This window comes from Uranotaenia lowii, chromosome 2 (genome assembly GCF_029784155.1).
Source record: "Uranotaenia lowii strain MFRU-FL chromosome 2, ASM2978415v1, whole genome shotgun sequence".
In the NCBI taxonomy this organism is placed as follows: Eukaryota; Metazoa; Arthropoda; class Insecta; order Diptera; family Culicidae; genus Uranotaenia; species Uranotaenia lowii.
In genome coordinates, this window is record NC_073692.1 from 99,339,804 (window position 1) to 99,628,161 (window position 288,358).

The 288,358-nt window shown below is 35.6% G+C and overlaps 3 protein-coding genes and 1 long non-coding RNA gene across 5 annotated transcripts in view; 1 reads left to right on the forward strand and 3 right to left on the reverse strand.

The window, feature by feature from the left end:
- LOC129746106 (protein MON2 homolog) overlaps positions 1-44,440 on the reverse strand; it is an 83,355-nt gene extending 38,915 nt beyond the window's left edge. Inside the window, exon 1 of the mRNA XM_055739567.1 lies at positions 43,519-44,440. Within this exon, the coding sequence (XP_055595542.1) occupies positions 43,519-43,638 (120 nt within the window). The 5' untranslated portion in view covers positions 43,639-44,440. The remainder of the gene's footprint in view (positions 1-43,518) is intronic.
- An 8,872-nt stretch (positions 44,441-53,312) lies between these two features.
- On the reverse strand, positions 53,313-54,086 carry LOC129743663 (uncharacterized). Its single transcript, XR_008736645.1, has 3 exons — positions 53,959-54,086; positions 53,802-53,900; positions 53,313-53,744 (listed from the first exon to the last, which is right to left on the reverse strand). It is a non-coding gene; the product is annotated as an uncharacterized LOC129743663 (long non-coding RNA).
- A 4,215-nt stretch (positions 54,087-58,301) lies between these two features.
- LOC129746263 (DNA polymerase delta subunit 3-like) lies at positions 58,302-60,224 on the forward strand. The gene is made up of 4 exons (XM_055739844.1): positions 58,302-58,494; positions 58,546-58,844; positions 58,910-59,790; positions 59,863-60,224. Exons 1-4 carry the CDS (start codon positions 58,414-58,416, stop codon positions 60,078-60,080), a joined length of 1,479 nt encoding a protein of 492 aa, XP_055595819.1. The 5' UTR covers positions 58,302-58,413; the 3' UTR covers positions 60,081-60,224.
- A 5,808-nt stretch (positions 60,225-66,032) lies between these two features.
- Positions 66,033-226,915, reverse strand: LOC129746262 (uncharacterized). Of its 2 annotated transcripts, none has more exons than XM_055739842.1 (11): positions 226,796-226,915; positions 225,875-226,312; positions 93,210-93,475; positions 70,630-71,296; positions 70,179-70,565; positions 69,628-70,118; positions 69,431-69,566; positions 67,684-69,366; positions 67,475-67,621; positions 67,202-67,358; positions 66,033-67,128 (listed from the first exon to the last, which is right to left on the reverse strand). In XM_055739842.1, exons 2-11 carry the CDS (start codon positions 225,907-225,909, stop codon positions 66,859-66,861), a joined length of 4,239 nt encoding a protein of 1,412 aa, XP_055595817.1. In that variant the 5' UTR covers positions 225,910-226,312; positions 226,796-226,915; the 3' UTR covers positions 66,033-66,858. The 2 variants fall into 2 exon arrangements, with proteins under 2 accessions (XP_055595817.1, XP_055595818.1); XM_055739843.1 differs by lacking the exon at positions 226,796-226,915 and adding an exon at positions 226,580-226,764.
- Between the last annotated feature and the right edge of the window lie 61,443 nt (positions 226,916-288,358).

Consider the following 288,358-nt stretch of genomic DNA (forward strand, 5'->3'; position numbering starts at 1 on the left):
GGGTTCGAGAAATTTTATATTGTACTGTTCGGAGCAAGGATATTTTTTAAAATTTTATTTGGTCGGCCATTTACACAACATGAGGATATTTATTCCCGCATTTTTCCCGTCTTTTTCCCGCATGGTCTCACGAAATTCCCGATTTTGTAAAACAGAAACCAAAGCAAAATTCCAAATATTTTTTTTTTAATATTTATTTCTTTCAGTGGTAAATGATCTTTCAATGATTTTTTATTGGTTATTTTTATCAATTAAAATACAAATGATTAGATTGATACGCAGGGTATTTTTTTTATTTTTTAAACTACGTCACTCGAGTCGAAAATGTTGAACAAATATGATTGTTCATAAAAGAAAAAGGGTAAGGTACACCGGGGTAAGTGTGGATGTGGGTTAAGTGGGTACGATGGATGTTAAAAAATACTGTGCACTATTTTTTCAAACTTTGGATGCAGAATGTATTATTACTTGTAATCTATCCAAAAACTATGAAAGAAATACAAGTCCGAAAATAGAGAATGTTTAAAGCGACTTTTTGTTATTTTTTTATTTTTAACTACGATGTCGAGTTGATGTGCATCTTTTTCAGTTGCAAATTTCTCGTAAACTAGCTGGCTCTTGACGAAAAACTCTACATTGAAACAATCCTTACATTTGAAACAACCAATAAGGAGAAGAAACAGCGGTTTAAAATAAAGAAAAAAGAGTTTATTTACAAAATACTAAAATTCTGTCTCCAAAGACTCGGTAGGCTGTGGCCGTCGATGACGGACGTGTTTTACTTTTAAAGAAAATTTTCGAGACCGTTCAAATTCAAGTTCGAAGCTTATTAAATGTTTACTGAAGTTAATTTCAAGTCAATGCTGTCGACCACTCATACTAATCGGGGATGAAACCTTCGGAGTCATTCATTGACGTTAAAGCTAAGTATTCTAATTTTTTTTTTATAATAAGTTGATCAAAACTTGTAAATTTTACCTACATACTACAATGTTATCAATGTAAAAAATTATTCACAAATATTCGTGCCACATTAATAATATCGCAAAAAAACATTTCGTAATTTTTATAGAATAATTTTAAATGTTTTCAAACCAATCGTTGTTTCACAAATTCAAAATATAAATTTAATCAGTTCTATAACAAAATTGGTCCCTTTTTTTAGTTATTTATTCTTGTAGGGGAGATGAGGGCATAACAAGCACCCAGGGCATATTGAGCACTCCTTTTTTCTACATAAGTACGTATTTTCTTAAACAAATTTTCATAAGGACTTGTTTCGAACTACCTGAAGTATTAATTTTTCACCAAAAAAGAAATATCCTTTTCATCTTTACAGAAATATTGAATAATAACCAGCTAGGTTCTCAAGTGGCGAAAATATTATAATTTTTGAGCACCACCAAATAAGCTTTTATGACCTTTAAATCATCTTGATCTGAAACGTACGCACTGCAACATGATCTACACATTGTTTCTCAATTTTCAGCATCATAAAATTTTTGATTTTTCACTTTAATCAATTTTAGAACGCGTTTTTACTTTAATTTGTTCACTGGAGGCGAACAGAGCACTATCGATGAAGGCATAATGAGCATTTTCTGCTGTATAATCTAGCAGCGAATTCAACTCGATGAAGTCAACTGAATAATAGAGTTACAGCTTGACTTGTTTCGACTGTCGATTTAGCCTATTGGTAAGGTGTCGGAGAGGTAATCAGTAGACTCGAGTTCGATTCCTGTTCGAGGGGATTTTTTTTTGGCACATACCATTCATGATTGATTTTTTTTTGTCGTTACATTATACGGCTTATAGCATCAAAGCATCATCCGTCAAACAAAACACCAGAAACATAATGTATGAGCCTCGACACGAATGCCATAAGGATGGTAAAGTGTCGTTAATAAAACTTAAAAAAAAAAAAATGTATGAGCATGTGTTCATTCTTTGAATTCTACAAACAGACCTAGATTATTTTGTTATTGCTTTGTTTGATGAATCTACGCCTCACCGTTTAGTGCAATCATGATCATGAATGATAAATGAAAAAAAAAATCATCTCCACCAGGAATCGAACTCGAGCCAACTGATTACCTCTCAGGCATCTAACATATAGGCCAAATCGTCAGACGATGCAAATTAAGCTGTAGCTCTATTAGTCAGTTGACTTCATCGAGTCGAATTCGCTGCTAGATTCCCCGGCAGAAAACGCTCATTATGCCTTCATTAATGGTGCTCATACTGCCTCGGGGGGTTTCTCATTATGCCTCTACAGTGCCTGGTTTTCAGCTTTCGGCAAAAATTTTTAAAATGCATTTTTAAACGTTTTTATCTACTTTTTCAAGTTTCATCCAATTAGGCCATAGACTATTTGAGTGTCTGAACACGAAACAATGATATAATTCACATATTACAGCTGTTCTCTATGGTTAAATAAGCGTTTTGCTTAAGGTGGCCATTATGCCCCCATCTCCCCTATCAAACCTAAATTTGGATTAACTTATTCAATAGCTTGTTTAAAATTTCTTTTCCCATCAATTTTTCCTTATTCAAATGTCCAAAACTTTAAAGAAATTGTTATTCATGTATATCATGATTAAATCATAAACAAGACACAAGTTAATTATTAATGTTCTGATCATATGGGGGAAGTCGTTACATGAATATTTCAATCAAAATTGACTAAAAATTAACAGAATTTTCATAAGTTATACCATTCTCTCCATTTCTCTTTAAAAGTTCAATTCACTTCTTTTAATTTCAATCTATTTCTGAAATTTTTCTCCAAAATATTTGAACTTTTACACTTTTCATACGTTTTTAAATTGCTACATAAATATGATTTAGAACATCAAGTCGAATATCATTTCAAACTTTGAATTATGTGAGCAGCAACTATTATAGATACAGATAAAGATGGAAATTAAGTTTATACGATTGACTTCGAATGTGTTTTAGTCATAATTGTTGTTCAAAATTGTTGTTTCTTTTTTCGCTCAAATGTTTTAATAAATGAAAAATATATATTTTAGGAGAAAAAATTGCTGATAGCCACTGCTGAACACTAGTCAAATGTGTTTCCTAATTATTTCCTTTCCCCCACATTCCCAACCAATTTTTTGCAAGGAAGCAGAGATGACCTCGGTCCTTAAGCACAAAGATGTTCTTTCATCCCTTTCTTATTTTTTCTAACCCATCTATTGACTACTAGGACGTGGCCGGCGCCGTTATTGATGTTCCAAGAGAGAGCATCAGTTTTGTGCATTGTAAATGTGTAGTCAATCCCAGGTTCCGTTCATTTGACCTCTGAACAAAATTGATGGCCTCGGTCAATCACGGAGTAGTAACCATTGGCGATTTGGAATCCGAAATGTATTGACTTGTATTTAAACCAAATTTAGAAATCAATCACAGAGTATACTAAAATACTTTTAAATTCTTTATCAAGACATTTTAAGGTGCATTTCGGGTTCAATGATTCAAGGTGGATGTGAGTAGTCAATCAAGCTAAGCTAAGCTAAGCTAAAAAACTAAAATTCTATCTTCCAACCCTATCTGGGGTGTGGGTGGGGATGGCTTTGTATAGACTTGATGTTTACACATTTTTATCAATTTTCTCTCCTTCATCCAATACAATTTAGCTATATATAGCATTTGGATCATGAAAAAATCTGTAAAGTACTTGTTTGTTCTGGAATAAGTATGGGAGAGTGGGGAATCATGGGCCACTTTTTTTCGTTGTTCCATAACTTCTTTGTTATAAAAGATAAAATGAAAATAAAAAATGGTATGGTTTTCTACATTTTCAAGGTATCATAAGGTATTTTTTCATAATTTTTAAGAAATTTTTTTCCCCAAATTCTGACTGTTTGAAAAAAAGCAAAATTTTTTGGATTTTGAAAAATGGTGGGGAATCGCGGGCCACCTAATCCAAATTGACCAAATAACATGCAAAGTTTATGAGTTGACCCAAAACTGTGATTTCCTAATTCATTTCGTTATTTTAAAGCAATTTCAGATGATGAAATAAAAAAGAGAGCTGTGTATGATCGCATAGATTCGAAAACCTGGCTCACGAACGTTTTGACAAAATTTCTTATATAGGATGGACAAAATATTTTTCATAACTCTTCATTTGGAATAAGAAAATTTTACAGATAGGAAAAACGTATTTTAAGTTCTGAATGTGTATAAAAACATAAAAATATAGGTGGTTCAAGATGTGTGACCCACGATTCCCCACAAGCTATGATTTGCAAATTGGTTGCGTTTGAGTGACTTATTGATGTTTCATCAAAAATTCCTTTTTCACGTGAAAGATCATGACAAAACTAAGATCATAAGCGCATGAGCATATTTTTGTTATGCACTTTAGGTTCCCCATCGATGAAATTAGCGGGTGTTTTTTTAATTATGTAAGTAAATTTTTCTAACTTTTTTTAGCTTGTTAAATAAAAGAAGCATATGATGTGCATTTCAGTTAACAACATATAGAAATATATGCTCACGCAAAACAAAGACAATTGCAGTTGGTTTGAGATTTTTATCTCAACACACATCTGAGATATTAAAAGTGGCCCACGTTTCCCCATGGCCCACGATACCCCACTCTCCCCTACATATATATTTTCGATAAAATCGTGTGTTGCAACATAATAATCGTATCGATAGTACCATGAACTTTTTTTGAAATTTTTGACGGTTCAAGCAATAAAGTAACGTATTAAAACAAGAAAACAAAAAATTGTTGGACATTTTCTGAGAAATCTAAGGGAAAATCTACCGTCACCACTTACCCCATAATGCGGGATAAGTGAAGACACCAGCAACAATTTACGAGATAACTTTTCTTCCTTTGCGTCTATCAAGCTCATCTCTTCAGTGTTTGCAATCAACATGTTCTGCATCAAATTGAACTTAATTTTATCATAATTGAACCACTGCTGATTATCCACACTTACATCAATGGACCTTATAATTATTAAAATTTGGGTGATAATCGTTTTTTCGCTGTATTTGTTTCTCAGATATTTTTAAGTATTTTAATTTGTTTCGTCCATCAAGCTTGCCTCTCTCTGAGCGTCAGTTAACACATTTTTTTCGCCTCCAGTTCCGTTTTGCAATAGTTCTTTCAGATTCTTCTCTTTTTTTTTGCTTTTAAGGACTCGACATACCTCGAGTGAGAATTGCGAGCATACTGCATTGACAATTTCGTTACGATTATTCCCGTTCTTCAATGAAGCAACTTGAAACTAGTTGAAACCGATCCAACTAAGCAGGAAAATCCGTTTCGACCTGGTAGAATTCATGGAAGTCAATTGGAAAGAGACTGAAGATCAACTGTCCATCCATTTCTACTTGTTTCGACCTATTTCGACCAAACTTCATTGAACAGACTTTCACTAAGCCAAAAAATCCCGACTTTTCGAAAGAATTTCCGGCTTTTACCCGCTATTTCCCGTTGGAATTCAAATCCTGTCTTTTTCCCGCATTTCCCGCTTTTCCCGAATAGGTGGCTACCCTGCAATTCAAAAGTTGAGGAAAAAACATGCTTCGGAAAAATACGGTGGATCAGCTACGAAATGCTTTAAAAAATTTACTTATTGTCCAAGAAACCTGAAATTCGAAGCTATGTTGCAAAAAAGGATTTATTTTGAAATTTTTCAATATCATGACCACAAAAAATATTAAAAAGTGGTGTAAAATCGTGCTGTTCAATCAATGAAGAATTGTTTTAGTCACAGAAAAATAATTTTGAAAAGTGAATTGCAAAACTGACGTAATTGCGTTTCTGGTGAATATAAATTTATAGCGGAAATCTTGCGTTATTATACTCAAAATCCAGTGCAAAGTTAAATTTAAGTGTCAGAAAATCTCAGAGATTACATGTTGGCAAAAAGTTTGATTGACAGGTAGCTTTGAAAATTCGTCAAAAAATTTGTATTCCGTATTTTGAGAGTCTAAGGATGCCAAAATGTGTCAAATTACGATAACTTTCCAATCCACCAATCAAAATTTATCTTATGTGACTAAAACAGTTTTGACGGTTCATTAATTGAAAAGTACGGTTTTACACCACTTCATTACATATTAAACAATTAAAAATAAATCCTTGTGCGCTATAGTTTCTAACTTAACACATTGTGAAATGTTTTTTCAGAACATTTTTATCGGATTTTTTTCTTAGACTTTGAATAACGGTAAACTGAAGTGTTGTTGCTAAATATTGTCTGAGAAAAGTGATTTTAAGCGGGGAGTTTTAAAATGACCCTCATGGTTTGATTAGGAAGTTTTTTTTTGTTTTGGGTTTCAGGGTGCGTATTTCATGAATTCATTGAGGGTCCCAGAAAAAAAAAAATTATGCGCCTGAATTAAGATACAAGCCGCCAAACTTCCAATAGTGTCAAATTGACACTCAAGATCGGTTAAGGGTTAAGCAAATTTCAGTTAATTCATATTCAAATTAAAAACTAAATTTTATTCTTGATACATACATATGTTATCTCAAAATTATGATTACTTAAAATGATTTAAAACATATTTTAAAGATTCAGAGTTTCTACTTTTTTACCATAAAACTTTAGTTAAAAACGATTCAGCTTCGATGTGCTTAGTTTGGGTGAAAGAATCCAGATTCATAACATGAAGCGAATAAACGATTTAATTTTAAATTATAAATTATGTTTCTTTGGAATAATCCTGTGAATACCATTCTGTAAATTACCTTTTATGTTTCATTTGAAATGAATTTCAGTTTCCAGAATTCATGTTTAACACTAGCTGACCCGGTAAACTTCGTTTTATCTTTTAATAAATAAATCGTAATAAATGTTTTATTTCATCTACATGTCCTTTACTTCATCGTGCTCGCGAATCGCTTTTTATGAAAATTGTAGCAAAATTACATTGTACGACTTGTGTCCCATTTAAAGTTGATTTTATATGGGAATCTTCCTTCCATAAAAAGTGAGACTCTTGAAACTATTATACAAACCATCTCTGACCCCAAAAACCCTCGGATACCAAATTTTACTCCATTCCGACCGACCGTTTATACGTGATGGTGTTACAAAGAAAACGCCTAAATTTTTATATATAGATTACGATTTAAACTTTTCAGTAAAAACTCGTGCTTGTTAATGTTTTCAGGATTCATTCAGAACTTTGATTAATTTCTAACTGCAATTTTGAACTCAGATGAACTATTGAACAAAATTCAGAATCAGATTCAGAAAAGTGATCAAAGATTTTTGTTGTTGTATTACTCAGGATATCAAAATAAGAGTTCAAATTTATTTAAAATGGTTATTGGTTTTATTGCTTGAAATTAAAAAAAAATAGAGTGCTTGTCGACATAAAAGAAAAAGAAGAATTTTATATTTGTTCTGGCCTTATTTTAACTAATTAAAACCAATGCTTCGTTATTATAGAATACTGAATGACCATAAATTGATCAAATTTCCTATGTTTTCTGATAGATAAGTTTTTGAACACATAGGGGATACAAATATTTGGTTTTTTCCTCTCCAAATTTCATGGCGTTAACAAAACGGCGCGGGATCTTAGCACGGTATAAAAACGCAAAAAATAGTGATTTTCAAATAGTTATGTATTAAAATGTGCAAATACGTTCAGTGAGCTAACTTTTAGCTGCTTCGCAATACATACATTGGTCGAAATATTGCTTCTGTGGTAAGTGATCCAAAAGGCGAATAGTCATTCTGGATTTCTAAAGGGCGCTAACATTTTGGCGAATGAACAAAATAAGAAAACAAAAGGGCCAAAAAACCAATCTATTCATTTTTCACTTAACAATTTATATATAATATATATTTACCTATCGCGGAGTAAAATTATGCTTTTTTTAAAGGAGTTTCGGTACTTAGTTAGGAAAATGATAAGTTTAAATACAGTGAAATAGGCATTTGATCATATTTTCTGAAACTTCAAATGCGTTTTTCTCTCTACTTTTCCACCACTCACACACAGTAGTTCTTCGAATAATCAACGGTTTTGTCAGCTATCAATTTGATAATGATGGATTTTGAAGGAAACTGTGCAACATTATTTTTTTCGTTTTCTCTTGCATCGCCAATATCTAAAAAATGCGTTAATTTTAAAATTTGAAAAAAAAAATATGTCGAGTCGGTCCGATTACTAGTAAATGAGCTATCAGCAAAAGAACGTGTCCCATTTCTTAAAGAATTAAGCTTTAGCATTTGTTAGATGCTAACTTTATAGAAAATTGTCTCAATTCTCCGTCCGTCAGAGCTCGCTTTTAACATTTCCACGGGGGTACCCCAAGGAAGTAACATAGGTCCCCTGTTGTTTTTTATTTACATTAGCGATATAGAACACTTACGGTTGAAAGGAATAACAAGTTTTTTTTGCAGATAAAACTGTCTTTTTTTACCTGTCTGTTGATGTGAATGCAATTACAAACTTGATGGAAAACGACATAACATTATGTTGAATCTCAACAACACCATGATAATAATGGCGCCTTTATGTTGACAAGCATACTCAACAGATGAACAAGTGACAGATTTCATTCTTTTGATACTGTTTCAAAATTGACGCGCGAAAGATTGTAATTTGTTTAACTCTTCATCTCATCATAATCTTACCGTCGTTATTCCAAACCGTTTACATAATACTCGAAATCGAAATAACCTGCACTGCACTACAATCGAGCTTTAACAAGGCCAAACTATTTAGATTTTCCGTTCGCGGTCCTCTTTGTTTTAATAAAGTTTTAGAAGGTAAGGAAAAACACTTTTGAAATGTTCATAGTTTTACAGAAAATTTTCTTTTTGTAGAAATAGAATGCAGTTTTATTTATTTCTAATTCAAGTAATAAAAATCAGTTTCATTATCGTAAAGGTAACCGTATCTATTTCCACAAAATTGCATGGTAATTGCATTGTCCTCGCGGTTCAACTATCCCGATCTGCATCAAAACAAACGGGAAGAACCACAAATCTTGCAAACAACTGTGGTAAACTTAAGAGCAAATCATGCCATTAGTTGGCCGTGGCTGGCTGTACGATATTTAATTAGATCCTTCTGCGCAATTTGCGTGTGAATAGCTGATGCTGTTGATGGGAGCTTCGGTTATTTGCATGAATGCAGCTGAATTGTTGAGGGTATTGCGAGGTAAAATGTATAGAAATTCAATAACGTGAACTGTAAGATTCAGAATATTTTGGTTTTTTGTACCATTACCAGTTGAAATTTTAAAGTGTTCAATTTTCCAACGTTTTGCCTTACTTTTTAGGTATAAATGGATGCTACTTGTCAGGAACGTCTTGCCTCTAAAGTGCTTCCGAATAATTGCCCGGAATAAATTTGACTTTTCCGAGTGGGTTCTCGCAAACTGCAGCAATTTGTGCAAGCGGGTCCAATTTGTGTGATGATGATTGTAGTAACATTTGCTGCTCCCAGGGACCTACCGACGAGAGCGGAATTCCGGATTTTTTCCCGGAAATTGTCGCAACAACCATTTCTATTGCAAATGATTCAGATGTATGTTCACATATCTAATCCTTAGAATATTTTTCCTAATGTTGTTCCGGAAGTTTCCTGCCCAAATATTGCCACTACAAGATTCTACGGACCCCTAAATAGAATGCCGGCTACGTTGGCGTTTTCCATTCCGATTGATGCGGCACTCATCGATATTGAGCTGAATGCGACCATCAACGTGTATAGGTACAACCCACCATAACCACCAATTGGAACAGTTCAGGTGAATCAGAAGAAAAGACCGGAAGACCGGAACAGCTCCAATGGAATCCCCAATGGCCGCCACGCCATACTACATACATGTGCTCAACCATGTCACACGCATAAAGAATGCTCGTTCAACCCGCCATCCTTGTATGGACTTAATCCCTGCGGAACGCAACGAAACGGTAGCTTACAGTAAGAGTAGGTCCTTTATCATCTGATGGCTTTTTTCGTCGCTCCCTTCCTTCGTTTCCAATACATATATCTATGGATACGTGGCAACCTTAGATGGAGCACTTTTTCCGTTTCCGCTTTCTGTACCGGATACGGATGTAAGTTTGAAGAATGTGTGTGGCTTTGTCACACGCGTGTGTTGTGTAGTTTTTTTTTCTTGTGGTTTCCACAAACCTTAACTTAACCGAAGTGGCACTTAAAGTGGGTTTTCAAATTTTATACCGGAACCCTCATCACCGGCGATTGGGGTATTCCACGACTCACGGTTGGGAATTAAATTCCAAGAGAACATACTTTTAATTGTGTATCCTCCAAGCATATAGGCCTTTTTGAATCATTTTCCGATTCCGCATGGAATGACTACAGCAAAAGGATGCTACTTACAAAACCCCTCTGGCGGGAAAGACGCCACTAAAGGGCTTCGCCGTTGTTGATCGATTCGTCATGCATATTAAATGTGATAAGCCCAACTAGGGATTCGATGAGGTTATTTTGATGTTGAACTTGTCTGGTTTGGTTTGGTTAATATGTATGTAAATATACCAAACAACCTATTCAAGATAGGTTAATATTTAGAAGGTCTAAACGAACGACATAATTTTTGTAGATTTTTAAATGAGATTTAGCAATCCGGTTTAAGGTTTTGAATTGAAATTTTTTATGGAGAAACGCAAAAATTTGTTCAAAAAGCGTCACTGGGTTTTCTTGAAAATTTTGCTCTCACTCAATGCAAATTAAATTCCTATATATGCTGGTAGGAGTAACGGGGAAATAGTTATAGTACGTCCCCTTTCATGAAAAAAAAAAAACTAGAAACACTGACAGATTTTTCAAGTTTTAGAAATATAATGTTAACAAAAAAGTAATTTCTTTTAGAGCCTTAAAATGTTCCGATGAAATGATCTACATTAGATTGTTTGCAAAAAAAACGTCAGGGTTACCAGACCTCTAGAGCCACCAGATGCAATGGTTTTGCAAAAAAAATAACTAAAATTAGGTGGAGCTGTATTTTTCTTCACAGTTTGATTAAGAACAAATATTAACTTAAAATTGTTTATACAATAACATCTATATATATAAAAAGTATTTACCGTTTGTTTGTTTGTTCGTTTGTATGTTTCTCTTCAATAGGCTCAGCCGCCTTAAGAGCTAGAGAGCTGAAACTTGGCATGAGTGCTTATTAGGACCAGGAATGATGAAAAATGTGTTTAGATTTTCGGATGACCCCTGTTGAAGGGATTTAGATGAAAATTTGCACATGGGTGTTTTGAGGGACGACCAATCGATTCTAGGCATCAAAGTTAGGAACAGAGGTTGGCCGAAGGTGTTGTCCATATCAACTGTTTGATGTTTTTGCGATATTGACGTTATTATACATTGGATTGAGATGAAAATTTCCACATAAATAGAAGTTTTGAGTGTAGAAAACTCGATTCCAGGTTTCAAATTTGGGGTCAGGGTTCGGCCAAAGAGGTCGTCCATATCAACTGTTTAATGTTTTTGCGGTATTGGAGTTATGATACATCGGATTGTGAAAATTAGCACATGACTGTTATATAATGGTTTTAGACAGCCATTTTGTGAGTTTTTATTAGAGTTAACGAATATTTTTAAATATTTTTTTTAATTATTTCTTTTTTTTTTAAGATAAGTTAACCGCTGGTTATAAATTTTTTGTAAATTTATTTTTCGGCATATCGATGAAATGTATATTCTTGAAGAAAGAATATCAGAAATGAAAATTGATAAAGATGGATAGAGAAGTGAGAAGAAAATTTACAGATGTTTACAGCCCGTCCCGTCGTATACTCCGTGTTTACCACATATAGACTTCGGACCAAACAGATTTCATTGTATAGGTTAAGGTAGTGCCACCTCTATCCCGGTCCTACTTCTCCTAAATAATGAAATGTTGCGGGGCAAAGTATGGTGTACGTTAGTAAGTTTTCCTCGCAAAAAAAAATGCTCTTTCGCTCTTTTCAACATCTGTAAAATTTTCTCCTCACTTCTCTATCCATTTTTATCAATTTTCATTTCTGATATTTTTTCTTCAAGTATAATTATTTCTATATAAACTTTGACAGTCAAAGGTAAATTATTGCAGCTACCGAATGTTTTTAAAGACTTCTTTCTTTATAAAGGTTACTAGCTGATCCCGTACGAACTCCGTTTCGCTTTATCTTCTAATATGTAATGAGTAGTTTGTATTTGAATGAAATTGGGATGCATTTCACGATATTGCATTAAATACCTTTTTGCTTGTCTATCAAACTGAAATGCCAAATAAGAAATTGATTGACCATCAAAAAGAACACCCGTGTACGAATTTTTATTTTGTTCGCAATCCATAATCCGATGAATAATACCGGGTGGCCAGTGAGTTTCCATTTTCAAATTCTCGGGTCTCCCGATAGAGATTTTTTGGTTTTCCCTGTTTCAAAATGCGCAAATAAATATGTCCATCAGGTTTTTTGACCAAAAATTAAGATACGTTTATGCAGTTTGAACGTAAAAGTGTGAGAGGAAATATTTTTTTTAGTTTAATCTTGAAACTCAAAGGTTATTCAAATTACAGTTATGGAAACACGGTAAGAAAATAATTCTAGTCGTCCTAACCTCAAGGCCGGATTAAAGAGGGGGCAAAAGGGGCAATTGCCCCGGGCCCCCCGGTTCAGGGGGCCCCCCGAGGGAAAAAAAGTTTTAACATTACTTTAATCATACTACTACAAATCGATGAAAAGAAATCAAAACTAGAAAATCGTAATGAAAACCGTGAAATAATATCAAGATTAGTTTTTGTCTTAAAAAGTGAAGGGGGCCCCTTAGAGTAAGCAGTAAAGGAGCTCTCCCACATTTTGCGAGCTAACAATATCAAAATCTTCTAGACAAAACCAAATTCATAAAAAAATTAAGAAGAATAGGAGACAAAACACCTCAAATTTTCATTTTTTATCGAAACATATCAGTTACCATATTCTGTACAGAACAGGTAAAATAAAGAAAAAAACGTCTCCTCATTTTAATTACATTCAAACGTCTTGCACAACAATAATATTTGTTGTTAGGTTAAGTTTTCAAGTTATGGTTTACTGCACTAAAATGGCAGCTAATTTCGCTTTACGATAAACAATTCAGAATTTTACCCGGGCAGTACTTAAAATTTGTATTGGAACATTTTCAACTGATTTAACCAAAATTTTATCATCTACTGAAGTGAATATCCTGAATTTAGTTTATCATTTTCCAAATGATCATTCTCAAATTATCATAAAAACGATCTGATAGTTGACTTGCTACACACTACGAAAAAAATTTGTAAAATCACATCACATGTGATGTAAATAAAAAGAAGCATCAGACACGAACGCCACAAACGTGGTAAAGTGTCTATAATTAGAGAAAAAAAAATCATATATGACGGAATTTTCAGTGCAAGTTGGAAATTACACGCCAGCAAAATTTTGCAACGTGTAAAATAAAAATGATGTAAAACTTTGCAACGTGTAAAATAAAAATGATGTAAATTATAAAATCACTGAATATAGGAAGAAAAACTTACCAATTGGAATTTGTTTTGTTTTATTTATTGTTAATATGACTCAACAAGGGAATTTTCTCATATCTTAATAAAAATGAAATCTTTCTATATTTAATATAATTCTCGAAGATCTCCGGGATCGACAAAATCGATAAACTTATTCGCAAGGGATCTAACACTTTGTTTACATTTGTCTGTTCCTGTTTTTGACAGTCTTTAATTTTTCATGACATTATCACGTTCAGTGTATTGTAATATTGATTAAATTCAAATTCAATGTCCTTATCACATTCCATGTCGTGTAATTTCAAGAAAATTCTATTTCAGTGTTGTTTAAAGTTCTGTGTGACCGAAAATATTAGTGAAATTAGCATCACATATGATGGAATTTTCTGTGTTGAATATTCCACGTCTGTAAACTTCAAAAGACGTGTAAAATTTGAAGACATGTAAAATATTGAAGACGTGTAATATTTAATTCGCACTGAAAATTCCATCATATGTTATGCTTCTTTTTATTTACTTGATATGTGATGTAAATTTACATTAAATAATCGCGTTCCGTGTCAAGTAATATTTGTGTCATACGAATTCAGTGCTGTTAAGGATTCAACTTTTTTTTAATTCGTAAATTTACATTAATAAATCGCGTTCCACGTCATCTAATAATAAAGGTTTTCAATTTCAGTGTTGTTAAGGATTCAGATTTTGTTTCTGTGTAGTATAATTGAGTGATTTTATTAATATGAATATTTCTATGATCTTAATCTTATCTTTTTCCAGATTCAATGCTTTGGGTTTCTCAAATCTTGTGTTGTTTCTTCAGTTACTGGAGTTCAGTTTCATTATTTTTCTGTTGTTGTTGTTTTAGGTACCTACTAAACTCATTCGGATTCCTTATCTGATTATTTTGAATGATAAATGGTTCTTTAATCTTTATTTTTTCAACTGATCATTATTGCACTAATACCCCTTTAGGGAGCATCCATAAATTACGTAACGCTCCTAGGGGGGGGGAGGGAGTAAGCTCGATCGTTACGAATTGTGACATAGGGGAGGGGGGGAGGTATGCTCATCGTTACGTAACGATTTTTGTCTTAAAAATTTCAGTTTTATTGCAGCTATTTTGATGTCATGCAATTTTAGCAGAATGATATGCAAACCAAAATTAGCTTGAAATTTGTGAGCTTCAATATGATTAAACTGGATTGTAACCTTTCCTTTTTAAAGATTCTGGGATAAATTCCTTAAAATGTGTATTGAATATCCGTGAAATAACCGTTGGAAAACCGAATATAGGGGTCATTTATCCCCAAGAACTCAATTCAACCTTAAGACGGAAATTTTACTATTTTTTCTAAATTGATTTAAAAAATGCAAATTTGATTGCTCCGACGAGTATTACTAAGTGGAGTATATTTTGCGTAACAAGTTATGCTCTTTGAACTAAGTAAAGTGAACAAGGTACATCATCATAGATCAGCAGTTAACAAGCACAGAGCAACTCGTAATAAGACATTCAATTTATTTTATCAAAGAATTATCATCAATGAGTACTTAGAAGCGATTCTGATCGATATTAATTCCGTTTTAAAGAACGTTAAAACAAATTTAGGTTAAAACCTTTTTTTGACCTTCGAAAATCAGTATTTAAAAACATGAGAAAATCGGTGGAGGGGGGGGGAGGTAATTATCGGCGTTACGTAATTTTCATAGGGGGGTACGTCGAATCGTTACGATTTGTGACATACGGGGGGGAGGGGGTCAAAAAAGTGCAATTTTTGCGTTACGTAATTTATGGATGACGCCTTAGCTCTGAGAGGATCGAATGAAACTTTCGTCACATTTAGAATAACAATTTCTTGAAAACAATTTTTTTCTGATGAGAATCATATTCAAAAGCATCTCATGAAAATATTTTTGCAATTATTACTTAACAATGAATTCGGAGGTGCATCTGTAAAATGCTTGGCAATTGACTTTCATGCAAACTGTTCGTGACTTATTCCAAGTTGAAAGCGAAACGGAGTTCGTATGGGATCAGCTGGTGCTCAATAAAACTAAATAAGTACTTGCTTAGTGCTTTCAATATTGACATCAAAACTTAGAATTTATTATATTTGTTTTTATCAGTTGCGAACTTGATCATTCAAGAAATCACCCATTACTAAGCCTGTACTTTGTCAGTGATGATGAATTGGATGAAAGGGTTTAAGAAATCAAATTTCTCATTTATTGACCATTTTTGGTATTGTATCTCTATCGTAATTGGAATTTCGACGTGTCCTTCGCACGAGCCTGAAACCAACCATATAAATTTTGTAGATTGGCCCAACAAACTGACCTGTGCAAATTTTCAGCTTAATCTGACACCCCTAAGCGCTCAACGTTCCAGTTTTTTTACCCTCAAAAATCACCAAAGGGGGGAGCAAAGGAAATCGAAAAAAATCGAAATTTTAATTTTGATGCCAAATCTTAGAAATGCATGAAACATCGAAATCTGGTTATATCCCAGAAAGTCAATTTTTGGCTAAAAAATTTAGTTTTCGAGTTAACACCAGATCTCGACGTGTCATGCAGTTTCATTTGGCATCAATACTAAAATTTCGATTTTCAGAATTTCCTTGGGTCCTCCCTTTGAGTTTTTTTTAAATTTTGAAGTCGATTTTTGACAAAAAAAAAACTTTCCGAGTTAACACCAGATTTCGACGTGTCATGCATTTTTAAGTCATTTGGAATCAAAATTAAAATTTCAAATTTTCCGATTTCCTTTGGCCCCCCTTTCGGTGATTTTTGAGGGTCATAAGGACTGAAACTTTAAGCGTTTTGAGGAACCCCTAAATCAAGTCCGATTGAGCTAAAATTTTGCACGGGTCAGTTTTTTTGGACAAATCTACAAAATGTATATGATCAGTTTTCGAAATTCGCCACACCAACCAGCAGTGATGTCAATTGAATTGATTGTTTTTCAATGTTAAAAGACATATCCATATGAAACATCGAATAACTTTTTTTGCCTAATAAGTTACGGTCTTTTACAAAGATGTTCAGCAGAAAGTTTCCTTTAAGAATCTATTTTTTTAACAACTTTTTTTATTGGGAATGAGTCCGCCAAGAAAGGTTAGATTGACAGAGAAGTTAAAAACTGTTTATTTGGAAAATGTCCGTCAATCTTACCTTTTCTGATGGACACATTTTCAATATTAAATAATTTATAAATTGGTACAAAAACCATTGGCAGTGTCGTTTTCACGGAAGAAACAAAAATCATCTTGATCTTTCCGAACAAAATATTAAACTTTTCTATACAAGCCTATATTTAAGTTAAAATTTACTCATGCAAAGGTTACTTAAAAATTCTGCAAAAAATCATGGATGAGTTTTGAACCAAACGAAGATTTATAGACCCCAGGGTTTGAGAAATTCGAAAATGAACCCAAATCTACTCCGTCTCAGCCTTTACTGGACTTTTACAGTATATCTGAGGCCCTTATCGAACTTCCTAATGACTTATTAGACCTCTTGGGATTGTTGATGTACTTTATCTAAGCTCGTTTTTACGCACTTATTAATTTCTGGTAATCCTTTACGTGAAACTTAAGGGTAACTAAAATTTAGAACTCAGATTTAAACAGAAAAGAAATTAAAATTTAAAACTCGAATTAATAACCAGACGGGCACATAGAACCATTATTTGGAAATGAAAAGCCACTCCTTCAAAACCACCAATAGCAGCCAATGATGAAACGAAAGACAAATTAATGGATGGTTAAAATCAAGGATGGGAGAAAAAAGTATGAGCAGCCCGACGACAGTCCTAGACGTTTTGATGTTATGTGTTTCGCCACTAAGTTAGACCGGCGGCCATCAGGTGGTGGCAAAAAGCACCAAATGCTATGATTTATGAGGGCGAGACACGCTTGACGTTGCGATCCCAGCCGACAAGGACCTACATTGTTACCTACCCACGATTGTATAACTTTATTGGTCACAAATAGTAAAATGCTACAGGGAAAAAAGCGGTGGAAAGTGATTAGAATAATAACATGAGTTTCAGCATTTCCGTCAGTTTGTTTCTCAAAGTTGAAGCTGAAAGAAAAGTAAACATCTTTCTATCCTTTCTTTGCGTTGGTTGTAACGAATTGGCCTGTTAACACATTATTGGAAACAATCAGCCATGCTAATTTAATAGTAATATTTCCGAAACCCTGTTAAGCCAAGTCGAAAGTTATTTCTATATGCCTAAAGTTTTCCCCGGGAGTATAATTTTCTCAGAAATGACTTCCCCTAACAACACACAGGATGACGGCAGGATCCATTCGAGGCCATTCCGGGAGCACACTAAAAACAGGCCATTAAACTAAAAACACACAACAGCCCACTCAATAGAGATGAATGCTAGCAGTGATTTCTCTGCTGCCTCGGAAAGAATCCTTTCACTTCTCTGGCCTTGTCGGAGTAAAGTTTTTCCTCGTGTTTACCTTGTGCCTCCCACCATCCCGTATTTGGGTGGGCAGCTTCCGAACGAACCAGTTTTATTTTTTGGCTCATAGTTTTCCCTAAATTGAATGAGAATGCCAAGAAATTTCGGTTAATGGGTGGTTTCAGGAGATAGCCACCCCCCTTTGTATTTCCTGTCTTTGCTGCTACTACTTATTCGGATAGGGGAGGTGAGAGCTTAAGATTTTCTGGAAACAGTTGAAAATACACTATTTTCATCATTTTTCATCCTATTTTATGATTCTCTTTTATCCGTACTTCGAAAACTAAAATACTTTTGAGAAAAAATTAAATAAGCTCCTTTTCACGAGTGCTCTTTTTGTTCTTGTGTCCCCTAGTCAAAGCATAAACGAACAAATAAGGGAGCAAGATTTGTTTTTGGAAACCGCAAAAGGCTGTCCGTATGGAATTGGTATTAGTAAACAAATAAATTCCATAAAAAAAGCTGGACACGCAGATTTCAGCATTTGTTGTGGAATTTGAGGCATTGGCTGGATAGAAAGAAATTTTGTTATTTTTTTCATTTTTATCCTTTTTTCATTAATGTCATTTTTGTCATTCATTTGATTTGTCATTTTTGTCATTTGCGTTATTTCTGTCATTTTTGTAATTCTTGTCATTTTTGTCATTTTTGCCATTTTTGTCATTTTTTCATTTTTTCGTTTTTTTTTCCTTTTTTTGTATTTTTTGATATTTTTGTCATTTTTGTCATATTTGTCATTTTTGTAATTTTTGTCTTCATTGTCATTTTTTTTAAATTTTTGTCATTTTTGTAATTTTTTTCATTTTTGTCATTTTTGCCATTTATGTCATTTGTGTCATTTTTTGTCATTTTTGTTATTTTTGTCTTTTTTTGCATTTTCGACATTTGACATTCGACAAATTTGACACAAATAACAAAAATAACAAAAAAGACATAAGACAAAAACAAATCTAAAACGACAAAAATTACAAAAATGGCAAAAATGACAAAAATGACAAAAATTGCAAAAATGACAAAAATGACAAAAATGACAAAAATGACAAAAATGATAAAAATGGCAAAAATAACAAAAATGAGAGAAATGACAAAAATGGCAAAAATAACAAAAATGAGAGAAATGATAAAAATGAAAAAAATGGAAAAAAATGACAAAAATGAAAAAAATGACAAAATGACAAAAAATGACAAAAATTACAGAAATGACAAAAATGACAAAAATGACAAAAATGACATAAATGACAAAAATGACAAAAATGACAAATATGTCAAAAATGACGAAAATGACAAAAATGACGAAATTGACAAAAAAGACAAAAAAGACAAAAATGACAAAAAATGACAAAAATGAGAAAAATGAGAAGAATGAGAATAATGACAAAAATGACAAAAACGACAAAAATGACAAAAATGACAAAAATGACAAAACTGACAAAAATGACAAAAATAAGCGCTGATGTGGTTCGATTCCCGGTATCGGCAAGAAAACTTTTGGGTTAGAATCCCATAAGTTGCCGACAGGTAAGATGTGTTTCATTGTATGAATAATTATATATTTCAGAGGGAATGCATCTGGGGTTAATCTGAAGAGACTATTGCAAGCGGAGTGGATTGCCAACCATTGTAGGTCTCTGAAGATTGGATGCCTTCTCTCGACGAACCATCGGCCGTGGAAGCCTGAGAAGCAATACGAAGGCCAAGCCACACAGACATAGGCTGGACCTTGCTACCGATGGGGGAACCATACATACATACATACATACATACAAAAATGACAAAAATGACAAAAATGATAAATATGACAAAAATGAATAAAATGAAAAAATTACGAAAATGACAAATATGACTATTATGGTCAATTTTGTGATTTTGTAATTTTTGTATTTTTATCGTTTTTATGTCTTTTTTGTCATTTTTGTCGTTTATATCTTTTTGGTCATTTCTTTCATTTTTGTCTAATTTGTCATTTTTGCCATTTTCGTCATTTTTGTCATTTTTGTAATTTTTGTGATTTTTGTCATTTTTGTGATTTTTGTCATTTTTGTCATTTTTGTCACTTTTGTCACTTTTGTTATTTTTGTCATTTTTGTCATTTTTGTCATTTTTGTTATTTTTTGTCATTTTTGTCACCATTTCATCATTGTCATTTTTGTAATTTTTGTCATTTTTGTCACTTTTGTCATTTTTGTCATTTTTGTCATTTTTGCCATTTTTGTCATTTTTGTCATTTTTTTCATTTTTGTCATTTTTGTCATTTTTGTCATTTTTGTCATTTTTGTCATTTTTGTCATTTTTGTCATTTTTGTCATTTTTGTCATTTTTGTCATTTTTGTCATTTTTGTCATTTTTGTCATTTTTGTCATTTTTGTCATTTTTGTCATTTTTGTCTTTTATGTCATTTTTGTAATTTTTGTAATTTTTGTAATTTTTGTAATTTTTGTAATTTTTGTAATTTTTGTAATTTTTGTCTTTTTTGTCATTTTTGTCATTTTTGTCCTTTTTGTCATTTTTATAATTTTTGTAGTTTTGTAATTTTTGTCATTTTTGTGATTTTTGTGATTTTTGTCATTTTTGTCATTTTTATCATTTTTGTCATTTTTGTCATTTCTGTCATTTTTGTTATTTCTGGTATTTCTGTCATTTTTGTCATATCTTACATTTTTGTCTTTTTTGTCATTTTTGTGATTTTCTTCTCACTTTTGTCATTTTTGTTACTTTAGTCATTTTTTTCCTTTTTGTCATTATTGTCAATATTGTCATTATTGTCATTTTTGTCATTTTTGTCATTTTTGACATTTTTGTCTTTTTTGTCATTTTTGTCATTTTTGTCATTTTTGTCATTTTTGTCATTTTTGTCATTTTTGTCATTTTTGTCATTTTTGTCATTTTTGTCATTTTTGTCATTTTTGTCATTTTTGTCATTTTTGTCATTTTTGTCATTTTTGTCATTTTTGTCATTTTTGTCATTTTTGTCATTTTTGTCATTTTTGTCATTTTTGTCATTTTTGTCATTTTTGTCATTTTTGTCATTTTTGTCATTTTTGTCATTTTTTGTCACTTTTCACAAATTTTTGTCATTTTTGTCATTTTTGTCGTTTTTGTCATTTTTGTCATTTTTGTCATTTTTGTCATTTTTGTCATTTTTGTCATTTTTGTCATTTTTGTCATTTTGGTCATTTTGGTCATTTTGGTCATTTTGGTCATTTTGGTTATTTTGGCCATTTTTGTCATTTTTGTCATTTTCGTCATTTTCGTCATTTTCGTCATTTTTGTCTTTTTTGTCATTTTTGTCATTTTTGTCATTTTTGTCATTTTTGTCATTTTTGTCATTTTTGTCATTTTTGTCATTTTTGTCATTTTTGTCATTTTTGTCATTTTTGTCATTTTTGTCATTTTTGTCATTTTTGTCATTTTTGTCATTTTTGTCATTTTTGTCATTTTTGTCATTTTTGTCATTTTTGTCATTTTTGTCATTTTTGTCATTTTTGTCATTTTTGTCATTTTTGTCATTTTTGTCATTTTTGTCATTTTTGTCATTTTTGTCATTTTTGTCATTTTTGTCATTTTTGTCATTTTTGTCATTTTTGTCATTTTTGTCATTTTTGTCATTTTTGTCATTTTTGTCATATTTGCCATATTTGTCATTTTTGTCATTTTTGTCATTTTTGTCATTTTTGTAATTTTTGTAATTTTTGTAATTTTTGTAATTTTTGTAATTTTTGTAATTTTTGTAATTTTTGTAATTTTTGTAATTTTTGTAATTTTTGTCATTTTCGTCATTTTTGTCATTTTTGTCATTTTTGTCATTTTTGTGATTTTTGTGATTTTTGTGATTTTTGTCATTTTTGTCATTTTTGTCATTTTTGTCATTTTTGTCATTTTTGTCATTTTTGTCATTTTTGTCATTTTTGTCATTTTTGTCTTTTTTGTCATTTTTGTCATTTTTGTCATTTTTGTCATTTTTGTCATTTTTGTCATTTTTGTCATTTTTGCCATTTTTGTCATTTTTGTCATTTTTGTAATTTTTGTCTTTTTTTTCATTTTTGTCATTTTTGTCATTTTTATAATTTTTGTAGTTTTGTTATTTTTGTCATTTTTGTCCTTTTTGTCATTTTAGTCATTTTTGTCATTTTAGTCATTTTAGTCATTTTAGTCATTTTTGTCATTTTTGTCATTTTTGTCATTTTTGTCATTTTTGTCATTTTTGTCATTTTTGTCATTTTTGTCATTTTTGTCATTTTTGTCATTTTTGTCATTTTTGTCATTTTTGTCATTTTTGTCATTTTTGTCATTTTTGTCATTTTTGTCATTTTTGTCATTTTTGTCATTTTTGTCATTTTTGTCATTTTTGTCATTTTTGTCATTTTTGTCATTTTTGTCATTTTTGTAATTTTTGTCAATTTTGTCATTTTTGTCATTTTTGTCATTTTTGTCTTTTTTGTCATTTTTGTCATTTTTGTAATTTTTGTCTTTTTTTTCATTTTTGTCATTTTTGTCCTTTTTGTCATTTTTATAATTTTTGTAGTTTTGTTATTTTTGTCATTTTTGTCCTTTTTGTCATTTTAGCCATTTTTGTAATTTTTGTCATTTTTGTCATTTTTGTCATTTTTGTCATCTTTGTCATTTTTGTCATCTTTGTCATTTTTTCCATTTTTGTCATTTTTGTCATTTTTGTAATTTTTGTAATTTTTGTCATTTCTGTCATTTTTGTTATTTCTGTTATTTCTGTCATTTTTGTCATTTTTGTCATATTTTTCATTTTTGTCATTTTTGTCTTTTTTGTCATTTTTGTCTTGTATGTCATTTGATGTCATTTGTGTCATTCTTGTCATTTCTGTTCTTTTTGTCATTTTTGTCATTTTTGTCATTTTTTTCTCACTTTTGTCATTTTTGTTACTTTCGTCATTTTTGTCATTTTTGTCATTTGTGTCATGTTTGTAATTTTTGTTGTTTTTGGCATTTTTTCCTTTTTGAAATTTTTGTCATTTTTGTTATTCTTGTCATTGTTGCCATTTTTGTCATTTTTGTCATTTTTGTCATTTTTGCCATTTTTGTCATTTTTGTCACTTTTCACACTTTTGTTATTTTGTCATTTTTGTCTTTTTTTGTCATTTATGCCATTTTTGTCAATATTTTAATTTTATTCATTTTTGTAATTTTTGTCATTTTTGTCAGTTTGGTCATTTCTAATTTTTGTCATTCTTGCCATTTTTGTCTTTTTTCCATTTTCTTTTATTTTTGTCATTTTTTGTCTTTTTTGTCATTTATGTCTTTTTTGTCATTTTTGTCATTTATGTCATGTATGTCATTTATGTAATTTTTGTCATTTTTGCAATTTTTGCCTTTTTTTTTATTTTAAACATTTTTGTTATTTTTGGCAATTTTTCTTTCGTCATATCTGTCAATTTTGTATTTTTTTTCTTCTTTTTTTGTCATTTTTGCCATTAGTTGGCATTTTTGTCATTTTTGATATTTTGACGTTTTTTTTTCATTTCTGCCAATTTTGATATTTTCGTCATTTTGCCAATTTTTTAATGTTTATCATTTTTTTACATTTGTTTATATTTTTATTAATTTTTCATTTGTGTCGGTTTGGTAATATTTTCATTTTTGCTATTTTCCGTTATTTTTTGTCATTTTTTAATTTCTTTTGATTTTGTTATTTGTGCTTTTCTTATATTTTTGTCATTTTTGTAGTTTTTGTCTTATTTGTCATTTCTGTCAGTTTTGCTATTTTTTTAAAAATAATTATTAAAAATATTCTTTTTTATTTTGTCATTTATAAATTTCCTATGATTTTTCTTCATTTCAAGTTTTGTCGTTGATGTCATTCTTGAAACTTATGTATTATTTTTTTAATGATTTTGTCATTTTTTGTTCTGTTTGAAATATACATTAATTTTGCTATTTTTGAGTTATATGGCATATGATTTTTCAGAGTCATTGACAATTTTAGCGTTGAGTCGTACTTATATTATTCTCATTAGATTAAAGTTTACACAGGTAACTTTTAGAGGCTAATACAACAGATTTACAGATTTTTTTTAGAAATCTGTTTTTTTTAAAGGTCATGTCAAAAACTTAATCCGGCATTTGGTTACACAAGTTTTTTTTTGTGTGATTTTTAAGTAGGTAATAGAAAGTTTAAAGTTTTCGTTCTTACCACTTTGATATTTTATAACTCTTATAAATCCTTGACATTTTCATAATTCTTGAAAAAAAGTCTTATTTGAGAGCACCCAATTGAAAATATTTTTCACGGCGCCTCTGTTAATGGAAAATGCGGGTTTAAAAAAACAAATTTCAAGAACTAACAACATCCGAATGACTATTGCCATGGGGTTAGTCAATATCGTCCTTAAACCCTCCCCCTCAAACTGGACTGGACTTGAACTAATGCAAACAACTCCTCCTGGACCGGATCATCGGGGCCTCCCCTTGGTATGCCTGTCGAGACAAAGATAACGAAGCACAAGAAACAACAACGACAAAGCTAGTCATCGTCCTGGGGAAACACTCTCTGGAGCCACCACCATAAGAGGTCATCATTTGGGTTCTCCCTTTATTTCACTTTCCGACTGAAAAAGGGGCAGAAAAGAAACGAGAAAATGAGGTAGGCAGTCGGTAGGTACCTTAAAAATTGTAATCAAATTATTTTATGCTTCACCAGGGTGCTTTATTATCGTTTTTCGGCTCAATGGCAGCAGAACATAAGAGGTCTCGACACGAAAATGACCTCTTGAAAAAGCAAACGGGTGGTCCAGGTCATAGAGGCCAGTATCGTAGGCAACATGGCTCGTTTGCTTTCGTCAATTTGGGGGCTATTGATTATGCTTCCGATGTTTGTTGCAAAACAGATAATTGAGTTTCGGAAGATTGTATTTACAATTTTTTTTTCAAAGAATGCGAATAAATTAAGTGAATAAAAAATCGGATCGGTTAATACATGGTGTATGTTTGACGAACTTCCAAACCAAAAATATACTAGAAGGCAGGAAATTGTCCAAAATACACTCATATGTTTGCACAAGTGTCTGAAATCTAACAAAAAGCTCTGAAATGAAGCTTATCTATACGAAAATCGTTTGATGAAAAACAAAAAGCTGTATTCAATAAAAAAAACTCAAACTAGTTTGCAACTGTAAACGACAGTCAACTAAATAAAAACTAAGAAATTGAAACAAACTCTTTTTAACCTTTGCTGCAAACTTTTCTACATTTACCTTGTTGAAAAACTTCTGAAACTCCTAAGCCTCTTTCGTCTGCAATGGCACCGTTTACTTCCATCTGGCACGTGCAAATCAAAGGTCTCACGCGCAGAAGATGATACTTTTCCCATTTTCCGTCACAGCCAGACATAAAAAGGGAATAATTTCATTTGAAGAGTTTTCACCTGCTAGGCCGGCCTCCGAAGTAGCAGATTTCCACTGGAGAGAAATGGATGTTTGCTCACCGGCACAAATTCCTGAACCCCGAAAGGAAAAAAAAAACATTCTTCAACCAACCGAACGGAAACCGCCAGCATCATCCTTGCTTGCCACACCACAGCAGGAGAGCGATATTATTATCTATTGGTATTTGCTCTGTTTGCCCTCTTCCAGACACGGTGTGGCATGGCTGGCAGGAATCGAATCCACCCACCTTACTTTTACAAGGATCAGCGAGATGAGCATCTCGAAGATGCGAGCAACGCTTGACATTGATATATTTCCCTACGAATACGTTCTTCAGGTAAGTACGCGGAGCAGGGTGCAAAAAATTCATCATAAAACTTGATCCGGTATGCATCAACTTTGATTTTGCAAAAGGGAGAAAATGTAAGTCGTTTATAATTCCCAGCACATACTGCCATGTTGTGTAGCATTTCCAAAAAAAAAACGGTTCTAAAGCGAAGGAGTAGAAAATACATGAAGGAATTCTTGGGTAAGTATCTGAAAAGAGTAAAATTCCTAAAGGATGTTGTTTGATTACGATGACGGGGCGGTGGGATTCGGCAAACATTTCGGGAGCCGCCTCAACAAAAAGTTATCCTCCGGGGGTGCCAAAGGTCAATAGGTTTCGAAAAAATATGTTTTATTTGTTTGGGGCACTTTTGGGACACTTTTGGGAGAAAACAAGAACCAGACCCTGTGTCCTTGAGTGCGATGGATAGTTTCCGATATGGTTTAAAGATTTTGGAGTAACTTCTTCACGCAAATGTATCTCTACGCAAAATCTGTACACCAATCGATGCTATCTCTATGCTTAAAATGGTTATTATACCTGAATTACTTCAAAAATGTGCTTTTTGCAAACTTAAGATCAATCAAAAATTGAACCTTGCTGACCTACCTTACAGTGGAAATCTGGAAAACAGTTCACTGTCAATTATGACATGATCTTATGCAAAAACCTGATAAACTCCAAGATGTTATGTTAGCAGTGGAACCTGATCTGTGACGTGAAAAAGACTGTTTGAAATGCATTGCAATTATTTACTCATCGCTATTCATATTTTTAGAAACTGTCCTCCAACTACATCACAAAGTCGCGAATGCCATAAAGATGAAAAGCGATTAAAATCGCAGCAAAAAAAGAAAAAAAACTACAATCAATAACAAACGTTAGTAACCAAAAACAATTTTCACAAAAATTTTGCTGAGGTGTCTTATGGATGTTTCATGAAATAAACTTTTCTGACTGTGACTATAAGCCAAAATGAAAAATGTTTGTTTTTTAAATATCTTCATAAGTATCAGAGATATCGTTTTCAAATTCTTACACATGATAGCTGGCATATCATTTTATCTTTAGCTTTGAAAATTTTGTGTCAAAAACCTTCTGGTTTTAATTTTAAAAATCGCCTAAATTCAGTGTCACAATGACAAAAAAAACTACATTCCACTAATTTGTCATGTGTAAACTAACACCAGCAAATTCCATGGCTCGTTTTCTGATAATACGTTCATTAGGATCTGCTTAACCAGAATCAGTGCTTTTTCTGCAAATTGGTTGAATATTTTGAGAGTAATTCAATTTTTTGAAGCAGTGTTCAAAATGTACAAATGGAGCTGGAAATGGGCCAAGCTAAGATCGCGTATTCCACAGCCTTGAAGCTATTTTTTGAGCTCAAAAACACATAAATATTTAATTTATTGTTTGGCAGCAATCGGAGATAACGTTAATTCACACATCTTACGCAGCCTCTAGACGTTGCTTTTTACGCTCCACGAAGCGGATTTTTTTTTAAATTGGAGATAAGTGCTTCAGACTTATAAAGAAAAAAAAATGTCTTCGGGGATTTCCTCATAAAAAGGAAAATAAACAATTTCAAGTTTAAAAAATTCCTCGATCGAGATTTGAACTCCAGTCCTCCGAGTTTGCTGTTCGATATCTTACCACCATCACTTGATTTGATCCACGCTATAGCTCTTTAGGTGAGATTGCCTTTTTACGAACCAGTCAAAGGAAGAAAGGAAGAGACCGGATAGAGTCTCAATTGAAGGACAGCCCATTTATTGTGAACCAATTCACTTTTAGATAGGTCGTTAATGTCGAATTAGCAAATTCTCAATTTTTTGGAGACATATTTACGAATTGACTAAGCTGCTATCCAATTCAACTGTTTTTGGGCAACGCTTGTCGTGAATGAATGATAGAAAATCATTCAATATCAACGTGTTCATGATGGTTATTGAAAATGTCTTAATAGTCGATTAAGATTACCATTTCTATTACGATTTCATGTTAGCTAGGATCTTTCCAACAAGTGTGGAACTACTGATAAGATAAATTTCATATGCGCCGAATTGGACTGAAAAAAAAAATAAAGATGACTTCAAGGATTTTCTTAACACTAAACGAGCCATTGTTTATAGAAGGTGCTACGAAGCGAAGAAAGAAGTTCAATATCTCAGCCGGAACCAGCTGTTTGGAATTTTTATAGTCTGTCTCCGACAGAATTAATTCCGTTTATTGACAGGAAACTGTCCTCGACAGGACTCAACTGTAAAATGTTTATTTTAAATTTAGAATTTTGACAATACATATGGATATCGAGTTTTACTACTTACAAATAGTTCCCCATAGCTATTGCCTGTACCTAGCGAGTGCTACGTCGGATTACAGAGGCTAATACCTGAACAAATTTCCTTTAATTAGTTTGAGAGAACACTTTACTAGGAAATAAACTTACTTGCCCGGCTAGCTCAGTCGGTAGAGGATGAGACTCTTAATCTCAGGGTCGTGGGTTCGAGCCCCACGTTGGGCGCCAAATGTAACGGATTCACATTGCCCACAATGTCAGTAACTTGAATTATAAGTTTTACACAGGATTACCTAATTCTAACTGCCGTCATTCAGGAACAGAGGGATTATTCTTGTACATACCAGAGTCGCTCGGAGGTTGGCGATAACGACTGAGAGGGTTTCGGTACGCTATGTGGCTTAATTATAGGTGGGGACAAGACTACCCTTGCACGAGTGTGAGAATCAGTTTTTTCAATGTTTTGATTGCTACGTCACAAACGTTCATGAGCGTCTCGACGTTGACGACGCTGTTTACCTACAGCATACAATGTTCCATGTAATTTCAAAAAATAACAATCAAAGCACCCTTTTATCTACGGTATTTCTTCCTGACACGCAGCACGGTGACGCTGTTTGTTTCCAATAATAAACAACTTTATTTGCGTCCCAAACATTCCTTCTGATGAGTTTCCATGGTAAGATTTGGACGCTCAACAATCGACTCCGTGATGGCGTCGCGTTACGTCACAATCGTTCATAAACAACTGTATGGATACAACGAACTAATACTAAAGTTTTTGGTTGTCCCCACCTATAGATAAACCACATAGGTCGGTACGTACTGCGTTGGAGGCTTTACAACACCGGGGGCTCTCAAACCACAACCGTGTGTGTCGCTGCTGGAGGTTACCTTTCGTTGCAGCTCGATGGCGTAGGTGGGTAGTCGTTTTGGATGGTGACGTAAACGACCAACTGATGCAACCGACGAAAACAGCCTGTGCAGGAAGGATTCTCAAGACCCGGGGGTTTCTCAGACCACAACCGAGACCTTCACCGCGTTTGCTCTAGCACTGCAGATCGATGAGCTTTGGTATTGGCCGTGTCGGTAGCCCAGACTCGCACCCACGTTGACGCGGGATTCCTGTCAACGGTTTACGTGCACAATTTATATCAGAACTGTGAAACAATTTCGATGCTTCTCCTTTTTTTTACCTTTTTACCTCAACAACGCTCGCTATTCTCAAGCGTATTCTGATCCGATTGTATGACCGGCTATTTCACCTTTATCACAATTAGACATTACAATAGGTTACACGTGGTTCTCAAGTTAACTAACTTGTTTCACTACTTACTTCACGAATCTACCTGATTTTCACTAACTATTTATGTCTAAAACAGTGTCCGAAATACTCCAAACGGAATCAAACTTATAATTGTTCAAAAATCAAGAGTCTTTTTGCTCTTTAAATAACGTAACGATATCGCACTCCAAAATTGGTTACCATCCGGTTTGGCGCTTCGCAATCAAGTCCTCGAGACAAGTTTCCCTTAAGGCAGTCAGGGCATAGTCTTATTCAACAAAAGGTCTGTTCTTGATATGCTATCCTGCTCCCACTCATACCTACGGTGGTCAACCGGGTTAAGCGAACGTTTCCGTTGACTTATTCCAAGTCTATCGCGCGCCAAGCTATTTTCAAAGGACCGTTTTAAGCGTTTGCTAGAACAAGATTACAAGAACCCACCACGAGATGGCACTTTTATATTGCGCTACTTTTATTTAACCTATTTGAGACCGTTTGCACACCGTGTGTGCAATGGAAGTTTTGTGCTTTTGCTAGAACAATCTTTCATTGTGAGGTTACTATTGCTCGGAAAAATAATATTCTTATACCAGTGGAATCCGCAAACGTTAGGCAAAATATATTGGAAAATGGATTTGATGAAAATCAAACGACATAAAAGTTATCGAGGAGTAAAGTACAATGAGTTCGAATGTTGACAAAAGGCCTCCGTCTCGAATGGGTTAAGCGATCCGTTTGGATACTTCAAATAGTCCGTTACAATCGGATCGCCTAATTTATGTCCGGAAGCTCTAACGCTGATGACCCGGAAGCTTTTTTAAGCTGATGAATCGCAGATTCCTTAGGAAACCAACGCATGAATACAATGCAATTGAATGATTACAAGAGAAACTTACTCGTAGAGAAGAATATCCAGGCTAGTCTGGTGATTACGATTTAACTCAACTTAAATGCGATTCAATTTAAAAGATTGAAAAACGCTCCAACACTTTACCACGAGTTTCCGAAACACAATAAATTTCCGTTATTTTTCCACCTGACGTTTACCGCTTTTTATCCTACACGCTCAAACTGGAAACCCAATCTGTGGGCTATAATCCCACGCAACACCAGCATTACAGCCCATAGTACACGGAAAATAACAGGTAGGCCATTGCGCTTAACCTCACTTCGAAGCTCCGGGTAAATACACAGCATGCTTGCATACCAACAAAAATAGTTAAGAGAATTTGGCAATTTTATATAGAACGGCAATCAAAATTATAAATTTCTCCGTCGATAGTCATTCGATTCTTTTGAAAAGGGCTTCAGATTAAAGGTTGATTCTTCGGGGTCATTGGAAACTATTTTTTGCATTGGATTATTGGATCTGAACCATAATTAATGAGCATACAAAAGAAATTTTCAACGCCGTCCCTTTTTTTTTTTGAGAGCAAGCAATGTAATATTTGCTTCTGTCCATGTTAAAAATTTGATGAATGATCTAAAATACTTCATGTTTCTGTGATAAAAAGTCAATTTGTTAGAATTTATTCCAATCGCACAAGAAAAAGGCCACACAAGGCAAAAATATCATCAGATTTTAGTTTGAAATCGACAAAAAGCCCATTGTATATTACTTTTAGAGAGGTTGGAAAGCCAAATAATGTTGGTTGAATTAAAATGCATAAGTGCATATTTTCTCATTATTTTAATGCTTGTCAATTTAAAAAAAAGTGATTTTTTTTTATAAATTCCATACATTTGCCAGTTTTTTCCATAACTATTTTTCGGAGCCTTCTACCAATACGTTGACAGAGAGCGGAATAGCCTACCTTGTATATTTCAAAGCCTACTATGATTACAGCCGAGGAAATTGCAACTAGTGACAGAAGGAAAAATAAAACCGAAAAGAAAACGAACGACACAAATAACAAGCGTAAGAAAGGAAAACCCAAATGATGATAAACGTTTTTTTAACTGTCACCTTTTTTTATGAAATTAGTATAAGTTTCAATAAAATTTATGATTCGAAATAAAATTTTTTACACTAATTAATACCAGCGTAAGAAAATACTAAAAAAGGCCATCCACATACCACGTTAACAAATCATTACAGGAAGCACATGTTTACCAGTAATTCAAACAAAAATACAATGGATTAGAGATGAGAGAACGGAGAATGATTTTATCAGCTCCTGTTGAATGAATGAATAACCTCGGTTGAAGTAAAGGAACTGACTGATTAATATTTATTGATCATCACTTAATGAAAATGTAAGCCAAACTACATTACAGGTGAAAACTTTACATTCTACGTGATCATTCTTCACTTAAACATATGGATAACATTCTTTTTTTTTTTTTTTTAATTTTTGTACATATTTTTCAGTTCAGGCAACTATTACAACGGTAACCCATATACTAAAGCAAATTTTCTTTGTCTTGTAACTTAAAAAAATAACGCCTTCAAATAGAATTGTTCGATCTTGGATCGATCTTTTGACTCAAATTTCCGATTTTTTGTTCGATTCTTTAGCCTTGGATTATTTTCGATCCGATCTTTCGATCTTTTGAGGTCTTTTTAGCTATTTATTTTGAGATTCAGTTTTATGCAGAATTTTGATACCTGCAGCGACCTAAAGACTGCTTTTCATTTAATATGATTTCATTTCATATAATCGAGACCGACATGACTAAATCCTTTATGCATCGTGTTGTTTTAAAATAACACTACTTAAAATTCAAATATCTTGGATTTTGGGTTTTTCACCTCTATACTCTTGAGAAACGAGAACTTTTATTAAATGCTCAATTAATCGGAAGTTCCATAGAACGGTCACTTGAAGGCTGACTCAGCCTTAACTTCTTATCGAAACTTTCGAATCTCATAATCGACACTCGGTAGAAGGCTGTTCAGCATTTGAAAGTGACCATTATCAAGAGTATTTCTAGACTAATAAAGCGTCTATTTGTTATCTACATTTGAATAATTACATTCCTCAAATTAATATTTTAATATTGCCTCTATTTTAATGGAAATTATTCTTGAAAAATTTGGATGCATCAAGAATTGAACTTTAACCTTCCAAGGGATATCTTTGTGCCATTTGGCCATTGTGGCTGATATGCCATTATTTAAAACAGCTAAAATCCGTAGCCATTTTTCAAAATTAGCATTCCACAAAGTGAATCAACTTGAAATGGTTGGATTGTTTTTATTAGCCAAGTTACAATGTGTAGACTATAATTCGAAGCATATATTTATTATATTTTTGATATGTCGTATACACTAAACCAAAGTCATGAAAATACATTCTGATATTAAATTTGAAAATTATTTTTTTTTATTGCTCATGCATTTGATATACAAATGTATGAATTTTCCGACCGTTTGCCATTACGTACTTCAGCAGAAAGCAGCCCTCAGACAGCACTCCTTACAAAATTTAAAAGATCGATCTTGCAGAGATCGATTCTGGAACCATTCAGCTGAATCGATCTTGAGAATCGATCTTTTCTAGAAGATCTAACAATCCTATTTTCGACTAAATTTAGTACAGGTGTATATACCAGTGATGCGAATGTCATCCAAAAGACAGTCGGGATCATAACAGTCGCATAACATTTTCCAATGACATTTGAAGAGATCGCATTGTCATTGACGGTCATCAAAAAAAAAAAATGTGACACGACTGGAGAAAATGTTAATCAGTTTTGCAATGACAGTCGCTCAGAAAAATGTCATTGAATTATTTATCTCGATGACATTTTGGACTTGTAACATTCGAAGATTCTGTTGGTCCTCTGACTGTCGGAATGACATTTTTGAATTTTATATTGCGTGACTGTCATAGAAAAATTAAAAAATTGTCATGATTTTGACGGTTATGAAGTTTATTGGCCACGGTCAATCTGGCCGAATCCGGAATTCGAAAAATCAAATTGATCAGATTTCAAATCGCGACACATAAATACAAAGTTTATAGGTATTATATGTACAGATTATATATCTGATACTGATAACGCATCAGATTGCCATCACATTATAAATATCCCATTTAGGATTCTTGCTTATGTTAAAAGGTTCTCTTCACATATAGTATTGCCATTCTTTTGAAGCATGTTCATATTCGAATTAACTTTGATGTCTTGCGGCAGGTACATCTTCAAGCCGTTGTAGAATATAGATCGTTTTGTCATTTCTTTATTAGCAATCGGAAGTCTAAAATCACAAGCTTTTCTCGTATTGTAACTGTGAATGCCGTTTCCTAACTGAAGATCTCGAGCAAAATATGAAGGTAACAAACATTCCATTTTTCATTTTACTTATTTAATTTTTGGCATTTCGGCGAGTTGTGAAAATTCAAGATAGAATATTTACACCCATAGAAGAGGTTACAAAAATCCAATGCCTATTTAGCAAATCTCTGTGCCGATAATGCGCTGAAATGTGCACTGTGCCGAAGATGATATGTTTGAAAAACCGTAACTGGCATAAGGACTCGGCTTCCAACTAAAATGATGCATGACCACTACATTGAAGCGAAACAAGAAAAACATTTCATGGGATTTCTTTCCTATTGGATAATTCACCCCAGAAACAAGAAAAAAAAACTACAGCGCCCGTAGGGAGAGTCGAATTCAAATCACCAATTCTATCGTCTTGCCAGTCCGACATCTTAACCAGTGTACTATTTGAGCTTCATGCAGGATGAGGGATATTTGTCATAGGCTTTCTGCCACCGAACAATCACAAAAAATCACACAACGGTGGCTACCCGGCGTTTGGCCGCCTTTCAAGGAAGTCCTTTGTCTTGCGATGGAAACGGCAAAGGGAACGGGAGTGAAGGAAAGGGAAACCCATTGAATGAGAACTGTGCTTTGCTTACTGCCTGCTATTACATACACACGCTACATATACACAGCTGCTAAAGCCGGGCAGCTTGGCCGTTGGTTGTTTGCCGGTGAATTGAAGGAATGTTTTTGTTGTTGCTTTTGCTACATACACACGCACAGCTTAGCCGTGGTTGTTTGCCGGTAGATTGAATTGAAGCAATGTTTTTTTTGTTGCTTTTACTGCATACACACGCACAGCTTGGCCGTGGTAGTTTGCCGGTGGGTTGAAGGGATTGAATTAGAAGGATGTTTTTGTTGTTGCTTTTACTACATTCACACGCACAGTGCTCGGTTGGCTGGCTGCCTGGTGTTGGCCGGTATTTATTTCCATCCTTCTTCGTCTTGTGATGCGATAGGGAGGGACGTGAAAGCGTTTTTGTTTTGTTTCTTTCAGACATACGCAATTCGGTTAACTTGTGAGATTAATGCCGGTGGGAGCAAATCGAATCAGCACCGATAGCGTTATCTTCTTGTACCAATGATGCTATGTAATTGACTACACGCCATTGGCACAGAGGCTGAATTTTGGGTGTAGAAAGAACATGACAGTATTATAGGTGGAAAGATCAAAGCTAGAGCGCGTTGGGTAGAAGAAATTGAATAGTTGGTGAAAATGTGAGCAGGGCTTTTGTTTTGTGAACAGCTTTTGAACTACTTGCGTGATTCTTTGCCGTTCGCCGTTTCAATGTTGATAGGAGGGGATTTTTTTTTTATTATCTGACAATTTGCGCCGGGGGTCTTCAGATTTTCACCAAAATTGAAAATTTGGTTCATTTTTGCGACTTAAAAACACATGTATTTTTTCAGATTTCTAACATTTTTATTTTTTGAGTTAGCTTCGGTTAGATTTTTTTGTAAATAAAAAATAACAATTTTTCAAAGCGACATAACTCTGTTGTTTCCCAACGGAAATTATAAAATAGCACATCAAAATGCATTGAAATTTTATCAGCTTTCCAAATAGAATAGTTGAAAAAAATTAAATAATGACCTTCAACATGAAAAGTTGTAAATAAACTTTAAATGGCGTCTAAAAGTATCGTCTGCATCACCGAATATTTTGCAAAAAATACCATTGTGTAGCTCGATTCATGATGCAACTTTCATCTGAAGACACCAAAGTGGGCCATTAACACCTTGAAGAGTTATGAAAGAAATAATGACAATAAATCTCTTTTTTTGCATCGAAAACAAACAATGGTGGAACAACTGCACTCACATATGGAGATAGCAAGCACTTCTAACAACATGGAAACAAAAGAACTTACCAAAGCAGGTAAAAAACACTACTTTTTCGTGCTTTGTAGAGTGTTTGCAGCAAAACTGACTTTAAATTTTAACCAAAACTCTGAGTATCGTATTGTTCAAGTGATATAACTAATAATGTGAATGTTGCTTTTTCAACCTGGTCATATACTATGTAACTTATTAATTTTTCGATCAAAGATCATTGTGAAGCATGATCAATGCCAATAGTAGAAGGTTCAGTCCCTGTTTTTGGGATCACGAAAATGTAATTAAAAAAAAATGAAATATAGACTTGCTTTACATAGTTTTTATATCGGAAGCTAAGCACTGGACACCAAAATCCTTTCCCATTGATCAAAAAAGTTTGAGAAAGTGGCACAAATGTTGTAGAAATAATCAAAGAGCTCAGTATGGCCAGCCCTGACTGTAAAATGATGAAAATATGATACTTTTACCGTATTCGTTTTCTACATTCGCCCACACCCAAAATTCAGCCTCTGTGCCAATGGCGTGTAGTCAATTTCATAGCATCATTGGTACAAGAAGATAAGGCTGATGTCATGCTGAAGCAACTAGCAACGCGACCTACAACGCAACGTTCACACGACTAACCAGCTCTCATTTGATCTCCATGGAAATCGCGCAGACCTGTCATACTGGTCGCTTTGTGTAGCGCGACCAATCTGATGCCAATGTGTTTAGTAGCGCGACTAGTAGGAAATCCAATAGGAACATTGTTTTTTCTCGATTTGAAGCAGTGATTCCGGGTTTTAAGCACAATAGTACGAAGATCTGTCCGAACTTGTGATAATAAACTAAAAACTATTTTAATCGGCGAGAAAATTTTCGGCATTCTTGCAATCCGGGTCGTGATTTGATGAGTTTTTGATGGCTCCGGAAAGAAAGGAGACGATTCAAAGCATTATCAGATGTAGAGAAGTGATGATTTGTAGGGAATTTCAAAGTGACAGGTCGCGCCAGCATGACATACCAATGCAATGCAACGCAATCTTATTGGAACGTTGCGTTGCGTTGCGTTGCTAGTTGTTTCAGCATGACATCAGCCTAACGCGACCGGCACTGATTCGATTTGCGCCCACCGGCATTAACCTCCCAGCGCAACCGAATTGCGTATGTCTGAATGAAACAAAATAAAAACGTTTTCGCGTCCCTCCCCATCGCATCACAAGCCGAAGAAGGATGGAAATAAATACCGGCCAACACCAGGCAGCCAGCCAACCGAGCACTGTGCGTGTGAATGTAGCAAAAGCAACAACAAAAACATCCTTCTAATTCAATCAACCGGCAAACACGCACACAAAACTTTCGGGGCTCCACTTAGCAAAATTTCGCTGTTACTTTCCGTTAGCAAAAATATTTTTTTACTGTTGAGTTAGCAAAAAGCTAAATTTACTTGATTTTAGCAATTAGAAAGTTCATTTTGCTTGACTTTAGCAAAACAAAGGTTTTCTAGCCGCTTTGTGCACAGACAACAGCCGCCGCGGGTTTTAAGAAAAATAACAAACAGACATCATTGTGCGCGGTTCCGAAAGTTCGATGCTTGTGGTTCTAGTGGTGGCTAAGTCAACAACAAAATACTAACCAAATCGACATCGGATGCGTACAGGTAAGGGCGAATTATAAATTGTACAAATTTTCCGATTTTTAAATCCAAAATTGTTTGTTTTTCTTTCAGGTTACAACTGCAACACAAAACCCCCATCAGACCAGAAATAAAGGGGACCACAGCTGGAATTTCAACGAGCTGCATCCGGCACACACTCTGGTGCATTCGTCGATGAAGATGACGCCCGCTGGAACCGCTGGAACCGGAATTTCCGTTAATCGAACGTGAAATTAAATTTTAAAAAAAATTTAAAAATAAATTGAAAGTGAAGTAAATTTGTGAATTTTATTTCATAATCAAACGTTCTCCCTGATTCTCCAGAGAAAAAACAATAAATTTTGAAATTTCAGATCCAGGCGATCTTTTCTTCCGGTTTTTGCTAAAAATTGAGTAAAAATTGCGGCGGCTATCTTTTTTTCTTGTTTGCTAAAATTATAGTTAAAAAATATTGCTAATTTTTTTGCTAAGTTTCTAGCTGGTCAAATTTGAGCAAATTTTTGCTAAATTCTGGCCTCGAAAATTTTGTGTGCGGCTAAGCTGTGCGTGTGTATGTAGCAAAAGCAACAACAAAAACATTCCTTCAATTCGTCGGCAAACAACACCGGCCAAGCTGCCCGGCTTTAGTAGCGTGTGTATGTAATAGCAGGCAGTAAGCAAAGCACAGTTCTCATTCAATGGGTTTCCCGTTCCTTCACTCCCGTTCCCTTTCCCGTTTCCATCTTAAGACAAAGGAATGCATTGAAAGGAGGCCAAACGCCGGGAAGCCGCCGTTGTCTGTTTTTTGTGATTGATCGGTAACAGAAAGCCTATGACAAATATACCTCATCCTGCATGAAGCTTGAATAGTATACTGGTTAGAATGTCGGACTGGCAAGACGATACAATTGATGATGTGAGTTCGATTCTCACTACAGCGCTGAGGTTTTAATTTTTATTTTTTTGTTTCTGGGATGAATTATCCAATAGGAAGGAAATCCCATAAAATGTTTTTCTTGTTTCGCTTGAATGTAGTGGTCATCATTTTGGTTGGGAGCCGAGTCCTTATGCCAGTTACGGTTTTTCAAACATACCGTCTTCGGCACAGTGCACATTTCAGCGCATTATCGGCACAGAGATTTGCTAAATAGGCATTGAATTTTTGCAACCTCTTCTATGGGTGCAGTTTTGAGGTTTACCATACTAGAACGAACATAATTCGTCGTCAGTGTTTTGCTACCTCTACTCTATCGCTCACACACGAATCTTCAGTGTTCCACCGTCTATTTTAAATCGAATCTGGGGAATTACGGATGCAAAACTTAGCGCATAAACTTCTAAAAATGACAGTAAAATGTGCATAACTTGTTGTGACCTGGTGCAAAACTGGATATAAACGAATACGTTAATAGATTTTTGGATATAACATGAAGTCAGTTAAGCTTTAACAATCTACCGCCCCTTCTTTCATAACAGTCCCATTTTGAACTTCTAAATGCAATTGTCAAAAAAAGAAACATACTTTTGCAAAAAAATATCATGAATTCCACATTGTAAGTTGAATCGTTTTACGATTTTTGATTGCATCCGATAGTTTTTCGCTCAGGAAGTCATTCCTAAGAAAGTCAGACCATCATTCGACATCACCATGTGCATCATTCGACATCAAGTGAGTTAAAAAAATGTTTAAATGATTCAAAGCAATAAACCAAAGACTATTTCGCCGAAAGAAACATTGAAAAGTAACCAAATCCGTGGTATTTCACATATGGGACTGTTATTCAGGTATATTTCATATAGGACAGCCACGAATTAATTTTTTTTTTCGAAATTTTTAGAACAAAACCTCTTTTTTTAGTCTTTTATGTTGAAGCCTTATGTTGACCTAAAATGACGAAAATTCATATGGGACTGTTATGCGAGTAGGGGCAGTCTGAAAAGGACGAAAAAATAGTGTTTTTTACCAGCTTCGATAAGTTCTTTTGTTTCCATGTTGTTAGAAGTGCTTGCTATCTCCAAATGTGAGTGCAGTTGTTCCACCATTGTTTGTTTTCGTTGCAAAAAAAGAGATTTATTGTCATTATTTCTTTCATAACTCTTCAAGGTGTTAATGGCCCACTTTGGTGTCTTCAGATGAAAGTTGCATCATGAATCGAGCTACACAATGGTATTTTTTGCAAAATATTCGGTGGTGCAGACGGTACTTTTAGACGCCATTTAAAGTTTATTTACAACTTTTCATGTTGAAGGTCATTATTTAATTTTTTTCAACTATTCTATTTGGAAAGCTGATAAAATTTCAATGCATTTTGATGTGCTATTTTATAATTTCCGTTGAGAAACAACAGAGTTATGTAGCTTTGAAAAATGGTTATTTTGTATTTACAAAAAAATCTAATCGAAGCTAACTCAAAAAATAAAAATGTTAGAAATCTGAAAAAATACATGCGTTTTTAAGTCGCAAAAATGAACCAAATTTTCAATTTTGGGGAAAATCTGAAGACCCCCGGCGCAAACCCGTCAGATAATAAAAAAAAATCCCCAGGAAGCGATGAAGAAACCCATCGCATTCCTACCCACATTGAAACACGGACGGGTCGAACACATGAGATTGTGCATAAGAGTACAATCTCATTTGTGTATCTGAAGCATGAAGTACAATTGTAGAAAAGTAATCGAAATGTGACATAATAACCGACTTCACGTAAATGATTTTTGACCAGAAAGTCAAATATCTATTTATCCGGCAAAGTACACCATATTTTTTAGCAATTTTTTTGATTGTATAGTCCACATGCTCTATTAAGTTTAGCTTATCATCAACTTGCACTCCTAGATATCTCGCCAATAAGCAGATTTCGGCAATTCACAATTTTGCGGTTGCCTGTAATCATCCAGTTGGTTTTATCGAGATTCAAGCATAATTTTCGTTGTATCAGAAACTCAGTAATATTTTCCAAATCAGCATTTACTTCATGTATTATGAGTTCTAAGTTTTTACCTGTCCAATAAGACACTGAATCATCAGCAAACAGTTTTAGGTGTCCGTGCTGTAGGCACATTTTCGAGTCGTTGATGTATAAGATAAAATGAATTGGCCCTAGAACACTTCCTTGAGGGACATCCAACTTATTTTCGTTAAACTGAAAGTAAGCCGAGCTAAACTTTGTTCGTTGCATTCTATTTTCCAAGTAACTTTCAAACCAGTTCAAGACCATGCCACTTAATCCAATCCTTGCTAAAACATCCAACAGTTTCAGTCGGCGACTGTGTAATTCCCGTTTTCAACATTCTCTTTCCATTTTCGAAGTATCGAATTTACCGCTGTTTCCGTGGAATGTTGTTTCCTGAATCCAGATTGTTCCTCAATCCAAACATTTTCCGACTCAATGAACTGTAGCAACTGCCGTTTGACTGCTAATTCTAGCACTTTTTCTTGTGACTCTAACATGTTAATAGGTCTGAATAAGGTTGATTCACGTGCATTGGGCTGTTTTGGTACAGGAAACACTGTTGAAAATTCCCATTTATTTGGCATATTACCTAATTGCAGACTAGTGTTTATAATTTCCAATAGTATTGTTAAAGAGTCCTTGAAAACTCTTAGTGATACATTGTCAATGCCCGCTGTAAATTTCAAGTTTTTACTATTTCAAAAAATTCTTGAACAGTAACGCTTTCGAAGGAGCTCCAGTATCGATCATTGTAATCTTTTTGTCCCAAGCTGATATTTGAACATGAATTTGCATGACACTGTCTACGAAATAATTGTTGAATTTTTCCGCTATTTCCAATACGTTAGTAGTTTCAACACCATTAAAACGTACTGAAGCAAGTTTTACCCCACCTGGGTTGGCTAAACGTTTAATCGTTTTCAATACGAGTTTTCCGTCGTTTCTGTTCTTGTCTAGTCCTTCTTGAACTGATTGATTTTTGGCTTCTTTTATTTTCTGAGAGTATCCATTTCACACAATTTTGCACCCCTGCCAATTTCACTTACATTTCTGGCGAAGAAACTGGCTGTACAATTTATCTTTTCTTCTTTTCAGCAGGCGAAGGTTACTAGAGAACCAATGATTGGTGACTTTTCAATTTTCGCCTCGTTCGAAAATATCGGGCATAAGACCAGAAGCTGCTTATAATTAAACTAAACATTGTTGTGCATTTCTTACAGCTTTGTAATTGGACTGTGAGAACTACCGAGCGATCACTGTGCTAAATGCCGCCTACAAAGTGCTGTCCCGAATACTACTCCGCCGCCTAACGCCACAAGCAAACAGATTCGTGGAAAGTCACCAGGCCGGCTTCATGGAGGGACGGTCAAAGACAGACCAGATCTTCACATTACGGCAAATTCTCCAAAAATGCCGCGAACACCAAGTCCCTACGCACCATCTATTCATCGACTTCAAAGTCTTATACGACATGATCGACCGTGACGAGCTATGGAAAATCATGGACGAGAACGGCTTTCCCGGGAAGATGACCAGACTGATCAAGGCGACGATGGATGGAACGCAGTGCTGTGTGCGGATTTCGGGTGAATTGTCGAGTTCATTCGAATCGCGCAGGGGGTTTTGACAAGGTGATGGTCTATCCTGCATGATGTTCAACGTGGCGCTAGAAGGTGTTATTCGACGAGCGGTGGGCGAAATGCGGGGCACGATTTTCAACAGATCCAGTCAACTTATCTGCTTTGCCGATGACATTGATATAGTCGGCAGATCATCTGCGGCGGTGGAGGAGATCTACCACAAACTGAAACGCGAAGCAGGAAGGATTGGGTTGATGATTAATACGTCCAAGACGAAGTACATGCTGGCCTGCGGATCCGAGACCGACCGAACCCGCTTGTCCAGTAACAAGGTCACGATCGACGGCGACGAGCTGGAGATAGTAGAAGACTTTGTCTATCTCAGCTCACTGGTGACCGCAGACAATGACACCAGCCGTGAGATCCGGAGGCGAATTATCAGCGGAAGTCGTGCCTACTATGGACTTCACAAGCAACTGCGGTCGAGAAGACTTAGCCCTCGCACGAAGTGTAATCTGTACATGACGCTCATTAGACCGGTTGTTCTCTACGGGCACGAGACATGGATATTGCTCGAGGAGGACCTGCGTACACTCGGAGTATTCGAGCGACGAGTGTAAAGAACCATCTTTGGCGGCGTACAGGAGAACGGAGTGTGGAGGCGAAGGATGAACCACGAGCTCGCGCGAATCTACGGCGAACCCAGTATCCAGAAGGTGGTGAAAGCTGGCCGGATACGCTGGGCGAGACATGTTGCGAAAATGCCGGACGACTGTCCTGCAAAACAGGTGTTAACTACGAATCCGGTAGGAACGGGACGAGCAATTGCGCAACGAGCGAGGTGGTTAGACCAAGTGGAGCGTGAGCTGGCGAACGTGGGGTGCCCGAGAAATTGGAAGACGGTTGCCATGGACCGAGTGATTTTTAGGAATTATGTTCGTCAAGTTATGTCGTGAGACGAAAATAAATAAAATAATTCTGAATGTTGTTTGAAAATCAAATTTGAGTCACGTTACAAGCTTCCCCTTTTTAGAACCCTTGAAAAAAATCTGTGACATAGGTAAATGATTGGATAGGTAAAATACCCTAATAAAAATAAACAATTTAGGCTAGATTGTTAAAAACGGACTACATATAATACATTGCATAAATTGACCCAAACAACTAATCTGTGGAAAATTTCAACTCAAGCGGACTTGACTAGCGGTGCCTCAAAGAGATTTCAAATTCAGATTCATATTTGATATTCAGATTTACCAGTTTCAGATTTTAAATTCACTTTTCAAATCTTGGATAAATGAAAAATTTGATATCTTTTGTTAAGTTTCGTATTTTAGATTCTGATTCGATTAAACTACAAAAACATAAACAATTCGCCACACTGTAGAAAAGAAAAATGTCCCGATCGAACCCCCTCACTCGTATTAATCTCAACGCCCCCGATAAGATACCAATACGTGAGACGAGCTCGACAATGCTTATCAGCTGGATATCTGGTGGATGCCAGCAAGACAAATGCGCGACATCTATTTTTTCCCCTTTTTTGTTCTCATCGATTCGATTTAAGAGGATCAATTATTGAAGTTTCATCCCGTTGAAATTGAAATTCGTAGTCAATTTATTAGCTGGACTGACCTAATAAATTGATGTTGCAAGTTAACTATCTGGAAATGATGGCCCTACGGCTTACAGACAACAGCAAAAACGTATCAATAGATACGTACATATGCTAGTTTCCAGCATGATTTATCATCTTTTTTTATTAGGTATATCGTCAGAGGTTTATAATGGAACTTTTTATAATGCTGCTCCGTCTTGGCCCTACGGCTTACAGACAACAGCAAAAACGTATCAATAGATACGTACATATGCTAGTTTCCAGCATGATTTATCATCTTTTTTTATTAGGTATATCGTCAGAGGTTTATAATGGAACTTTTTATAATGCTGCTCCGTCTTACTTACCTCCTTGATCTGTGGATATTTTTTCTTCGTTTCGAGCGACAGATTGCGAAAGTCGTTCTGCAGCACCTCCAGAAATTTTTGCGCCGCCTCGTTGTCTGTCGTTCCGCTGACGAAGGCCATCCTGGAGCAGTGTAATCCGATTTGGGTCTGTAGTAAGTATACTTTTCACCGCTGTATCCCGAAACAAAATTTTGTATCACTTTGGGGGGTTTTTCTTGTTTTTTTTTCTACGCCTGTCTATGACCACAATCGCATTCCTCTTTTATGTAAGATCTGACCACAGCTCTCTCGAGAAGGGCAGGGATACGGACTCACGACGAGTTTCCGTGGTTTTGCACCGATTCGGTAAGCTTCTGGTTCCACTTTTTGCCGAACAAATCAACGAAGAAAAAACTTCTAAGATCTACATCATTCCACTGATATTTGCTTCAACCACAAACTTGACACGTAAGTGCAAAACAACATTGCAAACAACACTCATCCAGATAAAGCAAAAAAAAATGGATCTCCCTGTTTGATTTTCAGAATCCACTGGATAAATATTGCAGTTTGGTGCAACTGCAAGCTTCTGGTCACGGCAAAATTTCGGAACCTTCCCTTCCCGTTTCAAAACAGTAAACACTTTCCCCCCAGGGAAGATTTTCCGTATCGAAAAAAATCACTTCAAATTTTCACCTTTGCTTCCGTATCGCGGACGAGTAGAAAAACCATCAGCGAATTTACAAACCGGAACCGGATAACACGATGGACCCGGGTCCGAACAGTATCACCTACTGGAAACTGGAACCGAGCGGCTGGTAAAACAAATCCGAAATACCTACAGACTTTCCCGAAAAACTGTACGTGCTTTCCAATTTCTGGTCCCGATAGATCTGATGATGGTGTTGCGTTTTTGACAAAAACCTGACGGCTCATCGGATCAGATCAGAGGCGTCATCGCGCACGACATCATCATCATCGTCATTGCGTGTCAACACGGCGCAATGATGACAGGTTGAGGTGTCAATTTACTGTGGAACCTGTGGAACTTTTATGCACCGCGACAAATTTATCCGTATATTTTAATGAACGCTTTTGGTTACAGTTCGATACCTAGCCGATGTATTGTGTCATATGATGGGCCACACGGACAGATCGCATGGCTGGCTGTCATACACACTTAATCTTTTCTCCTGTGGCCGGGACGATTTTGTAATTTTGAAATTACAGGACGATCTCAGGACAGAAAAAGAGCTCAGGAAAACAACTGTCAAACTGTCCTGTAGGCTCGAAACGCTTTCCTCCGGCAATTTACAGGTAGTTTTAAAATTCTCCTGAACGTTCGAAACGGACTCATTCCGAGAATTATTGGAAATTCTGAAATCGTTTTGCATTCTCTTTTTTCGAATCAGAAGAAATAAAAAATACTGTTGAAACTTTAATTTATTATTTACAACTTTTATTTTGCACTTTCATTTCACACAGAACACATTAAAAATAACACTTTTAAATCACTTTATAATAGAGTAACCGGAAGGTTCTAACACACTTTTCTGGATCGGTGGTGGCATTCCTCATTGTGATTTATTCCACTTCCTGGCCGGTAGGATTTCTGCCTCATGCTCTGGGTGGAATTGTTTCCTGCATGCACTTTCACCCCTCTATTTGCATCTCACGGAAAAAGACTGGTTATTCTGCAACGCTATTCAGTTGAACCGTCTGCCGGAAGCCGTACGTTTAGCCTAAACCACAAAAAAAAACCTTAAAATATACCCCGCATACTAAAATACCATATCTAAAACAGTCCATACAATTCATCTACGGTTTCAGAAAAAGTGATTGTCTCTGTAAATGCAGATCCCGCATAAATGAGGATGGTAATTACAATGGCAATATTGCCACCTCGCCACATAAATACCGAGATAAAACGTGTATTAAATATAAACGATTAATCATGCTCCACACATTCGAATATTTTCTTACGTTTCTTACAGGCTTCAATTTTTCCTGATCGGCTTTCAGTCTATCGATGCTGCGATTATCCTCCGCTGGGTTTTTGTGCTAAGCTACCCGCTTAATAAATATTCTACTAGGGCTACTAGAATTCTAGTAGCAGTTCTAGTAGAATTCTAGTAGAATTTCTGCTGGCAGCCAAGTAGAATATGGCCCACCCGTTTCTACTTGGAATGAATTTCCCGATCCAGAATGACAGTTTGAATGAACGACGACCATGTGTGCATGTGTGAGTGAACGACTATCGCGTGTACATGTGTGAGTGAGAGCTAAACCTGTACTACTACCAATGGATTTAATGGATCCAACCAATTCAATGCTACTTAATTAAAAAAATATTTTTTGTCCAACATATTTATTTGTTCAACACTTTTTAAAATTCTACACAAAAAGCACAAATTTGAAAAAAAAAACAAACACATAACTTTCTTTTTTAATTTCATCTTGTATCGGGAGCTTCAGTTGGGATTTTCCACCGCCGGCGAGTTGTTGATCAGCAAATCGGATATTAGCCACTCGTTGGCTCCACACAGGGACAGTTCCCGGAACAACTTACTTCGAATTACTTCCATTTGCCACAGAATAGAAACCGACATGGTGTTGCAGCTGGAGTAGGAGTTATCGTACAACGTCCTTTGCATCCAGGGGCTCTTGCCCGTCGACATTTTTGAAAGTGTCGATTTCCGGGAAACCACTTGGAAAACCGAGCTTAGGCAAGTTGGACCTTTTTGGTCTTAGCCGTCTTAGGACAACCACAAATTAAAAAAAAAAAAAGAAAACCGAGCTTGAAATTTTTATACTCCGATGCTTAATTCGATGCAGTAGTGCACTATTCTGAAAAAGGTTATTTTCATAAATAACAGATGAAATTAAATAATCGAAAAATTTTCAGCTTACCTGGTTTGGTCGTCATTCCTTGAAATTTCGGCTTAGAAGCAGCTAGGCACATACAAGGCCTCAAAATAGATATTTAGGTGACCATCAAATCGAGTATCTGAAATATTTAATTTAAATTGATTCATCTTACATAAATCGTCATAAGGGCTGTCCCAACGGTAGATGTAAAACACGGTTTTCGACCACGCTAAAACATTTCGGCTGGCACCGGTGGCGTATATTGCTGTTTTAGCACAGTTATCGATTTCAAAATTCCCAACAGTTATACGCCTTTGTTCCAAATTCATGCAAATTTGGAACAGGATTTCAAAATATACGACAGAGCGATTTAGTTCACGGTGAGAAAATTTTAGCCAACATTGATTTCTTTCACACATGTTTGGGTAACATTGGGTGTGATAATAGTTTCTTTTTGAGATATTATTTGAATGTTTTTTTCGCTTCAACCACCCTATACGTAACATAAATTGAGAATAAATGTTAATAAAAATAAATGTTAATAATATCAAGTGTAAATAATAGATGTAACATTATTCTCGATTTAATATAATTAAATAAAAAGCTTTTCATTTGGGCTCGACGAATTAGTGAATTCAGTCAGCGTTCTAAAATTTGAAAAAAATAAACGAAAAGAAAATTTTAATACTTTTTCGATGAGGTAAATAAAATATTTAATTGTTTATGTTTATTGTTTGTTCTATAATTTTGGTTTTATTCGAGATATTGAGAGATTTTTAGTTTCGTATAGATTGCTCGGAGTTTTCGCCAATGGCAGCATATTTTTCTGTATCCATACATAAATTTACAAAGTGAAACAAGTTTTTGTCAAACAAAAATGTCGACAAATCAAACGAAAATTTCCTTTGACTTTGGGATAAACATTTCTCGTTTCTTTTATCAATGTCAGCAATAACTTGAAAAAAAATTGCTTTTTCATTTCATTTTAACAAAACCTTATTCCATTGATTCAAAGCAATTTGATTGAATTAATTGAAGAATTGTTTCAATTGACCTTTTTTTTCTCGTTGTGTAGTCATTTTTGCTTTTAAATTAATGAAATCCTGGTAGAACAGTTAAAATCATTGTTCTGTCAAAAAGAATATTCGTAGAATTAATTTTAAGACAATCAACCGTGAAACTCAAAACTTATGCAATTTTTCCAATAAAATGGGTTTTTTCTTCTCAATTATTCAGTGTCTGCAATGAAAGTGTTCCCGTTTTAAATTTGCTCCTACACCGGTGGGGAGTGGGTGTTTTAGCCGATTCTAAAATTTCAAATTTTGCTAAAACTGGTATACTTAAAACCAATATTTACGCCTGAACCGTTGCAGGTGCTCTAAATCATCACTTACCTAGAAAAGTTTGCTCCTTGAGCTGATGTATGACATGCTTCTTAGTCATTTTGTAAAGTTGATGATTCGTTTTTTCTCAGCTCCAGTGTTGCCAGTCTAAAATGTGTTTACAGAATCAAAGATTTTTTTTAAATAAAAGTTAAAAAAAAATTTTCCAAAAAAAATGGAGTAGAAAGAATTTTTGGAAATACATAATTTAAATTTTAAACTGAAAATTTCAATCAAAAATCAAAAATTTTATTTGAAAGCAAAGCGAAAATACCTCTATAGAGATATTTTCAGCCACAGTTATGCAAATAATATTAAAAATTGTGAAATTCACAAAAATATTAAAATTTTAGTTGTTGTTGATAAAGATAACATTATTTTGTTTCTTTCAAAAAGTTGATTTTTTTTCAAACACTACAGAATTGTTTATAGAAAGGTGATAATTTATATTATTATTTCCATAGTATTCCGATAATTTATACAAAGTTAAAACGCAAAAGTTAAGTCAATATCATAAGGAACTTAACGTTTTTAAAATAAAAAAAAATAAAATTTATCATAGAATCATTGAAATGCACTTTTTCAAATGAGTGCAATCATTACATTTTGATAATTATAAATTTCTTTGACCTTTTCTTCCTTACCTCCACAGTTTACTTCATATGAAGAGCCTAATATTCTGTAATTTAAGTGAATTGAAGATATTTCTAGTAATACAAATTTAAATCCGAGTTGAAACTTCGCAATTTTCAAAAAATGAAATATACTGGAGTCACTGCATCGACCATGCTTGTTTTTTAGCCTGGCAATATGGCCGACAGGCAGCCATCCTTAAATCACTCACACTTGTAGGAAAAAACATGAACAATCAGAAGGATGGTTCATTTTATACGCATAGCATACGCATGAACAAAATTATGTGCAGATGTATGTGTGACAGATTTCAATTCAAGAGATAAAAACTCACAAATACTAAGAATTCCGACTGTTGAACTGTCAGTTAACTGTCAAATATTCACGCTTAAGAAAAGTCAGGTAGAATAATAATTGACTGGGTACACTTACTGGGGCGAGGCGAGTCTTCCTTCACACATCCACTTTTAGAAAATTTTAAACTAAATTTTAAAAAATATCGATGCAGCTGTCACACCGCACACGATAAAAAAGGATAGTATACTGTTATAACAGCTATTTGTTGATCAGCATCGGCAATAAACGCGCGAAACCAGATGAGTCTGTGGCACATGTGGGCACTGTCCTGAATTTCTGGACGATTGTTAGAGTACCTGTGCACTCGTAAACATTCAATACTGAATGTCAGGTTAAACAAAACGTGACGAGATTCAATCAGATTTCCTTTCGAATTTCGTGAGGATGAAGCATTTTCCTGTAATTCGGAGGGTCAGATTCCCGAGCGGAATTTTTGCAATTTTAGTGTGTATGGACCAAAGGTCTGCGCCAAAAGCGAATGAGAGAAAAAAAAAGATCGCATCGCATGGCTACAAATAGAATTGGTCGAAAACGTGTTTCGCAATAGCACGATTTTCTACCAAACTCGATTCCGTTTTGTTATAAAGCGGGCCATAGACTACCCAAATGGCCTGAACAAATTCGATGATTCCACGACGATTGTTTGATCTATGCTCGCCCACGCACTATGCATACATTTTTCACGCGAACACAAACGATTGCTGGCGAAAATATAGCAACAGCAACAAAAAAAACCATCTCCAACCCTGGGGGAGGAAGACTGAATAAAAAAAGAGAAAAAAATTTCAAACGTCAAATTTCTCTCATCAATCTACCGACCAGTGCGAGGGTTCAAAATTTTACTTTCTTGTTTAGTAATTTTTAATAAAACTTTTTTCATGCTGAAAAGCACTTGTTTTGCATAAAACAATGGTTGAATTAGGTTTTGATTTGCTCTGGCAAATTCCTGCATGATCAGGCGTATTATGTCATTCAAATTTCGTCAAAGTATTGAAGCTGATAAATAAAAATGGCTTGATTAATGGTTGTTCTAAAAATATAGCTAAATCTAAATTTAGCACCTAAACAACTGAGTTACATGACTCACTACACGAAACTGATCATCTAAAGTTAAAACTTGAACGATTACAAATCTTTTCAACAATTGCTGGTTTTTGCCGAGCAGTAAAAAAACGATGCAGAAAACGATGCAGCAAATTTCAGTCTTCCTCCCCCAGCTCCAACCCTGTAGGGTTCTGAGTTAGTCGTGTAGGGTGGATATTATTTCAGTTTTGAACAATCTATTAAGAGCGTGTATTTGCTACCACGGATGGGTAACCTATTTTGAGCGTGTAGGAGAAAAAGCCAACGGAAGTCAGTTCCCGTTAGAGACCGAGCAGTAAAGACGTGGTTTGAAAGTGTCTACAAAATTGGCGACGAGGATTCAACGAAACGGATCCAAAAAGGTAAGGAAACCAAGTGAATTGTGATGAAAACCGTGATCACTAGTTAAGTGAGTGAATTTCCTGGGCTTATTCGCACGAGATATATGTTTTTTTCTGAACGCAAAGCGTACCGGTAAAATTTTAAAGATGGCTGTTCGGAAGTCATTCACTGATGGAATTTGCTTTCGAAATTGGATTGGCGTTCAAGATGGCCGCTTCGAAAAGTGATAGAAATGTAAAACAAAAGAAAATCGACCAACGCGGATTTTGGTAAGAGATCGTGAAAAGAAAAGTACGATAGTTTATTTTTATTTTATTTCGACCAAAATTCAGATGTTTTGGTAAGAGATCGTTGCCAGTAAGCGACGATATGTTTAGTTCGACCAAAATCCAAGGGATTTGGTAAGAGATCGTTGCCTGTAAGGGACGATATTTCTATTTCGACCAAAGTTGAAGGACTTGGTAAGAGATCGTCTCCGGTAAGGGACGATATTTCAATTTCGACCAAAATCCAAGGGATTTTGGTAAGAGATCGTTGCCGGTAAGGAACGATATTGTTCGATCAGAATCCAAGGGATTCTGATAAGAGATCGTTGCCGGTAAGGAACGATATTTTGTTTTCGACCAAAGTTGAGTGACTTGGTAAGAGATTGTCTCCGGTAAGGGACGATAGTTCTATTTCGATCAAAATCCAATGGATTTTGGTAAGAGATCGTTGCCGGCAAGGAACGATATTTCTATTTCGACCAAAGTTGAAGGACTTGGTAAGAGATCATCTTCGGTAAGGGACGATATTTCAATTTCGACCAAAATCCAAGGGACTTTGGTAAGAGATCGTTGTCGGTAAGGAACGATATTGTTCGATCAGAATCCAATGGATTCTGATAAGAGATCGTTGCCGGTAAGGAACGATATTTTGTTTTCGACCAAAGTTGAGTGACTTGGTAAGAGATCGTCCCCGGTAAGGGATGATATTTTTATTTCGACCATAATTTAATGGATTTTGGTAAGAGATCGTTGCCAGTAGGGAACGATATTTTAATTGCGACCAATGTTTGTGTGACTTGGTAAGAGATCTTTGCTAATAAGAAAGATGCGTTTATTTCCACTATAATCCATAGAATTTGGAAGGTGTTTTTTTTTTGGCATTGGTGAGCAATTCAGTAAAATAGAATAAGTTCAAGACCAAGGTTAGTTGGTACTTGCATCAAAAAGAATGGACAGGACGAATGGAAAGTAATGTTCTTTTCTTTCTGCTATTTTTAGATGGGAGAATATCGTCCACTACCGATGTTTAAATGCGAGCAGATTGAAGGCTCAAGACTGTCCAAGGAATGGATCGAATGGAAAAGAGCGCTTCAATTCTATTTTGACGCAGCAGGAATAGTCGACCAGAAAACAATGCGAGCGAAGATGCTGCACTTCGGAGGGCCTCAGCTTCAAAAAGTGTTTGGAAGCTTAGAGGGAACTGAAGAATTTTCAATGGTACTTCTTGATACACCATGGTACGATAAAGCCATAGAGTGTTTGGACGGATTGTGCTATTGTGGATTTGACAAGCATCCAGCAGAAATTCGAAAGGTGCTCGAAGAGATCATGATGATAGATGTAATCGTAGAAGGATGTGCCTCTCCGGAGTTATGTCATAAGATCTTGGCTAAGGATTACACACTAACGGAAATAGAAGCTTTAGGAGAATCCATTGAAAGCGTTCGGATGTAGGAAACAGAGTTAGCTGGTGTAAAACTGGAGCAAAGTGAAGTGGGAGTCAATAAGATTACCCTTGGTAAAAGGAATTACAACCGTGGTGAAATTCAACCAATGTCAGCCAGTGAAAGGCCAGTGGTTGGTAATTGTTACGCCTGTGGAAAACCAGGGCATTATGCCAATGCCGCTCATTGTAAAGCGAAAGGAAAAGTGTGCCGTAAATGCAAAATTACTGGCCACTTTGAAAATGTATGCAGGAAGAAATCTGCCGGTAAGGGACCTCGTACATCGGCTTCCGTCAAACGGATTCGAACGGTAGAAGACGTTTCATCGCCGGGAATAGCAACAGAAGAAAACATGGTTGATGTCGAGAAAAAAGTTTACTACACTTTTTACGGTGGAAACACGACAAACGTGCTTACTGTGAAAATCGGTGGCGTTGAGCTTGACATGCTAGTTGATTCAGGCTCGGATGCGAATCTCATTACTGGCAAAACATGGGAGGTACTCAAGGCAAACGAAGTGGTCTTGAAGAAACAACAGAAAGGCAGTAACAAGATACTCCGAGCGTATGGGTCCCAGGTGCCATTGGAGATTTTAGGTTCGTTTGAAGCTATTATTGAAATAGCGCATCGCTCAGCGGTAGCAGAGTTCCTAGTGATCAAGAATGGACAACGGGACTTGCTGGGGGACATTACATCAAAGGCCCTGGGCATACTTAAAATAGGGATAGACGTGAATGCAGTCGTACAGAACGAAGTGGTTGACTTTCTCAAAGATTAAGGGAGTTAAGGTACGAATCCAGGTGAATCCGAAGGCAGTACCTGTGTTCCAACCAGTTCGCAGAATTCCTATTCCGTTAGAAGATGCAGTAAACAAGAAACTGGACGAACTTCTGGCAAGAGACATAATAGAGCCCAAGAAAGGATCAACCACGTGGGTTATTATAAAGGCTTTGCCGTGGACGGAGCCACGAAGTGAATGACGCTCGAAAACTTTAAATTTGAGTTTAGTTTATAATTTTTGCAACATTTTCCACCCACATTTCCCCCATAGCATTTTCATTCAGATTCTATTGAACTTACGGCATCCTCCGTGAAGGCGCTGCAGCGCATTGAGTGGCCACGAAGCTTTTCATTCTCCGCCTTGGTGTGGGCAAACCTCCTCTCGCCGCCTCCGGCATCATGCCCCAAATTATTTTGCCGATGCCTCCGCTAGTACGCCGACCACAGATGCAGTCGAGCAGTGCCGTTGATGATAAATGGCCCAATGCAACAGTTGACTCGATGATGGCAGGTGCAGTCGAAGATTGCAGTCGAAACTGCCGATGATGATACGTGGCCAATGCCACAGTTGATTCGGCGACCACAGATGCAGCCGAAAAGTGCAGTCGAGACTGCCGACGGTAGTGAATGGCCCAATGCCACAGTCGATTCCACGATCGCAGGTCCAGCCGAAAAGTGCAGTCGAGGCTGCCTATGATGCTGAGTGGCCAAATGCCACAGTTGATTGCACCACTGCGGGTACAGCCGAAAGGTGCAGTCGAAGCTGCCGACAATGATATGTGGCCCGATGTTGTTGTTTTCTGCTGCTGAAGGTGTTGTTGTTATGCTGCTGGTGTTCTTGTTGTTCTGCTGCTGGTTCAGCAATTCCCAAGCAGCTGAAGGTGGTCGAAAGCCAGGCCAACCAGTTGTTCCGGATTCGTTTGCCGACGACATTTCTCCTCGCGCTGCTTCACATCAGCTTAGTGTCGCTTTGACAAGCCACCAGGGGAAAGAAGCGGAACCTGCGGCTTCTACTGGCGTACGCACAGTGTGCGAAAAGGCACGAACAACAATTTCCTCCGGTTTGGCACATGCGGTAAATAAAAAAGGCCCTGGGGGAAATAAAATGCGTCAGCCTTTCTCCTTCTCTCATCCCTCACCGTACTTACGCTTTGCGCGACCTTTGGTGGAGTTTCTTCTCGCCCCGGCTGAGCGATGTTCCGCATGGGTGCACTTGACGAATGATCGTCCTGAGATCGGCGTTTGTCCTGTCGGATGAGATACGGTGAGTGAGAGGGCTTTTATTTCCCCTTCGAGAAAACGTACCTTTCAATTTGCCGTTAATGTCCAGCGTTTTCTTCCGCTTCGTGTCGTGAAAACGGCGCGATAAAACTTTTGCGACCGACCCGCATTGTTAAAATTTTCCGTCTCCCGGAAATTGCAGTGACAGCTTCTTTCACGGTTAGCTGATTTTACTTCGCTCAGAGTATTTTTTAATACACGCTTATTATTTTTGCGTTTGAATGGGTGAATCTTTATCACGCTTATTTTCTCTGCGTGGGGATGGGTTTTTATACAAAGTTGCCAATATCGCTGATATCATATCAAATAAAAATATTGTTATAAAACTCGAACGTAACAGGGTTTCACCATTGGTAGTTGCTACCAAAGCAAACCAGGACATTCGTCTGTGTGTTGACTTGCGACGCGTGAATCAAGCTGTGATTCGTGAGCATCACCCGATGCCCATCATCGAGGACGTCATCGCGAAGATTGGAAGAGGGAAAGTATGGAGCATTTTAGATATCAAGGATGCCTTCTTTTTGCTCGAACTTGAGGAGGACTCGCGTGACATCGTCACATTTATTTCTCATCGAGGCCTGTATCGTTTCAAACGTATGCCGTTTGGCTTGGTTAATGCGCCAGAGATATTCCAACGAAACATGGACGAAATACTGGCGGATTGCGAAGGAGCATATTGGTACCTCGACGATGTAGGCGTCGTAGGTACCACCGTTGAGGAGCACGACGCACGTTTGGAAAAGGTACTCTAAAATGTATTGTTTTTTTTTATTTTGATGATTCTCGAATAAAGTTGAATTAATGTTAGAAAAAAAAAATGGTTTAATTGTATTTTCTGGTTTTAGATACTCCAACGATTTAAAGAAACAGGAGTAGTACTGAATGTGAAGAAATGCAAGATACGAGTAACACAGTTTGATTTTCTTGGTTACCGAATAAGTAGTAAGGGCATTCGACCGTCAACTGCTAAACAAGAAGCGATTATGTCATTCCGTAAGCCAACTAATGACAGCGAAGTTCGAAGTTTTCTTGGCTTAGCGAATTACATGGCCAAATTCGTACCAAATTTAGCCACCATTGACGAACCACTTCGGAAGCTGTTACATAAAGAAACAAGATTCGTGTGGGGTCGAGAGCAAGAATTAGCATTCCATGAAATAAAAGCAAGAATATCGAACGCGGGATGTCTAGATTTTTACAACATTGCGGATCAAACTAGTGTAGTTGCAGACGCAAGCCCATATGCTTTAGGAGGTGTGTTAATTCAGACCAATGCTGATCAAGAATCCAGGGTCATTTGTTTTGCCTCCAAATCATTAACTGATACTGAAAAACGGTATTGCCAAACCGAGCGAGAGGCTTTGGCACTTGTTTGGGTAGTCGAACGTTTTCAAATCTACTTGATTGGCAGGGAGTTCGACCTCATTACGGACTGCAAAGCTTTAACGTTTTTATTTAATCCTACATCACGTCCGTGTGCTCGTATCGAACGTTGGGTTCTACGGTTACAGGGTTTCCGGTACAGGGTAGTTTTCACTAAAGGAAAAGATAATATAGCGGATGCCCTGTCACGCCTCACGAGCGCGTCTCCTCAACCGTTTGACCCAGATGAGGAATTGACGGTTTGTGAAATAGGTTCGGCTGCTGCAGCAATGATTGCTTTGCGATGGAGCGAGATAAAATATGCGAGTAAAGGGGACGAAGAGATACAACAGATAGTAAAGATATTGAACTCAGAAGATACAGTTCAGCTACCTCTTCCATTCAGATTAATTGCTACAGAGCTTTGTATAGTTGATGACGTACTAATGAGAGGAGATCGAATAATAATTCCTCAGAAATTACAACACCGAGTGTTGCAGCTAGGCCATGAAGGGCATCCTGGCGCTAGAATCATGAAAGAATATTTACGGGCAAGCGTGTGGTGGCCTAAGCTTGATAAACGCATTGAGGAATATGTTCGAGAATGTCGCGGCTGCACATTAGTATCAGTACCAAATCCACCTGAGCCGATGACGAGGAAAGAACTCCCAGCAGGACCATGGGAGCAAATTGCAATAGATTTTCTTGGACCCCTTCCTGATGGAGAAAATTTGTTAGTTTGTGTTGACTATTGGGATTGGGCCTGCTAAAAAGAATAAAGCCTGCTCTTTACTCCTACACAGATTTCCATAAGAATGACAGCTAATCGGAGTGAAATTGGAGTTAAGGCTATTTCTCTCTCTGTTTAACACACGAGAAATCGTATACCGGGATTGCGAGCGCGCCCATCGCCCATTACAGCCGATATTTAGAGGTGATCATTATGGATGATATAAGTACAACGTCGACGATTGCTGAGCTTTTGACAGTCTTCTCACGTTATGGTACTCCCGTATCTATTCGGGCAGATAACGGACCGCAATTTTCATCAACAGAATTTAAAGATTTCTGTATGGAATACGGGATCAAATTAGTAAGCACTATACCGTACTGGCCAGCGATGAATGGGGAGGTTGAAAGACAGAACCGTTCCATATTGAAGCGTATTCGTATTGCTCACAGTCTTGGAAAAAACTGGAAAACAGAACTTCGTCAATATATCTTAATGTACCATTCGGCAAAGCAATCAACTACCGGAAAATCGCCAGCGGAGCTTATGTTCAATCGCAAGGTACGGACTAAGTTGCCGCGGGTACCAGTTGTGTTGGATGATACAGAATTACGCAACCATGATTGTCTTCTTAAAGAAAAGGGGAAGGTATATTCAGATACGAAAAGAAAAGCTGCTATGAGTGATATTACGGTTGGCGATACGGTTATTGCGAAACGAACTAAAAAGATTAACAAACTAGATACAGTATTCTCACCGGAAGAGTACACAGTTGTTGATAAGAAAGGAAGTGATGTCATCATACGCTCTACCGCAAACGGAAAGGACTTCAGGCGAAACGCGGCACATCTTAAGATGGTATCCAGAACAGAAAATGATAACCAGTCAGCTCAAACCGTTCAGGAAAAAGATAACAACAAGAATGATTTAGCGCAGCATTCAAGACCACCTCAGGATGAGGATTGTGGAGAAGGATCAAATGATGTATCCGGTGACAAGGGCAGTGGAGCTGCTGAATATATTTCTAAGAGACGAAAGACAGAGCCCTCCAGATTGAAGGACTATATTACATACTAATCAATCATCGAATCAGAGATATTCTTTGCCTTCAAATACTTATATCAAAATAAAACACTGTACAATGGTATTGAGAAAATGTGTTTAAATAAAGATCAAATCATTTTAAAGTAAGGTGGGGGTGTAGGGTTCTGAGTTAGTCGTGTAGGGTGGATATTATTTCAGTTTTGAACAATCTATTAAGAGCGTGTATTTGCTACCACGGATGGGTAACCTATTTTGAGCGTGTAGGAGAAAAAGCCAACACTGAACCTCGAAAATACCCAAACTTGAGAACTTTCCCCGCCAACCCGAATGAAACTCCCTCCCTACAGGTTTGGCTATTGGTGGCATAGCTCAAAGTAAAGCTCTCAAAGGAGAACTCATCCCCCAAAATCTGATACCACAATAAAATGGAAATCAAAATAAAAAAAATATCGCCAGGTTCAGGAATCACACCCATACCTGCAATGGCTTTGCGATTACCATCTCAGGATGCTAACCGCTCGACCACCGAAGAGTTGTTGAGAGAGGCAGCTACATCATCGTATATGTGAGACTTTCTGCGAATGAAGCGGGAATAAAAATTATCCCCCAAAAAAAACAGTTCTTCGCTTTGAACTTACCCCCCAAACCTAAATCTGCCACGATGGAGGTAACAGAATCAGATGCGCTTACAACAAAAACCCCCCAAAAAAACAGTTCTTCGCTTGAAGGACAAGTTTGGCTTATTGGCAAGCTGTGATTTTTTCACAAACTTAAGTTGTCAATCTTGAACTTAGGTTTGGCGGGTGGCAGTTCTCAAGTTTGGGTATTTTCGATTTTCAGTGAACGGAAGTCAGTTCCCGTTAGAGACCGAGCAGTAAAGACGTGGTTTGAAAGTGTCTACAAACCCCACTGGGAGCGATGCCATGGTTTGTACAAAATATTTCGATCCCGACCGATTTTACTCCAACCGTTTGGGCGCTCATTCAAGCAGTGCCATACACTATGCAAATCGTGTTAACAGCGACAAAATTTCATCGAATTTCATCGCATTAGTACAAATGTTGTGTAGTCTGTGGCCCGCTTAAGATTTCGGACCGATTGGGCAGCTTTTTTCCGAGCCGAATTCCGAATTCCCAACAATTTCCATCGATTTTTGAATTTGTTTTTTTTTCAGTGCTAAACTTTGGCGCTCGAAACATGTTCCACAAACATCTGAACTGTCAAAAGCAAATTGTTATTTTGTTTATTCCCGTTTTTCCAAACGTTTTTCCAGCTTTTCAAAAGGCAATTTTCTTTTTTCGGAATTTCGCATTGTTTCCAAGTGATATATTGATAACAAGTGGATGTGTTGCACAATGGATGCTGCCCTTGAAAAGTCCTGCTTGGAGGAAATAAGTCACACCGTTATTGATTCCAACGCAAAGGTAGGATTCGAAATCATGTAATTTCATGAAAAATTTAAGTTTTGGCTCCAGATTTCAGTTCGCTCGATCTCCAACAACTATGGACTCAACTTCGCCGATGCCGTTAAGATCCTTCAAAAATGGATCGATGCTAATGGCAAAAAGAACAAACTTTCGAAAGAGTTCATAGTTCGGGGCATCGATGGCAGGGAGTCGTCAAAAGGGTGTCCCTTCATTACACTGGCCGATGAAAGGAAGCTAAAATCGATTCAAACTAAGGCCAACGATGTTACCAGTGTACTGTACTCAGTCGAGGTGGCAAGCGAATCCGGTCGGAGGATCACTGTTCCCGAGGAACAAGATTTCCGAATGTAGGTTATCGGGTTAGTCACAGTTTTCCTAAATGAGTTAATCTTTTTTGCTTGTATAATTTCAGGATTAACCTTCCGTTGAAAACAGAAAAACGAGATGTTAAAGTATTCACTCCAGCTGAAACACCAGCTGTGGTAAAGCAGGAAACCAAACCAAAAGTAAATTCCTTGTTTAGTTCGTCCTCGAGCACGAGTTCTAAAGCCCCGATTAAATCGGAACCAAAACCAGCAGCTTCGGAAGTTAAACAAAGCTCGCCCACCAAGAATGCACCGGTGACTAAACCAAGCTCCCCGCAGAAATCTCCATCCAAGAATTCACCTGGCAAAAAATCTAACAACAAGAAACCGGTCTCGGGAAAAGCGTCAATCGCTTCATTTTTCTCCAATCAACCCACCAAAGCTGCGAAGTCTTCTACGGCTTCAGCACCTGAGGTAAAAACAGAAAAAGTTTCTCCCAAAGTAGAACCGAAAGTCGAAACACCCTCTTCGGTGGAGAAGAAAAAAGCGGAAGAATCCAACCAACCCCGCTGGAAGCGAATGATTTCCGACGAATCCGAAGGCGATGACGATGTTGTTCCGAGCACGCCGCAGGAAAAGAAGGAACCCAAAAAACGTGGTCCAGCTAATAAGAAGGTGGCAACCGCGAAAAAAGTGGCAGCCAAAAATGTGAACCCGAGCAAAAAATCCCGAATTATGCAGATCGAAGATTCCAGCGAGGAAGAGGAAGACGATGAGGATAAGAAGATGCGAGACCGGGAGGAACGTCAAGTCAAATTGGAACTGAGCGAAGATGAGGACGTTGAAATGAAGACGACCAACGGTGCCGCAAATGTGGACCTCAGTCCGGAGAAACCAGTCGAGAACGACGCTAATCATAACAATAAGAAAAGAATTAGGGTCAAGAAAGAGGTGACCCGAACTTTCATGGATGAAGAAGGTTATTTAAGTAAGTTGAACACAGTCTAAAACAGTTTTAAAAGTCGTTCTGAATGTTCATTTGGTAAATTCTCCTTTACAGCCACTGAAAAGACGTTTGAGATGGTGTCTGCTTCCGAAGATGAAGCCGATGATACGACCAGTAAAGCTTCCGGAGGCGGGAAAAAGGCAGGTTCCGATTCGGCTGCCGAAACGAAAGGTAAAGTCGATTCAAAGGAAAAGAAAACAGCTAGCAAAGTGACTCCTCCAACTCCAAAAACAAAACAGGGTTCGATTATGAGTTTCTTTTCAAAAAAATAATTTGTCTCCTGAATGTTGTTATACGGACAATGGATTATTTTGTATTCCCCAGTGTTTAGAGTTGGAAGGTTAGTAAACTTTGTATAAATTGTTCAATTACGTGACCTTGTATTGTAAGCGGAATAAATCATTGGTTAAAATTTATCACGGTTGTTGTATACGCATTCTTCCGTTTTGGCACTTTTAAACATTTCTAATAATTTAACGTAACAAGAAATGAGCAAAAGAACATGAAATTGATCCCATCTAGAAGCGTTTAATAAGATAGCCCTTAATCTTAACTGGTTCCCAAACATAGTAGACAATTGTTTTTTGGTGAGAAATATTCTGCTTGTCAGGGGCGGCTTGCGGAGTGCAACAACGTCCTGGTGGTTTCCGGGACCCAAAACAGCAACATCACGACGGTCTTCCTGCGAGATAGTGGGGTTAGCTGCGGGCCTTGCGAGCACGTGACTACAGAAAACATAAGCAACGAACAACGAACAACAAATTTCGAATGGAAATCGGCAAAGACCCACGCGACGAAAAGGGACTAGCGATTGGAAACTTGGAACATGGAACTGCCGATCTCAAAATTTTGTGGGCAGTACCCACGTGCTCTCCAACGAATTGAAGAGCCGCAAGTTTGACCTCGTAGCGCTGCAGGAGATATGCTGAAAGGGCTTCACGGTACGAACGTACCCTGATGGTCGTGCTATCTACCAGAGCTGCAGCAACACACACGAGCTTGGAACAGCTTTTATAGTGATGGGGAAGAAGCAAAAGCGCGTGATCGGGTGGTGGCCGATCAACTCACGAATGTGCCGGTTGAGAATCATGGGCCGGTTCTTCAATATCAGCATCTTAAACGTGTAAAGCCCTCACCTAGGAAATACCGGTGACGAAAAAGACAAATTTTACGCGCAGCTGGAGCGTGAATACGAATTGACAGCCGGCACTTCTCGGACATCATCGACGTCAGATCCTGTCGAGGAGCCAACATCGAGTCAGACCACTATCATCTGGTGATGGTGAAGATGCGCCCAAAACTCTCCGTAGTGAACAACACACGAAATCGGCGCCCGCGCTGGTTAAATATCGCGCGACTGAAGCAACCTGAGGTCGCAGCAGACTACGCGCAATCGGTCGAAGCAGCGTTGCCGTTGCCATCAAGACAGCCATCAACAGTGCTGCGGAGAACGTCATCGGTTATGTGGAGCGAACTCGACGGAACGACTGGTTCGACGAGGAGTGTAGGAGGGTGATAGACGAAGAGAATGCCGGCAGTAGTGCAAAGTGGCACCCGTCGAAATGTGGAAAATCACCGACAGCGGAAGAGGCAGCGAGTCCGAATTTTCCAGGAGAAAAAGCGCTGTCTGGAGGAAGAGGAGCTCGAGGAGCTGGAGCAGCTGTATCGTTTCCGAGAAACACGAAAGTTCTATCAGAAACTCAACGCATTCCGCAAAGGCTTCGTGCCGCAAGCCGAAATGCCGGGATAAGTACGGCGGCATCCTGACGGACAATCGTGAGGTGATCAAAAGGTGGAAGCCGCACTTCGATGAACACCTGAACGGTGCACATGCAGGAGATTAAGACGGTGGGGGAAGGTACATCGCCGGCGCAGCCAACGACGTAGAGGAGCCACTCCCAACGATGAGTGAAGTTATGGAGGCCATTCGCCAGCTGAATAGAAACAAGTCGGCTGGGAAGGATGGCATCGCAACTGAGCTCATCAAAATGGGCCCGGACAAGTTGGCCGATTGCCTACACCGGTTGATAGTCCGGATCTGGGACATTGAACAGCTACCGGAGGAGTGGAAGGAGGTGGTATTATGCCCCATCTACAAGAAGGGCGACAAATTGGACTGTGAGAACTACCGAGCGATCACTGTCTTCAATGCCGCCTACAAAGTGTTGTCCCGAATCCTACTCCACCGCCTAACGCTAAAAGCAAACAGATTCGTGGGAAGTCACCGGGCCGGCTTCATGGAGGGATGGTCTACGACGGACCAGATATTCACATTACGGCAAATCCTCCAAAAATGCCGGGAACACCAAGTCCCTACGCACCCTCTATTCATCGACTTCAAAGCCGCATACGACACGATCCACCGATGGATGGAACGCAGTGCTGTGTGCGGATTTCGGGTAAATTGTCGAGTTCATTCGAATCGCGCAGGGGGTTTCGACAAGGTGATGGTCTATCCTGCATGATGTTCAACGTGGCACAAACTGAATCGCGAAGCAGGTAGGATTGGATTGATGATTAACACGTCCAAGACGAAGTACATGCTGGCGTGCGGATCCGAGACCGACCGAACCCGCTTGTTCAGTAATAACAAGGTCACGATCGACGGCGACGAGCTGGAGATAGTCGAAGACTTTGTCTATCTCGGCTCACTGGTGACGGCAGACAATGAAACCAGCCGTGAGATCCGGCGGCGAATTATCAGCGGAAGTCGTGCCTACTATGAACTCCACAAGCAACTGCGGTCGAGAAGACTTAGCCTTCGCACGAAATGTAACCTGTATATGACGCTCAATAGACCGGTTGTTCTCTACGGGCACGAGACAGGGATATTGCTCGAGGAGGACCTGCGTACACTCGGAGTATTCGAGCGACGAGTGTTAAGAGCCATCTTTGGCGGTGTACAGGAGGACGGAGTATGGAGGCGAAGGATGAACCACGAGCTCGCGCGACTCTACGGCGAACCCAGTATCCAAAAGGTGGTGGTGGTGGCTGGATACGCTGGGAAGGACATGTAGCGAGAATGCCGGACGACTGTCCTGCAAAACAGGTGTTCGCTACGAATCCGGTAGGAATAAGACGAGCGAGGTGGTTAGACCAAATGGAGCGTGATCTGGTGAACGTGGGGTGCCCGAGAAGTTGGAGAACGGTTGCCATGGACCGAGTGAATTTTAGGAATTATGTTCGTCAAGTTATATCGTGAGACGGAATACTATGTAAATAAATAAAAATAAATAAAACGTTCTTCAAATTTAGAGATTTGTTCTATAGACAAACAAAGGGGGCACCAATGGGAAACCCTCTGTCTCCATTCTTGTGTGAACTGTTTATGGCTCATTTGGAAAAGACTCCTTAAAATCAAAATCTATTACCTGAAAAATGGTGAAGATACGTCGATGACAATTTTTGTGTAGTAAACATAGATTTTCTTGAAGAACGTCCATAAACGGTTTGCATAAGAATATCAAATTCATAATTCATAAGAAGCCGACCTCCAGTCACTCGTTCCAGCATAAGATGGCAGCGTTTCATCACATGATCCATCGAATGAACTCCATTCCTGAAGGAAGAAAAACAAAAATTTCCAAACGGCTAATAAAAATGGATACCGAAGTAGATCTCATTCAAGCCATCCTAAGGAAAAAAGAAAGTTTGCTTCAACGGAAATCTTCCACTAATTTATCTCTCATGTAGAAGGAGTTTCATCAAAGATCCATGGAGTTCAACAGTGTCAAAGCACTTGACTTGCGACAAAAGTTGTCGAAGTTTAATATTGAGCTAGTATTCACTATAATCAACTGAAATCCATCTCAGGATCGACTAAAGATCCAGTAGATCACCTCCGTAGAAAATCAGTTGTTCCGACTGTGATAAGATGTACATTGGACAAACCAAAAGGAAACTGATAGATAGATTCGAGGAACACATGGCTAAAGCTAGATCTGACTCAAAGAAGAAAATCCTTCCTTCACAGAATCCTAGAATCACATTACACATGTTGTGGTCTTCGAATAGCAATTTGCTTAAATTGGATGTTGCTGAAAGCATTGAAATTTTCAATAAAAAATCAGTTAATCTCTTTAACGGATACACCGGACCAGGACACCCTTGGTTGTTCAAATTCTTAGGTAAAAGGAAATACAATAATTAACCTGACAATACCCAGCACTATATTATTCATCCAAGTAAGGCTCACAACACATATTAGAGTGCAATAGATAATTTTTTGTCAATTTAACTTTTCCAATTCGGCTGGTTTAGTGATTTTCGTTCAAAACTCTGCTCAATATGACATTTAAAGTTGGTTTTTAACTTGGAATGTTTACTTACTAAGATTCCTAGAAAATCGATTTATGGGAAAATGTGTTTTCGAAATTAACCAGGGCTTGACGTATAATGCTTAAAGGATGATACGGTCAAAATTTGGTCAGTGTGTGTGTGTAGAATGTTGCTCCTATTTTGATTTTGGAATTCACTCTTCAGTTGTCAAAATGCCGTCCAAGGAAGAAGAGCAGCGTATCAAAATTTTGATCGCACATTGCGAAAATCCGAGCTTCTCGCACGCAAAGCTGGCAAAATCACTAAAAGTTGCCATTAAGTGTTAAGTGTTGAAGTGTTTGGAGCACGTTTGTCGACAGACAGGAAGTCTGGATCAGGGGGAAATCGAAAACCGGAAGCCGCTGAGACGACAAAGAGAGTTGCCGGTAGTTTCAAGCGAAACCCTAACCTCTCTCTCCGATTGCCGCTAATAAGCTGGGTGTATCGTCTACAACCGTGCATCGAGCCAAAAAATGGGCCGGACTATCGACTAACAAGAAGGTAGTGACTCCAAATCGCGATGATAAACAAAATACGATGGCAAAAGCGCGATGCCGGAGGCTGTACACGACGATGCTGACGAAGTTTGACTGCGTGGTAATGGACGACGAAACCTACGTCAAAGCCGACTACAAGCAGCTTCCGGGACAGAAGTTTTATACGGCAAAAGGAAGGGGAAAGGTAGCAGATATTTTTAAGCACATGAAACTTTCAAAGTTCGCGAAGAAATATCTGGTTTGGCAAGCCATCTGTACCTGTGGCTTGAAAAGCAGCATTTTCATAGCTTCCGGGACTGCCAACCAAGAAATTTACGTGAAAGAGTGTTTGAATAAAACGTCTGCTGCCTTTTCTGAAGAAACACGGTTGTTCCGTGCTGTTTTGGCCGGATTTGGTATCTTGCCATTTTGGTAAAAAGGCCATGGAGTGGTACGCCGCCAACAACATGCAGGTGGTTCCCAAGGACAAGAACCCTCCCAACACGCCAGAGCTCCGCCCAATTGAGAAATACTGGGCTATTGTCAAGCGGAAACTAAAGAAGACCAAAAAAACTGCTAAGGACGAGCAGCAGCTCAAGGCAAAAAGGCTGTCTGCGGCGAAGAAGTTGAACAAGGTGGCTGTACAAAATCTGATGGCAGGGCTTAAGCGTAAGGTCCGGCAATTCGAATTTGGAAAAGCGGAAGCCTAACTGAATATTTTTCCTGAGTTTTATACTAATTAAACTTGAAAAAGAAATTTAATTTGATTTTTTAAATACATGATTTCACCGATTTACACGCGTTTTCCCTTGACCAAATTTTGACCGTATCACCCTTTATTTATTTCATGACATTCATCATCAAACAGCCTTTTTCAATAACTTTCCTTTCGATGGAAATCGAAATTTTGAGCGCGTTGAAGTTTTGATTGATTGATTGAATTGCGTTTATTTGGGAGGGTGCCGTGCGCTTAGCGATTAAGCACCCTAAATTGAAGTTTTGAATAGGTCAGTTTTTTTTTGGGCTAATTATGATTAGCGACCGTAGCAACCGGGTTTTGACTTCGATGAGTCGGCCGCAAGATTTTGGACTTTTCAAGATCCTCGGATGTATGTAAACTCATTGTGTTCCCTAATGTATTTTTACCGTGACATGTACAGTGACTGTATCTGGTATACTAATCGTCCAGAAGCGAATCCAAGATGCAAAATTTTCATCTTCATCATCAAGATAACAGTTTCCATTTCCATTTGGATTGCAGAAAATCTGCATTTTAGCGTTGTAAAAACATTGCTTTTGCATATTTACACTGCAGCGCTCTCGATTCGACATGAAACAGAATGCAAGCAGAAGTCTCAAACAGTGGTATTGATTTTAATGTCCCAGCGAAAAACGGAGTGGATTAAGGTCATCAGATTTAGTGGTGCACGATTCTATAAATATACATTTTTTTTATTTAAAATATCGAACATAACGCAAACAAATTGCATCAAGTTTCCATTACAGTATAGGAAGAAACCACCGCTTTCGTTTTTTCTTTCTTTCAATGTTTATCATTATTGGTAATCGGTGTATGCAAAGTATCTACCACACTGGCTTGGATTTCGTATTTAATAAGAAACGTTTCAGTAACGATTATGAGACACGGGGATTTTTCCGCACTCGGCTTCCTTAATTGCTACACTTTAAAACACATTTCGATTTCCCTATAGGTCAAGCATGGGATTTTTGTTGTTGGGTTTCATTTGAAGAAATGTACGCTTGACTCTTTGTGTTGGTTTCTAATTTATATCACTAGTTTGATTATCGAGTGTTTTCAATTGAACTTTGTTAGAAAAACTAGTTTGCCTTTGTATGTCTTCTCTATAGGTGCTTAATTTTTTTTTCAAAGGGTATGGTAGTGGTTAAGTTTCCACGAAGTAGATAATAATAGAACATATGAGATAATGTCCGAAATAACTAACACGCTGCAGACTATACACTAATATATACAATAAAAATAATCACTGCAACGATCCATGCGTAGTGATCGCTGTTGATAGATAAAGTTTTTCGAGTTGAAGAAAGGCTCAGAACGAGGTATTAAATTAAAGATTCATTCTAGAGGCAGTTGCGTTGATTCGATTGAATTCAATGCTAAAGGTAAAAGTCGAAAGTACGTTTAGGTAATATGGCCGCTCAATATTTACAACAACAACGACGACATCCGGTTGACGCCATTTCCATGTTTCCGTTAGTTTTTTTTAACGATCTGACCCTAACCAATGAATTGCGTCAGGTCCGGGAATTGGAAACCTTGGAAGCTAACCGGGATGGCCGTTTGCTGTTGAACGACCCGGGACCGGGCAACTCGCGGAGGTTGTTGCCGCTGGAGGTTCAGCTGCCGGCCTTGAGGAGTACCACCACCACCATTCTGCAGGAACAAACCGCACTGGGCGCTGCAAACGTCATCGCGTAGAATCACATCCCGTGCCCACTCGCGGGCCAACTGGGCACAGTCGGTGATGCGGAGCGACGCGCACTGAGGCTGTTGGGAATGGATTAGAAGTACGACGGATTAGTTGGGGTAGTTAGGGTTGCTAAGAACAAGGGTGACTTACGCCTTCATTTGTACAGATACAGCTAGTGCAGGGCGAGGGGAATGCCGAATCTCCGACATTGACTTGTTTGCCACCGATGTGACAGCCTTGCACCACATTCTCCCTCCAGGCGCTGAGATCAATTTGTTGCATGGAACTGCACGGAACACGTGGGTTGCTGGAGAAGCCATTACAAGAAAAATGATTAGTTTTGTTTACATATAAATCGCCTTCAGTTATGCAATACGCCTCGAGGTATGTGTATGCAATAAGGCGAATTTTAAGAATACTCACAGGAAGTTGCTTGGTAGATCCAAAGCCGCACGCTGCATATCACCTTGGATATCTAAATTCTCACAGATAATTCTCGACAGAGTAGTTTTACGAAGTTCGGCCAGCTGGGCTTCCGTGAACTTGGTTACCGCATCATCGTTCTCATACCTAACGCGAAAGACAAATTTAGGAACCATATCTCCGCGAATTAGAGTAAAATAATTGCTTACCAATGACGATCGCATTTGCGCAGCTGCCGGAACTGGATGGCGATGATGCAGGCAAAGGTCGGGCCGACCAGACCACCTTGCAGTGGACGTTCGGACATACCGCCCGGGAACAGATCGATGTCGTCTACGCTGGAATAGATACGCTTCAGGCGGGAGATGACCTCCGGGGGCATTTCTCGGCTCAAGTCGTCCCAAGTTTGAGCCCGCTTCAGGTTGCACAGAGCGCGGTAGTTGTTGTACGATGGAATACCGTGATCGCGGGCACGCTGAATATTCAAGGCAACCAGATCGACTCCCGAGAATGGAATGCGACGATCTTCGAACAGATGGTTGGTAACCTCACCGGTGATGAACTGATCCAGGGTTTCCATAGGGGTGGCAACCAAACCGCGAGATATTTCGTCGATCAATCCAGGGATCTGCAAGAACATGTCCATCTTGAAAAATCCGTCACGCAGTAGAATTGGTGGATCGATCGGCTGATGTTGTGGACTTAAACGAGGAATATGTGGACGAAGCAGAGAATGTCCAATACGGAAGGCAGCAGAGGCAAATTCAGTCACGATAGCAGGATTACAAGTTGGATTGTAGTCTTTGTAGTATCCCTGAGGCAGCAGCTTCAAGCCGTACAGATTAACAGCGTTCCAACTGAGGATACGTGGCAAGAACTCGTTATAAGTAATGTGCTGGTTTTGGGCAATGACGATACGACGAGCATGTTCGTACAGCTGATCACCACTCCAGTGTGGATTCACACCACGAAGACCTTCGACGATGCGGTTATGCTCACGCAGGAATACTGTGTGGATGGCAGTGAGGCCAGGTTGTTCGGAAGCACGTCCATCACCTGCCGCGAAACAGTATCCACTTGCTGATTTACATTCCGGATGAATTGGTGTTTGTGGAAGCAGTTCCTTTCCTCGAATCGGGTGAATTGTGGAGTTCATTCGTCCAGAGAACCCTCGCAGTCCCTTGCCAATACAACCATTCTCTCCGTAAACCTGAGACGCATCCAGGAAAGCCGTATTCTGATTAATCTGTTCACGAGGGCCCAGAGTCTGCTGACCAGGAAGTGATCTCATGAATGGGAAGCAGAGTCGTTCCCCGCTAGTTACGTTCAGTTCCGGGTAGTAATGGTCACGTGGTGGAACTGGGAACGGATTACATTCGGGATGAACAGATCGAGGAGAATCGCAGGATCGGCAGCTGGGAATGGACTCGTGGAAACCTTTGTGAATCGGTGTCATGGTAAGATCGTGATCCAAAAACTGCGCGTACTGCATGACCATAAGAGAGTAACGAGTGTGCAGGTTTGAGATATCCGGATGAATCAAGGAAGAAATGGTTCGTGGATTAGGCAGCGGCGCTCCACTGATCGAAATGCTGCGAGGCTGAGAAATTCCATCATCGTAAACCGGGGGCAGCAAACGTGCGAAAACTGTCAGCGATTGGCCTAGTTCAGCGTTGCGAAGATTGTTACAATGACCCGTGAGAGTTCGGAAAGGAGTTGCCGTATCACAGGGAGCTTCCAAGTTCTCGCACTGGGGCTCCAAGTTGATGGGAGAAATCGAACCGGAAATGAACTGGTTGACGTCAATGGTTTGTAGGGCATTGCTGAAATCATCTCCGCCAAAAGCTCCCAAATTATTGGTGTCGAAGACTTGACGTTTGCGGCGGCGAATTCTACAATTTAGAACGATTGTTATGAGGAGTATTTCAAAAAAAAAAAAAGTTAAATGAAACTTACGAATGGAGTGAGTTTATGATCTCGTTTGAAGCCAGCTCGAAAAGAAGTGAAGAATTTGCAATGATAAGTGCATTCTTGTTTGCTTTACTGAACGAGGCTGCTGTTCCTGCTGGTGACTTGGCATCGATTCCTCCATCTGAAAATATAATTACCAATTAAAATCGAAAAAAAATTCAAATCAAAACTTCGACACTCACTATTCTTCCACGATTCGTACTCAAAACGCTTCCGTTCGTTCAACTTATCCTTGGCCTTGTTGATGGCTTGGTTGATAACGTCCAAATCCAGTTCAGCCAGCTCCGGTGGCGTAGTGGTAGGTGCGTCAAGGATCTCTTCAACGCTTTCATCGACTTCAGATCTCCACGGGGTTAAATCCAGACCAGAAAGCTGTTCACAGTTCAGCCTAGCGTTCAGGTACGGATCTTCACGAATGAAAGCCTTTGGCTGTGCCCGAAGAACTCCCTTAGCCTGGCAAAGCAATCCTGACAGGGTAACCCGTCGAATGGCTTGAAGTTGCGGTAGATTCAGCGACGATGGAGGCAGATCATTTTCGTACCAGAATCGATCGCTGCTACGAAGATTGGCAAACTGGATAGCTAACAGACAGGTTAAGGTGGGACCGAAAACTGTTCCAAGGGTTGCGGTTTCCGAAAGACCTCCGATCAAAAGGTCAATATCTTCGGCGTCCCTGTAATTCAATAAAACATGTTAGTGAACATTCTATGACTAAGACATTCCATAAACTTACTGGTAGATCCCTTCCAGAGTCTTCCTTTTTTCGGGAGACAGCCCGAAATACTCCATATCGTCAAAGGTCAACTTAGATCCATAGGGAATGCCAAAACGGGCTTCGCACAGGTTCAGGGCCTTGTGGTACGAGGGCACACCGTGATCGCGACCCCGTTGGATCGCCAGCGCAATGGGAGTCCACTCGTCGTTGAAGCTTGCATGGTCCGGTATATAGGTTTGCTGCATCGCAGGGCTAGAGATTAGAATTTCAGCCGAAGCCGACTCGTTGTACATATCCGGCGGAAGCATACTGAGGAATGCCGGAATCGCACCGACGGCAACTTCGTTGAAAACTCCGCCCCGATTGGACGACGAATAGCCGCTGTAGTGTTTGCCGTTTTCGAGTCTGTGGATAAGATAATAAAACAATTAAAGAAAAGCTGTTGAAAGAACCTTTTTCTTCAGATTACCTCAAATCAGGACTGTTGGAGATTTGACTTCCCAAAACGATAGGCAGGAACTCGTTATAGGTGATATGCTGAATTTCGGCGATGATAGCACGGCGGGTTTCGTAGAACAAGGTCGTGTCGCTCCAGTCCGCATTCAGTTTGGATAGTTCATCGGCAATGCGATTGTGTTCCTTCAACAGAATGGTGTGCAGTGCTCCGATTGCCCCTGGTTCGTTACATCTCAGACAGGCCTTGATATCGACCTTACCATTCGAGAAAGTCCTCACCGCCAAAATTTCTTTCTCGGTGTTTCCATAAAGGCCGGAGCCATCGAGAAAACCGGAAGCGGCGTTCATCTGATCCCGGTGTTGGAACTCACAAGACGTTGGGTCATGAGACGGAATGGACCGTTTGTACTCCTTGCATCCTTCTCCCATTCGCACGAAACATTGGATGATCTCGTCGGTTGCGGCGCTAGCTGAGGTATCGTTTCGGCAGCACCGGAAGGTTGAGTGTGGGGACAGGATCTGGACCAGATCGTATGCCAAAAGTTGACCCCAGGCAGGCAGCATGGCAGTTACATGTGGATGAACGGCGTTTAGCTGTACAGACTTCTGCATGTGATCGATAATGCTGTCCGGGGTAGGCAAGGCGTGGGAGCCTACCGAAGTGCGAGGTTTCAGCCGTTCTGGAGGGAGATGGAAGAGAGCGTCGATGTTTGGTGGAATTAGATCTTCATGATGATGTTTAATATTTATGAAGTATAGAAAAACTCTATGCATAGTGAAAGGTTAAATGCAGGGAGGATTCGTCCTATCAAATATGAAATCGTTTTACACATAATAATTAATTTATGAATACACTGCAAAGCAACTCATCTATTGTGAATTATCCCTATGACAAAAGGATCATACAAACGGTCATTAGAAGTCAGCCAGTTTTCATTTAAAGTCAGCCAGGTTCACAAAACCTGAATACAATTTTGCTAAATTTTCTATCTCAAATGGACCTCAATTCAAATAACGGCCTTAGAATGTTTTAAAAGAACTCTTCAACAAACGAATGAGTTAACGTTTTCGCTAGCAAGTAAGTATTTGGTATACACTCATTCTTTACGGTGTATAAAACGTATTGCAAAGATGTAGTGAAATGTAGCTATTTACAAAAAATATTGCTGGGGTATTCGCACAGTATTTTAAATATTTTAGTGCAAATACTGTTCAAAATAAAGTTCAGAAAAAAGTTAGTGCTTTGACAACGCTCGTCCAATGTTAAATTTATGCTGTTTAAAAAAGGATTCCTGAAGAAGTATAGACTCGCTTAAATTCTAAGATTGTAGAAAATTAAGAGTGGCTCCAGAGATAATAGATGAAAAATATCATTTAGTGTGTTATACCAATTGTGTGAATTATTGGCTATTTTATTTTTTCCGAGTAAATTTAATTGAATTCGGAATTCATGATGTCTAAGGTACTACTTGTAGATTTTTTTTCCGGGATTGATTGTACTTGTATGAACGGTTCAGCTACGAAATGCAAGCTGTTCCTACTATAATTGATGTTAATCCATCAATCGGTTTTGTGCTAATTTTATTGACTAATTTTAAGACTTTTTGTAGAATCTGATTTGACACAATAGACTAAGTCGGTTTGGGGTCATTTTTGAATTTTTCTAAATAGCTTCATTTTGGTCCAATACTCATCCATTTTTTTGGCAGAATTTTTGATTAACATTTACATGAGTAAATTTTAACTTTTATGTATGGAACCGATCCTGCTTATGGTTTTTGTACCAAATTATGAACTCTTTAAACAAAATTTTTCGCTAAGCTACTTTTTTGAAGACCATTTCTTTGTATTTTAATATGCAAAAGCGTTATTAGCTGTTAGAACAATCAATTCAACTGAAATCACTGCGAGTCCCTAGCAAGGTATTGCTTGATTAATTTGCAGGCATTATCTCGCTAGGTACAAGCAGTGATGTCAGTTGAATTGATCGTTTTTTAATGCCAACAGACATACCTATATTCAACAGCTGATATCTTTTTTGTCTAATAAGGTACGAAGTTACAGTTTTAGACAAAGTGGTTCAGCAAAAAATTTTCTTTATAGAATGTATAAATTGGCACATAAACCATAAACAGGTTCGGTTCCATAGAAGAAACATGATTGATTTTTTCCGAACAAAATATTTAATTTTCCTATACAAACTTAAAAGTTCAAATTTATTCATGTAAACGTTACTTGAAAATTCTGAAAAAAAAACCATGGATGAGTTTTGGACCAAAATGAAGTTTTTTGGAGCCCAAGGTTTGAGCAATTCAAAAATGACCCCAAATTTATTCAGTCAAGTGTTACAACTAACAGATTTCGGTAAAGACGTTTGTAGTGTTCGTTAACCGATTTTTTTTAGCATTTTCGCATTTCGATTTTCAAATCTTTGCTTCTTAAAAATGTGTTTATAAATTGCGGTGGCACCTATTCAAACCTTCGTGCTATCTAATTTTTCATCAATTCAAAAAACGCCCGAAAGATGATGATAATTTCGAACAATCAACATTCTGGTACCGGTGTGCACAGAATGCATTCTGTTTTCTGTTCGCTTCTTTTCATAAATGTAGGACGGTAAACGTTTATAACCCAAGTAATTATTCAACTCTTCGGTTAGCATTTCTTAATAATTTTCGTTAAAAAAGCAAAGATTATGCCATTTAGAAATGTGAATCGAGAATGGGAAGCGACCAACGGCTGATGTGAAAAACTGCCATCGGTTGTCTCTATGCGCATCAGAGCGAATGTTTTACTGCGTGGAAATTATTTGCACAGCAGTCTAAATAGGTGCAATTTCCGCAATAATTGCTTCCAAGAAAATTTTCTGCTAAACAATTTTGTCAAAGACCATAACTTAGTATCTTTTCGGATAACCAAAAAATTTATGCGTAGTTTTGAAAGATAAAGGTGGGACTCTTATGATGGAGTTGAATCAAATTTTTTTTATTTTTCGTTTTTTCTATTGCTATAAGTCATTTTTCTGTTGTTTTTGCGAAATCGAAGAGGGTCGTTGCATTTCCATTATCACTTGGATGAAATTACCCATATGTATAAGAGTGGCTCCAGAGAGTAATTATTGAAAAACAAATGGTATAACAGATATACTTTAGCATACACCCAAACACGAAACAGTAGGGGAAAAAGAGGATATTTGATCCCTGGGGATACTTGATTCCTTAGCTCTATCTCGAAACTGGAGTGACTTACAAGGATCAAATGTTTAAGAAAAATGTGCTAAATGGAGCAAAACAACTATGCTATTAGCTCAAAAAATTAAAAAGAAAATTTTTTTAGTTATTTAACTTTGCTTGAAAAATTCCACAAAATGCGACTTGAAGATCTTTTTTTATAACTTCAAAATGTTTCTTACATGAAGAAATTAAAACAAAAGTAAATATTCCAATACATAAATCGCTAGAGTGTAACATGAACTTCATAATACCATATTTTCAAAACAATGGTAAACTCAACATTTTTCAGATAAAGTTTTCTAAATAGTTCATTATGGGTTGATCCCTAGTTTCTTCTAAATAGATCGTAATCATTGCTGATAACAAGATTACGATTATCTATCCAATAACTGATATTTATACAATAATTTTCTGGCAAAAAGGGCTAAGAAAGAAAGTAAAATTCAGAAAATAGTGCCTTCAAGTATGCAAGGACACTGGGGTTGAGACATTGTTTTGGAATTTTCTTCTTCTGACATTTATAAATTGTGGAATAAAAAAAACATGACCCAAAATAGTCAATTGACTTTTTTTTTTAAATTTTGGTTGTTTTTTTTCCAAGGAATAAGGCCCCCGGAATAAAGGATCAAGTCTTCCTTATCTTAAAAAATATCGTAATTTTTTTACTTCCACGAAAATGCTTTTTTTTTTTTGAAACAAGAAGAAGCAGTTATTTGTAGACATTAACAGAGAATTTAGAAAACCTTAATGAACTTATGTTCCTCTAAAAGGTTTTGGGTATAGATTACATCAGATGGGTTTAGGTGTGATAGTGCTTACGATAACCGCTCTAAATTAGCTTTCAATAACTGTTTAACACGCGCTTTAAACATAGGTAAACTGTTACTGTTCCGAATGTCTGTGCCGAGACGATTATACAAAGTTGGGCCTGTTGTGGTCAATCTTCTTTCTCCGATTCTAGTTGAAGCATTTTCTACACACAATCTATCGATAAACCTAGTGTTATAATTGTGTGTTACGTGTTGCATATTGGAATTGTGGTGGATATTCTTGATTTTTACTATTCGATGCATTATCAATAATGTTTGTAAATCTCTTAAGCAACTGATTGGCAAGATATTGTGTTCTGATAATTTGTACAATTCTAAGCTTGGATACATGTAAGGAAGTTTAAAAATTGCTTTCATACATCTGTTTTGCTGGACTTTCAACGTTGATAAGTTAGAAACATTGGTGTGTCCCCAGGCACTGATAGCGTATGTATATCGACTATGTACAAAACTATGATAAAGCTTCTGTAAAATATGTCTAGGCATGAAGTACGAAAACTTCCGTATGATTCCGCAGATTGGAGCACAATTTTTTATTATGTACGCTATATGGGGCTTCCATGATAAACGATTATCTAGGTGAACTCCTAAGTATTTAAAATTGGAAACTTCTTCTATTTCGTTTTGCTTATGAATTAAGGGTGAATGAAACGGAAGTTTGGTTTTGATTCCACGAAAAATTATAAATTTTGTTTTAGCAGTGTTAAGCGTTAATAGATTATTCTGAAGGTAGCTATCTACAACATCAAGGTCTTTCTTCATTTCACTTATTGTTGTTTCCACATCCTTATTGGAATACTCTAGCACCGTGTCATCAGCAAACAGTTTTGGGATACCACACAGTCGAAGTTTCGATAGGTCATTCACGTAGATGAGAAACAGTAAAGGCCCTAAATTGCTACCTTGGGGAACACCTACGGTTATCGGTAATTTAGAACTTAAAGTATCGTTTATCTTGACGACTTGTTGGCGATTGTGCAGATAGCTTCTCATTAAATCGTTGACTACTCCTCTTATACCGTACGATTCTAATTTTTTCAATAGCAGACAATGATCTATTGTATCGAAGGCCTTGGAAAGATCCAGGAACAAGGTAGCCGGTATCTCCTTCTTCCTGTCTAAGTTGTGTGACACACTATTCACTAATTCTAGGACAGCTATCTCCTTAGAGCCACCTTTCCGAAATCCATGTTGCTGCTCATACAGGAAGCCTTCGCCTTCAAGAAATTCGTGCAGTCTTGTAGCAATAAGTTTCTCATAAACTTTACTGAACGCAGATAAAACAGAAATCGGCCGATAGCTATTGAGTTCTTTCGGATCACCAGATTTGAAGATTGGACGAACGACAGCAAGTTTTAAAGATTCGGGATACTGACCTAAACACACGCTATCGTTGAAAGACGACGAGAGGATAGGGGCTAACTCCTTGTGAAAGATTTGAAGGGCAGATACCGGGAAGCCGTCAGCTCCAGCAGCTTTAGCAGGATCCAGTTTAGAAATAATAGTAGTTATTTCTTGGACTGTCGTTGGCCGAAGATACATGGAATGTCTTATTCGTTCAATTGTGCCATGCTCATTAATGTTTCCTGTTAAATGGTGTTGACTAGCTAGCTGTCGTCCAATTGAGGTGAAAAAGTCGTTAAAAGCATTCGCAACTTCCAATAGGTCACTTACAGATTCTCCATGTATATTCAGAACCAGGTCACCGGGTATAGAATTTTTTCCAATTATTTCTTTTATTTGTTTCCAAAGTAGTTTCATGTTAGAAGTGTTCATCAGTTGTTCGTAGTATTCTCTTTTTGCTTTGCGTTTTGTGCTTTGTAGTTGTTTATTTGTACTCTTCAGTTGCTCAGTAATATTGTGGTCGCTGGGGTTCCTTCTCCATTTCCGCAGGATCTTATCTCTGGTTTTCGATAGCTGCCATACTTCGAATGTCATCCAAGGACATATTTTTTTCAGTTTAACTCTAGTAGTGGAAACATTGCTATGTTTTTTGAGAAGTTGCTGATAGCGTTCAGATACAGATTGTAAATTCGCGTTGGGGTCTCGATTTCGTGAGCAGAAACTTGTTAAGAAATCTATAAAGTCTCTGTTCAACTTTCTCCAATTGGTATTTCGACGTGATAGAAGTGTAATTTCTGGTGATGTTTTTCTGTTACAGTATGCAGTAAGGACAGGCCTATGATCACTAATGTCCCACTCAAACGTACGATTAGTGACGAAGTTTAGATCACTAAAGCGTACAATGGAGTGATCTAACAGGTTGTTGCTGGATGGTCTGGTGATAATGTTATTGGAAACAGTCAGGCCGAAGCAATTCAAGAGACTTTGATATTCCAGAACTGAGTGATCGTTTGGTCTGTTGATAGGGACGTTGAGGTCGCCTAGAATAAACATTGGTTTTCCAGGCTCTGCTTCGGAAATGAGTTGTTCTAATTGGTTGAGAAATTTAGAAATATTATAGTCTGGAGGCCTATAGATCCCGTTAACAGTAATCTGTTCTCCATTCGATACCATCTCTATTCCAATGGAGTGATAGCCTTCATCTTGAAAGTTTTTCTTCATGTTGAATTTTACTTCATTTCTTATGTAAAGCGCTAAACCACCACCATGACTGTTCCGAGATGAAAAAATTGCCTTGTACCCTGGTAAATTGTAGAAAGCAATATTCTTTTCTTTGACCCAGGTTTCGCTAATCACAATAACAACAATATTAGTTTTCAAGCTCTCGAGAAACATTTTCAATGAATCGAACTTTTCTTGAATATTCATTCCACGGATATTGATTTGCAACAATTTTGTTTCATTCTTCAAACTATTTAGCTGAATATCATCTGAAGCAACGCAAAGGATATTACTACTTTTATGTGTGAGCAATGTATCAGTCATATTGGCTTTAGTCTAAAGTCAATTCCTTTTAGAATGTTTTATTGTTTTATGACTTTCATCATATCTGAATAAGATCGAACAACTACTGGTTTAGAACTAGATGTTCTTTTTAAGAGTATGTGCCCATCAACGCTAGGCCAGATATATGCAATGTTAAGATGTTTTTGCTTGGATCGAAGTTCTTGAAGCATTTTATAATTCGTGGGAGTCATTTCACTCCGAACAGAAACAAATGATTGACTGAGTTGATCATGAGGCGCATCTACCTTAAGTTGTTTTATATGGAGGCGACCATATGCGCGTTTTTCCTGAAGAACCTTCAATTTAGTTGCCAGATTTGTGAAGGCAATGCGAATAGGTGGATTTTTTTTCTCGGATGAATAGGACATGAACCTTTCACATTTTGCAATCGAACTCACAGGAATATTACATCCGAACGATGAGAGAGCTTTTTCAACAACTTTCGGTAGTACTTCATTTTGTACCTTAGGAATACCGGATATAATAAGGTTGTTTGCTACGGAAGCTCTATCTCGATTATCAATCAGTAATTCTAAAGTTTGAAGACGCTCCTCTAGAGACTTCGTAAAGCCGACAGAATCATTCAGTGCCTTTTTCAAATGATTATTTTCTTTTTTGAGATCGCGTACTTCGTCACTCAAAACCTGCAGACTTGTTAACGCTTTGTCTATTATGGCAGATATGAAATCCTGACTACGAATTATTTGATCCGTGATTTCATCGAACTTAGTGCTCATTTTCGATAAGAAATTTTGATTTGCATTTGGTTCTGTCATAATGGCAACCGGGAATTCAAATACGAAAAGTTTCGAGAACTGAGATACAGATGGCGCTGCGGTCGTCGCTTCTAGTTCATCTACGGGTTCATCTTCACGTTCCAACATTTGGAACATATAAACTTGAAATTACAAGCTGTAAGAAAATGCAAAAGACGGCGAGTTGCTATTTGTTTCCAAAAAGATATGATAAAAAAAGGGGATCAAGTATCCCCATTCTCCCCTACGAAAAACGCAATTGTCTGTCAGAAATAGTATGAATGTACTTAAGGTCGTCCAAAATTACCTTTGTATGAAATTCTGGGGGCACAACCTCCAAATGGTAGCTTAGGGTGTAAAATACAAACTTTTCAATGGCGGCGACTCAGGAAAATGATGTTTAGAGGTCGCACTGGGTCGATTTTTGAAAAAAAGGGCTTTTGTTTTTAATTTCGTACTAAGAAAATTTTGATTCATAGAAATTACACTAAACATATGAGTTTTTATATTTTTTTTCTATGGTTTAGATTACTAACTTAACGTGAAAAATAAAAAAAAACTATTTTTGTTTCACAGGTTTGTTTTAGCATGGTTTTCTTTCTAATAAATTATTTTATTTTATCGATAAATTTTTATTTAAATCGTCCAGAAAGTGTACCTTGCGTTATACTTTTTGAAAACCAAGCCCACAAAAAGATGCGAATTTTTACAAACAAGAAATCGGCCGTATAAACCGTTATGATTATTCAAAAGTTCAAGAAGTTTTTGATGATTTAGTTTCTTGAAAAACACATTTCTTGTATATTTAGGAAATTATAATTGTTTTTAAGCAAACTGAACAAAAATGGTAAAAAGAGAAAAAAACATACAAAAAACTTGTACTTTTTTAAAATCAAGGAAGTGATCAATGATTGTCACATATTATTTGATAAAAAATCAAACTTGTTAAAAAGTTCAAAACCGATGATTTTAAAGAATTGTTCTTATTTTTTCGCTTTTCTGCAATAATCATCAACACATTTTGTTTTTTGTGGTCAGCGTTTAAACCGAATCAATTATATTCTCCTGCTATTCCTAGTGCTCGTTCTGCGGAGTCATTAATGACTGATAGGCTCTGGCATTCAATTTGAACAGTTTTGTAATCACTTCTCGTCTCGGAAAATTTGGGCTTTGTTTCCCAAAGAAAACGGGATTCAAGTTGCAATATTTCATAAAATGCCAAAGATTTCTCGGTAACGAACTCTTCCAATGAGTTTTTGAAAAAAATCTTTTAAGTCTCATAATATTTTCTCCACTGCTCTTCTTCAGTAGATTCTGGATCATTTTTCGCTTTTAAACGGCAGCAACTTGCTCATAAAGAAAGTCAGACATATATTGAGCTCTGACAAAACTATAAATGTTTTTCGATTTTTTTCAACGTTTTCAGGCTTAGGTAACTATTCATTATCGTTGTTTTTGAGGTTGTTTATACATATACGATCGTTCATCAGTGCACTCTTAGAAAGAGGAGCTTGATACCACCTTTTTAAATAAACTCGTACTACAAACTGGACGAACTTTTCAAGATTCAAAATATCCACTTGAAATTGTTCTCTAAATAGGTTCGATACGCTGTCATTAAAACGAGCTCATATATGTCGTGCCTGCAAGGAAAATCAAACAGTTTTCTCCCAAGTAGACGTTCTAAAATGGGCGCAGCACCGTTTTTTTCACCCGAGTTAATATTGGTTGTATCATAGTACTTGGCGTAAATAACTTTCTCTAAGTCAAAATTTTTCAAACTTCAGTGTACGTCTTCTGTAATTGATTTTCCTGTACTGCATTCAATAAAATTGCAACTTATGATTTGCTCCATTGAATCTGCTCCAGTTACCAGGACAGCAATTTTTTCTATTTTTTGCTTCCATACGAAAGTTGCTTTGAATCCTATAAACACCAAGCACCGAGCGAATTTTCTGGTTAGACGACGGTTTGTAGGACGTACATATAGTGTCAAACCGCTGATAGTTGGTTTATTAACTTCGTAACAGATTTTTTTTTAATAAAGTTTGCCTAGCAGTACATCATCAATAATTTTTTTAATGTTTAAATAAATAACATACTTTCTTAAAGGGTGATAGGTCAAAATTTGGTCAAGGGAAAACGAGTGTAAATCGGTGAAATCGTTTATTTAAAAAATCAAATAAAATTTCTTTTTCAAGTTTAATAAGTATAAAATTCAGGAAAAATATTCAGTTAGGCTTCCGCTTTTCCAAATCCGAATTGCCGGGCCTTACGCTTAACCCCTGCCATCAGATTTTGTACAGCCACCTTGTCCACCTTCTTCACCGCCGAAAGCCAGTTTGCCTTGAACTGCTGCTCGTCCTAAGCAGTTTTTTTTTGTGTCTTCTTTAGGTTCCGCTTGACAAAAGCCCAGTATTTCTCAATTGGGCGGAGCCACAGGTACAGATGGCTTGCCAAACCAGATATTTCTTCGCGAACTTTGACAGTTTCATGTGCTTGAAAATATCTGCTACCTTTCCCCTTCCTTTTGCCGTATAAAACTCCTGTCCCAGAAGCTGCTCGTATTCGACTTTGACGTAGGTTTCGTCATCCATTACCACGCAGTCAAACTTCGTCAGTATCGTCGTGTGCAGCCTCCGGCATCGCGCTTTGGCCGTCGTATTTTGTTTATCATCGCGATTTGGAGTCACTACCTTCTTGTAAGTCGATAGTCCGGCTCGTTTTCTGGCTCGATGCACGGTTGTAGACGATACACCCAGCTTATTAGCGGCAATCGGAGAGAGAGGTTAGGGTTTCGCTTGAAACTACCGGCAACTCTCTTTGTCGTCTCAGCGGCTTTCGGTTTTTGATTTTCCTCCTGATCCAGACTTCCTAGCTGTCGACAAACGTTCCCCAAACACTTTAATTACATTTGTAACGGTTGATTTGGCAACTTTTAGCGATTTTTCCAGCTTTGTGTGCGAGTAGCTCGGATTTTCGCGATGCGCGAGCAAAATTTTGATACGCTGCTCTTCTTCCTTGGACGGCATTCTGACAATTGAAAAGTGAATTCCAAAATCAAAATAGGAGCTACATTCTACATACACACCTTCAAAATGAGGGGTGTTCAGGTTTTTTAAATGCAAAATTGAAAGAAATACGTCGAGTTGATATTGACCAAATTTTGACCGTATCACCTTTTAGCATCTTTTAGTGGTCTTGGTTTTCAATAACGAGCCTACAGTAAACAAAGAGACGAAATGTCACGATTGGAATTTTTGATTTTCTGTCAGTGTCATTCCAATCGAGCAAAACCAAGCCGTCTTAAAGGCAGCCCTACAGCAGGGTTGCAAGCTCATTATTTCAAAAGGGATCAGATTGCGATTCTTTGTTTACTATAGTTTCTTTAGTTTTCAAAAAGAATAACTCAAGGTACACTTTCTGGACGATTTAAACAAAAATTTATCGATAAAATAAAATAATATATTAGAAAAAACTATGCTGAAAAACTTGTGAAAGCAAACATCGATTTTTTTTATTTTTCACGTAAAGTTTGTAACCTAAACAAAATAAATAAAAAAAAACTCATATGTTTAGTGTAATTTCTATGAATCGAAATTTAAAAAAAGTACTTTTTTTCAAAAACCGACCCAGTGCGACCTCTAAACATAATTTTTTTGGGCCACCCTGTACACCCATAGAAGAAGTTGCTAAAATCCAATGCCTATTAAGCTGATCGCTGTGCCGTAAATGCGCTGATAAGTGAACTGTACCAGAGATGATATGATCGTTAAAGCACTACTGACATCGAGACTCGAGCTCCTAAGCAAAACAATGCATGACAACTACATTCAAGCGAAACTAGAAAAACATTTTAAGGGATTGCACTTCCATCTGTACCGTTGAGCCGTCAACACGTACGCCGGAGCATCGTATCGTTGCTGTGTACCTGCAGGAACATTTTTACATTATTTATTTTTTGCTTACCTGTTTTTCAATCAGCACTTTTCAGTGCTAAAATTATTTTCATTTTCTATTATTCATATTTTCTCTTTTCTTTCCAGCATGGGGAAGTCTTCGGCCGGCTCAAGGGCCGGTAGAAAACGGATTGCCGAACCTAATTCAGGTCCATCGCCCAAAAAAGTTGAAATTTCCAATTCATTCGATGTCCTTCATAACATCGGTGATGAGGAAATATTCATATTTAATTCTGATAAGAGTACTAAGAAACCTTCTTCTTCTTATACTCTCAAAAACGAAAAGATTCCACCAATAACGGTCACGATTCCCGACTTCAATGCCTTTCGAAAAGAAATCGTCACTTCCGTCAAGGATGTGAAGATTTCTTTTCAGATCGGTCGAAGGGGAACTGCTCGTATATTGGCGGAATCTTTTAATGATTTTCAAAAGGTTTTAAATTATTTGAATAATAAAAAACACCAATTTTTTACGTACGACACTAGAAGTGATCGTCCATTTAAAGTTGTACTTCGTGGACTCACTGGCGATCAGACACCGGATGAGATCACAGCTGAATTAAATTCTTTGTTAGGTTTTTCTCCAATTCAAGTAATTCAAATGAGGAAAAGAACCAACACGAATAATACCAGTAGTGTTGGTTTTGCTCCTGAACTTTATTTGATCCATTTTAAAAAGGATCAGGTTAATAATTTGCAAATTCTTGAAAAGGCTCGTCTTATGTTTCATTGTCGAGTCAAATTCGAACCTTTTCGTAAATCTTCTACCAATTTTCTTCAAAATATTACGCAATGTCGTCGTTGTCAAGCTTTTTGTCATGGCACTAAAAATTGTAGAATGAATGCCAGATGCATGTTTTGCGGCTCATTCGATCATGAAAAATCTAAATGCCTTTTTGGTGGTGATAAGCCAAAAACAGAATTTTTTAAGTGTGCAAATTGCGCAGGTAATCATTCCTCGAATTCGCTAGACTGTCCCATCAGGGCAAAAATTATTGCTTCTAGGAAAAATTCCAAAGTTTCCAGAAAAGTTTCTTCTCCTCCTTCCTCTTTTTCGTCTTCACACGTCAGACCGGCAAACAACCTGCCTGTTCGCAGTCAGCCTCGGCCTACATTGGAATCACGGCTGGGTAATACCCGAAGTGATTTTAATGTTACCTGGGCTGATTCTGCGCCACAGACTCGTTGTTTATCGTTCTCAGAGGTGGTTGAAAATGGGTTGCCTTCTTCAGGTTAAACTAATAAAAATGGGAAAAAACCGAGTCTCAACGTTCATGCGAAGGCTTGGGAAAATCCCCGAAATTCAAATACTTTTTCTTCTCCTTCCTCTTCTGATTCTAACAATTTTGTTGATTTGGGTGAGATTACTGAGGAAAAATTAAAATTTTTGCATCAAAATTTAATGGAAATGATGCAACTTATGTTGAGAGCAAATTCAATGTTTGAAGCTTTCCAAACTTCTTTTAATTATGCTAACAAAATTATTATGACTTTACGATTCCCTCATGGATCCAAATAGATGTTTAAATATTATGAATTGGAACGCTAGATCTTTGCTGGCTAACCAAGATAAATTCTTTTTATTTTTGAAAACTCAAAACATACATATTGCTGCCATCACTGAAACTTTTTTAAAGCCAGACAATAACTTGAAAAGCAATGCTTTCTTTAAAATTTTACGAAATGATCGACTTGATCGACAAGGTGGGGGTGTAGCTATTGTCATCAATAGTCGTCTCAAATTTAGACTTCTTCCTTCTTTCAATACAAAAGTCTTAGAAACAATTGGAATTGAATTAGAAACTTCTATGGGGAAAATTATAATTGTTGCCGCATATTTGCCTTTCCAATGCAGCGGTGAACAGAAAAATTTTTTGAAGGGAGATTTACAAAAACTCACCAGAAATAAATCTAAATTTTTTATTATTGGTGACTTTAATGCAAAACACCGATCTTGGAATAATATTTCATCAAATTCAAATGGGAATATTTTATTTAACGACTGCTCTGCAGGTTATTATACTGTTGAATATCCTAATGGGCATACTTGTTTTTCTTCAATTAGAAATCCCTCCACAATTGATTTGGTTCTAACGGATTTAGGCGAGCATTGTAGTCAATTAGTTACTCATGCGGACCTCGATTCAGACCACCTTCCAGTAACATTTTCTTTATCCCAAAGTCCCATTGAAAACCCTTTAAAATCAGCTTTTAACTTTCAAAAGGCTAACAAAAGGCTGAATTTTATTGAACGTAATTTGAATGTAAACGTTCCACTTAATTCAATAGAAGATATTGATTTGGCTGTAGAAAATTTGACAATTTCAATAGTCAATGCTAAAGCCGCTTCAATACCTAAAGTTAAACATAAATTTAATCAACCTTTAATTGATGATGATCTTCAGTTTTTGATACGACTGAAAAACATTCGTCGACGCCAATATCAACGTACTAGGGATCCTTATTTGAAATTTATTTATTGCGACCTTCAAAAAGAGATCAAACGTCGTTTAAATTTCATTCGTAATGAAAACTTTGCCAAAGCAGTAGAGGACATAAAACCCTACTCAAAGCCTTTTTGGAAATTAACTAAAATTCTGAAAAAGCCCCAGAAGCCAATTCCTACTTTGAAAGACGGGGATAAACTTCTTTTAACTAACGCAGAAAAAGCTCAAAAATTAGCCCAACAATTTGAGTCTGCTCATGATTTTAATTTAAACGTTGTAAATCCAATTGATGCTCAAATTTCCCTTGAATTTGATGATATTCTTTCTAAACAAAATGTATTTGAAAGTTCTCATGAGACAAATATTGATGAACTTAAATTGATTTGCAAAAAATTTAAAAATATGAAAGCCCCAGGGGAAGATGGGATTTTCTATATTCTTATTAAAAAGTTGCCTGAAAGCACTTTAAATTTTTTAGTTAAAATCTTCAATAAATGTTTTCACTTGGCTTATTTTCCAAATAAATGGAAAAATGCCAAAGTAACTCCAATTTTAAAACCTGGAAAAAATGCTTCAGAGCCTTCGAGTTATCGACCAATTAGTTTGCTCCCTTCTTTAAGTAAACTATTTGAGAGAGTTATTTTGAATAGAATGATGGTTCACATTAATCAGAAATCTATTTTCCCTGATGAACAATTTGGCTTTCGTCATGGACATTCTACTACACATCAACTTTTGAGTGTAACTAATATGATTAACGCTAGCAAATCTGAAGGATATTCAACTGGTGTTGCTCTTCTTGATATTGAAAAAGCTTTTGACAGTGTTTGGCACAAAGGTTTAGTAGCTAAATTAGCTCGATTTGATTTTCCTGTATATCTCACCAAAATTATTCAAAATTATTTGACTAGCCGAACCTTACAAGTAAGCTATCAAAATTCATGCTCTGAAAGGACACCCATTAGAGCTGGTGTCCCTCAGGGTAGTATACTTGGGCCAATCTTATACAATATTTTTACTTCTGATCTTCCTGATGTACCAGAAGGAAAAGGTAGAAGATTATTTGCTGATGATACTTTGCTTTCAGCCAAAGGTCGAAATTTACGGGTGGTACGCAGTAGATTGCAACAAAATTTAAATTCCTTTTTGAATTACTTGAAAATGTGGAAAATTTCTCCTAACGCTTCCAAAACTCAACTTATTTTATTTCCCCATAAGCCAAGAGCTCAATTTTTAAAACCTAATGAAAATCATTCCATAACTTTTAATGGGGTTTCATTAGAATGGTCTGATCACGTGAAGTACCTGGGACTTACACTTGATCGGAATCTTACTTTTAAAAATCACATTGAAGATATTCAATCTAAGTGTAATAAATATACTAAATCTCTTTATTCTCTCATCAACAGGAAATCCAGGTTGTGTCTGCGAAATAAGATGTTAATCTACAAACAGGTATTCCGACCAGCGATAATGTACGCAGTTCCGATTTGGTCTAGCTGCTGCGCGACAAGGAAGAAGGCCATCCAGAGGATTCAGAACAAGGTTCTGAAAATGATTTTGCGGCTTCCACCTTGGCACAGCACCGAAGATCTTCATCGGATTGCGGGCATTGAATCGATCGAAGAGATGGCCAACACCATCTGCGAAACCATTGACTTTACAATGTCTCGGCAAAAACTCAAACAATATTTTAATCGAAGAAATCTAAACTCTTAAGGAGAAATTGTAAAGCAGACACTGCTTAAACCTAGTCTTAAGGAAATTCACATGTATCAAACTATGTAGTCTACGTTACGGTTGACGAAATAAATAAACTAAACTAAACTAAACAAAATCATCTCCAACTTTAGAGGCAAATCGATGCAGTCTTCCATCGCAGAGATTCGTTCTCTCTATAATTAGTTTTAATATAGGATAGTCTTAGTTTTTAGTAGTAAGTTTAAAATATTTTTTGACATTACAGGATGTTCTCCTACATAAAAATACTTGATTGCACTCAGCAAAATAAATGCAAATAATTAAATTATAGTGATTAATAAACTATAGGGCTCTGGACAGTTCATCATTGAACTGAACACCTAATTTAATGTAATAATGTAATATAAATGTAATGATGAATTGGTACAAATAAAGACATATTTAAAAAAAAAAAATTAAGGGATTGTTATCCTAATGGATAATTCATCAAAAAAAAAAAAATTAGTGAGAATCGAACTCACTGCAACATCTCATCTCGGCTTGCCAGTCCGAAATCTTACCCAGTGCACCGTTTGCAGGGCTGGTAGCGAGTCACTTTTTAGTGACATGGTCACTTTTTTTGGGTCAGTCAATAAAAATTCATTTTTTTCATCATTTGGTCACTAAATTCACTATTTTTCGAAAAAGGTCACTTACATCACCAAAAGTCACTTTTTTCATCGAAAATGAACCAATGAAAGAGTAATTTGAATTGCGCGTGTTAATATTGACATGAGGCGAAAATGTGAGACAAGCCGAATGCGGCGAAAACGTTGACAGCAGCAACATTATGATGTTCTCTTTTTTCTTTGACTGAGTGTCTGATAGGAGGGTTGGACAAACAGCGTCCCAACGTCAACAAGAAAGTTGAGAGGCTTATGAACGATCAACTTCTTCGGATCGCGGAAAGCCTTTGTTGAACGTCGGATCCTGTAATATACACACCTTGCACAACGGATTCTTAAAAGGTGTCGAAGAGCTAGGAGATGCCGCATTGGAACTTATTATAGCAGTGTACTACTTCTTCAAGGGATGGCCATCTAGAATAGAAGATTTTGAGAAGATACAGCAAGAGCTCCGTTTGCCTATTAATCGTTTCATTAAGCACGTCACCTCAAGATGGCTAACGCTCGAGCAAGCAGCCGAAAGACTTGGAATACTGTTGGAATACTTTAGCGTCTTTGTCCCCAAGAAACGTGTATCATTGACAAAGTCTGCATCATATTCAAGAATCGTACGATTTCTGAGTAAACCGACAATGAAAGCGGAAATATTGTTCGTGGAATCGAGTGCTAATATTTTCACCAGATTTACAGGTAAGTGATTTGCTGGTACTGTAAATCTACTGAAAAAATATTAGTACATTTAGTTTAGAGTAAAACGAATCCGAAATCTTGAAATATTTATTCGAAGCATACAATCAATTGCATGGAAGCTGTTTAAATTATGCTGGATTTTCAATAATGCTTTTCCAGATTAATCATAAATGTTTTTGCTAACCAAGTTTTGGCGAGAATTCATAGAAAATAGTTTATTTTTTTGAGAATTGAACCAAAAGGTTTAATTGTAATAAAAGTTTTCATAAAACTATGAACCCTAAAAAAATTCGTAATTGGCGGTCAACTTTTAGAATTCATTTAAATACTCCTATATCTTTTAAACTTATTCTATTTTTTTACCCATTTACATTATTGATTTGAAAATCCGCATTTAATTCCCCTATGTTTGGGTCGGTTCTAATATATGGATGTTTTTATATAGGTTTCTTCCAGAGAGAAGAACCACTCATTCACCTTATTTATTTAGAACTCAAGAGGTTAGTCCGTACTATAGTAACCAGCGTGTGCAAAGAGGATGTTTGGCCTGCCGATGCGATACTACCACAGGATATTTTTGATAACGTTGAGAACCCTCTTTCACCTGAAAACATCTGAAACATCGAAATATCAGCGGAGCTGGACAAAGTAAAGGACGCCCAAAGACTTAATTTCTTGAACAATGCTAGAAAACATTACATTGCTTCCTACAAGCATGTCCTGACCAAATCAGGGATTCGAAATGCCTTTATAAAGCATTGTCGCTGTCTTGCCCCATCGAATTGAAAATCGAGTCGCAGCTCAAATGATATACAGCATATAGCAAAATCTCTTTCGCTAAATATTAAAACAGATCTATTGATGGACGAATGGAATTTACTGAGATGTGAAGCTGATGCGAATGGCAGTGAAAATCTCAGAATAGAAAGTTACTGGAACCAATTCAGGCGGAGAAATGAAATATCCTTTGGTAATGAAAATTGTCTTAGCAGCATTGACCGTATCGCACGGTAATGCAGATGTCGAGTGAGGATTCTCTGCCTCTGGATGAATATTCACAGATGATAGGCCATCAATGAGCAAAAGAACTTTAAATTCTCTGATGCACATCAAAAGCGCCCTGAGGGCATTTGGAAACAAACCCCATCTCGTTCCCATCCCTAAGTAGCTAATTAAAATGGCCCACACAGCTCATGGCAGCTATAAAAACTACCTGGAAGAACAGAGACGCCAAAAGAAGGAGGAAAATGAGTTGAGGTTGGAGGAGATCGCACGCGCAGAGGAAGAAGAGAAGAGTAAGCTTCAAATGAATGATTTTAAGTCATCAATAGAAAAGAAGGAGGAAGAGTTTATGTCAAGTCCTTCGAAAGGATGAAAAATAGAAGAGACTGACTGCCGATAAGTATGTTCTGTTTAGTTTACAAATTGTACCCAAATAGAATAACTTTGAGATTTTTATATTCTTTAGATTGTTTTTGGAAGCAAACACACGACTAAAAAAGGCCGTCGAAACCCGTAATATGGCAGAAGTCGAGCTAGCTCAAGCGATGCTAGAGGGAGTTTCAAATGTTAGGAAACAGCAGTCTTCACAAAAATGAGCTGCTGACCAAGTTCAAGATACCGTAAAGAAGAAAAAAGCGCGTTTGATAACTGGCTTCTTCGCCAAAAAGTCGAAGAATTACCGAAGATGGTGGACCTAAATTCGTTTTTCATTATACAAAAAGGAATAAATTTATAATCCAATGAACATTTAACACTTTACAGATAAAAAATCATCGTTATTAAACTTGATAACTACAGAATTATCTTTGGTTGACTATTTTTTTTTTCAAATTTTGGTCACAAAAGTCACTACAATTTCATTGTCGAACCGCTACCAGCCCTGCGTTTTTGTCGGTTAGTCAACGAAAGTTTATCGTAATAATCCTTCTACCACCGCCGATTTCCAAAAAAAACCATTCTGTATTGGCCGTCTGCCGTTTGCCTGGTGTTTTTTTCATCCTCCTTTGTCTTTGATGGGAAAGAGTTAAAAAAAAGGGTTCTATGTTAAAAACATAGAATTACCGTAAACTGCAGGAACTTAACATCATTAACTCAGTCTGAAGCTAAAATATCTGAAAACTGTTTTCTACGTTTGAGAGCCTGTAGGTTGAGTTTCAAACAGGATTAATTTGGTTTGAGTTTGGAAATTTTTTATATTACTTAAAATGTTATTTAAAAGTTTTAAAATATCTGTTTTTTTTTTCAAAGACTAACAAACAAACACCTCTCCTGATAAATTGATAGTATTTAGATGCAAATGGGTTGTTTTATGTGAAAGTTTAACTTTTTTTTCTTTGTATAGGTATAGATTTAGTGTTATTTTTATGGTCATTCTTTGAAATTTTCTGGATATTTAAAAAAACGGTCAACATTTGGATAGCACCTAGATTTTAAATGTTTGTGTTCGATTCTATAAATACCCAGTTGAATGAATCTGTTCGCTGATTTCATTCAAATTTTGTATTTTGTATTAAAAATTACAAATACCTCTACATGCAATGTTTTCTATTGGTTCAAAAAAACTTTCACTCATTGAAATTTTAAAAATTAACACTCAAAAATTTCTTTACATTTATAAAATTGTTCACATTATATTTAAAAAAAATCATCAATGTCAGCTTTACGTTGATTTAAATATTTCCACACGAATTATCATATGGCTAAGATTAAGCAGCAAATCAGACACAGATCAAAAGAAATAGGGAAAATTTCTTCACAAACCGCCAGTTTACATTAAATATTCAAAGAAATTTAAGGTTAAAAATTCATATGTCGATAAGCTTGGTCCCCCCCACCCCTTTTTGTTATTAACCCTCCAAAGCTGTTCGGGTCAATATGACCCGAAGCGCTCATTTTAACACTAAACGTACCGGAGGCGGTCAAATGACGGTTTTTGAACTTTAAACGATGATTACGCCTTATATGATTGTTTTTTCGCAAATTTAACGACAGGACTATTTTTGTTTTTGAAATGCAAGTATTTTTGCGTTTTTAATTTTTTTTTAAGTGTTACGGTTTTCGAATAACGTATGTGGTATACCTATTCATACCGCGAGCGGTCAAATGACGGCAAACACCGTTTTCGCTAAAACTCCCTTGTTTCTCAACCGATTTCTACCAAATTTAAGGTTTTGAATAGCTTATAATTCGACTCAAATATGTTTCCCAGACAATTTTCATCTACAATCAATAACTTTAAAGTTATTTACAGTACAAAAAAAAATTTATGAAAAAACATGCTTCAGGAAAAAGGTTGTAAATCAGTTATTAAGTGCTCGAAAAAAATTTCACTTAGTGTCTGAGAAAGCTGAAGTTAGAAGCTATATGTTGCACATATGGAAATTTTTTTTAAAAATTTTCTAAGATCATGGCCACAAAAAATGTAAAAAAGTTGTGTAAAACCCGTACTTTTCTATCAATCGACCGCCAAAGCTGTTCCTGTTACAGTAGAAAATTTTGAAAAAGTGAATTGAAAAGTAGACGTAATTTGTCACATTTTGGCATCTTTAGATTTTTTGAAATACGAAGTACATAATTTATGACGACTTTTCAAAGGTAGCTGTTTTTCGAACTTTTTATCATTTTGGATTTTCTAAAACAATTCCTACACCTAAGCTCAGCTTTGCACTGGATTTTGAGTACGTTAACGTAAGATTTAGGCAATACAACTATATGCAAAAGAAAGCTTATTTTATACCGGTTCTAGTGGTGTAACTGCATTGGCGGTGCAATGCTTGGCAAAAATATGATAAATAAAACAGTGAACTAGTTTCTGAATTTTGAGAAGTCAGCACAAATTCTTGCTTGGTAGACGGGCGCAGTGGGTGGTAATATCTCAAAGCTATTTTGCACACGAAGACGGGTGAAAGGAAACGAAAAAAAAAACGAGCAATCGCTCAAATTTTCTGGTTTTACTTTCAGAAATATATTTATTATATTTTTGTCAAGCATCGCACCGCCAATGCAGTTACATCACTAGAACCGGTATGAAATTTGCTTTCTTTTGCATATAGTTTTATTGCCTAAACTATACGTTAACGTACTCAAAATCCAGTGCAAAGCTGAATTTAAGTGTAGGGATTGTCTCAGAAAATCCAGATTCATAAAAAGTTCGCAAAACAACTACCTTTGAAAAGCCGTCAAAAATTATGTATTTAGTATTTTAAAAATCTAAAGATGCCAAAATGTGACAAATTACGTCTACTTTTCAATTCACTTTTTCAAAATTTTCTACTGTAACAGGAACAGCTTTGGCGGTCGATTGATAGAAAAGTACGGGTTTTACACAACTTTTTTACATTTTTTGTGGCCATGATCTTAGAAAATTTTTAAAAAAAATTTCCATATGTGCAACATATAGCTTCTAACTTCAGCTTTCTCAGACACTAAGTGAAGTTTTTTTCGAGCACTTAATAACTGATTTACAACCTTTTTCCTGAAGCATGTTTTTTCATAAATTTTTTTTTGTACTGTAAATAACTTTAAAGTTATTGATTGTAGATGAAAATTGTCTGGGAAACATATTTGAGTCGAATTATAAGCTATTCAAAACTTTAAATTTGGTAGAAATCGGTTGAGAAACAAGGGAGTTTTAGCGAAAACGGTGTTTGCCGTCATTTGACCGCTCGCGGTATGAATAGGTATATACAAAGTGTCGGTATGTTTAGTGTTAAGCAACTTTACCATCATTACAATATACTGAAGAACTGGGAATTTTGACAGACCTAGTATGTTCTATGAAAATAATGATCAAATTAACGACAAAAAATTAAAATTTCAGTTTTGAATTTCGGTTCATTTGGAAATGAAATACAGCTTAGCAAAGCCAAAACTTTGTGTCGTTTTTTTAAAGTAAGATTTTTTTTCTACCGGAAGATCTGATATAGCGGTCAAAACTTTCATTGGACTCCAACATGTCTATACATTGTCGGATAGATGGATTCTTGACGATTTCAAACATCAATGAAACACTAAAATACAGACAAGCTGTCAGAAGTTATTAGTATTTTAAAAATAAAATTGATTTTTCGGACTTTTCACTTTCTGAATCAGTTTCTGATAACCTGGTTATACATACCGACTTTATTTTGAAATGTTGAGTAATTAGAATAAATTACCTACACAATGAATATAATATAATCAAAATCGGTTAACATTTGCAGCCAGGAGAACGAAATCAAACTACAACTCAAATTTCCCCAAAACGGATATTTTGCGAACGGCTTTGGAAGGTTAAAGATGGCCTAGTTTCAATTGAAGGTTTCCCAGATAAACCAACTCTTATAAATCAATGGCGACCGTGAAAAATTGCCCATAAAAATGTTTGTTTTCAAGATATTTTTATAATAAAAAAGAACTCACCATCGGCATAGTCGGGATCCAGCAACCGCATAAAGGGATCGCCGCGGGCGCCCCAATAGCGGTGGTTAAAGTTGTTGCATTCGCCGGACGCGGACCGGAACTTGCTCGGTGGACAGGGTTGCGGAAGTAGTACCCGACATTTGGCCGGCTGTGCTCCCGGTGTGGCTGAGGACTTTTCTAGCAGCAGTGCCGCACGTGCTCGCTCTTTGAGATCGGCCCCGCTAGCGATCGACAGGACTGTGATGAAGGCGACTAGACATGGTATTCTGCGGAGAAAAGAAATAAACGGAAATTAAATTTTGCATAAACGCTAAAGTGTTCCCAGGAAGTTTCTATTTTATTACGTTGATGACTCCGAGTTCATCAATGAAATTACTTTTAAAAACAATCAAGAAAAAACCTTTTTAATTCAAGGGGATGTGCCATAGGACGTTAAATCTTAAAAAAACTACCAGTCGCTCTTGACCTTTCTAACGTTCCAATGTGACACACCGGCCGATACTCGCCCCAATCAAGAGAAGATTCTACGTTACGCTAAAATGTAGCTGTCTGAGTCTCTCGTCTACTGGTAGATCTGTAGTTGGGTACAATTCCCACACCGATCCGTTGATTAGTTTAGTCGAAACCGGATTCCAACAAGTGTCGTCAGGATCTCAGGGCGAATATGTAGCTGGACGGAGAAAATAGCTCTCAACAAGCTTATCAATTCCGTTCTACTGATTTGGAAGTAGCGGCCCAATCACGTTTTTCACGCGCCTGTAAATCTCGACGCTTACGGGCGACAGATACGATCACTGCCGGTGACAACTGTCACTTCAAGGTACGGCGAGAATTTTTTTCTCTATAATCTTGATCGTTTAGAACGATCTTTTGAGAGAACGACAGGGTGTTTAAATAACACATTTCAAACTTTCGAAAATAATCTTCAGAAAAATTCAAACATGGTTTATCATTTCTTAATAAAATATCTAAATTTGAATATCGTTCGGGAAACAAATCATGAACCACCTTGAACCACCCTATGCTCACCTGTTATAGGAATCATGGCAGACGAAACAGTAACAAATCAACTGTCTGTCATCGGACCAACATGTTTCCAGCCGAGAGATGTCTTAGTTATGAATTCCATGATCTCTGATAGCGGTAGGTCGCGAGCTGCTGAAGCGTGGCATTGATTCTCGATTCTTGTTTTCGGAGACAATTAAATATTCAAATCTTCCATAAACCTACCAGCTATGTATGTTTGATCACCAGACCGACGGATAACGACTAGCAGGATGTTTTCGTCGCGAAAACCTGTGCTTATGTTATTTGTTTTTATTATTTAATCATAAAATACCTAGAGAGTAAGATTAACGGTTTGTATCGTTGACAGTGAACAGGTTTTGTACTTTTACGAAAACACATAAAATATTTAAGAACTACCAGAAATGATATCCCACATCACTTTTGGATCTATTTAATTCATGATTGACAAATACTCAGGACATTTCGACTTCATTTTATTAATGTTTTATCGGAAATATCATGAGGAGTCTTCCAGTAGGTGACATTCCGCGAAAATGCACCTCATCTTACCTAGGTATTTTTTTCAAACAGTTTGACCCATTAGACTGAGTTGATTTAGGGTCATTTTTGAATTTCTCAAACCCCGAAGTCTGAAAGCTTCATTTTGGTCTATAACTCATCCATGATTTTTTGCAGAATTTTTAAGTAATGTTTACATGAGTAGATTTAAACTTTTAGGTTTGTATGGAAAAATTGATTTTTTGTACTGAAAAATCAACTTCATTTTTGTTTCTTTAGTGGAAGCGAGCTTGCTTTTGGTTTTTGTGCCAATTTATAAATTGTTCAAAGGAAACTTTCCGTCAAACAACTTTGAGGAAGATCATATCCGCTTATCTTTTAAGGCAACAAAGTTATTAGCTGCTAAACAGGGGTATGTCTTTTGGCATTGAAAAACAAAAAAATCAATTGACATCACTACTGGGTGTCTAGCGAGGTCTTGCATGAAAAGTAGTCATGCAATACTTCGCTAGGCTCCCAGCAGTGATGCCAATTGAATTTGTTGTTTTTCAATGTCAAAAGACATACCTCTGTTAAACAGCTAATAACTATTTTGCATTATAAGATACGAAAATACGATCTTCGACAAAGAAGTTTAGCGGAAAATTTTCTTTTTCAGTGCCAAATATTCAATTTTCTCATACAAACCTAAAAGTTCAAATTTACTCATGTAAACGTTACTTAAAAATTCTGCAAAAAATCATGGATGAGTTTTGAACCAAAACGAAGTTTTTAAGACCCCAGGGTTTGAGAAATTCAAAAATGACCACAAATTTACTCAGTCTAATGGACCATGTTCACGGAAGCTGGGTAGTGGAATGCCACGGTCTGCACGTACTGTAAAAGTGGTAAAATTGGTCAAGACAAAAGTGAAGCGGAGTTTGTAGGATCAAACCAGAGACTGGTTAAGGAAGGTAATATCTCGGATTCTTCCATGCAAAGATTGACCAAAGATGACTTAAATGCATCATCAAAGGCAAGAGCAAAGCGCCATTTGATAACATCTATATATATAAAAATGGATTTCTGTCTGTCTGTCTGTCTGTCTGTCTGTCTGTCTGTCTGTCTGTCTGTCTGTTCCCTATAGACTCGAAAACTACTGAACCGATTTACGTGAAACTTGGCAGATGGAGGTTTTGAAGGCAGGGAAAGGTTTCTATTACGGTTTGAGCCCTCCCTCTCTCTGAAGGGGAGGAGGGGCCTCCCAAACAAAAGACAATTTTTTTACATAACTTTTACATAACATTACTAACTTAAGACCCCTCCCTTTTTGCAATTGAAAGGGGGAGGAGCCTCTTACATATTTTTTTAAATAACTCAAAAAACTACAAAGTAAATAGAACCTAATTGGCATGGGAAGGTATTTGGATACGAAAAATATTTCTATGATTATTTGAAACCCCTCCCCCTTTCCAGTAGGGAGATATAAAGGGGGAGGGGCCCTCTTTTATAATTTTTTACATAACTCAAAAACTAATTAAGCAAATGGAACCAAATTTGGCATGAGCGAGTATTTGGGATCGTGACATGTTCTAATGATTGTTTGAGACCCCTCACTTCTTCTAGAGGGGAGAAAGAAAGAGTGAGGGGAGTTTCATACAATTTTTACTGCATAACTCAAGAACTCCAACAGCAAATGGAACCAAATTTGGCATGGAACGATATTTGGGTACGAGAAATACTTCTACAAATATTTGGTATTCCTCACTTCTTCAAATAGGTGGATGAAAAAGGGAAGGAGAGGTCTCCCTTACAATTTTAGAATAACTGGAGAGCAGATCGAAATTGAACCATATTCGGAATGTGAGGGTATTTGGATACGAGAAATGTTTCTATTATAAATTGAAGCCCCACCTTTTCAGCGGAAAGATATTGAGGGGGAAACAGAGGCTTCCATCCAATTTTTTTTTACATAACTCGAGAATTAATCGAGCAAATGAAACCAAATTTGGCATCAAAAAGTGTTTGAGTACGAAAAATATTTTTATGAATATTAAGTTCTCACCTCTCCATTCAATGAAGAAAACGGAAAGGAGGATGGTACTCCCTTTCAAGCACAACTCAAGAATTAACTACACGAATAAAACCAGATTCGGCATGAGGTATTTCAACACGAGAGATTTTTCTATATGAAACAATTCCTTTCTTGCAGTAGGATGATAGAATTGGGAATAAGGTACATGGGAGAAGGGGGGTAAGGCCAATACAATTTTTTTAGCATAAGTTCTTAATTTATGCTATCGAAGCCAACAAATGGAAACAAATGTGGCATGGAAAGGTACTTGGTTACGAGATATGTTTTCACGATTGTTATAGACCCTTACGCTTTACAGTGTAGAGAGGGGAAGAAAGGAAGGGGCTCCATATATATTTTTTTGCAAAGATTAAAAACTTATCAACCAATGGAACTATATCTGATATAAGAGGATTTTTGGGAACGAAAAAAATGGGTATGATTATTGAAGATCACGATTTCCATTCAGCTAGGGGTGAAGGGAAGGACAGGAGAGACTCTCTTATCAGTTTTAAGCATAAATCCAGAACATATCAAGCAAAAACAACCATATTTTATAAGTTAGATTGTTTGCCAACGATAAATTTGGGACCCTGCTTTTTTAGGGCGAAGCTTAAGGAAACAGATAACAATTATCAGATCTTTAACACAAATTTATAGATTAAGATTCAGAATATAAGTTATCTTTGTGTTGCAAATAGAAACTCCAGCTGCAGCTCTCATTTTATCGCGGTTGCTTATGAATTACGTCACAATTTGATTTAAAATAATCCCAACAAAACAATAAAAATTTAAATAATTTCTAAAAACATCATTTGATTTTGAAAGGTGTAGCAAAGCACACCGGGTCAGCTAGTAATGAATAAAAACACATCGTTTTGAGCGCTCGAAGCGATTGCTGTCTAAGTTGAAGAAGTAGCAGCTGACCGCAGTGTTCTCAGACGAGAAAATTTTTACGATTGATTCGGTGTCCAATCCACGTACAGATCGGTATATTTCACCCCTGAAGGCTAAGGATGTGAAATTCAATTACTTCCAAGTATTCTGCCGGAGTCGTGGTATTTGGAGCGGTTGTTTCGAATAGGGGGTAAAAAAGTGCATTTTTTGCGTTCTATAATTTATAAATGGCGCCTAAGAGCGATCTGTTTTGAAAATATAAAATGGAGAATGGATCGTCGTCCGTAATGTTCCGAGTTAGAAGGAGAGATTCCGGATGTTATGAGGCTACGAATGGGTCGGTTACGACAGTACCGTGAGGAGAATTAGACTCCGGGAAGGAATCTAGTCGTTTCGAGCTAACAAACAGCCAAGTCGAATAAAACAGAATAGTGTGGACAAAATCTGTGCTCGGAAGCTATAGGACCAGGTGCTGGCCAAGTTCGACGGGTGTCTTCTGAAGGACGATGAAACCTATGTCAAGGCTGACTTCCGGCAAATTCCAGGTCGAAAATTGGTAGAGATGTTTCAGCCAAATTTAAATTTGTTTTTGCTTACAAATTTAAACAAAATTTTTTGATTTGGCTGGGCGTTTGCAGCTGTAGCAAAAAACAAAAGTTTTCGTTACAAATAAGACAATGCCCTTGGATCTATACCAAAAAGAGTGTCTCCAAGAACGAATTTTGCTGTTTATTATATCCCAAAACCAAATGTTTTGGCCAGTTTGGTAAGCTGTCATTACAGAAAAATCTTTTAAGAATAGTATCTACCCAACTGCCCCCAATTCCGCCCTATTGAGAAATACTGGGCAATCATGAAGAGAAGACTCAAGGCAAAGGGGAAGGTTGTCAAAGACACCAATCAGATGAAGACCTGGCGGAATAAGACAATGGACGAAGGAGGTGTGCGCTGCCGAATGAGCCGTGTTACAAGAAAATTTCGAGAATTCCTTCGAAACCGTGACGAATAATTTAAGCCGTACTTTTTCTTAAAAATATAAAGAAAACGCTACATTTGTATAAAAAAAAATTCTTGATTCGATAATAAATAACTGATATCCAGGCAATTGTTTTTGTTCCAATTCAATCTGATGCAAGCTTTAGAAACACTTACATTCCCAATATTGCTCCCTACTTCAGTTGATTTCTATAGATATGGTGTATGCGGCTTCCGTTTCCTCTTCCTATCTCACTCAATGAAAGAAGGGAAGGGTCTCAATTATTTTTTTTCTTAAATTTAGATAGACTTTTGTTTTTTTTTAGTTAATTTGTCTTTAAGAGTCCCAAATAAATTTAAGAAACATTACTCATATCAAAATACAATTCCATACGAAATTCGGTCCTTTCAACTGAAGATGTCGAGATCTTAAAACAAAAATGAGCAAAAATGTTATGGGAGCCTCGATCCCCCTCCTTCAGAATGGGGGTAGGCTTAATAGCTCTCCCCTCGTTTATGTGTCCCCAATGGGTGGTGAAAAGGGCTTCAAACCGTCTTGGAAACATTTCGTTCACCCAAATACCCTCGCATTCTAAATTTTATTCCCCGGGCTTGATCGGTTATCGAGTTTTCAAAAAAAATGTATGGGCCCCTTTTCCGCTTTCTATATCTATATACAGTTATCGAATACTGCAATAAAAATTGTAAGGAAACCTCCCTCCCACTTTCTTTCTCCCAACTGGAAAAAAGAGATATTTTAAATATGCATTAGAATATGCTGCATGCCATTATCTAGTTATGTAAAAAAATTGTAAGAGAGCCTCCTCTCCTTATTGGAAGAAGGGAAATATTCATTGAAATATTTCTCGTACCAAAATACACTCCCATGCCAAATTTGGAACCATTTGCTTGTTTGCCAAGTTATGCAAACATTTTTTTTCCTTAGGAGACTCCCTCCCTCCTTCCAGCAAGACGGAGGAGTCTCAAACTATGATATGAACCTTCCCCGGCCTCAAAAGCCCCCATGTGTCTAGTTTTAAGCAAATTGTTTCAGTGGTTTCCGAGTTTATAGGGAATATATTGAGGGAAAGTTCATATAACGCCCCATGTGGCTGATACGCGCCACTCGTGTTTTGAATAATCTGGAACATTTTAAGCCTGCAAATCTTACCAATTTGTTTAAAATGCTGTGATTGGCCATGGCTTGTATGATTTTTTCCTTAAAATACCCCGGTGTCATAAAAAATTCACAATTTTGGTTTTTCTTCATTTTGATGTTAATTTTAAAACACTTTCAATAAGGTGTCACCATGCTGAGAAAAATTAATGAGACTCTGTTTTCTGACACGAGGTGGTGTTTTCTGACACGAGCGAGGTGGTTAGACCAAGTGGAGCGTGATCTGGCGAACGTGGGGTGCTTAAGAAATTGGAGAACGGTTGCTATGAACCGAGTGAATTTTAGGAATTATGTTCGTCAAGTTATGTCGTAAGACGGAATACTATGTAAATAAATAAATAATGTTTTCTGACACATCGATAGTGGAGAATCTAAACTATATTTTGATGCTAAAAAGTTATACTGAACCTCGCTAAGATATGCTCTTATGGGTATGTTTTATCACGGCCCAAGCGCTCGTTATAACCAGGGGAATACAATGCTATAGGATTTTTCTATGTATCGTGTGACCAGAGGTGCCTGGTAGTTTTGTGAAACATCAGAACACCGCGATGGAAAAAAGAAGATTTTTCAGGACACCATTAAACTGATGGAAATTAAATGAGCGGAATACATGTACTGAAAACGCATTATTTTTTTTTTTAATTAATCCTGCAGTTAATATAAAAAAACACCCTTTAAATATCATCTAAATCAAATATTATCATCGATTAAACTATTTAATTGCAGATCGTTTGATGTTCTCATCATTTTAAATTCAGTTATAATTTAAAGATTTTTTGAAAATCAGGACAAATCAGGACATTTTACAAACCACTTTTCAAAGATCAGGAAAACTCAAGCGTTTATGAAAAATCAAGACGGTCTCTCGAAAATCAGGGCAAATCCCGAAAAATCAAGAAACCTGGTACCTCTGCGTGGGACCAACATCTATTTGCCTAGTTTTAGTGAATCTCGTTTTTAAGCTATTTTTTTCTTAGATTTAAGCTTTTTTTTGCGTTGAGAGCATTAGAGATGAAAGCTCAAATCAAAGAAAAAAGAATAAATCTGAGAAAAAAGCTCAAATCTGACAAAAAAAGCTTAAATCAGAGATAGGTGATCCACGCGGGTTGAGTAGAACTGCATGGGCCTGGTTATAACGCGCCAATCGTAATATGCTGAAACAAGCATTAGTTTTTCAAAACGGCTAATTTTAATTAAAAGTGAACAAAAAGATGAAAACCATTTTTAAGCGATTATTCACCCTAAAAATACTACTTTAAATTTTTTCTTAAATTTTGATTAGACCATTTTGATTTTCTTTCCAGCATCGTTGCCAACCTTCCAGATTTTTCTGGAATCTTCCAGACTTTTTGGACTTTTGCCAGACTTTTTTCAGGTTTTCAGACTTCCAGACTTTTGTCATTTCTTCCAGACATTTCCCGACTTTTGAGTTTCGACATGAAAATTCAAAATTTTCGTTGCTAAATGGCAGGAAATGATTCGAATTAGTAACACTTAGTAATTGAAGAGTGAGGATAGCCACGAAGATGATAGTAAAACAGGAAGTAAAGCATGAAACGTAGTACCGCCGACATCACCACATTATTCTCAGGCATTGATAGTGTATAGAATGTATGATTGTTATGAAGGAATGAGTGTTATTCCCTAGACTGGAATACTGCAATATTGCGATCTGGCGACAAAAAAAAGGTCATCCCCTATGAATTTCGCCATCCATACTTTTCCTGACATTTTTTTAAAGATCTTCCACACATTTCTGAAAACCAGTTGGCATCACTGCTTTCCAGTCAAAGTGTCGGTAAGTGCTACTGTGTTCTCAGTCTTCGGCTGCTTTCGGGTGTTTTCGAGAACTATATAAAATACTGTATAAAGCTTAGTTCTTTTAGAAATGGGACACTTCTTTTGCTAATAGCTCGTTTACTAGTAATTGGACATTCAAAGTTTTGACAGCATTGTGATGCCTGTGAAAAGTACTATCCGACCTATTTTCTTGATATTTTTAAATTTAACCTTCCCGCGCCGCTCGGGTCAATATGACCCGAAGCGTACATTCAATTCAACATAACTCGTGAGAAAAAAATCGGAAAAATCTGAAATTTGGAACAATTATGCAGAGCCGCAGAATACACAATTTGTAGTACCAGATAACTTCCGGTGACCACCGGAAATGGTCCCGTGAAAAAAACCGATAATATGCCGTTCGGGTCATATTGACCCGAGCACTTGCACTCGTTCCCCTGGCCACAAATAATAACCGATTTTTATGATATTATATTCGTTGTTTAGGTAATTTTATCTAGTTTCTCAACGTTATGAAATTAAATCAATATGTTTTAAGAAATCACCGGTAGTCCATTCCGAATGAAAAAAGTCCAAAAAAAGAGCTCTTTTTGAAATGCTTATAACTTCTGAACGATTTATTGTTTTGAACTAACTTAGCGATTTTCGGAATTGTTAAGAATTTACCTTTCTACAGATGTACAAATATGTGGGGGTCCAGTGGAAGGTTTGGCCGCTATTCCAGAACTTCCGGTAGAAAAAATTCTTACTTCAAAAAAGACACCCAATTTTGGCTTTGCATCGCTGTATCTCGCGTACCAATGGACCGATTCTCAAAATTCAAATTTTAGTTTTTTTTCGTCAACTCTATTATTATTTTCATCGAACATACTTGGTTCCTTGAAAATCTCAGTTCTTCAGTATATCGTAATGAATCTCACATCTTTTTTGCCATTTTTCAAACTTCCCCTCGAGTTGGTAGGCTTACGGGATTTTGTTAGCGTGATTTCTCTAAAATTTGAACTCAAATTGGCCACTTTTTATATACCAAGAGATTCATTAGAGTCTCCTCTTTCGATGGACATACTTTTTGTGTAGTGTTTCGAAAATTTGTAACAACGTTTTTCGAATTTACTGAAAGCTGTCAGATTTCAATCAGTTTGGCCGACATTTTCAGCAGGTTGGTGTACAAATCTCGCACCCCTCAAGTAGCCGCGGGAGAAACAAATCCTTTAGCTCTCTTTTTGTCGCTCACCAAATCTACCACCCCACCCAGCAGCAGGAGGAACTGCCGTCTCGCCGCATGGCTTAGGTAATTAATTGTGCTGATGCTGATAACGTAATAAATGTTTTATTTTTGTAGGTATTGTTTGAATCTTTTTTGAAAATTTTTATTACATAGGTACCTATATTTTATGGATGGTATTATACATTAATCCATTTTATTCAAGCACAATCCTCTGCAACTGTGAAATTTATTATTTTTATAACATTCTTTTCTATTTTTATTATAGTCGTTTTAACACCTTTGTTTCATTCGCGACTTATATCAACGATACAGTTGGCAGACAGTCATGGAAAAACTTCTCCGGTACAACTGTGCTCGAACTCTTTAAAATTTCAATTCTAAATTCTATATTCAAGATACTGATAGAGATTTGATAGAGATTTCAGATTCTGAATTCTGGAATTTGGAATGCTGAATTCTGCATTTTGATTTCTGATACAGAATTCAGAAACATATGAATGTAAAATCTAATACGGAATTTTCAGTTCTGAATACTATCTTCTGCACCAAGAATTATGTATTCTGAACTTTGAATTGTGAATTCTGAGTTCTAAATTTGAATTCTGAATATAAGTTTCCCATAATTAATTCTATTTTATAATGATATGGATTTTTAATACTTTAGATAAAGCTTTAATCAAGGCCAGAAAAAAATCATGGATTCAAGAGGATGAATAGTGTACTTTAAAGATTTTTGGCGTCAGAGCTTAATCTCGGGAGATCGAAGATATCATCTTCCCTTATTTTCAAGTTTCACTTGTATTTTAAATATAATGCTTGACGGAATTTAGTGAAAGAAATAATACTTTTCAAAAATATTCGAATAAGATAAGTAGGTGATACAACTGAAAGAAAGATTGAAGCACTTCATTGGTTATGATAAATATTTATTAGCAAATCAATGACGATCCTACAATAAAACATTCATTACGTAGGTATCGGCATGAGCAAAATCAATCAAAATTCAATCTACAAGCCAAGCGGCACGACGATTCCTCCTGTTGCTGCTGGGAGGTAAGTTTGGTGAGCGACACGAGAGCTAAAGGATTTCGTTTCTCTTGAGACTACGCGAAGGGGTGCTAAAATAGTACGCCAACCGTCTGAAAATGTGTGCTGGACTGGTTGAAATCTGACAGGTTTCAGTATATTGGAAAAACGTTGTTACAAATTTTTGGAAAACTTCACAAAAAGTATACCAATCGAAAGGGCAGATTCTAATGAATCTCTTGGTATATAAAAAGTGGACAGTTTTAGTGGAAATTTCCGAGAAATCACCATGACAAAACCCCGAGAACCCATCAACCAAAGCGAGAGTTGAAAAATGTCAGAAAAGTTGTTAGTTTCATTCAGATATACTGAAAAACTGAATTTTTTTAGAAACTAAGTTTGTTCTATGAAAATAATAATAGAGTTGACGAAAAAACACTAAAATTTGAATTTTGGGAATCGGTCCATTGGTAAGCGAGATACAGCGATGCAAAGCCAAAATTGGGTGTCTTTTTTGAAGTAAGAATTTTTTCTACCGGAAGTTCTGGAATAGCGGCCAAACCTTCCACTGGACCCCCACATATTTGTACATCTGTAGAAAGGTAAATTCTTAACAATTTCGAAAATCGCTAAGTTAGTTCAAAACAATAAATCGTTCAGAAGTTATAAGCATTTCAAAAAGAGCTCTTTTTTTTTTTACTTTTTTCATTCGGAATGGACTACTGGTAATTTCTTAAAACATATTGACTTAATTTCATAACGTTGAGAAACTAGATAAAATTACCTAAACAACGAATATAATATCATCAAAATCGGTTATTATTTGTGGCCAGGGGAACGAGCGCAAGTGCTCAGGTCAAATAGTCCCGAAATTTTTTTACAGATATTTTGCGAACGGCATGGGAAGGTTAAGCGTTTTCAAGATATTCATGATGCAACAGAAAAAGAAAAAAATAATTTTGCACAGTTTCCTTCAAAATCTATATTATCATATTGATAGCTGACAAAACCGTTGATTATTCAAAGAATTACTGTGTGTGAGTGGTGGAAAAGTATTCAAATACTGTCAAAAACGTCCACAAAGTTCAAATCAAGCATTGAAGTGGAACACGTGATCGGCAACTACGGTTAAGGGTCATCAGGGAAGTCAAGGCTCATACCAGCGTTTTTAATTTTTATTAAGCGAAAAACTAAGTGTAGATCGCAAAAATGTCAAAAAAAAATTCTTCGATAAGCTGAAACTGTTGCCTAGTGATGAGTTATTCAAACCTAACCTTAAACAACATTTTTTGCTAGTTCCAGAGCTCGTAAGCTGTATACCCGGTACCGAGGCTATGGGACAGATTATTTCTGATGAACGACAAAACTTATGAAATACCCTATTTCAAACAAATTCCAGCGTTTGAATCCTATACCATGTCTGCCCGTGGCACGGTCCCGAGCATATTAAAGTATGTAATTGCTGATTATTTTGTTTAAAATATAATGATTTGCTTTAATTCTGTTCCTGTCGAATAAAAACAACAATTTTCAAAACGAAAACTTCGGTTTTCGCTGTTTTTAAAAGCCTAAAAATAGTAATTTTGTATAACCGATTATGCTTAAAATTCAAGCTCATGATGATTTTACTTCGTTATTGTGAGATTTTGCCAATAGAAATTCCATTAAGAATGCTTTAAAGTAGCTCAAAAACAATCAAGTTTTGACCATTTCGAAACAGCTGTATCCACTAAATTGGCCTCAGTTTTTTTTAAAAGAGAAGTATTGGACCAAAAAGTAGCAGAAATTGAAGGAGAAGGATGTAGCCACCTAAAATACAGATTGGACGAAGTATAAGTTTGAAAAACTGATCAAAATCATGGCTGAAAAAAGTGTGCGCCGACCGATGGGAGGTACCAAGGATAATGTAGAAATTTATCTTTCAAAATACGATAAATATTTTTTTTCAATTTTTTTCATGAATTATCATAAGATTAACTTCATTTCCTTTATAGAAAGTATTTAGATCAAACGAAGGGTTTTTGAGATACACGCATTTGTAACTGTCCCATTTCTAAAAGAACTAAGCTTTAAATACATGAATATTGATTTCATCACTCAATTTTTAAAGTCTGCACAATCTTGGTACTCTCAGCAAAAATCTTGCAAAATCTGGGTCTGACCAATATCTGGACGAAGGGTCTAAAGTCTGTGTTTTACAGACAAATCTGGGCACCTGGTAACCCAGCTGCTAGGGGCGTATTGAATATACAGCGTATTTGCAACATTGTTTCGTTCTGTGTCTTTGAATATGGTTTTTGAAAATAAAGTTTTTAAAGCAACTTAATGAATCTGAGTAATAAAAAATAATAAGCATTGGTAGAAAACACTTTATTTCAACGAGTACACTTGTTTTTTACTCTAATTCACGAAGAATCGTATTTAAGGCTTACAGAAGACCTATTATGATTATTTTGATAAAACTCTTTCACAAAATTTCGTTTTGAAACACAAAAATCCAAAAATATAATATATCAATATATTGTATCATATTATATACTGATATCAATATATCAGTATATTGTAAGGCTTCAACCATATTTGTTAAAAATATCTATGATTTGTTGCTTTATTAGAGAGCTAGACAAAGTGATCCAAAATAGGTTCTCTGGTCCAAATAAGTCCGTTACCCAAACAGTTGGTATACTCGAACATTATTAAAGGGAAACCTAGCAAATAATGTGTGGCAGCGAATAACTCCAGATGAGCTCAAGACTGTAAACCAGACGAGAGAATAACTAACTTGTTTTCGAATGACTAAGAAACCGGGCCCTACAACTTAATCGCAGCAGATGATTGTCTCTCAAGCTTCTCCTACATATTTAGTCTCAACTGCTTGACGTGCGTGAGTGAATCGCTCAAAGTACCCAGGCCTAGCAGAAGGTATTTAATTGCAGTGTTTAAGCTACACCTAGTAGGTACACTTTGTTGGTTATAGGGCAATGGACATCGTTTAGCGCCTTTTAATCGTGCTTCAATCGGCGTACCAGCATGGTCCAGTAACATTGCGGGTTAGTGGGACACAGCCGGTCATTAAACTTGATGCACCGCACGGGTATTTCCGTTTTTGTGAACTTTCTGAACCGAGAAGTGTGTTCAAAGCGTTGCCAAGAATTTTTATTCGAAGTTTTCTAGCTGCCCAACCGAATTATTTTTGAAATACACTTTTAAGTTCCATGAATGCTGAATAAAGGTTTCCGAAGGAATGGTTACCAGGAAAGGGTAATGAGATGAGAATTTTATTTTTAAGACACTTTTGATTAAACGTAACGTAATTGATTAAAGGTAAAGTAATTGTTTTCTATAACTTCTGTTCAGTTTTAGATTTTGAAAAGTTTCTGATATTTATCAAAAACATTGCCCTTCATCTGAAAAGAAGGCATTCAAACCTAGTTTGTCAGATTACCCAGCTTTATCCGGACTTGCCGGATATTTGATATAAAATTAGGGAAAGCTCCGTTAGGCCTGATTCGTCGGAAAAAGCCCTTAATTTGTCGGGATTGAATTACATTATAATTAGAAAATCATAATGTAATGCACTATTTTTTTTTCGTAATTAGTTGCTTTATAAGAGAACAAGACAAGGTGGTCCAAAATAGGTCCCCTGGTGCAAAATAAGTCCGTAACACTAGATACCGGTAACGTTGTATAATGAATGTTATTTAGAATTTTTCAAATGTCTTTTGTGTAGGAACATTCATTTTCTGCAACTGTATTCCAAGGGATTACAGTTTCGAATCAACTGAAAAATAATTTGTACCTGACGACTGCAATTACAGAAGCTGCTTCCCATAAACAACTTTTTAACCGGAACCGTGGCAAAAGCTTCAGCGGCACAATATGAAGCTACTTGAGTGAGACTGAACTATCTCTTATTTTGTAGACATAAACATTATACTTACTGCTTTGCAGCAATTCGATTTTGATCTGTTTTTCAAGCCAAGGAAGGAGTCTCTCAGGCCGGTTTCGTTTCTCAAGCATGGTTTCTCGTTATGGAAGGTATGGCTGCGAAAAGTTGTACTGCATGTGAGGCTATAGCAACATCAGATTGCGTTAAATAACCGGCACTTTTTTCTCCACTTCTCATAATGTTCAGTGAGCAAGTTTAGTCTTCAGCAAGTGTTCGACGGTTTTGTACACTAATCGCAATAATGTTGTTAACGATCGTTTGAACATTTCATTTTTTATTTCAATTGTCCGCTTTTAGTGTTTGGCATGATAGCTTGGGTGTAATTTAAAATTAATTACAATGCATTCGACTTTACATAACAATGTTCTTATCAGGAAAATTTGGATAGAATTTTCTACCCTTATTTTTTTAAGAATTTTTTTTATGAGCCTGAATACCTCTTCAAAGCTATTTGCCATATATTTTTACATAAGCTCTGAGTAGTCAGCATCGATAAGATATAGGCAAACATTGGCCTGGAAGGGGGTCGTAAATTCGCATATTGAATAAATCTTCCCCTATAGAGGCAAATCGACACGAAAGACAAACGCGCACCGATACGCTAAACTTGGCCGGGTCGGCGTTTGGGTGAAACCGGTCCCAGAACCACATGAAAAAGAAAAAAAACACCAACCTCTACTGAATATTCAATTTATTCATGTGACAACAGTAAGTTACGTGAGTGTTGACATTGAAAAGTTGGTTGGTTTTTCTGTGGATTGAAGAAGAAGTGTGCTACCGAGTGAATTACTTCAATGACTAAAAGTTTTCGATCGACTCAGCTGCGGTTCTTGAATTAGATACTCAATATCGTGAAACATTGACTTTGGACGTTGAACTTAAAAATAGGAAAAAAATGCTAAAATTCTTTTAACAAATTTGAAGTTGTACGTATGGAACGGAAAAAAATAAATTTCAAGATTTTCAGATCTCCTTGTTAAACTAATGGCATATGAAAATGCCCGGCAGTGCGGTTCTCAGTTTTCGATTTGATTTATTTTCATTTTTTCAGTTCAAAAAAATACTTTTGGACATTTGCTTTTTGTAACAACGATGGTTATGTTCCTGTTTTGAAACCCCCTGAAAATTGCATATTTTTGATAATTAGGATAATGAAGCGGATAGAAAATTTCCAAAAACTTTTTTTTTAAATCAACAAAAAAAACAAATACCTATATGGTTTTACGATGCGTTTTGGGTCACCAAGCATCAGTTTAAAATTTGAGATGATTTGGTTGATTCCCGAATTAGAAGCGATAAATTTTAAATAAGCTTGAAATGAAGTTTGTCTTTAATAAATGGTTTTTTCTATTCATAATTTTCATTTTAGCTTACATGAAAAGAAGCTAAGTATTTAATTAAAAAAGTCAATACCATTTCAAAATAAAAAAAAATTAAATCCAACGAAAAGTGTTCAAAAATGGCATTCTAGGCCTTTCTATAACTTCATGAAATATTTTTGCAAAGGTTATATAAATCAACAAACTCATTGGCTATGCAAAGTAGTTTTTTGTTATTTTTTAGTTTCATCCTACAGTAAAATAGCTTTCTAATAAGCAGTCAAAATCGCTTAAATTAAAAAAAATACATTAAAAAAAAACTTTTTTTTGTATAACATCTTTTTCTAGGGTACATGTTAGGTTTGTGGTTAGTTTACATGAAATGTACTGCAGGAATCGAGAAATATTAATAATAATAAAAATAATAATAATTTTTTTTAAACTTCCAGTACACTCCTCGTGGTTTTTGAATGAAAAATTTTACTTTCCCATACTAATTTCCATACAAAATTAAAACTCGTTGCGCTTATCTAGGACTCAAGGAATCGATTCCAAAATTTTAATTGCTATTTTCAGGAGTCAAAACAACCAAAAAAAGCTTTGGGAGGTGCAAAAATATATAAATTTAAAATTTCCATACAAAGTTTGCAGCAGTCTATTGGATAGGGGAGTGTGGGGTATCTTTTTTTTTATTTACTTCATAACTTCCTCATTATAAAAGATAAAAAGAAAAAAAAACCATTGGAAAGTTTTCTACATTTTTTTGGGATCCTATGACTTTTTTTTATTTTTAAATAAATTAATTTCCTCGAGTTCTGCCAATTTAAAAAAAAAGTATTTTGTTTTTATTTTTCAAAATTATAGAGAATTGTGGGCCACCAAATTCAAATTGACTAGATAACGTGCAAAGTTCATAAGTTGACCCAAAACCGCAATTTCATTATTCATTATGTCGCAGCCAGTGGCGTAGAGGATAGCTTTCAAGTTTTCTAAGCCAGCGGGTATGAGATCAAAAACATTAAAATATAGGTGGCGAAAGATAGCCCACAAAATGTGGCCCACGATTCTCCAAAAGCTATGATTTTATGATGTTTCATCAAAAAATCCTTTTCCACGTGAAAGAACATGACGAAACTAAGATCATAAGCGTATAAGCACATTTTTTATGAACTTTAGGTTTCCCATCGATGCAATTAGCAGGTGCTTGTTTAATTATGTAAGTAAATTTTTTAATTTTGTTTAAGCTTGATAAATAAAAGAAGCATATGATGACATATTTTTCTATATGTTGTTGACTTAAATACACATCATATTATGATGTTTATTTAAGTCAACAACATATAGAAAAATATGCTTACGCAAAGTGACGGCGATGAAAGTTGGATTGAGATTTTTATCTCAACACACATCTGAGATATTCCACGTTTTCCTTCTTTAAGTTTGAAACAGACTGGCAGAAACAAATATTACATTCTTCAGCTCAAAACCCTTTTGATTTTTCTCATAATCCTGAAGGGAAGTTTAAATAAATTTTAAAGTATTTTATTGGAAAATTTGATAAATTCATCCAAATCTCACACAGTTGAAAGAGCGAAAGTAAAACTGCAGAAATTGAGAACCTGTTGTTTTAGAGTTTTTTTTTCGAATTTTCGATCATTTATTTGATTTTGTGCAATGTAGGTTGTACACAAGTTTATTGCATACAAGCTTTTGTCAAAGCGGCTATTTTTTTTTATTTCTTGCAGCTTCAAAATGCAATAATTTATAGTGTTGTTGAAAATATTATCAATTTATTGAATGAAGTTTCAACTTTTTTTTAAAATTTGGATGTAAAAATGTAGAGCTGTTTGAAAACAAAAATAATTGGATTGAATGCATCAAACTATTAAAAATCAAACACCACAACTAAGGTTGCCAGAATTTTTTCAGCACGTATCCGGGCTGTTTTATCTAAAAATCTGGCAAATTCCTGGCATTTGATTTCAAAATTGTCGATCAAAACCCAGGGATTACTCAACACAAATCAAGAATTAAAAGTTTTTATATGGTATTCAAGGCTTTCAAAACACCTTTTATGATTATTTTTATAAAACTTTCTCAAGAAAATTGTATGTTTTGACAAATAAAGTGAATTAATCCGAGAAAAATCCGGTTTTTTTTCAAACAAATCCGAACATCCGAACTCTTGTCAAATTTTGTGTTAAATATTCGGGCAAACCCGGATAAAACCGGGCCATCTGGCGACCTTAACCTACCCAATCAATCTTTCACCTACACTCAAAATAATAAAGCGATAAAATGTAGGTGCATTTGTACGTTGTCACAGCTTTGATTGAACCAAGTTAGTTCAACTTGTGCTATGTAGGTACATCTTAAACTACTTCCCAATAAACGACTCATGAAATTCAGGCAAAGTCTAGATTAAGGTTGCCAGATTGCCCGATTTTATCCAGGTTTGCCCGGATATTTGATACAAAATTTGACAGCCCAGTTGCCCGGATTTCATTGAAAAAAGTTCGGATTCATTCACCTTATTTGCCAAAACAAACAAAAAAAAAAACAAATTGTGTGATAATTTTTTTTTTTATTTATGTGTCCAGAACGAAATTTTTTGAAAATGTTTTTTAAAAACAATCATGAATTTTTTTTGAAATCCTAAAATTGGGCTTAAAAACTGCTGTTTGATCATGACGAATATTTTTTTTTTATTGTGTTGAGTAACTCCTGGGTTCTGACCAAACTTGCCCGGATATTGCCCTGATTGTTGGTCGACAATTTCGAAATCGAATGTCAGGATTTTGCAAGGTTTTCAGATTAAATAACACGGATTTGTCCGGCCCGGATACATGCTGATAAAATTCTGACAATTTTAGTCTTAATGGACGACTACAATTCCTTTTTCTACGTTTTTCATAAGCATGTAGCTTGTATGTGATACGATTCTTATGAGAATAAATGCGTTACATAGGAGCTGACATTATTTTTGAATTTTTGGTAAAGGTTTTCCATTTAACTGTCATCAAACTTTAACAGGAAGGGGTTGCACTGGAACTCCAGTGTGAAAGGGTTTCTGAGACATTGTGTTCTGAAGAATCATAAAAAACTGTTTTTTTTTTTAAATATTTTTAATTTTATCAGTATATCTCACGTCTCAAGTCTCATATCTCATTTTTTATGCCTCTATTCTTTCGTCTAACGTCTTGTGTCTCAAGTTTCTCATCTCTCGCCTCTCGTCTCTCGTTTCTAGTCTCTCGTCTCTCGTCTCTCATCTTTCGTCTCTCATCTCTCGTCTCTCATCTTTCATCTCTCATCTCTCGTCTCAGTCTGACGTCTCACATCTAAAGTGACACATCGCATGTCTCACGTCTCTCGTCTCTCGTCTCTCGTCTCTCGTCTCTCGTCTCTCGTCTCTCGTCTCTCGTCTCTCGTCTCTCGTCTCTCGTCTCTCGTCTCTCGTCTCTCGTCTCTCGTCTCTCGTCTCTCGTCTCTCGTCTCTCGTCTCTCGTCTCTCGTCTCTCGTCTCTCGTCTCTCGTCTCTCGTCTCTCGTCTCTCGTCTCTCGTCTCTCGTCTCTCGTCTCTCGTCTCTCGTCTCTCGTCTCTCGTCTCTCGTCTCTCGTCTCTCGTCTCTCGTCTCTCATCTCTCGTCTCTCGTCTCTCGTCTCTCGTCTCTCGTCTCTCGTCTCTCGTCTCTCGTCTCTCGTCTCTCGTCTCTCGTCTCTCATCTCTCATCTCTCGTCTCTCGTCTCTCGTCTCTCGTCTTTCGTCTTTCGTCTCTCGTCTTTCGTCTCTCATCTTTCGACTCTTGTTTTTCGTTTCTCGTCTCTCGTCTCTCATCTCTCGTCTCTCATCTCTCGTCTCTCGTCTCTCGTCTCTCGCCTCACGTCTCTCCTCTCTCGTCTCTCGTCTCTCGTCTCTCGTCTCTCGTCTCTCGTCTCTCGTCTCTCGTCTCTCGTCTCTCGTCTCTCGTCTCTCGTCTCTCGTCTCTCGTCTTACATCTCACGTCTCACGTCTCACGTCTCACGTCTCACGTCTCACGTCTCACGTCTCACGTCTCACGTCTCACGTCTCACGTCTCACGTCTCACGTCTCACGTCTCACGTCTCACGTCTCACGTCTCACGTCTCACGTCTCACGTCTCACGTCTCACGTCTCACGTCTCACGTCTCACGTCTCACGTCTCACGTCTCACGTCTCACGTCTCACGTCTCACGTCTCACGTCTCACGTCTCACGTCTCACGTCTCACGTCTCACGTCTCACGTCTCACGTCTCACGTCTCACGTCTCACGTCTCACGTCTATCGTGACACATCTCATATCTCACTTCTCCTTTCTTATTCCTCAATTCTCACGAAACTCCTATAAAAAAATTTTTTTCACTTCTCATTTATCACTTTTGACGGCACATGTCTCACGTCTAACTGCTTAAGTATTATTTCAGTTCTGACGTGAGCACGCAATAATGAGGGAAAGTAAGGAATGAGACGTGAGACGTGAAACGTGAAACGTGAGACGAGAGACGTAAGACGTGAGGCATGAGACGTGAGACGAAAAACGTGAGACATAAGACGTGAGACTTGAAACTTGAGACTTGAGATGTGAGACGCGAGCCGTGAGACGTGAGGAGTGAATTGAGAGACTTTTGACGTGAGACGTAAGAAGTGAGATGTGATAAGTGAGGAGTGATAAGTGAAACGTAAGACTTAAAACGTAAAACGTGAGGTGAGAAGCATCACACTTCTCGCTTCTCATGTCTCAATTCTTACGTAAAAACGTCTCACGCCTCACTTCTCCCTTCTCATTCTTTACTTCTCAAGTGTCACTTTAATTTTCTTACTTCTCTTACTTACGTCTCACTTCACACGTCTCACGTCACACGTCTAACTTTTTTGCATTTGAAGTTTTTATCAACAATGAGTTTTTTTTATGTTGATCACTTCAAAAATCAGAAATAAGCTAGTACTGTTTATAACTAGATTTCTAAAGTTAAAAAATATCTCAGCTCTTAAAAAAACGCTATCTTAAAGAGCTTTCCAACGACCATGGAAGAACAATATCTGAGTGGAAAATGGGAACGAAACCGGATCAAATAACGTGTTACGCCAAGAAAGGATTACGTTACGCGATCCCGGAGTCACATAACCCAGACAACTGCCCACAGCATGATGCCATCGGTGGTAAAAATAAAACGAATCTTGCATAATTCGGCAGCTCCCAAAAATATCTAGAGCGTGCCTACTAAGAAAACCACTCGAAAGTACTTTTCCTCTACTTAAAATCCGCAAGATGAAATATATGTCTGGGCATTCGCTACCATTTTTTAGTATAGGAGGTTCCTCGCTTGTTTCCCATGGAAGCATTGAATTTCTCTGGGCACAATCCACTTATAACCATAATTGAGAGACAGAGGGCGCCACATGGTATCGATTTTTTTTTTCGCGAAGTAAAATAGTCCGGTAGTTTCTGTTGAGAGAAAAACAAAATCCAAAACTTTACAAGCGACGAAAACCATAAAATCGAGAAAATATCGGTGCCGATTTTAGGGTTACGGAAAACTGGTTCCAGTTGGGGTATCGTTTTTATTCTTGTCCCAAACAGCCAGCTGACCCCCAGGATCGATCGATGCACATGCTTGGTTATCTGGTATTCGAATCGCACAAACACGATCTCGTGCAGTTGAGGTGGACTCAAAATAAAATCATGCGAAAATCCGTCCCACACTCGGAAGTCTGCAGCAATACACGATCAGCAACAACGTTGTTGGTTGTTGTTTTTGGTTGAGGTAATTGCAACTTACTGCAACTGCAACTGCAACCGTGCAACTGACTCTGTGGATGACGACAAGTGCTATAAATATCGATTATAAGCCGGGTGTGCATTGTCGTGGGTTGTCCTGCAGCATAACTTGGAATGAGAGCCGAAGAAAGAAAAAAAAGCAGAATAAAACTTGATCAACCAGTTTTATGCACACGAAATGCATCATGAGACTAACCAACCTGATATCCCCGAAAAAATCTACGGAACATAAATATTACAGCATTGAGCCCATTACTCCGCGATCCGTGAGAGTCCCGAGCGAGATGTAACGTAACACATGTAGGGTAGCTGCACCTTGAATCGGGTATCGAAAATTTTAACATCATAATTATTTGAACATTTTTACGCACATTGCGTTAAAAATGACGATAAGACAATAAGAGACGGAAATTGTCTTCTTGAAAAAAAAAACTATTTTCAAGTATAATACCCTACACAACTGTTTTAAAACATTTTCACAAAGCTTAGGGCTCCAAGTTTGTAGCTATGCTGAAGTCGGGAACCTAGTTAACGAAAAACATGTTTTTGAATCAGTGAAAAAACTAATAAATCGGTGGTTTTATCAAAGGATATTGTTAGAAATCACATCTTCTTAAAAGACTACTAAATTTCTAAAATCTTGAAAATTTGAGGTCGAGAACTTTGAAATATCTTCCATTAAAGGTTGGCATAAAAAGCAGTTTTGATTGAACTCAAAATGGGCACCGTGCATTGGCTAGATGAACAAACAATTTGAGCCCCTCAGGTTTGAAAAAGGGAACATCATCTTTTTCTGGGCTACTATTATATAAGATTGCCAGAATTTATCCGGGTCAAGCGAAAACGAGCTATTTTCTAAAAAAATCTAACCCAAAATCCGACAAATTTGGCCACAAACACATCAACAGATTTCGAACAGTTTTTTAGGCTATTACTGTTTGAGACCCCCCTCCTTTTACTGCAAGGAAAGGGAGTACCAAAGCAAAAAAAGGAATGTTTACATAACTTGAGAACCATTCAAGCAAATGATACTAAATTCGGCATGGTAAGAGAATTTGACTACGAGAAATATCTTTCATGAACATTTGGTACTCCTCTTTTTTCAAGAGGGAAGTATGATGGGGGGACTCTTACAATTTTTAACATAAATAACTCGGGATTTTTAGCCAAGCTAATGGAACCAGATTTGGCATGTGAGGGTATTTGGATACGAGAAATGTTTAAATAATTATTTGAGACCCTCCCTGCCTCCAGTGGAGAAATTGAAAGGGGAAGGGAGCTTCCATACCATTTTTATTGCAAAATTCGATAACTATTCGAGCAAATGGAACCAAATTGATTTGACAGCGGGAAAAGTTTATTAGCGGGAAGGAACTCCCATAATTTTTTTTTGCAGAATTGGTGGAATAATCGAGGAAACGGAACTAAATTTGGCATGGGAGGATATTAGGATACGGAAAAAGACTCTAAGGTTGTTGAAACCCCCCCCCCCCCCCCCCCCCCCGATCCCAGTAAACAAATAGGAAGAGAGTTAATCAGCCGAAAGGCACCGAATTTGGTATGGGATTGTATTTTGATACGAGTAATGTTTCTATAATTATTTGGGACCGTAAAACGGGGTAACTTTGACCAACAATAAATTTTTCCACATTATCATCAATAACTCAGTCTGTAGATTGAATTTTTGAAAACTGTTTTAAACATTTGAAAGTCTATTGATTGAGTATCATATAGACAAAATTTGGTTTGTATTTTAAATTTTATTTTCTGTTAGGAAATATGTAATTTCAAAATCTTAAAATTTCAATTTTTCCAAGGCTTGCAAACAAACAGCTCTTCTGATGATACCAAAAAGCATTTAGAAGCAAATGGGTTGTTGAATGTGAAAGAACATTTTTTTTCCTTTGTATATGTTTAGTCGTAGTGCTATTTTTATATTCATTTAATGATAATTTATGATATTTCAAAAATAAGGACATTTTCCAAAAGTAAGCCCGTATTGGACAAATGGATAGGAACCCTATCAAATGGTTAACTTTTAAGAAAACATGAAAATGGAAAATATGGGAGGGCATAAGATTCCTCCTCCAAGCATAATTTGCATAGAAGGGATGGGGAACGAGAAACGTTTTCTCGATTATTATACAGGGGAACTCTCATAATTTTATTTTTTATGACTTGGAAAGTGACCAAGCCAATAGAACCCAATTTTGCTTGCGAAAGAAATTTTATACGAGTAAAATATTTATTGTGAAACTTTCGAATAGATAAATAAAGTCTTGATTATAGATGCAAAATAAGGATTGGAATACACATTTTTGAACAGGTTTCAGATTTTAAGACGTTGTAGCAAAGCAAACCGAGTCAGCTGGTAATTTAAATAAATTTGGCAATATCCGGTTTTCTTTTGATGAAATCTGGGCTACCGGGCAGGGCTGAACCTTCTTTCTCAAATTTTGTACTAAATATTCGAACAAGTCCGGGTGAAACCGTGCAATCTGGCAAGTTTACTGCTATAAGTTATATCTTTTTTCATATGAAAGTATGCATTTTGCTTTTAGTTCTGATTAAATTTAATCAATTTGTAGCATAAAAATTCAAAATATTTCAGTCTATCCAACAGACATTTTGCTTATGCAATTGTAACTTTGTATAAGATCCTTTTTTGTATAAAGCTAAAAAAGTTATTTTAGACGAAAACATTTTTTTCATGAACGAAATCTGAATTTTTTTTATTATTTATTTATTTTGATCAAAAGAAAAAAAGTTAACGAAACTTTACGAAAACTTTAATACTTAACCATTTGTATTGACTATTTTGATTTTAAAAAGTCAAAAGCGAACACAATAAAATGCAAATTTTCCTCAAATTTACCAACCTTTCATTCCTTGGAAAATGGTTTATGTTTTTTTTTCATCTTGTAAATTTTAGAAAACTTGTGCTTAAAAAAATTATGACTGATTTTTTTACTGACATTAAGATACGCCTAATTTGACTGAAGCTTACCACATTTTTTGAATCTTTTGAAAATATGCGTTTTCCATAAGAGGCAAAACTTAAGCTTGATCATGCGCGGTCCTATGAAGTGGTGGGGGGGGGGGGGGGGGAAAGGGGGGTTGTGATCAAACCCTTCCTCCCACAAGCGGGAAAAAATTGTAACAAAATACACGCAAACGTTCGAACTTCTATAAAAAACAGAACTTTTCTTAGCACTTCAATTTTCTAAATTCCCTAAGAAAATTCTACGAAAATATTTATCGTAAAGGAACATTTTTTATATTTTTTTTTCAAAAATTGTATGGGCACATGGGCTAAACTACTTAATTTCAGTATTTTTTCGGTTGAAAATATTGGAGTTATTTGTCGATTTGTTGTCAGTTTTCCCAGTTTCAGATTCTGCCTTTAGACGGCCATTATATTTCTTCATTTCTACCTAGCATACGATCATTTTTTTTCTAATCAAAATTAATCCGTAATGGTGGTCATTAACTATTTTAGATCAAAAACACATAAGCCAAGGATTTTTGGGACTTCAAAAATGATAATTTTATGATAAATTAGTTCATTTACAGTTATCTCATGATTTCTTAGGAGTGACAACTGCTAAAACAATCAAACTACTGGTCATTACTATGAAAAGTTAAATTTACATAATTTGAAACATTTTGCTTAAAAATTAAAATAATGATTTGCTTTGATTTTATGCTCATTTTAGTTACGCCGCCTTAAGGCGGGGTTGGTTTTTAAAGATTTAATAAAATTCAATTTTTTATTTTTTCCTCTTGAGATAACAAATTAAAAACAGACATGTATCATGTAGAAAGACAACAACATTTTTCATCAATTATTTTTCTGATAATGTAAACCATTGCCAATTAAACATAATTTCATTAGAAAAATTCAAAACTCTGAAATGAAGGGATTCAATTTGTTTTTTTTTCCTGTGATAACCATTAAGTCAATTTTAAGCTTCATGATACACTTTTGATTTCAAGTTCCGATTTGCCATTTTTTTCTTATGACAAGAATATGAAACTCACAAGACCATTTCAACTAAGAAGATGAGTTAAAATGAGTTTCGACACATTTAACATTTTCCTGTCTTAAATGTACCACATTTTTCATATAACGATTTTTCAAATGAAAAAAAATATAGCTAATGCAAGAAATAAATCGAATTTAAAATATTACGGATTTAAAGATTCAATTTAAAACGTTGAATCTCTAAAGCTTCTTGCAATCATAATTTGGTTGTGAGTGTTATAACTATTGTGTTCATTTAGAGTTTTCAGAGAAAAGCAGATATTTGGTATCAAATGCTAACGCTAGTTTAATATCAAGAAACTAGTGCTATGACGATAGGCATTAAAATTCAGTTCCAGAATTCAAAATACAAACTTACAATAATAATCCAATCAATCCCGTTATCAATAGACTATTTTTAGGCAATAGATCTAATAATCTTGGAGTGATTTTCGACTAACTTGGCTGGGTTTCAAGATTCACACAAATTATATTTTCAACATTGTTAACAGATCGTACACAGGGATAAATATAATTCAAAGCCAAAATCCAATCAGATTTCACAAAAAAGTTGATTATTTCAATTGCATTAAAGACTAGTATTTACTAAACAAGATTAAAACATTTTTGGTCCATATGTTTTAGTAAATTATTAAGAAAGGTTTTGGTGTAAGAAAAATCGAATTTTCTATCAGATTTTAGTTTTTTTAAGGTTTTATTAATGACACTTTACCATCCTTGTGGAATTCGTGCCTTGACTATGGCTACTAGCCATTGCCTAGTGAAAATTTTAAATTTTACCTATTTTTTACTGAAATCAACCATTCATTGCTGATAAACTAATAAACCTACCTGATTTTTTATCTTTTCATTGTCTGTTATTTTATGAAAGATGAAAATTTTGTCTGGATTTTCTTGTTCAGAGAAACTTTAGAAAATGAATGTAATTTTACAATTTTTTTTTTGAAAATTTAATGAAATCGGTATGACTTTATCTGACAGCTTTAAAGTTAGTAATATTGAAGATATTAATTTTTTAACACCTTTGTTGAAGGCTGCAAAACATTATTTCGATTTCAAATTTCTTTTAATTTTTTTTTTCAAATTCCTACATTTTCGTAGAACTTTAAAATTCAAAATGCAAACTTATGAAATTTTTCCTCAGAATTCATAATTTCTCGCAGTCATTGAAAAATTTGGTCATCAATTTGATTTTATTGAAAACCTTCATTTTCCATAACTTTGTAACATTTTATAATTGTTTTTTTTTTAAAGTGTACAATTTTATTGAGTCAATTTATACCAATTATATATTTTAGCCTTGAATCTCTGGAACAAGAGCTTTGATAATGAAATTAAATGCATATTTGGATTCAGCGCTCCAGAATGAGTCAAAGTCAGCTCTTTAATTTTTGGCTCCTTGGAAAAATGTGATTTTTTTTGCCTTGTGCTATCAGTAATTGGTGTTTTATTTTATGATTTTTTACCTACACAAGGCAACAAAATTCAAATTTTTCCAAAGCGCACAGAATATAAGAGTTCATTTTGAAAAATTGTGGGAAGCTGATCCCAATATTTTTGTTTTTTTTCTTGTTATTGAGATAATAAAAAAGGTATAAGTTCGTATGTCGCGGTGGTCGAGTGGTTAGTGTGGAAAGACGGCAATCGTTGGTCCACTGATGGCATGGGTTCGATTCCCATCTCGGTACTTGAGCGTTAAATGTTAATCTTAAGTTGTCCACGTCATTTATTCAGTCTGTAAAGCCTAAACCGGCTAAGACGGTGTATGTATTTTTTTCATTAAATGAATTGTAGCACTTTTCAGATAAAAAACTGTTGAACACCATACATATTTTGAAAATAATTTTGTTGACTCAATGATCAACTTTTCTGAACACAGCGAGTGATTTTGACTTCTGAAAAGAAAGATATTGAAGATTTATTCTCGTTAATTTTTCCAAATCTGGTATTTTTAAAACGATAAGTAAAATAATTTCGCATTTTCCAACCAAGCTGTAGAATAAATTAAAATGTTCCGTAAAACGATCATTAATCATTGATCACCCGGAGAGCTTTGATCAACATGACATTTTGCCACATAATCATCAAAAACTTAGTCTAAAGTTAAAATACCTTATAACTTTTTTCTACGTTTAAAATCCTACATGTTAAGTTTCAAAATGGGAAATGCTTGGTTTGTTTTTAAAAATTTCAAATGTTAGTAAAAATCTTATTTCAAAATTTTGAAATATCCATTTTTTTCGAAGGCTGGCAAACAAACACCCTTCCTGATGAGATCAAAGCGTTAAGAAGCAGCAGGTTGATTTATGTGACAGTTCAATTTTTTTTCTTATTAAATTTATAGTTTTGGTGTAGTTTTTGTTGTATTTTGAGGGAACTTTTTTGATATTTAAAAATAGGGACATTTTCAAAGAGTAAGCCAGTCTAGGACAAAAGGCTTGAAAACCTATTAAATGGTTATATTTGAAGGAAAAATTAAAGAGGTATAGTGCGAGGGCCCAGAGAATTGAATGAAGGCAAAATTAAATTTTTTTTTTTTTATTTTATGAGTAATGTGAAAAAACTTAGCCCCTTAATTTATATAATAGCATCATTGTCCAGTCCATCTTTCGATTATAATTGTTGTTCGGACTTAACACACAAACTGTCATTACTATCGTTTGTAAATATTATGAAGGTGTTTTGTATCCTTTATATTCAAGAAAACTCGTAAAAATTGTCAAAATAGAGACTGATCAATGTTTCCTCAAAGTATCAAATTCTAAACAAAGGCGAAATCGATTTTCAAATCAAATTTAAAGTAGTTTTATAAATTTCTGAAGCCATTTTTTATGTTCATCGATTTTCAAATCAATTTTAAAGTAGTCTTATAAATTTCTGAAGCCATTTTTTAAGTTCATAGGAGTCCAATAATGGTTTTAAAAATATGAAACATGCTCTTAACAGAAAAAAATAATCGAGAAATATTTAAGAAAGTGATCAATCTTACCCCGTTTTACGGTGATTGAAACATTTCCTAAAATTTTTCTGCTATCCAACAACAAGTGTAATATTTTCATTTATAAAATGATATTTATAAAGAGATTTCCCAATAAGCTCGTAAGTCGATATTTTCTTTTTACTTCTTGATATAAAAAATACTAAATTCATCGTTTAGTCAACATTTTTCACCAGGAAATTTATAGATTCGTAGATTGAAGTAGTATCAAAAGCTTCGATATAAGGTTATGCAGAAACTGCGTTAAAAAACTTTTAATTTCTTCTCTAATTTTGATTTGGCTCAACGCGATCAAATTGGTGGAGAAGAGTGGTATGCATCCCCCCCCCCCCCTTTGTGAAAATGCACAGGTCTTCGCTTAAAGTTGCTTTTATTGGTCGATTTTTGAAAATTTGTGAAATAAAAGCTAAGAATAGAAAAAATGGATTATCATCTTGTAAGAATCCTTCAATCACGGTACGTTTATAAGCTTGCATTCGATTTGATATAGGGTTTTCTCGAAGATTCTTTATTCAGCACAGTTATTTATCTATGACTTCTATATATCTATATCTATAATTATTAGCCAACTAGGTTAGTGTACCCTGAGACACAACTGTAGCATAGGTTTCATATTCTCGAGGTTGGAACACCAACAAGCCAACAATTGTAAGTCCATCAATGTGTTATTCTAGAACCTAAAGATGAAAATTAAACTGTTTAGTTTCAGCTATATATCTTCTATCATAAAACGAGGTGTAGATTTGCTTAAAAAATGTGCCGAAAAACCACTCCAACAAGTATTGTTATTTTTTTCGGAAATAGTTTAAGATGTTCATTATTTTTCTTTTAACTTTTATCACTTTGATGCTATCGGCATAGCATAGTTTGAGTGATAAATATGAACGTGTCTTGAAAGACATAAAAAAATATTAAAGGTCTTGTAAATTTGATTTTTTTTATAATAAATCAGCGATGTTTTTCCTCAAAAATTTGGTCTCAACATTTTTCTGGAATATCGCTTACAAACATTTGCATGCAAATGTCACAACGATATTGATTTTTTTCCTTAATTAGGCACGATAATTGCAAATTGTATTCATGACAAGACTCTGTCCGGATTGTTCCTACATTCACTCACTAGGGATTCGCTTAATAGTTTTTCTAGTCGCCGTTCCATCCGCTGATTTATTACGCTTTGTGGAATTGAGGAAACACTGAATTGAATTAAGACTAAGCGAAAATTATATCAATGGTGAATGTTAAAAAAAGCTGGAATTGTTGGGAGACTTCAACATTAAATCAATCGATGAACCCGAAAATTTCCAACATCAAACAACATTCTCTCATTTCTTTTATTACTATCTCGTTTGTTAGGAAAAATTCAAGATCTATGTCAACGTCTTTCCTGTCCTGAATTCAAATGGTTGGCGTTTTTTTTACTGTTTGAAAGTATTCGTATTAAGTAATCGGGTGCCGCGACAATCCCTCGAGTCGACTAACGTGACAAACCGGTATCCGGTATCGCGAAATGACCCCCAGAGAAGTGGGGGCACTGCCAGATAGGTATTTGCATTGTCAGTCAGTCAGTCAGTCTGACTAGTCTGCTGAATTCACTTGGGAGTAGATTGAAATCTTGGATGAGTATTTTTTTCATCACCGGCTGTCTACTGAAATAGTAGTCGAACTAGTAATACTGCTACCTCCTACTGACGCCGACGACGACGATGGGTGAGATAGTTTTTTTATGACCGCAATTCAGTTCATTCACACAATCGATGGGGCAGAGAGAGAGCCTGAATCTGAATCGATGGAGCCCGGTTCAACACGCAGCCTCCTCAGAGAAGTGGTTTGGTTTAGTTTCGTACGTGATTCAATCGTTTTTGTTATGATTTTTTTCCCTCAAAGCATGACAGTTTACTCTCCATTAAGATCAGCCAACCGGTTTAGGGCAGCCCGTTTTAATGAATCGAGGGCCCTTTATACCTACTGGTTCCTCAACACAGGTCTAAACCTGATTGAATCGATTATGAGCTATTACTTAATTGATAGTTGAGAGTTTGAGCGGGTTGATGCGTTTTGCACCTTCTAACTGCAACTCGAACAGCTTCTCAGTGTGCAACGTGTAAATTGGGATTGATTTTTAGTAAACAACAATTCCATTTGGCGTGCTCGGCGCTGATGTCAATGCACTGCCGGTGTAACCGGGGAAATTACTTACGATGAACGCCGATGAACTCAGAACTAGGAGAATTCTGACGGAGGCGAATTCTGGGAAATTCTAGCACACTCATGTCGAATGATTTGACACGGATAGTCACCGTATCCGGTGCAAGATGCTCTGGATTTCAGAGTTTAGGATAAATATTATTGATTTTTCAGTTTGGAAAAAATATTTAGACTATGATTTGATTTAAAAAAAACCAATGGAGAACCATTTCCGGTTTTCGGAACAACAACAACATTTGATTGGATTTCTCAATTTGAATCAGCCATCATGCGAGGTTGATTCACAATGCTGGATTTCTCAGCTGTCGAGAATTAAATAGACAGGAGCATTGTTAATTTCGTTGTTTCATTGGGTTTGATTTTATGAAAGTTCACATTAGTTCATTTTTCATATCTCTGATATTTAATTTCACCTCGGCAATCAATTTCACGATCAGCATCAATCACTTGATTGAAGAATGTGAGGTTGATTCAACAATATATGATATTTGCGTTCCATAAAATTCAAAATAAACATACGCAGGGTTGATTGGAAAAAAGAAGCATCAAACAGTTATTTTGCTGTACCCTACATAATTGCCTTGAAAAAATTTTCACAAAGGACTGGCATCGGAACCGTTCACGTGGGTCAAGCAAGGTTGCCGAAACAAAAAAAAACAAAGTTTATGAGAAATTTTTTTTTTATTTTCTGTGATTTACCCTTCAATTCTGTGATAGTTTTCTGTAATGAAAATAGCATTTATTTCATTGATAAGCTATGAAATATTGGTTTTTTTTTCACAGTTTAGGGGAGATAAGGGCATAACGAGCACCCAGGACATAATAAGCACTACTCTTTTCTACGAAAGTATATATTTTCTTAAATAAATTTTCATAAGGATTTTTTTCGTGCTTCCTATAGCATTAATTTTTCACAAAAACAGGAATATCCTTATCATCTTAACAGAGATATTTAAAAAAAAACAGCTAGGTTCTCAAGTAACGATAATATTATAATTTTTGAGCATCACGAAATAAGCTCTTATGATCTTAAAATCACTTTGATCTATAATGTACGCACTGCAACATGATGTACACTTTGTTTCTTAATTTTTACCAGCACAAAATTTTTGATTTTTCACTTTTATCAATTTTAAAACACGTTTTTACTTAAATTTGTTGACTAGGGGCATATAGAGCACCATATTATCGAGGCACGATGAGCATTTTCTGCCGTAGAATCTAGCAGCGAATTAAAATTGATTTATAGAGCAACAACTTGTCTAGTTTACATCCGACGATTTAGCCTATTGGTAAGGTGTCGGAGAGGTTATCAAAAGATTAGAGTTCGCTTTCTGTTCCGCCAAACAAAGCACATAATGTATGAGCGTGCGTGAATTGTTTGTATTCTACAAACAGACCTAGATTATTTCGTTATTGCTTTGTTAGATGCATCTACGACTCACCTGACTTCTTCGAGTTGAATTCGCTGCTAGATTCCCCGACAGAAAACGCTCATCTTGCCCTGATTAACGGTGCTCATTCTGCCTCAGGGGGGGTTCTCATTATGCCCCTACAGTGGCTGGTTTTCAGCTTTTGGCAAAAAAATTCAAAATGCATTTTTTAACGTTTTCATCTAGTTTTTCACGTTTCAGCTCGTTAGGAAATAGGCTTTTCAAGGGTCTGAACACGAAACAATAATGTAACCTCCATATTATAGCTGTTTTCTATGGTTAAATAAGCGTTTTCCTTAAGGTGGCCATTATGCCCTTATCTCTCCTACTTGGGAAAAATCAATTAACATTACCAATTTTATCATATATTTCCAAGACAAAGTAAGAAATAAAAAACATATTTTTATAGAGATAATATTATTTTGGAAATACGTATAAAATTTATAAAATCTGTTAAATCTGTCAATATTTTCAGAATTATCTTTAACACAGATTCTTTGATAAAAATTTGCTCAAAATTCTGTAAAATTATATGTTTTTCTGTGATTTCAGCAACCTTGGGGTCAAGTGAAGTTGAATGTGTAGTAAGGTTACCGAATAGAATATGTGTTTTGGCGAAAAAATAATCTGACTTTCTATGATTTTACCCAAAAAATCTTTGATAGCTTTCTGTTACACTTTTTCCTAAAGTTTCATTGAAAATTCATAAAAAATTGTGTCATTTTTACAATTAACTTGAGCAAAATCAATTAACCATACTTATCTTATCATATTATATTTTTCCAATATAATCTTAGGAATCCGAAACTTATATTGACATTCAAAATTAATATTTTCGAAACACGTACAAAATTTAAAAAAATCCGTAAAATCTTGGAATGTTTACAAAACTCTGTATTCTGTGATACGGATTTTGTGATGAAAATTTCATCAAAATTCTGTGAAATTACGGATTTTTCTGCGATTTCGGCAACTTTGATGTGAAGTGTAAGTAAGATTTCTCGTTATCATAGCGATTTTGACACTTACTTATAGTATTTAATTTTTCTTACATATCTTCAACTCCAAAAACATAAGAAAAATTATTTAGATATTAAAAAGTATGAAAACCGGAGACTCGATTTATTCATTTCTCCCGTTGTTTTTTTTAAACTGAGCGTTGGAATGACGAAAATTGCTTGAAAATGGTTGCAATTTGCCGGATAGGGTCGTATTGACCTCGATTCTGAATCGAATGTAATAAATTGTACCATTTTGAATTGTTTTACATATCTAATATCTTTCTTCAAACAAATAAGTTTACTATAGTTTTGAAGGCATCTGGATTAATAACCAAAAGGTTAAAATGAAATTAAAAAAAATTATTTTTTTTTAACAAAAAAGCCCTTCTCTGTTTGAATTATCAAATATCTGCTGGATATAATTCTTTGTTTAGACATAGTAGTTATAAAGTTCTTAGTAAAAACCGTACGCTGTAATTGAAATTATCAAAAAACAAACTGAAAAAAAAAGAGTTTTTTTTTTCTTTCGTAAAATTATGTTGAAACAAACTAGTTAAAAAATTAAAAACTTCTTAGCGTTTTTAATTTTTTTTTCAATACATTAACTGCCGTTCCAAGCAATGTCGTTTCATGTGAAAAAACGTGCAGCCGAGAAAAACGGGATGGATATTTAAACTTTATTCGAAGATTTTCGCTTGAATGCAGAGTTGATCGTCAGTTTTATCGTAGTCGATAGGTAAATAGTTTAAGATGATGAATTTACAATGTAATCAGTTAAAAAAGCTACATTTCCTTCAACAACCTGAAAATAGTAATCAACTAGCTGACTCGGTAAACTCTGTTTTACCTTTAAATTAATAAATCCTTATAAATATTTGATTTCATTCACGCGTCCTTAACTTCTTCATGCTCGTGAATCAATTTTTGCGAAAACCGTATTAAAATTGTTCGACGTGTTTCCCATTTTAATTTGATTTTGTATGGGAGCTTTCGTATGAGATTCTTGAAATTATTATGCAAACCGAAAAACCCTCAGATACCAAATTTCACTTTATTCCGACCGTCCTTTTATACGTAAGATAAGCAGAAAAGATGTTTTTGTATGGGAGCGTCCCTTCCATATAAAGTGAGATTCTGGAAAATATTATACAAACACCATCTCTGACTCGAACACCATCGGATACAAAAATTCATTTCATTCCGACTGTCAGTTTATTTGTGATGGTGGATTTTTTTTCAAAGATCGCGTTTGTGGAACCTCTAGGTAAACATGATTTTTTTAGTTGGCCTCATACAAAAGTTTGTTCCCCACACCCTAATCCATCATTTTGAGGCTGAGCATTCAGAATCTGAGTCTCAGATGCCCAGACATTATGCAGTTTTGGAATACCCTAATATGCATACGAGTTTCTACGTAGAGTTGTCAAATGAGTAGGGCTAGGTGGGGTAATTATGTACAAAATTACTTAGTTTTTCATACTATCAGCTCAAACAAGTAGCTCTTTAATGTTGAAATTCTGGAAAGTAACCAAAAATGAATGACTAGTTTCCTTCTTCATTTTAAGATTTTTTCTAATTTTTAAGTAGCAGCTTGTGGGCGTAAAATGCTTGTTCACAGTTACCCCCTTGTCTATGGGGTAATTATGAACACTGTAACGATTTTTGTTATGAGATGACTTTTGATACTGACTTTATTCTTAGATTGAAACCATATCTAAACAGTGCATTGTAGTGTGATTTGTTGATTTTTTTAAATTTACTGTTGAGAAGTTATAGGTAATTTTCAGTTTTACATAGCTGGAAGGCATCTTTTAATATAATCACAGATCTACAATTCTAAAAAATATATAAAGTAATGTTTTAGGCTAATTTTCAAGATTTGGATGGTTATCGTGATTTTGAAGGTAAAAAGTAATTTTTAATAATAAACCAATGCTGAGAAAACGCGTGTTCATAATTACCTCGCATCTTGAAAAGTATGGGGTAAATATGAACACTTCTTAGTGCGTGAGTGGAATTTTTTTTCAACTTTAAATCATATCACACCACATGACGCACCAATACCAAACGTAAAACTTTCGAAAAGAACATTTCATCTCCATTCACATTGACGAGGGAGTCAATTGATTAGATACGTCTTAAAACTATTTTCGTTTCTCAGAGACATAAACTGTAACTACAAAATTTGTACAGTTAGGTTTGCAAGTTATAACTGTAACTTATCAATAGAATGACAGACTATCACATTTGATCAGTTTTGAGACCCTACTATGACCCTAACGGCGCTTACGGTGTGAAGTTTGCTAACTACTTCCTTAAGTAGTTCAACCAAATCAGAGCCTTGCTATTTTTTTTAAAATATATTTCGTTCATCTTATCATTCAACTAAAAAAAATCATTAAAGATTCCTCCTTTCTCTCCCGGTCTCTTTTCGACGTTATCAACCTTGGATAACATTCTATTGAACAGTTTAAATCAGAAACTGTTCAATAGAATCTATAAATCTAAGATGATTTAAAAAAATATTATTTTTCATAGAATTTTGTCTAGTGTGACATTTTTGTGTGCTTAGTTTTGGAAAAAATGGACTAAATTTCACAAATTTGATTTCCTAGGTTATTTGATTTTGAAAAATATTATTTCTAAGAAAACTTAAATCTTTTAGTTTAAATATTCTTCTAAATGCATCAATGAATAGTTGAAAACTTTTGACCCTAAATCCTTCAATATTCGAAGCCGCAGATTGACAGACCAGAAATTATATCAATCATATGTGTTTTTTTTTTCTTCGGAAATTCAATTTGACCAGATCGTTTTTTGTGAGTAGTATACCCTCCAATATAACTCAACCAAGATATTTTATGAAAAAAATTTACTACATAAACATGTAAATCCACAATAGCATCAAGACAATTTTCATACTTTAAATGATTTCAGTAGTACAATTTACATATGAAAATACTTCAAAAAGGGATTTTATGGCATACATGTCTTATACAAAATTTCAGTAGCCGGGGGAAGGTCCATCTCGGATGAATGAAACCTCGGATTACACAAAATACATTAAAAACCTGATACTTTTGTTCAGGTTTTTTTTTTTCATATCATTCAGGTGCACAATGCATAAATACAAAAATATTGTTATGCTTTTTAATCGACGTTTTTTGGTGAATTTAGACTGAAAATTGCTGAAATACGTCGATCAACCCTCATCCATTTTTTTTAATTAAAATTTTCATCCTTTACTGTCCCTGGAGTGTCAATATATCTCTCTTGTTTCCCAACCAATTTAAACGAAATTTAAAGTTTTGGAAACTTTGTTATTTAACTCAAATATGTTTTTCAGCTACAACACTTCAGTTCTCCGCTATTCATAGGCCAAGAAAAAAAAAATCGGAAAAAACATTCTTCAGAAAAAAGACTGTAAATCAGCTACGGAACGCTCAAAAATATTTCACTTTGTTTCCAAGAAAGCTGAGGTTAGAAGCTATGGGTTGTACATTGGGATAAATTTTTCACAAATATATCATATTTGTGTGAATACACCACTAGAATCGGTATGAAATTTTCTTTCTGATGAATATAAAGTTATTGCGATAATCTTACGTGAATATTTTCGAAATTCAGTGCAAAGTTTAAATAAAGTGCAAGAAAATATGAAAAATTGCAAATTGACAAAAAATTTGAAAAACAGCTTTCTTTGAAAATTCGTCAAAAATTCTGTGTTGTTTTGATATAGTTTCTTAACCTATCTGAGTTTTTAAAAATCAAAAGTACCGTAAAACGGGGTAACTTTGATCACCGGGGTATCTCTGACCAACGATACATTTTTCCACATTATCATCAATAACTCAGTCTAAAGTTTGAATTTTTGAAAACTGTTTTCCACGTTTGAAAGCCTATAAGTTTAGTATAAAATAGGCAAAATTTGGTTTGTATTTGAAATTTTTTTCCTGTTAGTAAAAATGTAATTTCAAAATCTTAAAATATCGATTTATTCAAGGCTCGCAAACAAACAGCTCTCCTGGTGATACCAAAAAGCATTTAGAAGCCAGATGGCGGCAACATTACACGATTTGTCTATGTATCGTGTGACCAACATCTTTTAAATAAGTGGTCGTGAATCTCGTTTTTAAGATTTTTTGCCTTGAGAGCATAGGAGACGAAAGCTTAAATCTGAGGAAAAAAGCTTAAATCTGTCAAAACGAGGGAAAAAAGGGGAAATCTGAGAGATGTGCTCCATACGGTTTGAATAGCGTTGCCGCCACCTGTTCGAAGCAAACGGGTAGTTGAATTTGAAAGAACAACTTTTTTTCTCTGTATATGTGCAGTAGACTGCCTCAAATTTGTATGGGAAATTCAAAACCTGTGAAATGTTATGCGTTGCAGGCTGAAATTGATCCTAGTCCTAGTACAAGATCTCATGCCAAATTTGGCCCAGATCAGATCACGGGAAGGGGTCGCTCAACGAGCCTGAAGTTTATATGGGATTTTGAGACATTTTGTTCGAGAGAAACATGAAAAACCAGGTTTTCATCCATAACTTTGGTTCCCGTCGGCTGATTTCTTTTAAAAACGGTGTTTCTTAAAGCCTATATTATAAAAAATATTTTATCCGAAGACTGCATTTCAATTAGAGTTAAGATAAGAAAGTTCTTAGGCTTCAAAAATGGGCTAACTTTTTTAAGGATGGTATTCATCACTGTTAATAAGTCGAGGCGGTCGAACATATTGACGCCTGATCAACAGTGCTGAATACCACCGTTATTAAAGTTAGCCCATTTTTGAAGCCTAAGAACTTTTCTATCTTAACTCTTATCGAAATGCAGTCTTGGGATGAAATATTTTTCATAATCTAGGTTTTAAAAAAACTCGTTTTTGAAAGAAATCGGCAGACGGAAACCAAAGTTATCGATGGAAAACTGGTTTTTCATGTTTCTCCCGAACAAACTGTCTCAAAATCCCATACAAACTTCAGGCTCGTTGAGCGACCCCTTCCCGTGATTCGATCTGGCCCAAATTTGGTATGAGATCTTGTACTAGGCCAAGGATCAATTTTAGCCTACAGCATATAACTTTTTCATAAGTCGGTTCATTTGGGGCACTCTAATGTACAGTTCTAGTGCTATTTTTATGGTCATTTAATGATAATTTTTTTATTTAAAAAAAAACAAGGATATTTTCCAAGCGTAAGCCCTTATTGAAAAAATGGATAGGAACCCTATCAAATGGTCAACTTTGAAGAAAAAATGAAAATGGAAATAGTGGGAGGGCCTATGAGAATGTGTGAAGGTAAAATTCATTTGTATTTTGAAGCTAAAACTATTAAGCAATTGTTATAATTTTTGCCCCTAAATGTATGCAGCATCATTGTTCCTTTTTCGATTATAAATGTTTTTAAAAGAAAACGTTTAAAAACATGGTAAAATTGAAAAACTAGCATTTGTAAATATTATGGAGGTGTTCTGTATCCTGAGACTGATCAATATTAGCCCAGATAATGTTAGATTATGTTGAAGAATTCCCTTTCTCACACCTTTATATTTAGAAAAAAAAAATTACTTACAACTCGCTATTTCCAAAATGAGGAAACATTTAAGCCTGATGTCTTTGGAAAAAGTTTTACCTGGAAAATAGAAAAAAATCTTTGATCAATCAAAAAGCTCAAATTTAAAATCAACGACAAATTTCAAAGTTCGACAGCGGAAAGATTTTATTACCCACATCGCACGGATGATGCTTCGAAACCCTCCCCTACATAGGAATCCCCTTAACCTCTCAATCATTTTCGTGCTGCTGACCTCTCGACAGAGGATGCAAAATCAATAAACATTATTAGCGCCCAATTAGCGAGAACAACAACAACGAATTATGCTAATGTGAGCATCGTCGCCATTGTAGATCTCTTCGAAGCACACTGAAGACGGCGGCAGCCAGACAAATAAAAGTCATTATTCAACCTCAAAACGGATTCTACTACCGACATACTTACCGGAGATGGCGCTTTTCGAGACGAATTATCGAAAACAACAGCCAAAAATTGTGTGTCTGTTTGCATAACATTCGACCTTCGATTTTTTGGGGAAATCAAACAAGTTTTCTGGTTTGGAATATTTTCCGGTTTCCAGTGATCTCGGTACAAAAAAAAAAAGAATGCTAAGTGGTTCTCTTACTTACTCAACATCTTCGATAACCAAAAAAACGTGATCAATCAGTGTTGAATTTTTTTTTATCTCCGTTTATTTGATGAATTTGTGGATTGTTTTTTGAGCAAACATTGCATTCATAATCGAAAAGCTTTTTTTGAGTAGCCTTTGGGGAATCACCTCCAGCTTCTTCATTTTTTTTAGAATCTAACTTGGAATTTCGTGATTGAAATTTTAGCAACTGCGTGAGGATTGTTTTTTATAACTTTTTCAAGAATAATTGAAAGTATCGAGCCTATACGATTGGCATTTTTGGACAACTTATCGAAATATGGAATGAAACTCAAAATAATTTTTGACGGTCGCCATGGAGCGTGCCTAATAAACTTTGTTAACAAAAATTTTAAAATTTAGCTTTTTGGCCAAATTCGTCTAACATTTTTAAAAATTTCTAAAAAAAATTTTTTTGGATGGTTAAGTTAATAAGCTCCGATCTTTGTTCAGAATACAATTTTGTTCCTCAATTTGACGTCACCATTACTGTTTGCTAACGAGCTAAGAATTCCACCTACCACACTATGATGGCTTATTCTACCTCATTAGCGCTTACTTAGGTCAAGATCCTCTGAACTCCCGCGCAAGTTTCTGTTTCTGGTTTGAATTAATTCCCAAGAAGATGGATGCAAGTCCAACTTAACAGGCATACATTCACAAACAGGACCGGCTTAAAGTCTTACTTTGTTGACGGCCGTTGTAATTCCAGTACCTAATTGATGACGACAGCTAGAAATCACCGCCTAATTCTACGATCGCGTTTGTTCGGTCTGTTTGTTTATCCTCTTGACAACCTGTGAGAGAACCTGTTCCAAGGTGTTCTAATAGATTGGCTCCCCTTAATTGGATGACGGTAACCTTATGGTGTTGAAAAGTCAGAACCTAACAACTGGTATTCTACCGCAGCCCCAATGTCGCTGTACTTGAAGTTTTTGCCCATGGGTAGGTACCCACACAAACTTTGAGCCGTGGTGCCTTTATTCAGGCAAACCTTAACCCCCAGTTCAAGGAACTATGTAAGCTTTCGTGGGGTGATTCATTCATACATATATGAGCGTGCACGCTTCCTGATGATGACGAGGATTTTTCTCACTTATCAAAGAATTCCCATTGCCGCCGCAGGAGTGAAAAAAAAAATGATTCGTCATTTCGATACAACACGAACAGCGCGGATTTGATAAATAAAAATTGATCAAACGTCACGGAACAAACGTTGATCGCCAATTGATGAGCGATGATAATTCTTCCGATTGAGTAAACATTCCGACAAAGCCGTTTGGAATATTCCCGGATTTCGGTGGATCCGGGCCAAGGGGATCCTCTTTATTCATGTTGGATTCCAATTGAAGGCATCAACTGGTTTATTCTGGTTTTTCCTATCTTTTTATTGATTATCATGTGAATATCATTTCTTTATTTAAAGAAATCAAACCAAAGTGAAATTTGGAATAACAAAAACTTATTAACCGTTCTTCCTAAAGGTTCAAAATCACTTAACGAAATATGAGCCATTTTTTCAATTCTTAATTAAAGTTCAGCTAACTACTGAACTGATTCTATCGAACAAATTTAGATAACAATCCGAGATAGCTGGAAAATTGTTTTTTTTTGAATGCATAGTCTTATTTAATTAAAAAACTTTGATGTACAAATTCACAAGCATAGTATAACTCAAGTTAAGTTTTGATCCAGAACACATTTTTAAGCATTATTTGGATTCCCTTTCTTTTTATCGGTATTATCGTACTAAAACTTTTAATTTAAATTTTTGCAACATTTCTATAAACGTTTAGCAAAAAATCCAATAATGAGCTGTTTTTTCCCTTGGACGAGATAGTACGTGACAAATCTTCCATGCATACGTAAAATCCGAACTTCTCATTAAGGTTTTAATGAGTTTGCTTCAGTGTAATACTCATCATTCCAATGAACATTTGTTTAAATCAATAATTAGAAAAAAGAATTTGTCACATCCCTACCAACCTGTAGTTTTTAGAAATATTTAGTTGCACAACCAGTGCGCCGGCCATCTGATTTAGTGGCGAGTAAATCCCTTTGTAAAAGTTTATTTTGGTTACATAGCTCCACGATTAGCATCTGTTTAATGCCCATTACACACCTCCTCGAGCATCACCACCGCCATCATCGTCCAATAAGTTTGAAGTTCTGTCCTAATGCCCGAAACGTCTTCAAATGACTGACTTTTGTCCGACTAGCTGTGAATGAATGTGGTATTGCGGAATTCGATTCGATTTGATTGTGTCTTCGAGTGATCTCCCCGGGCATGGTTTGATGACCACGAAGGTGTGATTCGAAGCGGGCGGCGCGCGTAAAATGGATAAAATACGATCGTTTCGCCACAACTCAGTGGTTCTTTTGTTGTTCTTAGCTATTGTTGTTTTTTTTTTGTTGTGTTTCTGTTTTATTTGTGGCTTGAGATTATGCAAAAAGGAAGATGAGCAAATTACACCTGGTATTAGTTATGGACACTCGTTTCAGTAATATATTAATAATAAACCGAAAAATTGCATAAAAAAATATTTCAAACTTCATTCAACTATTCAAGTTATATCATATATATCAATATTCAAATTATATCAAGATACTCGTAGGATATTGAAATCTCTCAAAATATAACAAAAAGTCCATAAAAACATAATTTAATTATATCACCCCTTGATAGCATTATATCAAGATTATAACTCAATCAGATAGAATATTGACCACAAAAAAAATGTAAATGTATGATTCTTGCATACAAGCTTTCATGTCATGTTATTATGGACTTATTTACATGTACTCAAACATTCAAACATTGGTCATGCAGTTCTTGAAAAGTTTGGGTACATTCAGGTGATACAAAACTTCGATCTTCAGGTTTAGAGGCACGCATGCTACCACAAAACCATGCCTGATGCATTCATTTGATAAAAACAGTTATTTTCTTGCCTCAATTTGCTCGCTCCGAAGGCTTTTATTGGAATTTTTAACCTCTCATTAACAACAAATTTCGGATGGAAATCGGCAAAGACCCACGCGACGAAAAGGGACTAGCGATTGGAAACTTGGAACATGGAACTGCCGATCTCTAAATTTTGAGGGCAGTACCCACGTGCTCTCCAACGAATTGAAGAGCCGCAAATTCGACATCGTAGCGCTGCAGGAGGTATGCTGGAAGGGCTCCACGGTACGAACGTACCCAGATGGTCGTGCCATCTACCAGAGCTGCGGCAACACACACGAGCTTGGAACAGCTTTTATAGTGATGGGAAAGATGCAAAAGCGCGTGATCGGGTGGTGGCCGATCAACTCACGAATGTGCCGGTTGATAATCAAGGGCCGGTTCTTCAATATCAGCATCATCAACGTGCACAGCCCTCACCTCGGAAGTACCGGTGACGACAAAAACGAATTTTACGCGCAGCTGGAGCGTGAATACGACCGTTGCCCAAAACATGATATCAAGATCGTCATCGGGGATTTCAATGCTCAGGTCGGCCAGTAGGAGGACACATTGGACAATTGGAAGGTTCAGTGCGCACCAGCTGACCAACGAAAATGGCCTCAGACTGATAGATTTCGCCGCCTCCAAACGAATGGCCGTACGTAGTACCTTTTTCCAGCACCGCCTCCCACACAAGTACACCTGGAGATCACCGTACCAAACGCAATCATAGATCGACCACGTTTTGATTGAGAGCCGGCACTTCTCGGACATCATCGACGTCAGATCCTGTCGAGGCGCCAACATCGAGTCAGACCACTATCTGGTGATGGTGAAGATGCGCCCAAAACTCTCCGTAGTGAACAACACACGAAACCGGCGCCCGCCTCGGTTAAATATCGCGCGACTGAAGCAACCTGAGGTCGCGGCAGACTACGCGCAATCGGTCGAAGCAGCGCTGACGGCAGAAGGCAAGCTTGACGGAGCCCCTCTCGAGGACTGTTGGGATACCATCAAGACAGCCATCAACAGGGCTGCGGAGAACGTCATCGGTTATGTGGAGTGAACTCGACGGAACGACTGGTTCGACGAGGAGTGTAAGAGGGTGATGGACGAAGAGAATGCCGCGCGGGCGGCAGTAGTGCAAAGAGGCACCCGTCAAAATGTGGAAAATCACCGACAGCGGAAGAGGCAGCGAGTCCGGATTTTCCAGGAGAAAAAGCGCCGCCTGGAGGAGGAGGAGCTCGAGGAGCTGGAGCAGCTGCATCGTTCCCTAGAAACAAGAAAGTTCTATCAGAAACTCAACTCATCTTGCAAAGGCTTCGTGCCGCAAGCCGAAATGTGCCGGGATAAGGACGAAGGCATCCTGACGGACAATCGTGAGGTGATCAAAAGGTGGAAACAGCACTTCGATGAACACCTAAACGGCGCACATGCAGGAGATCAAGACGGTGGGCGAAGGTACATCGCCGGCGTAGCCAACGACGTAGAGGAGCCACTCCCAACGATGAGTGAAGTTAAGGAAGCCATTCGCCAGCTGAATAGAAACAAGTCGGCTGGGAAGGATGGCATCGCAGCTGAACTCATCAAAATGGGCCCGGACAAGTTGGCCGATTGCCTACACCGGTTGATAGTCCGGATCTGGGACATAGAACAGCTACCGGAGGAGTGAAAGGAGGGGGTAATATGCCCATCTACAAGAAAGGCGACAAAATGGACTGTGAGAACTACCGAGCGATCACTGTACTCAACGCCGCCTACAAAGTGTTGTCCTGATTCCTACTTTGCCGCCTAACGCCACAAGCAAACTGATTCGTGGGAAGTCATCAGGCCGGCTTCATGGAGGGACGGTCTACGACGGACCAGATATTCACATTACGGCAAATCCTCCAAAAATGCCGTGAACACCAAGTCCCTACGCACCATCTATTCATCGAATTTAAAGCCGCATACGACACGATCGACCGGAACGAGCTATGGAAAAACGGCTTTTCCGGGAAGCTGACCAGACTGATCATGGCGACGATGGATGGAACGCAGTGCTGTGTGCGGATCTCGGGTGAATTGTCGAGTTCATTCGAATCGCGCAGGGGGCTTCGACAAGGTGATGGTCTATCCTGCATGATGTTCAACGTGGCGCTAGAAGGTGTTATTCGACGAGCGGTGGGCGAAATGCGGGGCACAATTTTCAACAGATCCAGTCAACTTATCTGCTTTGCAGATGACATTGATATAGTCGGCAGATCATCTGCGGCGGTGGAAGACATCTACCGCAAACTGAAACGTGAAGCAGGAAGGATTGGGTTGATGATTAATACGTCCAAGACGAAGTACATGCTGGCCTGCGGATCCGAGACCGACCGAACCCGCTTGTCCAGTAATAACAAGGCCACGATCGACGGCGACGAGCTGGAGAGAGTCGAAAATTTTGTCTATCTCGGCTCACTGGTGACCACAGACAATGAAACCAGCCGTGAGATCCGGAGGCGAATTATCAGCGGAAGTCGTGCCTACTATGGACTCCACAAGCAACTGCGGTCGAGAAGACTTAGGCCTCGCACGAAGTGTAACCTGTATATGACGCTCATTAGACCGGTTGTTCTCTACGGGCACGAGACATGGATATTGCTCGAGGAGGACCTGCGTACACTCGGAGTATTCGAGCGACGAGTGTTAAGAACCATCTTTGGTGGCGTACAGGAGAACGGAGTGTGGAGGCGAAGGATGAAACACAAGCTCGCGCGACTCTACGGCGAACCCAGTATCCAGAAGGTGGTGAAGGCTGGTGGGATTTGATGGGCAGGACATGTTGCGAGAATGCCGGACGACTGTCCTGCAAAACAGGTTTTTTTTTTCCCGCGCCGATCCTCCGGTGCATAGGGCCGTGGTAAAAGACCTCCACTGTTGACGATCCGGAGCCAGCGTCTTCACCTGGTCCCAGTCAAGATTCTCGTCGACAGTTCGGATTTCAGCGGCTAGGCTTCGCCGCCACGAGTTTCTGGGCCTGCCTCTTCTTCGATGACCTTCTGGATTCCAATCTAGTGCCTCTCTGCAAATCTCGTTTTCATCTTTTCGCAGCGTGTGCCCAATCCATCTCCACTTACGTTCCCGAATCTCAATTTCTAGCGCCCTTTGATGACACCGGCGATGTAGTTTCTCATTCGAGATCCAGTTGCCAGGCCACCAAGCGCGGATGATGTTCCGCAGGCAGCGGTTTACAAATACTTGCAGTTTTCGCGTCGTCACCGCATATGTGCACCAAGTTTCGCACCCGTACAGCAATACGGATTTGACGTTTGAGTTGAAGATTCGGATTTTTGTTCGTAGAGAGATCTGACGTGACCGCCAGATGTTTCGGAGACTCGCAAACGCAAATCGGGCCTTTCTGATCCGGGTTTCGATGTCTTTCCTGGTACCACCATCAGGCGTTATCTGGCTACCAAGATACTGGAAGCACTCCACTTTCTCAACTTGTTGCCCAGCTACCATGAAACTGGAGGGATTTCCTGTGTTGATCTCCATCGACTTGGTCTTTCCGACATTGACTTTGAGACCTGCTGCCTTGGAACTTTCGGTGAGGTCGTCGAGTTTGCTCTGCATGTCCGGTTGTGTTTGAGCGAGCAAAACAATATCGTCAGCCAGGTCAAGGTCGTTCAGTTGATCCATTGTTAAAGGATTCCACGGCAATCCTCGGTTCGGTGCACAGTCGATCGATCCAGTCAGAATCTCATCCATTACGATGAGGAAAAGTAGCGGTGATAAGATACATCCTTGTCTCACTCCAGTTACCGGGATTGGTTCGGACAAGACACCATCTGTGCAAGACCTTGCCCGAAAACATCTGGGCGGCTCTAAGGCGACGATGGGTCCCAGAGAAACTAGTGCAAAACAGGTGTTCGCTACGAATCCGGGAGGAACAAGACGAGCGGGGGCGCAACGAGCGAGGTGGTTAGACCAAGTGGAGCGTGATCTGCCGAACGTGGGGTGCCCGAGAAATTGGAGAACGGTTGCCATGGACCAAGTGAATTTTAGGAATTATGTTCGTCAAGTTATGTCGTGAGACGGTATACTATGTAAATAATTTATAAAATATAGGGACATGCAAAAATTTAAACGAATTACTTTAATAAACACATAGGGCCGTAAAAAAAATTGATGAAAAAATAAACCTCTTTAGAAGAAACTTCCCTCAAGCAATGAGCTGTTGTAAAGAAAAGACCATCAAAGTAAATTATTGAATGGGATGATTAAATTTGATCAAAACTCATCTTCACACCTACAACAACAAAACGAGTCTTGTCAATCGTTGACATGTAGGTCGAAACATGCCACACTTAGCTTGGCCAGCCATCGTCAAGCCATAAAACCCACTAATGGATAATTGCAAAACTATTTGCCAACATTATTTCCACATTATCGTACACTAATCACCCACCATTACCCAATCCAACGGTTGTTGAGCATCGGGTGCGCAAATAATGACATATTTGCCGCCCTTCAAATAACACATCATCACCGTGTGCCATACCATGTGCAAACAAACCTCCATCTGATTCATGGATGGAATAGTTAAAAACAAAAGCGAAAATAACATACCGGCAGCGTTCGATGTGAACATTTTTCCATTTTGATTTGAAGACACCCGGCCACAGTCAATTGAAATCCATCATAAATGCCAATGTTTTCAGCAATGTAAAACAACGGACTGCCAGGCCATGTTGCACCTAGTTTAGGTATTTAGCCGGAGATATCTCGCAGACTAAAAACAAAATAACACGTGTATTCCTCTCACATACACACCTTTTTTATTCGTGCTCCAGATCACACATGCGATTTTTTTTTCGAGAGCGGCAAATATGCGGCTTGCAATAATAATCGATCAACTTGAGAAATGTCGAGAGCTTTAATGTGCTAAACTGACTATAAACATATGTTGTCTTACGTTGAAAATGTGGGTGTAATTAATGCCTAAGTATGTACACATACGCAAATCAAAACGAGATAAACGCCTCAACCGGAATCACCACGTGTGTGCTTCCTCTATGAAGATGCCGACACGCGCGTACATTCCTTTCATCGTAACTAGTTAATGTGCGATAGGATGACTGTTTGCCCTTTTTACGAGCGCAGTTTTGATGAGAATTCAACGTGAGGCCGTTACGTAGATGCTCATTGATGAACGCAAAGAGACGAACCAGTCCGAGGCTGAAAGTCTCTATAATAAAGATAATAAAAAAAAAAATAAAAATTGATGAACGCAATCAGGATTAGAAGAAAATTATAATATTTTATTGTATCTCACGAATTTGGACTTTAAAAGCTTAAATAACAAAGGTTCGAAATGGCGATTCAGGATTGAAAACTCAGATTCAGATTCATCATTTGAAATCCGTAAATTGTTATTTTATCGAATGATAAATCTGATTCAGATTCACAAGACAGATTGTATTATGTTAATAATAAATCAAATTAAGACCTAAAACATCAGAATTTGAATTGATTCATGGTTGAGGGCTCTGAAACAAATTCCACTGCTTGCCTCATATTTTAAATTGTGATCTGGAATTTAGATTCAGAAATCATATTAAAATCAGATTCAGTATTAGAATCCTAATTCAGAACTAATATTCAAAATTCAGTTTCATATTCAGCTCTTGAATGAGCATTACAATCAAGATAAAAATATTAAGATTACTATTTCGCTGAGGAATTAAAATCGTACATACCTCAGCTTAATAATTTTGTCTTAACTTCAAATTTTCAATCAAAGTCAATTTGTTTACACCATTCAGCTGAAAATCTCAAATACAAAGAAGAATTTGAGTTTATTTTGCATGTTTTGATTGATGAAAAGATCTGATTTAAAAAAAAAATCTACATAATATATTAATTATGGAATTGTTTTATTCATGAAAAATAAGCGGTGATTAAAAAACCTGTAGAGTAAAGTGGGGCAAGAGTACGCAGGCGGAAAGAGTACGCACTAGGCTTTTACAGTAAACGACAACACTGAAACTAGCAACACTGTACCGGTTTGACAGGTCATCGAGTCAGCTGATCATATGTGTTTTTGTTTGTGGTTTGGTTCGCGCACGTCGGAGAAATGAGATAAGTTTTAGTTTTTCCAATTTTTATGTAATTTTATGCGTATTTGGAAACATTATTACGCTTCGTAGAAATTCGCAAATCAAATCTGCATACGTGATCAAGTACACATAATTAATATAGATAAAATCTGTAAAACACTCATGCCAGGATATGATCGGAATATTTAGCACTTTAAACTTTTTTCACAAATGGTCGTAGGGGGCAAGAGTACGCACGTTTGGTGGGGCAAGAGTACGCGTTGGTTTCCTTCGTCTTTTTGATAGCATTTGGAAAGCTAACCCAAAGAATAATCATGTTTTCAATAATCAGGACGTACAAAGGGAAAACCAGCCGAAAGATTTGCTCTCCGGAGATGCTGGAAAACGCCAGGCAGCGGTTGAAGGACGGAGAATCGAAGCGCCGGATTGCTGAAAGCCTCGGGACTTCGGAATCAACCTTGCGTAAACGCCTTAAGAAGGTAATCAACAGAAGATATTTTTGTATTGAATTGTGAATAACAATCATTTTTCTCGACCAGGGATTCGGTGCTGAAAGCCATGGACAATTCACTCCAGTTTTTACCCCTCAGCAGTCAGAGGATCTCGTAAATCACTGCAGAGCGCTGCACAGTGCTTTTTACGGTCTGACTTTCAGTGATTTCATCTTTTCGCCTTTGCCTTTGCTGAAGCGAACAGCGTTACCCATAAAAACACTGTTTTATTTTAACTATTATTTATGAAATAAAGGTTTTGTTTTGTTTAATAAACGATTATAATGATGCAAGACCTCACTTACACCGGACCAGAATGGAATACAATGAGCTTTTAATATGCGTACTCTTGCCCCACCTCATGCGTACTCTTGCCCCACTGGTGGGGTAAGAGTACGCTTTGGTAATTTTTGAAAAATATGATTTTTTATCAATGTTTACAAACATAATCAAAACTTTTTGCGTCATACAATCAAGGTTAAGAGCCTTACTTTCATTTGGTTTAATTACTATAATCGATACTTTGTTCTTTGAAGAGATACAATAAGTACACAACTAAGTGCGTACTCTTGCCCCACTTTACTCTAGGTACCTTATATTCACAAAAAAAAATCTTCAGAAATGACCATATTTTCTTGGTGTATTGTGCAACCCGGGTGGCCAGCGAGTTTCCATTTTCAAATTCCCGGTTTATTTATTTTATGATTATTCCGATTTAAGAATACACAAATAGGTAACTTAATCACGATTTTTTATTTGAATGTTTAAGAGTTTGAGTTTGAGAGCTTTGTTGTTAAGCAAAATCCTTAATTTTAATTATTTGGATTTGATAAAATATTGTTTTTATATCATGGCCTGCGAAACTTCCATAATTTCAGGTTGAAGTTCTGATTTTAAATAAACTAAATTTTCATGCCCTTATTCTGAATTTTACTTTTGCCTTCTGAGATCTGTAATTTAAATATTCTCATGAACGATGAATTTTGGGTTGAATATTTTATTTAAATTTTAATTTCCATTTCTGATGCTATGCTCAAGTTTCACATTGATCACTACTGAAAGTTATTTTTATTTTTATTTTGACTCTGCAGATCCGAAAACACACTCTTTCTTGACTTCTTCACTGAATCTTTCTTTTCTGAAGCATTTTGATATTTTATTTCGATTCTCGTCTTTAGTACTGAATCAGGTTTATGGTTGGATAAATTTTAAACTGTTTTTCTAAAATGCGTTCTTAGAGCCAGGGTTCTAGATGCTGGATTCTGGATTTGACATAATAATCTAAATTCTGAGTCTGAATTTTGAATCCGACCTTAAAAATGTCAATCTTAACTTAAACTTCAAATTTTAAAATCCTTATCCAAATTTTTGAAATTAATCTTAAGGTAAAACTGAAAATTCTAATGCTTTTGTAACTCATACACTTATGATCTGAAACTTTTGAACTTTTTAGTCCTTATCAAGAATGCGGTTACCTGTTAAAGCGCAAAATGTATAACAGCATCACACAAAAACTTGTATAATGATCTACGCTCTGTGCATTCATCAACAAACAATTTTAAAATACGTTTTCTGGCCTTTAGAAGCGTTTTTTCGGGAATCTGAGCTAAATTTGGGATCACAATTTAAAATACAACTTCTAGTCTTTAGAAGCGTTTTTTGGGGATTCTGAGCTTAATTTGGGATCACAACTTTAAAATTTGTTTTCTGGCCTTGAGAAGCGTTTTTTTTTGGGATTCTGAGCTTAATTTGGAATCACAACTTTAAAATGCATTTTCTGACCTTCAGAAGCGTTTTTTTCGGGGTTTCTATGTTAAATTTGGGATCACAATTTTAAAACGCGTTCTCTGGCCTTCAGAAGCGATTTTTTTTGGGATTCTGAGTTTAATTTGGGATCACAACTTTAAATTGCGATTTCTTGCCTCTAGAAGCGTTTTTTGGGATTCTGAGCTTAATTTGGGATTACAACTTTAAAAAATACGTTTTATGGTCTGTAGAAGCGTTTTTATGAAGATTTTGAGCTTAATTTGGGATCACAACTTTAAAATGCATTTTAGGGCCTTTAGAAGCGTTTTTTTCGGGATTCTAAGCTTAATTTGGGATTACAATTTTGAAATGCGTTTTCTGACCTTTAGAAGTGTTTTTTTGGAGATTCTGAGCTTATTTGTAATCACAACTTAAAAATTTGTTTTCTTGCATTGAGAAGCATTTTTTTGGTATTTCTGAGCTTAATTTCACAACTTTAAAATGCGATTTTTGGCCTTGAGAAGTGTTTTTTGGGGTTTCTGAGCTCAATTTGGAATCACAACTTTAAAATGCGTTTTCTGGCCTTGAGAAGCGTTTGTTTTTTTGAGAATCTGAGCTAAACTTGGGATCGCAACTTTAAAATGCGTTTTCTGACCTTTAGAAGCGGTTTTTGGGATTCTGAGTTTAATTTGGGATCACAACTTTAAAATGCGTTTTCTGACCTTTAGAAGCGTTTTTCTGGGATCCTGAGCTTAATTGAGATCACAACTTTAAAATACATTTTCTTGCATTTATAAGCGTTTTTTTTTTGGGGTTCCAAATTTAATTTGGGATCACAATGCATTTTCTAGTCTTTAGAAGCGTTTTTTTTGGGATTCTGAGTATAATTTGGGATCACAACTTTAAAATGCGTTTTCTGGCCTTAAGAAGCGTTTTTTGGGGATTCTGAGCTTAATTTGGGATCACAACTTTAAAATGCATTTTCTGGCCTTGAGAAGCGTTTTTTTAGGTTTCTGAGCTTAATTTGGGATTACAACTTTAAAATGCATTTTCTAACCTTTAGAAGCGTTTTTTGGGGTTTCAAGTTTAATTTGGGATCACAATTTTTTTTAAATGCGTTTTCTGGCCTTTAGAAGCGTTTTTTTTGGGGTTTCTGAGCTTAATTTGAGATCACAACTTTAAAATGCGTTTTCTGGCCTTTGGGAGCGTTTTTGGGGATTCTGAGCTTAATTTGGGATCACAGCTTTAAAATGCGCTTTCTGGCGTTTTGTTTTTTTTGGGATTCTGAGTTTAAAATCAAAACTTAAAAATTGGTTTTCTGGCCTTGAGAAACGTTTTTTTTTTTGGGATTCAGAGTATAATTTGGGCTCAGAATTTTAAAACGCGTTTTCTGGAATTTAGAAGCATTTTTTGGGGATTCTGAGCTTAATTTGGGATCACAACTTTTAAATGCGTTTTATGGCCTTCATAAGCGTTTTCTGGGGATTTTTAGTTTAATTTGGGATCACAGCTTTACACCCAATTAAAAAAAATGCTGAAAACAAATAAATTCACATAAAAACTCTCATTTGCCAACATTACCAAAAAAAAAAAACTTCATCAAGACACCTTTGTAAATCTTTGCTTTTCGTGAAAATAAGTTGATCTACATATGAGGTAGGACTGTGGGAATAAAACGCTCCATGGATTCATATACAACTTATTTAGTTCTTTCAATATTCCATCTTTATTTGTACATAAAATTCTGTCGATTTGTTGGTCAGACTGTTCTAAGCTGATCTCTGCACTTTTGCAATATTTTCATTACATTTTAGCTCATTTTTTATAGTTTCGGTTTAATATAACCTTCTTCTGAAAAAATATCATATCCCGTGTGAGCTTTCATTACGTCGTATGAAACAAAATGTGTACAAACAGTTTTATTACGAAAAAAAATGCAAAAACTGACATAAACTAAAGGCAACTTCTTTCCATTAAGAATATTTGCAGCCTGGACAACATATTCTATATGCGGAATACAAATTTTAAAGTTGTTTTGATAACTTTTGCAGCAGTTTCCTGTGAATTCTTAAGATGTTTTTTACGACATAATGAAAGCTTACGCGAGATATAATGAAATTTGAACATCATTAATTTTGAACCAGTGACCAGTGTCTAATAACTCCATTTATAAGAAAGATGTTAAACGTCAATCTAAGCTTTTGAGGTGTGAATCCAGTCAAACAAATATCTATTTTTAACGTTTTTCATTTCTTTTCACATATTTTTATCCAGATATTCAGTTCTATTTTTACCTGAGATTCGTAATGAAAGTGCACCATGATACAAAGTATTCGGTTCAAACATTTTTAAAATGTTCAGGCTTTTTAAAGACATTTTTTACCATTCGTATTATTCGTTAGTCAATAAATAGTTTATGGTCAAGTAAGTTTTTTTTCAACGATTAGTTGTTTAAAAAAACATTCAGAGCACTCCGGCTGAGCTAAAAAATCTTGATTTTTCAAGAAATTCCCGACTTTTTCCTCCATAAAATTTGAATCTCAACTTTTTCCTGCTTCTAAGAAAAACTAGTCATGATTAAGTGATTGAACTTTAAAATTCAATTGGTTCAAGAATCGCCCAGCAAAAAGGACAATTAGCTGGTTAGGGTCATATAGAACCGGAGTATTGTTTTGGATTAAAAATCAAAACTGCTGAAAAGATTTTCCATTTTGAAATTGTCCGAATGTCTGCTATCAGATGCTTTTTGAAAATTCTGGTTTTGATTTTTGTTGTCTTAAGAAACCTTAAAGTCTTAAAGTAAAAAAGTCCAATAGAACTGCTTGGTTTTACAGACCTCAGCTGGTTACTGAAAAAGTTCCAGGAAAATCTTTGAACTATGACTTTATAACTATAATTCCATGAGAACCATTCCATGATTAAAAAAAAATTGCTTTTCTGTTTAATTACATTCATTTCTTATCGAAAGTGATAATTTTTTTCTTAATAGACTGATAGAGTGACCAATTTGAGTACTAAATCTTAGAATTTTAATATATTGAGGATCAAAAGTGAGGTATAGGGGAGAATGAGGATACTTGATCTCTGGGGATACTTGATACCTTCGCTATATCTCGAATCAGGAATGTCTTGCAAATATCAAATGTTCTTAAAAAATGTGCTAAATAGAACAAAACAACGATGCTGTTATCTTAACAAATTTTTATTTTTCGAGTTATTGAACTTTGTTCGAAAAATTTAACAATATGTGATTTGAAGCTCTTTTTTATCACTTCAAAATGTTTCTCACATTAAAAAATAATAATAAAAATATTTATTCGTAAGAGTATAATATGAACTTCATGATGCCATATTTTCAAAGCAATAGAAAACTCTCAACTTGTTTAAGAAAAAGCTTTTCAAAATTTATGTTATGGGTATAATTGATCCCTGGAGCCAAAAAAGATATATTTTTCTTCTGAATGGATCGTGATCATTGGTTATCATGAAATTACTAATATTTGTTCAATAACTAATGTTTATCCAGTTATCATTTGATAAAAACGACTAAAATTACTGTATTTATCTAAATACTAGAAAATTGCGCCTTAAAGTATGCAATGATTTTAGGGTAGTAGACAAACTTTTATAATTCTCTTTGTCTGAAACTTACAAACTGTAAAATGAGAACAAATATGGCAACAAATAGTCACTGAACCTTGTATCTTCGGATTTTACATGATTTTTTTCTAGGGTCAGGGCACCCTGAATCTTCAGTGATCAAATCTCCTTTAGTAAAGGATCATGTTTCTTGTAACTTAAAAAATATCACAATTTTTTAAGTCTCAGGAAAATGCTTCTAGTTCATCTACGAGTTCATGTATCGTTCCAACTTTTGGATCATATAAACTTGAAATAACATGCTATCAGAAAATGCAAAAACGGCGAGTTGCTAAATTCTCCCAAAAAGATATGATGAAAATGAGAAAAGGGGATCAAGTATCCCCATTCTCTCCTATCGATTTTTTATTAACGATTTTCTTTGCTCTGAGCACAACTACTCTAAAACTTTAAATTTATTTAACAAATGATATGATTAGAAATGATAGAAGATCCTTTGATTAGCTCAAGAATATGAAATCTGCATAAATGGTCCATTTTATGTCGAAATAAGGCACGGCGTACTCCAGAAATTGTGTGTTTTTCGCGGTGATAAATCAACCAAGTTTTATAAATATTAGCTGATAATTTAGCAAAAACAAACTATGGTTTTCAAGAAGAAAGTTTTTACGTTTTCCTAAAATTTCCATTTATGGTGTATGATATGGAAAACGAAATATGTTTTTAACACTGAATAATTCTTTAAATCAACCAAAATCTAGCTGACATAGTGAAATTTCATTATTCAAACCGGGATGGTCATAATCTCTGTTCAAAACGCCCACTTTTTTGCCATTTTTTCTTTCGGACAGATGCCACTAAAATAATAATTTTTTATCATGAGAAACAAATAGTGAAAATGAAGATGATTCAAAGATGGTACAATTTATGAAAAACAGTGCAGTAGTATTGAAGAAACAGTCAAAATAGTAATTCGAGTCTATATATTTTTTTTAACCGTAATGGAAGGTTAAAAAATGATAAATCAAATAGTACTGAACTTTATTGTTTTTCAAGTTTTTTCCCGCATTCTCGCACGACATTACGTTTTATTCGAGGTTTTTTTTTAAATGTCCTCTCCAAGTCCTTTTAATGAAGATAGGGGAGATAAGGGCATAACGAGCATCCGGGGCTAGTAAGCACTCCTCTTTTTCACGAAAGTACGAATTTTATCAAATAAATTTTCTTGAGGAACAATTTTGAAGTTCCTATAGTATTAATTTTTCAACAAAAAAGAAATCTTCAAATCATTTTTACAGAAATATTTGAAAAAATCCAAAAAGGGCATCAAGTGACGAAAATATTATAATTTTTGAGCACCGTAAAATAAGCTCTTATGATCGTTTAATCATCTAAATCTATAAGATACGCACTGCAACATGATGTACACATTATTACTCTATTTTCACCATCATTCAATTTTTAATTTTTAACTATAATCAATTTTAAAACGCGTTTTTACTTTAACTTGTTGATTCGAGGCGTATAGAGCAGAATTGATCAGGGCACGATGAGCGTTTCCTGCCGTAGAATGTAGCAATGAATTCAACTCGATGAAGTCAACTAAATTATAGAGCTAAAGCTTGACTAGTTTACATCTGAAGATTTAGCCTATTGGTTAGGTGTCGAAGAGTTTACTTTTTTGCTTCGTGTTCAGACACTAAAAAAGTCTATTTTCTAACAGGCTAAAACGTTTAAAAATGCATTTTAATTTTTTTTGCCAAAAGCTAAAAATCAGTCACTATAGGGGCATAATGAGAAGCCCCCCCGTAGTGGGGCAGTGTAAGTACCATTAATCGAGGCACGATAAGCATTTTCTGCCATAGAATCTATCAGCGAATTCAACTAAATGAAGTCAACTGAATTATAGAGCTACAGATTGACATCTTTCATCTGACGATATGGCATATTGGTTAAGTGTCGATATTTCAGTGCTCTCGAGTTCTATTCCTGGTTAAGGTGTTTTTTTTTCAGTTACCATTCATGATCGATTATTTGATTGTTGCATTATACGGCTAATAGCATCATCCGCTTAACAAAGTACCAGAAACAAAAAAAAATATTAAAAATATTAAATTATGTATTATTTTGTTATTGCTTCGTTTGATGGATCTACGACTCATCGTTTAGTGAAAAATGCATTGACCATGAATGGTAAATGAAAAAAAAAAAATCACCTCGACCAGGAATCGAGCTTGAGTCTTTACGTAGCTCTATAATTCAAATGACATCATCGAGTTGAATTCGCTGCTAGATTCTACGGCAGAAAATGCCCATCGTGCCCCGAATAATGGTGCTTATACTGTCCCAGTTGGTGCTCTCATTTTGTCCCTACAGTGACTAAATATCAATTTTTGGCAAAAAATTTTAAAATGCATTTTTGAATGTTTTTATCAACTTTTTTGAGCTTTAGTCCGTTAGGAAGTAGGCTTTTTTTGTGTTTGAACACGAAACAATGAAGTAACTTGCATATTATAGCTGTTTTCTATGGTTAAATTAGCGTCATTCTCAAGGTGGACGTAATGCCCTTATCTCCCCTTACTTAATTTAATTCGATAATTGACATTTCAACCGTTGACAATTAAGCTTAAGCCGTAGGTTATCATAGAAAAAGAAAAAAATGACCACCAACGATTCACCTTCTAAGCCATATCTGTCTGATTATAATTCCATAACCTTACTCACCCAAATCACACACTAGATTTATTCAATCTCGGCCGATGACTGTCCAGTGCGCTTGAATTAAGCCGGCCCCTTTAACTTGTTCAATCAAACGGTGGCTTACCTGTAATCGAGAAAGAGAAGAGGGAAAAAAATGATTAAAATTTCCGCCACGTACTTGCGCGATAACCTCAAAAATGTATTCAAAACAACAACAACCAATGTAAACTACCACTGTGTGGGTACCTATAAGTAAGTATACGAAGGTCATTCGTCAACCAACAGAAGCAACAGAAGACGGATCCGAAAGATGAGCCATTCCGTTGTCTCCGTTGCAAAATTCATTCAACCGACAGCGGCTTGAGTTGAAATTAAAAATGAGGAGGGGTGGAGAGTAGCTTTATTAGTTTCTGAATCACCTCGCCAGATTAGCTGAGCACACAGGGGTTGTCCATAATAATTGTGGGCATGCGGACCTAGGTATGCATACGATAGGCCATCCGATCTTGGACTTGGTCGTTTGAATGTTTGAATGGCGCGGTAAAACAGGTGAATCCGGCCTTGGTATCGACCACCAGAATCTCATTGACAACTCTCCGGCAAGTCGTTGCTCGTGGAAGGCAGGTAGGAAGGTAATTGAAATGATGTCTGACGATGAGCTGCTGGGGGCACGTGCATATTGTGCTGGTGCCGTTTCAGTTATTTTTTTTTGGTCGAAGGTTTCCCCCGATTGAGCTCCCCTTCTTGCCTTGGTTGGAGAGTTTTGTGGGACAATGTCATCGTAATTAAAATTAAAATGCTTCCAATTTCCATTTGCTTATTATTTATCATTAACTGCTCCGCGGCACAGCGACGATTTCGAAGCATATTGGACTTTCAAGTTCCTTTCCTTTCGGTGGAATGATTGAGCAGTTTTTCGGATGTAAGTATCAGGTACTTTTGCAAAAAAACTTATTTTTTAGAGTGAGAAGGTTTTCTTACATTGTAGCATCTTTGATTTCTTGTAACGTATTCGATGTCTAAATAACATGAGCAGGGAGGTAAGGCATTGAAACTACTCAACTACTCAAACATATTTATATGTGATCAAACCACATACCTTTGAAGACATTATCAATTTAATGTTTCTTTACAGCAATGAAGTTTACGACCTTATAAAGTTGTTCTGCAACGAACGATACATTTCACAGTTGGTTTAACCGAAAACAAAGATCATCTGAATGCAAATATGTATGTGGCGATTGCTTCAGAACCGGGCTTTGTCGGTAGCTGGTAAGGAAATCTGCCATGCAAAGCCACATAAAATTTGGCTTCGATGAGTGTTTGCGTTGCTGAATTGAGCATGGTTAATGGGCGTACAGAACTGTTCATGGAAGATTAGGAAAGATCGCCTGGGGCTTGGGATCTTTGTTCAGTATAGATGAATAACAAAACTTGCTTTGAACAAAGAAATTCCTTTTTGAGGGGACTTAGAACAACAGGGATTATTTCATAAATAATTAACAAAAAGTGAGTTTAAACAACAACGTCTATCAAATCTATGTTTTTTTTTAAATAATAATAATGGTGTTCAGTAAATAATGATAAAATACTGTTAAAAAGAACTAAATTCAGTGATTTCCACCAATAAATTTATAAATTGGCAAAAAAAAAACCATTAACAGGCTCGGTTCCACAGAAGAAACAAAAATGATGTTGATTTTTCAGTTCAAAATATTCAATTTTTCCATACAAACAAAAAAGACCAAACTTACTCATGTAAACGTTACTAAAAAATTCTGCAAAAAATCATGGATGAGTTTTGAACCAAAACGAAGCTTTTTAGACCCTAGGGTTTGAGAAATTCAAAAATGACCCCAAATCGACTTAGTCTACTGTGCTACCATGAGAGGGAAAGGGTTAACAAAGACCCATCTGAGAATTAGTTTGGTAACTGCACTGAATTTGTACTTACCTATATGAACGCGGTGAGTAAAAATCAGAAATTTTGATTTTTGAAAAAAAATGGCTTGAGCTCAATAGCTTCTGTCAAAACTTGAACTCGGTTTTTTCTATTTAACATTTCAACTCTTGCCAACTTCTCTACAATGAAACGGACGTGATGGTAATGAAGAAGCCTCTTTTGCTTGTTTTGTTGTTAGAGGACATGACAGTAATACTTAACACTCCTCAGATTGGTGTAATCGGTAATGTTCCCCAGTGCCCATAAAATGTGGTGTGTCGGATTCGGTCGTGACTGTGCCAGCTTGCTAATTCGTCATGGAGCTCAGTTAGTTGAATTTCAATTTACACGGGCAGGGCCCCGTGAGTTGGTCAAGTTCAATCCATTTTCCATCATCGACCTGGGGACGACTTGAGTTGACCGGCTTGATGATGTCTTTGTTGGCGCGCGCTTTTTGCGAACGTCGTGTCCCATTTCGCGAAAGGTGGGCGGGACTTGATTATCTCATTTTGTGAATGAATTTCGACCTGGCACTTCTTACTTAACCGTATTGTGTCGGCTGGACGATGGAAATTGTCAGTGAAACTTGATGGATCGTTTGAACGTCTCAATGATTTGTGATGTCGCTTGACGAGGTTATTTATATACATTGGGCGTACCTAATTTCTGAACAATCGATTGTCTAGATCAATCGCCTATGTACCAGTCAAACATTTGAGATAAGGGATATCAGGAAGACCAAAATCGGTAAAGAGAAAATTAACGAAATATATTTTTAAGTTTGCTACAGAAAGTATATTCTTTCACCAAAAAAGTCACAAACCTTAAAGATGTAGGACGCAGTGTATTTCATGTTTTAAGAAAACATCTGAATTAGCCAAAAATGACATTAAAAAAAGTTACAAAAGATAATTCTGTATTGCATAATATTGTTTTAATCGTCATGAAAAAGGTTCTCAAAAAAAAAAAAAAAAACATTGCGAAGTATTAAAAGAGCAGTAAAAAGTTAAGCATGAGAAAAAGCGATGTGGTCTAGCGGATAGGCTGGCGCGAGTCTGGTTTTGGTATGCCAGGCGTACTGGGTTCGATTCCCGGTATCGGCAAGAAAACTTTTGGGTTCAAATCCCATAAGTGGCCGACAGGTAAGTTTTGTTTCCTCTTATAACTGACTATATAATAAGAGAATGCTCAATCAGTTGCCAGCGGCTGCCGAATGCCGGAATACCTGTAAGTAACTTGCCCACCTAATTGACTCGTTCTTCCAAAATATTTCTTACATCAACACAATACATTCACTCCATAACAGTTCATACGAAGCCATGGGACCCAGGTATAGTGTACGACGCGCTGCATTGAAGATTTGTCGAACTTAAAATCTAAAAAATGCACGTGAACACATACTTAGGCAGAATCTGCAGTGAATTCGTGCACCCACGGTGAATAACCAACATGCCTACATACAGTGAAAAGTAAAGCATGAGGCAGCTTCCCAGTAAACATGAATCGCAGAGATGTAACTCAAATTGACAGAGTGATCATAGCGATCTCTCTGGCGATTTTGCATCATCTAATCGGCAGAGCGGAATACACCATATGGGTGTCTCGGGTGAGTGCTATGGGATCTGAGTAGAAATGCTTAGACCCGCTCCAAGAGAGCACGTTCCGAATTGTGCTCGTGTGTTTCTATCGTGTGTAACGTGTGTGTGTTCGGCTCAAATCTGCAGACGCTTGTCGAATGATTTCCGTTACAATGGTGTTGATTTGATTAAGGGCATAAAAACGCAATTTCTCAAATTAATGCTTTATTGGATTAACCCTTTCAGAAACCGTTACCCGCATTTTTTTTTCGTTTATACGACATACTTTTATCCCGCAGCGCACAAAAATAGATACATATAGAAAAACAATTAAATTCGTATTCACTGATCTAATCCGTAGTTTTCAGAAAACCACACCGCACCACACGAGGGTACGTCTGGAACTGACAATGCTTTGCTTGCACACAGTTTATTCGAAACGAGTAACCCGGTGAGGTAATAATATGAATAATATCAAACGAGCAGCCGTCGCCCGTTCGGCCCAGTTCAGTTCTTCAGAAAAATGCTCCCAAGGCGAATAAGAAGAAATACCGGGCTCGGCGTGCGCGAGTGTCGCCGAAATACAACCGATTTTTCCTAAGTCGGGATACCGAGTACTAAATTTTTTAAATTCTCTGTCGATTTTTGAGAGGTCGCGCTTACTGGCAAGTGGAATAGCTCGCATCGCATCGTCGTTGTGCTCGGACGGAGCCGATTGCATCGCGAAACGGTGTTCGCTCATCCAGAGTGTTCGAGAAATTTCGAGTGTCAATAAATGAATGTAAAGTACAGTAAATAGAGAAATATGAAGTGTTAAGTGGAAGTGTTGCCTTCGTGTTCGCTGCTCCAGATCCTTGCTTCCGATTCTCTGTTGCCACACTCCAATGGGTCTTTTCAGAGCCGCTACGAAAGAGTTTAGTTACTGTGACAACGGCAACCACCGATTAGTTTTGGCATTCCAGGCAGCCTGTCCACCGACCTGCCTCCACTGGGTTGGCAACCACAAGGGTTGTCAAGTCGAGGCCCGAAACCACAAAAGGGGGACGGCAACCAGTGGGTGTTTTTTATGTCCCGCAACGTGATACACAGCAAAAAAAAAATGTAACGACGGACGATGTAATTTCTGGAAATGATGTAGTATTAGGGATTTCTGTTGCAATATTACATCAAAACGATGAACACAATGCGAACACGTCGTGTTATGTAATATCACAAATTTTTATGTGATATCTCATCAAGTAGTCAATGTTTTCCTCAATTGACGTCTAAAATTTAATTCATTTCCAAAAGTTTGAAACGGATTACGGAGCTCAGCAGTATTTGTTTGGCTTGTAAGTACTACCAAAATCAAGTAAATTTCTAAGCAAAACTATTGCTTTAAGTTTCATTGCACTATTTTGATATTTTTAGGGAATTTGGCCCATTTGAATCAGTGGTAGAAAATTTTATGATTTGAAACACCAGTATGATAAGGGGAGCATTTTATTCTATTAATCTTTCCTGTGATTTTTTCATTTAAAGCTAGATAAAATGATGGGTTCCGGCTTGCGAAAAACGAAGTGACTCAAACCAGTCGATTTGGAAACAAAACTTGGGAAGATAAGTGTCCAGTGATCTTTTCAACATGAAGTCTGAATCCGAAAATTGCGATGATTAAACTTATGGCCCCATAGTCGAGCAACTCCAGCATGGAAGTCCTACTTCAAGATAAGGGGAATGCTGCACAGAAAATGTTGATTAAAGTTAGTATAGGATAAGTAATTTTAACAAATATAAACTAAACACATCGACTGATAATAAATTTTTAGTTGCTTCAAAGTCGTTGACTCAGCTTGTTTTTGACTTGAAATTCGACAACTCTTTTCGACTTGATAAAAACCCCTAATTGAATGCTGAATCAATAAATGTATGATAAAGTCTAGGGAAAATGTTAAATGATAGAACATTATTCTCATACTCTGATTTGTCTACTACGTCACATTTATGGAGTAGCTGATACATCATAAACATGGCGAGATTTGCAGAGAGGCAGAAACTCGTGGCGGCGAAGCCTAGCCGCGGAAATGCTTGCCGAAAGATGCTTGCGCCGGATCGTCAACTGTGCTAAAACCGCCACCAGGTTATTTCATGACCGGTATTCGATCTCATGACCGTTGGCTTAGGAGACAAGGATGCTATCATCTAGGCCACGATCTTCTGGTTCCCATATGGCTTAAATCATAGCATGTCAGTCCCAGAGATGTTAAAATCGCGAGTCTTCATACTCGCACTTTGCCCTTCTTTGCAGAACGATTTTATATCGTTAAACTCAAACTGCAATGATGCTATCGATAGTTCAATTCGAAAAGCATCAGGAAGGAAGCTTCGGGTAAACTCGGCAGGGGTAAACAGCAATCGGGGGAAACATCAGCGAAACGAACGTACAGTTCTGCGGATTAAAAAAAAATCGTTTTCGTTCGGCAGCCGAACACATCAATAGGACAACGCATGGGGGCGTGGCTAAAAGTGATAGATACAAGGGAACGGGAAACGAGCGAGAGAAGGGTGCGAGGAATGTTAACTCGGTCCGTCGGGCAACGATCGCTCGTGTGCATTCGTGTACGGTCAGCTTCGTTCTGTTGTTTCGTTGTTGTGATTTTATTCCTGCGAGGCATGGAAAACATCAATGCAAAACTGTTTTCGTTTTGTGCACATTGACGCGATGATTGGAACGAAGATAAAATCAATCTGCAAATAGCAAGTTAAACTCGGAAGAAATCTGCCGAATGATTCTTTCCGAGGCGAATTTACGCACCTCTGGCCAGAGCTGCGTTTGGTCGGGAGAAAATTTAGAAATGATATTTTTTCAAATGTCTAGTAGCTTTGCCACAATTCCTATCCACGTTTTGTTTTGATCAATGATATTTGTTAGAACGAATATAAACCAGATCTTTTTTAATGCGATGATGGGACAATTATCTAATTTCTTTTCGTAAACGAAAATCGTTCCTTCTCGGCTCAATATTACAGTCATTAAAAATTCTTATGAAATCAATTATTCGTCTAATGGTAAAAAGTATTTGATTTTTCATTAGTGCAAATTACTATAATTTCCCATAAACCTCATATGACCTCACTGTGACCAGACTGAACTGAACTCTATAAGAAACATTGTTAACTGATTGATAAGCTCAGAAAACTTCATATATGTATAGTTGAAAATATTTGTAAAATATACTAAAAGTGACTTGAAAAAATGCTGATGGCAGTTCGGTCAGGTCGAATCCGACCATGTAAAGATAAATTCAGACCTAACAATTGATAGGAATACATAAAACTGTTTAAAATGCTTAGAAAATTACTTCCATTTCCGAGCACCCTATATACGAGGAAAAAATGTCATGACACATGAAATTGAATGATATTTCCGAATCCTTTCATTCATTATGAAGTAGTCTGACTGAAATTGGAAGGTTCAGGCTCGGAGTGAAAAAAAAATGGAAGGCGACGGTTACTGTTTTCTTGAAAGCGCATGTTCATGACCAAGACAAAGTGTTAAGTATCTAGATCAACGTGGTCGGTTATCTTTTTTAAATTATCGTAGCCACCGTCCTGGATATACGATATTAACAAGCATGCTGAAAGCAGATATAGGCAAGAAAATCAAGGATTACTACGAACGGCATCCTTCGGCATCAGTATGGGATGTAGCTAAGAAACTAGGTACCACATAGATTGACTTTATGCGTGCCAAAGAGAGAATTGGACTTCAGACCCTTCGGAAGCAGAAGCAGCCAAAAAGGAGTACCGTCAACTGGGGCAACATGCAACACTTTTCAACTTCAATGGCTTCTAAAATCTTAGGGCGTACGGACAATCAAACCTCTTGTACATCACAAGTTTTAAGGTTGATGGGACACCAAATTGACGTAGTCAGAAAAAAATATTGGTTTTATCAGCTATTTTTCAATTTTCAAAAACATGTGATTTTCACCCTACTAACAAATGTGAAGTTGCAACAAACTCTGTTATTAATAAAAAATCAAATGAAAGCGTTTGAAAATTTATAGTTTTTGATACATTTGTGATGTCATAACGCATAAAGCACCAATTGCAGTTATTTTTGGTTTTGTCGATTTAAATTTTACATTTTTCTATCAAAAATGTTTTTCAGGAAAAAGTGTAAATTTGCTGCATACATTTAGGGGTAAAAAATACTACAAATATTCTATTAACTTAAATCATGAAAATAAATCTTAGCATGGATGAAATTTGAATGTTAACAAACGCATAATGCAAAACAATCATATACCAGCATATGGAAACGAGATTTATGAGGTTTAGTTCTGACTTTTATTTTGTTGCATTTTGCCCCAGACAGGTAAGTGCATTATAAAAATATTTATTTAAAAAAATTGGTGATATTCCTAAAAATATTTTTACACCAACAGTGTTAGTATAGGATAATGAAAGCAATATAAAGTTTGTAGGTGATATCATTAAGCCAATCCGTGATACAGGGTAAAGTTTTTTGCGTCATTGAAAAATTTTAAAAATTTGTACATTTATTGTTCATTTTTTTTAAATTTTTTATGAGAATCAGAAACTTTTAAAAACACTTTTGCGATGTTAAAAACATTGCCATCATCAATTTGTTTTCATTCAATGATAACTTTATTACAGTATATTGAAATAAAAATTGATTGAGTATTGTGGAATACAAATGTTGCATCTATATTGGATGACGCCCTGTTTGACGGTACCAAAAGGCTCGGAAACTCTACGACAAACTTCTGACCATGAAATTCGGTTGTGTTATCATGGATGATGAAACTTACGTTAAACTTGACTATACATTCTAATGCGGTAAAATGTCTCGTCCATTCATAAACGCTTACAATGAATGATAAAATTCACATGCAAGAATGTTTACAAAAAAGGTTGCTCCCCTCAATCAAACAGCATAATAATCCTACATTTTTTTTTGCTTGATTTCACTTCGTGGCCCCAACTCTAAGGATGCATTAAAATAGAATAAATCAAAGGGTGATACGGTCAAAATTTGGTCAAGGGAAAACGCGTGTAAATCGGTGAAATCGTTTATTTAAAAAATCAAATTAAATTTCTTTTTCAAGTTTAATTAGTATAAAACTCAGGAAAAATATTTAGTTAGGCTTCCGCTTTTCCAAATCCGAATTGCCGGGCCTTACGCTTAACCCATGCCCCTGCAAGATTTTATACAGCCACCTTGTCCACCTTCTTCGCCGCAGAAAGCCAGTTTGCCTTGAACTGCTGCTCGTCCTTAGCAGTTTTTTTTGGTGTTCTTTACGTTCCGCTTGACAGCCCAGTATTTCTCAATTGGGCGGAGCTCTGGCGTGTTGGGAGGGTTCTTGTCCTTGGGAACCACCTGCACGTTGTTGGCGGCGTACCACTCCATGGCCTTTTTACCGTAATGGCAAGATGCCAAATCCGGCCAAAACAGTACGGAACAACCGTGTTTCTTCAGGAAAGTCAGCAGACGTTTATTCAAACACTCTTTCACGTAAATTTCTTGGTTGACAGTCCCGGAAGCTATGAAAATGTTGCTTTTCAAGCCACATGTACAGATGGCTTGCCAAACCAGATATTTCTTCGCGAACTTTGACAGTTTCATGTGCTTGAAAATATCTGCTACCTTTCCCTTTCCTTTTGCCGTATAAAACTCCTGTCCCGAAAGCTGCTTGAAGTCGGCTTTGACGTAGGTTTCGTCGTCCATTACCACGCAGTCAAACTTCGTCAGCATCGTCGTGTACAGCCTCCGGGATCGCGCTTTGGCTGTCGTATTGTGTTTATCATCGCGATTTTGAGTCACTTCTTTCTTGTAAGTCGATAGTCCGGCTCGATTTTTTGGCTCGATGCACGGTTGTAGACGATACACCCAGCTTATTTGCGGCATCTCGGATAGAGAGATTAGGGTTTCGCTTGAAACTACCGGCATCTCTCTTTGTCGTCTCAGTGGCTTCCGGATTTCGATTTCCCCCCGATCCAGACTTCCTGGCTGTCGACAAACGTTCCCCAAATACTTTAATTACATTTGTAACGGTTGATTTGGCAACTTTTAGCGGTTTTGCCAGCTTTGCCAGCTTTGCGTGCGAGTAGCTCGAATTTTCGCGATGCGCGAGCAAAATTTTGATACGCTGCTCTTCTTCCTTGGACGGCATTTTGACAACTGAAGAGTGAATTCCAAATCAAAATAGGAGCAACATTCTTCACACACACACCTTCAAAATGAGGGGTGTTCAGGTTTTTTAAATACAAAATTGAAAGAAATACGTCAAGTTGATATTGACCAAATTTTGACCGTATCACATGTTTACCAACAGACATCAACCCACAAAACTGTCCAGGGATTTGTCAAATCGAAACTTTTGCGGTGGCAAATCTGAGGAAAATTCAAGAAAAATTGGTCTAAGGTAAAAAATGGTCGGAGAAAACACTATGCAGAAACTGATGAGTAGGGTTAAGAGAAAAATAAGTGAACTCGCATTCCCTACAAAAACTAATGCTTAATGAATTATACATTGCAAGAAAACACTGTTTTGCAGTATTATTGAGAATAAAATGTTCAAAAAAAAATTGTTTATTATTTACGAAAGAAAGTGTATTTATAATTTTCGGAACAGTCTATATTTAAAACAGCTAAAATTAATTTGAGCAATGTTGAAAAGTAAGAAATAAAAAAAAATCATAAAAAACATCGTAAAAAATCAACATGCAAATGAACAATTCCATTGTGACGTCGAAGCGTCAGGATTAATATCATTCAGCTAATAAGAAAATCAACGACCGTTTCATGTTTGACAGCTTCCTGGGAGCTCCTTCGAGAAAAAGATATACCCAACTCGCAGAACAATTCCGCAATCTCATTTCCCGCTCCAGCAACCTCCAAACCCACCCATTGAGCGTCCTCCTGGAACTAAGCCATCCGTACTACAGATTTGAACAAAGAAATTAACTAGCAACGAAACCATTCATCGTATTTTCCAAAACAGTTCACACTTTTTTTTGTCGGTCGAAACAGAAAGACCACACAAACTGACCGGAGCAACCAACCAGCTGACTGAAATTAAAATTGAAGGCTGTTGTTAGAGGGTAGGTACATATAGGAATAATGTTATGATTTTTTTTATGTATTTACCAGTTTATGATTGACAGCAGTTTGGTTGGTGAGATAGCTTCTTTGTGTATCTAGCTTGTATGCTCGTGGGATCACAAGGAAGTCGATAAGTCATCATCAAATTTCGGGCAATATTATTTGTATTATGTTTGCAATTAAACGCTCACTTATTTGTTGGCGGTACTTTTGAGGAGATACTTTGCACAACCAGCTGGAGACTTTTGGATTATTGTGGATTTGGTTTGCTAATTTTCTTTCTTATAAATGTTTCTTCCTTATAAATGTTTATCGCAAGAGTATAAATCTTTGTTTGAGTAATTTTTTTTTGGTATCTTCCGAATATCCTTCACAGAAGAGGCCGAAATTATTTCGATATACTGTGCGATTTGAAAACCTAAATGAACCGCCATAGCTTATAATACCCCTTTTCCCACCCCTCGGAAAGCATCTTACTTTGCGCTTATTTCGAGTTGCTGTTACTCAAAACATCTGCTGGTTAGCGAGCTAAATACCCTTGCAAGCTCTAAGGTCTAGGTCCCTGCTGGGAGCTACGAATTCCACCGATTTCAATCAGTAGGTATCGCAATCGTTGCACTATTGTGAGGCGAATTCATCAGGGATCTTTGAAGCCTTAACTAGCACCTAGTCGGCCCAGCCCTCTGGTGGCCACCCTGATTGTGCAAACCAAACCAATAACACTCGCACACTTGGATGGCTGTTAGTAGACAAAGTTGATTCAAATGGCAAACCCCTCCGTTGATGATGGTGCTAATTAGCCCCCTTGGAGATGGTCCCAAATGCTATGGGAGCAGCTCCGGTTTGAACTTGGCACTGTTTCAGCATCAGCTCTCAAATTGCTGTCAAACGATTCAGGTGCTTCAGCCTGCCGTCAATCCAAACGAGATGAGGTGATAATTGATGTTTTGGAGCTACTACGCAAGGGAAAACCCCCCCAGCTCGATAGCAAAGCGTTAATTGGACATGGCGGCTGTTGTTGTTGTCGTTGTTGTTGCTCCGTTTTTGCTAGTACTAAGTATCTAGTACCTGCCTATTTGACAACGGCAGGAGTGATGTGATGATATGAGTGATCTATAGGTTCGTCATTAACGATCATCAAGTGAGCTTTGTTTCTGCCTAGTAAGGTGCAGCTGATCAGAAGAATTCAGCTTAGAAGATGACTTAAAAGAATAATGCTGTCCTTGAAGCAGAAATAGGAACTAATCAACAAGCAAGCCAGCAAAGTTGAACACTACTCTTAGGATATTAGCCCCCTGCTAAGGCATATACTCGAAAACCCCAACACTTTTTTTGTGATTAAATTTTAATTACGTAGATAGAATCTAATGAAATTATCGGCAAGATAAACGGGCAGCGGAATTGTTACATGTGCTAAATCTGGTGACATTTTGTCAATTGGTTTTTGAGACAGCTCCCAAACAAGAAGAATGTAGACTTCATATTTTGCGTACCGTAAACTGGGGGAACTTTGAAAACTTTTTTCATTTATTTTTGAATATTTTCGAAGGGGTTGCTTTTTCGTAATACCTAAAAAATTGCAAAAAATTCAAACGACCTAGAGTTTATAATTAAATGTTTGTTTCAAAATCAGATTTCGAGTTTCGGGGTAACTTTGATCACTATGGTTTTTACGTTCCTCAACATCTTCAAAATTACTGTTTTGGTGTCAATTAGCACAGCAGGCATAAACATTATTTACAGAAATTTTTGTTAGGACGGGTTTTTTCAACGTTTTTATTTTCAAAACCATTTATAATCAAAATATGGACAATGTTGCTGCATACATCTAGGGGTAAAAATTATAAACATTTATAAATTCTTCTTGGCCTCAAAAACAAATAAAATTTTGCCTTCATGCAATTCCCTAGGTCCTTGCACTGTTCCCATGTTCTTTTTTTTTCCTCAAATTGAACCATTTGATAGGGTTTTAGTCATTTTTACTGTACGGGCTTTCTTATAGAAAATCCCCGTTTTTTTCAAATATCCAAAAATTATCAAAAAGTGACCATAAAAATTACACTTAAACTAAACCCAAACAAAGAAAAAAAATTAAACTTTCAATAAATAGTTTTCAGATATTTTAACTGAATCAAAGCAATCGAAAGATTCCTTTTAATTCAACCACGGTAAATGAAAAGTTCATATACCAGTATTTCGATAGCAACTTACTACCTTCTTCAGTGAACGTTTTCGATTGATGAATGTGTATCGTTTCCCTCCCTTATATTGTCCGGGTTAGGTAAACTACTACTAGGTAGCAGAACTTTTCATTTACCGTGGTTGAATTAAAAGGAATCTTTCGATTGCTTTGATTCAGTTGAATCATTCAACCAAGTAGGCTCATACCACAACAGAGTGATATTTTAACTTTTTATAACTATAAATTTTGTAAAAATCGGTTGAGAAACTGGAGAGTTTTAGCGGAAAAAGTGTTAAGGGTCATTTGACCCCCGAAAGTATAAAGAGGTACCTTAAAACGGGGTAAGAACCTGTACTAGACTCCTTTGAACGTTAAATAAGGTTGCAGAAATTTATTAGACTAATTTAAATTTTGATTTGAAAATCTATTTCGCCTTTGTTTAGAATTTGATGCTTTAGGGTAACATTGATCAGACTTTATTTTGACGGTTTAAACGAGTTTTCTTGATCATAAAGAATACAAAACACCTTCATAATATTCACAAATGATTGTTTATCAATTGTTAAGGCATTTCGGAACAAATTCAAATGATATAAAATTTATCATGAAATTCTACAAAATTGAACACAACACTTTCGGTGGCTTAAGGATACTAAATTTGTTATTTTTGGTCCAGTGAATTCTGAAATATACAATGCTGAATTTCGGTGTTTCTTGGTTTAGATTTCTTCGTGGTCCAAAAAAAAAAACAACAACGCGATCCTCACTGTGTTAAGGCTGAACAACAATAAAAATCGATCGATGATGCTGCATTAATTAAGGGGCTAAATTAATTAACAGTACTAATAAAATTTAAAACTACAAAAACAAATAAAATTTTGCCGTTATTCGATTCCTTAGGCCCTAGGAATAGTGCGATCCCCTTTTATTTTTTCCTCCAAACTTTACCATTTGATAGGGTTTCTAGCCTTTTGTCCTAGACTGGCTTACTCTTGGAAAATGTCCCAATTTTTTAAATATCAAAAATTTATCTCAAAGTACAACAAAAACTACACCAAAACTGTAAATTTACTAGGGAAAAAAAATGACTTGACACATAAATCAACCTGCTGCTTATAAATGCTTTGATTTCATCTTGTTTGCAAGCCTTCGAAAAAATAGATATTTCAAGATTTTGAAATAACTTTTTTACTTACATTTGAAATTTTCAAAAACAAACCAAGTTTTTCCTAACTTAAGACTCAACTTAGTTTTGAGATATTTTAACTTAAGATTAGTTATTGATGATTATGTGGAAAAATTTCATGTTAATCAAAGTTACCCCGGTGGTCAATGTTAAAAAACAAGAAAAAAGGACTAATTCAAACTAAATTTTATAAGCAAACACATTTAGAAAATTTAAAAGCAAAAAAAGAAAATCAAACCAAGGAAAATATGACTTAAATACGCAATTACGAAATCAAATTTTGTTCGGGAATGGAAATTAGAACTATGTGTCTTCCACAGTTTTTTTGAACGAAAGATAAGCTCAGTATTGAAGAATACAGAAATTATAATTTAACACGAATAATCTAAGATTTAGTCATCAATAGGAAATCAGTAGATTCATACATAAGGTTGCCAGAATTTCAGCACGTACCCAGGCCGGGCAAATCTGGGCTATTTTATCTTAAATCCTGACAAAATCCGGGCATTTCTTTTTATAATGTCGATAAAAAGTCCAGGCAATATCCGGGCAATTTTGGTCTAAATTAAGGTTGCCAGCATTATTCCGGAACGTATCCGGGTCGGACAAACCGGGAAATTTTTATATAAAAACCTGGCAGAATCCGGGGATTCGAATTCAAATTGACGACCACAAATCCGGGCAATATGCGGGCAAATTTTCTCAAAACTCAATCAACAAAACAACAATTAAAAAAATGAAAAAAAATTTTTTTCTTCAAAACTCATCGGTTGATTTTGAACCGTTTTCTAGGCTTCCAAAGAACCTTTCATAATTATTTTCTTAAAACTTGCTCAAAAAATTTCGTTTTGGAGGTGTTTGTTGTTTTTTTTTGTTTAATTTTCCAAATAAAGTGAATAAATCCGGGAAAAATACGAGCATTTTTCAAAAATTTTTTTTCATCAGCAGTTTTCTATTGTATTTTAGACTTTTGAAAAACTTCTCATGATTATTTTTATAAAATTTGCCCAAAAAATCTCGTTTTGGACAGATAAATAAAAATTATTACAACATAATTTGTTTTTGTTTGTTTGTTTTAGAAAATAAAGTGAATAAATCCGGGCAAAATCCAGGCTTTTTTCAATGAAATCCGGGCAACCGGGCTGGGCCGGACTTTTGTCAATTTTAGTATTAAATATCCGGGCAAATCTGGATAAAACCGGGCAATCTGGCAACCTTATTCATACATGTGTTCCTTATTTTATTTAACATTGCGAAGCTTTGATGAAAATATATGTTAATTTTTTGTATCAACTTTTATTTTCTAAATAAATTTTAACAAAACTGTTAAAAAATGTACTCCCTGAAAAAGCTTTATTTACGATTTAAGTATTACAAATTATTCGCTATTCGAATAAAACCTTTTCGAATGATGTACAATCATCGCTAAATCTGGTTAAATAAATCGTGAATACACAAAATGCCTTGTTTCTGGATCATTAAGTCCGCCTACACAACCTTTTTAACAAGGCAAAAGCCTCGAAAGTGAAAGTTCTTTCGTAACTCTTTCAACATTGAAGCAGAGCAGAGGGAGGATGTACTTTCGGCCCAGCAGATCAACAACACCGGATTGACATTATTTGCAATGAGCTTTCGCACAATAAAACCTAGGCTCTCAGCAAGCTCATAATTCAACACCCAGCTCACACAGCGGAGCAATGTGTTGTTCCCATAGTGGGGCCCTACCCATCAAGGAAGGAGTAAAACATGAAAGGTGCCTCAAAGTTCAAGCCGGATTCTCGACGAACTCTCTGTTCAAGTGGCTTTACGCGCGAAGCAAATCGTGACCATACTATTTGACAGTCTTGTTCTCCCCCATCTCGTCAACAAACACCATCGACAATCATTAGTTAAGTACTCCAGACAGAATGCGCGATTGATGGTTATTACACCAGTGATCATCAAATGAACTTCCCTGGCGCGTTGGTTGTTTGGCTGAGAATGAGGTCGACGAGCCACCGCAGGGAAGAAGATGAACTTGAGCTTCTTTTTTTTCCTTCAAAGGCGCACAGGTCGAGGACTTCCGACAACTTGGTGTAACGTGATATTATGATCGATGAGAAGTGTTTGTTTTAATGGGTTTTCAATTGCTGCACAGATTGCGGTCATTAGGTGGGAGTTGAAGATGATCGCGAGGTGCCAACGACCAGGCAGGCGCGCGCTCATTCAAAGGACTTAAACGCTTGTTGAAGGCGACGAACCTGCTACGGGGTTCATTCATTGTTGCATTCAATCAGCGATAAGCTAGACAAATGGAACGGACTTGTCTTTTATGACGGTGAAATGTTTCTTATATTATTTCCACTTGGAATGATCCACAGTAGATTGAATATCCTAAACAAGGAACAAATCGGTAGAGAATTTTCATTAGGGCGAATGCGCCAAATGTAAACAAATAGAGTTATCAGCTGGGTGATAAATTACGTTCGGAGCTCTACATTTTGAATGTACAACATTAACTGAAGGGTATTTGGTTTTCGAGAAATAAAGAAAACAAAATAAAATTTTTGCTGAGAGCTTACGAAGCTGTCAAACTTTGAACGCGTTTTTCTCGAAACAGTGATGTTGGCGCATTTGCCGTAATTCGATACCGAAATAGTATTTTCCAGTGAATCAAAAATCGCCTGCTAACGAATGATAATGATATTGTCCCAACTTGGACTTTTCGTGACAAAAATAAACAAATCTTTGTCGTTGTCGCCCGCTCGGAACGATAAAGGCAAATTTCTTTGCTGATCGTTTGTTGCTGTTGAAAAATATAAGGATAAGCGATTCCAAAAATACCAACTAAAAGGTATCGGATCATAACTTGCGAGATATTGGAAAAAAACTTTAGGCCTCCTCATAAAGGGAATCGATAGGAGAAGCGATTCGGAGACACTGGGTCGTGGCCATTTCCCAGTAAGGGATCAAGGGCCACATAAAGTGGGACATCTTGGGCCACCTATATAAATGTGTTTTTTTAATATTCATAACTTAAAATATCTTTACCTTATCTGAAAAGATTTTTATGCCAAATTACTCAGTATCCTTGAATCGCTTCTCCTATCGATTTCCTTCATGAAGAGACCATAAGCTTTTTATTAATATGTCGCAACTAATAAATTTGACATATTTCGTTCCGAAACCGGCCAGATTGGCCATGGCCACGACCCAGTGTCCCCGAGTTGCTTCTCCTATTGATTCGCTTCTCCTATCGATTCCCCTCATGAAGGGGCCAAGAGCTCTCCATTAATATGCCGCAAGTCTCAATCCGATAACTTTGAAATATTTCGTTCCGGAACCGGTCAGATTGGCCATGGCCACGACCCAGTGTCCCTGCCCTGAACCACTTCTAATATATTTTCCTTTAATGTGAGGCCGAGGCCCAAGAGCTCTTCTCAGATAGGTTATGATCTGATCACATAATTTTTCATTATTACGAATTCAGATAGATTTGCTACATGATCGAAGCGGATTGTCCCAAGTTTTAAATTTCAGGACAATTTCACATTATAATTCGTCATTACCTTCTCAACGACGTAAAAAAGTGGAAATTTATTTGTGGCTTACCAAATTGGAAAATCAATGTTAGTATTATCTGTTTTCGGCAACGAATAAGTGAAGCAAGGTTTTAATACACATATCCACCGTTTCTAAAAAAATATTGAACTTGGAGCACCAGAGAAAAATAATCTCGGGTCTTCCGAAACAAAATCGGCACTGGTTTTGTCACAAAACAGGATTCAATTGAGTAGTTCCAGATTTGTGGTAAAACGTATCGTCAAACGGGGCATTATGCAACAGCAGGGTTAGATGCAACATTTGTATACCATGACATAAGTTAAATTTTTATTCTAATATAGTGCAGTTAAATTATCATTGAACGATAACAGAATGATCATGGTATAGATTCTCACATCAGGGGCCGTTCAAATATTACGTAACGCAATTTTCGAGCATTTTCGACCCCCCTCCCCCCTACGTAACACATTTATCTCAAAATTTCTAAGGAAAATGTTTTTGATTCTCACTGAAAATTTTAAAAAATCGAGCAGTAGATGAACAAATTTTAAAATTTTTCGATGCCATAACAAACTTTACCCAGTGTGACGGATTGGCTTAATATGATATCACCTATAAACTTCGTATTGCGTTTATTATGACATACCAACACAATTGGTGTAAAAATATAATTTTCGGACAAACGCTATATTTTTTTCCAATAAATATTTTTATAATTCAGTTACCAGTCTGGGCTCAAATGCATCAAAGTACAAATCCAAGATTCATCTTTCGAATCTTGTTTCCATATGCTGGAATAAAATTGTTTTGCAACACGTGTTTTTAATTTCCAAAGTTGTATCCATCCAAGCACAAATTTTTATGATTTCTGCTATTTAAATTTTGTGTAGTTTTTTTTACCCCTATAAGTATGCACCAGCCTTAAGCTTCTTCTTTAGAAACATTTTTGACAGAAAAAATCTTAAAATTAATTCGAACAGAACCAAAAATGTACTGAAATTGAAGCTTTATGCGTAATGACATTACAAATAAATAGAAAACTATAAATTTTCAAACGTTAAAAAAAAAGTTTTTTGCAACTTACCCCTCTTTCTTAGTTAGGGGAAAATCACATGGTTTTGTAAATTAAAAAATAACTGGTGAGGCCTAAAATTTTTCTGACTACGTCAATTTGATGTCCCATTAACCTTAAAACTTTTGATGGAAAGCGGTATGATCGACTATCAGAACGGGTGTATGATCGACTATCTGTGGACATTAAGTTTTTAGAAGCCATTGAAGTTGAAAAGTATTTCTTGATGCTCCAGTTGACGATACTCTTTGATTAAAATTTTAAAATTCTCGACCACATTTTGTTGAACACCAAGAATATGTGATTTTAGAATCAATATTTACCAAACCCTCGAAAATTTATCTCGTATTCCAAGTTTCAAGGCTGAATTATGGGGGGAGCACAACATTATTTCAATCATACTATTTCAAGTTCTACAAATCTATGAAAAATAATCAAAACTAAAAAATCCGAATGAAAACTTGAAATATAACATTAACAACTAAAAGAGCCCCCGTAAAATAATATCTAGAACAAATTTTCTTCTACATAAGTTAAGGGGCCCCTTAGAGTAAGCGGTGAAAGAGTTATCCCGCATTTTGCGGCCTGAGAATATCAAAATCTTGGTATTAAATTTCACAATTTTCAACCTCTAAATCTGAACAATAATAATGTAAGCCAAATTCAAAAAATTATTAAAAAAATTAAATAAAAACAATATAAGGAAAAACAACGTATTTTTTTTTATCGAAAATTGTCCGTCAGGGTATTCTGTAGAAAACAGGTAAAATAAAGAAAAACATCTCCTCATTTCATTAGATACAAACGTTTTGCACTATAAATGTTTATTATTACGAAAACTTTCCTAGTAATGATTACTGCACTAAAATACCAGCTAATTGGCTCACAAGACTAAGAGAGAACAGAGAAGCTATAAGATAATCATTTCTGAATTTTACCCGCACAGAAAAATTTTTTGACTATTACGTGTCACTGAAACTGTAACCTTTAAAAAAATCAACCTGTAATTAACAAAACCTGTAACTTTAGATTGTTTTCCTTCAAAGTTAACGAAGATTCATTTATTATAACAGCAAATGTCCTGTTAAAAAGTTGTATACTAAAAATTAATTGTCACGAAGTTTGTTTTTCAACCTTTAAAACTACGGTAATTGGTACATGACATTTGCGTAATTTTACAGGAAATAATTTTTGCTGTGCGGGCAGTATCCTGGTTAAAATCGGGTATTATTATTTTTTTTTCACTTTTCAATCATAAATTCTTAACGCTTTTTTATCCCTATTTTTGAAAATAAAATCTAAAAATAAACCTGTAGTTGCTTAAATTGGATAAATCGACAGTTCTAAGTTTCTTTATTGAATTTTCATCCTTATTTTTGTCTAAGACTTGAAAATTGCATTGAAACAATTTCAATTGATTTAACCAAAATTTTATCATCTACTGAAGTAAATATCCTGAATTCTGCATATCATTTTCCAAATGATCATTCTTCAAATATCCAAATATCCAAACTATCCAAAAACGATTTCATAGTTGGGTTGCTAATTTCATTGAGGGATTCTCTTAACATGAATATTTCTATATTTGTGATCTTATCTTTTTCCAGATTCAATTCATTGTGAGTTTTAAATCTTTTTATTTACTGGAAGTCAGTTTCATGGTTTTTCTGAATTTCGTGAACTCAGTATCTTTATTTAAGGTACTAAACTCATTTGGATTCCTTATCGGATTTTTCCAATGATAACTGATTCTGTGTTTTGAACATGTAATCTCTATTTTGATTGTTTTTTCAATCGATCATTTTTGCACTTATACCCCTTTGGCTTTTGGGGGCATCGAATGAAACTTTTGTTACTTTTAGAATAACAAGTTGATAACAATTTTTTTTATCTGATGAGAATCATATTCACAAACATCTCATAAAAACGTTTTTGTTATTCAAAAATAAAAAAAATTGAAATTCACATTTGGTGCAATTTCTGCTTTTGCTCTGATTGTAACTTTGAATCTCTTCTTTTATATTTATTTAATTCATGTTTCTCAAAACTTGATTTGAAGTTATGATTTAGATTTGAGACACTGAATTGTGGTTCTGAATATAACCTGATTTGAATTCAATTATTTTATTTATATATTTTTTTTAAATTTAATATTCTATGTATCAAATTTTTAAAATACTTCCCAATTGCACTACAGGTAAACTTTTCTAAACAACCTTTTCTTTTTTAAACAAACCAGATGATCAAAGATGGAATGAAAAACATTTGAAATATCTACCCGGTCATTTTCATAAAGCAGATAACTTTAGTTGGTGATAGGGGTATTAAAAAAAAATGAGAATTAAATTTTGCCTTTTGCAGCTCAAATCAGAGGTTTTATTTTTGAAAAATTTCTAAGTTCTTCCGCAACGTTTGCACGTGATTAATTAACAAATTTTGTTTGAAAATACCAGAAACTATCTTCTCCAATTCATTTGAACGTTTAAAATGTTTTGTATTCTCTGGGATAGGATTTGAAAAAAAAAAAATCGAATCATAGGGGCCGCGAGAAAAATTGCCTCGAGTGGCTTAATCCGGTTCTTCTGAGTTTTGATGGCAAGTTGAAGTATGGAAAAAAGTAAATATCTTAAAATTATAGATAGTTGAAATTTAGCCTTTCTCGTCCAGTTCAAGTAAATTTGCAGTTATTGCCAGTCCAGTCTGGTTCTCAATTTTGTTTATTGTTTATGTTAAGTTTTACATTTAATAACAATCATAGTAACCCAAGGAATCATTCAAACTATAATGCCAACGTTGTTCATTGCTCGTTTTTGGTCTCATACTTCTCTTCTTCCTCGACCAGTGACCAGTCAAAACGTGTTTAGTGCGAACAGTTTATGTAAAATTGAACTATCTGACATAGGTGTCTAAATTATTATTTTAAAACTCATTTTACACAATTCCTAAATTCAGAGCTTTTCTTGTTAATTCATTCTTAATAGATCTCTGGAGGAATTGTCGACAAAATTTCCAAGTTTTAAACGCAAATTAAAATTTATTTCAATCTCCAGTTGTTGAAATCCGTGTTCAGTTCAGAAAGCGTTACATCAATTTTGGTAAATTGCTGTAAACGTGCTTGAGATCGGAAACATAAAATTTAGAATTTTGAAGATTCTAAAACAGAATTAGTATTATGTACTTATTAGTCATAATGTTTCACATTGAAGAATGCTTTATTTTTATTCATGATTCTAACACACAAAATAATCAGCTTCATAATTCGGAGTCAAATTCTACCTACAGTGAATCAGTTTGGAAGCCCGATATTTTCATTTAAGTTCACCGCTAAGCTTTGATACACGAAACCGAAAAGGCTATTTCAACCAAACAAATAAGATTTTCTAAATTTAAATTTTTCATATTTACTATTTTTGAGGATATTTATATTAATCAAAATTTGTATTTAAACATCTGTTTCAGATTCCAAATTCAGAATCAGATGTTAGATTCATATGCGCATTCAGAGTTGAGTATGGGCTTAACAGTTCAAAACTCAAGATAAAATTTCCCTCTCCTGCCAACTGCCTTTTTTTATCAAGCAGAGGCATTTAATATTTTTCGAATTTCAAGTTCCGTCAAAATGGATGACTTTTCTCTTTGAAATATACTTTTTTTTGTATATTAAAGACTATGTATGTATGCGATGAGAGACAATTGACCTAATTGCTTATAAGGAAGTTCGTGCCAAGAATATGAGAAATATTTTGAATAGTCGGTAATTTTCAAATTTAAGAATTCAAAGTATTATTCAAATAAAGCGCTGTCATTGAAAAGAGATATGCTTTTAAACCATCTTTAGAAATTTTGTTTGATTGACTTTAACGCTTGATTTCCAAGCCAAAAGTCATTAGTACGAGCGCAAAGGTAACATACTTTTTGGGATTTTTATATTATAACTTTAAAATTGTTTGCTGATGATGTGCAGCAAAAGTTCCGATTCGTTTGAAATTCTAATATCAAAACACAGCGCAAATGACCCAACCTTCACAGAGTTCAATCGCTCGATCATGAGCCGGCTCTCAGGCTGGCCATCAAGAGTTCACACAAGCTATAGCTCACTAGATCTAGCTGTGGGTGCATCTCCAATTCACCCACCAACTCATTCATCTGACAGCCTATACAAATATCCCATTTCCGCGAAAAATTAAGCTCGAGAAGCTCACGCAAACACGCATCGGGGGCGCAAAACTAGGGCTGCTAGCTGGCTGGAGGTGAGAAATATGCTCGGCTGCAGGCTGCCAAATGGTGTTGTTTTTGTTGATGTTTCCTCTGCTCAACACGCAGCTCCTCGAATCGCACGAAATAAACCTACCTAATGACAAGACCAGTGACTGAGTCTCAGCCGGATGATGATGAATGGGGCCGCGCGTTTGAAATTTCACACTCATCATGTTTCAATTTGAGGCGAGCCGTGTTGAGACTCGATTCGAAGTGTCTACTAAGCGTAGCAAAAGTCATCTCCGGTCGTCATGGAGGCGCCATTTGGATTTGGTGTAAGAAACATTCCCAATGGCTCAATTTTTCAGCTACAACGACGATTACCGCTTGTTAGACTAGTTTGACTAATGGGGATTTTTTTTTATTATCTGACGGGTTTGCGCCGGGGGTCTTCAGATTTTCCCCAAAATTGAAAATTTGGTTCATTTTTGCGACTTAGAAACACATGTATTTTTTCAGATTTCTAACTTTTTAATTTTTTGAGTTAGCTTCGGCTAGATTTTTTTGTAAATAAAAAATAACCATTTTTCAAAGCTACATAACTCTGTTGTTTCTCAACGGAAATTATAAAATAGCACATAAAAATGCATTGAAATTTTATCAGCTTTCCAAATAGAATGGTTGAAAAAAATTAAATAATGACCATCAACATGAAAAGTTGTAAATAAACTTTAAATGGCGTCTAAAAGTACCGTCTGCACCACCGAATATTTTGCAAAAAATACCATTGTATAGCTCGATTCATGATGCAACTTTCATCTGAAGACACCAAAGTGGGCCATTAACACCTTGAAGAGTTATGAAAGAAATAATGACAATAAATCTCTTTTTTTGAATCGAAAACAAACAATGGTGGAACAACTGCACTCACATATGGAGATAGAAAGCACTTCTAACAACATGGAAACAAAAGAACTTACCGAAGCAGGTAAAAAACACTACTTTTTTTGTCCTTTTCAGACTGCCCCTACTCGCATAACAGTCTCATATGAATTTTCGTCATTTTAGGTCAACATAAGGCTTCAACATAAAAGACTAAAAAAAGAGGTTTTGTTCTAGAAATTTCGAAAAAAATATCAATTCGTGGCTGTCCTATATGAAATATACCTGAATAACAGTCCCATATGTGAAATACCACGGATTTGGTTGCTTTTCAATGTTTCTTTCGGCGAAATAGTCTTTGGTTTATTGCTTTGAATCATTTAAACATTTTTTAACTCACTTTATGTCGAATGGTGCACACTAGTTTTCGAAGGCAGGTCTGACTTTTTTAGGAATGACTTCCTGAGTGAAAAACTATCGGATGCAATCAAAAATCGTAAAAAGATTCAACTTACAATGTGGAATTCATGATATTTTTTTGTAAAAGTATGTTTCTTTTTCTGACAATTGCATTTAGAAGTTTGAACTGATCAAATTTAAGTCTAAGAAAGTAGCTTGGTGAGAAAAATATATTTTGTATGGGACTGTTATGCTAGTAGATTCGAAAAAGGTTTCAAATATGGTCGATTATCAGTCCCATAATGAATAAAAATGTTGCTCTCGACCTTACCAATAACCCAATTTCGAAAATTTCAGGTCTAACGATTTATTATGACAACCTAGAAACGATTTTCGTTTATGCTGAAAATGGTGGTCACAATTTAAAAATACATTCCAAAACAGAAAAAGCTGATTGTCTCGCTTGCTTATTTTTGTATATGGGACTGTTATGAAAGAAGGGGCGGTAGATTGTTGCAGCTTAACTGACTTCATGTTATATCCAAAAATCTAATAACGTATTCGTTTATACCCAGTTTTGCACCAGGTCACATCAAGTTATGCAAATTTTACTGTCATTTTTAGAAGTTTTTGCGCTAAGTTTTGCATCCGTAATTCCCCAGATTTGATTTAAAATGGACGGTGGAACACTGAATCGAGGGTAGCAAAACACTGGCGACGAATTATGTTCGTTCTAGTATGGTAAACCTCAAAACTGGGCGAATGTAGAAAACGAATACGGTAAAAGTATCATATTTTCATCATTTTACAGCCTGGGCTGGTTATACTGAGCTCTTTGATTATTTCTACAATTTGACTGCTTTGATTTTTTGGCTCTGAATGTAGTCAAGCATGGCTCAGTGAAAACGATTGATTTTCGGAAGCATGAGTTGAGTCTATTATATTTATAGATGGATGCAAAAAATCAACTATGCTTTGATGATTGGTATAACCAGCTGAAATAATGAAAAAACAACTGTGGTCTTTTTCTCCGTTTTCAGCCAATAAGAAACTTTAAAAACACGTGTGCCACTTTCTCATACTTTTTTTATCAATGGGAAAGAATTTTGGTGTCCAGTGCTTAGCTCCCGATATAAAAACTATGTAAAGTACGTCTATATTTCATTTTTTAATCACATTTTTGTGATCCCAAACACAGGGACTGAACCTTCTACTATTGGTATTGATTATGCTTCTCAATGATCTTTGATCGAAAAATTAATAAGTTATATAGTATATAACCAGGTTGTAAAAGCAACATTCCCATTATTAGTTATATCACATAAACAATACGATACTCAGAATTTTAGTTAAAATTTAAAGTCAGTTTTGCTGCAAACACTCTACAAAGCACGAAAAAGTAGTGTTTTTTACCTGGTTCGGTAAGTTCTTTTGTTTCCATGTTGTTAGAAGTGCTTTCTATCTCCATATGTGAGTGCAGTTGTTCCACCATTGTTTGTTTTCGATGCAAAAAAAAAGAGATTTATTGTCATTATTTCTTTCATAACTCTTCAAGGTGTTAATGGCCCACTTTGGTGTCTTCAGATGAAAGTTGCATCATGAATCGAGCTATACAATGGTATTTTTTGCAAAATATTCGGTGGTGCAGACGGTACTTTTAGACGCCATTTAAAGTTTATTTACAACTTTTCGTGTTGAAGGTCATTATTTAATTTTTTTCAACCATTCTATTTGGAAAGCTGATAAAATTTCAATGCATTTTTATGTGCTATTTTATAATTTCCGTTGAGAAACAACAGAGTTATGTAGCTTTGAAAAATGGTTATTTTTTATTTACAAAAAAATCTAACCGAAGCTAACTCAAAAAATAAAAAAGTTAGAAATCTGAAAAAATACATGTGTTTCTAAGTCGCAAAAATGAACCAAATTTTCAATTTTGGGGAAAATCTTAAGACCCCCGGCGCAAATTGTCAGATAATAAAAAAAAAATCCCCTAATGGCACCCTGGTTGTAGTTAAAACGACTTCAATTATCTTCAATGCACATTCGGTTAGCTTCATCCTAGAGGTTTGGTTTTGGTCTTTATTCGAAATGATTCTCGTTTTACGATACCCGGTGTTGGTTCCGCTAGTTTATGGTACTTACTTACTTAATGTGGGAACTTATCGTTGCGCCAAGCGGTTTACTTTGCAAAACCTATTTTTATAGAAGTGGATGAAATGTGGAAAATGTAGAACAAAAGCCTAGTATTATAAAATTCGTGAACGACCCGAAATTATTGTTATTTTTAAATGAGAGATAATTTGAATTTATCAAATGAAAAATGGATGGTTAAGTGTCACACCTTTAAATAACAATGAACATAGCCGTAGGAATGCGGGGGGTAGGGTTGATATTTTGGGGATTAAATCCCCTGCCCCTTTGAAGGTTTATGAACAATTCTTTAAATGTTTCATTCTATACCATAGGTCGGCAACCTGCGGCTCGCGAGCCGCATGCGGCTCTTTGGATGTATAACTGCGGCTCTTTAGCTCAATGTGTGAAAATTTGGAAATCCTCGAAATTTTCTAGAGTAAACGCACGTAACATAAGTTTCTTCAGTTCAGATAATATTTCCCAGGACTAAAAAGAAACCAAAAAACTACTACAGAACAAATTACCAGTATCTTGTCAGTTTGCAACCAAGTTGAGATTTAGAAATCAGTTAACGTTCTTTATCAAAGTCTGATATAGCATTTGGAAGCCTGGAGAAATTTTTCTTCGCTGGCACGGGAAGTTTTCCGTTGAATTAGATTTTCTGATTTAATCGGATAACCGAGCATTTTTTAATCGCCAAATAAAGTCCTCACTGTTAAGATAATGAAATTGAGTTTGTTTTTCTTGAATTGAATATTTTAAAAAAAAGTTTCGTTCCGATCAAATATGAACATTAGATGATGATTTTAATAATGCTTTGAATACTGATAATAATTGTTTTGTGCATTAAAATTTCTTTCTCAAACACTTTGTTTTTAAATTTTTCAAATATTGAATTCTATCTCTCCGTGTTCCTTTTCAAATCAATGAAAAAAAAAATCAAGTTCTTCATTTTAATTTTAAACATGAGTTCAAATGAACAAAATTTTCAAGTTTGTTACAAAATATTTTTGTGAATCGGGAACTGAGTGCTGGTCTAATTTTAGAATTTCATGTATAATATGAGTGTTTTAGGTATTTATTCTAAGGAGAAACTTTATTTGATAAAGAAGCATTTTCTTCCATAAACTTTAATATATTTTCTAACAACTTCTGCGTCTTTTTTTAATTCTCAACCTAATTCCTAATTCTGCTATTATTTTTCAAACGTCATGGCTGTTCTGAAAGTTGATTTTGATTTCTAAGTCGTTATCAGAATTTTGGTTTTGGTTTGTTCTATGAAGTGTTGATCAAAATAACGTCAAAAAACTAAAATTTGAGTTTAAAATATCGGTTCGTTGAAAAATGAAATACAGCGAAGCAAAGCCAAAGTTAGATGTCTATTATTATGTAAGATTTATTATAGTTTTGGAAGATCCGAGATAGCTATCAAAACTTTCATTGGACCCCAGTATATTTCTACATCATCGGTTGAATCTATTCTTGACGATTCCAAAAATCCAGAATACACTGAAATACAGCAAATCTGTCTAGAATTGAAAGTATTTAAAAAATATTTTCTTGACTGTTTGAAATTGTTTTGTTTCTAAATATTGAAAAATTATAATGAATTATTCACACAACGAATCTTATATCATTGAAATTTGTTAACATTTTCGGCCCCGGAACCGCCAACAAATTAAAATATATGTTTGACAAAAATCAAATAGATTGAATTCCAAATCACTAGTTGTATAAATATATAAAATATGAATTTGTGGTTCAAATTCATACAAACTTTGACAGAAGGATCAATCTGAATCCATGATATATTTCAGGCTCAGAGGTTTAGATATTATTTTTAAGATTTCATTAGTATGGAGAAGAAACAACTTGGAAGGCTTACGATTTTGAACAGAATTGATTATTAAAATTAAATTTTCCTTATCGAAAAATATAATTTTTGAAACCTTTCTTTTAATTTTGTCAGAAATTAAAATGAGAACTAGAGTAGGGTTACCATACGTTCTTTTTTAAGAGTACATGTACTCTTTTTCGATCGAGAATCGATCGTACTCTTCTTTTTGCGAAATTTTACGACATGTACTCTTTTTTGTGAAAGGAGTTTGTGAGTATGCAATGTACTTCCGGACAGAAAATAAAATGCATAACAACAATTTGCTTAAAAGCATAGTGCACAAAACAAACGCGCACGAATCAGCAATAATGCTTTTTATAGAATGAAAAAATACACTTCTATAGAAAAAAAATCTATTTTTAAAATCCTTTTTTTTTATTAACTTTGGTGTGCTTTTTCAAGCATGCAATCGAAAACTTTTAACAATCCAACTCAAAATTCTGAGCATTTGTCATATAAGTCATGTATCTTGCCACAAAATGGCGGAATTTTAATAACCTTTATCATCATGGTTTTGGAATGAATGGCGTTTTTCTTTACGATTTTGAATTTTTTTTTTCTCTATGTACTCTTTTTGGTGATGCAGGATATGGTAATCCTAAACTAGAGAGCAGGATCGGAATGCTTGTAATGAAAAAAAAAATTAAAGAAATTTTATAATCACATTTTATAGACCCCATCTCGCGACCGATTGTTAAATTTTGTCAAATTTTGACTATTTTTTTTTAATCCGTAAAATGAGCATTTATGAATTAAAATTTGTTGGTTTATTCTTTCTAGGCCCGGAAAATATTTATCAATTTAAAATGATAGTTTTATGCGCATAACAAACAAATGAACCGCAATGGATTTTAACGGATGTTCGAAAGCAAAAAAAAAAAATTTAAAGCTTATTTGTAGAATTTAACGAAAAAATAATAGTGACAAATCCTCGTAAAGTTTTTTTCATATTAATTTACATCTTATAGTATGCATTTTTATGATATAAAATTTTCAATGCTTCTTTTTAATATTTCAACAGAATACATCGAATACTGAAGCTGAATTCAAAGGAATCTTCGACTACTTTGAAATCATCGAAAGTATATTTTTTATCTGGGAATAGGTGTTAGGAAACTGAGGTAACATCAGGATGCAATGTATCTTAGCGATCACCATTATTTGTAGTAAGGACAAATGAATTGCGGCTCTTTGAAACTTGGACATTTCCTTAATTTGCAATTTTTGGCTCTTCTGTCTCAAAAGGTTGCCGACCGCTGTTCTATACCAACAATTTCCTTCCTACTCAAATCTTGTTGAATAGTTAAGGTGATTCGAAGGTCCAAATCTCGACTCAAAACTAAAATCCAAACCTCAAAAGCTCGAAGGGCCAGAATTTTCATACCCACCTAACAAGGGTCCGGCTTCGATTGGCCTACGCATAGGGCTGAGATAAAAGATCTCCACTGCTGTCGATCCGGAGCCAGCGTCTTCACTTGCTTCCAGCCAAGGTTCTCGTCAACTGTGCGGATTTCAGCGGCTGGGCTACGCCACCACGAGCTTCTAAATAGGTCTGCCTCCTCTTCCAGTCAAGCGCCTCTCTGCAAATACCGTTTCCATCTCTTTGCAGCGTGTGCTCAATACATCTCCACTTAAGTTCCCGAATCTCGATTTCTAGCGTTCGGATGACACCGGTGATGTAGTTCCACTTTGAGATTCAGTTGCCAGGCCACACATTCACATTCACAAATACTCGCGGGTTTCACGTCGTCACCGCATATGTTATTTATGTTTATTTACATAGTATACCGTCTCACGACATAACTTGAAGAACATAATTCCTATAATTCACTCGGTCCATGGCAACCGTTCTCCAATTTCTCGGGCACCCCACGTTCGCCAGATCACGCTCCACTTGGTCTAACCACCTCGCTCGTTGCGCCCCCGCTCGTCTTGTTCCTACCGGATTCGTAGCGAACACCTGTTTTGCAGGACAGTCATCCGGCATTCTCGCAACATGTCCCGCCCAGCGTATCCGGCCAGCCTTCACCACCTTCTGGATACTGGGTTCGCCGTAGAGTCGCGCGAGCTCGTGGTTCATCCTTCGCCTTCACACTCCGTTCTCCTGTACGCCGCCAAAGATGGTTCTTAACACTCGTCGCTTGAATACTCCGAGTGTAGGCAGGTCTTCCTAGAGCAATATCCATGTCTCGTGCCCGTAGAGAACAACCGGTCTAATAAGCGTCATATACAGGTTACACGTCGTGCGAGGGCTAAGTCTTCTCCACCGCAGTTGCTTGTGGAGTCCATAGTAGGCACGACTTCCGCTGATAATTCGCCTCCGGATCTCACGGCTGGTGTCATTGTCTGCGGTCACCAGTGAGCCGAGATAGACAAAGTCTTCGATTATCTCCAGCTCGTCGCCGTCGATCGTGACCTTGTTAATACTGGACAAGCGGGTACGGTCGGTCTCGGATCCGCAGGCCAGCATGTACTTCGTCTTGGACGTATTAATCATCAATCCAATCCTTCCTGCTACGCGTGTCAGTTTGCGGTAGATCTCCTCCACCGCCGCAGATGATCTGCCGACTATATCAATGTCATCGGCAAAGCAGATAAGTTGACTGGATCTGTTGAAAATCGTGCCCCGCATTTCGCCCACCGCTCGTCGAATAACACCGCATAACACCGCATATGTATCAAGTTTTGTATCCGTTCAACAATACGGATATGTTTGAGTTGAAGATTCGGATTTTTGTTCGTAGAGAGATCTGGTGTGAGCGCCAGATGTTTCGGAGACTCGCAAACGCAAATCGGGCTTTTCTGATCCGGGTTTCGATGCTTTTCTTGGTATCACCGTTAGGCGTAATCTGGCTGCCAATATACTGGAAGCATTCCACTTTCTCAACCTGTTTCCCAGCTACCACAAAATTGGGATGATTTACTGGGTTGATTTTTCGACTTGGTCCTGCCGACATTGACTTTGGAACCTGCTGCTTTGGAGCCTTCAGTGGGGTCGTCGAGCTTGCTCTGCATGTCTTGTTGTGTTTGGTGAACAAAACAATATCGTCAGCCAGGTCAAGGTCGTTCAGCTGCTCCATTGTCTAGGGATTCCACGGCAATCCTCGTTCTGGTCTACAGTCAATCGATCTAGTCAAAATCTCTTCCATTACGATGAGTAAGAGTAGCGGTGATAAGATACATCCTTGTCTCACTCCAGCAGTTACTGGGATAATCGAACAAGACACCGTCGTCTCTCGGATGTTTTCGTGGTTCAGTCCGTCAAATGCTTTTTCGAAATCAACGAACACCAGCAGAAGAGAGTCCTGGAATTCGTTGATTTGTTCCAGTATTATTCGTAGCGTTATGATGTGGGCCACACATGATCGTCCGGATCGGAATCTAGCTTTTTGCCATCGGAGTGTAGCGTCGATTATCTCCTGGATCCTGTTCAGAATCACTTTGCAGAGTACTTTGAGAGTTGTACAGATCAAGGTTATGCCTCGCCAGTTACCGCACTCGGTCAGGTCTCCTTTCTTCGGGACCTTTACGAGGATAGTCGGCCGGGAATGTTGCAGTATCCCAGATGTCAGCGAAAAGACGGTACAACATTTGTGCTAACAAAGCAGGGTCGGCTTTTAGCATTTCAGCAGGGATGCAATCTATCCCAGGTGCTTTGTTGGATTTCATGTCTTTGATTGCCGCTTCTATTTCAACCAGCGAGGGCGTTTCCGAGTTATCACCATTAATGCGACTCAGTGTTGGCGCATCGATGTGCGAGTTCTGTTGGCCATTGCTATACGTGACTCGAAAGAGTTGTTCGAAGTGTTCAGTCCATCGTTTAAGCTGATCTGTTCGATCGATCAATAACTGACCTGCGCGGCCTTTCAGCGGCATTCTTGCATTAGTCCTTGCACCACTGAAGCGGCGAGAAATGTTATAAAGAAATCGGATATCTCCATTGGCGGCGGCTCTTTCACCCTCTTCGGCTAGGGAGTTTGTCCAGGCTCTCTTGTCTCGTCTACAAGCTCGTTTAACTGCCTTTTCCAGCTCTGCATATCGTAAGCGGGCGGCTGCTTTGGCTGACCCGATACATGCCTGTTCAATTCCGATTTGCGCCTTTCTCCGATCATCGACCATCTTCCAAGTTTCATACTTAGGTTCATGACATAACAAAATATCCAGGTGTGTAGCTAGGGTTAAGCTACATTCTGGCATAGTTGAGGGGAGTCATCTGTATTGTCTTTCGAATTTGAACCATCGAAAGTAGAATGATAAAACGGCCCTTAGAAACAAGTATTCAAAATAACCCCGTAACAGAAAAATTAAGGGGAAAATATGAACCCACCTAGTAAGTGATTCAGTTATTTCGAAAAAAAGAACTCATCATATCTGGTTAACCTAGGCTTGCCAGATGGTTCTCTAAGAAAGCGGGACACAGCCAAAAAAAGCGGGACATTTTAAAAATTTGTTTGGAAAATGTATTTATGTAACGAATGTATGTACACATACATATGTAAATATGTCTTTTACTCTAAAACTGCGGTGCTTTTTCACTTAAGTAGAAAGTTCAGTAAGTCGGAGGCATAGTTCATTTGATATAACATCTGATTTGCGAGTCAACGTCTATGCATTCAAATCCAAGCGTAAACATCGAACAAAGTTGAAGCTTTGCAATGCCCTTCATTTGGTAAAAAAGTGCTGTTGAACTTACGGTTTTCGGGAGAAGTATTCCGGCAGCAGATGATTCTGCTGCAACGTCGACGAACCAAAACAGTTTGTTTTGGTTCTCTGTTTGTTTTGGTCAATTCGTCTATTGAGAACAATAGGTCGATTCACGCACTGCCTGGCCTCACTGTTTTTGAAATTTCGCGATTCCTGTTTTGATTCTTTATTTTCCAATTCTACACGCTGAGGAAGCAAAGCAAACATTTGGGTCCTAATTTTATTCTCATTCACACGTTTTTAGCAAAAGTTCTTGGCTCAGTTTTGGGATCAAAAAAATTTAAAAGAAAATTAGATGTTTAAAGTATTAAATAATAAAAAATTAACCATTTTGTTTGTAAATCCAGCTGGAATAAATGGACTTAAACTTTAAAGTTAAACCACTAACTGGACACTCGATTTCGATTTTTGGAGCTGCTCGAAAATTAACGAGAATGTCGATACCAGTAAAATTTGTATGCTCGAATTGCTGCCGCGCAATGTCGACGATAGGAGGCTTCTAGCCAAAAACAGAGAGCAATTTTGTTTTAAGTCTCATGTCAATGTTATTAGTGGTTTAACTATCTGACGTTATTTTTATTCCTCGAATATCGTAAAAAATTATAATAGTTCAGCCTTTTCTTTCCGAATGTTCACCGAAGAATTTTCCTATATTGGATTCATCTGTCCCTGAATAGTGTTGTCGTACAAGTATATGCATTTGTTTACAGCTTCCGGTCAAAATAACACAAAAAATTTCCGGACAATCGATTCGGCACATTCGAATTCTTTAGAAGTTTCCACATTTGGACATTCGATAGGACTTTTTTTTTTCAAGTAGAGGCGCTTTCCCAGAATATTCATTGCAAAGTGGGTCCAGAACAAATGTGTTGAAAAAGGGTTTAATAAACAAATCTCCTTTTCGAAATTTTAAAGAATTTTCAAGTTTCTGTACATTCCCGGAGAGATAACAATTAAGAACCAAAAAATGCGCTAAATTTAATTCACAAAATGGAACTTGGTTTTTAGCTATCCTTAAACTGAGTTTTTAGTTAGATTTCTTGACCGTGCAGCTACAGGAAAAATTTCGCCGCACCCCATTTCTCGTTCGTAAAATTTTGTAAACAGGACGTGCGAACTGTCACCACAAAAGGGAACATACGTCGTCGTGAATCGACCTATAGAGATTGATCATTGATGATTGCTGATGACAGCTGATGGAAAGTACACGGTACAAAAGTTTACATCATCACACTGTGGACCAATATAACTCAAACTGTGGATAACAGTTACACTGCAATGTTGGCAGGCAGAAATGAGTAGAAATATCAAAGTACTCATTGAGTAATGAGTACTTTCCCGGTTAGGAAATATGATAAGTGGAAAGTGACAAATAGCTATCGCTAATGAATTGTGTAGCTGATGGAGGACCAGCCTCTCGACCTGGCTGGTCCATCTGCACTGGTCGCTGATGAACTTGTCAATTTTTCGGGGGTGGACCTACCGACCTTCGCGCTGAACCATCTCGTTTGATGAGATCTTTTTGGTAATATTTTTCTAAATACTGAAAAGCTATAATTTTCGCCATTCGGCAAATAGTTATTTATACAACTAATTGCGAAAAGTGGATTTTTTCAGCACGAGTCGTAAATTTATCCAATGGGAGTTGCCAATTCGTCGAGTGCTTAAAAAAATCGAGTTTTGCTACGAGTTGCATACACAATTTTACGCAAATATGAAAAATTCCTTTATCAACCAACAAGTGCGCTTCTCAACAAATAACAACATGTGGTCGACCATTCTAACAACTAAAAATTTATGATGAAGTAGGTCGTACACTTTTCGACACTAAATTCAGTGCTGAAATGTAGCAATTTTCGATATTGTTTTTAGTGTCCAAAACCCAGTTCTGCCTACAACTTTAAATCCAATGTCTTGTTTGATATATTGAAATCTGACTTTAAAAGGAATCACAGAAAAAGCAAGCATATTAAAAATTTGTGTGAGATGCAGTTTTGATAAAGCAAAATAAATCAAATGTAGGCAAACTTGTTCTTTTATTTAAAAACTTAGTTGAAAAAACAGCAGGACATTTCGAGTAAAAAGCGTGACGAAGGGACATTTTCCAAAAAAGCGGAACATGACATCAATTACGAGATTAAAGAATCAATTAGTTCTTAGACTTTGTGCAATGATATTGCATGCAATTTTGTTGCATGCAAGCTTTCGTGAAATTTATTTAATTTTATTAGTTTTTGCATTAATTTTTACTATGCACTCCCCTTCGCGATGTTCCAACACCGAGTGACAGACGAAGGATCTAAAATTTGTTCCGGCCTTTTTGTGAAACAGTTAAAAACAAAATTTATTTGAAATCAATTTGCTATTTTGATGAGGGATTCATACCTTCGAACACACCTCAGAACGGTTTTAACTTTTTTAAAACATGTGTTTTGATATCCACAAAAGTAAATTTTCTATCTCGCCATGAGTAACTTATGAGTTGAGTGATAAACTACCATCACAGCTACCATATTCTGAAACTATCAGCGCTTGTTCATAATTACCCCACTGACCTAGAAATAGTGTGGTTAAAGTTTGCATTTAGAAAATTTCAAATTCAAAAATGTAGAAATTGAGCTCTGGCATCCGAAAACAGAGATCCGAGGTCAGTAAAGTTCGGATGTCAGAAGCGTCAAACAAGGTGACCGGCTCCATCAGACAAGAAAATGATGTGTTGTTTTGTATAGCTTTCATCACATTTGTGCTCCAACTCAAAAGCATGCTATCATCTCGTCTCAGCGTTTTCCGTAATGAATTACTCATCATCTTGATCCGGCAGCAAGCCAAAAACTGTGTAATGCTTCATCTTTTGCCTCTGACTGAATTTTGTGGCAGATTCGTCAGTTCAGTTCAGCCAGTTCAGTGGTTTGTCAAGTGTTATGAAATCACTTGCTCTTCGTGTTGGCAAATCTGCATTTCACCTTCATTCCGTCCGTGTTTTGTTTCGTTCGATTCGATGATTCGAAGAGCTCTGGACGTTCGTTGTGGGAAGGGTCTGAATGAGATGGTTGAGATTTATCTCACTATTTGCCTACATGTTTGGGATGATGCTGTACCTATTCATGTCTTAGAAAAAAATTCCTTCATTATGTTTCTCGATCGTACATTTTGCGGCATCAGATGCGTGTGATTGTGGCTTTTGTTTAATCTGATGGGTGTTGATTGTTTGAAGAAAAAACACAGGGCTGTGGCCAGCAAATCTAGGCTTGGTCTTGGTCAACATTTTCAAATAGTTTATTCATGCTTCAAGTTTTGTCAGGTTGAAATTTCTCTTTTCACAATGCACAGAATCAACATGAGAACAAGTTTTCAATTTGATACCTACAGCATTTCACAAGGCATCATTATCATTAGAAGCGATAAACTTGTTTGATTTCATTACAATGCAACTCCCACGCTTGGCCAGAACCTGAAATCGTGGCGACCCCTCGAAAAATGCCCCTTAAAATCAGTGGAAAATAACACTTCAGGTCATTACTCTCAACGCCTCAAACATTCCTCTGTTTTTGAATCGGAAATTTATCACTAAGGCCGCAGACTAGCAGCAGCAGTCGGAATTTGCAGTTTTCTTCCCAACTTGTCGGGTTTTGAGGGAAAACCGGTTCGGTTTTCCAAAATTCGATCACAGACTGCCTACTTTGGGAGAAGGGAATCAAACAAACATAAACAAATTCAATTCCCGAAATAGCACCCGCGAAAGGTCATTCGCTTGGTCGTGACCATTTAAGGACGCCAGACATTGGCTGAATTGCGTCTGGAACATCTTCTCATGCGACTTAAGGTGGACTCATTGGTTCCGGTTCGGGATGGTTGGGACTTAAGATAAAATTACCGTCAGTGAAAAGAGATTTACGACTGTGGTTTGAAGTGTCATTCCAACCTGCAAAAAGAAAAAAAAAAATACATTTATTTTATTGCTTTAGTTAAGTTGATGTGCTCATTCAACAAGAAAAAAAAAATGAAAAGAAATTAAATTGAATCATTCCAAATATTGAATGTGTGAAAAATAGATAGCGAGGAACTGCATTGTATACCATAACTTAAATGGAAATGTGGAGCGACGACCAAAAAAAGGCCATCACTTCGAGCGGAATTTTCGTAACTTTTACGTATCCTGATTTTTATTTCAACAGTTCCTTATTTTTAAAAAAAAATTATTTTTTTTTGCATCCCTGGTTATCATAATATACATTTATGTTTATTATTCCTTTCAAGTCTTTCTAGCCTCAAATATCAATTTTCCAAGATGGCATAATTGATTTTTTACTGGCATGAGCACTTGCCGGTCCAAAATTTTGTCCACCGGGTCCGATTTTTGCCCAAATTTTGTTGTCCATAAGGCTACTTTTCTCTCCATACTTCCGAATCACATTTCGGACCACTCCAATGCTTATTTCTTTTATTTTCTCTTACTAACTTTGTGAAATTTTGGGAATAGTACAGTTTCGGTGCAAAATTTTCAAAGAAAATGCTTTTCATTTTACGAAAATTATAAAAACGGGAGCACACGAACTATAAAATCCATTCACAGCGGAAATCAGCTGTTTAACTATTTAGTTCCCAATTCCTAAAAAATATAAATAATCATAAAACCACATTGAATAGTAGGTTATGCAGTTTTTTTGCTAAATGATTAAAAATATGTTAATTTATCAATTCTTGTTACTGAAAACTGTTCGAGAAGCAGCTATCGAAAGCTACAGCTAAAAGAAGCTTAAAAACTGTAAATGGACCTATTTTTCGAACAATGATCAATTTGGTAGCCTCAGAAATACCTGGTATATGAGTTTCTCGCCCTAAAAACATAAATGGCAGTTAGGTCAAAGAGCTACAACCATTGATTGATTTTTGAAGAAAAATATATCCTCAGTTGGAAAGGAGAGATGAAACATAAAACCCGTCTAAAGGCAGGGTTAAGTCGAATTTTGCTGTTCGACGCAATCTTGAATCCCCACAGTATGGGTATTGAGTGAAAGGGCTCGAAAAGTAGATAAAAAATGACTGTCGATAAATTTTAAAACTTTCAGATTTTTCAGAAAACACTGAAAAATATGTACAAAAATATGTCCTAAAAATAAAACAAATGGATGAAAAAAATATAACAAAACTGTTGCAATTATGGCCAACGAAAAAGTAACAAATGACAGACTTCTTCATAACGTTCGACAAATGTGGTACAAAAATTTTAACAAAAATATGACAAATTTTACAAATTAATGACAAAAATATGAAAAAAAAATGACGAAAATTTGACAAATTTGGTACAAAAATTATGTCAAAAATATGACAAGTATTACAAAATTGTGATAGAAATATGAAAAAATTAACGAAAATTTCACAAAAATGACAAAACTATGAAAAATGTGCTTGAAAAAATATGACGAAATTATGATCAACATTTGACAATAAAACGACGAAAACATGATAAAACTAAAATTAGGACAAATATTTGACAAAAACATTTATTAATATGACATAACAATAAAAAAATTACGATAAAACCACAAAAATCTGCCAAACATATGATAAGACTATGAAAAAATTATGATATCTACAGGTGGTAAAAAATTTGACATTAAAAAAATATGACAAATGTGCTAGAATATTACAAAGTACTGACAAAACTATGACAAAATAATGACAAAAGTCTGATAAAATTATGAAGAATGTGGTAAAAATAAGTCAAAAAATTGAAAAAGACGACAGTAAAATGATATAAATCTATGAAAATATAACAAAAATTCGAAAACAATAAGGAAAAATATCTTTAAAAAATATAACCAACTAGCTGACCCAGTAAACTTCGTTTTACCTTCTAAAGTATAAATCGTAATAAATGTTTAATTTCATCTACACGTCCTTAACTGAATCGTGCTCGCGAATAGATTCTTATGGAAATCGTAACAAATAAAGTTGAATTTGTATTAGCACCCCCTTCCATAAAAAGTGAGATCCTTGAAACTATTATACAAACCATGTCTGACCCAAAAAACCCTCGGCTTCCAAATTTCACTTCATTCCGAATGACCATTCATACGTGATGTTACAAAGAAAATGCCTTCATTTTTATATATAACCAATGTGATAAAAATATGATAATCGTTTATATTAGACGTAAATAACCTGTATATGTTGAAGCGATTATAATCGAATAAAACTATAAGAAAATATTGACAATCATATGAAAATAATTTTGAGAAAACTATGACAAAAATAACACAAATGAAAAAACTACAAGGTCTTAGGAAAAAATTGACAATAAAATGACAAAAATTTGACTGAGCTATTGCAAAGTTTTGTCGAAATTTGTTTCTTTCTGTCAAAATTTAGTTTATTTTTGTCATAGCTCCGTCAGATTTTTTCATAAATTTATCATTTTTTTGTCATAATCTTGTCATAATTTTCTCATATTTTAGTCACTTTTGTCATATTCTTGTCACATTTTTATCACATTTGTAAAATGATTGTCATAGTTCTGTGAGATTTTTGTCAACTTATTGCCAAATTTTATCATATTTGTCATTTTTATAGTTGTCATATTTTTATCACATTTGTCAAATTACCATAATGTTGTCAATTTTTTGTCAAAGTTTTTTTTAGACTTTTGTCATTGTTGTAAACTTTTTGTTATTATTTATAAAAAAAAATCTTAGAAGTTTTGCAAGATTTTTTTTTATTTTGTCGTCAAATTTTTGCCATCTATCATATTTTTATTATTTTTTTCATATTTTGATCATGACTTTGTCATATTTTTTTCACATTTTTGTTAGAGTTTCGTAATTTTTTTGTCATAATATTGCTATATTTTTCCCATACTTTTTTTAAGGTTAGTTAATCGCCGTTTAAGTGATATTGTAAATTTATTTTCGGCATATCGGTGAAAATGTATATTCTTGCAGAAGGAATACAAGAATATAAAAAGAATAGAAAAATTAGGAGAAAATTTACAGATGTTGAACAGAGCGAAGAGCATTTTTACGAGGAAAACTTATTAACGCACACCATACTTTACCTTTACTTTACTTTACTTTACCCTTACTTTACATTCATTATTTAGAAAAAGTAGGACCGGGATAAAGGTGGCAATACCTTAACCTATACAATGAAATTCGGTTGGTCAGAAGTTTACATGTGGTGAATGTTATGACCATATTGGACTCATATTGGATTTCAAGATGGCGTAGACAGCAAAATTTGACTCCTGCTAACTGTGTGCTTCACAATATATCATAAGGTTGGAACATTTTATTTCAAAATTCAAATTCAAGTAATTTTTTAGCGAAAAATTCAATTAAATAAAGAATTCACAAGGTGAAATAACCTTCAGCTTCCAAAATTTGTTTTTTGGTCTTGTAATCATTCGGATACTTGAGTTTTTTCGAAATTTACATAAAATACTTCAAACTTTATTTATTTCCCCCTTTGGGATTTTTGGAAATTTCGAAGGGGGGGGGGGGGGGTGACAAAAGAAGAAATTGATATTTGTTTCAGCCTTATAAACTGTATTAAAATTCTTCAATCTGGTCACAGGCAACAAATTTAGAGACAAAGAAAAACATTAAAACTGGAACATCGGAAATTATTCAAACCTAAACTCATCTGATATTTTTCCGCGCTTATCCGGAGTATTGCCCGAATTTTTTCACAATTTTTACAAAGAAACCAAAAAAAAATCAAAGTATTTGAGTAAGTTTCAATAAAATCGATTAACGGTATGGAAATTTTCAACGGTTGTTTCAAATAATTTCGCTGATTTACTTTTATAAACCATTAAATATTAAAGTGTTCCAACAAGTTTTTGGAAGTCTGCAATTACATTAATAAAATATTAATTTCAATTTTTTTGGATTTTTTTTCTTTGCTTTTATGTATAATTACACGTAAATTTTGCCCGGTTTTTGCCCGGTTTTTGGATTTAAAAAATTGAAATTCATGCCCGGATTTTGACAGGTTTTCTTGAAAAAATGTCTGGAATTGCTAGGCCCGGATGGTTGTGGAAAAAATTCTGGCAACCTTATGCATGACTACTTTTCATGGATTACTTCGCGGGGCACAAGCAGTGATGTCAATTGAATTTATTGTTCATCCACGCCAAAAGAAATGCCCCTGTTAAACAGCTAATAACTTTTTTGCCTAATAAAATACGAAGTTAAGGTTTTCGACAAAGTTGTTCAGAAGAAAATTTCCTTTCCTAAGGAAAGTTTCCTTATAAATTGACAAAAAAACCTTTCAGCAGGCTTGGTTCCACAGAAGAAACAAAAATGATGTTGATTTTTCAGTACACTATATTTATTTTTCCTATACAAACATAAAAATTCAAATTTACTTATGTAAACGTTACTTAAAAATTATGAAAAAAAATCATGGATGAGTCTTGAACCCAAACGAAACGTTTATTTATTTATTTATTTATTTATTTATTTATTTATTTATTTATTTATTTATTTATTTGGAGTCTTTGACTACTGTCATACAGACTTAATATTAAAACTTACTTATGAATAAGATTACAAAACTATTAAAAATTAGTTAAAAATTAGTTTACATCACGGATCGCACTTTTAAACGTAGATTTAGATATATGAAAGTCAAATAAGTGCGAGACAACATTGAAAGCTTGACAACATCGGTAAAAGGGGTGATTTTGTCCAAATACTGTTCTGCTTCTTGGCAACCAAAAAATCAACTGACTGCGTTGTTGTCGAGCTGGTGCGTAGAGGTTTAAACTCTGGAGCAGTTGGGGACAGTCAACAGCGTTGGTTAAAATATCGTAGTTGAAGATTCGTTGAAGATAGTTTCTTCTTTGACTCAAAGGCGTCATTGATAGTAGGGCACACCTCTCAGAGTAAGGAGGTAACCGTACGGGATCTTGCCAGGGCAGACGGCGTAATGCGTACCGCAGAAATATTTTCTGGATTCTTTCAATCCTGTCGCTGTGAACGGAGTGGTAAGGTGCCCAAACTGGAACTGCATATTCTAAGACGCTGCGTATTAACGAGCAGAATAAAGTTTTCAATGCATACGGGTCTTCAAAACTTGACGTATTCCGACGAAGAAAACCGAGCAAAGCGAAACCTTGGGCTGTAGTCGTCGCGACATGCTGGGCAAAAGTGAGCTTTTGATCAAAAGTAACCCCAAGATCTTTTATGGAGGTTACTCTTTCGAGTGAGCTTCCGCTCAAAGTGTATTCGTAAACGATTGAGGCTCTACTCCTGAAGAAGCTTATGCACTTACACTTACCGCCATTAACTTCCATATTACACCAAGCCAGTAATCTGTCAATGTCATCTTGAAGCGCAGCGCAATCCACTATTGAATCTTTGATTCGATAAATTTTCAAATCATCAGCAAACAGTAGTTTCGGTGATTGAAGGCATGTTGCTAAATCGTTTATAAACAGCACAAAGATAAGCGGTCCTAAGTGGCTGCCCTGCGGTACACCTGATGGCATGTTGAACACAATAGAGTGAATACCACGAATGTTGATAAAACCTCGACGATTAAGCAGGTACGACGACAACCATTTGGTTACCCATACAGGAAAGCCGTAGCGAGTCAGTTTTTCTATGACGATTCTATGTGGAACTTTATCGAAGGCTTTCGCGAAGTCAATGTATATTGAGTCCACTTGCAGTTTCTTATATATTGCTGTATGCAATTCGCTAGCATAGCACATTAAATTTGTCAACGTTGACCTTTTCTTGACAAAACCGTGCTGGACCTCCGTGAGTAACGGGACAGCTGCAGTATACAATCTTTCGTACATCAGGACTTCAAATACTTTGGAGAAACAGCAGAGAATGGATATTGGTCGGTAATTTTCAACACGATGAGCGTTTCCAGACTTATGAATTGGAGAAATAGATGCCATTTTCCAAAGAGCAGGAAAGACACCTTCCGATATCGATAGATTGAAAATCGTGCTAAGTGGCGTGGCAAGTGATACAGCAATTCTCGAGACCAACGACGTTGGGATCCCATCAGGCCCCGAACCTTTCGAAGAATCCATAGATACTAATACTTTTAAAACCTCCTGGTCTGAAAATAAGGGCTGCGGGAGTCTAATGTCACGGTTTTGCAGTGTTCCAAAGTAATCATTAGTGCTTTCCGGAGAGAGTGAGCTGTATACGCTACTGAAAAAACCCAGGGTTTGAGAAATTCAAAAATGACCCCAATCGACTCAGTCTAATGTGGCATGGGAACGTATTTTTATGCAAGACATGTTTGTCTATCGTTTTGAGACCCCTACCTTCTTCCATGGAAGGGATAGGAAGTGGGAAAGGGTCAGCCTTACAATTTTTCAATAACTCGAACATGCAACGGAATCTGACATGACAGTATATGCGAATACAAGAAATGTTTCTTCGATGGTAAGAGCCCCCCCCCCCTTTTTCCAGTAGTGAGAGGATGTCACCTATAATTTTTTTCTTTCTCATGTTTCTCTGATATTCCGAAACCCCTTCTTTCTTCCAACAACGGAAATATTTCAGAACATTTGAACATGAGCTTTAAAGGGTAAAAATGTTTTTATTACTCAAATTCACAATCGAGAGCAAATTTCATATCACCATGGCGAAAATCATAATTCATCATAACGATTCAACTATTTGAAAAGTCACTTCTTCACTCAATTGTAAAAATTTCCAAACCGGCTTATTTCCTTAACCACACCCTTGAATCTCTCACAAATCCAAAAATTGATCGTAAACAATAATCGCTGGGTCACTGCAAACAGAACGCTGTTATAAAACAATCCATTCATGAGGAGGAGAGCAGAGGGAGAAAAAAACCCAAAGTTGGTCACATGCATTATAAAACCATCATACAGCAAACGCCATCCGTTCCCCCCATTTAAAAAACCTTTCACCAACTCCTAGGTTCGAGCACCGACGACAACCGAAAAAAGCAGTTTTAATTTTGGCAGTTGACTTCAACCCTAATGGATGGAAGCTGTTCACTGCTTTTCACTTCTGCCAGCTTTCATGATGACGGAACGCGTGTCTGTGAATGATGCATAATTTCCATACAAATTAAGAAAAAAAAATGCTGAAAAAGTGTAAACCTGATACTCACATGTGAACTTTCATATCGCTTTTTTTGCCTTCTGTATTTTTTTTTTCTACTATTTTTTGGAGCCGGTCTTTGCCGGGGGCCTAGCTGTGAGGATCAGCTTTTGTATTTCTGTGTCATGAGCGCATAATATTTGGGTGACTACTACTGACTTACTGACTTACAAAAATCTAGTTGGGAGGAGGGTGTCAGAGTTTAAACAAAAAAAAAACCAGGCTATAATCGAGTTGGTTGAACGATGGTGCTAGACGAATGTGGGACCCCCATTTAGGACCGGATAACGTTGAGGATTGCCAAATATTTAGTTTTATGGGTTAGTCTCACCTCAATTTTTTATAAAGTTTCAATCCCAATTACATAGGAATGGACATGACAGTGATTGTTTTTCATCATGAATGGAGTTCTTTAAATTTTTTTTAGCTTTTTCATTTAAGTTTGAGGCTTGTTGTTTAGAATCGAGAATTCAGATTGATCTAAATTTCAAACATATGGACAGTAAAATGATTCTACCGTTCAAACATTGACTAAGAATCTCGTTAATCACACTTGTAGAACGTGATGGTATTTTGTGAACCATTCATCATTCCCTGTGACATTGAAGCGTTACTAGACGTGAGCCTAAAATGGCTAAGTAATGCTGCTACTAATCCACCTCCAAACAATCTATTCCTCCAACTAGTTAGAGGCTGCCTCCTACCTACTACATAAAGAAACCCGTTGATTATGTGACTCTCAAGAACAACCAACTAACACTTCGCTCTGTTCGTGACGGCTGCGTCATGGCTACCAGTTTTCTGTAACTTATGCTTACACGCATAACCTAAAATGCTTTCGGGTTAATATCTAAATGGTGTTTACGATGCGAAGAGCTTGTGAGCGCCTCCATGATTTTAGTATTTTTTTTCTTCTCTTCTGATTCTACGAAAGAAGATACCTAAATACACCGGATGAGGGAGTAGCAAATAACGCGAGTTGAAAAAAAAATGTTAGGGGTAGAAACAGCAACAGACTTTACGGTGGTTTAGACACGCACACCGGTCAACATAAATGTTCATGAAATATGAAACTTATCCGTACATGGTAACTTGTTTGTGACGTTTTTTTTTTTTTGTAAATCTTTATTTGAAACGGCTCATACCTTCAGGTTTTAAGGAGCCAAACTCGTTTTTTGTTTTTACAATATTTTGCTTAGCTTAACACTTTTATTTTAAAGAGAAAGAGGATAGGAAAGGGAAATATGAAAATAAAAAGAATTATAGACGAAGATCGATAGCTTTTAGAAAAAGATAGATTTCGAGCATGTAGTCTAAATCTAGCATAGCTAGTACATCTCTCACTGGTACGTTAGGTGGTTTTCCTCGGGCCCGAAGGGAGTCTATAAAATTCGTTCTGGCGACAAGATAGACCTCACACGACCAGACAATATGCTCGATGTCATGGTAACCTTGGCCGCAACTACACAAATTGCTGCCAACAATGTTCAAACGATAGAGTACCGCGTCTAAGGAATAATGATTGGACATGAGACGGGAAAATACACGAATAAAATCCCTACTCAGATCCAATCTATTAAACCAGAGTTTGAGGCTTACCTTTGGGATAATCGAGTGGAGCCATCGACCCAACTCATCCTCGTCCCATTTGCGCTGCCAGTTGACAAGAGAGTTCCTTCGAACTAAGAAGTAAAATTCGTTGAAGACGATTTCACGTTGATACGTTTCGCCTTCCATCGCCCCCACCTTAGCCAGAGAGTCCGCCCTCTCATTACCCATTATCGAGCAATGTGAGGGGACCCAAACGAAGGTTATTGCAAAGCAACGTCTTGATAAAGTACTCAGCGTCTCCCGTATCTTCCCGAGGAAATACGGTGAGTGCTTTCCTGGTCTTATTGAACGGATTGCTTCAACAGAATTGAGGCTGTCCGTTATAATATAGTAGTGTCCTACTGGCTTTGAAACGACGCTGTCCAACGCCCAGTAAACGGCTCCTAATTCTGCGATGTATACCGAGCATGGTGGATGGAGGTTATATGAGTCAGTAGCTATTTCGTTAAAAACTCCAAATCCCGTTGATTCCTCTATAAGCGACCCATCTGTAAAGTACATTTTGTCAGCATCGACGTGTCTATATTTAGCATCGAAAATTCTTGGAATCAGAAGTGGACGATGCGAATCAGGGATTCCACGAATTTCTTGCTGCATAGACAAATCAAACTGGACAGAAGAGTTGTCGTAGTCTGGGATGTAAACACGAGTTGGAGAATATGAAGAAGGATTAACCTGCATGAACATGAAGACATGGTATATAGACATAAATCTGGTTTGAAGTTTTTGCTCAAGAAGCCTTTCAAAATTTGCGGTCACCAATGGGTTCATGACCTCACACCTGATGAGGAACCGGAGTGATAATAAATTGAATCGATCTTTTAGTGGGAGTATGCCTGCCAAAACTTCAAGACTCATATTATGCGTTGAGGGCATACAGCCCAAAGCGATGCGGAGACAACGATATTGGATACGCTCGAGTTTGATGAGATGAGTTTTGGCAGCCAACTGGAAACAGAAGCTACCATATTCCATAACTGAGTGAATTGTTGTTCGATACAATTTTAAAAGATCTTCTGGATGGGCTCCCCACCAGGTGCCAGTGATTGATCGGAGAAAATTGATTCTTTGTTGGCATTTTCCTTTCAGATACTCAATGTGGGCTCTCCAGGTACACTTGGAATCAAACCAAACCCCAAGATACTTAAAACACCTCGATTGAGTGATCGTTCTGCCTAGGAGATGAAGCTTAGATTGAGCAGGTCATCGCTTCTTAGAGAAAACAACCATCTCCGTTTTCTGTGGAGAAAACTCAATCCCAAGCCCCAAAGCCCAGGTTGACAATCTGTCTAAAGTATCTTGTAAAGGTCTGTGCAGATGAGACTCAGTAGATCCTGTGACAGACACTACGCCGTCATCTGCAAGTTGTCTTAGTGTGCAACCTTCGGAGAGACAACTGTCGATGTCACTTACGTAAAAGTTGTACAAAAGTGGACTCAAACATGAACCTTGCGGGAGGCCCATGTAAGAGGTCCTTCTAATTGAAATATCTCCGTGAGAAAAATTTAGATGTTTCTCACAAAGCAAGCTGTATAAGATGTTGTTCAATAGAGGAGGCAGACCCCGGGAGTGCAACTTGTCAGACAAAACCTCTATTGAGACTGCATCAAAAGCTCCCTTTATGTCTAGAAACACTGAAGCCATTTGCTCACGTTTTGCGTACGCCATTTGTATCTCTGAAGACAGCAAAGCAAGACAATCGTTTGTCCCTTTGCCCCTTCGAAACCCAAATTGAGTATCTGAAAGGAGACCATTTGTTTCCACCCATTTATCCAATCGGAACAAAATCATTTTCTCCATCAATTTCCTAATGCAAGACAACATCGCTATTGGACGGTACGAATTAAAATCGGAAGCTGGTTTCCCAGGCTTTTGGATGGCAATAACTCTCACTTGTCTCCAATCTTCGGGATCAATGTTATGCTCCAAGAATTGATTAAATAAATTCAACAAGCGAAATTTGGCGGCATCCGGAAGGTTTTTCAACAAGTTAAATTTGATTTTATCAACTCCCGGAGCTGAATTGTTACAAGAGAGGAGAGCAAGTGAGAATTCCATCATTGAAAAGCTGGAATCCAGATCGCATCTGTTCGGAGACACACTTCGGATGATTTTTTGCACAGGTGTGGAATCTGGACAGATTTTCCGCGCGAAATGGAAAATCCATTTATGCGAATGTTCTTCACTTTCGTTCGTGTGAGAACGATTACGCATGCAGCGTGCCACATTCCACAAAGTGCTTAAGGATGTTTCCCGCGACAAACCTCCCACAAAATTACGCCAATGCGCACGTTTTTTCCCCTTGATCAAATTTTTAAATTGCTGCTCAAGAGAAAAATACGCGTTGAAGTTATCCAGGGTTCCGTGTTTCCGAAAAACTTTAAAAGCGTTAGATTTGTCCACGTAAAGTTTAGTGCACTGACTGTCCCACCATGGATTGGGAGGCCTTCGACGAACAGATGGATCTGGGATGGGTTTCGTTTGAGATTTAATTGCACTATCATGGATCAAGCAAGCAAAGAAGGTATATTCCTCCAACGGAGGTAACACTTCCACAGAATGGATGGCTGAAACAATTGCGTCCGAGTACTTTTTCCAGTCGATGTGTCTTGTGAGGTCATATACCATATTTGTTGAATTTGAAGCGTTCACCCCATTGGTGATTGTAATTTTGATAGGCAGGTGATCACTACCATTGGGATCAGGGAATACCTTCCACTGGCAATCCAATGATAGTGAGTTTGAGCAGAGTGAGAGGTCAATTGCACTTTGTCTAGCAGGAGGTTTAGGTACCCGTGTTTTATCACCCGTGTTCAAAACTGTTAAATTGAAACTATCGCAAATGTCATAGATAAGAGTAGAACGACTATCGTCAGTTTGCTCCCCCCAGACAGTCCCATGTGAATTAAAGTCACCCAGGATCAACCTTGGTTCAGGTAGCACTGAGCACAGGTCCTCTAGGTGGCTTTGGTTAACTGCAACTCTCTGAGGCCAGTACAAACTGACAACACATAAGTCCTTACCCCTTATAGTTGTATGACAAGCAACAGCTTCAATTCCTCCTGACAAAGGGAGGTGGATTCTATAGAAAGAGTGGCGCTTATTGATCCCTAAAAGCACCCCTCCATAAGAATCATTGCGATCCAAACGGATGATGTTAAATTCGTGGAATGAGATGTTTGATTGAGAAGAAAGCCATGTTTCAGAAAGGGCAAAAATATCGCAACTAGTTTCATGAAGAAGAAATTTGAACGGATCCAGTTTAGGGATTAGGCTACGACAATTCCACTGTAACATAGTGATATCTCCGACCTCTCGGCTTAAATTAGCCATCGAGAGAGATAAACACTGAAAGAAGGGGCCAAGTTTGCATCAATTGCTTCAAAAATGTCTTTACTACAGGAAGCATAGAGGTAACAATACTCCTGATCGATTCCGAGACGTTGAAAAAAGTAAAGACCCCATTTAAAATGTCGGACAATTTAAAAATTCCAGATTGTGAAGTTGATTCTGACGAAATTACGTTAGGAATGAAAGACTTAGCAGTTTCCGCAATGTCTGGTGTATTCTGAGATGTCATATTCATACGGAATCCAGGAGGGACTTGTTTTTATTTCACTATAGGTACTATAGGTGGCGGTTTTTGCTTAATACCAATTGAGGGACTAAATGTTGGGATTTTTGCTGGAATTTTGGGGGTCTTCGGTGCTGGTTTTGAGCATTTTCGCGAGTTGGCTACAAAGATGACCGGGTGTTCTTCGTCGGTAGAATCTGATTATACATTGTCTACAACTGACAGCGCAGTAAAAATGTTACTTGTATGAGGTTGGATCGGAGGCGCCGCGCTCTTCAAAATGGCGGCATAAGACCGCTTTGAACGTTCCTTCAAAGAGCGCTTTTGACTATCCCAGCGACTCTTATATGCCTCGCACGAAGAGATTTCATGGGGTGAGCCCCCGCAATAGACACATTTCTGCTCTATTGCTGAGCACGCTCTAGCCCCATGATTCTCCCCGCATTTGGGGCACCGTGGCTTGTTACAGCAGTGCGACGCAGTGTGCCCCAACTTATTGCAATTTTTGCAATCCATTGGGCGAGGAACAAAGAATCGCACAGGAAGCCTCAATATTCCGTCAATCAAGACGTAATGAGGGAGGGCGGTACCCGCAAAGGTCACACGAAATGAGCTTGAAGGTGAGTACCCTTTGACTCCATTTACGACGGTGGCAGTTCTGAGTTGGCGGCAATCCAAGATTTCGACCGAAGCCGAATCGAGGCTCTTAAACTTACCAACGCCGTTGGATTTCACGTAATCTGCCTTCAAACTCATTTCTGTAATCACGCCCTCGATCTCTACGTCTCGAGACGGAATGTACACGTGGTACTCTAAGTTTATAAAATTGCTGACAGCAATTTCATTTGCGGCTTTCCGGTTGGCCACTTCAACTCGCAATTTGTTTGGACGCACCTTTTTAATGCAGGTTACGGAGGACCACCTTGCCAGATCTCTTGTGATCTGAACCACATTCAACTGTTTTCCATTCTTTCCAAGCGACTGGGATGGAATGATGTTTGTGACGTTACCCACCACAATGTTAAGAATCTACTAAAAAAAACAATTTGTGGATTGATGCTGCTGTTAAAAAACAGCAAAAATAAAATGATTCAGAAATGCGTCATTACTTGAATTATCAATAAGAAACTATGAAAAAAGGAATCACAGGAATTCCATTTTTTTTTGGTAAATATTGAAAGCACAAAGCAAATATTAATTAAGTAAATTTTGCATACACGTTTTCATATAATCACATTTATAAACGTTTGAAAATATTCAAACGAATTTTTTTAGTTTAACATTTCAAGCTCTCGTCGGCGTCAGTTGAAATATTGGGTCTTGGAGAGGATAGAAACTTGGTTTTGCTTATTAAAAATTTAGATTTATTGGCCTCAAGAAGATTATGTTTTCAAAATACAAAATTTAAGAATTGAAAAACAAAGACAAACGATTAAAGTTTTTTCAATAAATATAAATACATAGTATGAGTATTAAATTCAGTAAATGTATTTGAAAATTAAAACAAAATATGAACATGAAAAAGATAAGTTTTATTTTGACATTTAAGAAGAAATTTTACTAAATTATAGAATTTATTTGACAACGCAAGGCAACTGCATTTTTGTTTCTATGTTCAGCGATTTGTTTTTTTGCTTTTAAAATATCTTAAATGAAAGGCTTAAAACTTCTTTAAAATTGCGTTACTATTCCCTTATTTATAACTGACTAAATTTTAGAACTGTCAACAGCTAAACGTTATTTCATTACGGGGCATCCCTAAATGGATGAAGATAAGCCATCATTTGCTAATGAATTTTTAAGGTGAATTTTCTGTCACATTTTTCATATACTGCTTGGTAGATAAAAATAAGTTGTTTTTAACCTCTAAACGAATAAAAATCATTCTCTGTGATAAAAAAGTAAATTAACGGAAGCTCCGTCCATGAAGACTTTGGAAATTAAGTTTAAGGGATGTAGACTTTGGAAATTAGGTTTAAGGGATGAATCATCCACACAGGATGAAAATCTCAGAGAATAAAAAAATAAAAAAGAACTTAAAAATGCTTCTCAGCAAAACATTCTTAAAGTTAAACTTAATAACTGCATTAGAAAAGCACTATTTATAAATAAAAAACAGATGAAATGTCATAATCGATTACAGAAAACATTATTTAAGACATAGCATCAATAATCTTCCATAAATTTCCACAATCGAATAAACAATTCCGATTAAAAAAAGAATAAAGGTCGGGCTAGCACCAGGAACCATGAAAAATTATTATGTTTTTTACGTGAAAACCATAAAAATCTTAAAAATAATAATTCTATACTACTAGAATTGGTGCAAAATTGTTTAGTGACAATTACGTTGTCAACTAGCCTAGAAGCTCAGACTCATTTCAGCAGCAAGCGATAAAGTTTTTGGATTTTTTTGGCAAATCGTTTTCTAAAGTTAAGAGCTGGTAGTGTCTATCACTGAAAAAACTGTCTTCATTATCAATTCATTTTCTAAAGCGCCTGATATTGATTTTTAAAGATTTTTGCTTGATGAAGTCATTTTCGAGGTATGTTAAATTCAAATTGTTTTTATGATGAAAAGCGAAAAGCAACGATCTTTTTAAATAACGTGATTTAGTGTTTTTGGTGGCATGTTTGTTTAAATTGGTTCTCGATAAGTTTGATACAACCAGAAATTATTTTTTATTATTTCAAAGATTTTTAAAGATAAATTGCATTACATCAACAATTCCCAACAAATAGGTAGTGAGAAAAAATAAAACCTGAGTAATATGGTTTTGTATGGCTGTGACGAATTATCAATGTTATATTTCTTACATAAGACTTTTGGAAACCGCCCCCCCCCTACCCCCCTAGTAGGAGATCGTAAGCGAATGAGAAACCCCCCCCCCACCCCACCTTTGTCCTTACGTAATTAGTGAACGGCCTCTTAAAGTGTTATTTTGTTCATATAAATACTCAAGAAAAGGTTTTTCCAATAACAATTCAATTAAAAAATATAATCATTTTCCAAATATCAATGCACTTGGCACCCCTGAACATCCTAAAAAACCAAAACACGAGCATCTTTGTATCACTTTTCCACAGGGCGAATTTGTCGATATTAGAACCGGAAAATCGCGTTTATCGTGCGCCCTTCTAAAGAATCGATTCTGTTTTCCAATGGTTTGAGGTTAGGGCTGAGGCCTCCTGTTAAAGTGGTGTTCGTGTTCTAGAGTCGGATCGGACCTTTCTCAAATTTTGAATCAAATATCCGGGTGAAGCCGGACAAAACTGCAGGCTTTTATTAACATAAGGAGTGTTTTCGGAAAAAAAATTGATGAATTTTTCTGATTGGTTCGTCTAGTTGACTAAAGCAGGCCTGACGACATTTCTACAAGGTAGAAAAGCTGCCCACCGATCAAAATGAACAAAATACGGTGGTTAAATCGTGCGCAAAATATTTGTACTTCTAGTGGGGAACTTGTTAAAAATTTCGTAATGGACAGCAAAACGAACTCTATAGCGGTCATCTGGCAGGTATCCACCAAGAAATACTTCGTAAACAAGTCTCGCCTGTATTTTCCGAAAATAAACAAGAAGAAAAAATTGAAAAAATTGTTGTCTTGAGGAGGCTAACAATCTGTGGAGACTGCAAATCACTCAGTGTTTCATAACGATTAACATGATGAATGCATAAATATATTAATAAAACTGCCTTCAAATGCGACGATCCCTGCAAAGTACTTCAGTAGGTCAGAAAAAGGTAATACTCTTTTTCAGTTGAATCTGGAATCGTGCCAAAACCCAAAAACTGTGATGGAGTTATAAAAAGTCAAATATGTTGTTTTTGAACCGAAGAACAATCGGTTACATTCGTTATAACTTGAAGCTGCAGGGAACAGAAAACGTAAGCAACAATAGCCTTGATTTGAGAAAAAGGATGTTACATAGAATGTTTTATAAATGGCGTACGTGTTGCCCAAAAATTAAATGTACACAAATATATTTATACAGTTGCGTTAAAAAAAAAAGTAATCGCGGGAATCAGTGCACACACTTCCAACTTTGACAAGCTGTCATTTCTCTCGCGGTTGATATTTTTTCATGAAATTTGCACACAATCTAGTTCAACTATCCAATTAAAGCAAAAAAAAAAATTCTACAAAATTTGAAGTCTTTACAATATCTGGAAACAAAGATACAGCTATTCCCGTGAAAAAAGGAATTTAAGAATTACTTCACTAAATTTGCTGTATCCTTGTCAATTTTCTTCGAAAATTCTTGAAATTTGTTCCAAAGATGTAAAAATGTTTGATCTAATGCCAGGCCAAGGTTCATCAAAATCAATGAACGCGATCAAAAATGGTGCCGGATAGAAAATGAGGTTCATTACCGCCCAGCAGACGATTTCGCTCTTTTTTGGACGGATGTCTGTATGGAAAACATGGTATTTTCTTTGGCAAAAAGCAAAATTGATCACAAAGAATTTTGTAAATTGATAGGAGCTTCATTCCTGCTTTGTTTAGAAATACATTTATCCTATCTGTAAAGTTTTTTGACGTCAAATGAAGAGATAAGAAAAATATTCTGTCAGTTTATTCAATGCTATATAGACGAACATAAACTTTATATAAGGAATTTTGCCAAAACTATTCGATCATACACAACTCTCTTTTTTATTTCATTACCTGAAATTGCTTCAAAATAATGAAATGAATTATGAAATTACACTTTTGGTCAACTCATAAATTTGGCATGTTATTTGGTCAATTTGGATTTGGTGGCCCACAATTCCCCATCATTTTTCAAAAAAAAAAAATATTTTTTTTAAACAGTCGCATCTTGAAGAGAACAACTTATTAAAAAAAACCTTATAATACGTTAGAAATGTAGAATAGAGAGGAAGTTATGGAGCAAAGAAAAAAGTCGCCCATGATTCCCCACACTCCCATATAAAAATCGCTGACAAAATAATACTGACGTCTTGACAAAAACAATGTTTGTAATTCTGTTACTAAACTTATAAAATCTGTGGCGGATTTTTGTGCTACGTTTTCCTTTAATTACCCCGAAAAGTTACACCAAACAACGACATATTGAATCTTTTTACATGGAATATAACAATTCACACAATTACCAGCGTTACAAATCCTATTAAAAGAGAGAAGTATTTGAAATCTTTAGGTAAATACTTTCAAGGATAAAGAATGTGAATTGTAACATGGATTCTTTGCCCAAAATTGTTTGAAAATCATTGAAATCACAGATTTTTGTGCCCTCGTTTAATATCATAATGAACTTATACTGAACTTAAAATAACATTTTATCAACCGTCTGTAGAAAATAAATCAGGGCTTCGAAGGCAAATCTAAATAGTGAAAAAAACAATTTGAAAATACGGTCAGAAAACAGAATTGTTTATAAAAAAAATGTCAATATCGAATCAATGTCAAAATCTGCAAATACAGCGGTTTACTAATATGTCTTCCTAATATGTCTTCCAAATTTGTAGTAATTGGATTGGTATAGCTCCAGAAGACATTCGAATGTGATAGGTAAATAATGCAAACGTTTTCGCCTTGAAAAAATTTCGCAAAAACATTAATCATATGACGTCTGTGAAAAGAAAATCGAAGTGCAGCGATAACGTTCAAATTAATTGAATAAATTTAATTATTAACAAAATGGACAATAACTAATATTAAAGAGATAAAACAAATAAATTTCGGCTGATATTGTCCGACTTGGATTGAAACCGTAATAAAACTTTCAATATTTCAAATAAACAACACATGATTTCGTTTGATATTTCGTTTTTAAAATTGTTTGTCGAAGAATCGTAATTAGATGTTCTGTACGTAAATCAATATATTCCTATAATTATAATGAAAAAAGTTTTGCGAAATGTACACAAGTGTTATTTTGAGTGCGGCCCGCCGAAAAGTTTTATAATTGAAATTGGTTCGTTCGTTTAAAAGGTGGCTTACCCTGTTTTAGAGCTATTTTGGTCTTCTTAATTCACTTCAGACTATGTTTTGTGTGATACGTTTTGTAAAATAAGTAATTTTTTTGTTGATTGTGATAATTATTCCATACGTTTTTGTTTCTGATATGATCAGTTTAGAATTTTAGGAAGAAACGTTTTCCGAGTTACGATAAAGCTTAGTTCTTTTAAAAATGGGACACTTTCATTTGCTAATAGCTCGTTTACTAATAATCGGACGTTCAAAACTTTTACAGCATTTTGCTGCCTGTAAAAAGTACTATCAGATCTATTTTTTTCATAATTTTAAATTAACGCGTTTTTGAGATATTCATGATACAAGAAAAAATGAAAAAAATAATTTTGCACAGTTTCCTTCAAAATCCATCATTTTTAAATTGATTGCTGATAAAACCGTTGGTTATTCATAGAATTACTGTAAGTGAGTGGCGGAAAAGTATGCAAACACTGTCAAAAATGTCCACAAAGTTCAAATAAAGCATTGGAATGAAGCACATGATCGGCAACTAAAGTTAAAACTCCCATCCGGGCCTAGCAATTCCGGGCATTTTTTCAAAAAAGCCTGGCAAAATCCGGGCATGGATTTCAATTTTTCAAATCCAAAAACCGGGCAAAAACCGGGAAAAATTTAAGTGTTATTATACATAAAAGCAAAGAAAAAATGCAAAAAAATTGAAATTAATATTTTATTTATGTAATTGCAGACTTCCAAAAACTTTTTCGAACACTTAAATATTTAAAGGTTTATAAAAGTAAATCAGCGAAATTATTTGAAACAACCGTTGAAAATTTCCATACCGTTAATCGATTTTGCTGAAACTTACTCAAAAACTTTGATTTTTTTTTGTTTCTTTGTGAAAATTGTGAAAAACTCCGGACTTTTTTCACGATATCCGGGCAACCGGGCCGGACCGGACTTTATCGAAATTTTGCATCAAATGTCCGGGCAATCTGGCAAGCTTAGTCATAAGGGAAGTCAAGCCGGTACCGAGGCAATGGGACAGGTGATTTCTGATGGACGACAAAATTTATGAAAAACCCTACTCCAAACAAATTTAGCTTTTGAATCCTTTAACGTGTCTGCTCGTGGCAAGGTCCCTAGCTTATTAAAGTATGTATTTGCTGGTTGTTTTGTTAAAAAATATAATGATTCGCCAATATTCTGCTTGTATACAGATTAAACAACAATTTTCAAAACGGAAACTTAGGTTTTCGCTGGTTTTTAAAGCCTAAAAATAGTAATCTTGTATGTACCCTTCGCAACCTACGGTCTATGCTAACCGATTATACTTTAAGTTCAATCTCATGATGGTTTTACTTAGTTATTGTCAGATTTTGCCAGCAGAAATTCCATTAAAACCGTTTTAAAGGGGCTCAAATATAATCAAGTTTTGGCAATTTCGAAACAGCAGTATCCACTAAATTGGCCTCAGTTTCTATTAAAAGAGAATTATTGGACCAAAAAATAGCATAAATTGAAGAAAAAAGATGTAGTCACCTAAAATACAGATTTGACGAACTTTAAGTTTGAAAAACTGATCAATATCATGGCTGAAAAAAGTGTGCGCCGGCCGATGGAAGGTACCAAGAGTAAAGTAAAATTTTTTCTTACAAAAAACGATAAATTTTTTTTAAAATTTTTTTTCATGAATTAACATAAGATTACCTTCATTTCCCTCATAAAACGTATTTAGATCAAACGAATAGTTTTTGAGATACACGCATTCGTTACTGTCCCATTTCTAAAAGAACTAAGCTTTAGTTAAACTACAAGATTTTTCATATTTAACTTACTTTATGGTGTGGAATTAATTCTGCTTTGGGATGTTCAATAAAATATTTTACACAGCAAAAAAATCTGAATCCTTAACAACACTGACAACTGAAAACCTGTAATATTACATGACATAGAACTCGATTTACCAATGAAAATTCATCGATTAAAAAAAGTTTAATCCTTAACAGCACTGAATTTTAATGACATGAATATTACTTGACACGGAACGCGATTATTTGATGTAAATTTCCATCACATATGATGTAAATAAAATGAAGCATCACATATGACGGAATTTTCAGTGCTAATAGAATATTACATGTCTTTAAATTTTACACGTTTTTTGAAGTTTACGTGGAATATTCAACTCGCACTGAAAATTCCATCATATGTGATGCTTCTTTTTCGTTACATGTGATGTAATTTTACAAAATTTTTTGGTCACACACAATTCTTAACAACACTGAATAAAAATTTCTTAAAATTACACGTCATGGAATGTGATGAGGACATCGAATTTTAGTTTAATCAATTTTACAATACACTGAACGTGATAATGTCATGTAAAATTATGAACTCTCATGAACTGGATCAGGCAAATGTAAACAAAGTGTCAATGAATGACATAAAGATGTTAAAACGATTATAATCGAAACAAAAAAAAAGTGTCAAGTCAAGTCGTACACCAAAGAATTTTTTTAAGCAATTTTTTCGCGAGTAAGGTTCCTAGAGGTCTTCGTGAAGCAGGATGCGGTTTTGGAAGCGGCTCCAAGTTATTCATCTTTGGATCTGGTACCTCGGGGAAAAATGAAAAGCGTGAATGTGACTCCCAATAAAAAAAAATTGTGAGAATAAAAAAATATTGTCACTAAATAAAATAAATTAAATTAATTACAAAATGGTTTTATTTTCATTGTGAGATGAGAAAATTCCATTATTGAATCATAAATACCAATAAATAAAACAAAATAGATTCCAATGGGAAAGTTTTTTTTTCCAATACTCAGTGATTTTAAAATTTACATCATTTTTATTTTACATGTTGCCAAATTTTACATCATTTTTTAATTTACACGTTGCAACATTTTACTGTCGTGTAATTTCCAGCTAGCACTGAAAATTCCGTCATATCTGATGCTTTATTTATTTACATCACTGATGTGATGTGATTTTACAGATTTTTTTCGTAGTGTGCAGTTACAACATATCATCACATTTTACTTAGTGAACCTGTATATAAGAGAAGTGACATCTGAAACACAAAATTCCAATCGAGCAAAAGAACTGTCAAAATCGATTCCAATCGATCCGAGCATTTTGTCGCAGAGCTTTTACCTTTCTTATTGAAAACTTAACCAAGGAAGGTATTGCGATTGTTGTTATAGTTCAAACAGATATTTTTCAGCTGGTCATATGAATTTATGATTAGGTGCAATTTTTTTTAATGCTTTGGTGAATCATGTTTCTAGTTAGAAAGCTAACTGATTAAATATTAACGAAATTCAAGTCATTCATACCGTTTATCGCGATCCTTCGGGCATCGAGTTCAATGTTGTTTTGTTGGATTGAAGGAGCGTTCACTTTAGAGCTTGAACATTGAGCCAGAAAACAGTGCTGGGAATTTTTTTGTCCAAGATTTCGGCGATGTTGCCACATATTTCATTTTAAGAGGGATCAGATGTCGCTTCTCTTATATGAAGGTTCACTAATTTTACTCGAATGTTCATCTTAAATAAAGTTTATCTTGATATGATTCTTACGACATACGTTAGCAATATAGCAATATAAATTTAGGTATATAGGTTTGAAAAATTACTCCTGTTATCAACTTTCGTGTCTCATTTGTATCTTAGTTGGTTCGAATTCCCAAGAACCAAAAACCATATATTAGTTTCTATACGCTACGATGTACGTTATGAACGAGTAAATTTCTTTTGATAATTTTATTACGCTTAATATAATTGCTTAACTTTCAGTTTTATCTTCGAGCACGCTATTAATTATCAGCATCGTCGAAACTACTTATCGGATTCATTACGTGTGGTATGAGCGTTGTACTGTTAAACGAACTCGTATGCTTATAATCAACATAAATCACCCAATAGAAAGTAGTAAAGGTTATTTAGAGTTCGAGATAATCATCTTCAATGCAGCCGACACGCGGGGTCACGAGATGAGAAGCCGTAAAACAAAAATCGTCAAATGTTATCAATTTTCTCACCCAAAATATAATCGTTCCGCTTGCATAACGCTTCCAACTTCCTCCCTGGAGCTTTTTTTTTCGTCTTCAAAGTTTATTTCTCTCTAGTGTATCTCTAGAGGTTGTGCCATCATCGTCAGCCAGCACTAGTATCTATAGTAAGGTAGTGGATGCGTAACCTAAACCTAATCATTAGAAAAGCGACTTATCTTCATCGTTTACGAGTTTGCAAGTGCCCTCCAGCTTCAGCAGTGTTCGGGGGACCGCTCAAGTATGGCTGCTCGAAACCGCTTCCTAGTTAGTTTGAGTCAGTGTGCCAGACCAGGTTTGCTTAAATGGTGTTGTCGGTCTATCGAAAACCGGGGGCCCCCAAAAAAGATGTGCCGGCATGTACATCGTCGGTCGACATTCATATCTAAAGCTTAGTTCTTTTAGAAATGGGACAGTTACGAATGCCTGTATCTAAAAAACCATTCGTTAAAACGAAATACTTTCTTTGACGAAAAATAAGGTAATGTTATGATCTTTTATGGAAAAATTTGAAAAAAAATATTTACCGTTTTTGGTTAAAGAAATTTCTACTTTATTCTTGGTATCTCCCATTGGCCGGCGCACACTTTTTTCAGTCATGGTATTGATCAGTTTCTCCAACTTATACTTCGTAAAATCTATATTTCAGGTGGCTTCACCCTCCTTCTTCAATTTTTGATACTTTTTGGTCCAATACTTCTCTGGAAACTGGAAACTGGAAGCATTTTAGTGGATACAGTTGTTCCGAAATGAACAAATTTGATTATTTTTGACCACATTTTTGTACGTTTTTTTTCCGGTACCGGTTTTAGAGCTTAAGCGCTTTGGAACTATCAAAAAATATATGTTTGAGGTTGGATTTCAATGAGTCATCACTAGGCAACACTATCAGCTTATCGGAGAAAATTGTTTTGGACATTTCAGCGATCTACCCTTAGTTTTTCGTTTATTAAAAATTAAAAATGCTGGTATGAGACTTGACTTCCTTGATGACCCTTAACCGTTGTTGCCGATCATGTGCTTCACTCCAATGCTTGATTTGAACTTTGTGGACATTATTTACAGTGTTTGCATACTTATCCACCACAAAAACTCAGTAATTCTTTGAATAATCAACGGTTTTTTCAGCTATCAATTTGATAATGACGTATTTTAAAGGAAACTGTGCAAAATAATTTTTTTCTTTTTCTCTTGCATCGTACATATCTCAAAAACGCGTAAAGTTTAAATTTTGAAAAAAATAGGTCGAATAGTATTTTTTACAGGCAACAAAATGCTGTCAAAGTTTTTAATATCCAATAACTAGTTAACGAGCTATTAGCAAATGAAAATGTCCCATTTCTAAAAGAACTAAGCTTTACAAGGTATAAAACTTCAAGATAGAGACCCGCAATCAGTCGCACTTTGTTGCGGAGCGGCTTTAAGAGGCTGGCTGCTGCAGCATCTTCGAGAAAACCTTCGCTTCTCAGGAGACGAGATGAAATGGGCTAGGGGAGAAGTCTAGTGGAGCATCTTCATCGGACGAAGCCGCTGCGCTGATATAGGTGGCTCTTTGCTTGATGCATCAGAAAACACCCCCATCACGAAGCATCAAGAAAAAAAGCGATGCGGTACGACGACGCGACGGTTGAAGGCAGCCCCAAGCTCAAAATGCATAAATGAATATGGCGTGGATTGGATACGGTTGACTCGTGGCATGCGCTATTGCATAAGGTGTGGTGTTTTGTTTTTGTTTTTTTTTTTTCATTTTTGCTAGATGATGAACCATTGAACTGGTAGACGTTTCTCGACTTTGAGAAGCCAAGCAGAATTGTTTTGAGAAGTAGTGTTTCGGCTTGAAATGTTTCACCTGTGCTGTGAATTGTTGTGTGTGGTGTCAGTCGGGTGGCGCTTCTGCGTTTTTGTGCAATTCACTTTATCGATCGTCAGAAGAATGAAGTTCTGGCAGTGGCAAATTAGGCGGGATTTTTAGAAGGTACTTTTGGTTGATTGCTCGCAAAACGATAAAAAAACATGAAACCTGAGTGAGCTCTAGTTGAAAACAATTCGGTTTCGTGTGCTTTGATTTCGATATCTCGAATTACAGCGGCTTTTATCAATTTGAGTCAGGTGCTACTAACGTGCAATAAGCTATCTTTTATGGTTTTCGTAACCCAGTTGAATTCGGTGGGAAACTATGTTTTTTAGTAAGTCTCTTCTCAATCCACCTTCGAGGAAGTTGTAGTGATGTGAAAGATTGAACAGATTTAGTCATCTGAGAATCTGGAATCTTCAATTTTCTTCTCTATCCCCACTCATCAATTTGTTTCGTGTAAAAAGAATTTTGGCGACTCCTTATTTGTAAAGTGTAAAAGATGAATTCATAAAATATTTGTTGATGTCATATTTCTGTGATCCAAAATGGCTGTGTTAGACAAAAATCTACACATGATGCCTTCACTTAGAGGGACAAAATTATAAAATTGGTTAATGAAACTATTGCTTGGATCCATTGTCGATCAAGTTCGGACGTTTAAAAACGTATTGCTAGTACATTTAAAGTTGAGGTCAAGATTGCCAAAATCACAGCAAATTTTCATCTAGTTATTTGACACTCTTGAGTTGTTTTCCCTACATGGGCTTTATAGTCAAATTTCCTTCTTCTCAAGAATGGTTAGCAAGTTTCGTGGAGGACCCAATGTCTTCTCATATTGTATTCTATACTGACGGTTCATTATCAAATGGCCCTGCAGGTGCAGGAATTTACTGTCACGAGTAAAGAAAAAGAACATGTTCAACTTTAAGGTAGATATTGTACAATCTTTTAGGCTGACCTATATGCTAAATATTATGAATGGAGTGCCCATTGCACTCTAAAAGAAAATTCTGATTGGAACAATCTATGTCTGTTCTGATAGCCAAGCAGCTATCAAATCACTTAGAGCTTCCAGTTCTAGATCAAAACTGGTATTTGCATGCCGGAAAGCAATCGAAGAACTTGCTGAAGGCAAAGGATTAGATCTTCTATGAGTACATGAGCATAAGGGAATTTTTGTAAACGAGTGCGCCGACTATCTTGCCAAAGCTGGATCGGAAAAGGAATTTTGCGGACCAGAGCCGTCTGTCCCAATATCGCCATGTTGGTTCAGGAACCAAATTTAAAGTTGGTCTTCAAACCAGCATGCGCAATATTGAAAGAGTTGGACACTGTCGACAAACTAAACTTTTTTTTAGGAAAATCCTCTCCAAACACATCAAATTATATGTTAACTTGATAAAGAGATTAATCAACGTAATGTATGTTTGTTATTTCATTCATTGGCTTTATCGGTGAAAAGTGATGTCCTTTTTAGTAGGGACATCTTAAAATAATGATTATTTGTATAGATGGATGAAAAGTTGAAAGAAATGAAAGGTGGTGAGAATGTGTGTAGAATTTATTTAGAAGCATCATGTCCCTATCAAAAAGGACATCACTTTACACCGATAAAGCCGATAATTGAAATAACATTTTTGTTGACTTCAAGTAAATCCTGATAACAGACTCTCTGGTCATTGTAAACACAACTATCATATAATCTCTATAATTTCCCACAATTTTGAGCTAATTTTGATCACAGAATCAATGTTACACAACAGAATTTTAGAAATATTCCTAGATTTCACAGAATTTTCGAATTTCGTACATTTTTCCTAAATATTTTTTTTACATCGACCTGGGATTTTAAATAAACTTTGGATTAGAAAATAAAAAAACTTTTTAATGTTATGTGACTTTTCTCAAGTTTAAATGTAAAAAAACGCAATTTGATATGACTGAAATTATTAAAAAAATGCATCACAAAAAACCATTACATATTTTTTTGGGTAAAACCACAAAACGTTAGAACTTATTACGTCAAAGCAAGGAATTTTTTTTGACAACCTTGGTTGGGCAGTAATGACTTTGAAGTAAATTTTAGATGGTTGCACATGTATTTGTATTTTTTTCATTCTTTGCAGATAAATTTTGTTTAACATGAATATACAAATAACGTACGAAATAAAAAAACATGGACAGAAAATGCCGATTTTTCACGGGTTTACTTTTTCAAGCACTGATATTTAAAACTCTCATGCAGCATTGTAGACTGCCCCAAAATTTGAAACGGAAATTCAAAACCTGTGAAATGTTATGCGCTGCAGGCTAAAATTAATACTTGGATAGTACATCTTATGCCAAATAAGGGCCAGATCGGATCACGAGTAAGCGTCACTCTACGAGCCTGAAGTTTGTATGGGATTTTGAGACATTTTTTCAGGAGAAATATGAAAAACTAGTTTTCATCTATTTCCACATGAAGTTTTGCCAGCCATGTTGAATTTTCTGATAAAACGCCAGGAGGCCGCTTGCAAAGGTTTGATATATTTTTCAAAAATAACTCATTTTATGACCTTCCATTGAAAACTCACAGAACTCAATTATCTATCATGGTTTATTTTCAATCATCATCCGAAAAAAAAGTCAATCTTTTTTAATTCATACCTTTCGTGTAGTAAAGTTCTTACGTTGGCATCAATCCGGTTAAAAATGAATGAATATTTTTCCTCCAATTAACACTGTTACTGAGTTCAGGTAAAAAATATAAATTCTGTCAGGTTTTTAAATGAGATTTAGGTCGGGCCAACCCGTCTTTAACTTCTTTCTTCGTGAAAGAATCTAACAACACTGCAGAAAAAATAGTTCAATGTTAAATTTCAGGAGGTTTTTTATTTGAACGCAGGAGTAGTGAACTCTTTGCTTCAAAATAAATCAAATTTCCATCAGTTTTTGTAAAAAAAGGTGAAAAACGAGTGATTATTGACGTGCGCATAGTTCCCAAATTTTTAAAGTTATTTTTAAGAAAAAAATCTTGAAATAAAGGATTTTGGTAAAGTTCTCGGGGTCAAATCCACTTCTCAAATATAAAGCTAATTTCACAGCTTCTAATGAGCTGAAGTTATTTAACATTATTTATACACATTATAAAGATCTTGTTAGTACTTTTCAGTAAATGAATATCGAAATATTTTTAGTACGGCGTCCTTATCGCTAGATTTACGGAGCCCATCATTTAGATGGGTTTTGGAATTTCATTTGGCAAGTTAATAAAACCTTGAGTTTCTAAAATAAATCATTTTCATCTTCCAGCAAGACAAACTTTCTCTCGCGTCTTTTGACGGGTTTGGAATACAAACTGATACAACGGGGAATTTTTATTCTTATTTCTGATAAACTAAATCGATTAAAGGAATCATCGCCCAGAATTCAAAACCGGTAACAGATTTCATCAACGTGCTCGAATTTTGATGATATGGTGATTCAAAAATGGAAAGTACATACAGCAATTTTTAGGAAAATTATTCGATTATAATTGATAAACGTGAATTTACACATTAAAATGTTTTTAAAAAGATCACTACAAAATTCGACAGAATTCTTCTGGCATCATTTGAGATCACTTATCAGTTTTCTATATTCACGAATTTAACTTACTAAGTAGCTTTGTTGTCGTATGGTTAAAATGATATTAAAGGTTTTCTTTTAATTTGAATGCCATATTTTGTTTGGAAAATCCAATACTCCAGCTAAAGCTAGAAAAAAAAAACAAAAAGAGACCTTCTCTAACTTTTTTCACCAAAACCAAATTTACTCATGATCTTGAAAAAAGTTGATTCATGTTTTTTTTTAACAAATTTAACCTAATTTGAATTTCTCAATAATATTCTTAAATGTTGCTTTTTCTACCTGCCAAATTGATGGGTTCCGTAGGGGAGCGTAAGGAGATTTGGGTCCTGGGGTAACTTGATTACTTAGCTTTATCTACAAACTTGCTATTAGCTCAAAACAAATTTCTTTCGAGTTACTAACTTTTGATTCAGAGATTTAACAAAATGTGACCTGAAGATTACTTTTCCATCTTTTCCAAATGTTCTAACTTAGAAAAGTTACTTTAAAAAAATTCATTAACAATATATCAATCGTTGCCGTTGATATGAAACTTCATAATGCCTTATTTTCAAAGCAATGCAAATTTCTATTTTAAAAAAAAGTTTTCTAAACTGTTTGTTTCGAGTTAAACTGATCCTCAGAGTTCAAAAAAATATATTTTTCTCCTAAATAGATCTTGACAATCGCGTAGCATGATATTCAAAATATCAATCTAATAATTTTTACTAATGGCCTGATGAAAAGAATTTAGAAGATTGATTTTGTTCAAGTAAAATAACTTTACTGTTTGAAGTTTTTAAAAGAAAAAAAAAGTGCTATGGTTTTGGAGTTGTAAACTAACTTTTAGATTTCTCTTTTTCTATGACTTATTATCTGTGAAATAAAAAGGAATTTTTCTTTGCTTCACGAAAATGCTTCCAATTATTCTACGAAATCAAGTATCGTTCTAATAATTAGAGCGTTTTAATTTAAAATTACAAGCTGTCAGAAAGAAAATGTCTTTAGAATGAATCCTTTGAGTCCAATTGGTCTCTACAGTTCGTTATCACTGCTGAACATGATATAACCTGTATTTATTGAAAAAAAAACTTTACTGTAATTAGATAAAGGTTGCCAGATTTTTTACGGGTCCTTTGCGGGAAATTTCATCTAAAAACCTGGCAAAATCCAGGTATTTGGTTTCAAAATTCTCAACTCGAAATCCGGGCAGATTTGGCCAAAGCCTTGAAATTATTAAGTAAAAATCAAGAAGAAAACACATTTTATTTCATCAAGACACATCAGCAGTTATAAAATCGTAATACAGGCTTCCAAAACACTGTTTATGATTGTATCGATAAAACTTGATCAACAAATAGTTTTTAGACGTAGAACTTAGAAACTTGTATAATCAAATTTGAGTGTTTGTTAGATTTTACAAATAAAATGAATAAACCCGGACAAAATCCTGGCTATTTTCAACAACCGGATCGGACCGAACTTTTCCTAAACTTTGTGTCAATTATCCGGACAAGTACCGAGTAATAGCTTAAATAAGACAATAATTGTTTGGAAAAAAGACTCAAAAAATTAACTAGTCAATCGGCTTTATATGCATCTATCGATTTTGCTTGTTTTTCTGACAAAAGTTAAGGTCCTCTGGATAAAAGATTAAGTCTCTTTGAATTTGAATGCTTCTAATTTATTTTCGTGTAGCTATTGATTGTTCTAAAACAGTGTCCACTTTCTTTCACGTTTTCTGTAATTCAATAAAAATTTAAGATATCAAAATAAAGTTTTTTCCCGTTTTTTGGATTGATTTGTCTCGGTGATTAAATAAATTAACTGCCAAGTTGTTATCGTTTCAGTTTACTTGTTTAATTTCAACCATCTTTAGAACTAATAATTATAAAAATAAACGGAAATCTTTTTAATCAAATTTTACAAAATTTCTCATCTATCATATCTACTATTTTCCGCTTATACTAATAGCTTTTCTACACACGCCGGGGCGGTCTGATTGTTTATCTTTAGTCACTGTGGATGCTGCTGCTGTTTGTACCGAGACAAATTCGTTTGTTATTTTGATCAAAGATAAATAATTAGTATTCATCCTGATAGTTTGAAAATCCTTGTGTATAAAATGTTGAAAAAAAAAAAATCAAGTAATATGTAGAACTTTCAGCTTCAATCAAATAGTAGTCCAAGAGAACATTTTCCAGATTGAGCCCCTTGAAGTTCTTCCACCTAAAATTATGATAAATAATTATAATTCGGCTAAACTACTTACACACTTACTTCTAACATTGACAAAAATTATTTTAAGTTTTGTTAAAATACTACATTGAAATTTTGTTTCAACAAAATGTATGGGGAATACCACAGAGCTTGGTTTTTGGAATATTTGCTTTTGGCACTAGAAAAAGCCAAACTTTGTTATCAACCAAGCTCGATTTTTCAAGAATTTAACAATCAATTCGACTTGCTTAAAGATTGAAAAGTAAAGCAATATTTTGGTGCGTGGTGATGTACCTCATGTTACAAACCAATTCAAAGCTTCCAATGCTAACTTCCTAAGTGAAAGACTCTCGTGAGTTATGCTCATTCTGCTTTGTGGAGCGCTTAAACCTTTGTGAAAGTTGTCGTTCAGCAGTAAATTTATCGACTGTTTAAAGTCTACACCAATAAACTGATGGTTTTGTTTCTCTGAGATCAGTTTCGCAGTTTTCAGTGTTTTTTGTGTTTATTTTCTCAAGTTTAGAAGATTTCAGACAGTTTCTGCGTTGATAAACTCTAGCCCCAACATACCCTTTATGACATATTATGGTCTCAAATCCCAGGAGAAATGAACCCAGAGGCAAACTTTGCATGTGGCCTGGGCGACTATAAATACCGATGGCCAGTATGGGGTTTCACTTTCATTGAGCACACCGACCGGTGAGAAAACAACAACAAAACTCACATACGTAATCCATAGATAGATACCTATCTGAAGATTATTGCGGGTATGTCGATGAGAGCAGAAAGTTTCTGGTTTCGATTTTGAGGTTTTGTTTGAATCGATTACCACCAAAACAACCAAATTGACGAGAAAACTACCCGGATCGATCGATGGAGTTCATTGGTATCTATCAACGATGGAATCGATTTAAATGAAATGTGTGATCATGTTCAATTCTGACTAAAAATTCAGTATTCCTGGAACTTCTTAATTCTATTTGCCAACAGGGAAGTTTCCGTTGTTTAAAGTAAATCGTTCTAGCTTATCAGTGAATCGAAACATCATCATTATTTGTGAAACTGAACATCGAAGCTACAAGCGCTTGTCAAAATTATTCTAAAATGTATTTGGGAAATTTTCATAGTTTTAGGATTGTAGTTTTGATATTTTGGATTTTTGTAATTGTTTCTTGGATGACGAAAAAATTGCAAGTATTTGTAAATAGCTGCCTGCGGAATATCATCCGTGCCTGGTATTTGCCTGGAAATTGGATCTCAAACGGGGAACTACATCGACGGTGTTATCGAAAGGCGCTAGAAATCGAGATTCGGAAACTTTCAGCACGTAAATCCGGGCATTTGGTTTCGAAATTGTTGACCTAAAATCCGGGCGATATCCTGGTAAAAATTTGGTTGAACCCCGGGAATCACTCAACAAAACAAAAACTTAAAATGATTTTTTTTTTCTTAAATTCATCAGCAGAATTTGAATATTATTTGAGGCTTCCAAATTACCTTTTATGGTTTTTTCATTAAAACTTGCTTCAAGCATTTCGTTTTGGACACCTGAATTGAAAAAAATCCCAACACGATATGTTTTTTTACTTTACAAATTTAGATCTTCAATATTAAATTTTACTCTTTTCTTTCAAAATCACAACAATCTTCCCTTATGTTTTAAGACCGTGCCACTATTAAGCCTACCCCCATTTTGATGAGCACTGCGTGCGCCATCTATAATGTATACTATGAACCATGGCCGTAGGAACTGGGGAAAGAAGGGCCCCCCCCGTGGTTGTGATTGTTTTTCATATAACAATATCCACGCGCTTCCGAAATAATTTAAATTAGGTGTCGTTTTGAAACCACACTATGCATTACAGATAAAATAAATTCTGCACTAGGTCTCTGTAACTTTGAAAAGCTGAAAAATAATCAAAATGATGAAGACAATGACTTAGCTATGAATTAGGTACGTAAAAATATTCATATTCATATTCAGCACAAACCACCCTACGTAACCATGCGGGCGATTCCTTCAGTCTGCCATAGGACGGCAGATTTCGAGAGCACGACTGGGAGAGCCATGGATTTTGTTCGATTTACGCTCTCCCGGGGGGTTGTGCTTGCTTGCTACAAAACTTTTGAAAATCTGGACGAATTCCGATATCTTTTAGTAAATTCGGAAAACGTTGCTACAAATTTTTGAAAAACCACATAAACAGCATATCAATCGATTGTAGAGATTAAAATCTATCATTGGGTATATAAAAAATGGGCAGGTTTGATGAAAAGTTTTAAGAAATCACGATAACAAAATGAGAAATGTGCGCATCATAACAGACGGGTTCGAAAATCACGATTTTTTTCTTGTTTTCATTCTCGTATTACGAATAACAGTAATATTTGAGATACTAAGTGTATTCAGTGAAAATGATTATCATGTTATCAAAATAAAACTAAAATTTAAATTTTGAAAATCGGTCCAATTATGAATGAGAAACAGCGCTGCTAAGGAAAAATGTTACGTCTTTTGAAAAGTGAGAATTTTTTTTTCCGGTAATTCCAAGATCGCGACCAAAACTCCCATGGGACCCTAAAATTTTTATATATGTTTAAAAAGATTTATTTTTCACAATTTCAAAACATATAAAAAAAAATTATTACCCCAACCTATACTGCAGATATATGAATTTTAAAATGATGTCTTTTTTCTGTTCAAAGCGTTCTGATAAGTCAAATCGATTTATTATCGATTATTTATATTTAAAATCTTGAATAAATTACCTAAACAATGAATCTAAATTCATAAATATCGGCCAAGAAATGTGACCAGTGGAACGAAATCAATTTACTAGTCAAAACAAGCGAAAAATAATTTGTTCAAAATTTTGCGAACGGCCTAGGAAGGTTAACTTAACTGAAAACTTGGAACCAAATCTTCATCAGAAACTAATATTTAAATTCAGATTCACAAGTCGGATGAAAAGAAAAATGAAATAATGTTTGAAACCCAAAACTTCTCTGAAAACTGACTCTGAAATAGATTTCTCATCTTCGTACATTATTAAAATTGTAATTTGCAATTGAGATTAAGAAAACGTTTTGAAATTCGCTAATAGATTAAAAATTAAACTCTTGAATGCAGATTTAAAATTCAGATTTAGGATCGATATTGAAAATTCGAATCTAGATTCAGAGGGTATATGAATTTTACAATCAACAAAAAAAAAAATAAACTGACTTCTCCATTAAAGAATTCAAATAGCAAGAGATCGCTAACTTTTAATAATGATAGGTAACGTTCTTTCAAAATATCAGCTGAGAACCACAAATATAAGGTAAAATTTGATTTTATTTTTAAATTTCTTTGATAAAAAAAATTACATCTATTGAATGAAAAAACCATCCATAGGATTTAGGTTTTGGCATTGATTTTGAATGAAGAATGTTAGTCGATAAAGAAACCAATATTTTTTTTCGAGAAAAAATCTGCGGGAAATTTCGTATTTGCTCGGTGTATTGTTTAGTTTTTTTCTTTAAATTGCAGTTTTCTAGATTGTTTAATTTCGAACCAGAATCGCAAGAATTAGACTTGAAGAGCAAAATTTTTATATTTTACTTTCACTTTTGAAAATTTGATATTTTTTCATCGACCGTTGGAAACATTGAATTCGCTAAAGAATTTAGTCGGTTTTCCTTTTTTTTTTTAATTTCAGAATATATTTAATTTTTTTTAAAGGAGGTTTTTTTTAAAAGCACTTGTTCCATGCTCAAATTTAAGAAAGCAAATCTATTAGAATGTTGAGTAAATCAATCATCGATTTCGAACATCGATGAAAGTCATTTCTGTATTTTGTAACTTAAAGCTTCATCATATAAATTTAAAAAAAAGTATTTGAGTGGTAGTGGTTTGAGACGTTTTAGAAAATGTTAAGGTTAAAAACGAAAGATTTCTTATGTAGAAGAACTAATGAATAATCCAAACGAAAAAAAAAATTATATAACATTTTTTCATGCATTGTTTGAGCAAAACTACCATACACCCAAAATAATTTTGACTTAAAAAATAAGTGACATCTGTAGTAAATTCTCGCCATACGTAATTTCATTTGAATTTTAAGTGATAGGTCAAGTGAATTCACTTAAGTGACCGGTCAAGTGAATTACACTAGGACGTTCGAGTGAAATTTATCTGAGTTTCTAAGTATGTTTCTAGTTAATTATCTCTCGCGTTTTTAAATAAAAGAACATTTAACGAACAGCACTACAATTTCAAATACTTACATTACGCTTTCGCCATAAATTTATGGCGAAAGGAAAATTCCATCGTAATCCCAAGGCAGATCGGTAACTGCGGATAGTGCGACTTCTAAATCTTCCCTACTGCAAACCAAAAAACCTGTCCCGTTCCACCCACAAGCTGAAACATGATAACACCTTTAAATAACTTTTTCTTACATCGCGTTTAACACAAACTACCGCCAAAATCGCCTATTAAAGAATTGGGAAAATCCAAATCCAGCATAAGCTTTAAACGCTGCTCTTTAGAATTTGCCATTTCGAACTCTGAAAATAAACACAATAACAACCTGACATTCACTTGAAATTCAAGTGATGGGAAGTGAATATTTTTTCTCACTTCAAATTCAAGTGACGACTGAAGTGAATGTGGATGAATTCACTTGAAATTTAAGTGACTGCCAAGTGAAATGTATGTGTCGCACTTGAATGGAAGAAAATCACTGGATCCTTGTTTTTAAGTGAAAAATCATGTGTATTTTAAGAGTGAATTTGGGTTCAGTGTAGAAAACAATCAGTCACCAAAACCCCCCACCCCCAAGAGCCGGCTCTTCCTGCGGCCCTGCTTTTACCCATTTTTTTTTATCAAGGCTACTTTTGATAACGTTATCTGTTTCCTCAAGCTATTCTTCTAAATTACTTGAAAAATTGATTTCGTCGAAGTTATGATAAATTTACCCGGCAAACATTGTTGTAGCTATATTTTTATGTTGTTTTGATATACGTTCCATATACATTATAGAATCATCGTATGAATGTTGAAAAAAACAACATTTACTTACCAAAGTGGAGGCAATATACATGCATAAATTTTTTTTCTAAAACGATGAAAACTACACCAATTGGGCATCATCCAACAACTTATTCGTACCTATCGGAAGAATACAAGAGAGTGAAAGATTTTGCTCTCATAGCCTTCAAATCGTTGCCAGCGATAATATTTGACAGTTCTCTCATTGACCAATATTACTCAATTCTCATCTGATTTTTTTGGCATCTGAATGCACTGCACTGCTCAACATAGAAGTTTGCTGTATGAATGGTTGCAGAGAGAACATGATGATGATTTTCTCACTTGAAGCTCGCGTGGGAGCAAAATCATTCCAAAATTTAAAAACATGTCGGACTTTCCATCATATCCGATTTAAACTAACTTCAGGCGACATTTTATACGGATTTTTCACTATGCAAATGGAATTCCGATTCGCAACATTATTATAAACGACTTAAGTTATCATTTTTGGTACATTTTTATGTTTGCTGGGTAGCTTACGTTATGAAACGCTTCTACAGATTGTCAGCCACCTCAAGCGCTGAACATCAAATTTTTCCTTTTTTGTTCGTTTATCTCTGAAACATCCAGACAGAACATTCAACGAAGAGTTTCTGGCTTGAAACCTGCCAAGTGCCCGCTAAAGAGTTCGCTTCGCTAAGCATTACGAAATTTAAAAATATATCTACCCGCTAGTGATACAAATATTTTGCGCACGATTTGACCACCGTTTTTTTAGTTTCACCAGTAGGCAGCTTTTTATCTTGAAAAAATTAATTTATTAATTAAGCACTTATTAATTAAAACCTCTTAAATTCCTTGACTTCATGAAATCAATCAGCAAATTTAAAACGCCTAGCCCTCCCAAGAAACTAGTTATCCACCGAAGCAACGCGAATGCAAGCGCGGTAAATCTTGCCAAAATATGGACTCTTGGGAGATTGGAAACAGGAAATGGTTTCCTAGCTACGCACAACCTGATATGGGATATTTAAAATACCGCCTTTCCTATCCTCCGTTTCCATTTTCCTTTCCTCTGCCCCTTCCTTTACCCTTTCCTTTACCCGTTTCTTGACTATCCTTCCTATGAGTAGTAGTAATAAGCTTTAGTTATTAAAGATAAAACTAAGCCTTAAGTACACACACGCATTGATTGCTTTATATAAACTGAGTAGCCGACAACAGTTTACGAACTTATACGGTTAATAAAAGCTAAATAAAGTAAAAAAAAAAAAAAAAAAAATCATCTTCACTTTTATTCCAATTGAAGCTCACTGTTAGATTTCAAGGTTTCCTTACACAATTTACAATATTAACTTTATTTGAATAGTTTATTTCCAGCTGTTTATGGGTCTCCCACTGGGACCTTCCTGGATTTTTCTCGATCCTGCCATAAAATTTCTATAAGCTCTTGTATTAGACGCTATCTAAAAACCACTTGACAGATTGTAACCGAATTTTGTACATGTTTACATTAAATTACTTGACAGCTTGACTGAAAATTTTATCAATTTCCATTTATGCAGTCAAAAGTTATGCACAAATCAAAGTGTTGCAGATTATTTTCGAATCATTCCCTATAATAAGTATTCATAGCATTGGTATAGAAAGGTGATATAAACATACAACATGAATTCAAAGATCACAGAATTTATCATTGTAAGTAGATTTAAAAAATGGGAATGGAATTGTTAAAGCTCAAAAGTGACTATTTTGAAGGAATTTTATAATAATAAATAAAGTTTTTGAAACTTTGATTCGAATTTCAAATTTGATCACAAAAAATCTAAAAAATTCAATGAAAAAAACTGATGTCTTTCAAGGAATTTTTTCTATTTTATATCATAAATATGATTATATTGAACTCAAATTTGTTAAACTTTTCTGCTATGAAAAAAATTGAATTGTAAACATAGAAAGATTCTCAAATACCTTATTAATTTGATTGATTTGGCTTTTAAATAAATTTTTGTATGTTTTCAGATTAGGCTCAACGTCATGAATGTTTACAATTTATCTTCGTTCTAGGATTCAAATCAGAACTGATTTTACATATTTAAAACATAATACCTTTTAAGGCATCTGTAAAATGCATTTCCCGATCAGGAAAGCATATCAAAACAATAACTCAAACATATCTCATTGAGATATTTATATCTTTTCCAGTTACAATCGTGTAAAAAAAGTTTTCGACTATAAGTTTTTTAAATCTGTGTTATATCTTATTTTGATTGACATTCTTGAAAAAGATTGAATTCATTTTCAACGATAAAGAATTTGTTTCAAATGGTTAGGCATAAAATATTATAATAACATCTTATTTTTATATGCATACAACTTTCCATGATAAACGGACATAGAAGTCAATGGCCCAAATCGTACGTTAATGAATTTCGCTAATTTTTTTTGTACGCTTTATTTTTAGAGGGATTAACCAAATGTTTTCACCCTCATTTTTAAGTTTAAACTTTTCTACATCACACTAGATTTCACTATATAATGCACTGTTTTTTTAGGAATTCAATAAGTTTTTTTTCACTATTCTTGTTGTTTTCAAGGATTTTTTCGCTCATTGATTCATGAAATTAAATCTTATTTTGGGAAACCAAAAAATTACATGTTTTTTGCAAAAAATGTGGGTTATCGACATTCCACTGTAAATTTTTCTCGAATCATTGATATCTTGATGAGTTATGATTATGTAAGGTTTTATTCTGCTCAACATAAAACTTTGCTATATGAATGAGATATAAGCTCGATATAAGTATATCAAAAACTGATATAATTTAGCTATGATTGGATAGATTTTTTGATATAATTTTAGATATTTTATTATTCTACGAGTACTGAATTCTAACTCAAAATTGATAGAAAAAGTTGAGTATAAAAATATCTCATCTTGACATAATTTTGATTTTTCTTCTGATCGGGTTATCATTAGAAAGTCGTGAATACTTTGTTGGTAGTTTTATATAAACTTGTAGCATTAGGAAGATTTTAATTTCGATAACAATTTTAAAATAGATCTTCAAACTTTTTACTCTCTAGTTCAGAAAACTCAAGAATGTCTTTTTAAAAAAAGTTTTATTTGTTTAATTCAAGAGTTAAAATAAAGAAATTTAATTCTCAAATTTCTTTTAGAAAAATAGGAACTTCGTTAAGTTCAAAACTTTAAAAGGTAGCAAATTTTAATGATTTAGCATGGCCTAGCATTGAAAATTCTGAATATTGAAAAATTATGATTTGGATATAAGATAATATGTGAAATGTTATTTTTTTTATAGGTAATTCTGAAAAAATACCAAAAATATGATTTATTTTAATTAGAAATCCGTATTCGCCATGAAAATTTCTAAGCTTTGGAAATCCAATTTTGAGAACCTTTTTTTCTACAAATTAAAAAAAAATATTTTTCTTTTTATCAGAGGTCAATTTTTTATTCTAATGTCAAACTTGCAAACTAAGTCTAAAGCTCTAAACCGCTCTCAATATTTTTCGAATAATTTTGAGGTTTTTTTGAATCACATTTATCTTAAAAATAATGGTTGGTTTTAATGGTTTTCTTGATGAAAATAAATTTTCAAATGCCCATCTGTTCCATTACTGATTGCCAAATACTTCTGGAACCTACCTTATACTGAACAATGCTCTGCTTTTCCGCGTCATTTCGTCCAAGTTCGGGGAGGTGTTGCTCCTCTACGTTGATTGAAGAAGCGATCTTCACTCACTCACTAGTCAACTCTTGTTAGAAACTGATTAGCTTGATTGACCACTTTTTTTTTTCTTCTGCTCTCCTCTTCTTTCCTTTTGTACTGGACTGAGTTATGTCATGTGCGATTTTCACCCACTCGATGAGACTACTCGCTACTAAATTTGTACCGCCACACGTGCTACTCTAGACGTGGTGTGTACCGTACAACTTCCTCGCTTTCTTCGGAATCAAGAAATACACACTCGATTTTTTTTTCGATCACAGCTGCTGCACCACAAATTATTTTGCCAATTGAATCAATATTGGATTACTATTTTTTTTTTGATGATCACTTTCACCACGCGTTTGCACAATATCCTATAGAAAACAAAAAAAAAATCGTTAAAGATAGTAACAACCTGTCTACAAATTTGACACTTGAATCTACTATTTTTTAAATGTTAGAAATTTGTTTTTAAGTATCATAAAGTAAATCACACTTGATGCATTCTTTTTTCTATTTTGAACACATCCCCCCAACCCGATTCAAAAGGTCTTAAAAGATCAAGTTCACTTCTCTAAAGTTTATGCAATTTGAAATCTTCAAGTGCCAATAAGACTTGGGGATTGAACTTCACAACACACTCTTCAGCTGCCGATATTTTTCCCTCTTAAGATCGCGGATGACCTTTCCCCTCCGGAAAGGGTGAAAACTATCAAGATCACTAGTCGTTACGAGTAAACAACACGCTCGATACCGCACTCGGCTAGGACCACGCAATCCCGGATGTAAAGAGTCCCGGATCTAACCAACGAAGATGCCAACCACTAACACACACTCAGAATGAGAGAAAACCAGACCTTTTTCCCGGAAAGGCACGCGTGCTCACGCTGCGACGACTCCTCAACGACTGATTCGCGAACGAGCTGCTCTTGGGTGCTTTAACGAAATCAAAAGTCCGTCGCCAGCCTCGGCCTCATGATGATCATCGCGATCGTTTTTGCTTGCTCTTGCTTCCATCCAACCACCCTCGTCTCGTGCCAACCGATCGATCCGAGTCCGTGGCGACGTCACCGAAAGTAAAATTTACGATACTCCTCCACTTGCCCTGCTGCTGTGCAGACAGACCGAAGACAGGACTTCGGACACGGGGATGGTCGGCTACCGAAATCGCTCTCCAACCCCTTCGAAGAGAAGCAGCAGCAACACCGATCAAACAACAACAATGTCCAGCGCGCCGAGATCGGGTTAGAACTGGTTTTTCGTCGTTAAAGTTGAAGAGCTAGGCACATTCCGCGCTTCGAAACGAGCAGCGGTTCCGCATGCGAAAAAATGCAAACAAACTCTTTCTCCCCGAATCGAGCGAATTTTCTCAGCTGAGAGACTTCAATGCAGCGGATCCTCCTTACAAAAACGATGAGACGACGAACCTCTTTCTGGCGGCAGCAATTAATCGGGCGGCTTTGTGATTGTTTGTGTTGTGTTGTTTTGTGGATGGGGAGATGGATTCTCCAAAAAAGAGGGAGCTTTGCTGCGCTCTGAGAAAACGTGGTTGATGGGGAGTTTACACTCGCTCGGGCGCTCTCTTCAAATACACAGGCAACAAATCGTGGGGGGCTACCTGCCTAGGAAAGTGTTCAGTAGTGTCAACCTGTGCTGTGGATGCTGCGAGAGGCACAGATTTATTGGACCAGACTTATTGACACATAAATTTTGTTCACAAGTTGAACAGCACTCAATTTCTTATACTTTGATCAAGTAATTATGAGTTCCTTAACAAAAATAATACCAAATTAAAAAATATTTTTGAGGGAACAAAATATTTATATTTTTTGATTAATTAGATTTTTTCCAGAATCTATTGCAATTTATAGCTTGAACAAATTACGTTGTGTTTTACGTGTTTTTAAAAATCTGAATCCCCCGAATTTGACATTTGTTGAATTCACAGTTACCCTCACGGGTAAGAAGCTTGTCGAACATCAATTTAGAACCTCACCCTTGTATTATCGAGTCTTGCAAGAGCTACCGGAACAACGCGTGATGGCTTGTTAGCTTTATCCGTGGTGATTAACGACTACTAGAATGTGTTTCGTTACCCCTCGTTTTTTATATTCTTGTTCGATTGGTACGGAATTGCAGTTTGTTAAGGTAACTACGCACATGTGCTCGAGGGTTCGTTAATTGTTTTGATCGTATTACAAGAATGAAAAGGGTAGATACCGATTGAACACGATAATGCATCAATGGGTGAATTCACCGAACTCCCGTTGCACTAAGGAGCAGCAATAATCCATTTAGTGGAGACATTTTTATTGTTTACAAGATGACCTGGTGTGCTTTGCTACACCTTCCAAAAATAAATGAAATTTGTGAAAATTATTTAGAAGGCATCAATTAAAATCAAATTATAACATTTTTCAGAGGCAACAATTTTGAGCAACAAGCTGCTCTTTCTTCTGCCCATCTCCCACTACTTAAAGGAGGTAGGCGTTTCTAATAATCATTGTCATTTTTTCGTACCTAAAAACCCTCTTATAGCAATTTTGGTCCCATTAGTTGATAACTTTCTAATCTACACAACAAAGTTATATTTAGACTAGCTGACCCGGCAAACTTTGTTGAGCCTTTGAATTTCCACAAAAATAATGATCCTGTAAGTAGAGGATAAATGATTATTTTTTACATTAAATTGGATCGGTATCGCAGAATGGGGAGAATCGGGGCAGATATCGAACTATTTTCTTTATATTACTGTCAAATTATATTAAGTAGACCTCAACACTGCCGTGATATGCCGGAGTGACGTAAATGCCATTTTTAGGTTTCGCCATTAAAAGTGTTTTTCTTTTCTTCCCCATTTTTTACTTCTCATGAAATGCGATACTGTCTACAAATCTCATTTTATGAAAAGTGCCGGAGAATTAGAGAACGGGAAAAAAGAGAAAAACGCACTTATTGGCGAAATCAAAAAATGGCATTTACGTCACTTCGACGTATCACGGCAGAACCGATTTCAATCAAAAAGAAAGTTGTAAGTATTTTTACTATCAATCTTCAAACAACTATTTTTATTTACTTTCCAACTGGGGTGAATATTGACAGTGGCTATGATTTCAAAGTAGTCGAAGATTCTTTTGAATTCAGCTACAGTATTTGAAAGACCCAAATACTAGTATTTCACTAGCTACTTGCTAGCATCCTCAGTGGGTTATCGACTGAAGAAAGTGTATCATTTCCCTCCCTTAAATTATCCAAGCTAATGTGCCATTGTCAGTTTCTTGAACCTACCTACCCTTTTCTGGGTGTTATCAGGTAGATTATTATTGTTACCCGCCCTATTTTGGGCGTTGTCAGGTAAATTATATTTCTTCTTACCTAAGAACTTGAACAGCCAACCACAGATAAACAGACGAGACACTCTGAAGAAAAATCAACTCGTTTTTCGCAAAGCGATAACATTGCCATCTGCTGGCGACATTGCCTACCAATCAATTAAAATTTTAAAATGAATCATCAGCTATGACTATTTGGCGTTTACGCAAAAATGTAAACAACCGATCATCATTTATATAGCGATATTGGTAGATTTAGTCTTCAAAACTTAATCAGGTTTTTGCTTTTCAGGTGTGATTAAGGTTGTTAATCGGCTGGTTACGAACATCAAATACATTCGCGGACTTGAAGGAGAAGGATTCAATTTTCATAGATTCCAAGGATACAAAAGTATTTAAATTAGCACTGGAATACATTTCTGAAAGTTATGAGGAGAATAATTGTGAATGTGAATGTTCTGTGCTACTAAGTGAAAAAGTCAGACAACATTTTGCAATTCCCCTCACTATAGGAGAAAGTGGGGATACTTGATCCCCATTTCTTATTTTCCCCATATCTTTTTGGAAAAATTTAGCAACTCGCCGTCTTTGACATTTTCAGACAGCTTGTAACTTCAAGTTTCTATGCTCCAAAAATTAGAACGATACTTGAACCCGTTGATGAACTAGAAGCATTTTCGTGGGAGTAAAAAAATTGCGATTCTTCTGAAGTTAGGGGAGACTTGATCCCCTATTAGGGGCTGTCCATTAATGATGTCACGCAAAATTTGGAAAAAATTTACCCCCCCTCCCCCCTCCGTCACATATTGTCACAAATTCCGTAACCCCCTTTTTGTATTACGTCACGTTTTCCTAACCCCTCCCCCCCCCTGGAGTAAAATTTTTAACTCATAGAAATTTGATTAAAAATGTTGTTTTTTTTTAATTCATCAGTTTTATTCAAAGAATTGAAAAAATGGTTAACAACTTTTAACAAGCCTTCAATCATTGCTTAAAATACATTTCAATCATGAGTCCAAGGATTATGTTGATGACTTTCCATATCAACGACCAAATCTAGTCTATCCAACCATCCAAATATAGTTCCTTCTTCAATTCATTCGCAATCCAAATCTTCTCAACAGGTTAGAATAGCCAAGCAATCCTGTTCACATTTTGCCACAATTTAAGTGGGAAGGACTTTCCTGAGTGTGGCAGTGAAAGTGTTCTGGTGAACTTTCTTATGCTAATAAAATTTACCAAAAGTGATTACGTGAGTATTATGATTGATGAAATGAATGGTGCAAGTATAGTTTTATTGAATTTAGGATAAAATTATTTGTTATTGTTTTGCTGTGTTTTTTTTTGTAATGATAAGTGATGTCACGCTCAAGCTGAGCCCCCCTCCCCCCCATGTCACAAATTGTCACAAAAAGCGAAACCCCCTCTCCCCCCCTAACGCGTGACATCATTTATGGACGGCCCCTTAAAGGAGACTTGATCTTTTACTCAGGAAGCCCTAATCCTTGTATAAAAATCAAACAAAACCCCAAGATAGAATGTTAATTAGCTATTTTGGTCATGTTTGTTCTCATTTCACAATTTATAGCAGACATAAGAAGAAGATTCTATAACTTTGTCTCAACGTTAATAACATTGCATACTTAAAGGCGCTATTTTTTATAATTAAGAGAACATTAATTATTTTTGCTCTTTTCTTCAGACAATTGTTTGAAAAATATTAGTTTTTGGATAAATATAAGTAATTTCGTAATCGGCAATCATAACGATCAATTCAGAAGAAGAATATGCCTTTTGGAAGGGGGATCAATTGTACTCAACTCTAGGGGATCAATTGTACCCATAATCAACATTTTAGAAAACTTTTTCTGAAAAAAGTTAAGAGTTTTCCATTGCTTTAAAAATATGGCATTATGAAGTCCATTTTACGCCCGAACGATTGGTACATTGAAACAAATATTTTTTTCATAATTTTCCCATGTAAGGAACATTTTAAAGTGATGAAAAAAGATCTTCAGGTTACATTTTGTAAAATTTTTCAAACAAAGTTCAATTACTCAAACAAATATTTTGTTAAAATTTTTTAAACTGCAAGCATTGTTATTTTGCTCATTTTGGCACATTTTTCTAGATCATTTGATCTTTGTAAGTAATTCCAGTTTCGAGATATAGCTAAGGATTAAAGTATCCCCAGGGATCAAGTATCCTCATTCTCCCCTACCTTTTTGATCTAAATTCCTCAGGATATAATGGATTACTTATACATCTTGTTAGGTTAAGACATATTTTTAAATCAAATTAGATCGAAATCTATTGAAAATTGTTCGCATTGTGTTGTATTTTTCTTTGGTTGCCGTTTGAGAACTGCATAAGGTTTTCAATGTTATAATTTGCTATGCATTATTTGTATAAATTTTTGAAAATAATTCGAGCTGTATCGTGTTTTTCATGGATTTGATCCTTCACTTTTTTAATTAATTCTATCTATCTACTCAAAAATCGATTTTTTATTGGTTATGTATCAGAAGCGCTATTTATTCCGTCTCTTTAAAAAAGGTCAGAAATTTTCCAGTTTAATCTCTCAATATGAAAACTGGTTTTTTTTAATGAAATTCGTTGAATATCAGTCGAAAAATGTTCGAATTGTTCAGCATGATAGCCATTCAATCCAATAATCAACTCTTTATGTAAAAACTTACTTGCGTGTCAAATTTTAGACAAATCAATTCAAAATCGCTTGACACATCTATTTTGCTTAGATTCTGCCCAAGCAACCAAAAGTCCCATAAAACAGGTACACAAACGCTTACTCAGCCCCATCATTGATATGAAAATACGTTCTATGCAGCTCAAAATTTAAGTTCTCATTGATATTTTCAAGTTCCAAAACAATTCTTAATGATCTTCTATTCAGCTTTCAACGGTCTCTTAATTCAGCTTCCAAAAATTCGCAAAATGAGCAAAAAAATCTCTTTCTATCCCAACTGAACCGTTGGCTTTGGCTCATATCACCTTCTCTTGATTATTTACTGTGTCCTGTACCGATGCCGCCATGATGCCACGTGCCGGATTCCAAACTCAACAAATTGCTCAATTGCTTATTTCTTACATTTCCTACATATATCGCATCAGACTGGTCACTCAATTACTAAATTTCTTATAGAAAAAAAACATGCCCGGCTTGGAGATCGAACCCCGACCTTCGTGGTGAGAATCGAACACGCTACAACAAGACCATGCCTACATGTTGTTCTAACTGAAACTAAAACTCTAAGTGGTGATTTGATTTTGAAAGCACATCAATGCACTTTTTGTGACTTGTCAAATCCCGTTTTGAGCACTTTTGTGCCCTTTATGTGACTTAAGTCCCGTATAACGTACGTATAGATCACTTTTGCAACTTTCATGTTCGTTAATGAGTACATAAAGTTCACGAAAGGGAATTGGGCAAAACAAGTCACATACAACGTACATATTAATCACTTTTGCAATTTTCATGTTCATTAATGAGTGCATAAAGTTCACTAAAGGGAATTGGACAGTTAATTCTCTTTGTCAGCCAATATGTAACTCTCAATGTCTTCATTCAAGTAAATATGTGACTTTTGGTTGCTTGGGTGTTGATCCCTTATCCCGTTTTGATTCTTCAAATGTGAAAGTTTGGTTGTGTTTAAATTTTTTTCAAATCAAATTCATGAAAAAAACTATATTTTTTGTCGTATTTCATATTGATAATGTATGTATGTGTAGACTGGCCCATAACATAAAAAATCATTATATTCCACGCGGCACCCCCTAGGTTGGTGCCTTTATATGAAAAAATGACTTTCTGAAAGTTTCAGGTCATTTGGCAGAAGCACGAGCTGGCGCACATTAAATTGCAAATAACTCAACACAGTTAACTCGTATCGCATCACAATCTTCTACAAACTTGTTTGTCATTGTTTGAACTACAATTCCTGAAATTCTGAGCTTTCTAGCAAACTGGAAACATATTTTAGAAAACAAAGAGTGAAAGTGTGTCGATTTTTCATACATTTTGCCGAAAATCTCCATACAAATTTCAAGTTCTTTACGCCAGCTCATGCTTCTACCAAATGACCTGAAACTTTCAGAAAGCCATTTTTTCACCTTAATGGACCAATCTGAGGGTGCCGCGTTGAAAAAAATGTTGTAAAAATCATCCCATACAAATTTGGGCCAGTCTAATGTATAATGTATAATGTATATAAAAGTAAACGGGTAGAATTTGTTTAGAAGCATTACCATCACATATCAAATTTTTGTTCCTCACGAGCCTACTACTATAAAGCGGTAGATACCCGCTCATTTTCACCATCTTTCATTTCTTCTAATCTTCTATCCATCTATATAAAAATTTCATAATCTTTAGATGTCCCTACTAAAAAGGACATCACTTTTCACCGCTAGGCCGATAAATCAAATTAACAAAGTTTTGATTTATATTCATATAAAACCCTATTTGGGTTCCAACTTGGATGAAAACTACTAGAAAACACACTGGGTAGGGCCGATTTTTACTTAGATTTTATATGGGACCTCACATTTCGAGCTAAGGTGATTCTTTCAATATAATCTGTCATCTCGTTATATAAGAACTCTGTTATGATTCGAAATTCGTTGTAGTTGTATCGAAATTTGTTTGTTTTCATAATTGATAAACATTCTGGAATCAATTTTAGAGTGTCTTATTTCAGGAATTCTGGAATTCTCGAATCCTGAGAAATACGAAAATATCCCGGGAATTCCCGAAGCCAGTGAAAAGTCATAAAATACTACAAATTTACACTATCTAAATTGGAAAAATGGATTGAGCAAGAAAAAAGGAAAGTAATTATGTCATATTTTAAGTTTAATTCGTATTTTTTTTTTCTCAAGGGATTTTAAGCAGCAATGGCTTATTCATCCCGAGTTTAATTCGTATGGGAGCACCCTCTCATTGAATCTGGGAGTCTTGAAACTATTATACAAAACATCCTAGACCCCACAAAAACCAATTTCCGACATTTTGACCACACATTTATAAGTGATGGTGTCACAAAAAAGTACTCAATTTTCACACATATATTTCATTTCAATTGTTTCTTATCATAGAATTGCTGTGTATCAATTATCAAGTTTAGAAGTATTCAATCGTGCTATGCTGATAAACGATATGCATGTAGTTCTCTAGGATTCGAAATGGTCTGTAGGTGTGAGAGCATGCAATAAAGCTCAGTTAACTCCAATTGCCATAGTTAGGTAGGAGTTAAACCATTAATGAGGATAATGATGCGCTCAGCTGTTCCATGTTCAATTATCAACCGAACTAATAAAAAGATAATAAATGAATGAATGGGGTGCAGTGCGTGTGGGCATTATCTTGTTTGCTCTTCGAAATTTCTGTTTCAATAATTTTGATATCGTGACCCGGTGCGTTAACTTAACATATGGGTACGGGGTAGCTAAATCAATACCAACCGGATGATTCTTGGTGGCAATTTATTTTGTTTAAGTTCATGTAGCTGGAAACAAACACCTTTTTCATGTTTGTATTTATTCAAAACAGAGCTATAATTAAATGACTTGCCATTATTTCATTAGCTACTAATAGCTGTTATTTGTTACATTCAGTTTAATAACTATTTTTTTTTTCTATTTCTGTTTTATGTATAATTGAATAATTGAGGTTGAAGATGGCTCAATAACCAATTCAGTAGGATGGAATAATCATGCAGTTTTTAACATAAGAGCTTAATTTTTTCTTTTTTCAGAAGAAGGATATTTAAGAGGATTTTTGTAAATATATTTTAGATGGCCATATTTCCTATCCAATTATCGTCACTAATTAGAAAAATAGTTTCAACCTTTAGGCAGGCATGTGTCAGAATCATTCCAAATCTTATTGTAGACTCGTTTTATTGCTGTTGCGAGAATCGACTGTGCCTATAATTCGGTTACGTTTCTCACGAACAAAACAACTCGGTTACAGAAGTGCGCGCTCGCATAATTTAGAATCGTGTTCGACTAATTTGCACCTTCCGCTTGAAAAGGCACGGGCATGGGTGGGTGATAAACATTTTTCCTTCCAAGGCCACGTGCTACTGAATAATGAGAGCAACCGGCATCGATTGGCACATCTGTCACCATTCATTATTGTTGTTGATGATGTTGTCGCAATTGATTTGTTTAAGTTTGAAATTTTGAACCTCCCAAATGTTAGCAAATGTCAGTCATAACAAACCTTCCGGCTTAAAAATGTGGAAAATATGGAAAAAAGATGGATTGGAGATTTTGGATTATTTGGTTCAGAGGAAATACAAATCGCAGCTTTGCGTGAATCCGTGAAGGATTCGGCCATACGATAAGATAAGCGTGTATCACGTTTTAGCGAGTGCACGTTTTATGATTCAATACCCTCAGTGGAATATTTTGATTTAAATTTGTGAAATTCGGAAACGAATTTTCTGGATGATGCAACCGGAACTCACGTTTTAAAAAAAAAAAAAAACATCCAAATATTTCAAGGTAAAATAATCAAAACAGCCATTAAAACTCAACCATCACATATTCTCCTTAAATTTCCTTTGAAACATTTACGCAATCGAACTCCATCCATGAACATAAAAACAAAACAATAAACAGTTCCACATATTCGTAGGCCCGTCCTACCGCATAATTTAGTCTTAACGATTGCGAAACACAACTCGACGTACTTGTGGCTGTCTGATCATGATGATCCTGCATCTTCCAGCATCGTCATCCTCATAGGTATGTTTCTCAATACTTAATCAATGATTCGTTTGTTTACGATTGCTTGGTGGAGCAAAACATTGACGCAAATTTTGTTCATGTGAACAAAAACCAACAGCTATCAGTCGAAAATGACAAAATTGGCAAAAATGACAAAAATGGCAAAAATGGCAAAAATGACAAAAATTACAAAAATGACAAAAATGACAAAAATGACAAAAATGACAAAAATGACAAAAATGACAAAAATGACAAAAATGACAAAAATGACAAAAATGACAAAAATGACAAAAATGACAAAAATGACAAAAATGACAAAAATGACAAAAATGACAAAAATGACAAAAATGACAAAAATGACAAAAATGACAAAAATGACAAAAATGACAAAAATGACAAAAATGACAAAAATGACAAAAATGACAAAAATGACAAAAATGACAAAAATGACAAAAATGACAAAAATGACAAAAATGACAAAAATGACAAAAATGACAAAAATGACAAAAATGACAAAAATGACAAAAATGACAAAAATGACAAAAATGACAAAAATGACAAAAATGACAAAAATGACAAAAATGACAAAAATGACAAAAATGACAAAAATGACAAAAATGACAAAAATGACAAAAATGACAAAAATGACAAAAATGACAAAAATGACAAAAATGACAAAATGACAAAAATGACAAAAATGACAAAAATGACAAAAATGACAAAAATGACAAAAATGACGAAAATGACGAAAATGACGAAAATGACAAAAATGACGAAAATGACAAAAATGACGAAAATGACAAAAATGACGAAAATGACAAAAATGACAAAAATGACAATAATGACAAAAATGACAAAAATAACAAAAATGACAAAAATGACAAAAATAAAATAAAAAATGTAAAATGTTGATATGATGGTCCGGCGCACGTGTTGACGGCTCAACGGTACAGATGGATGGAAGTGCACGAGATTAAGTATTGTTATAATTTTTGGAGCATAAAAATACGAAATAATATACTTTCAGAATCAATAATAGGCGGTGAGTTCTATTTTTTTGTTTTTCAAATTGATTTGATGGAAACAAGAACATGGGATCAACTTCCTATTCTTCTCTAAAGAATTATTGATTTTGAACATTTTTCAAATCGTATTTTGATTTAAGGGGGATGTGAGTAGCCAATCAAGCTTTGCTAAGCCAAGCTACTAAATCAAAGTTTATGCTTACCGAGTCTTGTTTTGAAAAAGTAAAATTTTAAACGGTTTTCCAAAGCAAGAAGAAATGATAAATGTTACAAAAATAACAAAAACGATGAGATAAGGAAAATCAATTCAATACCTTACTTACTTACTTAATGATCCCGCGCCGATCCTCCGGTGCATAGGGCCGTGGTAAAAGACCTCCACTGTTGACGATCCGGAGCCAGCGTCTTCACCTGGTCCCAGTCAAGATTCTCGTCGACAGTTCGGATTTCAGCGGCTAGGCTTCGCCGCCACGAATTTCTGGGTCTGCCTCTTCTTCGATGACCTTCTGGATTCCAATCTAGCGCCTCTCTGCAAATCTCGTTTTCATCTCTTCGCAGCGTGTGCCCAATCCATCTCCACTTACGTTCCCGAATCTCGATTTCTAGCGCCCTTTGATGACACCGGCGATGTAGTTCCTCATTTGAGATCCAGTTGCCAGGCCACCAAGCGCGGATGATATTCCGCAGGCAGCGGTTTACAAATACTTGCAGTTTTCGCGTCGTTACCGCATATGTGCACCAAGTTTCGCACCCGTACAGCAATACGGATTTGACGTTTGAGTTGAAGATTCGGATTTTCGTTCGTAGAGAGATCTGGCGTGACCGCCAGATGTTTCGGAGACTCGCAAACGCAAATCGGGCCTTTCTTATCCGGGTTTCGATGTCTTTTCTGGTACCACCATCAGGCGTTATCTGGCTACCAAGATACTGGAAGCACTCCACTTTCTCAACTTGTTGCCCAGCTACCATGAAACTGGAGGGATTTCCTGTGTTGATCTCCATCGACTTGGTCTTTCCGACATTGACTTTGAGACCTGCTGCCTTGGAACTTTCGGTGAGATCGTCGAGTTTGCTCTGCATATCTGGTTGTGTTTGGGCGAGCAAAACAATATCGTCAGCCAGGTCAAGGTCGTTCAGTTGCTCCATTGTTGAAGGATTCCACGGCAATCCTCGGTTCGGTGCACAGTCAATCGATCCAATCAGAATCTCATCCATTACGATGAGAAAAAGTAGCGGTGATAGAATACATCCTTGTCTCACTCCAGCAGTTACCGGGATTGGTTCGGACAAGACACCGTCGTGCAAGACCTTGCACGAAAATGCCTCGTACTGTGCTTCGATGAGATGGACTAGTTTCTCTGGGACCCCTCGTCGCCTTAGAGCCGCCCAATTCAATACCAGACCATATAAATTACAGATTCCTTTCTATTTCAGAACGCTCAAAATTATTCTCGAATTTCCCAAAATAGATCACAATCGCATGCCACCAAATTGAGAGCAAACAAGAAATCGAATGACGAAAAACCGTAATTATCTGGCCGACAAAACATCCAAAAGCGTAGGAAAATTTATACGAATTACTCCAACAGCAGTAGCTCCAGAACATAAACAATAAGCCACTGGCAGCATTTCCCATCATTAAAGCTGCAGCAGCACTAATAGCTTGTCATAAAATTGAAATTTAAGCCCCAAGTTGAGCCATTGAAAACGACTCCGACCAAACGCCTCCATGAATTTTATTTCTCCCTCGTGGTGAGGCAAGATGATTTTGTCTGAAAATTTTACGCTCTAAGTTGGTTGAAAGTTCTAAACGACACGGATCGTTTTTCGTCATCCGGCCATTTTTTTTTGTTTTTCACTTTTTAAATGGCTCATTTAAAGCGCAACACAACCAGAAGCAAGGTCAACCGGTATCATGCTTTTTATTGAGTTATTTTCTTGAGATTCGGAGGTGGTGCCAGATCTTAAATTAAAGTTAATTGATATCATCAGTTTGGGTGGCGCTTTGTTGATACAGTTGTTTTTGTGTAAGTAGTTTCGCTTTGATATGATTATTAGAGCTTACCGCCATCAGAGAGACTGTGTTGAAATTGGAAACAAATTTATTCTTTTGACAGTTCTGTTTGACGTTGGTCCAACAGTTTGATCAAAACTGAAGCACAATATTGAGTAACAAAATGTTAATGTCTGAGTAATAAGATGATCATTATTTGTGAAGAGCTATCGAACGCTCATAAAAGATTTGATAACCTTGTTTTTTTTTAGATTTTTAAGACGTAAAATCTCTCGTATTTCAAAACATGAAACCTTCAGCATTTAATAAATATAATATTTTTTCTTCATAGAATCTCCCAAAAGCCCACAAAAAGCTGTTTAAATTTTTTGGCTGAAGTATGTTTGCCGATAATACGCCTTCGTCTGAACAACATTTCACTTTCAATTTAAAATATTTTTCTGCTACTCTGGAAGAGCATCAAATTGAAACTTCTAAAGTCATTGGGATAGTTTCTGGTTTCAAGTTTTAATTTGGCAAACAAAAACTTTAGCGAAAAAAGTATAAAATTTCTCTACATGAGTCCCTATTGGAAATCCGGAATTTAAACTTTTAATTCCATTGGCGTCCGTGACTTATCACTTGATTAATGCTTTTGATACTATGTAATTCGATGTCCGGAACATCTAATGCAACAAATTGTCCGCCATATCCAACATTTAGTTACGGGTCATTAACATTCGCGCGCAATCGAAGATCCGCTACTTCTTAAAAATCTAGTATCCAACTACCTTTCTCACCTGCTTCCCCACTTCGATTTTATGTCACACACCTCACACGGTACGTGGCCATCTCATCTAATGACAGGTCGCGTAACATCCCCCTAGCCAACAAAAGGTCTTTCTTCAATTTCGCAAATTGTCCTACGGCGCGGCGCGGCCATTTGGCAAACTGTGACCTATTGACGAGATGACGAGCAAATGTACGACCTAGTAGGTAAGTCTTCCGCCATCAAACTCTGCGATCTGTAGATGGAACCCTCCGGGAGGACGCAAAACGGCACGTCCATCGCATCGCACCCGTCCTCAAGAAAGCGAAATTATCCAGTTGAATGCGGTAATAATCCTCGAAGAGGCATGTGACTAGTTGTTATTGAACACAAGTTAAGAAGAAGGAGAAAAAAAGGCAAAAAAAACAAGCAAAGCAGAAGATGGTCACTTTGAATTCGACAAGACTGACGTCGGAGATCGGATGCCGCGATCGTTAAAATGTGTTTGCCCACTGACATCATCTTGGAGTGCAAACACTTGCTGGCTACCGCAACAACGGAACACAGAGTGAAGTGTCCTAGGCATAAAAGTTTGGGATTTTAAGTTGTATTTTATTTGAAGGAGTTTGGGATGATACAGCACATTAAAAATCATAAAAACTTTCTTTTGAAAATATGAACTATATTTTTCCAAAAGCATGATTGTTGATGTTTCGTTTCTACAGAACTGCAGTCTGTAGTACTCTAATAAATAAGCATAGTTACCGCAATTACTAATCCAGTTTAATAATATAACTTTTTTGAATAGCTCATAAGAAATTTTCTGGCTCATGTTTTCGAATTTCTCTTATACAAATGACAAATCAGCAGTAAAGTTGCATACGTCATATGCTTCTAATCTTTGTGAAAATATGATTAAAAAATGTTAACGCAATTTCAAGATAATATAATTTTAGCTAAGGGCTTGTGATATAGCTCAGTTGGCAAGTCTGTTGTCTCTTGAGCCGATGTCCGCGAGTTCGAGCCCAAGAGTAAACATCGAACACAGTTGTACCGGATAAGTTTTTCAATAACGAAACTGCAACGTTGATAAAGTCGCGAATGCCATTAAAATGGTAAAACGACTATAATCTAAACAAAAAAAAAATAATTTTAGCAAGTGTTGTTTTAAAAAAATGTGAAGGTCTTTGATGGTCGCTTAAGAATTATCCGAATAAGCTTAAATTGTGCCAATATTGTTTATCGCTGTTTAAACCAAGATCGTGGGCGAAGGGAGGTTTCAAAAAAGTTAAAAAAAAGACGCAGGAACATATGTCAATTGGCATTCACTCATCAAGATACGTATCGGGTGCATATATAGACTGTTCCATAAATTATAGGCACACCTCATGTTAACGGTCATTTTGAATCGAATTTTTTTTTCGAATTCTACTGGCTGCGTCCTTTTGTTTACATATTTCTGTACGTGATAACATCAAAAAAACATTAAGTTTGTTCTGTTGTGTTGTGAGCCTACTTGGTTGAATGATTCAACTGAATCAAAGCAATCGAAAGATTCCTTTTAATTCAACCGTGGTTGAATTAAAAGGAATCTTTCGATTGCTTTGATTCAATTAAGTTTGTGATTTCATTCCAAAATGCGTGATCTTACTCCGCAGAAGAGAAAAAGTATCGTGCACAAGTGGTGTACTGTAAGAAACTCATTGAGAAAATTGGCAAAGAAGAGGAAAAAATATGGTAAACATTTTACCGAGGAGTGGTCTAAAACCAGGTCCTATAAGTCCTGCTATCGACAAAAAGGTCAGGGATACCTACAAACAGAAACCATTGGCTTCCGTTCGGGATGTGGGGAGAAAAGTCAGGACCTCGACGTCTAAGTGAGGTCCGGTACGTCTTGAGCGACTTGGGCTCAAGACATACCGGAAGCAGAAAAAACTTAAGAGTAACCCAAATCAAGCCGCTGCTGTCAATCCAAGAGCCCGAAAACTGTGTGATTGAACATTTTGCAAAAGTTCTGGGTGCATTATCATAGACGATGAAACGTATGTGAAAATGGACTATAAAACCCCTCCTGGGCCACAATACTTCACTGGACGCAAGGTCAAGGATATCCCCGAAACGGAGAAGGCCATTTTCACCGAAAATTTTGGCAAGAAGATGGTGGTGTGGCAGGCAATTTGTGAGTTCAGCAAAAAATCTTGCCCGTGCGTCACATCGGAAAAATTGAACACCCAGAACTATGTCAAGGAATGCCTCCAGAAGCGTTTATTGCTGATGATCAAGTAGCATGTTGAACCCGTCAGTTTTTGGGCCGATTTGGCATCATGTCATTACGTCAAAGACACACTAGGATGGTACAAAAGCAAAAACGTCGGTTTTTTGCCAAAAAAACACGGCCAATCGAGACTTTTAGGGTTTGACAAAAGCAAAGCTATTTAAATAAATAAAACTACAAAATCGGAAAATTTAAAAAGGGTTGGCAAAAAGTGGTGAAAATGATGGGTAATGCACTGTGCAGAGGAAAACTGTGAAATATGACTTATGATTGAAGATTTTCATCAAAGAAGAGTACAGTGTTGGGTAGGACACTTTATTATTTTGAAAGTGTACTTATAATTTCTCGAACAGTTTATTGTACATTCCTCAATATGTTTACCTATAAAAAAATATAAAAATTAATTGAATAGCCGATAGGATGGAATACCTATCGACATGTTTTTCATAAAATACGTTTAATTTTTTTTCAGCTTCCCAAACATCATTCTTATACTCACCAAGTTGTTCTTAAATGCTTGAATACGTTTTTTTGTTGTTTTTATTGAATTTCAATAAGCTACTGTTGGTTTTTCTGAATACGAACATCAAGTTTATCAATACAGATTAGATAAATAGTTCGTTATAAATAATTGAACTTCATTAATTGCTACTGTTCATATGACTTTTTCTTTTGCTTTATTTGAAAACTTTTTAAATTTTGAACATGTTTATAAACCCCTGTCCCCTATCCGTTATATCAATCTTTCATACCTAAAAACCCTCTCATAATTTGGTTCCATTGGTTGATGTGTTCTCGGGTTGTCCAAAACCCTTTCTCGTACCACATGGTCTCCCATTAGACTGAGGCGATTTGGGGTCATTTTTGAATTTCTCAAACCCTGGAGTCTTAAAAGCTTCGTTTTGGTCCAAAACTCATCCATGATTTTTCGCAGAATTTTTAAGTAACATTTACATGAGTAAATTTGAGCTTTTAGGTTTGTATGGGAAAATTGAAGATTTTGCACTGAAACATTTACATAATTTTTGTTTTTTCTTTGGAACTGAGCCTGCTTATGGGTTTCGTGCCAATTTATAGAGGAAATTTTCCACTGAACAACTTTGTCCAATATCACAACTTCGTCTCTTTTTAGACAAAAAATTTATTAGCTGTTTAACAGGTGTATGTCTTTCGGCGATGATAAACAATAAATTCAATTTACACCACTGCTGGGTGCCTAGCACGGTATTGCATGGCCACTTTGCATGCAATACTTCCCGGGGCACAAATGAGAATTTGACGAAAGGAGGCAGATTAGCTGACCTGTAAACTGTTTATTTTGGTTAATAAATTGGATTTTTTGCCTGTACCAATACTTGTGGTGTAAAAATGCTGCTAAAAAACGAACACTGAATCACTTATCACTAATCACTAATCGTACTTCCATAGCCAGAACTTATGTCTGAGTCCCAAAGAAAAGTAAAAGTGTTTTATTATTCTTCTTGTCTTTCTTCATGTTTTCAATTATTTTAACATAAAAACATTAAAATAATCGAAAACATAAACTGGTTGGGCCTACCATGGAGCAGAGAACGCAGAGACATCTGGAACACAGGAACAAGAAGAAACGTGGACCGCCAGTACCATACGTTTCAAAGGGGCAGTATCGTTGGCAGCATGCTAAGAAAAATGCTCCTTGATGAAGAAACCGTACTTAATGTCAATTGAATTCAACAATCACAGGGACCATTCTTCAGCGGCTGGAAATGATTTATTTTGTACACAGAAATCACAAAACCTGAACAGAAGCATTTTAGAAAATGATTAGAATATTCTAAGATTTAAGTTTTCTAAGATGAACTGTTTTGGATTTCAGTGCACAATCATTTCTGGTCATCGACCAAGGATAAAGCGCCTTTACTCGCTCTTGAAATTAAAAAGAGAATCGAAAAATATTAGTAGAACAGAAAACCTTTCGAGGTCTGTTTAAAACTCGAAAGGTTTATTTTAATTACTCTAATGATTGAAATTGAATAATGAGATCACGTTTAAAGTTTTCCAACAACTATATTTTAGCTTTTTAACACATGAAAATTAAAATCTATACCCAAGTAACACAGATTCAGCCAACTAGCATTTCGATGTTTTATTATGGTTTTATTATGGCTTTTTTTGTGCAGCTCGTTTCATGACGGTTTTATTATGGTCATGCAAAATGCTTATATTCTTGAATCGATCATCTGTTTTCAGATAGTTTTGAAAACTCTCATAAATCTTCCATTAAACATACTGTTTTAGTTATTTAGAAAGAGTTAGGAATGCTACGTTTAAACTATAATAAAACACAAACTTAGAAGTTTGCTCCAAGCTTTTTTTTGCATGTTCTATAATAGCACTCAGTGCCTGATTATTAAACCGCCATAAAACTTAGTGACAGTTCTCGATCAAGACGTCAAAACAGGACACGCTCAGATTAGATAGCACATATTTGAATAGGAATTCCCATTTTTACACATTGTTGATAAGTTCTGTGTGTTGATTTTGAGTTGAAATAATAAAAAATTATAAAAATCTATGAAAACTTCGAATTACCGGAAGTGGAATGAAACTCTACAATATGAGTATTGAGTGAAAGAGTTCAAATAGGAGGAACAAAATTTGTTGCTTGACGCCATCATTAATACAAGATGGCGGCTTCCGCTTTTATTTTCAAAGTTGTAAATAACTGAAAATATCATGAAACCTTTTTAATATTGTTATTCGGAGAAAGTAATAAACGAGTAGAAGTCGAATTTCGCTGTCCGTCGCCATCTTAAATTCCAAGATGGCGGCTACCACTCAACTTGAAAATACTGTATATGACTAGAAATTGCATACAACCCTTACAATATGGGTATAAGTTGAAAGAGATCAACCGGTAGAAGTAAAATTTCGTTGTCTGACGCCATCTTAAAATCCAAGATGGCGGCTTCCGCTGCACTTTGAAATGTAGAAAATGACTAAAAATGATATGAATCCCAAACAATATTGGTATTGGGTAAAAGGGCTATACGAGTAGAAGTCGAATTTCGCTATCTGACGCCATCTTGAAATCCAAGATGGCGGCTTACGATAAACTTTTAAAATGCTATAAATCATTGAATATCGCATGAAACCTTCAAAATATGGATATTTTTGAATTGGGATAAGCTATAAGAAGTTAATTTTTGCTTTTTGGCGCTATATTGAAATCCAAGATGGTGGCTTCAGCAGAACTCAAAAATACTGTAAATGAATGAAAAAGATATGAAACCCCCAAAATATATTGTATTCGATAATAAGGCTAAACGATAGAAGTCGAATATCTTATTTCGCGTTTCTCTGAAATGCTTTAAGTGTTGCCCTTTCACCCAATACTCCAATTCAAGATGGCGTTTGATAGCAAACTTCGACTTCTACTCGTTTGGCCCTTTAACCCAATACCCATATTGTAGGAGCTTCATGCTATTTTTAGTAATTAACAACATTTTCAAATTCAGTGGAAGCCGCCATCTTGGATTTCGAGATGCACTTGATTGCGAAATTTTACTTTTCTAGTTAAGCCCTTTAGCCAATACCCAAATTGTGGGGGTTTCATGAAATTTTTAGTTAATCCTGCATTTTAAGGTTCAGCGAAAGTCACCATCTTGGATTTCAAGATGGCGTCTGATAGAGAAATTCCTCTGAAACTGGTTAATCCATTTTAGCCAATGACCATATTGTGGGAATTTCAAGTGACTTTCAGTGATTTCAATCATTTTAATGTTCAGTGGAAGCCGCCATCTTGGATTTCAAGATGACGCCTGATATCGAAATTTGTATTCTACTCGTTGATCCTTTTCAATTTATATTCATATTGTGGGAGTTTCATGTGATTTTCAGTGATTAACAGCATTTTAAAGTTCAGTGGAAGCCGCCATCTTGGATTTCAAGATGACGTCCGATAGCAAAATACGACTTCTAGTTTAGCCCTTTCTCCAAATACCAATATTGTGGGTCTTTCATGCGATTTCCAGTGATTACCAGCATTTCAAAGTTTATCAGAACCCACCATCTTGGATTTCAAGATGGCGTCGGAAAGAAAAAAAATCGACTTCTTCTAGTTTAGCCCGTTCACCTAATACCCGTATAGAGGTGGTTTAATGCGACTTTTTGTCATTTACAGCATTAAAAGATGAGCGGATGCCGCCATCTTGAATTTCAAAATGGCGTCTCAAAGCGAAATTCGACTTCTACTCGTTGAGCCCTTTCACTCAATACCCATATTGTTGGGGTTTCATGCGATTTAAAGTCATTTACAACATTTTAAAGTTCAGCAGAAGCCGCCATCTTGGATTTCAAGATGGCGTCAGACAACGAAATTTGACTTGAACTCATGATTTATTCCACGGGTCATTCACAACCAATCCCTATTTATTAAAAAAGTCTGTCCTCATTTACTGTACTAATGATTAACAACTCAGAAATGAGGAACTCATCCTAAGCGTGTAATTGGTTGGCTTGCGAGAGAAACGTCAAATCGTAGCTTTTTTTGGGGTCATCATTAAACCATAATAAAACTATGAATTGACTCACGCCATGTTGGTTGCAAAATCGAAGGGCACAAAATGACGCCATATTGATGGATTCACAATGCAAGCATTGAAAAATATTTTTTCAGGCCTTTTTCCATGAATTCCATCATGATTGACCATCAGATTTGACGAGGCGCATTTATTTTAAGATACTATTTCATATACATTTTAACCTAAAATCTTTATTGGCAGTAGAAAAGAAGCTCAATATATGGTTAAAACATTGGATTTTTAGCTATTTATTTTACCAAATCATATCTGAATAATGCAATCATCATTCATCAACCATTATGGTTGCTGGAAAAAATAAAAAAAAACTCCGAGAACTGACAGAACCGAAAAAAACAAAAAATTCTAACATGTTTTATAATAGCTTTTTAAAAGCTTTGGTGACCAACAATTATATGTCTTGATGACGTTTCTAGGGTAGGGCCAAATAGCCTGATTTTGGCTTTATTAGAGTCCAGGTGATGTTATAGAATGCGCTTTAGCTTTTTATGAAGATTAATGCGATAGTCCAAACGATATTTTGCTGACCATAATAAAGCTAAAATTGTTACTTGGGTAATGTATTGCTTCGCTCATGCATATAAGATTATTTATTCATTTAAAGAGGAAATGTAAGTTTCGATATAACAAAATTTGTTTTTCAAGAATAATCTTTTTAAAATTGTAAGTCTTGATTAAATTAGAAAATAACCTTTTAAAAGACTTCACTGCACGAGTTAAAAAAAATTAGGATACTTTGCGCAGCAGGTCAGCGTTGCTCCCACAAGAGTGTTAAAAACTGTGAAACACTTCATATCGAGCACATGAAATCATGACGTCAACTCTTCGGCGATTTTATAGCCAATTCTTCATTTTCCAGGAACTCAATTAGGCAACAACTCAAGAAATGTCATAGCAAGCCAGAAATCAGCAAAGTTTGCAACCGAAAAACATGCATGGGGAAATCACATTACATGCAGCAGGAACGACAAAATTTTACTCTCTTATGGCAACATGAATCAGCTTTAGAATTTGCACTAAATTATGTTCAATTTCATTTTAAAACGTGCACTCATGTTCTATTTAGCAACTGCTTTTTTAAACTTTTACACTGAAAAAGAACGCCAGCCAGCTACACTTCAGTTGTGACCTTTTAGTTTTTTCGATTCCTGAAAGTTCGATGCGGAATTTCAAATCTGCCCTCATCAAAAACTTTAATTGGACTAGCACAGATCAAAACAAACTTAATATTTTTCAAAATGATTGAAAATATTTGCACTTCTAAACGCCAAATCGCCATTCTTTATTCCGTCAGAAGATTGAAAAACCATCAATGGAACTGAGAGAATTTTGTTTTTAAGCCCCCGTGCCCCGTACACTAGTTTCGAAAAACAGCACAGTTACACGAACCAGGGTATTAGAAAGAACTATTCCTAATACAACACATATTCAGGCACTCTGATAAAAGTGTTTTGTCAAGATTCTTCGATAATTTTCACTTTAAAAATCAACAAATTATAAAATTTTCACGGACGAAAAAGAAACGCGTGCGCTTCCATTCAGTCAACGCCTACTCTCCACAAGTCCGCTGCTAAAAAACGAACACTGAATGAAAATTAATTCTTCGACACCAGGAATAGCCTGATGATAACACAAAATTACTCTAAAAAAGTTAAGTGTATGTATATTAGAGTGCCCCAAATCATCCGAATTTTGAAAAAGTTATACGCTGCAGGCTTAAATTGATTCTAGGCCTAGTACAAGTTTCCATGCCAAATTTGGGCCAGATTGGATCACAGAAAGGGGTCGCTCAACGAGCCTGAAGTTTGTATGGGATTTTGAAACATTTTGTTCGGGAGAAACATGAAAAACCAGTTTTTCATCAATAGCTTTGGTTCCCGTCGATCGATTTCTTTCAAAAAAAAACGGGTTTTTTAAAGCCTAAGTTATGAAAAGTATTTCATCCGAAGAATGCATTTCGATAAGAGCTAAGATAAAAAAGTTATTAGGCTTCAAAAATGGGATAACTTTTTTAAGGATGGTTTTCATCACTGTTAATGAGTCGAGGCGGTCGAATATACCGACGTCTCATAAACATTGATGAATACCACCCAAGTAACCATTAAGCCATCGAAAATGGCCCTTAGCTGGCATTATAGTGGAATATAGAAAATGCCTCACAAAGCCTCAAAGCTATGAATGTCATTTAAGTGCTGATTAAAACCCGATTTTGGCCTGCAATTCGGCTTCTATACGGCTTACGAAAAGCTGTCAAAAATTTCCAGTGGGTACAACCCACTGGATGAAAAAATAAATAAAGAAAAAAAATGTTTATGTTTTGTCTTTTTCCCCCTAAAGCTGTTTCGTTTCCTATCTTCATCACCCCCGTTTTCTAGATGTGGATTTTTTTGCCGAATGGAATATTGCTCAAGAATCGAACTCTTGACAGGTCATGAATTGATTTGACTTTGCATTTTTCAGTGCCTCAGCTTGATCGACCATCTCATCCATGTATCATTCCAGCATAATTTTGCGTATTTAAACTGAAGATTTTACATCCAATGCCCCAAACCAAAATTATATCTTTCTTCTACCACCCTTCTTTCCCCTCCCGATCTGGCCCAAATTTGGCATGGGATCTTATACTAGGCCTAGAATCAATTTTAGCCTGCAGCGCATAACATTTCACAGGTTTTGAATTTCCCATACAAATTTGGAGCAGTCTATTATCCACATTTGGGGTGAAAAATTGTGGGGAATCGTGGACCACCAAATCCAAATTGACTAGATAACGTGCAAAGTTTATGAATTGATCCAAAACTGAAATTTCATAACTCATTTAGTTATTTTAAAGCAATTTCAGATGAGGAAATGAAAAAGAGAGTTGGGTACGATCGAACAATTCCTAAAACCTGGCTCGCAAACGTTTTGGCAAAATTCCTTTTATAGGATGGAAAACATATTTTTCATAACTCTTCATTTGGCACAAGAAATCTTTACAGATAGTAATAACGTTAACGTATTTTGAGTTCTGAATGTGTATAAAAACACTAAAATATAGGTGGCTCAAAATACCCTAAAAAATGTGGCCCACGATTCCCCACAGGCTATGATTTGCGAATTGATTGCGTTTGTGTGACTTATTGATGTTTCATCAAAAATTCCTTTTCCATTTGAACTAAGATCATAAGCATATAAACATATTTTTGTGATGAACTTTTGGTTCCCCATTGCAATTAGCGGATACTTGTTTTAGTATATAAGTAAATATTTTTTTATTTTTTCAAGCTTGATAAATAAAATATGCTATTTATGCGTATTTAAGTCAAAAACTAATAGAAAAATATGCTTACGGAAAGTGACGGCGTTGATAGGTGGGTTAAGATTTTTTTTCTCAACACACATCTGTGATATTCAGGATGGCTCACGTTAACCCACTCTCCCCTACAGTTCTTGTTTAAAAGTATTCTTGTACTGTTACCTTTTATAGCTTTACTTTACGACTTTATCTACTTCTCTAAAGTTATTTTTTGTTTATTTTTCAATTTTCCGTTTTTTTTGCTTTGACAATTCGAATATTTTGCAATTTCTTCAATATGTTTTGTATTTTTTTAAAAGAAGATTCTTGGTCGAGGCTTTATTCAGTTCTTCAACTCTTGAAGAGTTTACATTCTTTTTATTGTTGTTTCAAGATATTCTAATCCATGTTGCTTGTCCGAAAGCCTTTTCTTCTTAGCCTTCAACATATTAGGCTATATTTCTTTGGGAGCGAGAATATAAACCTCTTTAAAAAATCTTTACGGGTACTGATCAAATATGTATCTAAACAAGAAAAAGCTAGAGTAAGAACTAAACGAGATAATGGAACCTCAAATGTTTTTAGTGTTCAAGATATTTTCTCTGATGTTTTTAGAAACCTTTTTATTCCAGTGGGCAAATTGATACAGGAGAGCGGGTCAGAGTAGAGTGTCCATTTTCTGGCAATTTTAACGATCCTGGGATTCGGGAAACCTGATCATCCTATACCCGGGAATTTCAGGGATCCCGGGAACAATTGAAATAGAAGATTATAACCCCTTTCAACTCCATATGTAGCTACCGTAGATAAATGCTCTTCTGTAATTACTTTTTTAACCTTATTCTTTATTGTAAAACCTTTAAACATCTCAAAAATTCAATAATAAATTATTAAACAAAAAAAAACATATTTACAAAATTGTTACTATATCTCTTCTTCCAAAACCGTGGTGCTTTTCCTGACTTATGATTCTAAAAGAAGCTACATAGATCTCCCATTTCGTTGCTTCAGACTATGACCGGTTAAACGGATATTGCTAAAATCGAATGTCCCCAAAATCGAACGGGCTCTGTATTACGTTGACCAACATAATTGACAGCTTCTTGCTGCAAAAATGGAATAAAATTGAGATTTTTTTTTACTATCGATTGAAGTTGGTTTGCTAGACTTTAGGTTATACATTAAATAAAGCAAATTTTCAGAAAGCTGCACTGCTGCACTTATGTTTCAAATAGTGTCAGTTCTCTGCTATTAATTTTTCAACTGTCCACAGTATGCAAAACTAAATTTCTTTATGATAAATATTGCTAAACTGAGCATTAGACTGCCCCAAATTTGTATGGAAAATTTTAAGCTTGTGAAATGTTATGCGCTGCAGGCTTAAATTGATCCTAGGGCTAGTACAAGGTCTCATGCCAAATTTGGGCCAGATCGGGTCACGGGGTCGCTTAACGAGCCTAAAGTTTGTATGAGATTTTGAGACATTTTGTTCGGGAAAAACATGAAAATCCAGTTTTTCATGAATAACTTCGGTCTCCTTTGGCCGATTTCTTTTGAAAACGGTTTTCAAGGCCTAAACTATGACAAATATTTCATAGGAAGACTGCATTTCGATTCGAGTTAAGATAAAAAAGTAATTTGTCTTCAAAAATGGGGTAACTTTTTTCAGGGTGCTATTCATCACTATTAATGAGAAACAATGCTTCGAACATTTTGACGCAGCATTAACAGTGATGAATATCACCCTGAAAAATGTTACTCCATTTTTAAAGTCTAATAACATGTTTATCTCAACTCTTAAAGCCTAAACTATGAAATATTTGTCATAGTTTAGGCTTCAAGAAAAACCGTTTTCAAAAGAAATCGGCCGAAGGGGACCAAAGTTATTAATGAAAAACTGGATTTTCATGTTTTTTCCGAACAAAATGTCTCGAAATCCCATACAAACTTTAGGCTTGTTGAGCGACCCCTTCCCGTGATCCGATCTGGCCCAAATTTGGCATGAAACTTTGAACTGGGCCTAGGATCAATTTTAGCCTGCAGCGCCTAACTTTTTCAAATGTCGGGTCATTTGGGGCACTCTATTGAGCGTTCTATCTATTCTTGTGGTTTTTATTTATTGATGTTGTTTGGTTTTACAGATTCGTTGTTTTTCAGTTGTAACGCAAGGTTTTCTTTAAAATTATTTAACCTTACCCCAAGGTAGAACAATATTTTTTCTTGCTGACTATGTCCTATTTTACCAATTCAGGTAGAGTAATTTTTCGGAAATTCCCGTGATTTTTTTCCATCGTTTCCCGGGATACGGAAATTCCCGAAAACATTTGATACCCGAGAATTCTCGGGACGGACACTCGGTAGGAATTTGCAAACTTACAGAGAAAATCCAACCAAATTGAGCATGGGAGGAAGTATGTATGTAGCCAAATGTGGCATGTGATGATTTTTTGCTACGGAAAATGTTTCTATGATAATACGAAAACCATCCCACATTGGAAGAGGAAAAGGAAGGGTCCCATACAAATTAAAAAAAAAACAAATTTTAGCGTAACTTGTGAACTTATGAAGCAATTAAAATCAGAGTCTTCATTTCGGAATATAAATAATGACATACATATTTTCATGAAGTTTAAAGTATAGATAAAAAAAATCATTTCAGAGCATTTGAATTATAACTTTTTATTGCACTCTAAAGAGAAGTTGCAACTCTCATTTGAAAAAGGTTGTATCTTAGTAATTTTGAAATTCAATTCAAATGTTGAAACAATAAGTGGAAATTCAAGTGATTATCACAAATTTCATTATTGATTTTCTATGATTAGTGGAATTCTATGAATACTTTTTCAGCAATCAAATAAATGATTATCTCAAATTCAGCCAAAACATTCGGCACGTATCTGTTGAATCCACCTTCGACTGATTTAGGCAAAGAAGTCAGCAAACAAAGCTACAACAGCAAAAAATCGAAAGTGATCAGTAGGTAGAGTAGGGTAAATGATCTTGAGCGGAACTAGTCGAAATCTGATCTTGAGCGGAACCATTTACTTTTCCTAAGTTCTAGGCAATGATTGTTTATGAATCTTATCAAAATGTTGAAAAAATACTTTTTCAAGATCTTTTCCTACAATACTTAATATTTTTGCTAAAATTTATCAACTTAAACAATGTTAATAGAAGATTTAAAAACATACGCATTTCTGCTGCAATTTTCATCAATCTACGCTGAATTTGAACGTCAATTTATGTCACCCTTGACCGTTACAAACTGATACTTAATGATTAAAATGGTAGAAAAACTCATAAAAAAGCATTATTCGGGTTTTTGTAACAAGTTTTCCACCAGAATATCAATTAATAGCGTATTTTTTAAAAGTAAAATATGATCTTGAGTGGAACCATCTTTGATCTTGAGCGGAACTACTAGCTTCCGAAATAAACCGCTAGGTGCGCTGCCTTATGCCTAATGTCTCACAAGCAGTTTTTACCCCTGAGTGTATGCAGTACCTTTGTATATTTCTTATTCTATCAGCTTTAGGGAAAGAAAAAAAAATGTAAAATAAAGTTCGAATAGAACAAAAACTAATTAATTGGTGTCACAGCGTATCAAACTAGGCACACAAAACGTTCAATTTTTTGGGGTTCAAAAAATGTGTTTTTGAATCTTTCTTTCAGAGGGACGACGAGAAGGAGTAGAAAGGCTTTCATACATATTTTTTGGCATAAGTCAAGAACTAATGAAGTTAAGTCATTATTTCAGAATAAGAATCAATCTTCATTTCCATTACTATTCGTACTTTATGAAGTAGCTTTCTTTTTAAGAGATTATTTTAGATGTCCAGATTCCAATTGAAAACGATATACTATTTCATATTCAAAAATTCAAATTGTTTTTTACACACATTCTATCAGTTTTACAAAGTGTTGCAAAGCACACCGGTTTAGCTATTTTATAATACTCCACGATTCAATTGGTGGCCTGGTATTGAAAACCTATTCGATTCCCTTGTGTTTGACTTTACACTTGAGCTCCAACTGGAAATCGTTTTAAGAAATAATTGTTTTATCAATTGAGATAAATAATTATTGTTTCCATAAATTTTTAATATAAATAAATATTAACGTGATTCATAAGAAACGGGAATTTATTATGAACTTTATTCTATGAATAAGTTGCTCACAGCAAGGTTGCCGAAATCACAGTAAAATCTGTTATTTAATTTTTGAGGAAACTTTTATCACAGCATCCGTGTCAAAAAACATGATATTTTGAAATATTTACGGATTTCACAAATTTTTTAATTTCGAATGGATTTCCAGAATTATTATTTTTTTGGTCAATATAAAATTAAGGTTTCTTACTTTGAATTAGAAAAGTATGGAAAGATTTTCAACGTAAACTGATTTTTCCCAACTAAAATATAAAAGAATAGTATGAAAAGATTTTCAACGTAAACTGATTTTTCCCAACTAAAATATAAAAATAACTCAATTTATAATGAATTTCCAATAAAATTAAAGGAATTAAGGGAATAAGGATTAAATAAAATTTGAATTTTTTCTCTAAAACATTGATTTAGAGCAATGTACTGTTTTTTGCCAAATCTGTAATTTAAGGCATCTTCTCTTGTATTACTAACTTTGTTGTTACCTTCAAAAGTTGTGCGGGGCAGTATGATCCTAAACACACACATTCAAAAAATCTATCAAATATACTAACGAATTGATTTTGAGATTAAAAAAAAACTAAAATTTGAGTTTAGAGAATCAATTCTTTCAAAATAGGATACAGTGCAGCAAAGTGAAAATTGGACTTTTTTAAAGCAAGAAATAAATTTGAACGGATATTTTGAGAACAGCTTTGCAACACTAAGTTTTTTTTTCACGTAAAAGCATTAATTTTTGAACTTTAAAGTCTTCAAAGATAAAATATAATTGAAGTTGTCACAGCTACACAAGTATTAGGAATGAAAGCTATGAAAGATGTTGACTGAAGAAAATGGTTCCGCTCAAGATCATATTTTAGTTCCGCTCAAGATCAGAATTCTTACTTCAGTAAAACAGCTCTAGAGTTATTAGGATTTACTCTAAAATATTCTAAAAATCATCATTAGAAAGCAGAAACCAAGATCTATCCGATGAACTGAAAAAAAATTTGTTCGGATATAACCCAAAGCCATACCGCTTGATCAACTGTTCCGAGTTGCGTCAAATTGAGCAAATTAGTTCCGCTCAAGATCATTTACCCTACTTTTTTCCATCCCTCTTTCTGTCTCTCTGCCTCGCCATGTCTGTCTCTGAATTGTTATGCAACAGGTGGCGGCGACTGTTCATTATCACTTTCGTAACGGTGACGTTTTCGTGTGTGTTTACGTTGCCGGGCCGGCTTCTCCCCCCGGATCGATCGGGTGGCGTCGTCGTCGTCGTCTTGGTGCCGGTTCAGCTGGCTGCTGCTGTTCGAGGTCAAACTAGTGGCGAGGATCAGGCCGTGTTCCACATTTTCGGTCCAAAGTTGGGAAAGGTGGGTTCCTCGTTCGCCTGGTCGATTCGGCTGTGTTGTTGTGGTCCTCGTCTTCGTCTTTGGCGTGGTCGTCGGATGCTGATGATATTTTGCATGCGCGATCACTGCATTTGAGCAGGTATTGTGAGTCTTTTTTGTCGTAGTCTTATCTCTGCTGTGAGATTGACGCGGATCGATGGATGGGTGGATTTGGACAAGAGGGGGTGGTTTGTGAGTCAGGATTCGTCGTGAGTGTGAGCTTTGTCGAAGGTTGAACTTTCCGATTATTGAGGTTTCGGAGCGCCTTCGAGGCATCGTCGTGGCTGATCGTGTGATGGTGTGATGATGTATTTGGGTCAACATCGACAAACGGAATCTGTTGCACGAGGGCACCCGATAGCCTAATCGGATCAGACGCGAATCGTTAGAGCATTTGAGCATGAAGGCGCATTAATGGTTTGTTGACGCCCCGAGGTTGTGCCATACATAGATGGTTGGTGTTGGTGGCATTCCCGAGGTTCGGTTGAAATCGCATTTGCACCTAACTATGTAGGTACTTCTTTCTGATAATAATGTGCTTCTGTCTGATGGCCCCGGGTGTGTGTAAAACAAAACAATCAACAACAGCAAACGCAAATCAAACGGCGAAGAAAGGTTTGCCCAACAAACCAAACCCAGCCCGGCTAAGCAGTATGCACTTAATCGTGAAATCGTTTGAACAAACCGTATCAATCGTTAACACTTGGGCCGGCTTATGTAATGGCTGAAAACAGGCATCAACTGAAAGATTTATCGTTGGATTTTGAAATTAATATGCAATAAAATAAATATTTTTATTGATTGCTGCAGCTATGGGACAACGCAAATGATGCGTGTGTATAAAATAACTATTTAGTACTACATAAGAAAATGAAGAACCACAAAGCAATTTTTTTAAATTTTTCCTGAAAAAAAAATCGATCTTAGCTTAATGTCTGAAGACAATCTTCTTTGTATTTGTACAAATGTACCTACAAATGTTTTTATATAATTTCAGCTAAACTTTTTGTACTTTTCACATTTACTTTATTTATTGAATCTAAAATGCTTGTTAAGATTTATTTTTACTAAACTTAAATCATAGAAATACGAAATTTGCAATCTATTCTCACAGCTTTGGCAGATTACAGATTAGAAAAGACACAGATGTTCAAAATTTTCCACATTGATTCTTAAGTTAAAGTAGAATATTAATTCTATGCTAGGATCGCTCTTAGAAATGGTTTTCAGTTATTCAATACCGATATTTTATGTTTATTACTTTGCACTAGAACACCAAATCGAATCCATTTGTCATATTATGTTTTTTCAAAAGAATGTTAAGTAGCATATGAAAAAGGGAATTTGTTAGTATAATTTTTTTTTCTTTCATAATCGAAAAATAATTTTTAATTGCGCTAACATATAAAATTGAAATTCAAATGGAAAGAACCATTATTTTTAATGTAATTTTCTTCACTTTTAAAAGTTTTAGGTAGAAATTCATATTTAGCTTAAAATGATAGCAATATCAAAAATAGACAATAAATAAGAAAACGAATTTCTAACATAATTTTCTTACTCCTGATTATCACACAAACTCAAAAGATAATAAATTTTCCTGATAATATAAATCAAAATTTCTAAAACAAATCACAATGAAAGTTTCAAAATATTTTTTTTAAGATTAATCACCGTAATTAATATTTGTAGATTTAATTTATCGGCCCAGCGGTGAAAAATCTACCGCTTCATAGTAGTAGGCCCGTGAGGAACAAAAATTTGAAAGGTGATGATATGCTTCTAAACAAATTCTACCCGCTCATTTTCAACATCTTTCATTTCATCTAACCTTCTATCCACCTTTACCTTTAAAAAAAATTTCATAATCCTTATCTAAATTTAATCTAAATTTCAAATTTCAAACATAGATTTGAAAAAAAAATTGGATTTTAAAATAAATGTCTAATCTGGTAAAAAACCAACCATGATGAATTGTTAGGAAAATGATAATAATTGTTATTTATTATTCATCTAAACTCACATTTCTTTGAATTTGAAAAACAAAATTAATCGTGATTTGAAATGTGAATGTTAAAGGTTTGATTCAGGAATGAAAAACATAGAAAAACTTATCAAAAATATGACTAAAAATTTTAATTGCTTGACTTTAAAATTCGGTAGATTTATTTAAGAATTGAAAACATTGACTGTACTGTATATATCGGTTAATTCATTTGAAAATTTAAACCAAATAAGATGATGAAAAAGATATGTTTATGAACATTGAATAGGAATGGAATGTTTGAAAAAAAAACACACTTACCATAATAAAAACAAAGTAATAAAATTTAATTGATAACTCAAGGGAGCAGTATTTTGGTACTTATGTTTTAATGATCGGTTTTTCAGATTTTAGTGTCCTGAACTCGAATCTTTTGTTCAATTTAGACTATCACATTTAGTTTGACTATATGAAGTTTAGGAATGTGGCAGTTTCAAGAGGAGTCAATCATTGATAACTGATTAACTATTAAACCTAAATTTTACAAAAATTTGGTTCTGATTTTGTCTATACATATAAAACAGGGAGAGAGACAGAAATGTACGAACACGAAAAACTTTTCACTGGATCATCCGATTTGCATGCGATTTTTTTTGTGGTCGTCTTCACGCGAAGAAAAACACAACGGAGAGATAATTTCGAAAATGTTTTTGTGGAATTTAAAAATTAATTTTTAGTTTTTATTCGTATCAAATAAAAGTCATGGCACCCAATTTCCATTTTTTTTCATTCGAATCACCCAGAGTAGGAAGGCGCCAAAAGCAATCAAGGCTTACTGATGTTCATCCATCTCTCTATAGGAAGTTTTGGCGCCCATTTTCATTGCCAGTGTACTTTTCACGTGGCACCAGTAAAATGGATACTTGGATATGATTGTCCCTATGGGGTGCTGAAACTAGCCGGTAAGAAGCATATTTACGAAATTTGTTTTTTGTTGCATCAGAATCAAGGCAATTCTCATATTTTCTTAGATGATTGTTCGTGCACCGTTAATTTTTTTGAAATGTCATATTCTTTTAGCAACTCAAGCAATATGGATGTAAAATTTTCGATAGACTCAAAACAGTACCATTACCAAATCATTTTTGATGAGTTTTGATAACACCAATAGAAAGTCATAGAACTGATAAAAAATCACCTTAATTTATTTTTGGTTTATTTTTAGAAGATGTTACGAATTTATCTAGTCAGTTTGAGAATTGAATGTTATCAATTTTGTGATTCTAAGTAAATTGCATCGCTATTATAAGAACGGATTGGAGGATCAGGAAACATTGAAAAATGCACACTACATTTTATGCTCAGTGGTTAAAAGGAACTTTTCCAAAGTTTAGCTATATAGGACTTAAACTTGATATTCGATACAACTCTCAGTTTCAAAAGTCAGAAAAACGGATCCCAATCAAAACTATCATCAAACTTGAAAGAATATAAAAATTTTAAATTTAAGTAAAAAGCATGCCACCTCAAATTTCGAAACATTTAAGTATATAGAAAAATCTGTACCAATACACAAAAATACATAAAAAATGTTTCGTATCAGATATCAGATCAAAAAAACAATCTATCAAGCACAAGTGAGTTAAAGAATATAAACACTTGAACTCGAGCAACAAAATTAAAATCAAGATCAAAGAAAATCAGCTTTTAAATTTACGTTCAAATATATCTGAAAATTCAGATTCATAAAGCCAAATTCAGAATATTGATATAAATTAACAATAAAATTCAGAATTTAATTTAACTGTTTGTATTACAGTTTCATATCTTATGATCATAAACTAAAATTTTAAATAATTTGTGATTGTTTTGAAATTTTATTCCAAATACTCAAAATAGATTTGCCTTCATTCAAGGTTTCAAATGCTAAAATAAAAGTAATCCAAGAACATGACAGTTTAAATCCTTTTTTTTAAATTTCCTAATTTATGGTGCAATTTGACATTCCCTAACTGAGAATTGAAAAAAGATAATGATGACACAAATTTTAAAGACATTTCCAAACATTATATTGATTAGAAAAGTGTTGCTGTAAAATGAGAAGAATAGTGATTTTTCCTGAATTGTTAAATATTTGTCAAACTCAGCTCTGTCAATTCACAATAAGATTCAAATAGTGTTTTTAGTACAAAGTCCAAAAAACGACCTTTGAAATAATGAAAAAAAAATAAAAATTAAGTTTATTTTCATTATTCTTTAAATGTTCTGGTTTTGTTCAATGCATTTTTTAAATTTTTTCTATTCTGACAATTATGCTTAAAGAAAACTTCAATGTATTTAAATACAGAAGTAAACACAGATCGAAAAAAAATCAGTTTATGACGACTCCAGCAAAAAAGTCCATTTTCTTCCAAATCAATCTTCAGCAATTTTAAAATACTTGATCAGATAGGAGTTTTTGAATAGGAATGATGGCTAAACTAAATTGAAACTTGATAGATTAAGCGTTCTTAAGTTACCGGAAGAAAATAAGTTCGCTAACCAAAAGTTAGCGTAACTTATTTGTAAATTTAACTATAATTCTGGATTTTTTTCTGACACAAGGGTATTCACTTGCTTTAATCCACTCAAAAAGAAGGCTGACTTAGGAACAGTGCTAAAATATAGCAAAATTCTCAAAAATACAGGCTCAACAAAGTTTGCTGGGTCAGCTAGTTTATTATAATTCATTGAATAAAGGAATATTATTTTGATGACGATGATGGTTATGTATGAGCTAAAAAAGTAAAATTCAATAGTTAAAAAAAATTAAAAATGATATAATTGCAAGTATTTTTGACATTACTTCAGAAACTTAAAAAACTTGATTTTATTCACATATTTGTTGAAATTTGCAAAACGATTAGATTAATACTTTAATAATATCTAAAATTTAATGTGGTATACAAATTTTTTAAATGAGGAAATGTATACAAATAGAAAACTTCCATAACTTTTATCGCAGAACTCAAAATTACTTGAAGTTTAATAAAAGATGATAATTGATTCAAAATTGATTTTTTAAATGTTATTTTTTTGTTGTCATGTTTTGTAAAAAAATTCAATGAAAAAAGCGGATGAAATATTACATTTTCAGAGTCACGGCACTCAAATGAATCAAAATTACCCCAAAAAAATGTAAATTTTATGGCCTTGTGTCATTTATCAAAACCTTTTCAAATGTGATGTTGGGCATTAAGAAAAACAAGATACACATAATAAAAATGAGATTGACAGTGATTTCTTGCAGAATATTTCATAAAAAAAAAGTCATGATCTGGACCAATAAACAATTGTAAAGATACACAACGAGATTGACTCCATAAGGCCTCAAGGTATGAGCCGTTTCAAATGAAGAAATTACAAAAAAAAAAAAAGAATATTCCATATCAGCATAACATTTTTATGACTTTTCCGTGCGATTTTTAAGATACTAGATTTTAAATTTTTTTGCTAATTCTGTTGACCATCGTGAGAGGTAAACGCCTGTTACATGGTTTCAAACTTGTCCATGTATAAAATTAGTATTCGAAGAATTAATTTTCAATTTAGAATGGTTCGCTTCAAACTCTGTTTTTGTTCCGTTACAGTTCTTAATAAAAACCCATTCAAAAGACGTGGTAGATTTTTTGTATGTCAAATTTAGAGTTTCAATACCAAAGGTTGATGCATAAAGTAATTAAAAATTAAAAATTAGTTTCAATTCTTGAACGTCATGAAGTTTCGTTAAATGAAATGTCTCAAGCCTAGGTTGATTAAAGACTAAATTACGCTGGAGGCGAGCCAAATCTCTGACATGCTTGTGAACTTCTATTTTAAAACACCTTTTAAAATCATATTATTTTCTGATCATTTTCAAAAAAAATTTTACAATTTGAATTCTGTTCTCGCACAAACCATGAAGAGAACTAAAGTTTTAAGTTTCGTATAAGATCATTGCATTGTTGCATGCTGAGCAAAGTTGTCTAAATCACAGAATCATTATCAGATCAGAAAATCATAATTTCACAGATTTTCAAAGTTAACTTTTTCAAAGATAAGATCTCAGAAAATTTTCACAGATTTCATAGATATACATAATTTAATTTAGATTCCATTGGGATAGGCTTTCATAAGCTGATTCATGAAAATCATATGACTTTAGTTATGTGGATTGCAAATTTTCAAGTAAAATGACTCGATTTATCGACGTTTGGCAAAAATTTTCTATGAAATTTCTAAAAATAGCGTCACAAAAATCGTCACAAACTTTTTAAGGCGAATTATGAATATTGTTTTTGTGAATAATTCAGAGTTTTTATCGAAGACTTTGATGCTGGTTCAAGTTGATAAGAAATCTAAAATTGTTTACCCAGTCTTCATTACCCAATTTTCATTTCCATCATTATTCAATAAGAAAAATATTTCACTAGTTAATGGTTTCAGTTTTTTTCAGTATTTGAGTGCTAACAGGCATTTGTTTCAAATTTGATGGTATTAATAAATTTTTCTAAAAAAAAAATCTGCTTAGCGTTTTTAGCACACAACTTTATCTTTGCCTGAAACGAAAAAATAATTATCTTTTCAACGGACTTAGAAATGCCTGTGATTCCGATTTTTGTTTGCTCTTCCAACCCCCGTTTATTTTTAATTTCAATTTTAAAATGGTTTTTGAATAGTGAGAGAAATGTTTTCTGAACCAAAAAAAACTACATTGTTTCTTTTTGCCAATACGCAATATTGCATCAATGCCTTTTTAAGAACACAAAACATGCTTAAAATGCAAGGAAAGGTTAAAAATCTGAATGTTTGTGGGGCAAATACAAATGCAAGCAAGTGAAATGGATATTTCATCAAGGGAAAAAACTAGCAATTTTGAAACATCATTTTTTCAATAAAAAAATTTAAATAAATCATAAAATAAAAACAATTTAAGAAAAGCTTCGCGGGCCGCGCGTTGCTCATCCTTGATATAAATGATGTTAATTATTTAATCATTTTCTGAAATCATAAATGTCAATTGAAACAAAAAAAGCGAACAAAAATTATCTTCAAGGATAATTTATTTATAATACGCTCTGAAGGAATTTAAACGAAAATGTTCGCTATCTATTTATGAAGATAAAAAATTATTATTATTTTGGCGACTTAAAATTGAACCGAAAGACATAATGGCAAAAAACAGATGGCGTTTTTGAACAAAGATCGTGACCATCTTGATTCAAGCAATAAGATTTCATTATGTCAGCTATATTTAAGCTGACTAAAAGAGTCATTTAAAGTTATAAAAGTTTTTGGTTTTCAATTTCAAACCCAATAAATGGAAATTCAAGAAAAACTGAAAAATCAGTGACTTTTTTCTTGAGAACCATTGTTTTGTTTACTGAATAATCAGCTAATATTTTTTAAACTGGGTTAATAAATTATTTATTTTTTTAAAACATCAATAAAAAAAATACTAAATATATTTTGAGATTTTCTTATCACATTTAGAACCGCGATAAACACCCAATGAGAAATTTGCCGAGTACACTATGCCTTATTTCGACATAAAATGGACCGAATATGCAGATTTTATATTCTTGAGATAATCAAAAGAACGTTTTTATAATTCTAATATTATTATTTGATAAAAAAATGCCATGATTGTCATTCGTTAAATCTTTGGATTGTTTATAAAATATTCAAACAATCAACAAAAACACATTTTATTATGAATTCTTAACCTATCTGAATTCATATCAATCAAAAGTTTTTCAAAACACCCATTTATAAGGGCTTTTTGCTTTTAAGGTTTTTTGAAGACCATAAAAAACTTCATGAAGCAGACATTTGGATAATTTTAAGATGGTATAGCTCAGGCCAATGCGAAGGGCCCGTCCATGGGGGGGGGGGGGGGGGGTTCGAAATACAAATTGATCTAGAAACAATAACAATATCAAAAATGCATAATACATCCGGTAAATCAACAAAAAAATACTTAAAATTATGTAATTCCATGTTTTGTTGTAAATATTTAAAAAAATAAGGCGTTTCACAAACATTGAAATTTTGCTCCAAAGTTGCTACTTGTAATCATTTTTAAAACTTTTCATAGATTAACTAAAAATCATGATCGATTCAAATAAGATCATTGAAAATAATAAAAATACGTGAAACATTTGTAAACTTTTAAATGCATATCAAATAGTTTAAAATTTCAAAATTTGAATATTTTTTCGCTGTCAATTAAAATATTAAGTCCTGGCAAGGACAAAAGGTTGAAATTGTGCTTTTGTTAGTAAAAATTAATGAATATTTTGTTTTCAGAATTACAAAACAAAGACAAACTTATCATTAACTCTCTCAAAAAATTAAAATCGTTCTCTCACAATTTATTTGACAATTTCAAAAAACTATACAATAAAATTCGGTGATGTTATTTTAAAATACAAACAAAATATATATAAATATATATAAAAAAGATAAGCTTTTAAGAAGAATTTTTTTTATTTAATTTTCCCTTTAAAAATATCAAAAATTTAATTTTTGTTTAAACATTTTAAAAAAATTTTTGAAATTCGCTTTTTAAAGAAAAAATTTGTCAAACTTTTTGCGCAGAAGTCAAAATAACTTGTGGTCTTAGAAAAAGTAGATGATACTTAAACCTTTATTGATTTTTTTTTGTGATGCTTTAAAGTTTTGTCTAAAAAATTCCGATTTTTCTTAAATGATTTTAACACATCTAAAAGTTATATCAAAAATGAAAAGATGATAGAAAAAACAATAACTGATTATTTGGATTTAATTAATTTAAAGAAAATTAACTATAAAGTTCTTTGCTCTTCGGAAAGATGTGAATTTTGTGGCCTTGTGTAATTCTTAAAAAAACCCTTTGAATCTGGAGTTGAGTATTAGAAGTACAAGAAACGCAAAACAAAATTGGAGCTTAAATGTGTTTCTTGAAGAATATTTATAATTTGCAGGAAATTTGAAAAGACCTTTTTTATAATCAATGTGATTGATAATAAAATTGAAGCTAAAAGTTTTTTTTGGCTTATTCTGATGACGATCGTAAGTATTAAACGCCTGTCACATCTGTCATGCCTGTCCAACTTGTTGATATGTGAAATAAGTATTCGGCGAATGAATTTTGTTAGCTTTAATTTATGAATTTTATTGGTTACACTTCTTAATAAAAACCCATTCTAAATACAACCCATTTGTGTCAAGATTTGAGTTTCAGTACAGATGGTCTATTTAATTACAAACTGAAATATAGAATTAATAATTATTATCAATTTGGTAACGTCCTCAAATGAAATATCTTAGGCCTTGAGTGATTTAGGATTAAATTACGCCGGAGGCGAGAAAATTTTCTAACATGTACGGTAAAATCTTTTCTAGAACTTAAAAATTTTACTTGTAAAAAATCTCCATGGAGGGGGACAAACCCCTAAAATCCCCCCCCCCCCTCCCCTTCGCACGGCGTTGGTATAGCTTATCAAAATCGGTTCCGTAATTTTGATTTTCTAACCAAAACAATAATCCGGGTCTACATTACCCTAACAGGTTAATTGTCCTTTTATTTTGTTAGATTACTCTGGTAGCCCTATTCGAAAATCTAAAAGTGAGAATTCGTAAAGCTTCTCATTTTAGGAAAAATCAGAAAATTTTATGTATTCCTGAGATTTCGTATTTAGAAGGCACAGTTCGGGTCATACCGACTAAAACCGCAAAGGAAGGTTGAACACCTGAATTGACAAATTTGATCGAAAGTTATTTTCTAAAAAAAATTGAACACATTCATTTTGATAAATCCTATATTATAAGCTATTTCAATATTGAAATTTAGAGATTTCTCCTTTTTTTTTGAAATTTGTTTAGCTTCCAAAATCTAGAGCAACACAGCATTGCGATTTTCTTCTCAAAGCTCCATCCATTTTCTTAACGTGTTCATTTTCTTGAGCTTTCCCAAAGTTTTCATCGTTAAGTTTCAGAAACAGATTGCCCGTAGCTTTGGTTTCGAGAACTCAATTTCTTGCAGTTCGAGGTCGTGATGTCTGTTTTCAACTTACCTGTCGCGTGTACGCCTCAAGCTTTTCCTTGAAACGCATAAGCTTTCAACGAAACTTGTAAGCTCATAAGTTTTAGTTTCTCTGTTTGATGCTAGACGTCGCTCGTTCGATCCATTCATTTATTTGCTTTCCATCTCATTCACCGGTGCATAGTCGCATAAATTCATCAAGCTAAAATGAAGCAATAAATGGTCGAACTGTTTGTATAGGCAGCACATTATCACGGGGTAAGTTGTTTACTCTGGTCCCTAGATCTGCATAATTTAATTACTTTTCCGATTAAACTTCCCTTCGGTCATAATTTGTGGGGTAATTTTGAACAACTTGAGAGTTGAACGTAAATAAATCGGGGAACTTTCTGCATTTAACTTCGGTTGGTGGAAGGTAATTGAGCTACTATGTATAGGAAACTGGAACAACAACAGGTTGCAGGCTCCATTCACTCCAATCGGGCTCAGCTGCCCCCAGGCTGTGGTCATAAATTTGAAATTGAATTAAATTTTGCCCCATGAGCAGCCTTCAATCTTAGCGTAAATTGTTCAGCCAGAGCCTGACTGCAAGGAAGCATAATCAAAATTTAACAAATTTATGCTGGCACATCTCGAGTCGTTGCAGTAATTGTTGATGGACTGCCAAAAACGACCGGAGAAAAGGCGGGTTGTCTTTTTTTTGCTGGCTGTTTATGGTCATTCATGGCTACGGCCTGATTGATTGATAGTGACACGCGTAATTCAGTTAGTTGTGAGTATTGTTACTGCAGGGCAAATGCAGATGCGTTTTCTACATGAGCAAGGAACCATCAACAGAGACGCAGTGGAAAATTTGCAGAATTTATTTATTACTTGATCACGTTTTGCGAAGATTTAATATTATTCGCTTTGTTCAACATACGTCTACTTTGGAACGGAACTAATTTCTCGAAAAAATATTGTGGTAAACTATACTTAAAAAAATAGAAATTTTAATTATTTAATTGATATCTTATTCCAAGCTTTCATTTTAAAAATAATTAAGTTCTTAATAATCGTTTTATCAAACGATCCTAAGTACTTTAAATAATCTTCAATATTTTTGTTTAATTCATAATTGTGTTATTGACGGAAAATTCAACATAAAATATGACCCAACCTGAACCCGAACGATTTTCAAAAGATTAATCATAAATCATAATTAATCAAATAATCATAAACATATTTCTCGTATCCAAATACCCTACCATGCCAAATTGGGTTCCATTTTTTCGAAATGTTTTCGAGTTATACTAACAAATATTAGTGAGCCCCACTCTCCCTTTCTATTTGCACATTGAAAGAAGGGAGGGATACCAAACCAATGCAAAAACATTCGTCATACCGAAATACACTCCCATGCCAAATTTAGTTCCGTTTGCTTGATCAGCTTTAAAGTTCGCAAAAAAAAGTATCAAACCCCCACCTGCCTCCTTCCACGCCACATTTGATTCAATTTGTTCGAATCATTCTCAAGTTATACAAAAAAATAAGAAAGTCTCCCTCCCGCCTTCCTATCTCTCCAATGGAAAGAAAGAAGGTTATCAAATCATTAAAGAAACATTTCTCGTACCCAAATACACTTCCATGCCAAATTTGGTCCCATTTGCATGATCAGTTCTCGAGTTAAGCAAACATGTTCCGTTTATTTCGAAGGTCCTCTCCCCTCTTCCAGAGAAGGGTAGGGGTCTCAAATCATCGCAGAATCTTTCTCTGAGGTCCATAGACTAAGTTTCCCAGATTTTTTTCAGAACGTACCCGGGCCGGTCAAATCCGGGCTATTTTATCTAAAAACCTGGCAAAATCCAGTCAATCGATTTCAAATTGTCGACTAAAAATCAGAGCAATATTTGGGCAAATTTGGTCAAAACCCAGGAACTATTTAACATAAATCAAGAAGAAAAAACTTTGATTTTTTTATTTTGTTTAACGTCAACTCATCAGTAGTTTTTAAATCGTAGTTTAGGCTTTTGAAAAACATTCATGATTATTTTTATAAAACTTGCTCAAAAAAATTCGTTTCGGACGCATACACCAAAGTTTTTACAACACGATTTGTTTTTTTTTTTTGGCAAATGAAGTGAAAATCCGGAAATCCGGACAAAATCCGGGTTTTTCTTAAAGTAATCCGGGCAACCGGACCGGACTGGACTTTTGTCAAATTTTGTATCAACTATCCGGGCAAACCCGTATAAAATCGGGCAAAACCGGATAAAACCGGGCAATCTGACAACCTTACCATAGACCCCTCTTGTCAAGTTTTACGTAAATCGGTTCAGTAGATTCCGAGTCTATAGGAAACAGGCAGACAGATAGGTTGACTCTGAATAGGATTTAGAGTTAGGCTATGACCTGGCACTTCGGAAAATAATTCTTTCTCTTCGGAGATCCCTTCTAGTTTTTTTTGGAATCATGATTTATGGCATTATTCAGCAAAAAGGTACATCCATAATATCCTCCGTACATGAGACCAGTACATTGTCTAAAAGTTCTGTGTAGTTATTCAAATCCTTTTCATGCGCAATTTTCACAATTTGAATTTCGCCTTTTCGCGAAGATCCAATCCATACCATCAGTTTGTCCTCTGTGAAGTTTTAGTTCTGATCTGATTCTGATCATCGAAAATAATCTTATCATGATTGTCGAAAAGATTCCGAGACAGAGCAGCGCTGAAACTTTAGGGGTTTGGATTGGATTTGTGTTGTCTTGTGTTGTCCAGTGTTAGGCCAACGGACTTCGCTCAGTCCCAGAATTTCAAGCTTGAGGCAGCTATCTTCTCTAGCAAGTTGAGCCAGCTTGCCTGGTTGGGCAAGGGTTAAAACGTTTCAAGTTCCAATCCGTATCCGTGTATTCATGCTGAAAACTAATATTTTTTTATTGAAATAATTGTTTGAAGGACTTTTATTTTGTCATAAAAATGTTAATTTTCACCTATAAGTTTGCTATGACTTTAGGACTGTAAACAAACTTTTACAATCAAGCTAAACTAGAAAAACATTTTATAAGATTTTCATCCTATATGGATAATTCATCATAAAAATTAAAAATAATATTGAGAATCGAACTCATTGTAACATCCCGTCCCGGCTTGTAAGTCCGATATCTTACCCAGTACACCATCTGAGTCGGTAAGTGAACGAAAGTTTATTGTCCATTACGAAAAAAAACGTAATGCATTGGTCGGCTGCCGTTTGGCTGGTATTTTTTTTCATCCTACTTTGTCTTTGATGGGAATGAGAAGAAAATGAGATTTGAAGGGGAGGGGAATGAGGTGGGAATAGGAAACTAGAAACTCTTTTCTATTGCCGGCCGGTTTTCATACACACGCACAGCTCATCTTGGCTGGTTGTTCCTACCGTCGGTTTTATTTGGTTTATGCAATGCGGTTGCTGGGAGGATAATGTCAGTTATTAGAAAGCATGGCACACACACATAGTATAGTACACATAGTATGATCAAGGTTGGCGGTTTTTAGCCTTAGTGAAATGTCAAGTAGCATAGCTAAGTAAAAATAATAACCTACCACAATTGGCGATTTGCAGCTCTAAACGACGCTCAGAGGGCACTGCGATCAAAACAATGATGTAATGGATTCAAATGTCAAAACGCGTAGTGGTTTTGCAAAACATTACAGAAAATTAAAAAATCTCGGTGTTAAATGAGATATTTCCTAGAATTGGAGAGGATAGTAAGGTAAGAAAAATTAAATTACATTGAAGTTAGTTTCGTTAATTTTAGTTCTCGAAAAAAGTGTTGTGCAACAGCCTAGAAGTCAACCCGGAGCGAGCAAGCATGTTTCCAGTAGCACATTTCTTAAGCTGTGTCAAATATTAACTGCCATGAAATCTAGAAAGGATCGGATTTGTTTTAAAAAATTAACATGTTTCCAAAACAAACTTTTAAGATTTACATCAGGTTTTGTAGGAAAAATGAATGTGAGGAAAGCTCTGAACGACTTCCTTTAAGAAATCGGCTACCGGAAAATTGAAAAAAATATATATCGACTAGCTGATCCCGTACGAACTTCGTTTCGCATTTAACTTTGAAGCTGATGATTTTGTATTTGGTAGGTAATTGTGACGCATTTGAACGCATTTTAAAGAATTTGCAAGCGACCTATTTGCTTGACTACCAAACGGAAATTTAAAATAAAAAATTGATTGATCGTCGAAAAGAACACCCGTGTGCGAATTTTAGTCTTTTTCGGATGCATAACAACGAAATTATGTCTAAAAAATTTTAAAAGTAAAATGAACAACCCCCACGGTGCCTCTAGGAGAAAACTTTATTTTTCGAAAATTAGCATCGCTAATATTTGCACCATTCGAAAGCAGGGACTTTCCCCTTTCATTTGAGCCCATATTTGAAATAATCCACCGGGGGGTCTAGAACATTCTATTTTTTTTGAAGATTTTTTAACCATTTTAACGGGTTTTTCAAAGACAAAATCATACTAATCACTGTGGAAATGCTCGTTTTACCTTTAGCGTAAATCTAGCATCATATGTGAATAACATGATTTAATTGGAAATTTTCCTGGTTACAATTTTGTAGAAGACATCAAGTGATACAAATTGGAAGAAAAGAGTTTGAATGTCACAAACAGAGTGATTATTATTTCATTTGAAAAAACTTCTCATCACTGATTGTTCTATGACCAGAAAAATTATTCTGCGAGCTTAGTTATTGATTGTAGAGTTTATAAATAAATGTTCAAAACATTTAATTTACAATAAAAAATCAATCTTTTACATAAAATTGATCAGGAGTATCTGAAGTTATGAGCATTTGAAGGGTTTTATTCTGGAATAAATGTCTCCTGCCTCTCTTGAAAATTTAGTTATTTATATTTTGAGCTAAGTTAGTTTGACTACTAAATGAACAAACATTTGGGATTAAGAAACAAATTAGATTTACTTCTAACATTTAAGCCCAAATTTTAAATACTTCACCTGGATTTCAAAATCAAACATCTTTGTTGAAAATCTTTCATCCTGTTTGATGATTTCTGTAGGTTTTCATACTTTTCACTTTTGATTGATTGTAAAACCTTAGACACGGGTATCACAAGCGAAATAAAGTATCATATATAAAATTGAAAAAAAAAAATACAACCCATTGTTTATGTTAGTTTGCATATATTGGGGTTGTTTTGGAGGCACTCGTGTATGTAAAAATGTGGTCGAATTTAAGTTTTCAAGCAAAAATTCTAGATTGTTCATTTTTCTCGAAAATATACGAACTGCATCAAATGTATTTTTTTGATTTTTTCGTTTTCTGAATTTTGCATTTGTTCAAATTGATGATTTTTTTTTTCAAATTTCTTAGATAAAATAAAAAAAACATGGGTTTTATCTGATACTTTGGAACACTGCAAACATTTGCCTGTGGATTTCTGCATTTTTGGCTTTCCTCTAAAATGTTATTTTTTTACATCTATGAAAACAAAAAATAACATCGTGTCATGAACAGTATTTAAAGCAGTAACTTGAAGTGCTTAAAATTCAAATTAAAAATTTATTTAATTTTTCAATACATTGGAAAAAAAACCTTAAACTTTATTTATCCCTTACTTCTGGACTTTTTGAAAAATAAAACAAAAAAAAATTGATATTTGTTCCGGAATAATAAAACCCCAAAAATGCTCATAACTTCAGATAATCCTGATCAATTTTATGTAAAAGATTGATTTTCTATTGCCAATAAATCGTTTTGAACATTTATACACTCTACATTTAATAACTATGGTCATTATACAACCATTAGTGAGAAGTTTTATTAGATTTTTCAAATGAAATAATAATCACTCTGTTTGTGACATTCCAACTCTTTTCTTCCAATTTGTATCACTTTGATGTCTTTTACAAAATTGTAGCCAGGGAAATTTCCTATTAAATCATGTTATTCACATATGATGTTGGATTTACGCTAGAGGTAAGACGAGCATTTCCACAGTGATTAGAATGATTTTGACTTTAAAAAACCGTTAAAAAGGTTAAAAAAATCTTCAAAAAAATAAAATGTTCTGGACCCCCCGATGGATTATTTCAAATATGGGCTCAAATGAAAGGGGGAAGGCCCAGCTTTCGAATGGTGCAAAAATTATCGATGCTAATTTTCGATAAAGAAAATCGTTCCATCAGAGACTCCGTGCCCTTTTTTGTCGTCTGATTCAAAATTTGAGTTCATAAATCAATAGTCCTTTTTGTAAAACACCCGTGAATGTATTTTTGTCTGGATCTCATGCATGATAAAACAATTATTACAAAAACATTAAACAGTAAATGTGGACGACCCCTTTTTCTGTCGTCTAATAGAAAGTTTGTTATCAGGAATCGATTCCTCTTCCGGAAAACCCTCGTGTTGAAATTTTAGCCTCGGCATTATGCCTAGCAACGTAATTATTGAAAAAAAAAATCGAAAATATTAAGACGAACTCTTTTACTGATTTGAGTTTTGAAATCTGAAACTTCTATGTGGAAATTTTCATCTCTATCCAATACATAATAAAGTCAATACCGCAAAACATTGAACAGTTTATATGCACGGCCCCTTTCACAGACCTCTGAATTAAAATTTGACTCCTAAAATCAATTACTCGTTCTTTGAAACTCCCACGTACCAAGTTTTCATCTTAATCCAATCTAATATCGCAAAAAACAGTGTTAGTATGGACGACCCCTTTGGCCGACCTTCGACCCTGAATTTGAAACCTGGAATCGATTGATCGTTCCTCAAAATACTCTTATGCAAATTTTCATCAAAAACAAATCTATAATAACGCCAATATCGCAAAAACATTGAACAGTTGATATGGACGATCCCTTCTACAAAATTTGATGATTGGAATCAATTGTCCGTTCCTTAAAATCCCCGTCTCCAAATTTTCATCTAAATCCAACGCATAATATCGCCAATATAGTAAAAACATTAAAAAGTTGATATGGACGACCCCTTTGGCCGACCCCTGACCCTGAATTTAATACCTGGAATCGATTGCTCGTCCTTTAAAACACGCATGTACAAATTTTCATATCAATCCATTGCATAATAACGTCAATATAGTAAAAACACTGAACAGTTCATATGGACGACCCCTTTAGCCGACCCCTGACAAGAAATTCAATACTTCTTTCAAAACTTCTATGTGCAAATTTTTGTCACAAACCGACGAAAAATAACGTCAATATCGCGAAAACAATATTTGTCTTGTATGGACGACCCCCTTTAGAAGGGGTCATCCAAAAATCTGAAAACATTTTTCACCATTCCTGGTCCTAATGAGTATCCATGCCAAATTTCAGCTCTCTAGCTTTTAAGATGGCTGCGCCTATAGAGGACAAACAAACAAACAAACAAACAAACCCACAGAAAATTGCTTTTTATATATATAGACTAGCTGATCCCATACGAACTCCGTTTCGCTTCCAACTTGGAATATGTCATGAACAGTTTGTATGAAAGCCAATTGCCAAGCATTTTCCAGATGCACTTCTGAATTCATTGTAAAGTAATAATTGCAAAAATATTGGTCGATCACTTTGTCTGTCGTCTGCTACTAAATTTGAAATTAGAAATCCTTTGACCGTGCCAAAAAACCACGTGTATACATTTCGATTCGATCATTGCATAACTACTCAATTATTGCCAAAAAGCTCAACCCCTTTCGGGGGCTCTTATGCAATGTTTGATGACTGACATCGATTGCCCTTCCCTCAAAACTCCCGTGTGCAAATTTTCAAAGCAACCCATTGTATAATAACGTAAATATTGCTAAAAACAGTGAAAAATTAATTAATATGGACGACCTCTTTCGTCGACCCCTGGCAAAACATTTGACATCTGAAATCGGTTGCTCGTCCCTGAAAACTACCGTGTGCAAATTTTCATCCCAATCCGATGTAAAATAACGACGATATTGCAAAAATATTGAAAGGTTTATATGGACGACCCCCTTTGCCGGCCCCTTACACTGAATTTAATACCTGAAATCCATTGCTCATCTCTCAAAACTCTCGTGTACCAATTTTCGCCTGAATCCGATGTATAATAACGACAATATCGCATCAACAGTGAATAGTTTATATGGACGACCCCTTCGGCCGACCCCTGATTTTAGTTTGGATAAGTGAAATCAGTTATTTGTCGCTAATAACCCCTATGTGCAAATTTTCATCCCAATCCGATGTATAAAAACGTCAATATCACTAAGATATAGAAAAGTTAATATGGACGACCCCTTTAGCTGGCCCCTTATACTGAATTTGATACCTCAAATCGATTGCACGTCACTCAAAACTATCGTGTACCAATTTTCATCTGAATACGATGTATAATAACGTCAATATCGCAAAAACAGCGAACAGTTAATATGGACGACCCCTTTGGCTGACCCCCTACACAAAATTTGACACCTGAAATCGATTGCTTGTCTTCCAAAACACTCATGTGCAATTTTTCAACACGATCCGACGAAAAGTAACGTCAATATCGCGAAAACAATGTTTGTCTTCTATGGACGACCCCCTTCAGAAGGGGTCATCCGAAAATCTAAAAACATTTTTCATCTTTCCTGGTCCTAATGAGCATCCATGCCAAATTTCAGCTCTCTAGCTCTTAAGACGGCTGAGTCTATAGAGGACAAACAAACAAACAAACAAACAAACAAACAAACAAACAAACAAACATACAGAAATTGCTTTTTTTATATATAGATAAGGAATGTTAATAAGAAAAAACTGTATTTTTATTGTGTTCTGTGGAATGAGCTCAAGATTTCTTTCTGTACTACCTACATTTATATTAAATAGAAAATTTAGAAGAAAAACTTCAGCTTCAAATGACAGAAGCCTTCATTATGAAAAAACTAATATGATTTAAAATGCAAGCTTAATAAGATGAGGAATTCCATTCGGATATGTTGTCTGAGTAATACAGTATGTTAAGAAAAATCCTAAATTTTGTATCCTATAACACTAAACAATCTTTAGACTTTTCAACTGAGCTAAAAGACCAAATTTTGCTTCGAAAATTAAAAGCCACTTTTAAATTCGCCGGCAAGAATCATTAACGAGATCCAATAAATCCATTTCCATCAGAATAGAATTCTTGAATCGAGTCTTTATAACAAGTTGAACTTTATCAGAGAAAAACCGTTCAAATGATATTTGATATTTTATAAAATCATTGAAATTAGTGAATTAAAGATTTTCTTTACGAATGAGGCCGTTTTGTTTGTCTGAAATCAAATAGTTTCTCCTGAAATCACAATTTCAAAAATAATTTCCATTCACTGCCGTGTTAAATAACAGCTAACATCACCCTTTTGTAAGTTCCATAAGTGAAAATCAGTTGGCGCTGCATGACATAAAGTTTTGCTGCAAATCGCCAATAGATCAACTTTATGGTCGCAATGGACTCACTAACAGGAAAAAAAACCTCCAAGGAAGTTGATTATCGGAGAAGAGTTTGATTTGTTAGTGTAGAGTTTAAATTTTCAGGACTTATAAACTGTTAAAAAATGTTATTTGGAAAAAAATAGTTATGGTCCCTGTCTCTTTCTTTTTTGTTTATTTTTTCCAAATGTAAGGGTTTCCTTGATAAAGGATCAATTCTCCTTTAAAAAGATATCAAGTCTCCTTTAACTTTGAAAATATCACTCTATTATTCGTTCTACGAATACAGGATCAAGTATCGTTCTTATTTTTGGAGCAAATAAATTTAGAGAAGTCCATACTGTCAGAAAATGTAACAGACGGCCAGTTGCTTACTTTTTTCAAAAAAATTCTGCCCATTTCCCCCAGTTATTTCACTTTTGACATAGCAAACTCACTTGGCAGATTGATTTCAGAAAAAAGAATGAAGGACTATGATATTGTAGCCTGACGATCGCCAATCAAATGTGGGACAAAAAGAATCAAACCCGCTGTCAGTAGCTACGAAAACACTGATAAAATTCGTCCAATTAGTAGGGAGCAAATTTTAACCGTCCCTCATCCTGATGATAATCATTTTCCCCGGAAGGGCGATGTTTTATTATCAATAATTTGAGTTGATAAGAAAATACCCACCCAGACCCAGCGGGCTCAATCAAATGGCTATAAATTGGCGTCCCTCACACTTTGCGGGCCAAGAATAATGAGCCAAGATTTGTCTCCTTCGAACGAGGTGCAACATGACATCAAGTTAAGAAGCATACCTCCTCTTTCTATTCTCTTATCATTCCCGCGATCGTCTTCGATGGTGTCGAGTTGAGGTTGCTCTACCTGGTAGCATATAATGATAATGCCGGTAATTTTGCTAGTTTGATTATAGCGAAGCCACACACATCGCTCCCGGGGATTTTTTTCGGGTTCGTCCGTGTCCTAACACAAGTCTTTTCCCGTGTACTTCCTTCCTTTATTCTGGACCTGAATCTTAACCAGGGATCTTTTGGGTTATGTTTCGAAGAAATAATGAAGGACTTGCCGTCGGTTTTAGGTTATTGTTTACATTACAGCAACAAGCAGCACGCGGTGAAGTATTGACAGTCAACATAAGTTTTAGCCCCAGGGTCTGTTATGCAAGCACAATTGCCAACTTCCGTTTCAAAGTCCCCCTGCTCGGGTATTGATCCTTACTCATGCTTACGTGAACAGGCACAATAATTGGCACAAGTTTTGCCGAAAATGCTCCAGAAAAGCGGGGCATACACAAATGATCGAATTAAGCGCTAATGGGATATGTTTTCATGTGTTGCTTAACTCGCTTGCAGTGAACTGCTGCATGTTGTATGTAGATATCCTTTAATTTCATTCGGCTTGTATGGATGACACGCGGACTCCAATTCCAGAATGATATGATACTTTGAGTGTAGGCAACATGTGCATAATCAATTTGTTGGGGACGATAAACTTGGAAAGCCGATTTTTATCTTAGGGATGTTGAACCCTCTACCGCATACGAGCCCAAAAACATATGTCCTCGATGTTTTTTTTTTGCAATTTTTAGCAGAATTCTTTATTCTCGAAGAATTTAAACAATCTTCATGCACCATTTCTAATAACATCTCTATACTGCGAGGTGATCCTAAACTTTTGGATGATAACTTAAGTAGCTATTTTATTTATTTAAGTACATTTCAAATTTTTTTCACCAAATTTAACAAATGTGGATTGATAAATATAAAAAAGAATTCAAATGCAACTCGAATTTTGAAATTTGGCCCACCCCACCCTGAGAGGATCGGGTTTGAATTTTAAATGTAGTTTTTGGAAAATGTCCTAACTTTAAGCTAAGTTTAACTAATATTAACTTAACATATACTTCAAGTCAAAAACATATAAAGAAGGTTTTGATCACGGTCTTTCGAATGAGATTTAAACAATTGCAATATGCCAGGCTGAGACATAGCCGATCAAAATTTTCTCATTCATGAATGGTTTATACAAACATTTGGCCGGCAGTGTAAGTTTTTTACAATCATAAACTTAAACTTCTGTGACTTTTTAAGTGAAAAAATAGTTTTTGAGGTCACTAAAAGGTATCATGAAAACAGGGGAAGGGGTTCAAGTTATCTAACTGTCCCCTACAGTTTTGCTTGGACTACTTGCCGAACTTACATGTGAATATTCACAACCAGATATTTGAAAAATTCAATGCTTTTGCAATCTAACACAAAAATTTGGGTTAAATCAGTCATTGTTTGACGAAACGGCAAGCATTTCAAATTGACGACGATTTGGATGCCTCATTGATTATGATAAATGTCACCCTTCAAAAGCTTGCCCATTTTGTGAAGCCCATTAACTTTTTTTTATCTCAACTTAAATTCAGTTGCGGTCTTCGAAGAAAATATGTTTCATGATTTAAGCTTTACAAAAAATTGTATTCAAATAAATACATGAAACACTGGTTTTCCATGTTACTCCCGTACAAAATTTTTCAAAATCTTATAACTTATAACTTACAAACTTTACGCTCGTTGAGCAACCCGATTTGGCATGGGACCTTGTACTAAGCCTAGAATCAGTTTTAGTCTGTAGTGCATAACATTTCAAAGGTTTTAAATTTCCCATTCAAATTTAGGGCACTCTAATGAATAGTCATCAAATTTTGTGGAACGTTAAATAGTTTGATAGTTAAACTAGATTGTGTGAAAATTTCTTGAAAAAATAATAACCCAGAGAGAAATGACCGATTGTCAAAGTTGGAAGAGAGTGCACTGCTCCACGCGATTTCATTCCTTTTAGACAAAAATTTTAAGTCAAATCATGATTGTTGTTGTTGTTTTGTTGGCGGCCAAAATGCAGATTGGAAAATTTTGAGAGGTGCGAATCTGCGTCCATTTGAGAGCGCGAGCGATTCGGGAATGCGCGCTGATCCTTTAGCACACCGAGTGTGAGTCGTCTATTTCGTCAATTACGAAATAGCTGATTGTGGAATCTGTGAGAATGGTTCAAAACAATTTCTAAAACAAACTATAGCGCGCAATGGGCTTGGGGATTATTAGAACCAATGTTTGAGGTTTCAAAATACTAGAAATAGTTACCAGAGCTAGTAACTAGAAAAAATTAAAAAAATTGACTACTTAAATTTCGCGAAAATGTCAAATCAAATCCTTACGTAAAGCTCTATGCAATGGCGATTTTCGCGAAATTTACCAGTTCATGGTAAATTTGTCATAGTTACTAGCAGTGGTAACTATGACAAGTTACTTCAACATTCCAATATTCATTTTATTATTCTTTGAGCAAAGCTCTTCGATTTGGCCTTTTTACTAGTTTGTGGTAACTTTTTCATAGTTACTAGAGCTAGTTACTTTAACTAATAGATAACCTTAAACCTCCAACATGGATTCTTATAATCTTTTTAAACTATCGGGCTGATAAAATTATTCATACAGATTCCTCAACCGGCCCGCAAGCAATAAACACACGACCTACACTACCGAGCGGCCATAGACTACACAAATGGCTTGAGCAAATTCGATGATTCCACGACGATTGTTTGATTCTACACTCGCCCACACACGATACAAACATATTTCACGCGAGCACAAACGATTGCTGGCGGAAACAGCAACAGCTACAGCAAAAACCCTCTCCACCCTGGCTGGGGCTGAGTAAATGGCCTGAGTTTTGTACAAGTAGCACCATACACCATGCCACAGATTGTTGCTTGTACAAATAAATTCGTTCCCGACCAATTCCACTCAAACGGTTTGTGCGGTCATTCAAGCAGTCCATACACGACGCAAATCGTATTCACAGCAACAGACTTTCATCGAATTTCAACGCATTTGTACAAATGTGGTGTAGTCTGTGGCTCGCTTTATTGTTTTGAGCGAGAGTGAGCCAGCTGCCAGGGCTGCCAACCATTTTTTTCCCCAAAATTCAGGAAGCTTTAAAATTAAAATCAGGCTAACATAAAATGCTCGAGCTGAAAGCCTTTTTAAGTCAGCGTTATAAAATTTTGTGGTAGGGCCGTTCATAATTCTTTTCAATGAGCTGTCACTTCCACCATTAAATGTGTTATTTTTTGTTTTCATGCTTTTCTTTAACATCAAAGATTGACCAACTCATCACACTTTTAACTGACGAAATATAACGTTTTTAAAATATGTGATATGTGTTTTAGCAGTTATTTGAAAATTTTCTTTTTGAGGCTTATTTTATTCAAACTGTAATAATTGAGATACTTCCCAAAGCCTGCCCAAAATTCTTCAAACATAGTAGTGCTCGTGAAGATAAGAAAAATAATAGATACAAAGATACCTAGCTCAATTTTTTTCCATATTAACGCCAACAGACAATCTTCTAACAAACAATAACACCATCTTCTGACAGAAAAGGTCAACATTTCTCGATAATTGAAGTTTTCGCTCGTACCACCGCACCGTTCCGAGCACTCTGATATTTTTTTATGAATTTGCAAAATGCACTTTGACATAATTTTATCCATTTTCAAAGGAAATCTATGCCTCTGACTCAATTTAATTGAGTAACTCATTTTAAGCGCATTGAGATTCCTAAGTTGATTAAAAACTTCATTAAAACAGTAAACATAATAATAGACGAGGACTGATGTTACGTTTTTTTTTACGTTTCCTCTCTTTCCTCGGATAGATTGAAATCGTATATTATTGTGAAAAGTAATGAAATTAAAAAAAAAATTAAGATAATAACAAACTTGAAAAGCCTACAAAACCTACAAACCGACACCTAAATCAAATGATTATTATTTTTTTAACGCAGTGGCGATTTCTGGTTGTAGTTTCTAATGGATTACAACATATATTTTATTCACTTACACTGATGGACAAAAGTATTCGACACATACTAACTCCTCGCATTTATTTCAGTTTACAGTATCTCTAAGTAGTTTGTGATAAATGCACATTTTTACAAGTCAATAGATTTTGAGAAATGTTCTCTATCTAAGGGTTTGAAATTTCCTATGCAAAACTCTTCTTCCATTGAAAGAGAGAAAATGTTGAAAAATATGAGAATATATGGGAGAATATGTGGTCGTTTTATGTGATTTTTTAGTCATTTGCAGCATTTCAAATTTAAATAGAGGCCGCCATCTTGAGTTTCTTTTTAACTTAATTTCACCCATATTATAAGATTTTCATGCCATCGGTCATTTATTGCCAATTCCAGAAATTTTTCAAGGAAAAGGACATCGAATATCGAATACTGATTCTGATACTGAAGAACTGGATCATTTTTGCAGATAGACTTAAATGTTACAGTTTTCAATTTTTTTTTTATCAAAAGATACTCAAGAACAGTTTTAAATACTTGGAACAAAAACTCCGATTTATAATCCTCCAGTAAATTAATTTTGATAAAAAGTACATTTGCCTAAGTTTCCAACTTTGCAACACAAATAAATGATGTTTCTATTCTTATAATTTTTAACATTACTCAATTGACTGTTTGTTGAACTAAAACATGTAGTTCAGCTTTATATCTCAAATTTAGTAGTTTCTATAATACGTATTATGGTTTGTAGTTTTACTTACGAGTTCTGTCACTTCTTCACTTAAAATCGCATATTCTTATAAATATCAAATAAACTCAGGTAATGGTGCGATAACACGAAGTAACCAAATTCGAATTTTTTCGAGGTTCAAACATTTCAGAACAGAATTTGACTAATTTGGAGGCGCAATCCAAATATGGAATAATATAATGTTTTTACCAGCTCTGGTTTTCGATAGAACTATTGTAGGTAATAAATTTCAGAAATTTGTGCACCCTCCAAAGTGCAACCAAGAACTTCAAAAAGTTTTTTAAAATAAAAAAAGATATCAATGATTTATTTAAACTACAAAACTAGATGTGATGCACAACATATAACAAATTCTTCGATTTCAGGACGCCTTTTCATTAAAACATTGGTGCCAAAATCTGTCCTCCTGTGTGATTGATCGTTATATCTTCGATAGAAAATTTCTGTTGAGTTATGAACGGATCTGTACAAAGTTCTGCGTACTTAAACATTGAAATTTCCTCTAAACCAAAAAAACAGGGAAAATCAGGGCTATTTCCGAATAAACAGGGAGAAACGAGTTTTATCTAACCGAATAGGATTGTACCGTGATAAGACCATGGATTTCATAAATCGCAGGACCATATCTAACCATATCTAGTTTATACAATGGGTAGCCATTTTCAACACGCGGGCCAAATTTTGGAAATGAAATATGCTCGCAGGCTAAAAAGTAATCTTTTTTACTATTTTTTATCCATGGTTTTTTGTACAAACTCTTTCAAGCGATTTAAAACCTTCATTATTAATTCTATAATTGTCAAATCACCGCCCATTTCAAAAGTTTTGAAGATAAATTGTCTCCCTGGAAAAATTGCAGCTGTTTCTAAACAAAAACAAAAAAAACACTACAGTGGAATTTTTCATAATATAAAATTTTTACTTGCTATTTGCTTATGAATTTTTTTTTCAAATAAACAAACAATTTCATATTCAAACATGTATGTCGTCCTTCTGAGAGATTCACCAAAAAAAAAGGGTCCGGTTAATATCTTAACAAATGTTACCCCACTATTAATTGCAATGAATTTTCAATAGCACGTTACCAAAACTTCGTTATTTAAATTTGGTTTCCTTTTCATTATTATAACTATCGAAGTAAATTAAAAAAAAAAAAACAAACTTTGAATAACTACGTATACCAGAGTTTCGAGTTTTTGAATAATAAGCATACGTTGTAAAATTTTAATGGATATTCAATGTTTTCAAAACAAAATTTTCATTGCGAAAAGTTGAAGAAATTTTTTAAAATATGATTTTTAAATGGTATGAATGTGGTTCAGAGATTTTTGAAGTTTGATATGATCTGCTTTCCTGGAGCTTTCCAAACTTCTCAAAATTAAAGGTAGAGTCCACTCGAAAGCTCAAAACGCGCAAACAACTGTGAAGACCACTTCAAATACCAATAATGGTATCATATATCAAAAAGCAAACAGAAAAAAGGCCGAATATGTGATGGAAAGTACAGACAATACAAAGTAACAAAATTAATTATTTCTGAGGAGCAAAGACTAATTTTGACTAAAATGGCAACTCTTGTATTCGAGATAACTCTTGAAAATAGTTAAAAACTCATCAAATAATTTGTGCACTTTTATGGCAAACTATAGATCATTACAAAGATTTTAAAATCAAAGGTTTTTATTCAATGAACAACTTTTTAGGAGACCACGATTAATTTTGTCTTCTGTAAAAAAAAGCTACAGTAGTTTTTACAGTAGCCAATTTTTCACAATTCTGATAAAATATGGTAAATTTAATGAAATTTAACCCTTTAATGCATGACTTTTCTAAGATAAAAATTTCAGTTATAAAAACTGAGTTATTGATTCAGTGAAATAATAACATTTTAATTCGAATTACAAAACTCAACAGGTTTGAAGTCGTTATTGTGAGTGTTATAAAAGGAATGGCCCACCAAAGTTGAAAAATAATTTTTGAAATTCTTAGTTCATTTTAATACGGTTTTGCTAATTTCTTCAAAACCTTGAGAATTGGGTGCAGAAAGTTGTTTGTGATTGATTGAGCTTAAAAAATTTATAAGATTTGCAAATCTGAAGAAATAAGAGCAATTTTCCAAAAACTAATTTTTTCAAAAAAAATAAATAAATTGGGTTTTTGCAATTTTCCCGCATACTTTGTTCGATATTTTACACATACATTTATATTTCGTAATAAAAAATACCATGGGCTTATTTCTTTTAATCTCAAGAATAGCTTTTGAATACATCCCTCAAAATTATCCACGCTTTTTCGAGATATTTGGATTTTGATTAGTGTTGTTTTAAAACAACACTATGCATTACATTTTTTTTAAATGATATAAACCAAGTAAAACATTCAATTCTGAGGACATGATGATTTCAAAAAGACTTTCGCGGGCCAAATGGTTTGGCCACCCATGGTTTATGAAGTTCATGGTTCTTTCAGGTTTGCATTGCAGAAAAGTTCTTCTTTGACTCAAAGACGTCATTGATATCACAGCACACCACTCAGAAAAGGGTGGTAGATACAAGGGATTTTACCGAAGCCATTGGCACAATGCGTATCGGAGGAATTATTTCTGGATCATTACGATTCTATCGCTGTGAACAAGTGGTACGATACCCAGACTGATATTCCAGAATACTGCGTACCAATGAGCAGAAAACTGTTTTCAGAGCATACGGGTCTTCAAAGCTGATCGTATTTCGACGCAGGAAGCCTAGCAAAGCGAAGGCTTTGACAGTGGTTGTAGCGGTGTTTTCAACAAATTAGAGCTCCAAGGTCTTTAACGTAGGTTACTCTTTCAAGAGAGGTGCCACTTGAAACGTAGTCTCGGAAAACTCAAGCTCTAGCTCATAAAAAAGCTTATACACGTATATTTTTTGTACAAAAAGTGATTGATTTCCTCCTGAAGCGCAACACAATTCAGTATAGATTCGACCATCCGGTAGCTTTTAGGGTAGCAGAAGGAATGTTGCCAGGACGCTAATAAAACGTACGAAGATAAGCGGTCCAATATGGCTACCGTGCGGATCACCAGAAGGCATGTCGAAAACGGAGTAGTGAGTTCTACGAATGTTTATAAAATTTCGACGATTCAGGAGATAGGAATATAGCCATTTAGTTGCCCGCTCAGGAAATGCATATCGATCATCGATGATGATTAATCCGTGTTGGACCTCGGCGAGTATCGCAACTGCTACTGAGTAAATTCTTTCGGATATCAGGACTCCTGCACTTTGGAAAATCAGCAAAAATGGAAATTGGCCTGTAATTCTCTAATTCTCCACGCGAAAAGCATTTCCAGAATCATAGATCGGTGAAATAGATACAATTTTCCAAAGTGTAGGAAAAGTACCTTTCGAGATTGATCGATTGAACATACAAAGCGGTGTGACAAGCGAAACACCTATTTTCAAAAATAGCGACTTTATATTTATTGAACAATTTTTTTACAATGCCTTGCCAAGTAAAGTTTTTGTAAAATAGTTGTGATATTAAATCATGAATATTCTTTAATAAATAATCCCATTTGACATTTTTCCTCATGCTGGTGATTGCAAAAGTAAGTATCATCTATTTTTCAATTATGTAGATACACTATTTAGTGTAAACTAAATAAACCAATATTATAAGAGAAAAAAAACTTTGAATAAATTCCAGACGATCAACAAATCACCACTTGAACATTTGTCTGAGAATTCGATCATCCCTAGAAGGAAGATACACATGTAAAGGATCATCACTGAAAGCAATACCTTTGAAATACAGGAGAAATAAAAATATTCAAAATCCAGATAGTTTTCAACAGCTTCAAGCAACGCGGACAAGTTCATCAGCCCATCGCCATCAGCGGACAGTCAAGTGTTTGATCCAATTTTCCTGACATCTAAAGGTTACCATCAACCGAGTCATAAGGTCAAGGTGTCGAACGCTCGCAGTTGGCCGACCCACAAAACAGCAACACGAAAAATGTGCCAAAACAAGAATAATTTGCAAAACAGGAAAATAAACATAACCCAACGGAATACGAGGAGAACGGTGAATAATAAGCCTGATAGCTGATGATGTTTGTATTCCGTCAATTTGTCTTCATTTCACAAGATAGTGGCACTGAAACATTTCATGTTGTTTCTTTTTTATTATGCAAACGTTCCAATTAAAACACGGTATCATTTCGCCTTCAGGTGCGATTATTTCCGTTTGAATTAGTTCGACTTATCTTTTGGGCTTTCGGGTCCTGTTTCCCATTTTCGAGCAAATGATCATTAGTTACAGTTACAATTTCAATACTGAGAAGGGCTTTGGGCACATTTGTCATCAAAATTTGATTTCAAAATTCATTTTACTTAAAAAAGCAATAAAATATATTTTGTTTTTGGAAACTTTTTTTAAAAATCAATTTGTATTGATTTTTTTAAATATTTTTTTTTATTATTTGCTGTTGTCTTTCTGTTTAATAGTTCGGTACTGGCGTCCAATAATCTACAGGTCTAGCTGTCGGTAATAAAAAGTTCAAAAGCTGTTATAAATGTTCTGGTTACCATTGGTTTGCTCCAAAACAAGACAAATTAAACTGGAGTCACGTATCGAAACGGAAACTGAAAGATCATCTCTCTTCCTTTGGCAGGGGCTTCATTCCTTCAGTCACATATTGACAGGAAGAAGACACCACCAAAAAAATTGAGTTAGCGTAATTGCACAGGCACGGCTACATTCAATAATTTGACGTGTTTCAATTCGTTTCACATTTTCTGATCCGGTAATGGCCAACAACGGACGAATGCTTCGACACAAATCTTAAAACAAAGAAACATTTTTATTAAATTATGCCCTGCTGATGATCGCTTGTTTTGCAGGCTGTCCTCCTTGAAGATCGATGCATCAGAGAAAGAGGGCAGTCAACAAAAAGTCTGCAGTTCGAGAACGAATTGCAAAATATCACTGGGTCCGATTTTCCGAGTAATGGATCAAAATTATCGTCGATAATTCAATAAAAAAGAATACCCCGTCCTGGACTGATAGAGGAAACGTACAGGCACTGATTAAAGGGGTTTTGATTTGAGGGAGTTCCGCACGATTGCGTTCGCAGGAAAACAACTTTGGAACGAGCTGGAGAGCTGTAATTTTTGAAAGGAAGACTAAAAAAAATCAACCAATGAATGGGATGATGGAAACGAATTTGGATTCCGTGTGTCTAATTGGTGATAGGTTTAATGAATCCTAATTTGCCCGCCGATACAACTCTATCAGATGGAGCTTGAAGCTGAAGATCTCTCAAGAATGTCTTCAAGAAGTTGGCGTTCGTCCATCGTCGCCCGGAGCCGTTTTCCGCACATTAACGCAATGGTATTTGGAAGGATTATAAAATTACTTAATTACCCGCGGGGACACTAACTATTTCGAGCTTATCGGGCGGTTATGTTATGGCTCTGCTGGCTTGAATGGCACATCCCATCATCATCCCATCAGCAGACCTGAGGCTGAGAGACTGTCCTCGTGGCTTAAGCGACGAAACTTCTCTCGATGAGCTTTTTAGCGAGTGCGTGTGAGAGTCAAGTTTCAGGACAGTGGCGTTAGAGCTTCCGAATGAAGAGTTTTGGAATGCTTTAAGTATTTCCAAAAACTCCTTTTTTCAACCTAGGTAATTTCTAAAAATTCTATTTGCAATTTTAAAACCCGAAAACATTCCTAAAAAAATATTATTATTTTTTCGTACTTTGTATATAATTAGTGTATAATATAAGTGAAGTTATGTAGGGGATACCGATCATTTTTTTTTTTTCAATAAACAGTGGTGCAATCTGGAAGTGCTTAATAAATGGGGTCCATGAAAAAATCTTATCTAGAATTTCCATATCTTTTAACGTGGATGTGAAATTGACTTGTAATCTTCGATAAAGTAGTGTAAGAGGTAAGAAAATTTTATATTTTAACTCCTCAAGAGTTGAAAAAAGAAAAAAAAAGTGCTTTAAAATGGAAGTTCAACGATTCATTTAACCATTTGTTTCTGATGGCCACGTTTAAAAAAATTGTTATGATATTTTATACTAAACTAGCTGACCCGGTAAACTTCGTTTTACCTTTTAAAGTATAAATCGCAAAAAATGATTCATTTTATCTACACGTCCTTAACTTCATCGTGCTCGCAAATTGATACTTATGGAAATCGTAACAAATAAAATTGAATTTGCATTGCAAATACCTTCCATAAAAAGTGAGATTCTTGAAACTATTATACAAACCATCTCTGACCCAAAAAAACCCTCGGATACCAAATTTCACTTCATTCCGACCGACCATTCATACGTGATGTTGTTACAAAGAAAACGCCTCCATTTTTATATATAAGAAGATATAAAGAGATAATTTTGTATGGGGACTCCTCTTTCATAAAAAGTGAGATTCTTGAAACTATTATACAAACCATCTCTGACCCAAAAAACCCTCGGATACCAAATTTCACTTCATTCTGACCGACCATTCATACGTGATGTTGTTACAAAGAAAACGCCTCCATTTTTATATATAAGATTACATGAAAATTGCTCGAGATGTGTCATGTTTGATAATGATTTGATATGAGAGCTCCTTCCCACTGAAGTCGGATAGTCTTAAAACTATAATATAAACCAAATTTCATGTAATTCTGACCGCTCGTTCATATGAAGGAAGCGTCTTCATTTTCACATACAAGATTTATATGAAACTTCTCTCCCCTCCTCTCACCTTTAGTTCAAAAATGGGGGGGGGGGGGGGGGGGGGGTTTATGGAGAAAGCGTTATTTATTACAATAAATCATATTTTACTGTCAAAACATGGCTGCCTGACTCGTTTAAGCAAAATCGCTTGGCAATTGTTTAAGTTATGTTATAACTCACGTTGATTTTGTATGGGAGCCTCTGGTTTTAAAGGTAGGATGTGTTATTTAGTAAAATAGATTGTTTTTCCACATCAAAACATGCATGTGTACACAATTTCATGAATATTCCATGTGAATTGTATGGGTTGTATATATTTTTTCAAATTTTTTCACATTTTTTTAAGGGAGCCCCACGTTTTAAAAGCGAGCAATTGCAGTCTGCATAATGAATCAACTTCTTGTGTCTTTTCGATCTCGTGAACCAATTTTTATGAAAATCGCATTTAAATTGTTCAAGTTATGTCCCGTTTCAATTTGATTTTGTATGGGAGCCCCCCTTCTATAAATAGTGAGATTCTTGAAACTATTATACAAACCATCTCTGGCCCCAAAAACCCTCGGATACCAAGTTTCACTTCATTCCGACCGCCCGTTCATACGTGATGTTATCACAAAGATAGCGCCTCCATTTTTATATATAAGATTTTGTAACCTTTGAAAACTTCGACCGAAACTGCATGCTGATTTGACGAATTCAATACATTACAATGTATTAGGGGAAAACGGTTCAAGACGCACCAGTTGAGCATAACCGCTATTTACAGCGATGCCAATCATCTATGAACCAAATAGAGAAGATCTGGTCCACATTTGGCATGATATCTTGTACTAGGCCTAGGATTAATTTAAGCCTGCAGCGCATAACTTTTTCAAAAGTCCGGTCATTTGGGGCACTCTATTGTTCACGATCTCTTATTTATTGAAAAAAGAGTTTATTTTAGGAGTTCCCAGCGAATGAAGCATTAATGTTTTGAATAAGAAATATTTTTAATTCAGGTTTACCTAAATTGATTTAAAGCTCGGACGCTTAGGATTCTGTGGATCTCACTGGATTGGTTCCGGAGTTATCTAACGGGACGGAAATTATCC

Excerpts from the sequence above, each read along its gene's own strand:
- LOC129746263 (XM_055739844.1), top strand. The coding sequence starts at position 58,414 with ATGTGTTGCACAATGGATGCTGCCCTTGAAAAGTCCTGCTTGGAGGAA. Across the intron at positions 58,845-58,909 it reads GAGGAACAAGATTTCCGAAT|GATTAACCTTCCGTTGAAAA; the intron begins GTAGGTTATCGG and ends GTATAATTTCAG. Across the intron at positions 59,791-59,862 it reads GGATGAAGAAGGTTATTTAA|CCACTGAAAAGACGTTTGAG; the intron begins GTAAGTTGAACA and ends TCTCCTTTACAG.
- LOC129746262 (XM_055739842.1), bottom strand. The coding sequence starts at position 225,909 with ATGACGCGGAAAAGCAGAGCATTGTTCAGTATAAG. Across the intron at positions 71,297-93,209 it reads GGATCCCGACTATGCCGATG|AACGGCTGAAACCTCGCACT; the intron begins GTGAGTTCTTTT and ends ATCTCCCTCCAG. Across the intron at positions 70,119-70,178 it reads ACTCTGGAAGGGATCTACCA|GGACGCCGAAGATATTGACC; the intron begins GTAAGTTTATGG and ends ATTGAATTACAG.